The following is a 288,358-nucleotide window of genomic DNA, read 5'->3' on the forward strand; positions in this document are numbered from 1 at the left end:
GCTAAACGTTGATCGGTTATTATCACCGGTATACTGCAACAGTATTGTAATAATGTTATATTCACGAAATGTTATGATACCATATTTATACTAATGACGATGTTCCTGTGATGATCCATCTGAAATATTGGGTATGTGAGCGCAATATAAAAGCATCCTCTCAATGTTTTTGAAATATTTTGCGTCGTATGGGATCAGGCGAATAGTGTGAAACGCAGAAGGACGGAAACTGAATAGGTGTACGAACGATGGTAAATATAATACGCGTACCTGCGCTGTAGACGTGTTTACTTGGCACGTGGAGCAACAAGGATATCTTTGTCTCATGCATAAGTCATTTACCGGATAGGTAGACACTTGACTTTGTCGGGAAATGTATAAGTATAGAGTAACTTTGAAGGTACTCGACTTCTGGCTAATCTCAATATTCGAATACTATAAATAACCAAGGGAAGAGATATATCTATTTAGGTATGTATTCCGTGACATATAGTCGTATCAGCTCGGCCAAATACCTATAGGCATACCTAGGTCTCAATGTCATATATACGGGGTAGTTATTGCGAGGCGAAAGATTTTATTATTTGACTAATCGAAGTTAGTTTTGTTTCAGTATACGTTTAAGAAACTGTGATCTCAGGCACCTACGATTCCGAATTCTTCGATAATTTTATGTAACACCTAATAATGAGCTAAATTCTTTTCGTATCTAAGATGAATCTACACCACGTTTTGTAGACAGTTTGTGATAAAAATTGCAATCTGGACTGTAAATTGGAAACAAAAATTTAATTGGCGTAAATCATTGGAAAACACTCATTTCCAATAACATATTGTTTTAATGTTCTTCAACACATTTGAGTTCAAATATTTTTTGAAACATTCGATACTGTGTGCAGGGTATCTGAACATGTATTAGAATGCTATCGGATGAAAATTAAATATAATTAAGATCTACTAGTTCCGATCAATTATTCATAGATTCGACCATGCCAATTCTATTTCCATACAATTAGTATTTATTATAGAGCATTTCATGCCAAATCATCTAATATTGATCTTCACTATTCTCAATTTTGTTGAAACTTTTTCAGCTGTGAATAGCATCTCTAGAATCCCCAAGTTATTTTCATCTAATTTTTTCATCTACTAGTTTTGAAGTTTTGAATGTTTAAATATTCTCGAAATTCCACTTTCTCTAAATTTCTTAAAAGTTCTAAATAATTTCATTGTGTGCTGTGATCATTTCAGGTTAGGTTAACCATTGGTTTGTCATTTCCAAATTTTGTGAATTAGTTAAAAAAAGAATATCCCAAATTTGTTTCATCATGAAACGAATCTCGTGGAATATTCCAAGTGATGAAAAAAATCATCAACGATCCGACCAATCAATTCATTTTAAACATTTAACGGTGGTATTTTAGTTCAATACTAGCTTTGTGCCAGACTTGACAGATTTATAAGTTATTGTGGCCATGTTGTTTGCACATCAGTAGAAAAGCAATATGCTAATAACAGAGGGTATTCGCATATTCAAATTCCCCGATAGGTACCTTCTGAGAATGCATCATACTACGAAAACATTGCAAGACATCATATCGGCGGGTGCCTTATCATAGACTACCCTACGCACACTAACCAGTCTTCGGATCAGTGGACGAAAAAGCGGGAAGTGTATTTACGTCTGCAGCTTTAATTCGTGCTGGGTTTCAAGTTAAATGAACAACACTAAGCAATAATAGACAATAACAGAACTTTTAGTAATCTGCCTTCTTTTCTCTCGAAATTTCAATTATAACTGAATTTGTGCAACTGTTTTTAATCGTAACTATGGTTCCTCGCACATCGTCGACACGTGCAGCCATCTATCGACGGATTTTCGGAAATGCTATCGACTTGTAAGCTTGTATGATAGTCTATGGTATGATGTATGATGTGTGTACTTCGCTGGCGTTCGCCTCGTCCGATCGCCGCAAAACGAGGCCAAAGCCGAACCAAAAAAAGTCAAGAGGTTAAGGGGTCAACGACGGGTGGTGCTAGTTTAACCACGACTCAATCCTCGGGCCGGCAAGGTAAACGAGCAAGATACTTGCTTGTACTTCATTTGCTGCTAAACGATTGTCGCGGTGCCTAAATTTCGGTGAAATAGGAAAAAATTTTCGGTACGGTGAATAACCGAAGCAATAAGTGTAAATCGAAATGCACTCTGTGTGCGACATGTGAATGCATACGCGCGTTGAAATGTAATTTTCAACTGTATCGATATTCGATGCAACTATGCAAGTGGTGAACACACGACTAATCACCTCGGACCCTTGTAACTTACCACGATTATGGTGACTGCTTTACATTTGGCAAAAGTGACAGTTCTGTGACAGCTAGCGCCGCCCGTCAGACGCAACGAGCGTCAAAAGAAAACATCCAGTATTTTGTAGCTTTCGAGGTCTTTTTGGAGTACAAAACAAAAAACAATTCTACTGCTATTGTGGCCTCACATTGGCGTTTAATCAAGATTCATCGAAAAGATGAATGAAACGGAAGAGGTTCAGCTGAACCTGAAGTGGGACAACTTTTCATCTCACTTGGCGCTTTCCTTCGACTCTTGTTACGAGTCCCAACAGTTTGTGGATGTATCGTTGGTATGCAAGGATGGGGAGGTGATTAAAGGTCACAAAATGATACTCGCCAACACTAGCAAGTTTTTTCGACGTTTGTTGACTGAAAATGAACATCCGCACCCAATGATCGTCTTGCATAACATTGACGCTGACGATCTCAGGAGTTTGATGACTTTTATGTACTGCGGGGAGGTTCAAGTATTTCAAAACGATCTCAAAAAACTGTTAGAAATAGCTGATACTTTAGAAATCACGGGATTACAGAAAATTCAAGAACTGGATAGTCCTGCTGTTCGCTTCGGTGTAAAAAATTATCTTGGTTCAAATGCTGAGATCAATCGAACTGAAGCTTCTAAAAACAATATGGACTACGAAGGTAATCTAAATAGTTCGAGTGGCAAGCCTGCGTCAAATCTTCTTAAATATGTCTCTAGCCTTGGTCAGAAAAACAATTCAGAATCTTCTCTTCAACCGTTCGAAAGTTCAAGTAAAAAATTGCAAGAGATGGCACAGAAGTTTGAGAAATGTTCAAGGAGCGTCGGAAGCTGGTCGTTCTTACAGCAGGCGCAAAACGGTAATGGGACAAGGATACAGGAAATACCAAGTGACTGCGATAATAAGAAAGTAAAAATATCTCAGAACAGAGATTTGGATAGATTGGAATTCAAAAGTTCAAGTCAGAAACTTCAGGAAATGGCCAAACTGTTAGAAAATGTGAATCATCACAAGTCGCCGGAAGCATCCAAAGAAGCTTGGGAGGGTCAAAAGAGATCGTTGGATTTTGACAACGGCGTCACCGAACCTCCGGCTAAAAAATCTAATATGACACCTAATACTCTGAATACTTCAGAGCTAGAACCGAAGGCTGAAATAGCCGGGCGATTGTCCACAGTGCGAGAAACCCTTCCAGGTCGCTCAGCTGACGCCGAAGACCTTTTGCAAAACTGTGTCTTTATCAAAGATGAAGTTGATGTTGCCACCGATTGCAGTACAGCATCAGATGTCGATCTGGATAATTCACCAGCAGACAACTTGCTCGTAAACAACACTGATCGTTTTGGGTCAAGCATGCTGGCTGCAGAGCTGCTTAAGGCTGTTGCGAATAAAAGGAAAGGTGAGTAACGTATGTACAGTGTACACATTTTTTCATCTTAGCTGTGACTGAAGAGCGAGCATCATATGATAGTATGCAGAGTATAGTTGGAGTAGTAGTGTTTTGTATATAAGGATAATGCTCTTAAAATTTTTATTTTGAGGGAATAAATATATACGGGAAATATTTAGCCACTAGTGCAACCATCGACAATTTACAGAATAAAAAAAATTCGCACTCAATTTGTTCATTTTAGTAGCCATTTATTAATTTTTTTTTTTTGCGATCCTCGAAGCCTTTGATTATTAAAGTATCTGAATCGGTAGTGCGCGTTTTGTCAAGTTAACGTTACAAACTTCGATCTCATCCTACTTATCTGATTCTGAGATGATTTCCAATTTTAGGATCATCATCCGAGAATAAAGGTTGAGATTTAATTGATGATAAATTGTAGAGAAATCTTGAATAGAAATGATCGAATTAAATATGCATCATTGCATAGACTGTTAATGTTGAGAAGTAAAAACCATTTTCAAATAGAAATAATTTTAATGTGTTTCCAATCAAAGCCAAATCCAACATAAATTGTGGAATTAGTAATGTTTCCTTTCCTGTCTGAAGCAACCATGTAAGAATCAAACTTCACTTCTAGGAGCTAGTATAGGTTCGTCACCAAAATACACTCGTAAAGCGTAGTAGATTGTGCATCAAAGACGCAAACCAGGTCCTTCTACGCCAAACGCAAGTTTGTAATATGAGTCGTAGGCAAGAGAGCTAAGGACGAATTTTAGAAATAAGCGCATGATACTTTAGGTAACAAAAGTTTGGTTTACAAGTTTTTCTTTTATCGCGGGGTACAACAAATAGCACTTTCCAGTACTAGAATGTAAATGTGCTCTTTTTTTGTATATTGTCGCAAAATGATTACTTTAAGTACGGAACACAGGCAAGACAAGATGCATAAGTTATGTACAGTATATTTTATGTTACGCTAGTATGTTCCTTTGTTAGCGGGCGTTTTGTACGTAATGTAATTGTTTTAGCGACAGTACAAAAAAAAAACGACCAGAGTTCGTAAAAGTGAACTCTAACGTGATGGTACTTAAAACTGCTCTTTTTATAATCCGCTTAAAAAAAGAAAATTGTAAACCTAGTCTTGTTGTATAAAATGTCGCGTGCACCATGGACGCAAATTTTTTTTCGCCTCGCCTCTCGTATTTCCAATACTCGTCGTATTATATACTTTTCCTCCTTGCTGCCCAAATCTACTATTATACAATAAAATGCTAATGCACTTTATTCAAATAGCGCTTTGTGCACGTACCTGCATTAGCGCTCATTCCGCGATAACTGTGTTCTTTAGTGTTACCAAGTACCAAAGTTCTGAGTTCTAAGTGCTAATCATCACGCTGGAAGTGTAGTATAATAATCAGCCCTAAGTACAGTAAAAGTAAGTAGGACATACGTAATCAAGCAGTAAATAAACGTATCGAAATTTCGATTGATCAAGCTTGACCGAAAACTTTAATAATAAGATCTCAAAGAGTAAATAAAACTTGTTAGGCAATCTAAAAGCACAAAATGGTAAACTCAAGGATGAATATTATGCTGGCATATATTTATTTATTATGAGAACTGAGAATAAGTGAAAACATGACTTCATGATCAAGCTTAATCGATAGAAACTCCAGATTCAATAAATGAAATCCATGTAATTTTGTTGTAATAAAAATTAAGAATTTCTGCAAGAATGATATATTGAAATCCCTTCAGAACAGTTTATCCAATCACTGACGCTACGATGCTTTGAATAATGAATGATCTAAAAAAATATGTTTCAATAAGTTTCTCAGACATGTTTTAATCAGTCCGTGGTATTAGTTGATTACATATCAATTTCTGACTGGCAAAAAGATCTTATTGTATGATTTGGGGTTCACTATTAACTTACGATCAGCAAAGATTCAGGTGTGCCACATTTTTTTTCTGTCTTATAGATTTAATTTTGAATTATAGAGTGCAGATGAAACTCATGACAATCTGACTATCCAGGAAACGTACATTTTGACCATAAACAACTTCAATCAATTTTATCTACTCTATGTTGTTTAGCGGTAAAATTGAAATTCACTATTTTTATTTCTGATCCAGGTATTTTGAAATCGAGGATCCTTGAGAAAAATGGAATAGAAAATTATTTTTATTGAAATAACACAAAAATGATTGTTGATAACATTCACGAATATGCTTTTTCTATACATCTAATTCCGAGTATTGCCAATGTAAATAATAAAGTAAGAGTAAAGAACAATAAAATCTAATTTGTGTAATTGAATAATACTGGACATTGGTTTTTCATTGTTTTTTTTTTTCTATTCTCATAATCATTTCTTCCTGTTACAGTAAATATAAATATCAAATATTGCGAGTAACACTCTTAACCGTCTGAACACGAGTTTCAAGACTTGTAAAGTTGTCATCCTGAATCTTAAAACCAATTTTAGAATAATTTATTAAATTTAAAATTTGAATCTCAAAATGATTTCGTTTACGTACACTACGAGTATTCATTTTTTTCCAATAAATTTATATTACCTTATTGAAATGTGCAAATTCATTTACAAGCTAACGAAAATCCCCCCAATACCACTGTTCTTTCCAAATATAAACTAATCTATGAAAATCTATTTGTTTAAATAATAGTAAATGAAGAATCATTAGAAATCTATTTCTAAATTCGTATCAGTGACAAAATTATAGTAGTTTAAATTTCCAACACTAGATTTTTTGCGATCTTCTAATTAATTACAGATACACTGCACTACATCTATCTAATGCGCCAGCTTTGCGTACGATACCTACTTTGCATGGTATTAAATGCGCTCCATAACTGACTAATATAATTGGAAATCAATCATAATGCAATACTTGGCATGAACAAGAGGAGGAATAAATTTAACAAACCAAGGGATGTATCTAATAATTACCTCGTAGAAAGTACATAAATCAATGGTCAATTTGTTATTTTAAAAACTTAAAAAAAATTATATCACAATATCTATCTGGTTTTTTTTATTTCTGTTGCAGATTCCAAAAAGCTGTTCACCGCCATTAGAGAGTTGACATTTGAAGTGCAGCGTCAAAGCTACGAAATTCAAGAACTTCGTAATTGTCTGCAGAGTCGTGGTTTTTTGAAAATCGACACAATTACCGTTAGAAGTTTCGCCGAGGAGTATGGAATATCTTTACAGTTACAAACAGTCGAAGAGTTCAAAGACTTCGATCTACGATTAAAAAATGATGGTGATTTTTGTGCAAAGTTTGTAAGTTCCACGGTATGATTACCAGAATAATTTCCAGTATATGAAAAAATTGATTTATATACTGTGTAACAAAATGCTTCCCTGTCAAAACTTTCGATCACAGGTATCCACATTGGAACACCTTCTTGAAAAAGAAATACAAAAGAGTATAACATCAATATTGAAAAGTTACGTCAGTAGAGACTTGGCAACATCCTGCACTGCAATAAGACGATCAAATGATAAGATGATATTCAAAGGCACCAAATTTAACGATTGTCTCTTCGGTAATATCCTTTGTCATTACCTTTCATAATCAAACCATCAAAAATCCGCCGTATAGTAATCAGAAGTCCATAATTTTTATTCATTACAGCTCTCATTTGCCAATACCATCGCAGAGAAAGAAATGAACCTCTAACTGAAAAGGAATACTACCAAGCACTCTCCAGCTGTCTAAGCAATGCCAAGGATTGGCATGGATTTCGCTCAGCTCGTAAAAACCAGAGTGCTGCACTTCGTCGGACAGGAAATGGAGATAGAGACGATGGGAGAATTGATTTGGGAAGTGGTGCCAAAGTTGATGAATTCGGTGATCAGGACAGTAGAAATGCTGAACATGATTAAGAGTAAAATTAGATTTTCAAGACTGAAAATATAGGGTGTGAAAGTTACTGGAAATCGTACTTTCACGTTTTATAATGCATTTTATTTTTATCATGTTGTGACATCACTACATTTTAATTCAATGAAGATCACTGTCTGTTCACTAAAGAATGTCTATTATCAAATATTTTAGCATCTCGTACTCGAGAGACAAATAACCTAGTTTACATTTGATTAGATTACTATGAAACATGACTTTTCTGTTCACTAATTATGTAGCAAATTTGGATCATTTTTTCACAGAATCATTTGATCTTACATCACTAATTATAACTGAAAATATGAAGCAATGAAGGTTGATCTGAGCCTACGATTACAATCAAAGTATCGACAAGCACGTGGAAGAGAGAAAGACTAATCCAATACGAGATCGGAGATGAATTTACGTGGAGACTTGATCCTAGACAGACTAATTTTGGAAGAAATTATTCTAAATTGTAACTTGTAAGGAATAATAGTACTAGATAAGTATTCTCTGTACTAGGGAATGATAGGCATGTACAAATTTTGACAAAGTATGGGGTTCACTGTAGAAATGGAGGTATTATTTTCCATCACACAAACACACAAAAGTACATATTATATGCATTTGCGCATAATTTTGCTGATTCTTACCAAATTGTAAGTATCAATTATAATATAGTATAAAAATTATATATATATATACTGACTATATATGTTACGTAGGATTAGTATATGTTCATAAAATCACAATGACACGCTGCAATGATCACAATACCCCAGACCTTAAAGGAGCAATTTAACAAGTATCCATGAGTATTGGTGAAATCTGATTTTTCTGAATCCAAATTATTACCCTGAAATAAAATTGAAGAACAAATCTTTGGTTCATGTTTATATTGCGATCTTCCAATATACCCATCGGACATAATTATAGATGATTGCATTACGCGAAAGCCCTGTAAAATACAACATTTTTATGCACAAATAATTGATAGTATGTATAAAACTGTACATATTCTGTAACATTGTTCTATCTTTTTATCTGTAATGTATGTACATATATTATACATGTTTCTTTTTTAAGTGATTCTCGTTGTATTGACAATCCCGCATCGTTGCTGTAATATTGTGACTCTGATTCGATTAAATACGATTTGATCCTCACTCAACTTCCTTCCTGTGGATTTGTTATTTACTATTTTTCACATTCCTTCTCAAGCCTGCTCGGTAAAATTATGGTCAATAAACGTTTTCATTGGGATTCGGTGGATTTTTCAAAGTGTTGCCATATACTGCAAATTTATTATTTCAATTCTAATTTACAGTTTTATGTTCAGTTTACTGCTCGCGATCGCATGCATGGCAGGAGAACCATATGATTATTTATTATTATTTACAATACAATTGACATCATTGAGTTATAAATTTATTGCTTCAGTTAAGAAGAAAAAATGACATGACGTATTTCAAAGTTGCACAATTTTGCACATCCAATCACAAAATTTGTTGGTTGTCATTTTTGTACTTACCGATTTCTTACATCCATCCAGACGAAGATCAAGGAATCCCGAACAGACTTAGGCGTATGAGTAATGACATAATACAAATTACAGTCACAATTTGCATTCGACTTCGATTTAATTATAAGTCGTCAAGTCGAAATTGTATTTTTATAATTAAGCTCAATTACATTATCAACTAAACCTTCAAATTCTAATTAAAGTTTAATCAGCCATCATTGCCAATCGATCTACGCGTTGCGATCCTACTGATATACGAAGTAAAAAAATTATATTTTCCTCGAAATTTTATGTCTTATTGCTGTTCATAAAATTCAGCTGAAACTGCGATGTTTAGCTGAGTCGATTTACTTTTCGGCAAAATATTGCTTATTAATATTGTTTGCGTCTTTAATGTTGGATCAAAATACTCAAACAAAGGTAATACTTTGCTACACCTTGTTATATTTATTCGAAATAAAATTGACTTTTGTTGCAGCAGCTGAAAGCGCCTTGACCGAGAGTGCTTGCAGCAGTTTTCTTGGGGCATTACCGGATCAGAATTTTGCAAAAACCTTGGTGAAGAGCCAACACCGGAAGCTGGCTTTTCACGAACCGAGGCCATGTGACATCTGCAACCGGGTTTATAGGGATGCGGCAACTCTACGACAACATACCTTCACGATGCACTCGGCGGGAACACACGTTTGCGGTTGTGGCGCTTATTTTTACACGAAGTACGACATGCTGATTCACAGAAAACAGGCTCATTTCTGAACGCCCTTGCTTATAGTGAGCCCTAACGCGTGTAAAAAGTTCCTAACTCGTTAACGGCGATAATAACATCACCAAATCAAATTTGTGAATATACTATGTTACATATGTATGTCTGTAGTGCATAGGCAATTATTTACGTAACTCGTAGATCACTCGACAATGTCGACTTATATTCATATGTATAAAAAATTTCCGTGCTACCACGGCGAAGATATAAGAAGTCATTCTAACCATAAGCGTGTCCTGGATGAACGCCTTTGATCAGTGAGCATCGGTTGCCGTGGAGATCAAGAGGGTTGTTTACTGAACATATTGCGACCTGCACCTACTGCGTTGCAAAAGAAGAAGCGAATATTCAAAAGTTCCAGCTAATTTTCGAAAACAGAAACCGTGACAGGAACATAGAATGGAAGTCGATGAGGAATCTGTGAAGAGTGTCATACGGGATTCGAGTGCGACGGAAGAGGAATTTCAAAATTTCATGCATCGTGTACATCAGGTTGGTGAGTGATTTCAACCATGCACTTACATGGGTATTCTACAGATTGGTCATATTGACATAATAAGATTAAGTATCAATATTTATATTGTATGTATTCCGCATTTTTGCCAAGTATAATATTCTGTCATTTCAGAGAAAATCGTGAAGAAACTTGCGTCAGACAATCCTCAGGAACAGAAGTTGGGCACGATGCTCGCTGACGAAATCTTGGACCCGAAAGTGACGACGGAAATTTCTGATGTTGGAGAGTTGAAAATCAAGAGCAGCCGAACGGTCATTAACAAAATACCGCTGACCGAACAGGAATCCGACCCAAACAAAATGTCACAAGGTGTGGAAATTTTTCATGGGCAATGTAACATACTCCGCATGTGTTAATGCAATTCAGCGTAAATTTTATGGTTCAATTTGGTTCTTGGTAAATGATTGTAAAGAGTGAGAGTGCGGTGAAGATATATTTTTTTAGTTCTTTAAACTAATTACAATCTCGCGATCCTGTGAATATTTTGGCTCCTTCTACCGACGGACTGAATCTTTTTTGAAGTAAATATTCAGTATACTTACTAGAATCAACCATTTTTTTCATCACCTAGTTACAGTTATGAAAAACACAATGCAAATATGCATCGCAATCCGTACCGGTTTTAATCGACCTAGCTAGTCGGCCGGGTACCTGGAGGACCAACAGTGAACTATTTTTCCACGTATTCTTGTCATTGAATGTTTTTCATGCATAATAAAACGAAATTAATCAGCAAGTAACGACTTACTTCGCATAGTGGATTGGGTAGTATTTTTTTCCTTACGTTTCAACAGTTTATTTTGTCATAGGAGACCCTGAGGCTGCGGAAGGTTCGATGCGTGATATCGAAATTGCAGGATTTGAAGGAATATGGTAACCCTTACGAACTTTGTTACTCGTGTAATCGTTCTTTGTCATAGAAAAAATTGCAAAAATCTTGGGGCAGTTTTTTGAAAAAAGTCTCATTTTTTCGACACCACGAATATCAAAAATTCCGCAGTGCCTCACATGAACTTTTTTGTGAACCGCAGGCTGTTCTGTCGGAACACCTGTTCTGATAGAAACATAGTATTTCGCTACTATTACGACTCGCTCCCGGACGACTAGCTTCAACGTAAATAAAATCGTTAGTGAGGTATTCACGTAAGAGCACTGGAAAATAATTTCTAGTGAATTAAGAAAAACATGGTATTCCCAAAATACGAGTCCAGAAATTCAAAAAGTTACTGTGTCTATTTCTGAACTGTACTACTTGATGTTGGCCAAAAAAAAATTTGTTTTTCCGACGCACAAAAGATATATATTTACATATACGTATATTTAAAGGTGAAAATGACTATGTTTTGCAATTTAACCTTTTGTTTATCTTTAATGACTGCCCAAGTCGACAACATTTCAAGGCTGCACTATTACCTATTATTTAAAATATTATATTTCAATTTTTCAATGTATCGAAATCGTATAGCATTTTTAGCTTCTTTTTTTTTACTGAGGTAAATTTAAAAATTATTACCTCACAGTTGATTATGTCAAATACATTAATCATAAAATTACAAGTGACATAAAGAAATGCAAATTACATTTAAGGCCATTATCATTTTCAGAGGCGTTTATGAAGAGTGTAGAAAAGGATGCAAAACAAAGGGCAGAGGATAGGAAAATCAGAAATGAACGAGCAGATACGTTTAAGAGGATCGCCAACAAAGCATTTAAGGAGCAGAATTATGAAAAGGCTATTACTTACTACACCAAGGCTGTAGAACAGAAGAAAGACTCCGCTATGCTTTGGAATAACAGAGCTCTTTCTTACATGAAATTGGGTCTGTACGAAAAAGCTCTGCACGACTGTGACTGGGCTCTAAAAGTAAACGAATATAACATCAAAGCACTTCTGAATGGCGCCAAGTGCTACAAGTTTTTGAGGCAATACAAAAAATTTGACGAATTTATTCACAGAGCTAAAGAATCAAATCCTGATCTGATTGACTTTATTGATGGTAAAAAATTTTGACTAAGAATATAATATCACGAATTGATGGCTTAAGAGTAGAATAATATAAAATATATCCAGGAGTGTCGCTTTAAGTCATCAATATGTTCCTGATGAAAATCTAAAACGAACGTTTTTTATGTTCGATGCGAAATTTGTCTTTAGCGAAACACAGCCGTTTGAAATTGGCCAATCTGTTAATATTTGATGACTCAGAACAGAACGAGAACAGGGCAAATCGTCATTTGACCATCATGTACTTGGCAGCTATCCTGAGCCATCGGATGCTACCGTATTGTTCATTTTCAAACTGCTGTAAGTCGCCAACAATAAATTTTCTATCAGAAATCAGAAACGTTGCTGTTGAAGATTTTCACAAGAAATACATTGATAGCTTATAGGGACGACAATCCTGGGTCACCAGGTATATAAAAGAACATGATGAATTTGGATACTGATTGATTTTTGCAGACATCTGCCAACCAGAAAGGCACGAAAACGTTGAGTTAAGGGATACCCTACTGTGACAAACGACAAAATACGCTAATTTTCAGGAATTAATTTCGGAAAAATTACTCATGCAATATTAATATTTTATTGATATCAACACATGTACCCGTTACGAAGCGTATTCAAAAAATTTTATCGGAAAAATTACAATTTGACGAAAGATACGTCGCTTCGCGTGTTTCGATGATTTTCGTGCACGATCCCTCGGTGTGCATATCGCAAGTATCGTTGGTCTAACGCAAAAAAAAAAAAATGCTTGTTAACTACATTCTATTGGCTATCGGCTGCAAAGCTTTTTTCCTCTTTAATGACAAAAGAAAAACCTAGATTTTTTTCGACGCCTCTCCCTTTTTTAAAGTGAAAAAATAAATCATTTTATTTTGATAATTTCACAGTAGGGTAACCCCGTAATTTAAAATTCCAGTGTGCTTTTGTGGCAATGGTGCCTGACCTTCAGGCTTGCAAATGGTCATATCTGAAATCAAAAGTATCCTGATTTATTTGATATGTGTGCATATCAATAATTCTTCCTCAAGTAGAAAGGGTTCTGAATTTTTATTCTTAGATTTGACCCAAACATTTTTTCGAGCTATTTTTTGTAAAGTTGAACTATATCCCCAAAGCGATTTTTTTTTCTGTTTCACTTAGTGAGTTTGACTAAACAATTACCAAAAATTTTAAAAAATTGAAAATTTCCATAATATATTGAATTTGATGTATGTTTTTAGAAGAAGAAAATTCAAAAATGAGCAATTTCACTGTTTTCCTGACTTAACACGGAGTAAATATTTTTTGATTTGTTATTCATTTTTTTATTATAACCATATGAAATGAAACTGACTATTGCATATAGAATTTCCAAATATGTTAGTTAAATTGATTTTCACTGATTGTAACCTGTACTAAATTGGACTAAAATTTACAAACAGTAAAAAATGGGAATAAATTTTTTTAAATTAATTTTTATTTCAACTTTTTAAAAATTGTTTTTTAATTTAGTACAGACAGTGCAATTCAAATCGACGAAAGTAAATTCAACTGCCACATTGGGAAATTCTGTATGAAATAGTCAGTTTCATCTTAGAAAGTATTACTTAAAAAATGAATAACAAATCACGAAAAATTATCCTATGCGGACTTAAGGGTGAAAAGTTTTTGGTCACTTTCACTTTTTTTCGAAAAATGATAAAAATTAAAAATGGCCTATTACAGAAATCTCCAATTTTGTGTTTGAATTCGAAAATCTCCCATAATTATTTTTATCATGGGAGTTCGACGATATTTTCGAGTAAAAGTTAACATTATATGATTGCAATTTTTTTCCGAAAGCGAGTTATTTATGAGAGATAAAATTTCGTAAGCTGGCAATGGGTAATCTTAAAAATTTTTGGTTATTCATCCGTCAAAATCTATAAGTGCAAAAAAAAAAAAAAAACACTGACATGTAGTTTGACATTGGAAACGGTAACTAGAAAGCTATTTTTCACTCAAACCTGACACTCAAAATGCAGAAAATTTTCGTCTTGCACGAAAATTATGTACACACACGTGGGTATTTTCCTGACTAGTACAATGTTGAACCTCGCATCTCGATATTTACCTTTTCTTTCCCAATAGCGTTTATAAAAGACTGGTAGGAAGAATGATTTTTTTCGACAACAGTTTCGTATTTTGTTACGAAAATTCTGATGTTGGTTTTGTTCACAGAATTCGTGGAAAACTTGGATAATGAGATAAAAGTTCCACTGAGACAAGAGGTGGGCTACGAATAATATTTGTACAGAAGTGATGAATAATGTCCGATGTTTCAACTGAACAACGAGATTACACAAGGCATTAATTGGAGTTTTGGTGGTCAATAAATATAGTACAATTTATTTGTAACAAAAATACTTATTATGTCACAATTTTTTACAATGCAATAACGAATTACGTACGTGTATAAATATTGCGAGTTGTTTTTATTGGCACCCATTTTAATCAATCTGGTTGATGTGGGATGTCACGATAGATTTAATCTCTGGGCATTAATTTCTTTCATTTCAGATAACGATCTTGGTTCATGTAGAAAAACTGAGCATTCAATTCCCTGAAAGCAGAATGGCATAGTTATATCTCAGAATTTCCTAATTTTAATAGAAAGCAGTCATAAGTAAAGTTAGCATTAAAAAAAAGTGTGGAAACGTGGTTGTTATGATTAAAAAATTATTTAGGCTTTGAAAATAACCCCTACTGTTCAATAAAAAATCGAGCAGTAGGTGCGTTTTAAATTTAGCTCCTTTGACAGAGGAGTCTTTATGTATAATTCCAGATATATTACCTGCATCCTGGCTGCTCTGACGAACCCTTCATTAGCCGACACAGTGATACTCTTCATATTTTCACCAGTTGCAAAAACGAGCCTTGACCGATCCTTGATTCTACCACCAAGGGGTAACGCCTTCATAATCCTGTCACAAGGATCGTCAGGAACGATCGTCACCTTCCTCATGAATTCCTTACTTCTCCGAGATTCATTAGGGCCTCCAATAACACGAATTATGTTTGTAAAATTATCATAGGCAGTGCGGCAGACGATTAATGTCTTGCCCTGGAAAATTTGATCAAGAATCGGTTTTACAGGACGGCTTCTTTCCCACTCTGCTTGCATGGTCAACAGAGGTTCACGATACTTAAAATGCGTATGCCCATTCACCATGTTCGTAACATACGCCAATAGAGTAGAAACGTCCAAATTGAGAATTCTGATCTCCTCTATTTCGTTCGTGTGCACCGAATTAATTGGGTCAAGCATTGCCACCTCCTTCAGCTCTCCCTGATCATTTTCACAGTCTGAGTCATACATATCTAAAGCTGAGAAATCAAGTTGTTGTGTATGGTCCATCAAGAAAGAATTATCCAGGGACGGAACTTCTGAGCAGGAAATATTTTCCCCCTCGACCAAAACTCCTAGATGTTTCAATCTGATAGCTAATGGGGTTTCTATCCCATAGGCAAAATGAAAAATGACCTCTGGTATTTTGTACATGTGTGGATGGAGGGCAGCACATTTCAGATAGGCTGCCGCTTGATGCAGGACAGACTTTTGTCCATATTCCCCATTGCCAAGAGATATTAGCGTCAAAGCTCGTGCATTTCTTGCTATGACTTTTACCCAGGTTGATCCATTGTTATCGACGATGTCGACCTCCAGTCGAGACTGTTCAAACTTGAATGGTTTGATAACACTCACCGGATTCTTAGAGGCATGTAGACGATCTACCAAGGCGCTAAGATGGATTAAATTTGTACTTTGCAAATGATCCTTCTTCACATTCCCGGTCGATTGTACCTTTTTCAAACCGGATAAAAATTGTTACGCCTGAGCAATCATTGCGAAAAGAAAGAACTCCTTCCATGTTTATAAATATACTTTAAAGAGTAACTATAATTCCAAATTCACTCAATACTTTCAAGACTCGTAGTTGTTACTTAGATTAAGAAGAACTATTCTGAATGAACTATAAGATAGCCGTGCGTAGATTATTAGATGTTTGATCGCTTTATTTTTGAAAGCATGTGACCCAACGTGAAACCTCATAAAAATCAGAAGTAATACACACAATAAATTGCTCTGATTCAAACTACGTGATACTCATATCTCTGACTCGTTTGAAAATCGCGCGATCTGAGCGTTCTACATTACCGACTGTACATCTAGCTCTTGTAATCAAACAGGAACTGCGGCTTTTTTTGCAACAAAACCGATCTTCAAATCTGAAAGTAATAAATCGAAGTCGCGTAAACTCACTTTTTTTAAAAATCGGATTTCCTGATTAATTTTTCTGGCAAACTTGTCAACCCCTTCGACATGTTCCAGTAACTTCAAACCTTCTATCATTTGCTTGCCGCCTTGAATTCTTTCTCCAAGTTGTTTTAGCAACTCTGTATTCTCATCCATGACAGAACACAGCACATCCGCATGGACTATTTTGACAGAGTTCGGGAAAACCTTGGCATAGTGTGATTATAATCATGTGTTTACTGTTACAACTATTCACTACTGAACAATTATCGAGACAAGTACCGATGCACGTAGTAGTTTGTAAAAAGAGTACGGGACTCGCCGATAGGTTTAGTGGATCCGCTATGCGGATTGGTCGCAGTTATTCGTGGGATACTTCCGTTCTTCAAATATGTCACATAGCAGTCATGTCAAGGAAGTGTCAACGTTAAAAAAATTATCGTCATTTGAGTCATATTCCATGAAACTTCTATTAATATTAATGTACATCATATAAGTTCCGTTTGTAATAATTATATCATAACTCAATACATGCGACGTTACTTTGATAGGTCGAAAATTCAAAACATTCGCCCATGTTCAAAAACTCTATTGTTTATTTTTGTATTTTTTATTCTTGGAAAGATTATAAGTTACATATAGATATTCAACTACGAGCAAAAAAAAAAAATGATAGAAGATTTTCACTTTCTTTTTTTCTGTACAATGTTTCGACTGGCTCGACCAATTATCTTCAGTGCAAATAATTAGAAAATTTTACGATAAATGTTATTTCAGCCCCGAAGATATGGACTGGCTAAGCCGGTCAAAAACTTGTACGGAAAAGAAGAAAGTGAAAATCTTCACTGACTATTCATTGACGAGCTGAGAATTGTTTGGTAACAACGGAATTTTTACGTAGACTTCATCTGGAGTGAGAAGAAAAACAAAAATCAGTATATCAATAAGTTTATAATTGCATTAACTGAAGATATATGAAGATGATCTGTATCTTCATTTCTAACGACCGAAGTCTTCCACTGGAAACTGGAGTAATTATTCAACATCCTTTTTAATGCTAATTTAAATCACAACCTCAGGATGAAATGAGAATTAACGAAAACTTTAGGTCTTATAATGTAAGGTTTCATTCCGTGACATGACGTTATTAAATAATATCATACTTTAAAAATCTTTCAGTTCAAGCGGTTACAGTAGCTGACGTTTGAAAAGTCGCGCGCCTTAACATGGTGGATTTTGTTATATGGCTCATGGCACCTGATTGGCTCTCAAATTTGGCTCGCCCCGATTTAAAGGGACCCTAGTCGAACAACAACGGTCGGCCATTTTGCAATTAAAGTCGATACTGTCGGTCGGCAGGCCGCTTGTCAAACACTGTTAACCTATCAAACAGCTCAATATTTTTGATAGAGATAAACAGTAGACGCCGGGCTATCACCGAGACGACGGTAATCACTCGAGACTCTCCGCAAATCTGCGTGAAATTCAAGAGGGTTAGATGAAGCAATTGGCAAAACGAAACGTGTGAAGATATTCCAGCGATTGGAATATACCGCCGATTCAGTATGGGGTTGTTGAATTAAAGACCCTTGGATTTTCAGTGTACCTGCAGAAGGCTAAACGATCCCTCAGTTATTGGATGTGAAACGTTTTTGCACTAATGTCAGGGCCAGTGACGAAGACCATTGAAAATCCAGAAGTTCCCGGTAAGTCGTGACGCAATTAATTAACCCTGCTGTATGCATAACAAGTTTGTAAACGATATCTACACGGCGGCAGCTGAGTACCCGGCATTAATCGACTCGGTAAAGAGCTTCGCATTGAGTTGAGTATTGTATATAGTTAGGCGTTCGCTGTTACGCTGCGTGCGTTATTAAGTGTATCCGTAAAACACAAACGTACGCATTTGGGGTGGGGGTAAGAGATCAGAATGGCCAGAATTCCGAATTTAATAAACTCGAATAACAAATATGAGCGAACAGATACTGTCAGAAATATTACGCCCCGAATGGTGCCCGATAAAAAGCTGAAGTTTACCTAAAATGTTTTTAGTAGAGGACTCTATTATCCGAACCCACTTACTTCAGAAAACATTAATCCAAGAATTCAGAGATGCAGAATTTAATAATGTATAGAGTCAATATTCCAGAGAATGAATTTGTTGAAAGTTTCATATTCTCAAATGTCCAAATATTATAAAAATAAAAGTTAGAACTTCATCATCTAGAAACAGCGGAAAACAGATATCCAGAATGTCTAAGGGTCATTATTTAGAATCGTACAATCCAGAAAGATCAGTATTCCGAAAGTAACCGTATAGATGGCTTACCACCAGAATTTCACATTCCGAGTCTATCCAACTAATCTATTTTGACTTGTAAAATCTTTTATATACAGAATCAAAGAAATTCTTTACTCAATACTTAATAAAGAAGAAAGAACGCAATGCAAGTGGACAATTTTGAGTTATTAAAGCTGTTGGGTTAGCCCTTTAGAGTGTGGCCAACGATGTGCCTGACTTCTGATATATTGCGATTCTTCATTCTGACGATTCTGATATACTTATATTCTGAGCCTTCTATAAGATTACTACCAGGAGTTCTAACTGTTCTGATTCTTGATCCTTCACATTTATGAATTCGAATAGATAAAAAGTCTACTTTATGATCCATCTGCAGGTTATTTATTTGTGTTTGTGAGCAACCGCATTTGACTCATTCTGCTAATGGCCTTTCGGAATTTTCATCAGTTGTGTATTCTAAATTTGATGACTTCAAATTTCGATACTTTTGTATTCTATTTCCATTATTTCTGGCTTAATGCAGATTCACCACTTTGTTCTTTCGTGATTGTGAGTTTTCGATATATTTGTGTTCGGAATTCTGACCATTCCGATCTTGGGTTTCTCTGATTTTTTACCCGCTCCTACGCATTTGTACGAGACTTTTTGCGAAATCGTAAATTGCCGTTATAAACACAATATAATACTCTGCACATTATACATAACGCATGCAAAAATGTCAGAATTTGATGTTTGCATCTACAATCATGTTATATGTCACAAATTCATACACGGCGCAGCCTGTATGCGTATCATGTATTGTACCGTGGCGTTTTAGAACGGCCCGTCACAAGGGCACACAACTGACTGTAATTCCCAAAAAACGCGTCCCTGGCGGGGTACTCCGAGCGAACTCGATACAAATTAGACGATAAACTACTAGTAACCAATTTTTTCATTGCATACTCTGTATTTCGCGGTTCAGCGCAAGCGAACAAGTTACTAGTACGGGAACGATCCCGACCACCGAGGAATCAACATCATCCCTGATGATTCCGAATCATTCTTCCGATGACCTCATCTACCGACTACCCAACGTGCAAACCCTTCGACTGCCGGCGTATAAGCATCTATGAGGAGCATTCAAAAGTCCTCCCGACAGCAAAGTCACCACTTTTCCCGAAGAAGTCAGCCGCCCGTTTTCCCGGATGCCGTGAAGATGAGAGTTCAGGGTCGCCCGAGAAGCGCATTTACAACTTCTCAGCCAGGCGCTGAAGCGATTCTTAATCACTACCGTTCCGCTGGTTGTCATCGCCGTCAAGAGTATCCAGAGGACTCGATGCAGCGTTCCTGTCGGCAAGGATCACGATTACATTGTGGGCAGATGTACATTGCCCTGAGGTGCGTTATGCCGTCGCTCTCCAGGCGAAAAACTTTGGCCTGGAGAAAATTTCCTCGGCGTATCTTCGCCAGAGGGTCCCCAACGATAGGCAACCAGCTGGTCGTAATGTGCCTCGGCTGTAATTCCGCACGAGCAAGTGTAATCGAAGAAGTCACAGGACGAACGTTACTCAGCATCTACCGGTAATCTCCGTAAACGCGTCGCGTATTCACAACTGATATTCGACGCGAATGGGATGACCCAATTATGATTGGGAACAAACGACGAATCAACAAAAAGAAGCGAGGAAAAAAGAATCGACCTCCGACCTCCGTTTATTCTACGCTCAACCCGCCAGGCGACCGCACGTTCCTACTCGATACAACTAGAGATTTCCTTCGTTAAATTCTACTTTCCTTTTTCTTTCTTGCTAACGTTTCTTTATCGCTAACATTTCTCTTACTACCGTTTGCATTATCGTTAAATTTCTTTTTCTTTTCTTTTCCCCTCACATTTTTTTCTTACCTTCTTTGCTACCGTCAAGTTTATTTTTAATTAAATTCAGTGTCTGTGTGCTTGAGTCACCGGCTAAGGTAAGGCTTCTGCCGTTAAGTATCGTATCGTTACGCAGTTGTTCGTACCTTCTCTTTTCTCGTATTTTACTTATTTTTTTCGTTGCATTGTGTGATGCCAGTATCGTTGTGAATAATGGTCCATGCATCTGAAGTGCTTTGCGCGATCGAGTGACTGCATGATTTCGTTGATTAATTAATTTGGTATCGTTGAGCGACCTCGTAACTATCGAATAAGAATTCTCCCGTATATTTGAATTTCCCTGATGTTCTTGCAATTTTCTCTTAGACTGCTTCTGTAATTTCTATCGTACTTTTTTGAGCTATCTCTTATCCTTCTTTGTTCTTCATTTCTGTACTGGTAGTGCTTATTATATTTAATTTACCGTACAGCTTATTGTATTTTATTTCCTATTGTGCATGAATTTGTCGAGTAAGTCGAGTTGGTTGGAGTACATCTAAGTGAAGATTAAGCACGAGGTTGAAGTTAGTAACGTTACTGCAACCATACATGTTGAGAAAAAATCGTTTCTTAGCAACTTTAGGACTGTCTAAACTTTAGTAAACCGTAAAAAAACTAAACATGCTCACGGTTTGTAAAGCCAACTCCTTGAGAGTCATCCTAAATTTGTACATTAATACACTTTTTTGTTACGTTTCGTTACGGTAACGTTACTAACTTCAGCGTCGTGATTAAGCCGCTAAATATTACTGTACCTTTCTCCATTTTCTTGTTAATGATCCTTTATTAATTATTACCCGCCACATTTTTCATATTTTTTTTGTTACTTCAAGTCTCATTTATTATCTTTGATTTTGGCGCAATAAGGTGTATTCAGTGTATTCCCTAGTAATCTCTCAACATCTGTCCAAGTTTTGTAATTTTTCGTAAATTATATGTAAAAACTCTGTGAATTATCTCTTGAATTTTTAAATTATCAGTTCAATTATCTATCGATAATTTTTTCGTCACTTGGCCCCCACAATTTACTTCATTTGATGATTTCTCATCTAAGCTACCGATTTTTAAGGCTTATTAATTAACGTCAATGTCTCTTGCCAGTTACCATCTACCGCAAATTACGTCTAATTCTTTTGTCACTACTCACGAGCGTTCCGGGCTATCGTCAATTTCAATAACTTCCGATTTCTATTAAAGTCCGTACTTTCTTATTGCAAATCAATAGACTAATAATTACCGTAGCGTCGTTCTTGGAAAAGTGGGTAAAATCATGTCGCTCAGTGACGTATAGTTCTAAGTAGATTTTTGTATTATATCGCTTGTACCGACCTGTGTCTAATTTTCTCTGCTAACTATCATCTTTTATTAAAAGCTATCGTTTGATTTTATTCTTCCGAAAATCGGAAAATCTCGCGAACCACTATTATTCGATTTATTCATTGTTATTGACTTGTTAAATAAAATCTAGTGAATTATTGGTAATTCTTGTAAGCTTTGTTGACTGACTGGAAACTTGTAAATCGAATCAATAATGTACGACTGATTGACCTGTTAATCTCCTTTGACTCCTTTGACGTTCGACGGAAAAACAATAATTGAAAAGGGTGAAAAATCGATTAATTATAAAAACAAAGAATCGAAGTTTACGATTAATCGATTAATCGCACAGTCTTAATTTTTGAAATAACTATGCCATAGTCAGTACGCGAATTTTGTTGTCACAGTCAATTGATCGGCAATCGATCGAAAAATGTTCAAACATGTAAGTTCTCTACAGTTTGATTTTTATAAAATTTAAATATTTGTAACCTGGGAATTTGGAAATTTTTAACTCCTAACATTATAATCGAAATTGATTGAGTCGTATTTGTTACTTAAAACCATGTTTATCGTTGCAATTGGTATGTCAATAAATCTTTCTTTGAACGTACTAATGTACATTTTTGGACTATTCCACTGTAATGAACTTATTAATTTACTAAAGTAATGAATACTTATGAACTATTAATGAAACTTCCAACTGTTGAATATATCCTGATACACATTGCAGAGGAGAATTCTTTTACATCGAAATCAACTCAATCAAATTGAGGACTCTTCTTTGCTCAAGACGTATCGTCGTTGAGTCGGCCACATTCTATTTATATCTAAGATTTTCAGTAGGGTTCGTCAATAGTTGAATTGAATATAAAAATTATGAATATGAGAATAATGGTATTGTAAAAATTCTATACATTACTTGGCCAAGAGTGACAGCTACAAACTTTACTTTAGAACGTTTTATGATCGACTGACTAGCTGACCGTAATCCTTGCTCAGCAAAGCATCTCCTTTTCCTCTCTTATATGCGTGTGAACACATTCGTATTTACCTTTACACGACGCGAGAAGAGTTAAGTTTCAGATACTTCAATAATGTTGCATGTAAGCGGGCCATAGACGATCATATATTGGTGTTTAATAGATTTTTAATTGTTGAAATTTCATGTCGAGTTATTTAGAATGTCAATACTGTGTGCATAACCTTTTGCAACAAATCATGAATCCGTTAATATATTCATGCTATCATCGCTTCCGTAAGGTGTTTCCGATAGAGAATCCACCGATCCAACTATTGCTTGCCGGTGGAACACTTTTTTTCGTACAAAAAGCGATAGAATCTGATAGGAATGAGCAAAAAGTGGATGTTTAAGCCATCAGAAAATTTCAAGCGGGTGGAATTATTTGCTTGAAACACTATTTGATTGGCTATAGCGATAGACTGCTGCACCCATTGCACCTGTTACTGCAATATAAAACGCCTTCCGAGATCATTAATCATCCTCTCAGATCGTATCTTTAGTATTCCACGTCGTATGCTTTCAAATCAGGTCGTTTGAGTATTTCAGATGTGTACGTATGCATGGGACTTTCAATACAATGGAACACTCTTCTTTCGAATGCGATTTCTAATGAAGATAATGATGATAATTACTTAGGATACACCAATCATCGCTATGCTTCAACCCTTCACTATCATATATATGAGGCATTCCATACCAACTGGATCTGGGTCTCTAATCCTTGACCTCTCTGATTTGGCTCGCGATCTTTTATGTGATTGTTTCGACACCGGAAAATATTAATATTTTCCGAAATTTTTTGAATCGATGTCAATCAGTTACAATTTTTGAAACGATAATATTGATCAACAGGATTTAAAAATCTGAAATAAATCTAAAAAACCATGTGTCAGATATCAAAATTGTCAAGCCTTGAGCCAAAGTCGTCTGACGTTCCCTTTTTATTTTTTTCGAAATTTTCTCAAAAGAAACACAAAAAAGAATTAGATCGATGAGTCAGTTTACTATGGGTGGCTGCTTAAACATTAATTTTCGTATGTCAGATCATATTTTTCAGATTTTTTAGATTATTCTAAAGTAATTAATTATTTGCAACTTTTAACAATGAACATTGGATTGAGGCAATTTAAAAATCTGAAAAAATTCTCAACAGCGTAGTGTTATATATACAAATGTTCAAGCAACATCCCGTGGTGGACTGCCTCTCCATCTAATTTATAGAATTTTTTTTCGAACGACTTTCTTGTCGGCAGAAAACTAAGGCCTTTAGATCTGCACACCAAAATACAGGTATCCTTATTTTATAACCATCATCCATCACCAATGATTTATAGAAGTTTTTATAGTCCTCTCATAAGCTTAAACCATCCTAGATAATTCAGGTTATTTTCCAAGAAAAGCATTTACGATGTCAGTAAGCATTGTCATTCACATATTAAATACAACAAACATAAAAAACGTTAAATTTGCTAAATATGGCAAAAGAAACGTTTTTTTTCATTCCACCAGATATATATATAACTCCAATTACTTTTTTCATCTCTTTGTACTTGAATCAAATGACGGTCTCTCGACCCAAAAATATATTCCATTCGCCATGTTTCATCGCCATATTTGATAGATTGAACGAATCCTTTCCCCGTGTATATCGCGTGGCTTCTAGACATTGTGGAGTGAATCCAACGTTTATACTTATTACATCCGCATGCATTCTTACGCGGTATGAAATTCTATTTTTTGTGCTACCTCGTGTCAAAAACGAGAATACTGTGCAGTTTTTATAAGCACTAGTGCTTAAAATTCGAATTTTAAACCTTAGTGCTCATAAAAACTACAAAGTGGTCGGATTATTAACGGCGGTATCGCAGAAAAATTATTTGTGTTATGTGTGGATGTAAGAAATTCTTGACTCGTGTGAGTTTCGCGCTCACCTTCGGCTCGTGCGGCACTTTACGCTCGTCAAGAAATCCGTATTTTATGCGCACTAGCCACGAAAATAACTATTTCGGTTACTTCAATTCTATCACGGCTATAATAAATTCGAGTTAATTTCACTTTGAATAGTGCGTAATTACCCAAATTGGCGGACGTTATCTGATCGTTAAGCACATTCGACGCAGCTGTTGGATGTAGCATTGCGACAGGTATAAAATGAATATTAAGAGACAGCAAGTTAATTTCTGTGAATGTTAATGAACATCTTTATTATTGTACAGGATTAGAATGTCTGCTACCACCTCGGCCACCCCCGCTCCCTGGGTCGTTATCGTCGACAGAAGCGAGCGTTGTAACGACGCAAATCAAGCTTCCTCAGCAAACCGAAGAAAATGCTTCAGCAACAACCGGCACGGTGCTGGCGCCGAGTCAATTTCCAACTGCCGCCACTTCTCCTTATTATATCCATCCCCCGATGCAAACGCAAAGTTCTCCCACCCCATGGTGGGTGCCAACGGAAGCAGATTCCTCGGAACTTTACGACTCGCAATACGCGCAATGGTACGAAGCAACTTACAAAGTTCCACTTCCAGCTAACCTTTCCGGCAAAGCTAAATCCAAGTATTACAAACGCAAGAGTGAATTCATTGACCCCGCTCAAGATGCAGGTAAATTACATCGCTCGTTAGATTTTATTACTCTTGTATATTGTATATATATGTACCTATTTTCTTTTCAAACTCATCCGAACTGTCCGATAACCAGCCAAATGTTCTCAAAGTTTTTCTTTATTGCACCTCGACTATTTTGCAGCACTAGGGAAATTCAAGATGGCCGCAGCTACGCTGAGAAATATTTCGTTTGTTATAGTTACTAGAAAATTCTTGTCAAATGGGTATCGTGGAAATAACAGTTTAAATATTGTTGGAATCACAAGAAAATGTGGTACAAGTGACTATTTGATGCGATTATAGTTCTCAGTACTACATTTTATGGTTATTGCAATGTGGAATCTGGTTGTATAGTTTACAATATTTTTACACTTAAATAAGGTCTTAGTACAATTAATTGTTGCAGCATCATCAAATTATTGCAACAATTACAAGAAAATATAGTACGAGTGACCATAATCAGAAAGAATACGTATACTAGATTTTCTGGTTCCATCTACAAAATTGACTTTCATTTTGTATGAAGAACTATATTTTTTAGTTATAGTAAAAAATTAATATAGTTAAGGACTGTATTACAACCACAACTAGAATTTTATCTTTGTGATGAAAAGGGAAAGGCGCGGAATTTTACGAATGTCAAGGAATCGCATAATTAGAAAATTTTTATTCTCCTTAAAGAATGAAAGAACCGTTGCATATTTCGAAAATATTGTCGCAATTTGATAATTCATGTTGATAAATTCATCTTTCTTCTTATTCCAGAGAAAGTTGCAAGTGCTCAAAGGGAACTTTCCGCTCTAATGAAACCGCTAAAATGTGACTTGTGCAATGCAGTTGTAAGAATAAATATTGTTACAATATATTTTTGATAATCAACTTTGTGAGAGGTTCATTTACGAATCCTACTTAATATTACTGTATCAAATTACAGATGAACTCTACGTTGCAAGCAAAGTTACATTACGATGGCAAACCCCATCAAAAGAAGGTATCTATGTTCCTAAATCAGAGCGTGAAAAAATTGAAAACTGAAGACAGTGGTCAAGTTTCCAGTACAACCGAAGCGGATTGGAATACTTACTGCGAGGTAAATTTCCAGAACCTAATCAGGTCTTGTATCAATACTTAAAACGAATCATAAAGCATTTGCCACTGTAATTCACAGATCTGCAAGACTTGGTTCACCTCGCAAACCGATGCGACACAACATTATGCTGGCAAGAAACATCTTAGGGCAGCTAATGGTGGCCCACGTGTTAGGTGAGTAACAAGCCGACATCAAAAATCAATTAAACACTTCCACTTACAAGTGATTCAAAAAACCATAATACGAGTAATGTCAGTTGAACAAGAGAGAATAATAGTATGTCTGTAATATTATGTAATACCATACGTAGTGGAGGCACAGTTTTAATGTTAAAGTAATCTTATTATACCATTTTTTTAAAGGACATCAAAAAAGCAGAATCTGAATCAAGCCCCGATAGATCCGAGTGGACGGTTTGGCATAGGGATAGGTTTTCAAGCTGAACCACCAGCCCCAGTAATAATTCCGGCAGAAGCTGCCATCGTTGTACCTGTTGTATCTCCTGTACCGATACCGACGATTGCTGCAGCAGTACCAGTCAGTACGCCTCTCTATACGGCTCCATCTTATCAAACACTATTGCGCTGTGACCTTTGCGGTGTTTCGGCAAATCGAAAAGACCAATTAGAAACACATCGTCGAGGTGCAAGGCATCTCAGGATGCTCAGAATGAATGGGCTTCCAGTACCTGACACAGGTAAGATCTGTCAATTTCAGAAACAGTAATTTGTCTTTTTGTAATGGACTCGTTACTCTAGTCATACAGACTTTGACTTTAATTTTTTACATCTCTCGGTGACTTTGTTATTTTGCAGTACCTGAAGCTGAAGTGGTCCCTGTTGTTAGTGGACCGCTAGATTATTCAATTTATAGAACCCCATCGGGTAAGTTTTAAGTTGAGAACATTTTCACGTTAAGGTCCTTTTAGAAGTATAAGTACTTATTCAGAGCCAAGATGTAATCCTCCACTTTTATCCATCAGGGCAATACTACTGTGCACCTTGCAACGTTTCTCTAAACTCAGAGAGCAGTTTTGCACAACATGTCGAAAGTAAAAAGCACAAGAACCAGCTAAACCCAAAATCACCGTCCACTGCTGCCAATACTGCAAAAAAAACAAGGTTTAAAAAAAAGTAGTCCTTTTCCATTCGTTTTAATCGTTAATATAGCTACATTTTATTTTCTTAGTTTATGCATCCTGAAATGATTTATATTTGATGCACGCGGTGCACATTTTTGCTGCAGACCGCTCAATATCTGCGGGAATTTTCCTAGCAAAATCTCCATTGACAGACTATAGTCCAAAGGTATTTTGCGGAGTTACGCAATAAATACGGGCAGCGAAAAGTATATTACCAAAATTGGGTGGCAGACTTCAATGGTTGAATAGAAATACAAAACTGACTCATATCGTTGATTAATGAAATTTATTAATTAACATTTCATTGGAAGTCTATAGTTTTAATTTTAAAATCAATAGTATTGTGTATTTAAGTGATATGAGTCAGTTTTGTAGCATTTGTAAATTAATAACATCATTATTTCAAACGGTTCGATGTTTGAGGCCTGATAACTCCGAAACGACTTACCTTACGCAAATCTTTATTCAGATCTTTTTTGTAGAGCGTAAAATTTCCTACAAGAATATGTTTTGTTTATATCTTCACACTAATTCGTTTTCGAGCAATAAAATTCTAAATTTTTGAAAAATTTTTTCCCATGTTATTTAAATGGGAAATAGTAAATTGAGAATCGCCACCTCTAAATAACAATATATAGAGCTCATATTTTACCGAGGTCATTTTTGAGGGACACTCGGAAGATTTTTCAATGTTCTTCGAAAAAAAAAAAAATAGTCGTTTTTTTTTGAAACACACTAATGTCATATAAACGTGTAAATACAGTAGCGTAAATATAAGCCTCACTGTCTTATTTTAATCAATACTGCATGTTTGGCTGTTAAGCGTGAAGCTGTTACCTTCATTTTCATGGAAAAGCTGAAGTTTTTTACCTACAAAGTTGGGGAAATGTCGGGGACCTTAATTTCAATTGACTTTTCGTCACTCGTTGATTATGGCAACTATAGCTTCCGATATTTTCTCGGTAGTCACTCCGAATTAGCGTAACTAATAATCAATTGATGTATTTCATACCGTTGTAACTACTCGTTCAACAAAATATAGTTTTCAAAAGATATATTTTTTCAGTCATGAATGCTGCGCATTTTGTTTGGACGTCACTCGTATCTCTAACTATTTTTATGAAAAACTATTACGTTGTTCATATATTATGCAGTTGGCTTATATTTATGATTAGTTGAGATCTATTGTAATTAGTCGGCAAGCTGAGTTACCACTCACATTGTAAACACCTGTGCAATAGCTTTCATGCGGATTGGATCGTTGCGGTTTATTATCTACGAGTAGTAGAAACAAACGACAACTATCAATGGTGATGAAACGAGAACGATAAAAGTTAATAAATAAGTGTTCAATAAAAAGTTGAAAAAAATCGTTGAAGCCGTTGCAACGGTGATGTAATATAATAGCTAATTATTTTTCAATCTCATGACAAAGTATGATACATACTAAGTTACTTGTGTTATTTATAATTTAACAAAATTTACTAGTGTAAGTCTTAAAAACAGTTTATAGCCTACCTAGACCTTCACTTCGAGGATCTGAATTGCTTATAGCTATATACGTGTAGTAAGACTCGAAAATCACTACTGTACAATAAAAGAATCCCGTGTTTTCAATAATAAATTTTATCTAGATATCATTTAAATTCTCAATATTTGCACAGAGGTTGAGATAAATTTTAATACCGTAGCTGTATTTCTCAAACGTGTATTTAAATCTAACAGAAATTTCAGGTCTGTTTCACCATCAAATTTCTCACTAAATAAAAAAACAGTTTGAAAAAAATAATCAGCAGCTTCCTTTTCTATTTTCAATTTTTGTTTTTCGAATGTATGGGTCAAGTCGATGCTCTTTTCAAAGTTAATTTTCTTTTTCATGCCACATTCACATTCTAGTGCATGCTTTTTGTCACGCGCTCTACATTCAAAATTGTTTACAAATCAAGTTATGTTAAATCCTATATCAAAATGCCGGTGCGGCATCCGAATTGTTTAAAATATTATACTATTATTGGATTGAGGAGCGTTCGAAATAATGTTTGTTGTTATTGTTATTATTATTATTATTAGTGTTATTACTGATTATTTATCGGCAGAGCACGATTTCGATTTCAACGTTATCCAAAGGCGGAAAAAACGTCGCCGTTTGTGCGTATTCACTTCGTTCAATCACCAATAGATTACGCTACCTCCAATGACCAGCCGGAGCAATAATTTTTGCCATACGATTAGTTGGAACCTTCATTTTCATGGAATTTTGAATTTAATCAATCTACCCATCAGTAGTTCACAGTTTCTCTCAGAAATGCGTATTTTGAATAGACAAGCTTGTGCTGGAGTACAGTTCAAAATTATAACTTAAATTAATCTACCGTTGATAGTCCAGAATATAATCGTGCAATGTCAATAAAATTAGCACTTGATAGAATATTATCGTTGTGTATAAATTCTATTGGGAGCAATTTGCACTTTGCCGTTGCAAATTGATCAGAACGAAGTAAAAATTGGGACTATAGTCATTCAAATTCTTTCACCTCCGACGCCCAAGGAAGGAACTGGTGTTTGCGCCTTTGACATTGAAGAGCGATCGATTTGTTTCATGCGTGAAAATAACCGTGACAATATACTTGTCGGAGTACAAAACTGTGATAATCAACCACCGATGATTGCTTTACTGATATCCATGTGACAAATAACATAAATTCATAAACCTACCGTCTTTCCTGTGTATGCAGTGCTTTCATTGAAAACTTTTCAATTTGCAACGGAATTTTGAACAAAAAGACAATACGAAACCTTCGGTTCTGTCTTTCAAAGGTATATACATCTGAAATTGTAACAAATTACGTAATGAAGAAAATGATCCAGGTGAACACGAATTAACTGAACTGGTAGTCAGTCACTTTTCTCACTTTTGGTCACTTTTTTCTTAACGCAGTCACTCTTTGTTACTTTTTCCAAGAAATACTCTTTAACGATACTTTTTCGGTCGTAATTGAGTTTCGTGCAGAAAAAAATTGGCTGCACAATTTCTTTTCCACTAGACAAGATCCTATTTGTTAAGTATTATAGTATTTTCAGCAGAAAACTTAGCTTCAGTTTATTTTCGGAAAATCAACTATGGCCATTTGGTTCATTATTTCTGTATCGAAATATTTTGCTCGAAAGGATAATAAGTTCGTAAATCAGAATTATTATTCACTTGTAACTCATTTACAGCGTTTATCGTATACAGCAGGGCGGTTCAGAAAAAGGCCTTTTTTAGATTTCGCTCTTTTCCGAGATTTTTGCACGTTTTCACTAAAAAATAGCTCACGTAAAAGGGCTGGGCTGAAGTAAATTTTTTATTAATGCCTCAACGACGTTGACATTTCGAAAAGAGGCTATTTTCGGGAATTTCAAAATGAAAATATCTTAAATCCTCCGTTGGCTATATTTTGAATGACGAAACAAAAGTTTTTGTAAAACCTTAGATGCGTGGAATTTTTCTTTAGTATCGCAAAATCTACGTTGAAATTCGTAAAAATTAATATTTTCGATTTTCAAATAATAAAACATTTCCCTGTTCTTTATTTCTCTTGTTGCTTTATAGTGAATAAGAGCTCGCGCGAAACCCGAGGAATGTGAGCCAATATGAAGTAGTGCCTCATCAAATTATTATTTTTTTTCTCAAGACTTTAGGAAAATCCTTATAACGTGACGTTTATTGGTTTTCCAAAATATTTTTACTGAAAAATGAATTACGTGTAGTAAGAAAATGTGAAAAACAAGAAAAACCTGTACATATACAGTAGGGTGGGCCAAAAAAAATGAGTATTTTTTTTTTTACTTTATACTCTGAAAATCGGTTGCTAGATACCTCTAAAGAATTCTCACCAAATATGAGCTCTTAATTTTGATAACAAGGTCCTCCGCTTTACAATTTTGCATTTTTTCCTGAGTATTAGAAACAAAAATTCATATCTCTTTGACAACTGTTCGTTAAAAAACATCTCTCCTCATATTCTTGTAGGAAATCGAACGCTCTACAAAAAAGGTCTCTTACAATTTTTTCGTAAATCTTACCGTTTAAAAGATATCAAAGCTTAAAGTTTGATTATTTTAAGAGAAATTTCTGTTTTGCTTATGAATTTTTTTACTCGCTTACAAAAAATTTTGATGAATTGCACAACTCATAGTTTTGTAGGAAATCAACTGCTCTACAAAAATGGTGTCTTATGATTTGTCGATTAAGTTAAGCGTTTAAAAGATATTCATCGTCAAACTTCAATGCATACTAATTTTAACAGTTTTTGATGAATAATTCGAAAAATTTCAATTTAATTTATAAGTTTCATGAAAATTTATTCCAATGTGAGTTCCTAAGAAAAGAGAAATGTTTCAAACTATTTTTCTTTTATTTTTTTAGTTCTATATAATATATATTTTTTAATTTTTAATTTTTAATATATATTTTTATACTATTTTTCTTTTATTTTTTTAGTTCTATATAATATATAGAACTAAAAAAGTAAAAGAAAAATAGTTTAAAACATTTCTCTTTTCTTAGGAACTCACATTGGAATAAATTTTCATGAAACTTATAAATTAAATTGAAATTTTTCGAATTATTCATCAAAAACTGTTAAAATTAGTATGCATTGAAGTTTGACGATGAATATCTTTTAAACGCTTAACTTAATCGACAAATCATAAGACACCATTTTTGTAGAGCAGTTAATTTCCTACAAAACTATGAGTTGTGCAATTCATCAAAATTTTTTGTAAGCGAGTAAAAAAATTCATAAGCAAAACAGAAATTTCTCTTAAAATAATCAAACTTTAAGCTTTGATATCTTTTAAACGGTAAGGTTTACGAAAAAATTGTAAGAGACCTTTTTTGTAGAGCGTTCGATTTCCTACAAGAATATGAGGAGAGATATTTTTTAAAGAACAGTTGTCAAAGAGATATGAATTTTTGTTTCTAATACTCAGAAAAAAATGCAAAATTGTAAAGCGGAGGACCTAGTTATCAAAATTAAGAGCTCATATTTGGTGAGAATTCTTTAGAGGTATCTAGCAACCGATTTTCAGAGTATAAAGTAAAAAAAAAAATACTCATTTTTTTTGGCCCACCCTAATATACAGTGACATAACTGAAAATAGGGCTATTTTTACGAGATTAATAACGCTGTAGTAACACTTTTCGTTTAATTACTGTGCAATTATTAATTCTGATCTGTCACTTTTCTCACTTTTTTGAAACGACTTGACTACTACCAATGCTGTCAGATTACATTGGACAATTGAAATTCCGTCCGATTAAATTTCTGTCAATTATTATTCGTAAAATAGGACACTTGAAATGATGAAACAAATTGATTCAGCTCTACAGCGTCAGTAGGAAACTTTTACTGGACATAACCAGTGAAATGAATTTTTCCGGGAACAGGTTTTCCTTGTTTGCTTTGACCCCGTATTCATGGTTGTTAATTACACTTTTCACTATGTATTGTTATAAAAATATACAAAGAAATATAACATTCTCTATGCCTGAATAATAGAAACCAAATTATTGGACTGTATAACGGCATATAAATAGGGTGATGAGAATTGTTTTACTATATCACTGAACTGCAAGGCTGCCACTTTATCTGAAAAACCTGAGAATAGACAACGATTTTTTCTTACCTGGTTGAATCATGGAAAAGTTTAAGAATTTCGTGCGTGATTCAGGTTCGAATGAAAAATTTAAGTATAAATGAAATGCGAAGTCTTTGAAAAAAATAGAAAATAATACGTAACGATTGATCATATTTCGCCGTCCATCAATTTAATTTTAAAAGAGGCAAAATGTATCGCAAAATTATAATCCTGAATGTGGAGAAGTTGTAAAAATCGGAGAATTTTGCCAATTAAAAGTAGTAAGAACCCTGTAGTACATTTAAAAGCAATGGTTTTACTTACATGTAAAATATTTTGTTACCAGGCGAAATCTTAAATTATACAATCAAACCTATTCAGACGTGTCAGTGAAATAGAGAAATACTCGATCTGATTGGATTATATTCACATGTTTCGCAAGAGAACCTCGTTCGGTCTCCATCCCCGACCTTGACCAAACGTTCCACGCTTTTGAACAAGGTGCAAATACTCGATGTGTATTATCTCGTATCCGCAGAATACCTCCTTAACAGGATTGATTCAACGCTCAAAGGCCACACATTATCTTGATTAGCACTTGTCGTAAACATCTGAAAAACATCGAGCTAAAGTTGGTTGAATTTGACGTTGATACCTATACGATCTTAGGGCCCGATTCTTATTCCAAATCTAAATTATAAATCCTGAAATTCAAAACGCAGGTGATTTTTTTGAAAAATCGAGCTGGATGGTATGCGAAAATTAGTGTCGTGAGATTTTTGGGGTCACTGAATCAAAACCAGAAGTTAAAATTTGAGAAATTAAAAATATGGGACTCAAAATTCCAGTAGTGATATTTCAACATCTATTCCGGTTGAATAAAAATTAATGTCTGAGGGTTTTTCTAGTGTTTGCTTTTAATTCCGTAGAATTTTTTCAAATGGAATTTCAACGCTATATTACTTGATATGAAACACGTCTTATTCAATTAATCCCGTAGGCAACCGTGGACAACAAAGTAGTCACGAAGCTCTTGAGCGTATTATTTTCAATAATATATATATATAATTTTCAGTGGACAGTAGATAATATACTTTCTTGTGACCTCGCCATAATACATTAATTAATGGTATCAACGATATTATATGCATATTGTAATATAAAACCCGCAAAAGAGGTAAAAATACGGGTGTAATTTAGCCGGCAGGGGTGTGTCAAAATTGGCAAACGAGTAGGTACTTGAAATATTGAGCGGAATGGGGCGTTGAAAGGAATGTTAATTTTTTTCTCCAATATTTTATTCAGAGTTAGCCGGTTCGCGTTTAATCCAACGCTTCTGAGAAGTTCTTCAATTAAATAAAGCGGCAGCGAGCTTTTCTCGCCCGCTACGAGTACAATAATAAAGGAGTGAGTTCAGGAAAGGCTGTGCTATATACGTACCATGCTGAAACATGTATAATGCCTCCACTCAATTTAAATATCTGCTTAGTTTATACATCTTAAATTAACGCTAACTCGTCCAATCAATGTCATCATCACGGTAATTCCGTTGTCTACTTTCGTAACCGATAGCAACAAAATGCAGAGGAAAACGCGCATTTGTTATGGCCTGTAATCCTGAAGCGTACGAGAGTTTGCTCCGACAACGAGTATCTTGACACAGGCACTGAAAAGATATCTTTGGAAACTGTATCTACTGGCGTAGCAGTAAAGCTCCAGATCTAAATGTCAATGCGGATGAAATAATTTCGATATTCAATTCCTAATCGTAGGCCGGAATTACGAAAAGAAATGTTTTACAAATATTGCGCAAAAAACTGCGAGACGAACTGCGACACAAGCAATGACGTCACGTGCAATGAAACTTCTGCCACGCAACCATTCTTATGATGCCAAAATATTACAGAGTTAATATGATTTCACGGCTGCCGAACACGAAGCATTGAGTATTTGGGGGAAAAATATACTCCTTTGTACATGTGCATCTGTTAGCGTCCAGATGGCCTGATATAAGTACTACAGGAGTTAACTATATCACCATTTCGCGTCAGGGGACAGATACCCAGTTACGTATCCGTATATCTTTCTAGAAAATACACCTTGATGTATTCACGAAAAAACCAGCGATGCGCATGCATAAAAGTTCAGGCTAAATGAAATTTATTCAGGATAATTGAATATAAACCAATAACGTAAATTCTTCAAGTACAGGGAACTGGGAGGTATAATAATTTCATTTCATTTATACAAATTTCAATATTCAATAACTTCTGTTCATTGCTTGTTTCAGTATCTGCGACTTCATTTAGATGAGCATCGATTCGAGATTATTGATTTTTATTCACTTTATTACGTTTCTCAGAGTCATCTATTTTTAGTCTAAAATATATTATCTTTATCTTATTTACTTCTTTTATCTCATTTCCTACAATATCAAATTTTCATATACCATTCAAAAATCCTGCGTACTACGATTTATACGAAGGATTTGTTTAGATTTTGTTCGTTAAAAGCATTCTAATACTTGATGTATGAATTTTAAGTTATTCTTGTCGATGAGAAAACGCATTTAATCGAGTCTATTCCACATTTATTTATCCCAGAGAGTTTACTATATGCAATTACGCTAAGTAAGTTGTAGTTGAATTATGCGAATGAGGAAATTTGCGGGTTTCACTAATTTTTTCTTTACTGCTTTTCGTTTGATCAAATTCTAATTTTGTCTATCAGGTTTTTGCAAAGTCGCAAAAAAGTTCCGAGGTTCTCGAGACAAAAGTCGACAAGATTTTTTAGCACAATTATAGAATTTAAAAGAAAAAAAATTCCACAAGGTTTTGTGAAAATAATTTTTATTGTATACCGCAGTATTATTACATATTCTAACTAGTGTAGGTAATTATAATTAACGAAAAATTAAATTACAGTGAGAAAATAGAATTTCTAAATTACCAAAGTGAATTGGACGAAACGCGTCTCATTGTCAATAAAAACAAGGCTATTGTTCGGAGTCATTCAAATACCGGGCCCCCCTTTCAATCGATACACAATATGCGACGCTCGTTTTTTTGATGTCCCTGTCCCACGCAACGGCGATTAAATATCTTAATCACGTAGCCAATATCGGAGAGTAACTGTTCTCGAATTTTCACGGTATGCTGTGTAACGCGTCACACACACACACCCACAAATATATGGGGCATTCCATGGTATCTCGATCGAGATTCTACGTCTATATCTCAGGTTAGCTTTAAAATTTTTTGTATCAAAGTAGATGACGATAAACGCAATCGTAATTTTTTCAGAATTTTTCTACCCAGCGTATCTGAAGTATGATTTAAAAACTTGAAAAAGCCCACTTTCTAAAACCTGAAAAAAATCATAAAAATCTTGTAAAATATAACAAAGTTTTTGACACCTATTAAAAGATGGCGATTTGATAACTTCAACAGATAAATAAGAAAAATAAAAAAATAATTAAATTATTATTACTGGATTGCATTTTTGACGTAAGAATGAACATAAAAGTTCATTACAATATCTTTCTGAATACACATTTTTCGGCGCATATTATAATGAGTTTTTATGTTCATTCTTATATCCAAAATGCAATCGAATAATAATAACTTTTTTTTTAAATTCTTCTTATTTATCCTTTGAAGGTATGAAATCTCCATCTTCCAATAGGTGTCAAGATTTTTATATATTTTATAAGATTTTTCTGATTTCTTTCAGATCTTAGAAAGTGGACTTTTTTTTCAAGTTCTTAAATCATACTTGGGATACGCTGGGTCGAAAAATTCTGAAAAAATCACGATCGCGTTTTTCGTCACGTAATTTCGTACAAAAAATTTTAAAGCCGATCAGAGACATCGACGTAGATCGAGATGCCATGGAATGCCCCATATATATATAATTGGGGAAGATTTCACCCTCCCGTGGCATATATAGATAAATGTACGCACACTTGAGCCACATATTGCGAATGAAAATATTGCAAGAAGGTCCGGGCAGCGTTTACCCTGCTGCAAATAGAGATCAAATCGCGTATAAATCCTTCCGTTGTGCACAGGGGAGCGAGATCGACAATTGTTTTCGTATATACACGTACGCGAAACGGTTAAGAGTGTAAGATGAACTATTGTCCCCCCGCTAGATCTGAAAGCTTTGGCCTTATTGAGGCTGCCCAACTAGTCGGCGACTCGCGTATTCGCTCACCGTGAAAAGTTTTGACCAGCAAGCGATACGCGCCGCGTGTTTCTTGGGCTGAAGAATTCAAGCCGGTCGTTTATGCGCCACTTTGCTTGTACGCATGCGCTCTAGATCCAATAATTAATTGCGGGAAATCCGACCAGCGATCTAGACGTTTCTATCTTACTCAGGAGCTACCGTCTCGACAATAATTTTGCAATCGAAGACAATAAGCCTCGGCCCGTCCACGTGTCGATATGATTAACACCACGTGCCGTCCATGGACCATGCGGGACGCCGATGATGCAGCGGCTGCAGCAGGCGCGGAACGACTCGTCGTCACTCGGCGATGCAGAGAAGCAGCGCTGCGTGGTTTCCCTCATCCTTTTCTGGATCCGGGGTCCGCGTTATCGCTGCACACAAGGCGATGCCGATCCTTTGAAAATGCCTCCGGTGAAGATAAACCCGCATAGATAGACCCGGCTTTTGTACGTTTAGGATGGATTCCTACACACACCCACTTCTTTCGATAAAAGAACATCCATTCCGCAACAACCCGTCCACGTGATAGATTCACGAGAGGATATACATACCATGTATCCGGATACGCGTAACTTATGCTTATGCAAGTCGTGGATCTCGAATGGGACTGAATTTTTATGTTATTCTTCGAACGGCGTTATGGAAGGAAAATTAGTATTTTCAATTGACGAGTTGGAATTTATTTCAGGCATTCAAATCATCGATTCTCAGTTTATTTTATTACGTTACTGCCACCGTGTCTGTCTGTCACTAATTGTAAGCTGTATAAATATACTAAAACTGCGACGTCCTAGAAGCAGAGATGAAAATTGAGGCAATGTATACTCTTAATAGCCGGTAACTGTATACTCGGGTTAAGGAGATTGGTGAGCCAAAACTTAACTTCTTATTAATTTGATTTCGAGATAGTCGAACATCGAGAATTTATCAAAATTATGCAATACTTAGCTGCAATTATTTTCCTGGAAATTGAAGAAAAATAAATATCAAAATTGTAAGCAAGCGCTTGAGTAAATTTGTTATTTTGAAAATCTAGTGGACTCGTTCGATTTTAATCCACGGCTGCTAATTTTTTTAAGGAAACTGCTATTCACAAATTCGCTTAAGCAGATTTCTGTGTCAACATTAAATTCAACATTAGCTACTGTTTGCCAATCAAAATTAATATCATTGCAATCTTGAAAAACTGATTATTTACCGTTACTAACGACGATATAAAAAGTATCTTGGGATTGTAGAAAATAATCTTTCCGACAAAATAAGCCGTCGTGTAATGAATTCGAACGAATCTAATAAATTTTTAACCATTTTCAAGTGATTTGAAATGAAAAGTTGATATCTACCCTCACGGAAAAAACCCTCAACTTTGGTGTAAATTCGTACCCTCAACTCATAGATAATGCTAAATCCCCGTAAAAAAAAAAGATGAGGGTGCGAATTTACACTCAAGTCGAGGGTTTTTTTCCGTGAGGGTAGGTTGTATAATTTATACTTGTTGTATTTTTTCTGCTCGCATTTTCCAGAAAATCTTCGCAGCTTACAAATATATAATATTTGAACTTGATAAGTCCTTAATGTGCGACTACACCTCGTAAAAAAATCATCAAAAAGTATCGATTATTGTCTTCAATATTCTGAACGATTCTTTAGAAAGTCTTCCTGAATTTCAAATAATATGGACGACCTGTAACGATGATGAGATTCTGACAAAATGAATTGCTTTCACTCCTGAATTGATGACGATTGCGCTATTACTCTTTGTTTACATTTCGTATGAAAATACAGACGCCGTTTAGTTGTATCAGTAACTCTAAACATGCACTGTATTGTTCAAGGAGTCGCGATTTAAGCTACTTTTAATCGCTTTGTAGCCTGTAACTATTGAAAAAATTCGACTCGAACGATCGTCCAAATAGTTGTACGCGCAGCTGATATTAAAATATTTTTATAAAATATTCGGCTCTTCAGCAAATTGAGAAATCGTAATAGGAAAATTGAGGATGAAGCCATATTAACGTGAATTCTAATACACAGATCGTCAATTTTAAGAATAATTAGGCAAACTGGCGGGGGATCTTTGATGGGTATATATAATACGTATAAGATGTACAGGTAGATATAGATATGTATACGTACCTACGTGGATATAATATATAATAAATGTATTAATTTACGATCAGACGTTGTTAAAATTACGTTCAGATTAAACCTCGATTGAATTTGTACTAAATTAGGCTGAAATTTAGCCGTTAAGTAAGTGGGTATATATATTGTGCATCTATATAGGTATATACGTGTACATTAAGTGAGTTAACTGACTCCGTCTTAACTAGAAGTCTAACCAGCTACATTTATTCAATTACAAAATCATTAGTCTCTTCAAGCCGAAGCCAGGGTTGCTGTCGTCTCGAAAACACGTTCAACTTTCTTCATTCATCCGTTGTGAAATGCAAAGATCAAGTCCTACACATCGATCTCGATTCTAGATGCTCAGTTATTCTCTTACAGTTTTCTTCTTTTGCCTAGTCGGTTTCACCGAGTCGTGTGTCCTCTCCGATGTCCCATAAAACCGTTTGAAATATTCGAAAGCAGGTTTCAAAAGCTAGATGTTACGTTCAGGCTTTGGGCAATGGGAGAGTCAAACTAGCTTGAAAGTATTTTTCGCATCGACGCCTTTTTACTAACAAAATACTTGCACGTGAAGGATTCAATACCAGAGTAGCCTAACCCACATTGTCGATAAGGCTCATTTTAACTATCCTAAGCCATTTAAAGTGAACCCTTACACAGTTACACTGAACCCTTCATATACGTTTATTTTTGTATAAGTATCAGGGCGCGTCGAGAAAAAATTTATCTTCTTTCTCCATTGGCTACTTGATTGACATGTAAGAACTCTAATTCTGACGATTTCAATGTAGATTATCATTTCGAGATATTCAACATCTTGTAAAACGTAGTATTTACCTTTCGGAAAATCAGTGCCTAGAGTAATCTCCCTTCCATGTGTTTGACGGGTATTATTTAACATATCGCTATAGCTCAGTCGAGGAAGACAGAAGTTTATCCTAGATACAGATTTTGATTTATATAATATTTTATAAGTAAAGATAATAGGATATATATACATATATACATATTATTAAAAAGGGTTAAATCACCCGTCTTACCCCCTGTTTAATGATCTAGTAGTCATGATAGATAAAAGAAGTTTATAAACGTCTTATGTCTTAAAATGAATAAGGTTGCTACGTCAACCAGCATTATTGTAAAAAACAGTCATGTATCAGACTTTAAACCGAAAACACGTACTCTGCCATTAAAGCATTTCCTCAACATTTTATTTTCGCCTTTAATTGAGTCGGTAAATTAGCTCGCGAACCCATATCTATTCCGTAACGTCGTAAAACGTTACACTGGTGTCAGAAGCGTGATTTTGAGCTTTTCTTACGTGAGTCAATTCAGTGCGCGATCTAATTATGAGCACTAGTCGTTCGACACGCTCTCGCCGAAGGGAAAGTTGCGGAGATGATCCCTTCTACACCTTCAGTGGCCCCTGTTCCTGTACCTTCGGCGGTCCCTGTCATTCAGATTGATCCGCTGAAGATCATCGGTCAACAGCACGAAGCCGCCGAGCGTCATCAACAGCAACAACTTCTCCAGCTACTCCAGGACCAACGGGAACGGCGGAAAACAGAACTTGCAGCACAACAAGAACAGCGGAGACTAGATCGAGAGGCTCAGAAACGTTCGGAGACCAGTATTCACGAGCTGTTCCGGACGACGGTAACAGCACTTCAATCGGTTCATCAGGCGAGCGGCTCTGGAGAACCGGCCGTCGTTCCTCGAGTTTCCTTAGCTTCAACTCCAGTTCCCTCTCCTGTTCCTTCTCCTGCTGTCCAAGAGGTCCAATACCCAGGTCTTCCCCAAGTTGCTAACACCTCAAGGTCTGTTCCTTTTATTAGGGAAATAGATGATTCTCCAATTTTTAGATGTAGGCTAGAAAACGAGGTTGGCTTTTCCGAGCCTCCGTCTCACGTTCAATCACGTTTTTCTCGCTTAAATCAATTAAATAATTCGAGTTTTCCTGGAGTTTCCTCTCCAAAATTCGAGAAACCTATTTTTTCTTTGAAGCCGCCTGTTTTTGACAGATTGAGGTGACTAAAGACACCTCAAAAGGGCGAGAGAATGAGCGCTCGGGAAAGTCCAAGCCTCAAAATTATAGAAACCATAAAAATTATAAATTTGGAACAATCGAGGCTCTCCGCGAAACTGAGACAAGGATCGTGAGACACTCGAAGAGGACAACCGTGTCAGACCTGTCTTGTAAATTTTGTAAAAGGTCAGGACATGATTTGGAACACTGTTTTACACTTAAAAAGATATGCGGCGAAAATCTTCAAAGTTCGCGGTCAGATACTTCCAATTGGCGAAATAAGGAAGTAATTAGCAAGGAGGAGAATTATCAGGCGAGCACCTCTACTGGAGCTGACACAAAGGACTAGCTCCGGGTGATTTCACAGGGCGGAAATCATTTAACCTGTAGTTAGCGAAAGCTTGTCAAACACTCATTTCTTATTCTAGGAATGGAATTCCTCGTAGCGCATAACTGTGTCATTTTAACAAAAAGGAATTCGCTAACCTTAAATAATAAACCTCTTTCTTTGAGCACTTTTCAGGTTGCTTGACACACAGCCTTTTCCTTCCGACCTTTCCCGATTCCTGAGGATGACTGGTGTCCCTGGTTTTGAAGAACTACATGGAAATAATTTAGACAAGATCGTTTCTTTTCTCTCTTAAATGAATATTTAAGCCGACTAATCCATGCTTCTTCCGAATACGCTTAGCAAATTTGGATTGATCTGCCACCACTCACAGTTGTTCTCCCAAACTCTAGGGTGTGCTTTTTCTGGAAGAAATCCCGGATCCAGTCACCCGTTCTTTTTCCTGTTTCCTGATGCCAATTCTCAGAAGGAAGCAACCTTTCCCGTCTGGTTTACCTTGGCTGGTCCCAGAGTTTTCCCGGTTACGGTTTCCCGCCTCTTCGTACTCGTCCGTGTTTGTTTCGCCCGGTCTATCTTCCCTGAAGAGGATTGAATTTCTTTCCGACTTCGATCCGGATCGTCTGATTTCTTCACATTCATGAAGATATTTACACTTACATAACACTAACAACACTTACCTTTATAAAACACGGCACACGAAAATTTCTGGAATTCAATTTAATGCTGCTGCAATTTAAGACTGCTAGATCACTTCTACAATTGTTCTATCTTTCCCGAGTCGGGACGACTCTTTTCCTCGGGGGGGGGGGGAGTGTTACAAAGGGTGAAATCACCCGTCTTACCCCCTTTTTAATGATCTAGTAGTCATAGATAAAAGAAATTTATAAACATCTTATGTCTTCGAAAACACGTACTCTGCCATTAAAGTATTTCCTCAACATTTTATTTTCGCCTTTAATTGATTCTCTAAATTAGCTCACGAACCCATATTTATTCCGTAACGTCCTAAAACGTTAAAATATATTATATGTATGAATATATGTACGTGTGATGTACGTAACAATCTCTGTATTATAATATCAACCGTCCAACTTTAGTAAATTAATTAGTAAACTTACGTACTTGATCTAGTTGAATGCGATGTAATCTGATAACTTAACTTTTAGTTACTGTATGTATAAACCCGTACTTTTCTCTCGGTGAACAATAATTCGTAGCATGATTGAGCTGCATAAAATTCATTCTCTCAGGGTAGTTAAATTATATAGAAATAATATGCACCAACGGGATGAACCAAAAATGATGCGTTTTGTTTGGACCACAAGTTGCGGTTGACAATTATAGAATGTATCAAAAATCCTACAGAAAGTTGTGTATGTAGCGAAAATAGAGAGCATCATAAGAATTTGCTTCATGAGCTGATACTAATAACGTACGTAACTATGGAGCGATGGTAACGTCATTTCGCTAATTAAATTCGAAGTTTGGCTATGGAAAATTGTAGCAATGTAGTGCAATAATTTGAAAAGCACGTCTATAATTGATAAGAAAAGTTCGCGTATGAAATTCATTTACCTGGAAAACTTTTGGAAGCTGCTGGGTTTCCAAAAAAATTTGGATGAACGACAACACTAACATCGAAGCCATCGAAGTAAAGAGTCTCGCTTCCATATTTGAAAAGAAAATCAATGGATTCTTTTGTTTCTTCGTTACACTCAAAGATGCGTAGACGTATACCCAATATCTCCCACAGACCCAATGCGATACACCTACATATGATATCGAGCTACATATTGCGCCTGCACCCATCGCGAGGGATGTTTTCCCACGGTGAATTCAAACGAGCAAGGAAAAAGAAGCATGTGTAGCCCCTACATCGTGTTTTATGCCGTGTCCTTTCTTTATTTTGGAAAAAGTTCCGACTTCTGAGAACCGTTCCTCCTTCACCGAGTGTACTTTGCATGTGTATACAGGGTGATTTTTTCAAATCGCCCCGGGCCGATGACGTAAAAGCAATTAAGCGATGTACGAAGAAACGGTAAATACGAAACCTTCAGGATTTGAAGGGGGAGAGAATTTGGCAGTATCACATTCATTGCAAGTAGAGCTGTTGACGACAGGTGAGCGTCGACTTGTTGTCTTTTTTTTTTTTTTTTATTTTTCATGGAATGATACGTTTCTTTCGGCAATCGAAATGTTGGTATGACCTATATTCGATGAGCTATTAGATACGCGATTAGACAAACTAGTTGCCGTACGTCTTATCACTGCGACTTCATGTGAAAAAGTAATCTTGATTTCTTTCGGTATTCGTACACTTGAGTAATCGAGTTTTATTTACAGGTCCGATGAGTTACCGGTACATTAAAAGTCCCTCTCTGTACCCCTTTGGCCCGCTCATATCTATAATAACCCGATAAGTTCATATAAGCCCCATACGAACTTACAGATTCTGGGAGAAAAAAACATATATACCATTCCATTTGAATAAACCGAGTTGACTCTTGCCTTTTTTTTTTTACTGATTCACTTGCAATAAACGCGATACGGCCAAATTCTTCCCCCCCCTCTAAATCCAAAAGATTTTGTATTCGATGTTTTTTCGTACCTCGCGCTACTTATGAGACATCAGTCCGGGGCGATTAAAAAAAAACCACCCTGTATATAAAAGTCAGAACAACGCACGGGCGATTTTTTGAATAAATTCAAACAACGCGGCAATTTAGGTGCGTGCCGCATTTCTTCTTATTTTTTTTTTGTTTTTTATTTTAAGGTTCGTTTCTGTATCAGCGAGGATCTTCCCCGCTCCCAAGTCTCATACCCACGTTGCCAGATTAGGATCTCTTTCTTTCTCTCTCTCTCTCTCTTTTCGAGACGCACACACGTACGGCACTGAAAGCAGACGCAACCACTTCTGTGGCTTAGGCATTGAATGTATGTATCTCGGTGTAACGACGCGGCGTCTCGAATTTTACGACTTTGGCGTAGCGTTCGGTCTGCGGAGAGATGTTTCATTTTCTACGGTTCGTAGCTGAAGTTCTTACAATTTGCTCGAGCTATATGCACCGCGGGTATACAACATGAGCCACATGTACAGACCAAGGGGTACGTACAACGTGCGTTTTCCTCCTCTTTTTCAACGTCGAGCTGAAGCGGTCTGAGTTATTCGCAGGTATTATACATCTACTACAAACGTAGTTAACTAGTAGGTATATTATACCCTCGTCATTGCGACGACTTTTTCCAACTTTTAACAGTATTCCTGAAACCCATTTTAAAATCGTATTATCTTGAAATTGTTTAATCATGGTAAAAAATTACAGTACGCAACGTTTTCTTTATTTATGTATAAATACTTGTGGAGGTTTTACTTATCCTCACGACAGAGTACCTTCCTCACTGCTCGGCAACTCTCACGCGTTTTGGTATGCAAAGTACCACTGTCGATATAGTACCTGTAAGGTACCTTCAATGTTACTATCGATTTTTGTCCAACTACAAATACATGTATTTTTCAGGTCCCCAGATCTGTGTTACATGGCTTTATTCTCGTTTTATTTCTTTTATGGAACTGCAGGTGCGAAGATCCATTCTTCGGTATAAAAAATATCCTCTTCGTTCTGGCTTTTCTCATTTTCAAACTTAGCCACAAGATATAATGTAGCTTTTAGTGCCTGTATAATACACCTACATCGTGCATACCGTAATCGAACCGAGACTTTGAAATACTTTTATACAAAGTGTTTTGATTCCCTGAAAATGAACCGTCGTTCACGTGCGATGAAAGCAAACCACTGACAAGTTCAAGGAAAGAAAAGATATTGGCGTAGGTACAGGTTTTTCTTCGTTTACAAAAAAAAAAAACTTTTCCATGTCTTCCTCTTCGTTACCATGTGGTCTGTAAACTTGGGCAATTATTGATAGTGATCTTCATTATCGTTAACTTCAGAATTACTAATATCACTGCTGTTTTTTTTTGTCGCACATCTTTATCTACGCGCGATTAAATACTTGCCTGTGACAGGTGAGGGCGGAAACGGTACGCACGTTGGTTATTACCGTGAAATCGCTTCACACACAATGTTAATTTTTATCAGAAATCAACAATTTCAGGGGAGGGATGAATTCCAAATTAGATACAATAGGTACAATTGTCTATAGAACTGATCGGATAAACAGATAGAGGCTCCACACTTCACCCTTTTTGATTGTTAATACTGTAATGAATTCGAACATCAGTGAATCGGAGAAAGTCTTACAATTAGTTTAACGCGTTTTCCTCGAAACATATGTATTTAGACAGTGTCAGCACGACAACTCAATAAATTTGTAAGATTTTTTAATTATTTTTTTTTCAATCTTAATAACTATTTTCTCTATAATTTGAGGAGAGGTTTTAAACGCTAACTTTTTTTTTTAATTGCATCCAAAGTCAAAAATACTGTAATTTCTTTATTTTTAAAATAACTATCCTCTTGGTCAGACTATTACTACTACATTATTTTACAAGACGCTTTTTCATTTTTGCTCATTGGACAATTTTTGGTGAAGTTATAATGTCAACAAGGACGCGCCGTGGTTTTCATCATTGGTCCATTTATATCAGTAAAAACTAATGTTGATATTGAAAAAAAAAAAAAAATTTTTACAGTTGAAGAGTTAATAAAAAATGTGAAATCAAAAATTTAATTTTTTTTCACCACGCAACTCTTGTCATTATTTTTCAAATTTACTCGGGTTTCAGCGCGCACAGGGGTATGTGGACCCTTAAAAATAATCGATTCTTGATTTCAAACACACCATTCTCTATCAGCCAATAAGTGTGAGCTAAAAGCATCTGTAGAAGCGCGTTTTTCAACTAATTCGCAAAGACCGCGTATACGAGCAATTTAGGTGATTCATTCACCAAATAATAATCTTATCAGAAACAATAAATATTGAAAACAAGATAGTATCCCGACAAACATGAAATTACTATAATGTCGGTACCTATAAAGCTGCTATCCTTATCTCGAGGATAAATTTTAACCTATTCGTGTGTTATGTAATTAATGGGTATGAGAAAAAAAGATTTCTTGAGAATTAGCGAAAGTATTCTCAATTTTAGAGTCCGTATTTATACACGGATTATCATAACATCTGTGATCAGAAGTTGAAAGGTCAAGACCTTATTAAAATTGATTTGTAAATCGGGGTATAATATACACATATAGTACCTAGATGAAATTTCAAGGCACGCGCATTCACATATTCATAGACACGGGTTTTCGTATTTCGAACTTCCGCGTGATTGATTCTTCCTTGGTTCGTTACCGCAGAGTTCCGTGGTTCGTTTGGCCGCTCCTTTCCTGCCTGCATCCCCCGTTAGTTCTATTAATATATAAATTACATTAGCGTCGTGAAACAGATATCTATATATCCGTACCTTATCAACTCTACTCACGCAACTACATCTCGGAGGCGTTTGCTCACGTAAGTACCTAAGACGTAGCATGCACGGACGGGTATAATACGGCAGCGCATGTGGTTCACGCAGGTATAACACATGAACGGCGTATCATGCCTTATGCACATATACACCTTATACTCAACTCTCTTCCAATCTTCATCTTGACGCATAAATCCATAATAGCTCTACTAATTGACAAAACTGGTTGCCCAATCTTCCGTATATTGTATCTGCCGCAAATTAAAGAATAACCTAAAGAGAAAAAAGTGACGGGAGTTAAGAGGCGGATGAGAGGAGAGGAGTCGAAAAGAAACGAAAAGAAGACCGAAAGGCGGGGAGACGAGGGGAAGAGAAAACACAAGTAAACGTCTGCGGATCCTTACCGCCGTTTCGTACGCACCTTATACCTTTTACCCATGCTCAGACCGTACGTTTCATATATACCATGTACATTTACACGGTCCGCACACACACACGACTCGATCGTGAAAGGCCGAGATGCCTGTATGCTTGTGCACGTGCAGATGCGCGTGCGTTGAAGAATTGAGAGATTACGCGACATTCCCCGGATGACCGGGGATACGGGAACCGAGGAATTCCTGTTCAAGTCTACCGGAGAACGGGTCAGAGCTGATTGCCTGGCGCACGCCGTTCGATCCGGGCCAATATCGGTTCGCCTAGCCGATACGCTTTATCTTAGAAATGCTCGTTTCTTATAATTTCACGGTTTTTGCACGCGAATGCTTCGTAGCCGCAGCTGATGCGAACGCAGGTCTACCTACCAGTCGCTACTCGGCACAATATTTACTTATAACTCTTTCCGCTGCTCTGTTATAAGCTGCAGGGTAATAGTGTAAAACATCAAAACAATCCACGCCATTACTTCCAAACCTTTGAACCAGGCGAACTTTGATGGTAGCTCGATGTTTGTTTTTTCGTGATCGATTAGTAGGGAATCCGTTCTGAAAACCGTGATGGATCGCGATCAAAAAGTGTATTTGGTTAATCATGTATATGAAGTACTATTTTTATGGTATGTTTGAAGCAGCTCTAGCTATAATTTTACCATCGGCCGGTTAGGTCATGTCAGGTTAACTCTTCAGTCAAATAAGCTTGAAAGATGTAGATTTTTTTCCATCTTTGACACCGCTGATTGGATTGTCGATGCAACTGATTTCTCGGTAAATGCGTTGAAACTGAAGAAAAATTTTTACTGTAAATAATTTCATACCGAAAAATTGAGTAAACGCAAGATAACGAGAAACTAGTTTTTATAACTTATTAACGAAGATACGACTCTGAGGTAGAATATTTTCTATAGATTCTGCAGAGTATTCTGAAAATTCGTCAAAATTGACTATGTATAAAAGATAAAAAAAAACGCTTATGGTATTTAAATTGTTGATAAAATTAGCCACGGAATCAAAACAAAATTACAACTGTACAAGCGTGTGTTACGTTGATTGTTTTTATTTTGTCCAATACTGGATTTTTACGATACAGCGTGATTTACGGAGATATTAAACAGACCGCGGTGATTCCGAAATGCCGTCAAGGTTTGAAAGCTCGAATCAGAAAATCGCCGGAGGTGTAATAAATCACAGGCCGTATAATAAAATCTGGGGAATTATTCGAAAAATACGATAATACATCGCGGGCAATGCGGCTTACAATTAGCTGACAACAAAGGAGGGGGAATACAAAAATGCACGCCGCCTCTGCGGTCGCAGAGTGGGCATATAATATTACGATGCAACAATCCACGCGCACCGACAAGCAAAGCCTTGTATTCTCGCGAAGGGCAAGCAACACGCTGCGGCAAAGACTGCCCGGTACATAACCGTACGTTATATCGAGTTAATTAAGCGACGTTTCCAAATAGCGAATTTAATTGATCGAGGATCTCCCGTCCGGTTCGAGAACGGTTTCCACGCTTCAACAGCGCCGCTACACGTATCTCGGCGTGTGTGCCGCACGCGGCGCATCGACGTCGGCCTTTGCACGCATACCCGGTCCCGTAATCCATATCTGCGTATATGTATGTATAACATTACTACGACGCTGGTACCGGTCAAAGTGGCCTTACCGTACGGACTCGCCGAGCGAGAGCGAGCGGCGTCGTCTAATACTGCTAATCAACTCCTAACGCTCTTAGCATGAGAACGAAACCAGCGACGCCACCGTAGTCACGGGCAATCTTCTTTTGTTTCGCCATTCCATTGTTCGATCGTTCCTCCGTTCGTCGGTTGCGCGCGTCCTTTTCGGCGGGTTCCGAACGTGTTCCGAGTGGCCTGCAACGCTGGTTGTGAGCTTCGCCGAGCCGATCCGAGGGAGCGAGACGCAGAGCGGCGGGGACGGGAGAAGTATGGAGAGGGGGAGAACCGGTGGCGACGGACGGGTTGCGCGCGTTCTATTTTCAAAATTCGAACAATTATTTCTCGATTAAGGAACGACGAAGCGGTCCGGAGTCGCGCCTGGCTGTCAAAGGCACCTACGCCAACACACGCGTGCATGTAAGGTGCGCGGCGCAACTAATTGAGGAAGTTTTGTGGACAATTTGAAATTAATATATTATGTATATAAAGCTGCTTTGTAATGGACTTGGAATGAATTCTCCAAAGGCACTGCAGTCCGCTGGAAGCTTCCATCGCACGCCGGCGTGAAGATAGAAAACTACCGACTTCCTTTTCCCCCGTACCGCCGACCCATCATCAAGGGACCGATGGTGACGCCCGTGACGTGACGCGTTGTTCCGGGAGACCCGATTGTTTTTTCCTCTTTCCGTCGTCCCTTCTTCTTCTTCTTCTTTCGCCTTTTTTCTTCTCCTTCCCGTATTTCTGCTTTTTTCTTCCTAACCTTTCTCTTTCTCATTATTTCGTTTCCAGGTAGGTCTCGTACACCTCGCGACTGCGCCCGAGGCCCCCTCATCAGCGAACAACCCCCTTGTACCTATTTCTTTCTCGACGAAGTGTCCTGCGCGGAGCCTGCCGTGGCGAGCGCTGATGCGGAGATATGTAATCAATAAACGGAAACACGTTACAAAAGAAATTTAAATTCTAAAAAATGGAATAATATTACTTTCTTTTTAAAGACATATACATACATCATAATGCACGGCACTGAAATTCCAACTTCAAGTTTTCAAACTCAACGATTCGATCGTATTGTATTTCATAGCATTTTTCTGCCAACGTTCGATGTGACCTGATTTGGGAATAAAGGAACAAACTTTCATTGTCAACCTTGAAAAATATGCAATTGCCTTTTTCGTAATATTCGTTCACCAAGGCTCATGCGAGAAACACACAACCAACAAAAATTAATTTTTTATCTATTCGGATTCCATATTTCATTTTCATAATGTAATTAAAAATCGCCAACAAAAATATTGTCTCACGTCTGTTTCCAAATTCTCCGCACCTCGCACAAGTACCCAAATAATACATGATTTTTCATTTCGGATACAAAGCGTTGTGCTGCTGTATGAAAAGGATGTTAATTTGCATGAAAATTTGTAATTATCGAGGAGAAAGGTGACTCAGTTGACGAGATCGATTTGTCAAAGCCGGGCTTAGGCAATTAGTACCGTATTGATCTCGTGAAATTAACGCATATGTGCATAAACGGTATATTATCATCGCATGTTCGAAAATTTCTTTTTGAAACTCCGTAATGAAAGTTTATATCATGCAGATTTATCGATAAATAAACATGCAGTTTACATTACATTAGCTGCAGGCTAGGAAGTTAAGTACGACAGAGATGGTGCAGCATTACAAGAAGCCGGATGGATAAGGTTATTCAGAAGAAGAAGAAGAGAAAAAATCAAAAACCTGGAAACGAAAGAAAAAAAATATGTCTTCGCGCAGGCACGTCACGTTCTGACGATATCGGTGAATCTTGAACTATATCAAGCACCCCGCTGCCTGCAGGGCCAAACTTCTCCAGGTTGACAATGACGGACGACCAGACAGTGTTCCAGCATGACCAGAGTGCCAAACTCGACCAAACCATTTAACTATATACCGTATTATATATCCTGTTCGCTCGGTTTTCAAACTACAACGGAAAAATATTCCCTTTCATATACGACCAAAGCGTTTAATCCGAACAGGAAAACGCGTCGAGAGTTAGTTAAATGAATGGTCGGATTGTTCTTTCTCCTCTTGCGGGCATTTCTGAATCATAATTTTGTAACTAGATTATCGTGCCTGCGACTGTAGCATTAAAGAGAAAGAACGTGAAATACCTAATTGATTCAACCAAATTTTATCTCAATAAGACGCCTTCGTTCAGTATATTTATATATTTCAACGTCGTATTCAATTTATTGCTAGTCTCACGAAAATGCAGGCTTGGATTGAATGAGACCGTACTTACATGTAGCGACGAGCGTAGAAAATGCACCTTCTATTCCACTATTAAGAAGATGCTGCAGTGAGTCTTTACCGGTAGAACAAAATGTCATTTTCGACTGTTATCCAAGCCTACGTAGCATAGTTGTAAAATTGCCGCATTCAGTGCAATTATGCCTGCAATGCCGAATGTAAATATGAACAAAAAAAATGTATTTCATGCGAGAATAAGGCCAGGAAATGTATTCCTATAATAAGTGGTAATGCAATTAAAGGAATACTTGTCTTCGCATCATCGTTGCGTGGAAATAAGTTTTTTGGGGCTATTGTTATCCGGAATTGCATGTAGAATCATTTTCACATCAGTGATGCTTCGGTTTTGATAATACTCAATAATAAGAGAACTTTCAAGCGGTTGGTAAAAAGCTTTAGGTCAGAGGAGTAAATAGTTCCGATGTCGAACCTTGCTCTGAATATACATTGGATTCGACATGTATAAGTCGACGGAACAAGATTGATTGACTCAATGGGGACGACGGATTCTGAAGCAAAACGCGCAAAGAAGAAAATTGCATCCGCCAAAGTGTATTTCAGTTTATTCGGGAGCAAACAATCATCCAAGCAGTACGAGCTGTTTTCATGTTTGGATAAAAAGAATGAAGGATTAAAAATTATTTAAATTCGGTAGGTTCGTTAGGTGTAATACATTACGCTAATTAATTACTTAGGATACAAGGGAACGAACGATATAACGAAGAGAAAAATTAAAATATACGAGCAGTAAGGAAAAAAAAAAAGAAAAAAGTAATTCCGCGTAGCGTTCGCGAGACGAGTGCCGCCGCCTTGATTGGCGTTGCGAACTGCAAAAGGCTGCAGCATGTAGGGTTACAATCAACGAACAAAAAACAGCAAATGAGCGGCGAACAAAAACTTGGAGAAAAAGAAATTAGAAAAGGAAAAAATGGCGAAACGTTGTAACGGACACGAGAAGTACAGGTGGATGAGAGTCGCGACAAAGGAAGCGTAAATGGCAAAAGAAAAGAATCAACATCAGCCAACAAAATGATCGGGATAAAAGTGACGAAAATACGGAAAGCGAGAGTGGCAGATATTAAGAAAATAATATCGAAAACGTCACGAAGGTCGTGCGACGACGCGTCTTTGTTTTTGATCACGAGTTTGCGGAACGGTCTCTCGGCTCCGTGGCTGCGTCTAGTCGTAAAATCCTACGGTAGACCCGCGATGCAGACCTGTGCCCATCTCTTTCCTCCTCCTCCGCCCCTCCTCCACCCCTCCTCCGTTCCACGGAGCCATTTGGTCCAACATCAGGCTTAAAAGCTCTACGACAATCACGATTCACGCCTCGGACCTCCCTGAAAACGCGGTATATAACCGTAATTCTAAATGGAGTATATAGGTATAGTTTTGCCCCGTCACCAAAAAGGAGGGAGTTTAATTAATTTCAAACTTGTAACGCGTCGCGCATTACCTGCTGCACGGCAGCACCCCTCGATCCCCCGTTGCACCATCCGTCGAAACTTTTTTCTCTCTCTTCTCCACGGCGTTTCTTGTATAGTACTTAGATTGTACGTGTATACATGTATATATATATATATATATATAACGGCGTCTCGCTTCCTATGACACTTTTTCCTTTTGCGCTTTATTCCCTTGGCTTACAATTTATTGTTATTTTTTTCTTCTCAATTTGTTTTATTTTTCATTTTTTTTTTTATTCCTATCCATTGTTTTTCTCTCTTTCTGTCCCCTCGTTTCTTTTTCATTTTTAACCGCTGCATGTTTTGTTTCGTCTTGTTTGATGCCCTTTCGCTACGAAGGGTATATATATATATATATATTGGTCACTAACTTAAAAAGCCTGTATACATATATAGTATATATATATATACGAGTATAAGCGCGGTGGTGGGATTAATCGGCGGCCAGGGGGACCGGGGGAAGAGAGGGAATGGTTCTTGACTGCAGGTGAACGAGCGGTCTTGCTTGAACGATCCTGGAGGTCGATCAGGTGAAATAAGATCAGGTGAATCGGGTTCGATCCACGTCGAAAATGGAGACGCAGAGCCTCATCAAAGATCAACGCCGCCGCAATCAGTCTATACCGGAAATCGGCACTCTGCGGTTTAGCTCTATCCAAACACATGCCGATATATATATATATATATACAGATACACCGGGGCATCATGTACCTGGCCAATAATTTTCTAGTAGCCTCCTTTTCCATACGCAATATACGTATATATATATATATATATCGTTACACGCGTATTGTTACGCACAGAATCATAATTTTCAATGTACACTTTCCATGCTGTAAAATACTGTAACTGTAAAAGATCGGCAAGTTATAATAAGGATCCACAGTCGACAAATTCTTTTCATTGTTATACTTGTGCAAAATAACGAATATTATCAGATATTGGGATCTTGACGTTCAGGATACGTCATTTTTGGTGTCAGTAAGTACACCGCATTAATTGGATCTTACTTAACTGTAAACACGATTTTTTTACTGCAAATTATTATAATTCATTATGCTTGTACGCAAATTGGCTTAATGTGACAAAATAATAACCTAACAAGCTGCCTGATGTCTTCTGGGTCTTGACATTTGTAAAATTTATCTAAAATGACCAACCGATTTTACCGATTATCCACGCCTGACGCCGTATTGCCTCAACCGATCTCAATACACGGGTTAAATCGTTTTGAGAGAAAAGGGATATTTGCATTGGCAGCCTTGGAGATTAAATACTGTTACGTAGGTTGGCAGCGCTTCTGTCTCAATTTGATGCAGGGTAGCCAACGCAAATGGCCCTACAGTTTCAAGGTAATTTTCTGGCACTCGTCGTATCTGTCTAACAACGTACGACAGTAAACTCACGCGACGATCCATCTCGAGGAATTCGATGACACGTTCTCGAGTTGAACCATTTCCTTTCCATCGCGCTGTGATTCATGCAAGTACCTATAAGGCGGACACTCGCGCCATTCGATATCCATTTCACCACTTGTGTGACCCTAGATTTGGAATACCTAAAATTTTTGGGAATTCAACGTGTATTCATCGTTATCACCGCATTCGCGATGTTAAAAATATTATAGACGTTGATGACTGATGCCAAAAACAAAAAAAAAAAAAAATCGTTCGCGATCATCTGGTCGAAGAATAGATTGTCTTGGAAAAACTCGGTACGCTGATTTCTGATCTCGCAATCAGAAATATTTGTTTTGTTGGAAATCAATCCGTGGCAAATGATTGTCGTTGAAATCGCACGCTAATTGACGAGTTTTCTGATAATTATTTGAACGTGCGGTGTAATTTTTCATCATTTATTTTTTATTTATGGAAATTTGAGAACTTGGAAAGTCATTTGTTTCTTACGATATGAATGAAGAAATACCGTAGGTTCTCGAAAATATTTTTTACAGGTAATTCCTTCGGTTTCAGTCACATTTTTAACATGTTTTTCAGTAAAAAATACATGTAACGTTATTAATAAGGAGGAAATTTTAGGATTAGAAAATCTTTGTATTCGTTCTCTATTACTGTAGGGCAAGTAGAACATTTAACCTTTAATTTTAATTTCTTGAGTTAATTTCAACTGTTGATTGCTTAAACACGAGAAAATGATCGAAAGAGCTTGTTAATAATAAAGAGATGACATTCATGATAAGAATGCCAGCGATTTTAGTAATATTGGTAAAAATCGTTTAAACAAATAAATGGTGGGTTTAGGAATCTGTGATTCACAGCAAACGGATGTTTATAATTTCAAAGTGAATGTAGTGACGTGGCTTTTGGACTGCAAGAAATATCACGATAAATCGACGTAAGAGTCATTCTTTGTATTACATCCGCATTAAAGTTGCATCTCTTCTATGCTTTACTTAGATTAAAATAATGTTGCAAGAGATATTTTTTTGTTATCGGATTATGACTATAAATTTTCGGAGTACAAATGAAACTATTGTTCGGTTCGTGCTAAAATAGTTTTTGACCATACGTATAAAATTCTAGGCGATCTTTTAACGATGACTGTTTTTTCGACCGCCTATGAAACTGTTCTCAGCAATTTTTCTTGCTTTTACGTCTTAGCTCGGTAAGGAATACGAAAAATATTGCTGCGCGGATTTCTGTGCAGAATCGACTGCACTCTGAATAGATAAGACACGGGGATGTTCAGAAATATTCTTTGTTAATTTCTACGTTGTTTTGACGGATTTTAAATTTATTCATTTATTCATTCGTCTGCATTTTTTAGAATCTCAATATTGCTAGTTTCAAATGTTTACGCCAAATTGGAGAAATTTTTAAATTTTTAGGTCCGGTTTATGAATTTCATTTATGTAGTTTAAAAAAATTGTGATTTTCTCAGTCGTGTCAAGAGTCCAACATGAATTGAGCCTATAAAAGATTCATAAGAATCTGTAAACAACACAGATTCAATAATAGAAGCAGAAAAGAAACTTATGTCAGAGTGATGGAGAAAATTGCGGAAGCGCTGTCATTACGCCGTCGATTCACAAAAACTGAAGAGTTACCCAGGCAACTTGAAAGGAAAAATCTCGGAACGAGAAGCCCGTGTATCGAGGACTTCGAGTAAGTTCATTTTATTTTTTTCTTTCGAGGATTATGCACAAAAGCCTGAGGGGGCGGGGGAGTGAATCTGCTGTGACACGTAGAAAATGTTCGTCACGCACGTGAGGAACGGTGCGGTTCGAGGATTAATTTCCGGCAAAATCTTAGCTCCCCGTTTAGTGCCGGGCATGAGGAATTCCGGATCACCCGGTACGTGCACGGGAGTGCGGCGGTCAAACGTTTTGCTATCTCACGGAGCCCCCGTGGTTCGCGTCGTTCGTCGTTTTGGTGGAATTCCAGTTTGCCCATTTCGGGCCGGGCCCCGCACGTTTCAATCTGTTAGCTTTTCGTCCGGCCGTATAACATTATGTATATACATATGTACACCATTTACCTGTACACAAAACTTGACGTGCTTTTCGTGTCCTATTTCTGTACTTTTCACCGAATTCGTCCCGTACACGGTACCTTTCAAATTTTAATCTCCAGCTTCCAGTTTTCAGACACGTACTGTAATAAGGTCGTCGTAATTACCAACCACACTCGTAACGTTATAATAGGTGCAAAAGTCCCTCCGTAACACGCGTAGCTTCGACACCTCAGATGGGTACATGTATACATACAAACAGAAAGTGACCGCAAGCTGCGAGTCATTTCAAACCATATAATATCCGCAAGGCTGTCGTTGTTCGCTGCAGTGAGTGCTGCCCGAGAAATGGTCCTTTTTCATTTGCAAACCTCGGCGGATGGCTATGTAACGTACACTCATATCTATATTATATATTATATAAATATATAGGAAGAAATATTACATATATATATATATATATATATGTATACGTATAAGGAAGAAATGTTCTACTAGGTGAATTTAAAGTGCATCAGACTCTCCTGCTGTTAAGTACGGTCTCACCTCACTGCACTGTTCTCAGCCACCGACCGTTTTTCTCTTTTATTTTTCCACATTTCTTTTATTTTTTTTCCCCCTTTCCTCAACGTTTTTATTCTATTTTCTCTTCGCCGCTCAGTATTTTGCCCCCCCCCCCCCCCCCCCACCAACGTCGCGACCGTCGCCTTCGCTCCCACCCCTCAAATCTCTCTAGTTTTTTCACTTCGTTCATCTTCGCCGCGGTCCATTTTTCGGTTTAAATTATTTTCCATTGTCGCTGCGGTTTCCGGCCTCCCCCCCCCTCGCTATCTACAACGAACCGGCCCCGTCCATCGAGTGGGGCCAGTCAAACTATACGTCGCGGGACTTACAGTTGAACCCTGCGCCGCGCACCTCGTTTGTGTGGGCACGTCGCGCTATGCATAGTATGTCTTTTGTTTATTTTTTTGCTTGTTGCTTTTTTCTAATTTATCTTCATTGCCTCGGCTCGAGTGTATAGAGGCCATACCGCGACTCTGCATGACGACTGCAGCCCGGGCCTTTAGAGGTATTATATACGTATACGTAGGTATGTACGAACACGTTGTACGTAACGCCTGCCGCAGGCGTTTCAAATAATTCGAATGATATGTATTAAAAATTTTAATTAATTCCAATTGCCGCATTTAACGTTTACCCCGTGTAAGGTATATGCGTGTAAACTGTGATACACGTATGCGGCTGGTGCAGGGTAATGCATAGATCGTCGGGGGAATTATACATATATATGTATTACACACGTGTGTATATATACGTGCATACGAGTATAATCGCCAATACCGAGATTATAGAGAATCTGGAGCAACGAGTCTGCTGCATGCATCGCGATATCGATGTATTTCAATCTAATAAATCAATTTACGAAGGGAGGTCGAACCAGAATGGGAAACACGATTTTCGCCAATTAATTTATTTCCTCTATGATTATAATGATCTCGCGACGCTCAGAGTTCAGAGCCCCTTGCAACTTTTATGATACTTGTACGGTTTTAAACGTGGAAATAAAATATGCATGACCCTTAACCCAGAGTACATATTAAAAATCAAACATATCTAGGTAGGTACGCGTGATGTAGAGAAATGTGAACCACGTTACTTTACTAATTAGTAAATATTTTATCCGTTTCATGAAAAGTCGATTTCATGTGTAGTATGAACCTCAACTCATCCATATATATTATATGAATAATCGTCTAGTCATTTCTCGGAAAAATAACGTCAACGATACGCACGTACGTTACAATATTGATCAATTTTCAGATGTTGCATTTCAAACTGTCCATATTCCACACACGTTATATAGGCCATTCCATGTCAACTTGAACTGGACTGTCAATCGATGATCGTTAGAGGATTTTGCGAACAAGAATCATGTTTTACCATGCGGTTTAATACATGTGATAAAAAAAAATTTCACAATCATGAAAAGTAATTGGGAAACGTTTTTTTAAATATTAGGATATTTACTTATTGTTAAATATTTTACATTATAGGTATATGACGATTTACAGTATTTAAACATACGAGTGAAATGTAATTTTGATTCTTTTTTAATTTTTCACCCACAACTCTGTGTCAGTTAAAAAAAATTCCAAAACAATACGTAGATCGAAATACAGATATCACGAGCATCATAAAACCCATACCATTTTCTGTGATTCACAAACACATCATTCGTTTGGAAATAAAAAATCAAATAACCGCAGGATTCCCAAAGAAGTTTTTCTAATTTCGTGCACAGATTTCCGTGATATTCACTTTGTTCTCCCACGTAAACCGCCGTCCGAAAACTTTCGATCTGTACCAGGGGGAAAAAAAATAGGATCTATAAGAAGTGTCCAATGAATGACGGGTTATTCAGAAATCTTTTATAAACAAACCCTAATATTCAGTGCAATGCGTTTCGCAGAAAACTGCGCTAATATACCTGGGAGAACAAAGATCACCTCGACTTATGTACTAATTACAGCGCGAACATACTAATTGGAATGCCCCATGTCCACGCAGTATATTGTATCGTACACCTGCGGACCAGACAAAGTCATTTGCGGTGACGTGTGACGTAGGAAGTATATTATATTATGTACGTCGTGCGTCTGTGCACGTTGCTACGAGGCTGCGAGTTCCGGAAAGGAAAGATTCGATTCAGTGTGGGATCAGGTAAGATTCATCGCCCTCCCGGAGATCCGTGACTTTTCCTATTTTGGTATTGAAACTAATCGTGTAACTTTTCCGTACGTGTTTACTTCTGTTCAAGAGACAACCAGTGGCGCATAACTCAGCGCGAGATAAGACAGCGTACAATCTCTCTGTATTCGTATTTACGATACGCTCGTTCGCCATTTCGCAAAAGTATATCGGTATCCATAACAAACCGATAATACGCGCTGCAAGATGAACGAGTCTATATCTATAGTGATAATTGATAAATGGAAAAGAGGTTAAACGTAATCTCCGTTGTTTTGATGTACCATTGTTCCGGTTGAAAACCGTTGCAATTGAAGCGTTGGTTGGTTAAAATAAAGATAAAAGGCAAAACAATTTGAGAAGCAATTCGCGTCGACCGAGAAGTCGCTAGAATTCCTGCGGGCCCTCGTAGGTAGGCAGGTACAACCTATACTCTGGATGAGCAGAGGCTGCGTACTACGTCAAAACGGCTAAAGTCAACGGGGTTCGTTGCGCATGCGCGCGCATTACACTTGAGTGGACGAAAGAAATCAATGACGTTTCAAAGAATCCGGCCTGTGGTTCGAAAACCAGCGCCGCACACCGTTTTCGAAAAACACGGGGCATTTGCAACAAGGACGCAGCTGATCTGCTCCGAGCTGAAACGAAGGCTTAACCTCGGCGGTACGGAATTCACCCCGCAGGATGAACGAACCGAAGAGGTACGGGTCAATTCTAACCGTCCGCCAATGGTGGCGCTAGTGTAACGCCGCCGTGTAGCGGTACGTGAGGTTTCCGTCCGTAGAAACCCGCCTGGCAGGTCTGGGGTCGGCTTCGGATTCAGCGCCTGTTCACTTCACTTCAGTTGGAAGCTCGTCGTTGAGCAGTGCAGGTCGGCACTAGGTGATTCGATTATCCGGAACCACCGAAATCGAACTAGATGCCCGATAAAAGGAGTTCGAGAACAACGGAACCCTTTCCTTGCCGTAGAAATAAACGAGTCGCAGAATCGTTCGTTCGAATCTGCAGTGTCACATTCGCGGCACAGTCGCAAGTACCCGCCCCGGTTCAGACCGAAGCCTTTTACGAATAGTAACTATCGTTGCCGCAGCGAGAAACGGAAGATAGGATAAAAACGTACATCCTCGCGATACGAACAAACTGTTCTCTGTGGTTGTGCGACGTGAATGTCGAATCGTCAAACCGTGGGAACAAGCGGAAGTACGTACCTGTTCGCGTCGAAGAAATCGAGGAAAGCGGATCAAACGGATAACGAGTAATCGAACGACGGATCAACAGTGACGGAAGGAGGTGAGACCGGGAGTGTGTTTCGTGGGTGTGTGTTTCCAATTGGTTTTTATCGCGTAAAAATTTAAAATCACGTCAAACCGGAGTATCTGTGTGTGTAGTTGCGATACGTCGGATGTGACCGGCGTACTTCGGGCCGACTTTGTACTTTCCTGCTCGGTTCTTCGGGACTCGCCGTCGATTGTTGCTAACTTACTTAACTAACTTAAATCGCGCGGCTTTTCTTCCACCGGATGCCGTCTTGTTTTCTTTGAACACAGAGATGCTAAAATGGCGGTTGGATTAAGCCGCGAGCACCCTTATCGACCGCGAGGAGAAATAATTTAACAAAACAATCCGCGCTCCGTTATCTCTTTTCTTTGTCTCTTATCGATGAACGATAGAACAACGCTGCGGATAAATTGTGGAACTGTTTAATAACGAGTGTGTTTCAATACCGAGCCGATGTCGAGAGATTCGTACCTATGCAAGAGTGACTAGTTGCGTGAAACAACCGAGAGGATTTTGATCGATAATTGAGAACGTCGGACCGGAAGGATCACGCACCGCAGGTAAGCGAGAGCCTCTGGATCCTCCCGATCCTCGGATACCTATTGTAATGCATACCGCCCTGTACTTACACTTACTTGTGTAAAGACCGTCGACTCGCGGGCGGCGGGCCTTTCGGCCGAGTTCAGAGATGTTGCTCAACCAACCCGGTGAAGAGGAGACGACGAGGCGTATAAACAAAGAGAGTTTCTTCCCTGTCTGTTTATTGTGGTTTAAAACGGCCACCCAATCGAGGAGCCGAGAGAGTAGGGAAAAAGATTAAAGCATTCGGTCGGCTGTGATGTTCATTAATGCCTCAGCCACTTCCGGCTTCGGTTCGAAAACCGAAAAATCAACTAGGTTATTCTAATCTGTATACAAATTAGGTGAAAATGCACGAATGAATGAAACGGATAAACAAACACCGTTGGTGCAGTTGCTCTTCTATCCCTCCTTCTCTCTCTCGTCGCAACGTTTGTTTGGAGAATTAAGCGCTTTTTCGGTATCAGATTGGATCGGAAGTTCCGTCGTCGTTGGTAAAAAATCGTCGTTCGAATTTTAAAACCTGGAACTCGGACGGAGTATCGGTGTGATCGCGACGTCTTGACGAACGGCCGTTTCTCTCCTGTCCGAACAAGTGATAATCGAATCAATTCTTGTTCAAATTCATAAGTTTCGTCCTCCGTTGGAATCGAGTTACATCGTGAAACGATAACGTTATTCAATTCATGTACCCATCTACAGTTTACACATTTCACAAAGCTAATAGAAAGTCGCTACACGTCGCAGTTTATCTTCTATCCCGCCTTCTTCTCTTCTCAGAAAAACGCCAACCGCGGTATAAATTCGATAAATTCTAAATTCGGCAAACCGACAAAAAACTAGGGTATTCAGAACATTCTTACGAATAATACGTTCATCGTATTGGCGTATATAAATCATCTTCACGGTGCAACCATTCGAGTTGCTGTACCGTACATAGTCGAGAATTCTCTAATTGTAGGCGCAGGATGCGGCGCCGGTCGTTGGGATGTTATTGAAAAACATTGGAGTACGCGGCGTGAATTCTTTCGGGGAATTAAAGTGTAGGTACGGTAAATTTTCGGTTTTTCGTCGAAGCGCCCGAGAAAGGCAGTGCGGGCAACGCGATCGGCGGGAGAAGAGAACAGGAGAGGAGAGGAGAGGAGATGCGAGGCTGGTACCCGACTCGGCCAAATATACCTGAGGTTAATTAACCTTTCCGCCGGCCGTCGCAGAGAGAGAACTGAGAAGAGTTTGGTACCTGCGCCCGGGTTTTAGCCGCAGAGCGTACGTAAACACGACTTAGGTACTCGCCTATAGTTGAACTTACGTTTTGCCCGGTTTCGTACAGTTTGAACCGCGGCGTGTAGAGATGACACCCGGGAAAGAAATAAGAAGGAAAAGAAGAGGAGGAGGAGGAGGAGAAGAAGAAGAAGGAGGAAGAGTTTGAAGCCTATTCACACTACTTACGCCGCTTAAAATGTTTGATCTTAAGTTTTTAGACAAATATTTTTCGTCCTCAAACACTCGCGATGCGATAAGTTCTCTACCACGCATTGTGTGCATCTGTGTACATGTATCTACACCCTGTAAGCTCACTCATTCAAAACTCCACACACCTCTGCTTGCGTGCGTACGGTACGTCATGTGTGTTTTGCAACTCGCCTGTTTACCCCCCGGTTCATTCGGAAAACATTGCAGTGCCTTGTATTGTGTGTTATAGGTACCGTAACTCGCTATTTAGCATACCGAAACCTACTACCTCTGCCCCCCAACCCTCTCTACATTCTCGGATTCTTGACCGGCTCACGTGCCGAAAACGGAAACATGTATTTCCCGAAACCACTTCATATTCGATCGGTAGAAATTATTCCGAAACTTCTTTCTGCAGCGAAGCTGTCCAGTGTTGGGGGAATGATTTTTTTCAACGATGAGTACTTGAGAAAAGTTAATTTACCGTAAGATCCACGATGCTGAGATTCGGTCATTCTTTCAAGTTGATTATATAATGCCGAACGTTTGAAATCGTTATGTGGATTTCGAGAATGTGCGACGGGGACGGAAGATGGAGGAAATATGATGATGCACGATTAACGTTGTTCGCGGCAATTTAACATGGGGTGAAAAAAGTATTTATGTCGCATTGTGTACGTGACACCCGTAATTAATTGGTATACTCTACGATATACGATTTCGAATACTAGGAGACGAAATTCAATCACTTAGAACTATTTCAATATAGCAGAAATGTATATAGTGGGTACATTTATCTCCAATTTCGGCAGTGTTTCTTAAAGTAAAGTGGCAGTTGATATCCGTTATCGTTACAAAACTTTTTTAAAATTAAAGAGATACTATTTTAGAACTTTAGAATAAATTTAACAGAGAGTTGAGTTTGCGAAAAATGAGTAATGTAATGTTGTATTACAGGATTAAGGAGATCCAGATTATCATTCTATGATAGTTACGAAATAACGGGTTTTCCTAAAAATGCATCGTTATAATAACCTTGTGAACTTCAACCTCAGTTATTATATTTTTAAAAGATAGCTCGCGCGATCAGAGTATTAGAATTAGAAATCCGAGAAAGCATTAAGAGGGTCCGAAACCCAGGCGGCTCTTGAATACCACGTGAAGCTAATTTGTTATTCAATTACCCGTAGCGGTGTAAAAATGTATTACAGTCACACTGACTCAACATCTAATAGTTAATTACCCGGCTCGTTGTTTGTGCACTTGAAAAGTATTCTACTATTAAACTACTGTTTTTGGTTACCGTTTTATACTAATCATTGTTCGTTTGATTTTGAAATAAAGAAGTGTCGAATCAGCGAAAGTTTTCTTGTAACGTACATACAATGTTTTCGTTCAATGTTATTGAATGGAATTAAATGAAGGGTAGGTTTTACCAAGTTACCCATAAGAATTTTTAAGATAAAATCATCACTGCGGAAAGTACGTATGAGTTATAGAAGCTCAAGGAAAAAATATTTTTACTTGAGTAAAATAAATAACTTGAAATTTCGTTGCTTATGGGATCATCTTGATTGACGTTGAGTGTCTGAATCTAGAATCTCGTTTTAGATATGTGTTAGTCGCTGTTGAAACTTGAAAACGTCTCGAGGAAATTTTGAGGCTTAAGTCGGTAGTTTGAAGAAGAAAAAGGCGAGGAAAAAAAAGTAGTGAAAGAGTAATACCGCGGGGAAATACATTTTAACTCTGGGAAACGTTAAAATATCATTTTCCACACTGGTGTAATACGTGACGGGAATAACATGCGCAAGGCAGATCCAGGCCTCTCATGATCGCGTCAAGTCAAGAACCACCGTAAGAGACAAAAATTGTGTGTGAATAACTTTTGTCAATCTTCATTCCGGGCACGCAGCTCTCATGAAAGGAGAATTCTTCGTAATGTCTGATTAACTTTTCCGGGGGTGATTATTTCACCGGTGGTGGTGTGGCGATGCGGGCTATTATTATTCCTAAGTATTTACTTACCGTCGATTCGTAAAACCGTGAATACACAGAGACGCTGACGACGACGTTACGGGTATAACCCACTTCTCACTTCCTCGGACTCGAATGAACAACGAACGAACCGTGATTGGAATGCAACGAAATTTTATCGTTTGTCAGCAGTAGGCTAATGTATTAAACTTTTGTGTCTCCTTGCCGATTACTGCGAACTATTTCATTTGACAACCCGACCGCTGAATAAAGATCGACGTTGCACTCGTGGTTTCCATTGTATTTTCGCGAATAGAATTATCGAGTCATTGCTCAAGTATGAATCGTGTTTCCGCCCACATTCGGGTAACTTGCTGATCGGAGCTCGTCCTTAGCCTTTTAGGGAATGTGAAATTCCAAGGGGCACAGTGACTCAATGTCTAAGCATCGATACATTAGAAGGTATACGATGTACATACGTGCATAGCTACTTTTGGAAAGGTGTACTTACAATTAGTCACACACCGACGGAAAGTTGTTACGAGTATACGTTGCACGAGTATAACTACGGGAAAAGCATGCGGCGATGTTCAAAATTCTGTGAAAATATCGCAGTAGGTATGAAATTGACAATTTACACGCGCGTTATTCCTTGCAGAGAAGGGAGAGACAGAGAGAGACAGAGAGAGAAGGGGGCAAACGCACAGACGTGTGATATACGGAGATGGATCAGCGAAAAGACGCGGGCGAAAACAAGAACCGCATTGCAGCGGGATGGTTGAAAAACATTTCCATCTCTTCTTCTGGGCAAAACTGAAATAGATTGAAATCTGCAGGCTTTTTACCGTAGCTCTGGGCTTCCACACTAGTCTGGACGCCCGCGTATCGCATCCACACCGACGTCTCGACACGCGATAGTCGTTGTAAATCATTCCGGTCACAGGGTTTGAGGGGATGCGTCGTCTATCTGGAATCTAGGATCTACGAGGCGTATTCACTTGGGTAGTATACTGTCTCCGTGCAGGTCTATCTGTCGCTATCTCGCTCTCTTTCCCCGTTTTTGCGTGTGTGTGTGCGCGCACACGAGGAGGAACCGGGACAGCGGTGGACAGTGGCACCGAACGTATCGCACGACGATCTTGACAGAGTATTATTCGCAAGGCCATATTTTGACCCGAGATACGAGGCGATAGTCGGCCGGCGGCCGCCGAGGGGTTTTCCCTTAATGATCTATACGCGTTGCGCCCTTTCACGGAGGAGAGACTGAGAGCGCGATACGAGACGATGACAATTGTATCGCAGGAGTTGAGAACAATGCGCGGGCTTTTCTGGAGGTTGATTCGCTCCTGCGTGAGAGGCGGAAGAGAGAGCAGCTGAGAAGTGAATTTGGAGAAGAGGGCGGGTTTTTAATTTGCGCCCCGAGCCCTACATCGCGCTTTGTCTGCATCCGTCGTCATCGTTATTATACGCATTATTTGTGTATTGTAACTCTGAATGTGTATAAATAACCACGTGTAATAAAATTGTGTGCGTGTTTTTTAATGCGCGCCCCGACAGAAGTTCACCGTAGATACGTCAATACTGTACAGTCTTTGTATACTATCGATTTTTATCGTGAACGCGTAATATACTTTTGGGTATTAGTAAAAGATGAGTCTTCTAGCGGTAAACAGATAATCTAGTACTATATTTTTCTGTAACTATTGCAATAATTTTGTATTGGTGCTATAAAAAATTCACGTTGAGGTCTGCTTAAGCTGAAAAAATGTAGTTGATTAATCGAACAGACTTGACGATGCAATAACTGTAAAATGGTGTATCGGCAACTGTAATCAAATCAAATGGTTTATTGTACCGGATTTTCTTACATCACCAACAACATTTAAACAGCGATTTTACTGTAGGATTTTCTAGCAACTGTAACAAAATCATTTCTTTTTTTCTCACTTCTCTAACCTCTCTCGGCCAAGGGATTGGAAAAACACTCCGGGATACATTTGAAAAACAGGTATGGAAAAAAACCTATAGAGAAATAAAAAATTGATTTTTTTTACTGTGCTAGAAAAAATTGAGGGAGTGTAAAGAATGAATGTTTGCAACAGTCCTGATTGTACAGAAACTGGACTTGAGGTAAGTGTGTTGAAAAAACCCACGTCGGTTTTCTTTCAAGTATGTATAATATGTATAATAAAAGAGTTTGTCCATAGAGATATGTGTGGGTACACGTGTAAGCATACACGCGTGTCGCGCGTGCAAGATCACCGTCAGTGTGTAACACACGGGGATTCCTGGAAGTCTACTCAAAACGCGCTCAAGATTTACAACGCGGTCGTCGTTGGGTGCGCGCGCACGCACACGCGTGATACAAACTACACAGGCATTGACAATTACCTTGATTCGAAGAGGCTCCTGAGAGAGTGGAGAAGCAGCGAGGAATAAATAAAGAGGAAAAATCGAAAAGAAGAATACACGAACGCAATGAGAAGAAAAAAAGAACCATCATACTCGACAGGTATAAAGAATAAAGTTCTCGAGGAGGGCTGTAAAAAAATGAAGAAGGGGAAGATGGGTACATAAAAACAGAGAAGACTAAATGAAACGAAAAAAATGCGATAATTTATAAAACATTCCTTGGAGTGAGAGTTACAACGATCACCACTATAGGATCCCCGTGTCCTCTTCGTCCTCATCCTCTTCTACTCCGTACACGGTAAACTACCATTCGCGTGCACGTCAAAGCATATATCAATGTACGAGTATTGGATATGCGCAATTAGTCCCTGCTGCGACTGTTTTACTCATTGTCAGCCCTGGGACAATAACGACACCGTGCAGTTTCTTGTCCCGGCTTCTTCTTCCTCTTCGCCAATGCGGATGACAATAACGTGTACCTGACTCAACAACTGACTGACTATAATGTAACGTAACCTGGATCTTGAGCGAGGCGCTCGTCGTGATTGTTAGGGAAATCTGGAAACTCGCGGGCAACGTCGTCGCAGATGTTGAATGAAGAGATTTTAATAGCGTAATGAATATTTAACGAGATATTTGATTGAATCGATAGAGAACGAACGCGGCCATCGTAGGCTGGTACGTCTGGTATGGCCAGGTTTTAACAAACCTATAAACCCGGAGAGAAAAAATGATTCGTGAAATTGAAAATCGCACTGATATTGACAGATCGGACTTTGATTATAACGACAATACCCCATAAAAATAGGAAAAAATGTTAACGACTTTGAAGGAGATTACGATTATTTTTAACAGCATTTTTAAAGCATATTGTTTGTCCAACCTCAACGAATCGCTTCGGAGAAAAACAAAACTCGGCATGTAAAACGATTGCATAAATTTATATGGTTCGTTGGAATATTTCTCGTATAATTGTCTCCGGAAATGAGTTTTATGATATTTCTTAGAAACTCATTTATCGATCAAGTTAGCTGTAGACGATCCAATAAAACTGCGACGACAATCGGGATTTCAAATAGGTAAAATTTGCAGTCGTTAAGTTGCTCATCCGTATGTCCAACGAATCTAGTCTTTGTTGAAATTTTTTTTGATCGAACGATGCCCAAAGTACTTTGTAGTTCAACGCCGTGTCGCAAGAGTGAAAAACCAACGGCGAATAGGAGAAGATCCGCGAATTGTGCGAGGTTGAAGTTTGCGCGTTTCCACGTGTGCGGCAGTAAAGTCTCGTCATTCCGATCGTAGCGAGCATGAGTTGTCGTCTTCTGTCATGCGAGAGTGCCAAGGAGTAAGTTTCACGCATACCACCATGCGTAGGTACACATTGACACAAGATTCACGACATTCGGCGGGTAAGGAGGGATGCATGCTCGCCTCTTTCCGCACGGCGACGACTAGCCAATAAAGTTGCGATTTTACTCCTGCGTTGTACATGCGCCTGGAAAGACGTCGCAATATGGTTTCCTCATCGGTAGGACGCCGCTCTTCGTGGGACATCAACGGGTTCGGCTTCGCTCTAGACATCCACTCGAGATTTTATGGCCTCGAGAGAAAATACGAGGTAAATGAAAATCGATAAAGATAAAAGAAAAAAAAAAACACATGAAAAGAAAACAAAACGACGGATGATTAAACGCAGATACCCGTCGAATCCAATTCCAAGAAGTTCTTTGGTCACTCGTTACCATTTTCGGCTTTGAGTTTATAAATAGTTTTGTCATGTGAACAGGTGACCGTATAAAAGTCGGGAAAATTGGCACTCGCGTTTGACAGTCTGACATTGATATTTGGCTGATTGTGAGTCGTTTTTGAAAGGCAGCACTCGCCCATCGACAGATCGAAATGTGACACCCCGTGTATAAGCCGGCTACGTATAGGTACGTTTCTACCCAGGGCGTGTATTTATATGCCCGTATAAAGGCAGGTAGGTACGGACGCCGCATGCCTGTCCATGTGTCAAATCACGTTACAATATCTGACAAGTTTGCTTGAAATCGGTACCGAGGCGGACGATCGGTAATATTATACTATTATGCGTGTATATGCAGGCGTATCTCTTTGCCTCTAACGAATGACGCATAACAAGTCTCGGTAATATTTGTGTACACAACCGCGTGGTTTTCATCTATTCATATTCTTCCGTTTTACAACGCATCGCACGCATTGAACGTCTTTGTGTCGCATACAGAAATCTAAACGTTACGAGTAAACCTCATCGATTCAACCTTTCTCGTCGCATCGCGGCTCAATCTCGCTGTCGTCAACTCGCTCGTTGTACAGGGCAAAGTCTTTGAATGTATTACATATCCTGTAGAAAACGTGAAACTATTATAACTGTGTAATACGCATGGTGTACCTACGTCACGTTTGAAATGTTTGTTTTAACTTGGCGGTTAACGGGTCCGCACAATTCGCTCGCGGGTGTCCGTCAACGGCGTTGATGATTTGCGGTGGTCATCAGGTGGGTTATACCCACGTATGCGGAGTGTAGATGTAGACAGACGATGCCGCTGCCTGCCCGGTCAGCTGTAGCGTAGCCGTGATGCAAGCAAGAATTTATAGATAGAAAGAAGACCGTGGCTGCGGCGAACGCGATGCGGTTTATATTCATATACGCGCGTGAATTTCGTTCAACGAATACTGGATATGTGGGTAATGTATATTCACGGTTACTGGAATTAACGCTAGTTTTGTTAAATTACACCGCCCGACTGCGCGCAGGCAGCTTGTTTGCGGTTATATATTAAAATTATTAGCATGTCAGGTTCGCTGGTCTCGCCATGCGTATAAAATCCATCGTTTCATCTCTCGGTCCAATCCCTCGTAATATGTGTAAAAAAAACTAATAGTCCGAAAGGTACGCGTGTAAGTGGTAAATAAAATATCCCGCAGCCGCCTAGAGGAGAAAATTTTCACTCCGATTCCGTTCTATCGTTACGTGTGTAATTAGTTTATGGTTTCGAAGCGTTTGATTTCTTTGGTCAACAACGTTGCGTACACAAGGCATCGCGTGTAAACATCCAACCCACGGGCGATCCGACATGTGACGTTTGCGAAACGTGAAGGATCCGCACTGCAATGCAGGGGGGGGGGGGTGGGGCAAAGCTATGCGGCGAATATGCGAAAGAGACAGGGATCAAAACGAGAGGAGGAAAGAGAGAAGGAAACTACAAAGCAGCGCCGCAAACGGGCGACGAAACAGAGGGGAAAGGGAAACAGAGAAACTAATTAGCTTTGAAAAATAACTGCAGTACTCGGCGCTAAGCCAGATGCCAGAATGTCAATCCAGCAAGCGGCAGCAGCAGCATCTCGGACGACAAAGTGAAAGCGCGAAGTATGTGTAGCATCCGAAAAGTACGCAGGTTTCCCGACTAACTCTTGTCGCACTGCATAAGCGGAGTTGGAACCAACCTTCGTCGGTGATCCGAGAGACGAACCTTGAATGTATATATATACATATACAGGAATACATGCAACGTATCATTGCGTACAGAGTGAAGGTGAAGATGTACCGCGCGTAAGAAAATAAATAGATAAATAATAAGGAAGAAAAAAAATCTGGGGGAAAACGGTGAAAAGAAGGTGAGCGAAAACAGCGTATGCGTATGTACATACACACACACACACAGGCAAAGTTCAAAGGTACCCTTTGATCAATTTCGTTCGCTGCTGATGCTGATGCCGTAGCCTCGAAAATAACCTACAGCCTCAGCCGGATCAAATATATTTCTTATCAACCAGCGTTGCTATGTCGGCTGATTCGTGTATTTATGCTCCGCACGTATATAATAATATAAGGGGAGGGGGGCATGCCCGTGAAACTGGCGAGCACCGGAGAACAGGATTTTGAGTCATGCATAGCGATGCGGATCATAAACAGAGTCCGCACATTGTATAACACAGTGCCGGAGTAAAAGAAGAAAACGTTAGAACGTATGGGAGGAGAAAACAAAAAACAAAAAAACAGAAAAAAAAAAAATAAACAAATAAAGTTCGAATCAGCGGTTCTTAGCTTTCCTTTGATGCCGAAGAAGTTTGCGTAGGTAGCGGATTTTTATTCAAGAAGAGTTTAGCCGTGTACGCTTCGTTGCGCACAGTGTGTAATAGAAATGAATGGCGGTGGGATTATTAATCCGTGGGTTAACTCTTTGGTAAGAGGGGGAAAATACGTCGATTTAATGAAAACAAATTATTTATTCGTCCATCAAGAGTCTGATTGCTCGCGATTATTCTGTTTAATGTATACGAGAATTCAATATTCATTTGAATCGGAGTGAAAGGGAGCGAACTATGTAGATTATTTATAGAACAATAGTTTACTTGAGATTTTTTATACGTGATCAGTGCGGAAATTATCATATATTATTCTACAATGTCTCAAATACTCCGGAGTACCAGAAAATTCTATTTCGAGTCCGGGATTTTTCTCGGGTGGGTAATTTAATGAATTTCAACAATGATATTTTCTTTCACTTGCAAGAATATTCATCGAGGAGGTACTTTTTTTTCATATTACAAAGTTGTACAAAGAGACTTCGACTCGTGAATAAACGGCACAATTAACCCTTCGTCTGTAAAGGTATTTTCCGCACCTCTCGTCTGTAAACGTGGGTCTTTCGCGTCCGGCCATTATTTCACTCCCTTAATCCAATCAGAAAATTCTGAAAAAATTCATGTCACTTCTTGAAACATTCATTTTAAAGTGCCGATTGGAAAATTCTTGAAAATTTAATTTTTTTATTTATTTTTTGTTGAATAAATGAAGAAATTCCGGAAAAAATTTTGATTTACAAAAAAAATTGTAACTCAGAGACAAATTAAGATATCGGAATTTTTCAAATTTTAAATTAAAGGTAAATAGTGCAGCTTGAAGAAAAAAAATATTTTGTTTCATTTATCTAAAGTAAAGTGCTTAAGTTTTGGACATGAAAACAGGCAACAAATTACGTACGATGCATATTGGTTTTCACACATTTTATTAGCGAAAATTTTTTTTTTCATTTTTTGACAATGAAAAATACTTTCTAATAATAATTTTATAATGAATTATTACACATTACGCTTATTAATTATTCCAAGCATTGAAAACAACATACGGCGCGATGTTCTTCGCATACGGGGTTCTTACATTTTACACAGCAGTACTGCGTTTTCTTATCTTTTTCAACTTTGCAATAATAACATCGCTTGCGTTTATCCATTTTATCGGACCCGAGCAGTGGTCTTTCTCCGATTTCGGTCGCCGACAAGATCTCGCGGATACTATTAGCCAATGATCGGTGCAATCCGGGCCGCGTTACACGCTCTTGCAAATGCGGCTTGATGAGCGACAGAGCCAGAGTTTTTAAAAAATACTGGAGAAAAAAATTCAAAATTTTTTGTTAAGCATACTGACTAATTACTGATGTCAAGATACTGTAAAACACAAAAAAAAATTTTACGAACTTACCTGTTTACTACACGCCGTCTGCAAACCTGGGTCTTTCGTGTCCTCCGCAAAGTTCTTGCGCTCGTCACCACTGCCTGGAAGGTACTAAAATTTCGAAACTTGGGCGTTAGATCCCCTTCCTATATAACTTTTTTTACAGGTAGGACAGAGCATTCGCCCTTCCCTTATTTTCCGGGTACAAACCAAAACTGTTTTCGCTCGGACACGAACGACCCAGGTTTACAGACGAAGTGTTAACATAAGCAAACTGTTTTTCGGAAATATACGTGTTCCCACGATGATGTTTGTATAAACTTTGACTCTGTTCCGTCAGTTTCTCCAAGAAAATACACGAATCTTGGAAACGATCAAAGATTCGGACACGATATGTTTGTTTTTATGCATAACGATTACACGTAATATTTTCATGATGTCTGAATATACGTTCCGAATATTAATGAATTCTAGGTAATGCCTTTCACAGCCGCTTGAGAGGTATCAAATATTAAATAGAGAAGACATCGGCTGAGATGATCGTACACCATATATCACCACTGCTGCTGCTGCTACTTGCCCCTTCGCATAAATATAATAGACTCGCGGAATGTTGTACATATAACTTTGCCGAATTTGCGAAAGGCGCGGCGCGGCTCGGGCACTTTGAGTCGATTGGTTTCCTGGAAGTTTAAAAATTTCCGTAAGGCATCCGCGTCGAGCGACACTTGGCATTAAGCATGCATTACCCAATTAATTCTCTCATTCATATTTCTGCTCGTTGTGGATAAGATCGCGAATAAAGATGACGAAACGAATTGATTAAATATTGCTGAAACAACAATCAGGACGGATTTATACAAAGATTACTCGTACATCCATTACTATTTTTTAATATTTTATCTGAATACATCTAAGCCTGTGGTCGCTGAACACGTTGGAGAGAAGTTATAAGAAAAATTAATCTTCTTCTTTGTACGGTTGGGAAGTACCGACGTTTTGTCATTTCGAAGCCCGAACCGACTCCGGACAAATTACTTGACTGATTTAGACGAATTGAATCGAAACCATTATGAGAAACCGTACAGGTTCGCCGAAGGTGTTCTTCGTACAATATCAAGCATTTGTGCCATTTCCGGTCGTCAACCGATGACTGCACTCATTTGTCGAACTTTTGAGAATCAATAGAAGATAACTGGGTACACTTGAGGTAATTTAAGATGTCAAATAAAATTCAATTATTTCGTAGATATTTCCCTGGAATTTGCAACTTGACCTTTGCGTAAAGTCGATCAAAATAATTCGGTGAACGATTATAGGTATCCAGGAACGGGTCGATCAAGTGGGTGGCCGAAACGTATGTGGACACATGTATTATTTCGGTGCGGTGCTTGGTGAAAAGTAACGACCGCATATTCGCGATATTTCCGGATTATCATCTCTCCAATATTTTCTCACTTTACAATTTTATTCGTTATCATCAAAAGCGTATATACATATAAGGACGCGGATTATATCCGTACATTGCTGAGTACGTGTACCCTGATTGCGTTTGATTTACACAACGATCATTGAAAAACGTCGTAACGTTTCCTTCTTTCTTCTCTTTCTCCCTCTCTCTCTCTCTCTAACGAGGTTGAAAATAAAAAAGTACGAAGCGTGGGTGTTCGAGCAGTAGGATGCATTCGCACTGATTCTCAATCCGATCGTTCGTAAAATGGCGTCTTTCGCGGCGTGCATTGTGCCTCGGGTTGCACCGAGTCTCCGTAAACTGTTATCAAGTCCTCGCCGACGCTGAGATCGTATGTATAAAGTACAATAGGAAGTGCAAGTGTTGGGGGGGGGGGATCCCATTGAATTTTACTTGTGTACGGGAAGATTCCCCCGACGGTGAACGTAGGAGGAATCGGTTCCCGTTCCTTTGGGGGATAATAAAAAATGAGAGACAAGAAAGAAAAAGAAGAGGAATGAGGAAAAAAGAAAGAAATAAATAAGAGGAGGAAGAAAGAGAAAATATTGTGTAGAGGTCGTAAATTTCTGACAATCAAAAGGGGCTCCGAGCGCGAGCAACAATGTCCAGGATGTATGCCGCCGGTAACGTAACCCCGAAGCCTCTCGGCTATGGCTAGTTATGGGCGTTACTTAAAGGAGATTCACTTGTAGGATATACGTTCACATTGCCGTTGCACACGCACAGCACACCCGTATTACGTAACCTACAAACTTACCTAGGTACACCTCGTAATCCACTTCAGCCGTATAGATATAATATCGCAACGTAGTGGGTATACTGTGTGGACATGTATGCACATGTGAGTACCTTATACGCATAAGCAGAGAGAGAGAGAGAGAGAGAGAGAAATGGTTGGAAATAGAGAACAATACCGTGGAAAAAAAACCGGGAAGTTACGCCCACTTCCCGAAAATGGTTGTCCGCGTGTCCAGGAGAAGGAAAAAACAAGTGACAAGGGAAAGAAAGGAAGAAAAAGAAGAAAGAAGTGACACGCCCGGAACAAGTAGACAACTCTTGTTCCCTGGGCGGATCAAGAAGCAACGGAGAGGAAGAGGGCGATGCGTCGGGCTCGCTCTTATGCAACGAATGTCGCCATAAAGCTCCGAACGAGGCAGCATCGATGTCGAAGAGGAGGAAGAGCGACGCTCGTCCTCTTCCCACGAAATTTGACCCGCGCGTCCCCGTCGGCCAATCCCCGGGATATTCGGGGATTCAAAGTTGGTCGGGATCCGTCGTCAAAAACTTAACGTAACCCTAACCCCAACCCTAAAAACATGCCGACGATCCAAACCAGCCTCACCTGAACCGTCGATCCACGGTCGGCCGAGCATTCGAAAAGCTGCGCCGTATTCATTATACGTCTAATCGGGCCCTAAGAGTGGGGCGTGATTTTCCTTGCCGGCGAATTCTATCGGGCCAATTGCCGTTCCTTAAAACGGAATGGAGACGGGCTCTTCTGTACTGCACAGTTTCGGATATCAAATATTTGACTTTCTCGAAAGTGCAAAGGTAGGTTATAGCAAGCTCCGTACCTACACCCGGGGTATACACGAAATTCAAATAGAGAACCGGGTGAATACCGTGGCAGAAGCGGATGAGGGTAAGGATGAGGATGAGGATGAGGGGAGCTGAGAGAGAAATCTCTTTTGAATCTTGAGGTTTCCTTATATACACCGATGCAAGCAACCGACGACGAGCCTGATCGTTGAGCTTGCCGCTCCTCGGGGAGATGATGTTATAGACGGCGACGTAGGCACAACGAAGGCAACGTAAAGCGTGTATGCGCCGAGGACGATGAAGGCACGAATCAAACGCAAACACGCGCCGCGGATATACCTATCCGAAGAAGAAGATCCTTTGCAAACATCCAGCACGGATGGTAGGAGTCTTGTGGGTCCCTGTACAAAATGCATGTCGTCGTCGTCGTCGTCCTTCGTTCGTTCGCTTTGGCGAACGAGCGAGTGAGCGAACGCGACGATATGCCGATTGGCGCACCGTCTCGCTGCTGCTGCTGCTGCTGCTGCATTGCATCGCATACCTAGGTCTTTGAATTGCGAACGTAACGACGCACGCCGAGGTGGGCAGGCGGGCACCACCTAACCAACTCCGAGTTCCGAGCCGCAAGGCAAGGCAAACCACCAACCTCTTCGAGCTTCAAGCTTTCTATTCAACGAATTTTACGCCAACGGTTTTATACGCGCACAGGCTTTACCGTCCTACCTATAACTTTATACCAACCAACCTTCCATCGCTGGCTGGTGCCTGGGACGCTGAATTTAAAACACAACCAGAAAGAGAAATGACTGAAATGAGAGGAGAGGAAAAGAAAAAAGAGGCGAATAAGAAGTGGCGAAAGAGGTGGAGGAGGAGGAAGGAGAAGAGGGGGAAAACGCGGACAAACAATCGACTGTCGTTGCTCGTCGTAAAGTTTAACGATCATCACGTTCTTCTCAGCGACGAGGGCATCGATCAAACGGCTTTTCGTCGTTATTGTTATTGTTAACGTTGGCGATGTTTTTCATTTCTCTTACATTTTTTCCGACTTTATTGCAATGTGAAATTCGAAATTCATGCTCCTCGATACCTGTGTTTAATTGCGAATTCGATCGTAATTTTTAGGTTACTTTCAGACCACATGAGCCGATACCGATACGGAACAGCAAATGCGTTCCAGTGATCATTCAAAGCCACGTTTTTCATCGTCAGGGCGAGGCCTCGAACAGGCAAGTTGAATTAGAAGCGAGTGCTTTTACATTATTATTTCACGACCCCTCTCGGCGCAGTTGGTTATACAGGTGTTACGATGCTGTCCTGAAAAAGGATCGTGTCGTGCACCAGGTGCCAAATTTTAGACCGAAGTTGATGCCTATCAATCATCATCTTCATTTTGAGATTTTATCCACAAAAATATCGTCATTCACTCGGTTTTTTCGTGTAGTTCTGCTAATATTTATATTTTTCGATATCCAGAGGTAGAACCATGTTGGTTTCAGTCGGGAATCACAAATTTCCTTCCTAATTCTATGCCTAGCCCATGGCGCGTGATCATTTTGCTCTCCCACCAACAGCAACGGTGACCGCAGTAGGCGGAGCGTCAAGAATAATGAAAAAGCACTTTCTCCCCTAATCCACTTAATTTAATGAAGCTTACCTTGTACGTAAAGAGGGGCTCTTTGAGTGGGCACTGAAAATTATCTATAAATCTCTAAACCTCTGATTGAAATTTCGGAGGTTTTCTCATACAGTATTTACGGAACCATCGGCAATGGTCAAAAACGTATATCAGGCTCACTCGCTCGTGTTTAGTACGAGGAAACACCGTAACGCGATGATAACTGACTGTTCAACTTTTCAAATTCTCCTGTATCTTGTCCGGATAATCTTGTTTCGCTGCAGTAAACGATCTTCGTAATCTCTTTGCACATTGAATTTGTACCGAAGATGAAAACGAACTGTTATAGGTCCCCAGCGAAGCTCCCTTTGAGGAAACACAGTTCTTCATTCGCCGTGAATAGACTAACGTCAGTTCGTCGAGATGTGAACCCGGATAGAGATTATACGAAACAAAAGATAGCTAGCCAGTTATCCGTAGATCGTTTTCGGCGCCCGAAGTCTCCTAAGAAACACTCACGGCTCGTTTTTATCTCGGGATAAATTGGGACTGGTGAATTCAATTCCGCCAAGGTGTGTGTAGCGCAGACGACGAACCATCCCTTCTGTACAGTTGAGTACCTATCTCATCGATCGGAGAACCCCGCGTAAAACTCTGTCGGAACTATCTTGCGATGCTTCGCTGTTCGCCGCCCCAGCTTCGTAATTACAATTAATTAACTAATTTCGTTCGCCATTGTCTCTCGTTACTCTACTAGCGTTGCGCTGCTGCAGCTACGTAAATAACTGACACCCTCTCAATTATAACAACAGACAACGTGGTTACTGTATACATCCGTTCTGCACAAAAAATTTGCCCGTAATCGTATATTAGCAAAAAAATAATCCAACGATGATAATCCCAATCGTCGTAATCGAATGTTTGTTGTATTAACAAACGCGAAGACGGAGTCAACGATCGCTTCAAAACTTCGGGGACATCATATCTCGTTCGAAATATTCTCGTTCATGTAACCGTTTTCACAGTTATCAGTTTAGCTTTGAAAATAGAAATTTAGCTGAAAAGAGTGATATCGTGTCAATCCACAAATTCTTTTATCATCTCCTGATCCTACGCAATGACAAAAAAAAAAAATAAAAAAATAAAAATGGTCGAAGAAAGTTTTGAGCAGAAAAGTATAATTCGGTTGTTTTTTAATTCCAGGATATGTAATGAATGAATCGACACGTTTTCCCCGAACGTAATCGAGACCGCGAGTTTCAGGTTCATGAGGTAAGAAAAAAAAAATAAAAAAAACCTTACAATGCGAGAGGAAAGCTGACTCCGCAACCTGGAAGTGGATACAAAAGTACGTATCTACCTAGTCTGTGCGGCGTCCAGACCTTCGGTATAGTTATATAACGCCTAACCACCGAGAGATCTTTAGACGAAGATAGTAATCTTCCGGAGTAAGGATCGGATTCGGTGGTGCAGGTTCCTTTGAACTTTTCGGCGTGTATACGTTAAAAAGCAAAACCTGAAACTTTGAATCGAGCGGTGAAATGCTGCTGCATTTTGCTATCGCTGAAAACGTGTTCAGCCTGACGTAAACGAACGACTTGAAAAGGAAAAATCTAAGGAACGTCAACCAAGTTCGGTTTTTAGAAAAAATTGCTTCCAATGCGAGGAAAAAAATTAAAATGAAAACTAAAATATGAATTGATCTCAGAAACCTAGTTGTTGAAATTTCTACGATGTTGCGTTTGAAACACGAAGAACGTGGTGAGAAAATTTGGAATTCTTGCGCGTTTGTGGAACCGCGGCTATACCTGTGCCTACCACGTTATGCTCGGCGTGCAATCGTGCTTGTGAAAATTGCGCAATCGCCAGGACAACCACTGCGGAGGCCGGACGTGTTTACCCAAATTTTACGCCATTTAGAGATTGTCCGATGCTAGAAGAGAGAACGAGAATAACTGGCTTTGTCGCTGATTCCGGTGCCCGCTCCTTCTTTGTCGGCGGCGTTGTCCGCCCTTTTCCCTTCTCCCCAACCGCGTCAAACTCCCGACCTTTCGTACAGTCGGGTCGCGCCGTTTAGGGACGTTATTTTCCGTATCTCCGTGACACCTCGACACCCTGGCGAATGGCAAACCGTGATTCGGAATACAGTGAAAAGGTGCGAGAAAATTCTTTGACAGCCAGGGACTGGTTCTTTGCTCACAGCGAGTTTCATCTCTTTGTATATAAATATACGCACACAGGCGCGCGTCTTTGTATTATACATACCTACGCATCCGAATGGCGGATTCTTAGACCTTAAATAGGTCCCAAAGTAGAGTAGTCGGTTGAAACTTGAATCGAATGGGCAGAAATTCCTGACCAAACTGGGCTCGTTCTATTCATTCACCAGGATTCCAGCCGCGGTGTGCAACGTGCTAAAGGTTAAAAAGTCGAAATGAATTTACCATGGGTACTAATTGTGAGTAAAGTTTCAATTTTTAAAGTGTGCGCGCGCGCTCGAGCATCGAAATCTAAAGAGTCAAGATTTTATGGGTATTATTCAATACCAGGCGTGTATGTGGCTTTACTCTTTTGTTTTTTGTCAATTCTGTGCTCGGTAAGTGATTTTTTTTTCAACGATAATTGGCAGGCTCAGCACGACATGCCGAAGACAATTACATAATTGCCACAGTCAGGTATCTGCACTTTCTCCTTCAGGTGGCATGAAAGTATAACAAAGCCAAGGACACGGGTGATAAAAAGTTGAAAAAAGTAACGCTGTTACAGTCGAACGACGGCGTGCCATAACGAGGCCATGTAAGTCAAACCACTCTGCGTTTAATTTCATTGTTTCGAATCTGTCTCTGAACCGTGACAAAAATTAAAGCATACATGTGTTTAGACGAAGAGAAAATTTGGTAAAATCAACTTTTGTTCAATATCATTGGTAATTTTCTAGATGCGTTTTGTCAGTATGAATTTTTCATCTCCAAATTGTGTATTTTTGAAGGATTCTCCAGAAGGGTCGGAAATAAGAGTATCCGAAACAGATGGGAAGATTTCAGAAAATTTCATCCGATCGAGGGATCGCTTCAAGTACGTAGGTCAATTTAGGGGTAATTTTCAGTTTATGTATCTAACGATGAAAAATTTCCCTAGCTGTTTTTTCTTCCGAGCCTTCAAGGTCCTGGCCTGAATATCGGCACTGACAATACGTGTACATTACACCCATTTCTCTCCTAAGTTACGGCAGTGCGGTACCAACGTCAAATAGCCGAACGTCTTTTGTCGTCGTCGAGACACCTGGCAAACCCCAACTAGCGTGGAGAATGTCATGCCCGAGGGTAGAATGGAAGCGGAACTAACCTTGCGAATGGCTTGACGTATGGTTTACCCTCCGGTCAATTTGTCGAAGGAACTATAAATCCGGAGACAGGAGTCGGAGAGTTGAACGGGCTGTGAAACGTTCTAGATTAGAAAAAGTGACGGGCACGCGGAGCGAGAGAAATGCAAAGCGAGAGAGGGGAGCGAGAGACAAATGCAAAGCCATGGGAATGATTAATAGTCTAGGAAAGATTCTTCTCAAATAGAATCTTATCCATGGTATCCCAACCTTACGTTCATTTTTCTATAAATACTAATGTAGGTTAACTCAGTCGTCCCCCTTCCACCCCGTATATCCTCGAACAGAAGCAATTTAAAAAGTCAATTAACGGTGCTCCCTCACTCGTAAGCCATCAGTTCGGGTTACAGTTTCAAGTATTAGTAACCATCATCCTCCGTATAGCGTGGGTTGTTACCCACCCAGTATTTGTTCCTGGGGAACGCTGATCCAGCTCCCTATTCTATCGGGCAATCAGGAATGAAACTAACGCCGCTGCACGGCGTCATCGTTGAGGAACTTGACATTGTTTCAACGTCCAATCGGGATAATAAAGTCGGTTTTTGACCTTTGGAAGCTGAAATGTAAGAATGCGGTATGTGTGACTCTTCACAGCCTCTCTGCATCACTCGTTGGGAACGAATGGGCTCAGTTAAGTTCCCTGAAGTCGGTAGTCGTCACTTCTAGGGAAGAAAAAAATTACAAAAATTAAACAGCAATTTGCCGAAACGTCGGAAGTATTCTCATCTTAACGTTCCATTTTTTGAGATTGAGAAATTAATTTCAGCGGTGCTTGGTAATTATTGTTACACAATTCACGTGTGATTAAAGAATGGAGAATCGCCTAAAACGTTTTAAAACAAAAACTGAGTGAGATCACAAAATTGACACACACTGGAACATTGAGAAATAGATATTTTGGTTTTCAAAACATTTCAGATCATTTCTTACCGTTGAGTATATCAGTATCGGGTTTCGTTGTTTTCCAAAGATACCACTTTTGCTGAGCATTTCCTTTAACGATCTGTTCACGTCGCCGCGGCCAACTTTTTTAATCAATTAGCATCGCACCTTTACGCAGCAGTTCGAAGCTAACGTTATTTTCTTAATTACCCCCAAGGATTCGTAACGACTCTTGAAAAATCCTTCGAAACCTAAATAGAAATCATTACCGAAACTCTTCCGTGCTCCATCGCCGCGACCTCAAAATGTGAGGAATGAAAACGAGCTGGGATCCCGTTTGGAAACACACGCTTATTTCACGGTAAAAAGAATTTCTCTCTCTATATCTGGGGGCACAATCACTTGGCACGGAAGCAACTGCTGAAGATTAAGAAGTCACAAACGCCTAAAGGGTCTACTTACCTACCTACTACCAACCGACCAACGAACCGACCAGCTAACCAACTAGCGAAGCAGCCGGGTCGGTGATACTGAATATATTTTTATATACGTCGGCTACATTAGCCTTTGTAGATAGGGCTAAGTGCTCGTCGATAATCTCCGAGCAAGTGCCGGTCGACATGGGACGAGCCTGGCTCCGGGTCCAGATCCAGGTTCAGGTCCGGCACAAGAGGCGAGGTTATATACGCCACATCAAAGCTGAGTCAATCGGCCGGAGTGAGCATAAAGGCGTCTGGTACGGCGCCAGTTTAGTTGCCGGTATTATTATAAAAGTTATCTCCATATTTGGGCTTAGCCCATTTGGTCACGCACGTCGCTACGGCGCTGGTCCCCTCTTGCGAATAATCCATCGGGGATCGAAAGTAAAACCGCCGTCTATCCCGTCAACGTATAGATAGTATAACGATGAATATTTTCGGCGTAATTGGCACACGATTTTAACGACCGAGTATATTTATGTTATGTCTATTGGAATCCCATTAGCTCGCTAAGGAACGTTTGATCGATGCTGCCGAAGGGAAAACCTGGGCTCGATTCTCCGTTACAGCTTGTTTGGTATACCTATGTATAGAAAGTTTAGGATTCGATTTGAAGACCAAAATTATCAGCCAATCGGTGTATAAGAAAGTACAACATGCAGCGCGAAGAAAACCGTACGACTGAACGAAATCTGACATCCGTTTGGAGTTCGTGCCGAACTCCACCTGGCTGGCCTTCCGTAGTCACACCATTCGGAGTGTCGCGAAAATCTATCGTTTGCATCGAATCAATTATGAAAACCGTTTTTCTTTGTCAGCGGCAGAAATATCAATCGCTATTATCGCCAAGTCACGCTTCACTCAAAGTACCATCCTTTGTTCTCTTTAGTAGTGATTTTTGTGAACAGGATTCACACAATGAAATTGCTCAACAATAGATAAGTCGGGTGATAGATAGATCGGTAGCTGTTACAACTTCGCTTTTAATTCTGTACTGACAGTCGCTGTCAGGAATCGTTAACTAGACCCGTTGACTCGGCGATGTTACGGTTGACATGTTTAAGAGACTTGCCTTTTTTTTATTCGTTTATTTCGCCAGTTTCACATTGCTCGCCGATGATGATGCTGTCATAACGGTACTTGTCTAGATGTATGCGCTTGAAAGGGAGAGAGGCACTTTTAACCAACTGACAAGTTTTACGATAACGAATTTTTATTACGATTGATGATTAGTCCTTCGTGGGAATTGTAAGATGCCACTCCATACACAGTTACAAAATAAATTGTAAATAAAAATACTGTTGTTGGGAGAAATGGGACCAACCGCTGACTACATTTCAGATCTCTTACGCTAGCATCCCGCAAAAAAAAGTCACTTGTACTCGAATCATCTATGGGATGAAAATTTAACCGCGAGAGAGGCTGTTTTGAATTCAAAATTTCCCGAATTCCGTACTCACAGATCCAACGTTCTTCGGAGTTAATTGACACGGAATAACACTTGAAAACTTGTTATCTTTTTCCAAAACCTTGGTTTCTCCGACTAGTAAAATGCTTTGCTCTGTCAATCAGCACCGAAAAAATGTGTGAATTCGCAACAGAACAAATTACTGTGATGGTTTTGAAATCTTCCCTTACGAACTATCGTGGTACAACACTTTCTGAGATAGAAAATCGCGATAGTCCAGGATAGTAACACCCTTGCCGGCGTTGCTCGGTTTCCATCAATTAGCACCGACCAACGTCGAGTTTGATATCAAAGAGAGTATCGATCGCTACAGGATTCGGCGTAATTAGATCAACACAGAAATTTCTTTCAGCACGCATGCGACGGTTGGCATCGAACGTACGTCGCTGTAGTTTCATTCACGTGGTGTAGGTGCACGCTTTTCCGCAGTCTAAATTAAAAATACATTATATCGTAGGAGCGCGCATAGCAGGTGCGGAAGTCGGATGATGCTTACTGCCCGGCGTTTCCTTGCATCCGTGTATACATCGGACGGGGTTACGGTTATACGGCACAACGCGCGGAGAGCAGCAGACACGTTGCCCTGGAGTTTTTTAACGTTGACTGACTCCACGTACCGTCGTGCGTAGTAAACCGTATCTAGACGGCCGAGGCGGGGAGGGAAATGGTCGTGAAAACAAACCGCCTACAGCCGGGTGAATATGGTTTGTTTTTACGAAAGTTTGGGCAATGATTAAAAGAAGAACGCGCGGCTCCAGACTCTCGACAGCTAACTGGATACTGTCGAACGGCAACAAACTTTGTGTCCGTATCCTCGAACCCTGTTCGTCGTGTCTCCCACTCTTCGTGCACCTTTTACGCTCCGACCCCTCCAGCTGGCGCCGGTGATCAAAATATTAAAAGGGGCGAGTCATTTACTCTCTGATGCCCTCGTAAAAATTTCCCGTTTATTTTTCCTCAACGACACCACGCAGTGTTATTACCGTAGGCAGCTACGGTCTGTCAGCGCAACAATTTTATACCATTCTCGCTTCGCAGACCCTCGCTTACGCACGGTCATAAGGACTTTGGGAGGTGAAGAGACCTTCCTTATGAGGCCGAACGATGCGGCAGCGAACGCGCGAACTGAAATATGGGAACCGTAATCTGTATTAAAAACAGAGATACAAATTATTCGTCAAGATCGCTGTTTGGCAGTTCAACGGATTCCTAGGATGAATCAACTTTGATATATGGACAAAATGTGCAACATTTCATATTTACCCGTTTTTTTTCTCCGAGGCTGAACCTGGCAGCCAGAAGTAACAGCCAAACTTTCTAATATTCATTCGCGTAAGGTAACGAAGTGAAAAAATCAAAATTATGTTAAATAAATAGAATTATGTGGATAAAATTGAACTGAATATTTTATATCTCCAAAAAGTTTAACACGTTTGGCTGCTAACTCTGGCTGCTAGCTTAAGCCTAATTTTCTTCTGACGACTTAATTTTTCAGCTTGACAAAGAATATCAGTGACATTAGGAATATTCTTTAAACTTGATGTAACTTATTTTACGGTTCATCGATCATCAGATATTGCTGATATTTGAATGAATTCGTTACCGGGAGGCTAGAACTAGAAAACAAAATCCGAAAGCTCTTATTCGCATGGGATACCCTATAACGAATCCAACTTTCATTCCGATTGCGAACAATTTTCACCACAGTGGAAAGTCCGTCTAGCTCTCCCTTATATAAAACAGAGAGGCGTATATACGCAAGGTTACTTGTCGTGGATGCAGGGTGGATCAGGAGTGTAACTAACCTGACATAACTTAACCAAACTTATCTTTCGTTTTTCCTCAGTCCGGTGTGCCTGAGCAGGTCCAGTCGGTCAGTCGGTTGGCTGGTCGGTTTCATCGTTCCCGGCTCATTAGTCGGAAGGTTTTAAATTTTCAAAAGATCATTCGACCGCGCGGGTTGCGGAGCGTTAAAGTGACAGAATCGTCGGAGAACGCGACTCTATGATGTCGCCTCTCGATATATATAGTGGGACTAATTAAGTCAGGTGTGTAACCCCGCAACGGCGGACGATGATAATGATAATGATGATGACGACGATGATGATGATATTATACCGCGCTCCATGAATACATAAAATATACATTCCTTTTATTCCCTTCTTTCTTCTTTTCTTCATTCCTTTTATTTCCCGAAGCTGCATTATGCTTCTTTCTGATGATCAGCCGGGGTCGCGGCATCCACTCGACTCAATGAGACGACGACGACGACGACGACGACGACGACGACGACGACGACGACGAGGAGGAGGCCAGACGAGTCGACGAGACGAGACGCGACGCGATGAGACGAGATGAGACGAGGAAAAGAAGGAGAAGGAAAGGAGAGAAACGTTCGATTTTTTAATTGCTGAAAAATAAACACCCCGCTCGATCCTTCCCTAATTAACGGCGCGGGTTCGTCGTTCTCTTTCTCTTCCTCTCTCTTCTGTTCTCGAGTGGTTATGCCACGGCCCCAGTTATACGAACACAGGTACAGAAGTTGCTTGGGAATAGGCCAGATATTCGGGTGGCGAGCGAACCAACTCCGTAGGTGGTGCGTGGCTTCCTTTATTCGACAAAGCCTCTTCCTTCTTCTCGCATCTCGACGCACGCAAGGACGGAATGTTTCAATCGGACCAAATTAATGACAAATTCAAGCTTTTTAAAATTCCACAGAATGCCCACCGCGACGCCGCAGCTTCCGCCGCTACCGCGGAATTAACGAGAACGAACGAACGAACGCAGGGGAAACGAAACTCGAGTTAGAATGATATAAATCCCACTCCTTGTCACCTTCGTACATGCACACGGGACTGTACACGCGGGCATAATGGATTAGCCAGTACCGAGTTGCACGGGGACACGAAAGGGCACTTTGCGTAGTCACGGGGGGAATATTTAAGAATATTCCTTTAATTCCGGCGAAATTTTAGAGCTACGTCTAAGATCGCTATCTCTCGGTTTTAAGTGGGCTGCGCTGTAGCCACTCGCCTTTTACCTTATACCCACCCCGTTCCCGCCTTCCTGCGACTTGTCTTGTCCTCCTCTGCAGCTCCGGACGAGTTGTCCTCGCTATGGAATTGCAAAACATCCAGGACTCGTCCCTCCGTTTTGCCCTTTTATTCTATTCCCTCTTATTTATTTGGTTTTAATTTATTCCTTTTCTTTCCTTCCATTTCATTACATTTCGTTATTATTTTTTTGCTCCCGAAGACGATCTGCGAACAAACGAAAGCCGACAGCGGTGATCGGGGTACAAATTTCTTTAATCAATTATCTCCGGAGATTTTAATTGTCCCGACTTGTCCACTGATCTTTTGTTCATCGCGCTGTCGCTTTCTCTCTTGATGCTTGTCGCGGAGGTGGATGTGTAGCAGCGCAGTGCGTAATAAGAAACTCTTTCCGATTCGCAAATCTTGCGTGGACGAACAAAAATGTTTGTTTTTTTTTTTTACTTTGTATCTTCGATGAAGTGAATCCGATCCGAAGTTATGGGTTGTAGAAGCAGATCGTCGTTATTAGACAGAAAGTGAAAAATGTCGACTTAAAAGTGAATTCGATCAGATTGGAATGTAAAAATAAAATAACGCCGAAAAGAATGTCCTTATCAATTTCTGAACACCAATACGAAACCGAAAATTTTACAAGGTTTTTACGTGAATCAAAATAATACAATTTTTGGAACGCTGCCTGCTAATTGCGTATCAAGAAATGTGTGCGCGTGTGTGTGTGTGTTCTTTTTCCTAATCATCCTGGATTGCACGTACCAATTTCTTTGCTCGTAGCCCAAATCGCGGGATTTTCTATGTAAAATAATATATGGTAGAATGAGAAAGTAAACACCGAAAAGATGTTAACCGGGCATACCGCAACGGCAACGACGATTGATGGTGACCGTAACGGATAATATATTATGCACGTGGTGGAGCACGGTTGGTTCAAGTAATATTCCGCGGGGTTACAGTTAATCACTTCATTTCAGAGTACCCACATGTTTATATACCTCCATGTGTGTTACTCACATCCAACGTCCGCCACGGTGATTAGCGTTCACAGTGATCACGTCTATATAATCTGTTAATGATTATACGGTCATGCCTTGGATGAAAGCCTGAAATTAGTCAAAGTTTCATTCTATAAAATTGTTAACTATACGTATGCCCGCGTACGCAGCTTCGAGTAAGCTTCGTACCTAATTGTAAATGTTTGAAAATTATTTCAATGTTGAGAGGAATTCGGTATAAGGAAATAGTTTTATAGAGTTAGTTTCACTTGAATTACGTGCGGGCGAACTCAACTGCCGCCGGTCATGGTACAAGACGAGGTATTACATCGGATAGTATAGACTTGTACATTTTTATTGCGTGCCAAACAAAAAAGTTTGATATTACTTCGCTATAATTGGTAATGGCTTCTTCTTTTTTTTAATCCTCGAATCGAACGTTTAGCCCGAAAGATTGTTCCGACGGATGTGTCTGATAATTTGGACGGACCGTTTTATTCGATGAAACGTATGGATATCTACGCTCAATGTCGTTGGTATGTTTTAGATGGAATATTGCGTTTATTGTTTTGACTTTCGATATTACATTTCTGACGTCTTTGATCCTCATAATTCTGGAGGTGTAACGTAACCGTTCGCTGCAGAAATTTTTAAATTTAAAACATTTAAAATCGAGTTTTGAAAGGATGCTCAAATTCAAATGGACTTATGCAGCATATATGGACTTCAATGATGCTGTACGTAGCATTTATTCCCCCATTTCGACGATGAGTATACAGTTATACTTCTTCTACTTTCTACCGACACACGTTTCAGATATTATTGTCATGGCGTCTTTGACCGAGCGACGAAGAAGCTAGCCGCTAGCCAGCCGCCTCTCTTCTTTGTCCGCAAATATGTTGGAAAGAAATCTGTACAAAACTTAGACATATACTATACACATACAGGGTGTTCAAAAAAAGTTTTATTCAATATTTACCTTGAATTTGATTTCATATGCGAAGAGGTACTAATTTTTGTTTAACCATCGAGTCGATTCAATATTAGGTTAATAGTTTTGAATCCAGAATCATCCATCTGCTAATCATTTAAAAAATGTGAAATGATTTATTCTGCAGTACAAAATGAATGCCGTACAGATTTTAGCATTCGGTTGTCTTTTTTTTCGTTTTTTAAATCAGTTTGATCAAACATAGTAATATCGTGTCTTTCTGACGAATGATTTTATTTTCTCCGTAAGAAGATTCCGCGCAGGCGAAACTGCCTAATTAACAATTATCGGAGCCAGAGAGCAAAAAGTTGAAAATTTTCTCACGTAGAACATAAGTTTCAAAATCACAACGATCGTAGAATAAACATATCGGCGGTATCTTGGAAAGCTTATTCATTTTTGCAGTCGATATACACACCTGACGAAATACATCCGGTATACTTGATTGAAAAATCATCTTAGCGTAAGATTGGTGTCGAATGACGGTCGTTGTTATTTTTAGAATAATGTAATTTTTGACGTTTATTTATAAACACCCGGTAGGTGCAACTACTCGCAATTGTAGACATCCATACATCATAACTATGCGCGGCGTACATCGAGCACCGAGCGCCAGTCCGAAGATACGAGGCTCCCGGAGGAGGAATGGGAGCTCTCTGCTCTCTACTCTCTTCTCTCTTCTCTCTTCTAGAAACCTAAAGGGCGTTAGTAACCGGCTCGGTATGCGGGCTACCAGCCATACCAGTGCGCTCCATTGTCGCTAAGCAGCCTCTGCGAGCCTCGTCGCCCAGCAAGCCTCCTGAGAACCACTGGCTCGGTCGGGAGCAGTCCGATCCTGTCGTGTCTTTTTTTTCCGCCTTCATCTTTTTTCACCTTCTCCGCCGCGTCCTCCTCTGCCCCTGCACCTCGACTCGCTCCTTTTCCCTCCCGCTCTCTCGGTCGCCCTGCCGCTCGTAATTGGCGTGACATGCTCCACGCTGGCTTCGCGGACGCTGAGAGCGGCGGCCCAGGAACTGGCCGAGGTAGAAACGACGACGACGACGGTACCCGGCCATCGGCTGGCTGATCGGCCGGTGTGCCCCTAAGTGAAGAGTGAAGAGGATAGCTGCGGCATCGGGAAGGCCGCATCGCGGTAGCCAGCAGCCGCGTATGCATCGAGGCGTAGGTGCGCGGTTCGACCGTCCGAGCGGTGGTGGGCACGATTTGCGATAATTACGGCATCGATCTTCATTTGTTTTCGCGAGGAAATATCGGGGCGATGGCTCATCCGGTGCACGGGATCTCTCTCCACCACCCCTCTGCGCCTCGTCAGTCCGAGTCGAACGGACTCCTCCTCATCTCCGGGGTGTTATTTAACGCCTCGCGTGTATGCGCTATCGACATTTCCCCGGAGAGTGTCGGCATGCGAATTCCCGAGGTGTTGCACCGATGCAGGTATCGTTGCGCCGCGGTGCCGCACGGGACGTTTGCTCCGATACGAAACCACCTACCGCACCCCCTCGGGCTGACTGTACGAACAGATATACGCGTGGCCACGCGGACGTCATCGCGTATTAACTATGCATCGGTACACGTGCTGCGCGTGTACTTTGCCGAGGCACGGTTGGTTGCAGGAAGGTACGTGAGAACGGCCGGACACGGGTCAAGCGATATTACCGGAGACACCGGCCCCATGGCTCCTTTATCGATATTTCGATCGGCGATGATACGGATGGGAAATGAGAAGCCATCCGCGTGTGTGGATACACCTTCCATGTATGCACGTGTACCTTTCGCACAGCTATGCTATGATCGTGTGCCCGGTCGAGATGTAATCGTTGTCGAATCGGCAAACACGCTTTCACCGTGCTCGTCATCCCATCGAAATACAATCACATTTTCTGCCAAGCACTTCAACCTGTGTGTATCTACCTTCGGCGTTGATCCGAAATTCAAATACAAACTGCATAGAGTATAGGTGATGTCGCAAAGAGTTTGTATTTTCGAGTTTACGTTATAGATAAAACGGACCACTGCACAGCAGAGATCGACGGAACTTGTTCAAGTCCACGTAAGTGTATTGAGTAGACGTGAAGTTCGTCCGGCGATATTTTCATTACGGGTTTTAGCCAACTGATTTTGGTCTTCAGGGAGGTATTTCCGAGTTTGAATCCATCCCGTAATATAATGCCGCTGGCGCCATTGGTTGGGACAAAGGAGGCAAGCCGTCCGTCAAATAAGGTTTTATTGCCTTTTGAATTTGTGCAAAAAAATGTTTTTTGACGATCAAACAAACCATGAGAGTAAATACACTTTGTATATCTGTTATGAAGTGGAACGTATCGGTTTCAACAAATATTGACGGTTAACACCATGAAATAATACCGTAGTCGAACAGGTTGTAAAATCTTTATAGATAAATTGCCACGTTTTGGGGGCTTGTTCACACAATGTATAAAACTGCTGGTTTGTCATAGATACAGGTATGTACTTGACGCAAGGTTCTGTCGAATCTCTTGATACCCGAATGTGTCGTCGCTGGAAAAATGTTTAAACAGGATCAGCCAACTGGGAGGTGAGAATTGAACAGGCAACACCTTATTCTCACTTTACACCGGAAGTTGTGAAATAATGTGCCCACCTTCGAATGTCTTGAAAATTGAGGATTTTTGGCGTCACAATGCTGGGATCCGTACAAGAGAAAGAAATTTTTTTTTTTATGTACATCTAATTACAAACGTCAAGACATGCTGCTCTTATCAAAATTAACTTCATTACTATCAGTCACGCTTTTCAGTACGTATTAAGTCATTAGCTGTATCTTGTTCTGTGAATACGAAAAAAAAGTCAGACGCCTAATAAACTTACTCGTATCTAACTTCAGGGTCACTTTGGATCAACAGATGCGAGTTATTGTTAGATTTCTTGAGAACTACGAGTGCCCGAGGATCTTGTGGTATACGTATAAAAGTGAAAATTAAGGATGAATTGCTCGGATGTGCAAAATAAACATTTTCTACAGGAAGATGCGTAACTGGAGTAATTTTTGCAGTTTTCAATTTAAATTCTTTTGCCTGTGCGATAGGCTAAATTTTTCCAAACACTTTTATGGCTTGAAATGACTGAAATAGACGCAGCACTTCGTGATAATTTCTCTCCCAGCCCATCTTTCGAACACTCCTGCCGTTGATACTTATAAACCTAGCAAAGTATACCTTATAAGTATTGGAATACAGGCTAAACTGTAACTTGAGATGAAACACTGAAAACTGATATTTTTTGGTGTCATTTTTGGTCAAAAACTGACCATAGCGTCATTGCCCCTGCACTTATTGTTGGAAACTCATATTGCATAAGCACACCTGCGCCTAATAGCTCTAGTTTTACATTTTTTTAAACTAAAAAGCCCGTTGGTGTAATCTTTTTCTTTTATTCGTGAACGATAATTTATTCATACCAAGTACGATTTAGCGAAGATATTTATGCATGCGTGAAATGAATTTTAAATCCATACTTTGAATATTTCATCAGTGAAAAGATGGAATTCGCGATTAAAACTGGCGAGTGCGGAAACGAAAGCCGGTTCATGTTTTTCATTTATTCTCTGCTATTCCTCAGCTTGATGGCAATGAAAGAATCTCGTAATATATTTTTGGAGTTTAAGCTGGTTATAGAAAAAGCAAGTGAAAAGTAACAGCAGAGTTTCATCAAAGCTATTTGATCATGCACTCGTAAATATGCGTTTAAAAAAATTGCCAATTTCGAATTTAAGTGAAAAGAAAGGCTTGCTCGTGATGAGAATAAAATGATATTAAATTTCCTTTTTCTACGTGGTATATGTTACATAAGTATATGTATACCGAGGAAAATTTCATCTTGTATCTTATTTTCTTCTGTGTATTTTTTCAAAACACCTCATCGTGTATTCAAACGAAAAAAGAACGTTGCATAGTACGAGGTTCTTGCAATAGGTAGCATGAAAATCAAATAGAGTGACTTGAAAACAATGCATATCCATTCCGCGCAGCGTATAAAGTGAACGGGCATTCTAGAAACGCTAAAAAGCGAGTAGCCACGACTGCAGTAAGAACACAGAAGAAACTAGAAATGATGTTCCTAACTGGTCAGTGACTTCTTCTTCTTCCTGTTCTTCTCAAGTCCGTCTATAACTTTGTGCATTGAGCCGCAGTATCGATGCGCGTCAATTTGCAGAGTAATGAAACTTGTTTACGAGGGTATTGCAATTACGCAAGTTTGGAAATATCGCTGATAAGAAAAAAAGGTAGCAAGAAAAAAATTGATGTTTCCACTTCGGTGGTACAGGATTTGCCGTAGCAATACTTACTCAGCGGGTTGTTCCTCGCGCAGTCGTAATTGCCTGCAGTCTGATAATGGGACTATGGTTACGTACGTCAGACGGCGCAAGCTTTGCTCGCAATTATTCATTCACAGAATATACTTACTTACAAACTCATACGCTGCTTAACAAATTGTAAAGTTCACGTTATCCATGCTGTTTCCGAACTAGTAATTGCGGAACAGTAATTGCACGTTAGCTCGCAACTATTGTTTCCACGCAATTATCGCACTTGATGTACTCGTAACTGGCGTAGTCGACGTTTTCGTTCACGCGAATGGTGCGAAGACGACTTTGAACTACCGCCGCGTTGCTATCCGTTCCAGTTCGATCAGGACGGTGAAATTTTCATCATAAACCTCGGGAAGCGAACAACCGCGTTTGCGCACTTAAGATACCTAAGAACGATAATTCCAATTGCCGTATAATGAGAATGTTCCGTGGCGACTTCTGGTGCTTTCTCTCACGCCATGTGCTTCTTTTTACCCTGCGTATTTCACTATTTCTGACACGGCGTCTGCTCTGTACGAATAGCGATAGCTTTAGAAACGATCGCTGAAATTGTCGACGCTAAGAAGCGTAGCGAATTGATGACGCGCCATTTCAACGCTTGGTAATAGCTGCAATACAAATCTGTTCGGATCAGAAATGACATCATTTGGAATTTTTGTTTCTTCCCTCACTTCAGTGATGGCAGTACGTAGTAGAGTGTCGATCAAACCGAAAGTAAAGAAACTCGATCGTTACATTTCAATAAATGTTGAAATACACAAAAAGATATATACTGGCTTCTAACCAAAAAATGGCCCGACTCCCCTCGATTATACTTTATATTTTCGTACACATGATTTCACGATTTTGAAAGGAAAGAAGATACGGAGAAGAGAAGAACGGTCATCCGACTGAAATAGATTGAGAGGCTTGGAGTTTGAAGACTGGAACAGGCGTTGTTGAAGAAGTATCATTATCTAGTTGACCGCTTCTGCGCGACCAGCAGCGGCACAATTTTTTTTTTTTTTACATTCATTTCATAGACATTGCTTCTCACGGCGTATAACTTTTTCTTGTTACCCAACCGTGGGTCCAATTGGAACGAAAATGTAGCTTGGGTATACATACCTTCAGAGGTTTGAAATTTCATTTCAGCATTTACGGTGGCCAGGAATTCGGCTTAAATAAAGGCCTCCATCGGCAGTGCCTCGCACATGGTTTCGGTATAAAGTCCGAGGGGAGCACCAGGAAAATGTTGTCATTATGAAATTTTTGACGAGTAATAAACCGTAATAATGCATTCTCCACCTCCGGCCTTTCCCTTCTCCCACCGAGGGACATAGTTTCGCGATTATATTTTTGCGAGATGCTTCTGCCGAAAGAAATAAAACCGCCCCGCGTTGTTGTACCTAATATGCAACATCTACGTACAGAATCAAAGGTACAAAATTCCATTGAAAATCGCAATAATTACGCACGTCTACGATTGAAATTGCCGCTGGGAATTTCACTTTTCTTTAAACAGCAAGTGAAATGCGGGTAAAGAGATATCCAGAAAGATATGAATATAGAATTAGAATAAGAATAAGAATAAGAATGAGAATAAGAATAAGAAAGAGAATAATGATAATAAGAGATGGAAGACATACCACGGGCCTTATCGCCGCGCGATTTAAACGTTGTGTTCTCGGAATCTCGTCCGGTCAAGCCGTGGCATCAACGCGCTTCGAAATCACTGTGGAGTGTAATTAGGAGGGTGGAGGAGATGTAGAAGTTACAAGATGGTGTGTGCATAGGTATAGGTATACGTGTAGCCAGCGACAGGCCGATCTGCCGCTGCTCCTGTGAAACTTTCCGAGGACTTTTTTTGTGCTCCGTACCCTGGCGAAGAAACGGTGGGTACCCGCGTTGGTCCATTCCTTAGATTATCTTCTTATGCTTCATTTCCGTCCGTAAGCTCCGTCACCGTTGATGGTTTCTCGTCCGCTACTCGATTTGGTCTATTCTTTCGATTCGTTTTTTTCTTTCCCCTCCATCGGCTCGCTTCCCGCCCTCCTCGATATCTCCCCGTCTCCGTGCCTCGACTTTATCCCGCGGCGTTTAGCCGGGATACCTCCGAGGCACCTGCTGCTGCTGCTGCTGCTGCTGCTTCTGCTTTCGCTTATACGACGCTGTTCTTCTTTTCCCTGCTGTTCTTCTTCTGCTCACGCTGCTCACGCTGCTGACGATCCTCCTCCTCCTCCGTCTATCCGCGTCTTCTTCGCATCGCCGCGCGCAGACGGACCAAGTTTATATTTAGTTTCCTTGGTTTAGAAAACTCTTAATGGATTCTTAATGACTCGAGTCGCGAAGTCGTACTCTCCGAGGACTCCGAGTGAGTGGATCCGACTCCCCTATCTCGGATAAGACTGTAACAGCTGATTTATCCGATCTAATCTCTTCGTTCTCATGTTATTCCGACATTTCTCATTGTGTCAAAGTGCGAAGCCCGGCTGGCTGGCATTGAAATATAACTCACCTCGTCCAGATATCAAGCAGATCGGCAGCTTGCCAGGTTGCAGTTTTCTTTTCTCATTCGTTATTCGCCACTTTTTCTTCTCACTCCGTCTGCCTTTCCGTCGCCGTTTTCTATCCGACCTACACGTCGTATTCGTCTGCCCGGGTTGCATCGAGTGATCCTTATAGTTTTTGACACCATCTCAGGAACTAACTAAAATACGCGTCTGTCGCGAGTGCGGTGAAAACGAAAGACGAAGAAATTTATTCCAACGCTTGAGAATCACTTTTTTCAGCCGACGACGACGGAGGCGCGTATAATAATACGGAAGAGGATAGACTATTGAGATAAGCGAGCGTCTTAACCCTTCAACGCCGGTTTTTATCCTCACATACGAGAAGCAGTTCAAAGTGTTCGTAAGTCAGGTCGGCTTGGAGTAGCTTGAAAAAGTTTCATTCGTAACCTCGATCAGTGATCGGATGCAAAATCGCAATTAACGAGTCGAAGGTTACGTTTTCCTTTCGTTGCAGCAAATTGTATGATTGATTTATAATTGAATTATTGTTGATTTTCGTTTTTCGCAACGACATTATGAATTGAATAACTCAATTTGCGTATCTTGAATGATAATACGAATTTATTAATTTGTGCGTATAATCATCCTGCATCTAACACTAGGCTTATTATTATTACTATTATTTGTTTACCCGTTACCCGAACAATAGTTACACTCTTGACAACGAATGTAAAATGAATTTTTACGACTTTGACAAATCTTAAAAGTCTGCTGTAGGCATACGGTAATTATTCTCAAGCCCTCGGTTGTGCGATCAGAAACATTGAAATTTCCTCACATCTGCATTTACGTGGGGTAAATAGGTATGATTATTCTTTTTCTCTTCTACCGATCCGATATTCATTCGCACAATGCATCGTGTAATTGATTAAAAGTCGACTTGTAACCAACGATACATGCCCACAGCTATTGTACCGACAAGAAGTACAGGATACGTCTTAACAACTGGTAACTTTGACGTTTCGGTTCATCGTCAGCCAAAGAGATTGGTATTATTGTCTGTGCGCATATGATAGCGCGCGTGTATTTTTATTCCTCTTGTTCTTCTCATAACGCGTTACGTATTGCTTCTTTTTCGTTTTCATCTTCTTCTTCTTCTTCTTCTTCTTCCTCCTCTTCCTCTTCCTCTTCCTCTTCTCGTTATCGTCGTCAAGAAGTAACGAGTTAGGACCGCAGAGTAGCTCGCGGCCTTTGATTAACCGTCTTCCGTTCGTCAATCGAGAAAGATGAAGGATTGTTTATTTTTCGGTGTACACACACGCACACCTAGCACCGCGACGCGTACATATCGAGAGATCCCGTCTCACCTGATCGTGAAACTCGCGAGGATGTGACCTATGCTAATTCACATCGTCCAGTAATTACCTACCGCTAAAAATATAATCTCCGTAAGGTGCGTGGAAAGTGAAAGAAGTGTGCGTGCCTCTTGTTTACACGTACTCGTACATCCGCACATGTGTATCCTCGGCGCCTCTACTCGCAATATGCATACGCAGGCTGCCTAGTCACGTGTCTTAAACGCCGAGCACGTACCACTCGTAGAGCCCGGAGCTGGCTAGACGACGCATACACTCGTGGTAGCCGACAGATCCTCAATGTGACGGATTCAATTATCCGATTCGGACGAACCCGTTTGCCTCTGTGTAGATGGATACCCGCCCGCAGTGAATTCGTTACACGTACGTGTATAACCAGGTTGTTGAGGTATGTGCTCGCACCTTACCGATTCCATGTGCGTCGAACGAACGTGCGGCTTCGCTGGGCACGATACGCACTCGCTCTGTATGCGACGGGATAGACCTACCGTTTGCCTTAATGCTTTTCATTACAGATAGACACCCTCTACGCCATCTTCATTATTTATTCATTACGTTACGACAAACTCATATCGTGTTTTTACAACGCAGCGTTGTGTGTATCGTGCACAGGCGATTTTTTTCTAATATCCTAGCGTGATCGGAATCTATCTTCGTAATTGTCGCGCAAGGGGCGTCGGACGGGACGGGTTCTCTTTGATGTTGGATAAGAAAAAAAAATTTTTGTCTGCAATCGTTCGACCGAATAAAAATTAGAATCATAATCTTGTTGAAAATTCAGAGTGCGAAAGACGGAAGGCTGCGAGTGAAACTATAGTTTTTAGACGAACACGCGAATCAGGTGGGTGATCTGGAAAGTTCTGATGTCTGACGATTTTCTGGAGTAAATGTAACCGGCGAGTTGCCATAAATCAGTAAATGATAATTTCAGTGTCATCTTGTCGTGGAATTCTCATGGAGATCCATGGAAATTTACCGGTTTTGATGTAAAGTAATTACAATTTAGTTACTTTCGTGTTCGTTCGATTATTTCGTCCCGTGCTTCAGGCTAGAAAATGGAATTTTATGATCGATTTCTAAAAACAAGGTATAATTCGATTTCAACCAATTTCTGGAAAAAACTACGATATCATTCGTACGTCACGAAATGAATAGTATTTGATCTTAGTTTGATTCCAACAGTTAGTGCGGTACTTGAAGAAGCCTAGGATGAAATCCGAGACCGGATGTCAATTTGACCGAATACCCTGAACTAAAAGACTCGATAGATGGTGTTCATTGCAAAAGAAAACGGAAACTAAACGTTCCGGCATTGTGCGACGGCGTGAAGTACCTACTAGTATTATCACATACCAGATGATACGATATCGGTCGTATTGCAGAGCCTGCAGTATTTTTGCGACATCCCCTCACGCAAATCAACTTGTTGAGGCATTGTTACGAAGTTTAGGAATCCTTGAAATTACAGAAAGAAAAATGAAACACAGAATTTCCCTACAGTCTGAGTAAGTCAATTATGTTCAATAATATTATCCTATTGGTTTCACGGTTGAAATTACTAGTTGAAAAAGATCACTTAACCGAGGTAGATTTTGAATGAAACATCGAAGAAACGATAAAGTAGAGATACAATAACGTCCGTACCCACTAGCAAAAGAAAGAGACCGTTCCGTTTATCGATCAACCGTAAAACTAAATCGCGAATACAGTAGTACCTACCCGACTAACGATGTCGTACAATAAATATAAAACATCGTGCTCTACGCTCGGGGATGATGTTTTCCCATGTTTATTTTTCATGTCAGGTATACATGCACCGTCCGTCTCTCTTAGATTGAAAAGTATTCCGTTCCAATACCGCGAGCGCACCGCGCGGCTCGAAAAGTCGGCGAAGCGTGATCTCGATCGGGGAGGGAAGCAGAGATCCCAGGATGCTTGTGTCGCCTACGCTGTTGTGCCGGTCGTAAAAATTTGGAGGGCATTGTGCCAACGGTTTGCGCTTGAACCCCCGAGAGACGCCCAGGCATACGGGTAGTCCCAAGACGAAATTTGACCTGTAGTTCCCAGTTACCGATTCCCGGTTACCAGTTCCCGGCAAGGAATTCCCCCGGGAAGAACCGGCACACCGGCCGGGCGTCCCTAAATTACACCCGGGTGAGTGGTGCGCGACTCTCAACGGCCCGTAGTCCCAGAGGAAGCGATGGCAGCATGGGGTTTTCCGTAGGCGCACTCGCCGCTACTCCAGACCCCCGGTGTAAATCCAACGACGCGCGCTTTGCCATGAACACAACACCGACGGTTAATTAGTTATTTACCAGCAGGACGCGCGCTAAGCGACTCGAGCACCTGACCTACGCGAGGAGGAACGCCAGGAATGAACAAACATCACGGAAAGAGGTCCTCACCTCGTTTATCAACAACACAAATTGAGTAGCCGACCTCTCCCTCTCTCCCTCTCTCTCTACTCGGGATCGAAATTACGCCCCACTAAAATGACCCAACGCTTGTATTGATCAACCTTGCGATGCCCCGTGGGCTAGCACACTCCGTACGCCAACATGGGGTTCTGCCCTCTAGGTCATTTTCAAGCACAGCGATACTGCTTTGATCAAAGCCTTCGGAAGTATCGCAGGGCTTAACAGCAATTCAAATTCAATCGGCACGTTGTGCTTTCGGATCTATTGGACGTTGGTTTTTTTTTTTTGTCTTGCTCAAATATGTGTAATGAAATTTTTACTTTCGAATACTTATCGATACTGTTCAACGTGTTCAACCCGTTTTAAGAATTCTTGTGGAAAGGTACCAGGCTTTCGACCGTCGACAGTTGGTGTTCGGAAATTGCCGGTCTTCGCAAATCAATATCATGATAGGTCGAAAGGTCTGCCGGACGTAGAGATGAAAAATGTTTTATTCCGCAGTTTTCGATTTTTTTTTGTTCAAACCGATTGTTATTTTTCGAGTCGTGAAAAAAAAAAAAAAAATGATCGAATTCTGCTTAAAATAAACAAAAAACTTTGTTTTACGATCCTGCATCCGCAGGCTGTCGGTTGAAAAGCTGTCAAAGACCAGCGTCATATAAGGTATCGCTGAAAGGCAAGCGGCAAAGTATTTTCCAAGTATAGAAAATGATAGCGTCGAACCGACCTGGACCAAAACCAGAAACAACGTCCGGGTCTCCGGAGGGAGATAAAATTGAACGAATACCATATGGCCCTGCGGAAGCTGACTGGCCCGGGGGCATGGAAGGAAGAAAGAGGGCCTATTTTCACCCCCGCCGCTACCGCCCACCCTCTAAATTTCTTCAGACAATCAGCGCCATCCGCTTCTCGATAAATATTGAAGCTCAAGTGGCTGCGGGGGAAACTGAGGGAGAAAAATACGTTAAGAAATGAATGAAAAAGAAGAAGATTAGGAGAAGGAAGAAAAGTGGGCGAGGAGAAGAAATCCAGAGTTCTACGATTATATTCGAAATGTCTCACGCGGCGACATAACTCTGGATTTATCAAGTGCGACTTCCCATTATTCACCCTAACACACCCGTTACACATGGAGTGGAACCCCATCTCTCTCGGCTTGGTTCTGTAAAATCGTGGTAGAAGTTCACAGCGGCGTAGATTAGGCAGAGATGTAAATTATCACCGACACTCAAACGTGCTGTTCTGAAATATGTCCATACACGCTAGTAGCAAGCCACTTTTGTCACTTTTTTTCACAACATGGTCACTCGAGTCAACTTTTTTTTTTTATAGCACAGCGTAATACGCCCTCGAGTTTTGTCCAAGTTACAAGTACTCGATGGTTTACGAGTATGTTGTACATTTCGTGATAAAAATTCGTTTTCATCATTTTTTTTTTTTTTTTTTGTCTACGCCCCGTCAGTTTATGAATACAATTTAGCTCGAAATATATTGTAAGAAAGTCTTCTATTTATATAGTAATACGGTATATGTTTGAAATTTCAGATTCGTTGGCACGTATCATACGTATTATACATATACTTAGGAGCTTATTCGAAAGTGACGATGATATGGCATTAATGTCTGAACCGTCAAAGATGAATAATTCCGATTTAGAAGGTCATCCTGATCGAAAGTTCGTCGATTTATGATCCTCGTTTCTTTATTTTGGAAACTATTTTTTCAATGTCTGTATAGACTCTGATATCGAGAGGTTCTGAAAATTACTATTCTTTTGGAAAGATGTAGATTGCAAATACAATCTAAATTTGAAATTGGTTTTCGATTTTTTGCAGGAACTGCTGGATCTTTGGTGAAAAATAGCAGGTCCGACTTGCAGATGAAATGTGGCTGTAGATGAGATTTTAAAAGTATTTGATTTTTCAGGAAATTAAATTTCGAAAGGTTGTTTGGAATCGCGATTAGATCGTACGATATCAGAATTACATATTATAAAACGCTTGAAAACGACGGCGTTAAAACAATATCTCGAAAAACAGATTATAAATTACAGCAAAACGGAAAAACGATATCTTTCATTTGTGTTCGGATTCCCTAAAACTTTTTTCCGTTTCTAAAACGTAACCGTGACGTATTTTTCTACTTTCTCGCTGAATTTCTGCCCCGGTATTTTTTTTTGCTACGCCCATGTCATACAGGTGCAATTACAATGGGAAATATTAGATTTCCAACGGAAAAAAACGACGGTAAGATAACAATCCGGTTTTCGTTTAAAATTTTTAAAAAAGAAAAAAAAAAAATAAACAAAGTCAGTAATGTGCGAATTACCCGCTACCCGTAGCCCTGCTGATAAACGCAGCTCTCCAATCGTCAAACTATCTGCACGCTCCTCACGTGTGCCACGCATTCTCACTCTCTCATCCTCGCCTTTCCCACACGCACAAATCGTCGACGAGGTTGAGTTCGCTGTAGGTAGGCGCATACCGTTGCTGGCAGGGTAGCGGCGGCTGAGTATCTTCGGGATAAAAACGACCATTATTTTTATCTTAATCGCGGCGCGGCGCCCAGTCAACTGGCACATGCGGCGGTCACCTGGTGGCGAAAATTACCCTCTTCCTGGGGTGACTCTGACTCTCGCATTGCGATTGCACGCTCGTGGGGTGCAGAGGTGGAGCGGAGTGGAGCGCCGGACGTTTAAGATAACCGCGACAAACAATTCCGATGCGTAAGTGCCCGGAGAGCGGGAACATGGCACCCGGTGCTCGGGCTCAAACGAGTTCCGACCATCGGGGTCTCCTGCATCAGGTAGGCTGGCAGTCTGGCAGGAAGGCGGATTGGTACGTGGGTATAATGTATACTTATGCACCGTCGTGTAACCCGACTCATCTCGGACCTTGGACTTTTCGACGCTGGGGATCCACTCTCCGCTCAATAGAAACAAGTTCGGATGCAGTCGGTGTAGAGTTCGCGTCAATTGCGCTTCTTTATCCGCGACTATTTTCACATCGACTAGTTCCGACCGTAGAAACTTGCGCTGTCTAACAATGAAGACGTAAGTAGAACACTTTTAGCGAGTATAACTTCAGTGTTGTTCAATGGCTACCATTGACAAAGCGAACCATTCGGTATTGAATAATAGTATCCAGATTTCCCCGTAATCGAGATCACGGTCCAGAGACTAGGCATGAGATAATGGGTGATTAACCGTGACGACAGGTATCTGGGTCCTTGGGTTTTGTGACGGGGAACCCATCTGTCAGCTATCGACTTCGGAGTAACTGAGTTAGGAAAAACGAACGATGCTCTCCCTTTGAAACCCCAACGCACCGATACACGGTGCAAGGACTGACCCTGCCACCACCTTTCGACGTCGGTAGCATCGGCTTCGGTGCACCCTGTTCTAGCTGCCAGATGACGCTCGTGTACCTGCATACTCACCGACACATTGTTGAGAGATCAGGTTGAGACGCGAGGACGCATGCATTTAACCGATTTGTACCTGCAAAGGTGTGTGAAAGGAGGCATATCTGTAATCGCATCATCCGCAGTTGAGGATGGTCATTAGGCACGACCGCACTTTCGAACCCCTTGTAGATTCGTCATCGCGAAAAACGTGGCCGACACAGGAGTTGTCTTTCTTTCTTTCTAACTTGCTGGTATTCTTTTTCCTGCTTTCGTTGGAAGTCGTCCTTCGTCATTCGTGTCATTATTTCTGTATAGTCGGAACTTTTGTATAGGTTTGGTACAAACTCTCGTGACTTGATGGAATTTGCAAGAATTAAAGGCATTCTTCTTCACCCAAATATAGCACGAGGTTGAAGTTAGTAACGAAACATTGGGGAAAAAATTTGATATTTTCTTAATTTATAGTGATTTTTAAGCAACCCAGATATCAAAATATGAGTGTGCTTTGTTTTATTACGGTTTAATAAATTTCAGACAGTTCCAAAATTATGAAATAACTGTTTTTTCTCGGCATGAATCGTTACGATAACGTTACTAACTTCAATATGATGCTGTAGCTTGTTTTGCGTTGTTCAGAATTTTGCCAACTTCTTACTCGAAGCTGGTACACTACACTTGGAATTTAGAAGAATCACGGCCAATCTCGAGGAAAAGATACGCAAAGCGATGGCGTCTCACGCCTCAGGCTTTCCAACTCCAATTTTAGATCCACTTAGATTTTCTGTCGCAAGTTTGTACGAATGCCGGATAAAAACCGAGCGCGCGTCCTTCGGCGCGCATTATTCAGATCCGAAAAAACGCGATACGAGTCAGCTCAGACACGGCTCGAGAATTTTTGCGCCAGAGATTTTCCGATACCAAGAATCTTAGTCCGAGACGAAGAGTCTTTCGGCTGGGAAGAGAAAAGTAATATATACCGCGCTTTTTGTTATTCCAGGATACTCGAATTATCATACTTTTCATCGGTCATTTCTTCACGTGAATCACATTACCTAGTTGGACAGAAAAAGTTTCCGTTTTATACGTGTAAAATATGGCAAATGATTTTGGTCATCGCGATGTAATGAAATTTCCTTTGCGTTAATAACCAGAGATTCTTCTGATCGGTAAAACTTTCGAGAGTATCTTTCTCTTACTTGTACCCTTCCATTTTATTCATCTCCTCGCATGGAAATAATTGTTAATCGCAGCGATGGCTATAATTTATTTATTTCGCGTAATCGCACCGTGTGTGCATATAAACACGCACACGTTGATACGTTATTATCATTATCGTACTCCTCGTACCCGAGGCTGTCCCCATAATGTCTGGTTTTAATCTCAGCTCGGCGGCGTTGGTGCATGCAGTTACGTGATCTTGCCTGCTCGATGCTCGCCGTCGAGCGTATTTCAATTTTCGAAATCGATAAATTTCTCTGAACGCCAGGGCAATATTGAAAAACGGCCAATTAAACCACGCAGCGCACTGCAGGACTCGAAGCATGCAGCGGCGGTCTGACCGACCGTCTAGTCCGTCTGTTCGTTCGTCCGTTTATTCGTCCGCAACATAGACTTGCTGCCGCTGTTGCTGCTGCTGCTGCTGCTGTTGCTGCTGTTGCTGCAAGGTCCGACTTGGTTGACTTTCACCGCGAGGAATGATTATTACGAAACCCGCCGCTCTCGCACTCACTCTTCCACCCCGCATGTTCGTTCCTAGGTGCATTAAGCCTACACACATGCGTGTATCACACTCTCATGACCAGCCAGTCATACCCAGCAGCCAGGCCTTACCACCGGTACAGGTAGCCGCGCGATCATTCTTTCTCCGTGTTACATGTGAAAGTATCCTTTCCTTTATCTCCCCCTCCTCTCCATATGAGCTATACACGATAGCTACCAAACCACCTTCAATCGCACGGACGCACCGGATTCACTGTATTTGTGCAATACTTGCATACACCGTCTTCGCTTATGGTTGTTGTATCATCGTACTGCCGTATAACGGGTAATGCGTGCACGAGCTCTGGGCGACACCGGGTTTCAGGACGTCAATCACGCTCCGAAAGGTCGTGTGAACATGGATACGGATATAAATCTATATGTATACATGTATAGTATATATACTATACGTGTACAGGTACTATACGTTCTTGTACCGGTATCAACGGTTATGGGGAAATACCGACGAGACAAAATTACGTTGACTTGCATACGTGCAGTGTGTTTTTGTATTGTGAATCGGATTTTTATACAAACACCCATTCTTATTTTCCCAGTCGCATGTAAAGTAGAATATCATATATTTATATTAAACGAATAATTAGTAAGTACGGTTGACATATATAACCATGATTGATAAAAGTCACGACTAAACCAAGAATGAAAGTCTTGTATGAAAATATAAATATGAATTGAAGAGACAGTTTGATGCGACATATACCTATAAAGAAATCACGATCTTACTTATCCGTCCATTTTCTCGAATAACACGAAACAGTTTTTGCTAAATACCTACGTAAAAACTTGAAATTAATCTTTTTCAAATCCTTTATATTTGTTGGTGTAAATTTTTTGGTTTATTATTCCGAATTAAGAGCAACAAACTTTCTTTTCCCTTTACTATTTCATACAGTCTTTTTCCAGCTTGTAGATACAATTTGTTTGATGGAAAAAAATAGTTTCCTGCTAATCTAAAAGACACCGTACAAAGTCAGTACCTATGTTGTTATTCTTTATTTATCTTTGCTGAGAGGTTAATTACAACCGACACTACACTGATAATCGCGAAACGTTATTGAGGGAGTGCATTTGCCGCAGCACTGAGCGAACGTCTATAATATTACACGCATATACGTGAGCAATTTTGGAGATCGGAAAAATTTTTATTGGGATGCCCCCCCCCTCAATCTATTCCGAATCATTAAAAAAAACCTGTGTAAAGTTTTAAGCTTCTACGTCAACTGGAACCCGTGCGTCTAAGCTCCGAAAGTTTTAAATGTAAAATACATGTAGTTTTTATAACCAGTTTGTTATTTCGTCTTGTATGACTTTGGTATAAATCAAGGGACCGATTTGAAACTGGGCAGAGTTGTTGCTTATAATGAAGAAGGTGTCAAAAAGGTGATGAAAAGGTCAAAAAGGGTCCGACTTGTTTGTAAGAGGTTGGTGTGTTTGTAAAGAGGAATGTAATATTCTGGTGACTGTAGTGTCACTTTTATTGTCAGCGATCTTCGTAACATAAAACTACATTTTCGAAGCTTCGTAGGAAATTATGCGGTTATTACAAACTCGTTGCAATGTGTCGACAAAATTAAAATCCGGATATTTGATTGGGTCGTTCGCAGGGTTGATCGAGGTTCATTGCGATGAAGAAAAAAGTCATCGTGCGCTTATTGCGTACTTCATTGATCGTATAGAAGTCGTTACACGGTGTAATCTTGATTACCACAGCCCGCAATACCCACTATAGTTAAAATTGCTGATTTTGAACAGCGGGCACAATATTAGGTGCGTCTAGATTGAGATAATCTGTAGGCAAATCTATGCGCAGTGTCGCCTCTACAAAAATGTTGAGAAAATCGAACTTTTCCTCAGCAATTTTCGTGTCTGTAATTTGCCGCCTGCGAAAGCTATGCGAGTAACGCAATAATGGTAATAACAATAAAACTAATAATAGTTATAATCAAAACGCAATGATATAACTATACATAATAAGGTTTGGAACGATATGAAAGGAAACAAAAAATGGGGGTCGATTGTAATAACTAGCCCTGCGCTGCGAGACGTCGAAAAAATGTCTATTATTCAAGGAGCGAGCCTTGCACCATACATATATATATATATATATATCTATATGTAGAGTAGGTGTATTCTTACCCGCGTTCGCCCTCGCAGAGAAGAGCGAAATCGGCTTCGCGCAGTCCACATTAACTGCGAGCGGTTTCGGGTTGTTCGAATTTCAAAAGGCTATTTTTAAATTCGTACCCTGCAAGGTCCGGATCGTTGCCACTGCAGGAACAACGACGAAGACGAAGAACGCGACGTTTTTCAGTTGTACCGGTCTATACGGACGTCAGATAAATCCTGAACAAGCCTCGGCCAACGAGAAGAAAGCCCTAAATTAATCGGAAATAAAATTTGTCTCCCGGGCGACAGCGCGACACGAGCCGCACGAGATGAGAATTAGAGGAAAAGCGACGCTCCGACCGTCTCGATGGCCCCTGAACTTGAAACGCCGTCTGAGCTTCGTATCGCGCTTTGTATACGAGCCTAGAGTCGGTCCTATAGACGAAAAAATATAGTCGTTGATTTTTAGACACTTTTACTTGTTTTTTTTAATCGCCGCTTTTTTAGGCTTACCTATAATACTCGTTTTATATTCTTGTAAATTATACAGGGTTGTCTTCGTGGGTGGTAGCGCCATTTTTCTGGTAATACATTCGTAGAGATAATTCCAGTCGGATACTTAGTATTCAATGATTATTTAAATTCTGATATTAATTATTACATGTTTCCGGTCTAAATTGAAAGCAAAACGATTAGTATTTTTACCAGTGTGTCTTTTGTGTAACACGGGTCACGAACAAAAAAAAAAAAAAAAAAAACTAAAAATTGCACGGACCACAAAGACGATACTATTTTCAACCGTAGTTCTTGTTTCGAGTCAGTCGGAATTGTACGGATTTTCAACTTGACTATGAATGGCTTTGAGCGATTATTAGGTGTAACATTTCTCCCGAAGAATCTGTTTCCAAAAATTTGACCAAAAACTGTTTTTAAGGTAATTTTCGGATCGATACGAAGAAACTTGATACAATATTACAAACAAGTATCCAACGATGGGTTGATGTTAAAAATATTTCGGAGATAAGGCGCAGTGAAGAACTTTGAGGAAGCTAAACGAACCTGAGAGCGCGATTCTATAATTTTTTTACCACGTACAATGCAATAAAATGCTTATACCCGCGATAAATTTACCCCTTCGAATCTATGTAGCCATTTTTGGCCAAAGGATCGAACAATCTATCTCTATCCGTCAATATATGGTATTCTCGAAGGACTCCGGGGTTCTACAGATCGTCTGTTAATTCGTTGGCTGACTATGACTAAACTCCTCGTCGATCTTTCCCGCGTTGGTATAGGTATAGGTATGTACGGACGCATGGCCGAGCGAGAAAAATGTAGAGAATTCCTGTGCATCGTAAAAAATTGACCGCACACACACACATATATATATTGATCACGTACGCATGGGTGTACGCATGTATACGTTTAGCGCCAAAAGCGACATGAGCCAACTAAAATAAAGATGCTTCGTCTCGGCTGTAATGCGGACGAGCTGGTAGGTTACGGGGGAACAACCGCCTACTTTACGACTCTTCGCCATGGCTCCATAGAATTTCCGATCAGACCCTCTCGCTCCTTTTTCCCACACGCGTGTTATACCTGTTATATTATACTCCGGACCGTGGCTTACATTAAACGCACAGACGGACGCATAGCAACACGCGTGCCGTTCATGCACGCAACTTCCTATACGGTACGGTATGATTCATTCTGATTTCTGTCTACGTATGCAACCGAGGACGTTGGAATACTGAGACAATGAACAATCGTATCGGTAATCGATCGCTGTAGCTGCGTTATCGTTTTCGAAAAATAATAAGAACAAGGTGATCCTGATGATTCTGAATAATTGGGAATTACAGTCGGGAAGTGTACTATACCGGTACTGGTTATGACTCGGAAAAAGTTACAGGGGATTCAATTTTGACATTAGTCGTAAATACTCTGCTGCAAAATAAGGGCGTAAGGTGTTGATCGAATAATTTTAGGATTCACCTTTCGTAAACTTCGATTCCTGTGTTTCGTCGCTCGAGATTCGTATTATTCTCGCCATTTTTTCATATGCTCAAGGAATGCGTCGGCGCAGCGGCCGCGTACTTTACGTCCACATCTTGTTGCCGGTATTTCAGTTCAGTTATTTGAATATAAAAAGTTTATGAATAATCTCATTAACTGCGAAAGATCGTAAATGCTGGAAACATCGAGTGTCTGGTAATGTACGAGTATTAGTATTTTATATATCATATAAGACTGTCTGGAATGGAGGAGGCAAAAGCTTACTGCTTTCTTTCTCTCAGCTGCAGAAAAATAATTAGTCTCGAATGAAAAACTAGACGCTAAGGGAAACTTTCTAAAACTTATGAATTACGTTCTTCGGTAATTTCCGTAGCGAATACCTAATCCTTATTTCACTTTGTGAAATATCGTATAGGTGTTGGCTTAAAATTGATTTTTCATGAAATTCTACACTACCCCATTATACAGAATTTTAATGGGATTATGAGTATAATAATCGCGAAAACTGACAGATAATTGTACGTTGACGAAATAAATTCATTGTTGTAAGTAAATCAGTAGTTGTTGTGTGATCTAATAAAAATTGATTCGATTCGAAGAAAGAATTGCTCAATTTCTAAGTTTTGAGTAAGACTAATTGTAAGTTGTGTTCACCTTACTTGAATTATCTTATATTTGGTCGAATTAAGACTAGAACTACCAAGATAAAATGTAACGTGAAATAGGAATTTTTAAATGAAATTGTATAACCGGTCATATTGACTGGTATGGTTGTTCTAGTGTCGAACGAACGTTCAGTATGTAAGTCGACGCACAAGTACACTGATTGTGAGTCGATTAGAGTAATGATTTTTTTTTCTCACGGTGTGGCTGAATTGTCACAGTCGACCGAACAATTAAACCAAATGTAACAAACGTTGAACATTGCGTTAATTCTTGATGTGGGCCAGTAGTAGAAGGCATCATGACCTCGGGCAATCATGTGTAAAACCTGTTGTCAGATGGTCCCTTAATATCTGCGGACGGAGAGTCGATTTCGAAAAAACTTGGCATAACGCAGCGCGGCTTGAGTTGGGAACTCTGTGATATATTGCATAATTCCGCGTAAAGTTGGGTCGGAACTTTGTCTATGAAGGAGAAGCATATTTTCGCGTGTTCATTAATTCATACACGAGGAGTAAATCTTGTGTTTTCGTCGTCGTCGTTTATCTTTACAGGTGGCGGTGCGGCGATTGCGGGATATGAGTACGAGAATGCATGCCGTGTAAAAAGCCGGGCGAAACGTCCGATTTGGTAAACTCTCGACGATGATAAGCCGAAGCACGAGGAACACACACAGAGAGAGAGAGGGAGACCTAAACTCTGCGCAACCGCGACGAGACGGGAGAAAACCATTTCCGAGTTTTAGTTTTAGCCAATTCTTTCATCGAAACTCTGAAAGGCTAAAAGTCTGGACTGAAAGAGAAGCTCCTTCGTCGTCGGCCCACTTGGCGAAACGCGAGGATGCCGCCTAGCGCCCGACGCTCAGAGCGGGGCGGAGGACATCTTAAATTTTTCACCAAGCCCTGTGCAAGCCGAGGCACTCCTGTATTTCACTGAAGTCTGCAATTTCGAGGTTGCATCTTAGCGCGGCCCCAACTCCTCGCGCTCTCTTTCTCTCTCTCTCTCCATCCGCGAGAGAAGAAGAGGTCTTTGCCCGCTTAAGAAGAACTCGTCGTCGTCGTCGTCGTCATCGTCGTCTCTCCTATATTTTGGCACTCTAAAATTTCGCGCTCCCTTCGCTCTCTCTCTTTCACCCTGTCTTGCCCTCCCCTCCCTCCTTCCGTCTTTCCTCCCGCCCCTCGGGCGGTATCTTCTCCCCTCTCCTCTTCTCTCCTATTCTCTCCTCTTCTCTCCTCTCCTCTCCTCACCTCTTCTCTCCTCTCCTCTTCTCTTCTCTTCTCTTCTTTCCTTTCCTTTCCTTTCGAGGCAAAGAATGGCGGCTCCGGTGTACGTACGGCGGGCGAGACGTCGACCAGACCTTGGGTTCGAGCGAGAGAGCGACGGAGAGATAAAGAGGGAGAGTGAGAAGGTGGGGGTGGGGGAGGGGGAGGGAGCACGCGCGTCGTATTGATCCTCCAGGAGTCCCTCTCCACATAGCGCGCGCTCGTTGGCGTCGCTGGCGTCGTCGCAGCTAGGCGAACCTTTTTTATAACTTTCTCCCTCTCCCTCGCCCTCTTCCGTTTTGTCTCTCTTTCCCTTCCGCCAGGGTTAGATAGGCGGACGGAGGTACAAGGCGCAGCTATGTATACCCACCACCTCCGCACACTTTGGCGATTTCGCGAGAGGCGCCCCTGGCTTCCAGCTCTTCGAGAGTGGGTATCGTCGCGACGAGGGGGTGAGAATAGGAGGCGATCCTCCCGTTGTCCCTGCGGACGTCGGAGCCTTGCGTGCAACACCGAGCTTCGAAAATCATTTTTATTCTTTTTTTTTTTTTTTTGCCAATAGAAACGCTCGTTGTACGCAACTCGAGGATTAAACTTACACCTAACCGTCACTTGCGACGATATCCGAGGAGCTTACATCGCGCCGTTGCGAGGAGATTTGACGCGGCGATTGCACACGGATTTTATGAAACTTATATACACCGCGACCCGTTACGCCTGTAGGCGGAGACCGTTTTTCAACACTGATTGTTTTCGCAATTAGCCTTGGAAGAGAAAATCTTGATCATCGAGTGGAAAGATTACAGTACGACGGTCGTTATTCCTATTGAAGTACCTGCGAACGGCAACCGAAATCTTTTGAAAACCAGTCGATGAATAGTGTTATTTTTAATCGCGAGTGATTGTACAGTGTAGAACCTCATAATAATGTTTCGACTTCGTCCTGATATTTCGACAGATTTTCGAAAACGTTCGATACAGATTCTCGGTAATCGAAATTTCTCGAACCGTATTATAATTTGAGTATTTGAAAAATATATCTCATGATTATTCTTACCACGCGACGATGCTAATGATACGTCAGGAATTTCGAATGAAATTTGTACACCCATAATCCGTATAATAATTATAGTCCCCGAGAATGTGTCAAATATATAATAAATTAAATAATTAATTAGCGAAAGCGTATCTAGTGGCACACTTCACAGCATATAATACATTCACTTACATTTTTACAATATGTATATATATATTTTTTCTTACGTAGATATATTATACGTCGCATAAGCGATCACAACGACGAGACTTGTCAGTTGCAGTTTAATGGATCCCAGTGGAACGCGTATTTTTAAAATTTGTAGCGTTTATAGTTCGAAGTTTACAGTATAGGATAACGGTGCTCGAGATGCTTCTCCTCGGTTGTAATGGATATACTAATAAATTTCTAAACGATCCCATTCATCCGCTCTCCTCAACGGATCGGGCTAATCTTTACCTCGGATCGCTGGCAGCCGTTTTACTATATTACTCAAAATGGCGCGTTAATAAAGATGCCGATGTATCGCTCCAGTTTGTTAAAATTTCTTCCACACATCCACAGGGTTCGTACGCACAGGGAAAACCTGGAAAACCGGGAAAACTCAGGGAGTTTCTTACAGCAGGGAAAAGTCAGGGAAAAGTCAGGGAATTTCGAAAATAAGACTGGAATTTTAAGTTTCTTGAAGAAATAAACTCGTTCCTATACGTACATTACTTGGTATCAAACTTCCTTTCGTTTTTTTCTTACTGAAAATCGCTGGCTGTTTGTAAATTAGTATTCGGACAGTAAATTAATTACCAGGTAATATTGAAGGTATTAGTATTAATATGCAAAAAAAATTGTTATTAATCAGCGGCATATTTCTTGGAAGGTTACTGAAAAAAATTCTATTTCCAGGCTGGAACACCTGGAATAGTCAGGGAATTTCGGGTTCCAAAAAGCGTACGAACCCTGATTCATTGGAACAAGACGACAGACGCTCGTCTGTTGCTTTCTACAACGTTGAAGCACATTAATCGTTCAATTCCAAATTCAACACATGGCAGCAGTTACGTATTTACACCAGACTCGATATTTAGGTATTACGATAAAATTCGAATTCGACCGCATTTTCAGATGCTGTGCAACGTGCCGAAATCCAGACCTTTCCGTGCGACGAGCGGGTCGAAATTCGTCGTTGTTCGTAACCATAAATCGAGACGTTTTAGAGCCAATTTGAAAACGGCTATAGGCAGGCTGTTCGATTTTACGAAGTGCACAAGGTCTTGATTGTGCGGCTGCGTGGTATGGCCGGCGTTCGATAAATCATAAAACATCGAATTGATCATTCGAAGACATGCCGGGTTGTATGATCGAAATCGCCGCATGCGTGCGTGTGTGTGCGCGGTGTTGCACGATGACACGAGTTCATTGCCCTCGGAAAGCCTTCGGGAACAAAAATCCCAAAGTGTGGAGAACTCGATGAAGCCTCTCTGATATCCGATTTAAAACCAGGTTTACTCACTGAATTTTAGGAAACAGTCCTATCGGAGTCTAGAAAGGTGCTAAAATGTCACCGGGACACGTCGTAGCTTCAACCATACAATAGCGCAATGAATTGCAACCCGTTCAGGGTGTCTGAAACTTCGGCGACCGTACAACGGTCGCCGAGAATGACTCGCGAATATCCCTTGCTAACTGTAAGTTTTTTAATTTCACTCCTTGATTTCGCAGGTCGATGGTGTTTTCCTTTTACCCAAGCATAACTGCGCCGGCGCCTCCGGTTCCCGCGCTTCTCGTCCCATCGCTCGCACACCTATGGATATGATATTGTATGCATATGTAGGTGTAGAAAAGCGATCGCGCTTAGGAGCCTTTCGGCAATAAATATCGAAGCGTGCCAAATGCGAGGGTGATCCCTGCCGCCGCTGCTGCAGGCACTCCGAAACGTCTACAAAAGGGTCGACGCGACCGGATTGATCGTTGACCCGGGTCTAATGAACCGAGCTCTCGACGTTGTGTGCACGCGTGTGTGTGTGCGCGGGCGTGCGGCAGCAGCAGCAGACTTTTGTTTACTCCAGGGAAAATTGCCAGAGATTTTCACTCAATTTTCGACCGGATAAGTTTCCAGCGACGGCGGCGGCGCTGTTTTCTACTCTTGCCCTTTATGTACGTGGTATACTTGTGCCTGCAATATATAAACATGGGTGTATATATCCTATATATACGTGCGTCTACCGCTGCAGCTCGACTAATTATCGATCGATTGATTGAGCATCCTAATCGGGAAGCTATTGTCGTGCATCGGGGCGATCGAGGTTCGTGCCTGTAATAACTCTCGGCATTTTTGAACACACGATCTCACCTGCGGTGTATTATACGAGTAGCAATTGCGTCATCTAGATGTTTTTTTTTTTTTTTAATTTATTTATTTCTTTTTTTAATCGTATATTATTTTGATCTATTGGGCAGTGTCGTACTGCAGTTGGAATTTCACTTTGAAATCTGCCACTTTCACATGGTCAACGCACGAGGTGATTGGGGCTGACTCATTTTTAATGATCTTACGTAAACTGTTGTGGTGAGGGGGAAGAAATAAAAAAAGAAAGAAACACGATAAACGAACATCGTCCATTCATCTGAAATTTATTCACGCGTTCGAGATATTTATTTATTCGACTTTGCTTTGGTTAAACCAGACGTTAGAATCAAGATCGAGTTATATAGATTATCAAATGATAGCAATTTTCGGTTAAATAATAAAGACAAGAAACGTTCGTATTCATTATGCCTACGAGGGAAGTATTTTCAGTAATCTTTTACGGTCGTTGGCGATTATATTTCTTTACCTGTTTTAAACAAGTCAATATTATTGAGCGTGTTTTTTTCAGAATCAATTTCTCAGTTTCTTGTATTTTTATTTCTATTTGAATTTTAATCACATTGCATTCGCAATGAATTCTAGATATTTTCACAACGTTTCAAAAATCCTGACATACGGATTTAGGAGGTACATATATGGAGGCTTCCAAAAGTGTCCGTGTTCAACCAAATTCATAAATAATAAAACATGCAAACTGCCGTCATGTGGTACTTTTACTGAGTATGTCAAGTGAAAAAAGTATAATTGGCAATTATAATTCTGAAATATAATAATTCGCGAAACGAATTATGTCCAAGTTTAACGCCTACGTCAAATGTTATACACCAAAATAAAGAATCCGTGTTCGAAAGTGTTGAAGTAAAATGACGTGGGTTAAAGGTACGCGAGTCGCCGATCCATTCGCCAATCGCGACAAAAAGGATAATATAAGAAAAACCGAAGGAAAGAAAGCGTGGTCGCGTTTGCAGACGCAACGTAATTAGTCAGGCTGTTACCGTTGTTGATGGAGAGGTGTGATAATCGAGGTTGTGTCTCATAATACTTAACCAGTACACATTTATTATCTCAGTATAGATAGGTATAGGTGTAGGTATGCGTCATTAGAAACTAACAGCTTTCCGTGTGCTATTTAGAAACGAGGAGACAAAACCATATCGCATTGAAATGGTTTAAATGAAAAAATGTGTGCAATCTATGGAGTATTCTAAACCTGTGTCGGCTGACCTTGGCCGTCTCAGATCTGATTTTTATTTTTTTACTGCCACGTCTTAACGAGTCTGAAACGCTTTCTCGCTTTTTGCCTTAAAATCAATTTTATCGACGATTTTTTGAGACCAAAAGAAATTAAGTTTTTCCGAAACAAGAATTGAAGCCTGAAGCTTAAAAATTAATTGCTGAAATTTGACAGTGCAATTTTTTCACTGGTCACTGATTTGCTTTCGGGAATATGCATTGTGAAGATTAGTTGAGTGATGAAAAATTTACAGGAACTAGGAAATAGCTAGAGTTGAACGTGTAATTCGGTTTGGCAGTGTAATGCCCCATATATGATGAGTAAAAGTGTAAGAAACCTCTTGGATACAACAATGAAGCGTATAATAACATTTCCCCATTATCCTGCACACAAACACACACGCGCATATATTGTTGTAATCTCGAAGAACGAGACTCGAAATATAATGTATTTATACCTATAATGTCGAGGATTTTAATTAACGAACTCGGTAATTTGCTTCTTTCAGAAGATCGTTCGCTCCTGGAGTCCGCGAGCAAGAATAGGATCGGTTGGAGCTGAGTCTGGTCTGTATATCTCTCAAGGATCGACTACTAGCGCCTTCAAGGGGATCCTGAGCCTGGCTGGCTGGGCCTTGGAGGGGTAAAAAGTACTAGCAATAAATGGGGACGAAATAGAATCGACCGTACAGCAGAAGAGTGAGAGAGAGTGAGAGAGAGAGAGAGAGAGAGAGAGAGAAGGAGAGAGAAGAAACGAAGCTGCTGGCTGCTCGACGAAGCCCCGTTGGCGTGTGTTACCCGGTTGTAATGCGATCCAATCCGCAACCTGGAATCCCTCGAAGCTAAAAGTTGGGCGGTCGACGAGCGAGCCTTGATTCGCCCATACTTCGGGACGGTTGGTAGATGGGACAGGGAATATTATTTTTTATTATTTTTTTTTTTAATCTCATCTCTTGGACAAAGTCGCGTCTCTTCCTCGCGTCCTTCTCGTTGCCACTCGCTCAGCGTTGGCCATCTTGGAGGAGATCGTACGACGAGGACTACTCGATGACATAAGCATGAAGAACCTGCAGTGACGCTCTCGCCTTCGCCATCCGCCCCCTTCGACACCCCAGGATTTCGTTGACGGGGCAATTATGATCATGGCCACCGTTAAAATGGCGGACAAGATGCTTTTCTTAGTCATATGCCCGATCGTGTTATACCTGAGAACTACGCGCGGCGAACAAGGTAAGAGCCATAATCGATTATATACCATTAACTTTTTTCCACACTGCCTCCTCTCTTTCCCTCTAATAGGTACACCGTCAATTGCTATAGCCACTCGGGTATCGATTCCTATGGAGGTTTCGTTCCGAGGATAGACTCACCGAGTGGATTAGAAACCCTTGAAATGGTCATCAATTTATGTTCCGAGACACTTTTTTTTCTTTCTTTCCTAAATCAATAATTGTCCAACGGAAGTTTCTTTTTTGCTTTCTTCGTTTGACCGGCAAGCGTATTGAACTTTTGTTTTAGTCAAACCGTTACTAACACTGAGATCTTGTTTGTGAATTTTACCATCAACTCAAAGACCATATTTATACACTGCATCTCTAATATATGTATATTGGCAGTGAATAGCAATTGTTTGTTTTAAATTTACTTTCAGGTCAAATTTATTTACATCTTGAATTCATTCTTAACAGCAGGAAACTTTGTCACCTCAACGTCGTTTATGTTTTCAGTTTATTTCGAGCTCCGAATTGATTTCTTCAAATTTAAACTTTAAGAATTTAAATAACTCCTACTAGTAGACGAAGAAGTGTTACTGAGTTAAATTTTGACGTCAATTGTACTTGAATTTTCAAATTCCACATGATATTTATTTTTGATGTGGAAAGTTACACGTTTACGATTCAGGATTTCTTCGGATCTTGAGCGTATTCTTCAGCAGTCGCGCACACACTAACTTTGTCCGGTAAGTGTTTCGGGTCCGGATTTTTGTTCAAAATAAGATAAAAGTTGTTGCCGGTGGTTTCTTAACGGTCATAATCAGTCTGGCTGTTAACTGAATTAACTGCGCGATTCCTGGAGAACGTTACCTTCATCGCTGTCCGGTCTACTTGACGGTCTCGATCCTGTAGCCACCCCGTTTAATGGGACCATCTGCTCAATCGGTATTACCTCCAGCTCTTCGAGCGCAGTAAATATCCAGCCAGATATATCTAAACTTACTTAATGTTTACGGGGTATTTCGTGGCAAGTCGATCTCATGCCTCCGACCTTACACATCTTCGATTTCATGTTCCAATTAGCTGCGCGTTAGATACAATATCCCACAAGTCTAGTCGGCAGGTGAAAATGTTCAAATTATGCGGACAGTTCGTTTACAGTATTTATCGTGGTAACTTTGAATGAATTTTTTTTTTTATCTCTTTTAATTTAACGTGGTTATAGTTAATCGTACGATAGAAGCAAAAAATAATCTAGCGATTGAACTGCAAATGTATTATCACGGAAAGCAATTTAGAATGAGATCCAATATATCTTTGAATAGTTTAGTTATTCTGTAGCTAACTCTTCTACTAAAATATTTCTTCACATAAAAACTTTTTTTTTCTCAAACAAAAACGTCTTTTGTACCGGCATTGCGGAATTTTAAACCGTGCTTTATTGTTGCAAAGTAAACAGAATTCCGAATTGTCAGTTCAATTAGTCATAACAACGAGACAGAAATGGAGAAAGAAATCTGCGAAACTTGATTTAGGTGCATATATAAATTGTTTTCCTGTAGACACTATGTAACACACAGATCGGAATGAGAAATTCAAGACAGTCAGGATTAGAGGTAGGTCGAGACAACGCGAAATGTTCCCATACATCAGTGGGTCCTGAAAGACCTGGAATCCCCAGAGATTTATGTTTGATTGTGAGACGAAAATCTCTGAGAATTTCCTCGGAGACCGAGTTCTCTGTATGGTAAACACGGTATACCTTCGGCAAGCATAATATTTATATAACGCGAGCACGTTTTACGCGTTTTTCCATGCGTGTTTTCCGCACGCAAAGTACCCGTTTCTATGACGACAGAGTAAGTCTGGGAATGCGCATGCGCGGAGTACTGAAAAGATTACTTTTAAATCCTAGGAGTTAAAGTGGTCTTTTTTGTAGTTTGCGCATGCGCTATGGCGAACAAATTCTACATTACGCGACCCTAACCTCAATTTCGTGCTCCGTGAAAAAACGCGCAACATACTCTCGTTATATAAAGAATCGTGTGCAACAAGGAGGCAACGGTCTTTTCGCCTTGCGTATTTGCGATCTTCGTCTTCGGCTCACCTACGACTCATATTGCAAACTTACGCTCAGCCCGAAAAGACCGAGTTTGTCTTCTCGTTACACAATATATTATTTTTCTTCCGGTGGTTTCTATCGAGTGTTAACAATAGGACCAGTTCTATAAGCAACCCAAAACTCCGAATTATATCTACGCAAAATTTGAATGAAGTGTTGGCGATAAGCTTGCACAAGTTTTTTTTGTGAAAAAGTATCACGGTGTTTGCTAGATTTCTTCTTAATAAAGAGAATTTATTTGATACTCAAGAAAGTTTCTAGGTATTTCAGGCTTACGTGAAACCTTCTTGGATAGGGAAATCCTGTGTAAAGAACTCATTCGATTCAAATGTTTGAGGTTACTACGAGAATCAAGATTATGGTTCTCATTCGACCTTCAGGGACCTCGTTTATAATATTCCTGGTTTAGACCTCAATCAATCCTTGAGGTTTTCTTTCACCGAGTTTCTCAGATCCGAGGTTCTACAGAGCGTTACCGATAGTGCGATGCGAGGATTTCGAGGTTCGATTTTAATCTAGAATTTTTCCAGAACCTTGAGACTCGATTGAGCCAAACTTGTGTGAGGCGTGAGGGACCATACGTAGGGTGTAAATGAGACCTAAATTCGATTCGGCACATTATAAACTACGAAGGTGATACAAAGGGTAAAGAGGTTCAAACGAGTTCCAAAATATCGACTTGGGACCAATCGTCGACTTAGGTGTATAGCCACGTACGGGAATTAATGGAATAGCGGAATAGCGGGAAATAATTAAGCGGATACAGGGTAGGAGATGTGTCGAGCAGCTGGGGCCGAAGTGCTGCGTGCAGTACAGCGTGCATACGGGTAGCATACGTCCGGAATGCAGAAGCGGAGCTTCGGAGGTTCGAAACTCAATTTTCGACCAATTCCGAGCATTAGCTTCTTCCCGTTTGGCCGGGCTGCTCCGCTCGGTTTTCGTCGGCAATTTCACTTTTTTCCCGCTTTAATTTCATCCTCGATTCCCGGTGCCCCGCCACCAAGAGCGGATTGCCCTGCTCATTCTCGACGCTCATGCTACTTTGTATGGATCGCGTGGCGCTGCTGCCGCTCTGTGCGAGTGTGTGGGGCAAAGTAGAGTGCGCTGGGCTTCTTCTTTTCCTTCTTTCCTTCTTTCCTTCTTTCTTCTTTCTTCTTCCTTTCTTCTTCCGTCGTCTACGCGCCCTGGCCCAGCCAGGTATAACCCACCTACCGCTGGCTGCGATCCAACCTGCAGGTATTAGTTGCCTCGGGGCAGCATCCGATCTTACCCGCTTCGATTACTGTCCCGTTCCATCGTTTTCCATATTTTATCCCGAAATCGCGCGGCCAGCCACCACTCCCTCCCCCCCCCCCCCCCCCCCCCTCTCTTGCTCCACTGCTCGGACTCGGACACGCGTTTGGGCTCATACGTGTGTAAAAATTCCAGCCCCTCCTCGTACTCCCTCCTAATTTCATAATTCGTCAATTTTCGAAATTACAATCATTAGACGGATGCCGAAAGTATATAAACGCTGCTCCCATACTCTCGCGTATACGTCATGTTTTATTTACGATTTTATACAAGAAAGGGGAAGTTAGTATTCACTTTGATATTACATGCCAGGGAACACGTAGACTTGGTTTACTTTCACAAATTGGGGCTTAATCCAGATTCAGTCATGTTGTAATTATTTTCTGACAAATTAGTGTTGAAGGAGTAAGGATAGACAAATCGGTGATATTACAATGATTGTTTACACTTTCGAAAGTTGATACCAGGTTATCGATCGTTAATGATTGAGAAGAGTTCCGACGACATAAACAATTTGACATGTTTTTAAATCAGTCTTATGATCAAGGTGATCAAGGTTTTAAAGTGAGAGAATTATTCGGTGTCAATTTTTTTTTAGGCTCATCAGCTCTCCAAAATAAAAGCTTGTAGAGTACGAATAGATTTGATTTTCATAACTTTTTATTTGACCAATATTCGGACTCAAATGATGCTTATAAAATCTAATCGTTATGTCGAAAAATTATGAATTCTTTATTTTAATCTAATCGTCATTAATTACCGTTACAAATGATCGATTAGGTAAAAGTACTATTGACATATAATACATATTTTACTCCTTTGGATGAAAAATAAAAAATAGTTTGACCTGTATTTCCCTCATTTGGATAAAAGATAACTTATAATGCCTCTTTTGAATTCACTCGAACGGCTCAGCATTCCGGAAGTCGACGATCGCCCCGAATTCCACGAAATTGTGGACGCAGGGTACATTCTTTAGAAATGGAAATGATCAAGGTACGACGTTGATCTAACGTGGCATAATAGTGGATGCTCGAAGCCTGCAGCGAAGTCAGGGTAAAATTGGTCGATGTATCTTGATGATCATGTCGTAAGTCAAACTCGACGTTAATTTGAATAGGTTTGACTTTTATTGTGTTTTCAAGCGACACTGACCTGTACAAACTGGTATTAATCGGAATAAAGTTTAATCACTGAGGTGTCGTTGTTTTTTCGCCCCTTTATTTATTTATTTACTTACGAAACCATTCACGACTTCTTACCTTTCGTTTAGTTTCGAATATTGGTGAACTTTATTTATCACCCGATTATCTATTCCAAAGAAGTTCCAAAGAAGAATCGACCTGAATCGGTTGGTAGCTAGCCATTTCAGTTTTATGACTGTTTCGAATTCATTGGTTTAATTTCCTATGTACAACCTACTTACATATTCTACGCTCTCTTGAACACTGTAACGATTCAAGGCTATAAACACAAAAAAAAAAAAAACATTACGAAAGTTGTATATCAAATTTGTACATAAAACCCGAAATAGTCTGCAAGCATTTATTGAGGCTCCTAACGCTGATGACACGAACGAAACCTTTGAAACCCCGGTTATAGCGTTACACATGTAGACGTGTCCTTTTTTATTATGAGGCTGAGGTTAGTAAAATTAACGTAACGAAACATCATGAGAAAAATCTTGACTTTGCAGTTAGAAAACCACTTTGAAGTAGGTGAGTTTTCGAAATATGAGCATATTCTGCTTTACTATGGTTTACTAAATTTCAGACAAACCTAAAGTTGCGAAAAAATGATTCTTTCTAAACACGTATCGTTACGTTGACGTTACCAACTCATCGTTTTTTGCCAAGCAGAGAAGTAAACCAAAGAATCAAACGACAAAACCAGCAATTGCAAATCAAAAAAGTGGGGATAAAAATAGGGAATCAATTCAACAGTTGCACTAATTTAAACATCGCAGAAATGAAAAAGAATGAAACGAAACGAAATTAAATGAAAATGAAAAGGCACAGAGAACCCGGATTGAGCCCTGAAAGCATAAATGGCGTTTGCATTATAAACCAACTGACCCGAAAATCGGATAAGAAATGAATAAAAAACCGTTCTCGCGTGATCGCGGTGACTGCCACCGCACGGGAAGAGGAAGTGGTAAATTTTTCGCCGTAAACTGCACGAGTCTCGTCGAAATCCGGAATACCCGGATTTTTCTCGTTTTCTCGTACGGTTATCCTAGGCCTGTAGCGGCAGCAGCAGCAGCAGCAGCAGGTATAGTTAGTTACTTACGGTGGACTGGAGACGCTGAGATACACGCGAGCAAGTTGTCTTCCGTCTTGAAAAATAATACTTACTTGGCAACGCTGCCTCGGCGCGCGGACGAGAAGAGGAAGAGGAAGAAGAAGAAGAAGAAGAAGACGACGACGACGACGAAGAAGGACAAGGAGGAGGAAAAGAAGAAGAGGAGCCCGTCCCACCGCATACCTATACCTCGGACATAACATCCACACAGTGCAGAGAGACAGACCACTTGCCGCACCTCGTGCACACGGCCATCATACCCACACACTCGATGGTTCAGCGGCGCGCTGCGGGCAGCATCCCGCGAGTATAAGCCTGCAGATCGGCCTCGGAGCCCAAGAGCCAAATAGCCAAAGAGCCAAAGAGCCAAAGAGCCAAAGAGCCAAAGAGCCAAGGAGCCAAGAGCCCAAGTGCCCATCGGCCCGTTGCCGGGACACGAGGACGGCGGCTTGCTTGCCCAGAAAGATCCCGGTCCGAGAGAGAATGCTCGGGATGGAAAACCACCCGATCGCCGACGTCGAGAAGGACGGAGACAGAAGTGGATCGCTTTACCATTCTTCGGGAATTTGTTTGTGATACGATATTGGGCTGCTGGTATCGTTATCCGACTATGTTTGCGGCAGTATACGTTCGTTTAATTTCACTAACACGAAATTTGCATAATTCGACGTTTTGCGAATTGTTCTTACATTTTGATAGTGCGACTGCTGAAAAATAGTCGGCTTGATAATCTTACGCGTGACGATGAGCCGAATTAAGCGGTGATTCGACCGTCAGGACGTGAAACTTCATCCGTGCAGCACAATTGAAATGACAATTTATACGTGGTTAACGTCATCGTATCGAACTTGGATCGAATTTACTGCTTATTAGGTGGAATACACGTCGTATAATTCATATACTAATCTGGCGGTAAAAATACGACAAAGTAGGCACTAAATGCCAAGCAGGTGTCGCACGAAGTTCAGAGTTATGTTGAGAACCTGATTCGCTCGAGCTGCTATTACAGTTCTTAAATCGTTTCTCCACGAGAATGCTGCTGCTAAGCGTTCGGCAATACTTTGGTAACTGTACTCGTTTTGCCAGCGGTGAGTCAGGAATTTTTCCGAAGAAAACAATGCGAACTTGATATATATGACAATTCTCAGTGCGTTATCACTGGACGTTTTATAAAGGATATCATTTTTGATACGTCGCGGGTTCGTTTTTTTATCGACATTATCGCGAATCGACGGTGACGCGAGCGATGCCATTTTCCGGAAGCTCGACCCTTGACGTTATCGCTAATTCCCGGGACGTCCAACTTTGGAGTTTGATGAATACGAAGGGTTTGAAAATGAACGACGTCGAGTGGATAAACCGTTTGAGCTTGAAGTTGGAATTATAAACTTCCGATAGGTCGACGAAATTAGACTCCGGTCAACAGGGGCGGTACGTAGACACGCATATGCGAAGAACGTTTTAATCACTATCGTGCACGTCACACGCCATCTTCAAGTATTTATCGAAAAGAAGAAACTATTTCCTGCACGAATGATTGAAGTTTTCCGGTAATCACGTCGATTCAAATCCGTATCAACCATACGCATTACACCGCCTAGGTAAGAAACCGTTGTCAATCCTGCAGACTCGCTCCGTAAGTAGTGCGAAAAGAAAAAAAGAAGAAGAAATTCGCACGCGAGGCATTCACTTGCCATATAATCGCTGCATACTGCACGGTATGCCTACAATATGTACACATACGCATACCTACCATGCACACCTCTGAAGCTCCGATGCGCGTGAACCTTTTCGTACCGCACATCGGATACACACGTCCAACGTACGTCATGCATACGTGCGTGTATCGTACAGGTATATCTCCACTCTCAATCTTCACTCAGACCGCATACCTAGCACTCCTCGGCAGCAGGCAGCAGCGGCAGCGGCAGCGCAAGCGAGGGAAAAGTCGGCGTTGATGCGGTAAGAATTCGCACATTCAAAGCTGAAAAGTGGGGATCGCACACTTCGGCATCTGTAATGTGTGCGGCGTGGCGGCGCGCGCGACTTCATTCAAGCTCAAAAATAGCAGGTCGGAAGAGGAATTAGCAAGTCGGTTAATTATCGCCGTATAGGCAGTACTGAAGTCCAAAATAGCTACCCGCGTCGTCTTCTCGACACGCCGGGGTGATGATATTTTTGCAGTAAATGAACACACGGCTGGATAGCTTAGACGTCGTAATGCACTCATGCATATCTAGGTACCCATCACACATCGCATGGCGACTAGATTCTCAACGGTGATAACTTCGGATATACGGGTATAACCAACGTCAAACGATTCACTGAGATACCGTTTTAGCTCGACGATTTACGTTCCAGTTTCGTGCCTATGAAAAATCAATAGCACGTATACGGGCGTCGCAAATTAACAAATAGAATTTAGATCTGTTTTCCGTGAAGTTATCTGAATAAAAATCACCAAAACGCACGTAGTGTTAATAATAGAATCGCAAATGGAAGGACATGCTTATTGCTACCAATTTATTATCGTCTTTACAATAATATTCGCCGAGTACAAAGTTCGTATGATTTCTTCTCTGTAGAAAATATCTAGTCATTTTTTTCAACTGTCTGCGTATATTCATTCTTAAGGTAATGAATTTACCAGTAGGTATGTATGACAGACATGATTTGAGTTAAAAAAGTGGATCACTTCATTGCCCCTGAGATAACCTGTAAATCTTGCAGTATGCAAGATTCAATGCAATGCAGTAGATCATCTGTTAAAAATCAAACTGCATACCCGTAATCCGTAAGATCCTGGTATCAATTTATACGGTTTTTACACTGAAATAGGCTTCGGTTCATTATGGAATTGTGATAAAAAATTGTATACCTGTTTAACGACGGGAATTTTTCCTATTCGTCCAACTTCTAGCGGCCGATACGATACGCAACGCAGTCTCATCTTGCGCACAACCGGGCGGGCGGTATGCGTCTCGCACGAAGATGAAAGCACATAAATTTTAATTGGCTGAGAAAAATGGCCTCCGGTCGGTGGAGTGTGAAGGTACGCGTAGCGCTGGGCACAAGACGAGAGCAGGCGAGACTTTGCAGAGTCTTGTCTTGGTCTCGAAAAAACTTCAATTTCCACGCTTTGTCTTTGTCTCGAAAAAAAAAAAAAAAACTATTTTCGTGTCTCGTCTTGGTCTTGTCTTCGTCTCGATCTTGTTGGATGATTACTTGGTATAAATTTCGAATTCTTGATATGATGCAAGAAAACTGGGGCTTTGCGTAGCAGTGTAACCTTAAGAAATTAATGAAATTTCGAAAAAAATTTAATATCGGGTTTTATTCATTACGGTTCACCTTCGAACATTGACTAATGTTGGCGAGACTCTTGTCGCCGTTTGAAGGCAAAATCTTGGTATCGTCTCGATTTTTTCCATCGTGATCTTGTCTCGTTGTAGTCTCTTCTCGAAACTCCAGTATTAGGTACGCGCACCTTCTCGCATCCTCCTCTTCGTCTTCGGTACGCTTCGCGCTGTCGCGTCCAGATCTGGTATCCCTATATTCTACGTACGTCGAAACACTCATTAACGAGGCGTAAGAGACGACGACGACGAAGCGAAAAATCCGAGATGCCGCAGGACCGAGAAAAGGAAAAAGCCACGCTTTTGCCTCTGTCTGCGTTCATGACGGCCTTCCCGGCTCAAGAATATGGACTCTTACTTTTCCTGGGCAGGGATCTATCGCCGTCGCTCGCTTCTCCTCTTCTCCGCGTTTCCACCCCGCGAAAGAGTGCGTATTGTACACCCAGTCCGTTGGAATCCGAACCCTCCGAATATTGTTCAACTATCTTCGTCGAGGCTGGAACGCGAAAAGGTTCAGTGTCGAATACATTCAGAATTAATGAAACTCGTTCGAATATCTCCAAAAACGACTTTTCACGTACTACATGCTTTAAAGCTCTCGGTTTTCAACTTGGAGCTCGGTATTCGCCCTCTCAGGAACGGTCCAAGTCAAAAATGAAACTTCATTGGATTCCAAGAGTTTCGCTTACTATTCTCGAATTTCACTTTGTCTGGAATATTTAATCAAAGTCATTTCAATGGACTTGATGTTGCGTAGTAGAACTAGATGATTCGAAACGATGTGAAACGAATGGAATTCATTGTAAAGCGACTTGAAATCATTCGAATTTGACGCGATGTCGTATAAGCTTAATTTGAGACAATTTCGTGCAGTCTTCCAAATTCATTGACTCCCTCGAATCGTTACGATCCTGAATCCGGGTGAACGTTCACTCGTCAATCACGGAGCTAATTGGCGCTAAAGCCATTCTTTTTGCTGACAATATTCGAGAGTTGTCCAATTGGCGGTGTTCGGATTACAACACGCTTTCTGTACCCACTAAGGAATATCCTCCGACTGGTCACGCAGATGGTTCGCTCATCGCCTCAAGAGATAACTTATACCCGTCTCTGTACAAACTTACACGCAGCACGTCGGTATACCTTCGTACGAAGCACACTTATACCGTATTACGTATACCCTCCAATTGTCGAACAGAGAAAGAGAAGGAAAGAGGGAACGGAGGAGAGCTAGTTACTCGGGTTGCACGGGGGGCATAAAAAGAAAGATTCAAAGTATCGCAGCGCAATCGGCATGGCTTGTCCATGTATGCGTGGATAGGTACGTAACGCCGTTATACTCAGGTGCACTTTATCTAGGACATGCGATATTACCGGCTGTCTCTTATAATATGATACTATACGGAATAACAGCGTGAAGCAAACGCGGCGGCAAACATACCGGACAACAAACCGACTCGCCGTGTCAGTGCGATACCCACCTACCGGCAAATCAAACTGCCATACCGCATGGGATTTGTATTTCTATGCGTCTCTGACGTTTATGATCCTATCTTATCTCTTATACTACGCTGCACTGGCGTAACTATGCGAGGGACGTCAAATCGGGCTTGAGTTGTAAGGAATCTTGACTCGCTAATGGTCGAATAGGTACTTCATTTTCACCGTTTCAACCTATAACTTCAATATTTGGAAAACCAAAAATATTCAATTCAGTTTATCCCCCTGCGTAATTACCTTTTCCGTTCATTTTCCTATCTCCGTTAGATATTTAAATATTGTATAGCTATGATAAGATATTTTTTTTAACCCGTACTTTACTACTGCAACGTGGTAACTTTTTTTTTTATTACAATTCAAAAGCATGTATGGCTATCAAAAATTACACGGACATGGGGCCGGTATTGTTTTCGGCTGATTCAACATATCTTGCATCTTCGCACAGCTTCACTCGAAGCTCAACGTCTCGTGATCGAGTTGTTGAATCCCTAATATGCTTGACGTTATTGCCGTACTGATACGTTTATGCACTGTTTCGTATCTCTCAAGTTACAAGTTTCTCTCATTTAGAGTTACAAGTTGAAGAACAATGTGATACGGTCACTGTCGCTATCACTATGACTCTGAAAAGCTTTAGCGTTCATCAAACTAATCGACAATGAAATATAATCCGTTAAAAAGTACATTGTACGATTTGTCAGTACACATTATGCTTTCACTAGCCGGTATGGAAAAATCCTGGTCATGAAAACTCAGCCAATCGCCTACAAAATGTTCGTTGAGCAAGGCATTAAATATTAGAGTTTTAACACCTGGCAGCCGTGAGACGTCCGTGAAAAAAAATATCGGGAGCCAAGCTCACAATGGCCACGGATTGTGTCACGCGAACTAGATTCATTGAATGTCGTACGCATTTTAACACAATATTCAATTTATCGTTACGGTCAATCTGACGGACTATTTGCCAACTCGTTCCCTTTCTCCGAGTTCAAAATATGCATTTTCAAACGAGTCGTTTGCCACGAGAGTATACGGAAAACACGAAAACACTATGAGTCTCAGACCACAGTCATTAATTATCGCGATCAATTTTACAGATAACTTTCCATGACCTCGAAAGCCCGGTTTCGTAATGAGTAAACGATTTTATCGTGAGCATATTGAGGCTACACCTTGCGCTCTTTATTACACTGTGCGTATTACTGTATGATCATTATTGTCAGTGTATTTTTTTTATTTTTTTTTTTTCAGTACACTTCGCACTCTCTTGAAAGAAAAAAAATGAAGGAATAAAAAAAACCTCTTAGAGGAGGGAATTCAAGTTTTACACAGATTTCCTCCATCTCCAGCGCCCTTACACAACTTTTTGTCCCAACCAATTGAGGGAACTCTTAGAAATTTTTTTGCCGCAATTCAGATCTTGAAAGGTTCCACCTCATTGTCAGTATAGAAACGACTGACTTGAGTTTTGGAGGGATATCATAATGATGATAATGACGACAACAATAATAAACCGATTTATACGAAAGTCTCGAAACACTGTGGCAAAAACTTTCACTCCTGCTTATGGATGTATTTGAGCTGCAAACTTCTTTGCGTCGTTTTTTCGCACGGTTCCGATCCTTTGTCATTCGTCGCTCAGGAACTCTACTTTAATTCGCGACGTCGATGGAATGTACGGACGCTCTTCCTTTTCTCGATGGGCGTTTGCAATTACTCAGGCGATTATACAGCGATACACTCCCGACATCGCATCCAAGAGCTAGCGGGCAGGTATAACGTCTCAGTTTGTCCCACGAATCAGGACTGTTAGTCGAGTCGACGCGTTGGCGTTACAATCGCGAAGCAATGCAGGTTTATCTAAAGATTACACGATGCCGTATCGATTTCAATGCCGGAAACGGTTATCAATTGCTTGCGAAACCGATACCCTGCCATCCTATCTTGCCGTGTATCTTTCGATTCGCGATTCGAACACCACCTTCGTAACTAATGCGGCGTGAGTACGCGAGTCTGTGTACTTAATCGATTTAAATGACCATTTTATTTCATTCCCTATATCTCGGCACTTGACTAGCGCACCAGCTGCACCGTGTTAATCCGGTACAACATGTGCATCGGGCACGATTAATTTATATAATTAATTAATAATTAATAATAATAATACGCTTAAGTGTTTCTGAACGCTCAATATACATATAGACGTTCAAGTATATACTTGCGTTTTGCAAGTTCGATGCCGCAGATTTGTGCAATTCGAAAGGGATTTTTTTTTTTTGTTCAACGTCTTCGCAATTTTTTTTGAAAAGCAGTCGACTTGTAAGTTTCCTCATTTTTTTCGAAAACGTTTTCCTTATGGCTTACATGTTATGTAAATATGTCAAATTCAATTCAATCCGATCGTCAATAATTTGTCGAACGTATCATCAAAACTGTCAGAAGCACAAAGTAGCAGATTATGATTACAATATCATAGCAGGAAGTTTTATTTTATTCGTTGTATAAAAACTGAGATTGCACGTTATTCAGATACGACGTGTAAACATATTTTTTTCTTTTTTTTTTTTATCATTTTGTGTAAATATTAACTCACACCGTTGGTTCTGTATTGAACGGTTTTATTGGCCACCGTTAATGCACCGTGCAAGTATCATAATTTCCATAAATATTGGCGTACCGATGTTTAACTACCGGTCACACAATTCGGATCAATTATATAATAACGCCATTCACTTTTATACAATATGATGAAATTTTTGACTCTGTTACGACACTGTGATCCACCCCGTGAAACCTGATATACGTCCAATGCGCTTGGAAGGTGCCTCTCTCGGGGTGCATGCTTAGCTCTTAATGTGGTATCCGGTCAAACATATTACCCACGTGCGGTAGTACTGTTTTTCACCTCTGCCTCAGAGACTTGAAACGTGACACATCGCCAGTCATTTGGGATTTATTTGCATGCGATCCGTTACGCTCGCGTGATTTTTATTTCCGATACAAAATTTATCTACATTGACAGTCTGGGTTAAAAGTTCAAGAATGTACTCGCTCCTGCTTTCTTTTTTTTTTTTTTTTTACCCTCAAATCGGGAATCAAATATCAATTTTTCTTCCCGTATCATTAATAATATACCTTTTGACGCAGTCGGTCCGTTGTTTTTTTTCTTTTCATTCCTTCAAAGAGCGGTCATTTATGCGTGTCCTCTCTTTTACGTTTGTCGTTTTTTTTTTCTTTATGGTTTTTTATTTATTATTATTTTCTTTTCTACACGGCGCTACGGACCTTCCTCGTATATCGTACCCATATTGTTTACACACTCTCACACGCCGTTTGCGGGCACGCGGGCCTACACACGAGAGAATATACGGCTGCAGTTATACAAGGCGCGGGGGGAATGGTGCGCGTATAATATCTACCATGTGTATAGCCGTATAACTAACCGTACGAGACATTTAGAGGCGGCAATTTGTCCCATGGATTCTCGAAAATAACCTACCGGGCTGAGGCAGGCAGCCAACCGGACGGCTGATACTGGATAACGAAATATCTAGTTTAAGGAGTAGCTGCATGTCTGTTTCTCTCATATCGAAACCTCCCTTGCTGGTGGCGCGTACACTTGTAGATAGCTGATTTTGTCCAAATTCCGTTCCATGTTGCTTCTTCTATTCCGTTTGCCTAGAATGTTATACCAGTCGTTTCAAAATTCCTTTCACATCGTTCATGGTGTAACGCATATACGCGAATCGTACTCGAATTCACATTCGTACCGGCTGATGAGGAGTACTTTGAATTCACCTGAATTTATACTTTCAGTTACGTGAAATTTGTTCAGATCGTGTCAGTTCGTGTCAGTTCGTTGATAGTCGTGTTGAAAGTGTTTGACGATGAGTCCGCTTGCAGGAGGTCTCATAGTCACATCGAATCGCGTTAAGTCACGTATCTGAAGTTTCGATCGGTTAAGCGTGGTCGAAAAATCAACCTTTTACTGATTCTGGGCTGTGATAATAGGCGAATGTAAATCAGCGCTTTTCCGTAATTACCAAGTTTTATTCACTCTGTTAGATCTTATCATGAGAGCTAGTAAATTGAAGATTTCAGGATCAAAATTATACGTTTCTATGTACAGGGTGTCCCAGAACTAAGTACACACAAACGTGATTGGGGTAATAAAGGGGTCGAGCTAGCACGTGGTCTTCAAAGTCACAGTGGACAGGTTGAAAAGTCGTTTTGTAATAAAATTTGATGTTGGAAATAGTTTCGTTTGAAATTCGTAAATTTGAAAGAGTTATGTGTCGCATCGGCAGTCGAGTGCTCTTATCAACGCGGCTCCTGATCGATGCCGTGTACTCAGTTCCCTACATAACGGCGCCCAACGGAATTTTTTAACCGCTCGTATCTCGCGAATGCGACTTCGGAGACCACATGTTTTTACCCCTGTCATTATCTGAACTCTGTTTTAGGACACCCTGTAGAATGGTCAAATCCACGGCGCATGGTGCGCACAGTTGAAATAAAGGATCAGACTGATTTAAACACTGGCAAAATTAGAACGGTACACGGAGAGTCGGACATTGACTGAAAAATAGTACGTTGTGTGAGAAGGGACAAGAGTTGGCCGTCATACGAGTTCCGATCGCTAACTTTAGATCAAGTCACACACGGTAGTTTTTATAACAAGCCAATGAAAAGTGGTGGGACTTTTCGTGGTAGTTTTGCGGGACGCGAGTTGTCAATGTTTTCTTTCCAGGGACGAAAGTTAACCGAATGTGGACTGCGCATGCGCGAACCGGTCTTTGCCACACTGACATGTAATTTGTCACTTTCGTTCCGCTAAACTGCTACGTAAAGCCCTACTTTCCATCCAGCTGTGATGAAAATTCCTTTTCCATCACGTGGTATACCAATAACTTTGAACCTACCATGAAAACGCTTACCTTGCCGTATGCAGCGGTTTACCAAGAGAGTTTCGGCTTCTCGAGGATCGACACAGGCGACGCAGCCTCTGCCATACTCGCGTTACGATACACTCCGACATCTACACGCGACACGAGGATATGGCTCAGGTACGCACGACTGATGCTTACATATATATGCGCTCGGGGTGCGGTCCCAGCGGGGGGCCTTACGCCGGTAAATTGGGCTCGTTTTGGGCCCGTTTCCAGGCTCTCTCGGCCATCAAACTTTCTGCCCTGGTTCTCTTGGCTTTCGTGCGATGTACGCGTATACTGCACGCGCGTTGCTGTCTACATATGTATTTAAATATGAATGTTTATGCACAGGTAGGCATTTATATTCTATACGATAAATTTTTTCTTTTTATTTTGCGCGTATACTCATATTTGATTGTACAGGGTGATCTAACATTTTATACATGTAACGGTTTATCCGGAGAGAGTGTATTTATCATTTTATGGGGTATTTCTTGAAGAAGAGAATTCGGACGACATAGAAGAGAGAAATAATCCGTTGGACCAGCATTATTTAGTGTTGATGTAGAGACAGCTTAAAAAAATTGTTCACAACAGTTAGAACTTCGTAAATTTAACTAATGGGCTTGCGAAAATTGCGATGCTGCTCGTTGTACTATTTTTGCAAATCTTTTCGCTAGCGCAGTGAAAATTCTTGTTCCGTTTGCAATATTCCTGCTGTCTCTATCACCAAAATTTACTGGTCCGACGTACTATTTTTTCCGTGTGCATATGAATTTCTCTTTGTCAGGGTGGCCGCGAATACGGGAATTATAAGGTACCTGCCAACGTTGGAGAATTTCAAAAACGGTCGGAAAATTTTACGAAAACGTAGATAAATAGTAAATCGTCTTTTAAGGTTCCATTCGCAAATTTGATGCTCAAAGAATTGAATATTTACAGTGGGAAGAAACCCTTATGTTTGAATATCTTGAATAGATATTTTGCTACGAAGGGTGTGAAGCGTTCATTCCCTTTGTCATAATAAAATGCCGATTCCATTCACGATCGCACAATTAACGGGGTTGGTTGGCCAAAACGCAACTACGAAAATCTTTTGAAAAATAAAAAAAAAAAATAGAACATATTGCAATTTCAAACGAACAATTATCGTTGGATACCGATGCTTCATCTCAAATCGCTTGAAAATGATTGAAAATCCAGTAGATATGTTTGAAGTTAATTTGTAAAAAATTGTCTTCGAAATGAAATAAATCATCGTCGTAGAGTGAAATCTAACGAATCTACTAGATTTCTAGATATCCCGAAGCGATTTGAAATAAATAATCATTATCTAAGCTTTTCTTTGCAATTTTCCTTCGGTATATCTTATTTCTCCATTTTCCGAGAAAATCTTCGCAGCCGATAAATGTTAAAAAATAAAACAACAGCTTGGTAAATACTCGAGGTAAGAATATTCCGTCGTGAAATAAATAAAGAGTTTTCAATGTTTGGCGAACGAACCTCTTCGTATCCCAACAGTGATGCAGCTGCAGTAATAGCTTGACGTAGAAAGAGTTGCTTTTACATAAGCCGTTTGAGAGGATTCCCTTGTAGGTGTGTATCCACACCGAATACTTCCGCGCGCCGGACTTTGAACCTGACCAAAATCAACGCCCCCGCCGCCCCTGGAGCGACGCCGTCGACGTCGACGTCGACGGGTAGGCTCGACGTAGGTATATTGTTTTAACGGCTTTGCGAGCGAGCAGAAGCCTTAGCGCGCGGACGTCAAAGAGCTTAGCCAATAAAAACATTTTGACGACCCCACGAAATCGTTGGGCGAAACATAAATTTCGTTCGAAGACTCCTCGCTCCTCGCTCCTCGCTCTTGTACGGTTTACCTTGTCCGCGTCCCGACGACTACCGGCCGTCATTTTCGACGCACTCTTACGCGTCTCCTCAGCGATCGACGAAACGGAGCGGCGCATTTCGCCTCCATATGCCTGCCGTGAAGTGTGAAATACGAGAAATAATAATGAAAAAAAAAGAGAAAGAAAAAAACCATCCCAACGCATCCGCGCATCCAGATTCTCGCGGGATCCTCGGACGTATTTATTGGAATATTATCTCGAAACGGGCGGTGCCGGTCATCATTCCTCTTCCAGATTCATTCTCTACCCCTGCATGCGCAACTTGAGGATCGCCGTTATCTGGCTGGCTAATTTATTTTACTACTTCGCACATTACACCTGAAAACAGCGAACGTAATCGTTTTACAATTTATCTACAAAAAATCCCAAGTACCAGCAGTATTCCGAGGCTTTCTGTTATTTATCTCTCGTACTTCCCGTTGCAAATTTACAAAAAGCTTTTTCGAGTTTATTCTCGATGCGTGGTATCGAGTTAAAGCAACTGCGAGAGTAAGTGTATTTGCAATTTTTGATTTGGCTTTATAAATTTCTATCTTGTTTGTCGAGTGTAAGACGAACGTTTCGCCAAATATTGTCCAATTTAATTATCGTATAACACGTCTGGTGTGGTTGATTAAAAACTCTCTGAAACTTGATTAACAAAACAATTGTGCGCATCAATTATCGCATGAAATGATTACTTCAAGTTTATTTTCCTACCAATAAAAGTTATTATGCAAGCTGTACACGTTTGCGTTGTATTAATGTTTCCTTTTACCCACAAGTATCGTTATTCTTGTCTGGAGAATATAATTTATGCCCGGTTCGCGCATAATTCATTTTTATTTGAAAGCGCGTTAAATCATAAAAATATACTTATTTCAGCAAAACACTGTAAAAAAAAAAAGCGGTGCGACTTCTATAAAATGTTTGATTGGTGTTAATCTAACAATATCTGACGTTCAAATTCTGAATTGACCACCAAAATTGTCTTACAGCAGTTCACTTCGGCCACTTTCTTACAGTGTACTTTTGTCTGGCTGTAAGCCAGAGACCAAGCGTCTTGTTGTGAATTATACTGGTTAAATTTGACAAAATTAATCTGTTCAAAGTGCTTATTATTGGTTCGAAACACTCGTTTTAGCACAAGCGTGATTCATCGTCGTTCAGTAAATAATCGGCACAGTTATAATTTAAAAATGTTCAAACTACGTCAGTTTGGCGAGATATTATACGATTCTGTCATTGTAGAGCTATAGATTCGGGGTTAATTGAGCATTGAGTATTGAGAATTTCCCAAGTTGTATGCGTATATGATTATCATTCTACCGCCGCTATGCTTATTACTTTATTTTACTCCAACTCAATGACGATATTATGTATAATTTATACATTTCTTGCCTCTCACGAGCACGGCAGGCGTCGCTTACTTTTGTTATCTACTTACTTACTCTCTTACGCCAGCTGTGCGTGTGTCCATACATACTTGAGGCAGCGTATGCACGGCCCTTGGGCCTGCAATATAATCCTCCCCCCTTACCTCATCTCGCCACCAACAGCATTCTACGGCACGGGATATAGTTATAGTCAAACTATAACCATGGCATCGTAAAGGCAAGTACGCCGCTGCACGCCGGTCTAATTGACCTGTCCATCCTGACCAATGAACTGCCTTCGTCTACCTGTACGTAACTATACGTATGTACATACTTACTACCGACGTTTTCATCCGAATGACAGAAAATACCTATACTTATTGTTGGATGCGTCTCGATCTCCTCGCGAGCGATTGAGAGAAGGGAAATGTATGGGGGAAAAACGAGGACGAGGAAAAGGAAAATATCGGGGGGGGGGGCAAATATACATATGACATGTATCGTATTATACATGTAGTTTTACATGTTCGATGCAGAATATTGATTTTTCAATAGTTTTCTGTTACATTTGTATAGGTTAGGTATATTTGGTATGGGTAAGTCTGACTAAAATCGCTAACAAGGAAACCTTCTCAATGTCCCGACGGGGATTTGGATGACATATGTATGTATTCACATATGTATACACATATTTGTGTATGTGATTACCTTTCTCTTTCTCACCGCCCCGCGAAGCCGTTTCCTGGCGCAAAATCAAATTTTCCCGATACATTCGAGAGTTGATGTGATTTTCTTGAGATTGCTTTATTTTTTTTTTCTTTGTTCTTTTGCGTTGGCTCATGGTAGGTATTACAACATTGCAGTACGTCGGAATTTCGGTGATTACGAGACTGCAAGCAAGCTCGATAGAATTGGAATTTTTTGCCACAACACTAACCGAAGTTTTGTAAGTCAAGTCAACATTTCGCATTCATGTTTAATTTGCTCGAACCGATCTTTACAAATACAAGCAGCTACTGTAACATCATTTATCTAACTTACAACCCAATCTCTAATTTTAATACAGCCATAAAGTCCGCCTTTGTAGTTGTCTTACTAAAACTAATGAAACACTTGCTCAATCGATATAACAACACAATTCCCTATCGAGTAAAATCGAAAATTTGAAATGAAAGTTGGTCATGAAATATTTGAAACTATCATATTTACAATCAGATTTTTCCGCTGCTAGTGAAAGATGTTTCGAACAAATGAAACAATCGCATTATCGAAATTCATTGATATATAAGCTTGCGTATGTGTGTTAATGATATGTTAAGGAGCGATTAGGCAACTTCTGTATTTTTGCTATAAATATTCATTCACCTTAACGGACAATCGAAAGTTTTTTTTCATGTGCTTGTTTTTCTATTGTATTTTTCTCCACTCTCTTCCAGCTCGATGCAATCTTATACAGAATTCGCAAAAGTGATTTTGGAGAAAACGAGTTTGAAAGTTGATGGGTGCTGTTTGAATTCCCCCGCGATGTTCTCCCGCGCGTTTTCGACTATAACTTTTTTATTCATTCGAATTCCAGGTTCGGGGGAGCTGGAGATAGGGGAAAAAGGAGATGAAAGATACGCGGCTGTACGTATATGATATATATCCTTGTGAAAAATACTGTCGTTGACACTACGGGAGTTACTCAAAATTCATTTTCAAGAGTTCAAAAGGTCGAAAAACCTCCTTCTCATTTCCACTGAAAACTACGTGTTAAAGTACGCGTACGTAGTCATTGGTAGGAGTACGAGCATCTTATTTTCGTCGAGCTAAAGTTCACGAAAATCTGTTCATTTATCGCTTTCAGAGACGATATCTTAAGAAAGGCAGCTTTAAATGTCGATATAACAAGTTCCTGTAAATTCTACCGCTGTCGGTCCAGTCGGGATGTATGAAGTACGATCTTCTCTTTGAAATAAAAGCATTGAGTACGTAGGAAGAGGATTGAAATGTAGGTATGGGATTTTCACGTCACATTCCCAAGAGACTCAAGCTCGGACTTAAGGCGACTATTGCACAAAAGTGAGAACTCCTCGATCCTCGAGACAAATTTCAAAATATTCTTTATGCCGAGAACTATGATCGTCGAAATATGGGGTACGTCAGAAAACTATTAAAAAGTAAATACCATACACCGTTTGGCAGGATTATATCACCACACACAATTTTGCCGGTTATATAATACGAGTATTCCAGGTGTAGGCAAACAATCAAAGGTATACGAATGGTGTACAAAAATATCCAAGTAACGTCATCACCTCCATTGTTGGTGATCTGAAATTGCGAAGCTGCGGTATAAAAGTTATAGGTAATATGCGGCGAAGGAAAAAATGTGAATTAGTTTTTTTTCGGAAACCTTCACGGTGGCCGAACCTCTTAAGAAGTACTTATATGTATGTACACATCGGGCCTTGATATCTCATCGTAAAAAAGGATGAAAAGGTTGAAAGCTCGCTCTGTGCGATGTGACGTAGGATATAACGAACGAGGGCAATAGAGATATCGAATTTCAGCAGTCGAACACCACGGTGCTCGATGAACCGCTCAATTCGAGCGATCGGATGGGGAACGGGATGAAGTAGAATGGGATGGGATGGGATGGGATGGGATGAGTTACATCGGCTTTCAAATTACGGGAGTGAAATCCGCGGGTTTGACTCGTCGTAGCCTTTCAGTGGGACGTCGAGCAGTCACTCCGTGCGGTGAATTTTCTCTTGGTACTCACGTAACGCGGCCGGGAGTGTTCGGAAGCCGCCGACTCACGGCTGGTCATCGAAGTGAGACTTGATCGAACCGCCTCTTGGATTCGACTCGGTCTTGCCTGGTGGAACATTTTTAGTAGTAACGGAGGACGATCGGCGGAGGAGGAAGGTTCTACGATTAAAACGCACAAAGATGCTGCGGTAGCGAGTCCCCTTTGCGAATGATTAGGCTTTCTTTTTCGAGCTGAAATTTTGAGAAATTTGGAAAATATTTTTATTCAATTTTCAAAACGTGGCTTATGATCATATATGTAGGTATCTTATTGTAAGAATGTTAAAAACCTCGATACCTAATCGATCAATTTGTAGCCATTTCCTTGAACCATCTCAAAATCCAATTACTTATCTCTAATTACTGATCTGATAATTTGTTCATGAGTAAGTAAAATTGATTATAAAAGTGGATTCATTCAATTCGTTAAGCATGGAAACTCTCGTAGGTACACCATAAAACTGATTATATTTTGACCAGCTTTTTGAGTCGACAAAGTGTATGATATATTTCGTTTATTTTCTCATTTATTTTTGACAGAAAATAAATTTCAATAGTCGTAATTGGTCTACTGATCCGATTGATGCAGTTTAAAATTGATTGGTCGAAATAATTTCACCGTATTGAACTATACGTATATATACATCGGTAAATGGGTTCTGTATCAAATTGATTTTTTTCTTTTTCTTTTTCTCAACAACGCAGCGCGTGGAAAAGGGAAGAAGATTTTTTTCAATCTATGTCTTGGCAACTTTTACCTGGATTATGATCGAGATTCCGAGTGGATTTATTTTCCATATTATGTATTAATATAAATGATATGCTTGGTATAATACTTGAATAAATTTTTTCCCTTTTACATTATCATTAATCAAAGATAAGTTATTACAGCGTCTGTGAGTACGAACCAAGATTTATTCGGATTATCCAGTAGACGTAGAATCTCGTACCGCGCGTAGCAGACTTACCCGAGCTTACCGAAAACCGTGTGCGAGCCGTGTGCACACATGTTGGGCGTACGCAGTGTTTTTCACCTCCATAACTTACGTGCCCACGAAAATATGCATAATGCACGCAGTGCCGAGCGGCACACGCACATCGCGGTGTACAACCGAATAGAAAAAGCCTCTAAAAAATACAATCGAAATTCGAAATAGGTATGCAAATGATAAACCCACACGGCGTGAACCAAGTGACAGGACACATGCCGCTAACCGCGATGCCGGTCAATCTCCCATCTCGACCCTCCTCCTTCTCCTCTTTCTGCTTTTTGCTGGCCCGACTGTATGTATATTGTTTAAATAATTGATTTAACATATGTGTCCATACATTATGCACCGCCGCCGCAGCAGCGTCGTAACAATGCTATGCAAATGGTAATTCTATCGCATACATGTATGCGGTATATTGTGAATACGGTGTCGAACTGAATCTCACTTGTTATGATTATCGTTCTTCTTCGTTTTGTCGTTATCGTTGCTACCATCGATATTTTTATGTCGTTGCACTGATTGCGAAGTAATCGGTATCGTAAGTGAAAATAATATCAGTCAACCAAACTTGAGATGACTCTCTCGGACTTTGGGGTCAGGTTTTTTTATGTTCTATCTCCTTGGAAGAAACTTTCAGTGTTGTATTTAAAATCCAATCTGAATATACGTGATATTGCGAATTTTTGGAAATCTTACGATTTTGTCGATACCTAAATTAACCGGGATCAACAATTGTATGGTAAAATTCGTTAGATCGACGAAGACCCGAGTCAAGGTATATTTTCCACTGACCGCGTTGCGCCCTTAGAACAGAGTTCAGCGAAACACGACCTTATGAACGAACAAATCGATAACGGACATCAAGAATTCCTGTACATACCTGCATAGTCAGGAATCACGAACTGCAGAAAGTACGTCGGACTCCTTTGCATTCAAAGGAACGTACGGTGAGTCTCGCGAGTCACTTCTTAGTCACGCTATTTCGATGAGATTTCACCGCTGCCGGTATGGCAACGGAATACCTCGCACCTAATTTTTGGCCCACAGGGACTTGCGCGAATCAAAGTAAAAGCCGCGACTACCGGAGGCGCACGTACGATACCGGTGCCTAATCGCATCATCGTCCTCGTCATCGTCGCCGTCATTCGGGCTGCTCGTTCCGCTGGGACGACCGATGGAAGGAGGGTTTTGCAAGGGCGGAAGAACGGAAGGGCGTAAGGGGTTGTTTCGTCGCGGGTTTCCCGCAGCGGCGGACTTGAGTTACCACTCGACGTCCCGTGGGACGAGGAATACCGGCTAACCGCCCTTCCGCCACCCCTCCGGGGAATTTCGTTCTTCGGATACAACGTGGCGCGGGGTTCGCTTGTGGAGGAATCGAAGGAGCGGGAACCGTTTCCGGGTCGCGCAATATTAAGATTCGCGCTGGGCTCGCGTGACTCGCTCCCTCCTACCATCCTGGGATCCGGGGATCACCCGACCGCCATGTGACGCACCCTGTACAGCTATTCCATCGCGTAGCACAGTAAAACATGCGACAATTCCTACATTTTAAACAGGAACACCAACCGTCGGGTTCACTTTGACTATCGCCGCGGGTAGACGCGACGTATCTGGTTGTGGAATGATCGCATTATGTAAAATTGTGTGTACGACCGAAGCGAACTCTTTCCGAGATGTCGTGAAAATTTACAAATTTTTATTCATTTGTCACGCTCTTTGTCAACGCTTGTTTCGATCTAAAGTTCAATTATAAACCGAACGCACCGGCTTATGTCACTTGATTTATTCTCAGATCCGAAAACTAACTATATCGGCGCGGTGGCCACTCGGCTGGAAAACCAGGAAATGTCACGGAATATAAATTGGTATGGGAAAGTCAGAGAAATGTCAAGGAACTCTGTGCTGGTCAGGGAATATTACCAAATACCTACATTCGGAATCTTTTTTTTTTCTTCTTCCTTGATGTGCCTGCTCGATTGTGAGGATGCAGTTGTAGATGAAAATTCAACATATCAATAACATTGTCAGTGCATGTGCTAGAAACAGCATGTCAACAAGTACGACCTTCAACTATCTACTAATTAACTATTTCGATTAATTCCGATTTTTCGAAAAGTATAGGAAAAGTATTGCAAAATGCGAAATTTTTCATGCAAGAAGTAACGAGAAAATCGGAATTTTTGTCAGTGAAACGGAAGTCTGGAAATTTCCGATTCCAAATTAGGTAACAATAAGGTAATTAGGGGGGAGTTGGAGTGGTGTCAGTGCTGATCTTGTGAGCAAAAAAATGTTGTCTCAATGAAGTACATATATATACACTTAATGTAGTTGTGATGTCAAGTAGGGAAAAAATTTAAACCATTGTACTAACGAATGCACGCATATAAGTGAATTCTAAGAATTTATAACATCACAATTTATTAAAACACAATACCTATGCTTTTAGAATAGTTGAATGAAAAAACAAACACAATTATATATTTGATTGAAAAAAGAAAAAAGACGTGTTTGTACTGTAAAATGTAGTTGGATTAGTTTTGTTTCATTTTCATAAATCACAGTGCATATTAGTTGCTTGTAAAAAAAACCGTAATTTTTTTTTCTCACGTGTATTACCAAATCGTTTAATTAAGATGAAAAAAATTAAATATATCATCAATTTCTCACGTTATTATTTTCGTGCAACTGTACAGACAACGGATTGGATAAGTTGAAATCGATCGGCATAATAAATTTATGAGGGCATTGTAAATTGACAAACGCAAAAATGCTTTGTTCGACTCAAAGACTGGTATGTATGCATTTCGGAAATATGACCTCTGCGTGAAACTGTCCAATTAACTGGGATAATACGATGCCTTTGCAACTCTGCAAATTATCAAGAGAGTTTGCGGCGCCGGGGGGGGGGGGGGGGGGGTACAACTTGGAGACGGTCTAAAATCACATCTATTTTTAGGAGCTTTTATTATAGAAAATGAAAACACTTGGAGCAATTTGAATTTGAGGGCTTTTGTTATTTATAGTTTTATGAACATTTTAGAATTTTTCCGCGGCGACACGGCACATATAAGTATAACTTATTTTTTTCAGGTAAGAACATCTTTTAAGGTTCAACTTCGTAACACCAATGTTAAAAAGACACTTTTTTCCGAATATGTACGATTATGAACAAAAATGTTCATTTTTCAACCATGAAATTGTTGAAAAAAATTTTATAAAAAAATGTAGAGATTGAAATTCAAAAATCTAGCCACGAGGTCGAATCAATTAAACTAGTTTTAAAGATTGTGTGAAATTTTAAGTCGATAGGATGAAAATTGACCGAGGAATCTGCGCTACTGGATTGAAAAAGTGGTCGTTCGATGCTTAAATGCGCCATGTCGTAACTTCATTATTAATTTCAATGGGAAATTCTAAAATGTTCTTGAAACTATGAATAATGTAGCCTTCAAATTTAAATTGATGCAAGCGTTTTCATTTAATTTTAAAAAAACTCCCAAAATCAGGTATCTCAGTAGGATCTCAGACCGTCCAAGCTGTACCTCCTCAAGAAAACGTTGCAAGCGTTGAGGGATTATGTACAATTTTGCGGATCAATTGGACAAGTAACTGACAAATTGTATTTCACTATTTGCATGGAGAAGAATGCTGCGTCCCGAATAAAGATACTGTCAAAAAGGAGCAAAAAGGTAAAAAATTTTTGAGATTTGCGGTATAATTGTTTGAACGTATCTCTTCGTAAATCGGAGTATAAAATTGATATTCCAGTAGGTACTTTTTCCAGTGCGTAAATGTAGAATGCCGTGACAGGTACGAAAACCGGTAATTAAGGTAATTTGGCTCCGTCAAGAAGGACTCCAACAGCACCGCCTCAAGGGCACCTCTTCTCAAATAGCACATCAACGTGTACATGTGGCGGTTTATTTGAGAGATTGTGCAAGTTTGTAAGAAAGACGCACAAGTCTTCTTTCCTTCCTTACAGGCATGTCATTCATTCTGCGTGACAGATATATTTTTTTTTTTTTCGTGCGAATCGCGAGCACAAAAAAGAATGAAATATTGAGCAGAACAATTACTGAAATATTGAAGGTTATCGCAACGTACCTTCCTGCTTGTATAAAAGCCTCGGCAATAACACGAAGACTGTAATTCCGTGCAGATTATAAATCTGCGACGCAGACAAAAACGGAAGAAAAAAAGAAACGAGAGTTTTTACAGGATCGTTGTATCTTTCCTGAAACCCGGCAGTTTCTTTTTGATCATACATATGGGTCATTCCATCTCAAATCGACTAATGGTTGTACTCGACCCCTTTTGTTTTGGATGAAATTTGGTCAGAAATTTTCATTCATCATATAAAGAAGTTCTGCCAAAGGAAAAAAATTATAAATTTTTTTTTCAAAAGTTATGCAACTTTTAAAATTCCACTATTTTTCCTGATTTTTAAACTTATGCTTCAAAAATCTCGAAAACTATTATAATTACTCCAACGATCTCAGCTAGATTTTTTCAAAAAAATTTTTCGGTAGCTTCGAGTATCCCCTTGAAAATCTAGTTGAGATCGTTGGAGTAATTATAATAGTTTTCGAGATCTTTGAAGCATAAGTTTAAAAAACAGGAAAAATAGTGGAATTTTAAAAGTTGCATAACTTTTGAAAAAAAATTTTATAATTTTTGTCCTTTGGCAGAACTTCTTTATACGATGAATGAAAACTTCTGACCAAATTTCATCCAAAACAAAAGGGGTCGAGTACAACAATTGGTCGATTTGACATGGAATGACCCATATGTATATTATACTTATACGTGATTCGTTTGTGTTGTACATATAATTTTTTTCTCCGTAAAAATAGAGCCGTTCACATCATATGTCTCTCTACCTGCACGTCAAACCGAATGAATTACGTTTATACTACGTGCGTACACGCAGGCATATTATCTTCTCGTACCTACAAGCGTATTTTGCGGTCTGGAAGGTATTCTCACATTTGCAGGTTTTTTCTCTCATTTTCTGCGGTGGAGTTTGAAAATACATACACGTATATGTACGTATATAGTACGCATATATTGCTATTTATTTGAAGTTTGTATGGCTTTCGTAAAGCCGAATCTGTTTTCTTCTGCAGGTATTAATATGTAACAAAGTACGGAATCGCTCGTATGATAATTATGTAACGCTTTTTTGGGATTTCAGTAAGAGGATATAAATTCATTACTGCTGTAAATATATTCAATTTTGTCAGGTAAATGAATAAAGCTTTTAACGAATTTCTAGTTTCAAAAACTTCTTCGGAATTCCCGAAAGCTTATCAATATTTTCCATACTGAATTCCTTTATTTAAAACAATGAACATATTCAGAGAAATATCCGTTTCGGTTCGCTGACATTAATGTTATAATCGCAAAGAAATTATGATGTAAAAAATTTTACCGGATGTCTTCGTGTCCACTCCACGAAAGGTAATTTCTAAACTCGGTATGCTTGGTTGGACAAACATGATAAGAATGAATAATCAGCTTCTACTTCAGGCATTGCTATATCAAGTGTATTCAGATTGAGTGTAGATAATATTTTAGTTGTAAAAAAGAACAGCCGAACAGCCTCGAGTGGGACAGGATTTTGGAAATAATTTGTGTTCCCATCTTTTACACGATATAACGAAACGTCAACGTTCGGGTAAATGTCGTGCCAGTTGTACAAAAAAAAAAAAAAAACCTTACGTATGGCATGTTACACGTATAATTATGTCAAAATACGTTATACTGCAAGTAATTCAGAAAATCAAGGAAAACGTTGCGCTGGATCGATATCTCTGAAAATGAAAAAAAAAAAGAAAAAATAAAACACGCCAATTAAGGAGCTGTTCAATTTTCACTCATAGTCGAAATCTCGCCCGTATGATAAATCAAACTGTCAATGTAATCTGATTAGCGAATTCCCTCGCGGTGCTGCGTGTATCCTGCACTCATGCGTGCAACTGCACGAACACGATTTCGGGTTAAATTACATCATGACGCCGGCTGTACCTACATCTCCGGCTAATTATCATAAATTCATAACAAGTTCGTTCCTCGTCGGTCGGTCGGTCGGTCGGTGGGCCTGGGATACAAATTTGCCGGGATTTTATCACGCACATATGTATTATCATACGTGTACCTACACACGTATCGGGTGATGCGACGTCGGGAGAGACAGAATTTTTATGTCCTGCACACGAAGGTAATGAATCTGTTGCAATTCCTGAGTGATCGTGTAACGTTAACGTGTAATTAAGGGATCTCGCTTAGCTCTCGCTGCTGCACCGTGCCGGTAAAATAAGTCAAGCTATATGTGTTTTTTAACGAGCTGCTGGACCTTTTCGTTGGATTTAATTTATACCGCGCCTTTTATATGCCTTATACATATTATATATACGTAGTGCCTTCTTTGTCAACCCGGCAATTTTGTTCAACATCATGGATGTTTTTTTTTTGACTCTTTTTTTCGTTAAGCAATTCGCCGGATTCCCGTGTTGATGCGGAGAAGATGGCTTCAGAAGTTTTCTCGTATCTCTTCAAGCAAGGTAGAGAATTGTTTTTTCAGAAGAAAACCAGAAAGTCTATCATTTGTGTAACGAGAAACTAACATTTACTTGTAAATTTACTTTTTTTTGTTATAAATGCTCGAGAAAACATTTTTTTTTTTTTCTCGTTTAGTACGATATCCTTTTCTCGAGAGTCGCGAATTCATTAGAAATTTATTTAACAGTCGAAAACCTGCATCCAATCGGTATAAAAAATTAAAGTTGTCGCAGTTCTCGACAGTCTTGAAGTAAAAAAATTGGACGAACGTAAAATTTTCTGGATAACTTGACTAAAAATAATTTTTCAAAGACGTTTAGAATTGAGCGTGGTTCTTTCTCTCAGAAATCAAAGAAGTGTCATTTTTTTTAATTTTTCTTCGAAATGTTGCTAAAACCATTTATATTTCTCGCCAACTACAGGCATTTCTAGTATAAGTCTTGATTTTATTTAATTGTTTTTACTGAATCGGAACAATCAGGACTTCGATTAATAAATGACTCATTTAGTCCTGCATATTTTCGCAGTAACACGATAAAATTTAAGGCATTGCACTTGATATTGAAAAAAAAGAATTGTTTTCCAACATTGGAAAAAAAAACAAAACACAGACTCACGTATCGTGAATAAACTTATAATTCCGGGATAATGCTCTCTGAAATGTTCACCGAAACACACGGTATCTTTTTATATGCAATTAAGGAGTAGAAAAGGGCGCGCTTATCTTTGAAACGGTTGGCTATGAAAATCCAAATCTCACATGAAATCGGGTAGTCTTCTAGTTGGTTTGAAACTTTAAGAGCCCCGTAGAAGAATTTCTGTTTCGTATTGGAAAAAGCGACCCCCGCGAATAATAATATTATTAATAATAATAAAAAAAAGAAAGATGTAAATAATTAATCATGCACAGGAGCACGAAAAAAGAAACGTGTAAATGATACTCGGTCAATTTTTCTCGAAGCAAAAGTTTATTTATACGTCCGTCAGTCGGGTTTCCTTTTCTACATATCTCGTCTCTCCACGTCACGACGCTTCGTTTCCCTTTCCTTCGCTTCTCTTCTCATCTCTTCTCTTCCCATTCCTCCGGGGCTCGTCTCGTTCCAAGCTTCGCACCCCACATAATAACCCGCCGCCGTAAGAATTTTTTTCTCCTCGGTTGTGGATATACGCGCACGTCCGTGATGCGTGTGCGATACGTACACGCACGTCAACGAACTTACACAACACAAAGTGCTAAACGCCGTACTCGAGACCGGGGTCTTTAATCTTTATGGAAAATTAAAGCAGAAATAAACATGCCGACCTTTGAGTGAAGGCAGCCTGTGATTATACGAGGCGAGAGAAAAAATTATCAGCTCAAATGGCCCCCGTACGTATGGATGGGTGTATATTGCATTGCGTGCACGCACGTCGGATACACACAACCCGTCATGCATGCACGCGCTGCAAGGACCATTCGGGACTCGAGTATTTAAGTATTCAGTCTTCGCTTACAGTTTTTTTTCCCCCCCTGGTTCCATTTTTTAAATCTTTCTTATCGTGTAAACTTCTGTCTCGAGTACTCGGGGGTGGCGATACCTAGGCGTGAGGTACTTTCAATAGCGTATGCACGCGAAACTCTGTACGACTTTTCAATTCCCTGCATGATGCAAAGTTTCGTTGAATATTTTTGCCACCGCGTCTCCCTTTCCACGGATTCACCGTAATCCATGGTCTACGGTTCTATACCGTCTGTGCATTCGATGGATAATGAAACGCGATATTCGCCACCGCGTACACGCGAGCGTACGTGTAATTCAACGAGTACTTTGTGTGTGCGCTGTACCCACAGTTTCCTTTATTCTTGCTCGTACCTTCGTTAATCCGAACGCACATGCCTCAATCCCATAAGTATTGCGCACATAACGTGCGCAGACGTAATTGACACCTTTTCGGAAAGTTTGAAGTTATGGAAAGTATGCGTCGAGATTTTTTCGCTTGCGCATAATTGCTCGGATATAAGGAAACATGGTTCCATACGTAGATGCTGTAACCGTTTTCTTTCGTTTGTAACTGTCGAAGTTTCGAAGAAACTTCTCGACACATTTCATTTCTATACTAAAAATAAAGCGTTTAACATTTTTCAATATCTTTGACTCGTTCACTCTCGAAATCGCGAAATGAATCATATAAACGTTTAGCTGGATCTGCCGAATCGTTATGAGCAAAAGAGTTAGAAATAACCTATTTTATTCCAATTGCTTACGTTTCGGAGATCTTGAAGGAAATATTTTCGACAGGTTATCTGCTATGGGCAAGGGAAACCTTGATAGTTCCGAAAATGTTAGAAGAAAATCAATCAAAGAAGTTGTAATATAGTTACCTTGGAATTGTACTGCGATGCGAATGATAAAGTATTATTGAATTGGATTTTTCTTAGTGCTAGAGGCTTATGGCTATGGAATAATTGATCTTTAATGTCGACGATTCGTTACTAATTTTCGAAATTCCCCTACAAGAGAGCGAGACAAAAGTGGGATCAGATATTTTGTTGCTAAAATTCTTGGGAATGAACGAAAGCAATTTCGAATCGTTGTTGCAACTTTTCAGCACTTCTTAGTCCCATTTTACCCAAAGGTCTCCAATTTTTGTTTCATCGTTACCCTCGCGAGGGATAAAGAGGAAGGTAGCAGCGGAGAGAGGAAGAAAAAGGGAGCGAAAATAATAGCAAGTATAACCGAAGCACCAAAAATCCGAGCCCCACAAGAGAAATCTCATTCCAGTAATCCCTGATACCTGAAGTACAGTGAAAGACTGGGGCGTTGTCCGTTGAGTAAACACCTCGTGCGACGGAAACTCCATGCGGCGATATTCGTTGATCGCTGCGTTTCACGATAGAAGTATACCTACCTACAATTAAGGAAGATCCTCGTTCGAACACGGAATAGTGATTCCATCTTTACAATCTTGTACAATCCGATGTATCTACGACGCGCGAGTCGAGTCGCTTTCATGTATAAAGTACATATTTATACGGGTGTGCATTCGTGTATTTGGACACATGTACTTTCATCCCCACCCCGCCATGCACCTGAATCCCGCGGTGTGCACGAGACACACAGGCATGTAACGTATATAAAAACGTTTTGAGAATTCTGAACAAACTGTTTGAAATTACATCGGTTTTTTCTTCTTCTTCTTCTTCTTCCTTTTCCTCGTCCTCTTCCTCTCCTCGAACGGCAAGCAAGCGCCGGTTCCACGGTTATAATATATATTTACTGTTCCTGAAACCCGGCGGAAACAATTTCCTCCTATTCCATGCAGCATCAGCTCCTCTTCTCCCACCGCACGTATAAAACATCCAGCTCCTCTCCCTCCGTCGGCACGCCTGCAGCAACGGTAACGCACGACGGCGAAGCTGCGCCGCGGCCCGTGGGACGTACGTCGTTCGAAATTTAAATTTCAAATTTGGAGCGTGTCGCGAGGGGTGTGACGGTGTGGGTAAGCGCACCAACACCTTCCAACCCGCGTCGTCCTTCTCCCTTCCACGCTTCCCTCGCGCCTCTCGTTCTCTCGTCTTTCTTTATTTCTTCCTTTCTTTCTTTCTTTCACACATAGATGGAGGAGACTTATTTTATTTCATTCTCTCTCTTCTCCGGCGAAGCCGAGAGAAAAGGGCGTGAGCAGTCGCACGAAGCTGCGTTTCCGAGGGACACGCGTGTCCGACACAGACCGGTGACGGTTGTCCTGTCCCGTCGCCTCCGGGACCACCAAGGAACCTGCAGGCTGCACCATCACCTCGTATCGAAGACCCGCAAAGATCAGCTCGGGCCCACATGTACGACGCGTGAATACCTATAAAGCGTATATATGTATATACATACGTACATACTCAATTTTATTTTGGCCCTAAAACTGTTCCTGCAGCGCCGTGTGTATAATATATATTTTACACCCGGTGCAAGTATGCGGCGTTGATCGTCGGAACGCGCGACAAATTTGACCCCCGGTCCTCGGGGTTCTTATATCCCTTTTGAGAGGGGCGTTCGGACGACTCGCAGGGTACATGATGCAACCCCACTTATGGATCTACGTAAATATGTGTCTCTTCTCCTCCACCTCTGCACATATGATGCGGCGTTGAGGAGACAATTCTACATCCACTTCGTCTGCACACGTGCATCGCACACGTATTTCTCCTATGTACACATGTCCTCTCGCGCTGAGGTGCCTACCTACCTACCTACCTACTCGAAAACCCTCGCTGTTGCTGTACTGCCGCCGCCGCGGCCGCCGCTCAACCGGTTGTGTCTTTCAATTTGTCAGGTGGGCAACAAAACGCGTCGTACACCTCATGTCCCGCGACCCCGAAGGCGACGTGTCATTGACCTTGATACCATTCGAACATCGCTAATTTTCATGAAATCAGACTTTGCCAGGCCCCTTGTGGTAGGATGCGAGCGACGTCGAATGCCTTGCAGTTCGGCAAAGCGCAGTAATTTTTTTTTTTTTCAACGAGTAGCATCTGCCACAAAGAAAAGTGTTTTAAACAATACATAACATACTAAAAAGGAAGCAGCATTGAAACAAAACATGCTGTGAATGAAAATGACCATGACAATTTGGATGGTCTTTTGCGTCTTGTATTTGAACAACGAGAAAAATCTCTACAGAATTGGAACCTTTCGATCACTTTCGATATACCAGGGTAACAGGTATTTATTAGAGAAATAATAAAACAAAAAGCGTCGTGAATAGGAACCATTCAGCAGTTCTATCGACCAAACCAAAAAAAAAAAACGATTTTATCCAATTTATCAACTCGTATACTAAACTTTGCACTTAGCGAATTATCATTATCTGTCTTTGGAAAATTTCGTCAAAAAGAGAAGTAGATAAAACGAAATTTGAATGATAGTTGGAAAAAACTGAAATACAAAAACGCCGTCTGGTGATTGTTTCATAGATTTGAATGCTTATTTGTTAATAATACATGAAGAATATTATTTACAATATTTACATTTAATCATTGGCTCAAAATTTTCATTTGTACAGCATAATGTTTACTCTCTCATTTGAACATGGCGGAAAGATATAGTATTATTATACAGTTTACGGACGACGTAAAAGTTATAATTGCCGTTGTGTGAAAAGTGAAAAACGCATTCCTACTTCCCGAACGTCGTGTACTTAGAACAAAGCTTATTCGACAGTTTTAATTTTGAATTCCGATAAATGTATCGGGCTTGCACTTGAACTGAGAACCTAATCCAATCCAACCATGAGAAACCAGTTGACACCAGCGCTGACTGGCGAAATTTAAGGTGTATAAAGTAGATGCACGTAGGAAGTCCGAATATCCGTATGAAAATTGAGTGAAATCACGGCGTAAATGAATTCGGATGAACCGTTGCGAAATATTTCGTTCGATATATCGGACCGACGAGTTATAGAAAGGGAATCAACGCGTTTGAAAATGTATCAGATTGTGCGGCGCACGGTTATCACTTCTCGATTGGATGGATAAGTTAACGCGGATCCATCAATACCTACGCCTAGCGCATTGTAATTTATACGTCTATACCGTCAACTCTCGGTTTGATTACGAGCCTGGGAATTGCGAAGGGAGCCGCGGATCCACGAGAGCGTCGCGTATAGTTTGTCAGGGAAAGGAAAGAGACGACGGCGGCGTCGACGAGGGAGGGGTGGAGGGTGCGGGGCGGGTCGGATAAGGGTGGCGAAGTCGTGCGAGACCGACGTTACACACGGGGCACGGCTAGGCACCCGGTACACATAGGCGCACCTACCCCACATGCTCGGCGAGCGGTCGATATCTACTAGGAGCGCTCAACGCTCGCACGCCTCTGAACATCGAGACACTCTCTAGGCTTGTCGTCGTCGCAGCAGCGGCAGACGACGACGACGACGCTCCTCTCGTGCCGGAATCGCAGCTGTATTTTGGCGCCGCGCGTAACGTCGCGACGCCCCCGCCAGCCCAACAATGGCCAAGAGAGTAAGAGAGGAGACTAGACCAGACGAAGCGAAGAGGAGGGGGGAGGAACGAGTTGCCGCATGGATGTCCGTGACGTCACACCTGCTCGAACCTCCCCGTTCTCTTTACGTTCCGTGCATGTGAAATATACAAGGTGGTTCAGGTATGACTCGACTGATATTGCGAAAATAAGGTGAATTCTGAACTCGGATGTGACGAAAAAGAAGATTCGGTTACACTGTGTGGAAAAATTATGGATTGTCGACTCTCAGGTATATATAGACCAAAATTTTGTGTCCGTCTGAGAATGTCGTGATATTGATCTAATGACGCCGAATTTTCTAATTGACCGTAAAAATTGTTTTACAGAAGTACGTTTCAGCTTGCAACGTTTCATGATGATTGAATGTGCCTACAGCCAAGCTGAGTGCCCGATGTGACGAAGATAAAAGTAGCTGAAACTTGTAGAATAGTTCAACACCGTAAACCACTTCCCCGACGATTATGCCTAAATTTTCTGTGATCAAAGCTAAATTCAAGGTACTGAGTCTTGAAATCTATGATTCCCTCGAAACGATCGTCGTCCAAAAGTTCATCGCACTCTGCAAAAACTCTGGTGAATGCCATCTACCCTCGAATAGTTTCGAGTAACACCTGAATCACCCTGTGTGTGGATTTTTCAGATCACGCTAATGTACGCACACGTGAGCCGGGGATCCACAAGTGTAATAGAGGAGCGCGTACGCGTGTAGAAGGGGCGGCGCAGAGCAACCCTGCACCTACTCGCACCCTCGAAACTCTTTCGCGCACGTAGAGCCGGAAGGGGTTTCGATCTATACCTCTTATCCTATACCCTCCCTGCAATGTCTCGCACGCTCTTGCTGCTTCGTACGTCCTCCGGGTACCTGTGACTCCGTGCGTAAGTGTAATGCAGGTACGCGTGTACGCGGTAGAACAAGCCAGCATAATACGAGGAATTTTTTATTTTAACGCTGCAAAAATATGTGGACAAGACACTGCTTGGATGGAAGGTAGGATTAGGTACTTACAAATGAACAAAAATTGAGTGTAGAATTGTTATGTTCTCTTGGTTTATAGGACGTTATACTGAATCGTAACCTCTTCCGTTTCCAAAATTTTAAAAGCAGTAAACGGTTCTTTTGTCGTGCGTGAATCAAAAATGCTCAACTCGTACTGTATTTGGCGCGATATCTTCGATACACGGTATGTATACATTCACCGCATCTCCACGGCTTATGAATCTCTCCGTATGAGGCAACATTTTTTTTCTGTGCGTTGTATTGGTTGGCTCCGAAGGAACAGACTCGGGACAGAGTTTTGAAAATGTCGCTGATGGCGTACATTAACTCCGTGATTGATGCCTTTTAGTTAAAAACGTCCCTAGGCGAGGGTTCGAGTACTACGGTCTATAGGATGACATTTAGTACTGCCTTAAGAAAGACAAACACTTTTAACTCGCTGGGAGTGGACTAAAAACGTTAATTCCATATACCTACGAGTAAGTAAGTATTTTCTTACTAATTCCTTTTCTACTCTTTTATACTTGTCATTTGATAGCTCGTATATATAGGCATACAATATTATGTCGGGAAATATTAGGTATTAGATTTTTATTTTTTCCTTCACAATCGCTTCGGAAGATGGTATCGTGATCTCTGTATTTATACTTGTACAAAGTTATGAGAGAAAGAAAAAAATTGATAAAATAGTATACGCTCACTGAGACCTTTGAGTGAATTTGATCAAATTTGCTAAGACTAAAGGTTTAGTTGGTCTTACTTTTTGTTAATCAGAAACGTAATAAATTTGCTAGAGAATCTCATCACGACTCGACTTCAGACTTGGCTTTTTTCTTCGCATTAGGGTCCGTCGCACCACTTGGTAGAGATTACACGATGTTATCTGGGAAATTAAAATATTATATTCAAGAATGTTAAAACCCAATATTGTCTGATGTAACACTCTATACGCCGCGCCGCAGATATCAAATTACAAGAAACAAGATTTTTAGTAACAAAATATTTATTTAGAGGCTTTGAAATTGATGGACTTAGTCTACTCATGAGTTGAAAATGTTTGTCTTTCTTTAGGCAGCACCAAATGTTATCCCACAGGTTCCAGCCATCATGTATACCGGCATTTCCAACTAAAAGGCATCGCGTTTTATTCAATGTGTACAATGCAATTCTAAATGTCGGTCTTTTTTGTAGCATGTATTTTATACGTTGCACAGGATCGATGAATGAAACGAAATCGGAAAGTGGTTCAAAGTTTTATTAAGGTAGAATTTTATCAATTCGACTATGGACGTAGGTCATTTTGTCGAATTAATAGTTGTCCCAATTAGAAGCATTAAGCCACCGGCTTACTTACGGTAAAATCAACTAATAACAAGTAGCCGGTAATATGGAATGAACACTACTAACCGAAGAAGATAACGTGAAACTCGAAAAGAATTCTCTTGTTGCTAATTTGTTGCTGAAGTCCCAATTTTGTTGCAACAGCCGTTTCGGTGAATTCAAGGGCGATGTTAACCAATGCTGAAAACCACCCTCAGTATCTGAAATAAGGGATATCTCGCGTAATTTTGTATTTCTACTACACCGGCGGTAGTTTTCAAAGCTGAGGTTGGTAATTTGAAATGTATTCTGACGTGAAATTCAAGCAGCTAAATGGCAATCAAAATACTGTTTTTATATTTTTCTTTATTTGTTACTCGTGGCGATGACAATGGTTTTCAACGTAGGCATCGCCCTTAATTCTGCCGAAACGGCTGAGGTAACAAAATCGGGATATCGGCAGCAAATTAGCAACAAAAGAGTACGAAATCTCTATATTGATTTTAATCGACTGTACTCAAGTGGTCATGTCATCTTTAGAGACATCTATATCAATATCGAGCTTAAGCATTCCATTAACATTTGAAAAATTCTAAATATTTCTGCATACTTTATGTCGTAAAAATGTGATAGAATTCCGTTGATCTCATTGAAAAAATAAAAGGTAGCTTGTCTCGTAGACGTATGTACCGTCACAAAGATCTGCTCGAATATTAGAATTTAGTCTGAGAGGATCTTAAATTTGGTAACTGAATTTGTGTACGACAAGCGGGAGCAAATGCTATTTCAGCCAGCTTGTCCACGCGAGTGATATATAAACACATGAAGCAATTACTTCAACCGTGCACACGTTGTGACGAATGATCAATTTAACATTGCGTCAATGTAACTACGTTTTTATAGTGAAGTTGTCGGGCGTGATGAGGTCGGTCATTATGTGTCGGTTTCTTCTATTTTCAGCTCAAAAGCTTCCCATCATTCTTGAAAGCACCCGGCGAGTTTTGTTCGGGGTCCGCGATGCGGGATCACTCACATGCGAAATCAATATACAAAAATTTCTCGGAATTGATAATAGGCAGCTTTTACCCTACCTAGGCATTGTTTAAACGTCGTAAAAGGGAGACCAGTTCTCCGAGGGCGTCACGTGGTTTTTCCTACCTATAGACCGACCCTCGACCCGCTCTACCTCCCTCCTTCCGCCCCGCTCCCCCTCTCTTTCTCTCTCTCTCTCTCTCTCTCTCTCTCTGTTTCTCGAACACACACACCTTTATATATATATATATATATATATACATACATATATACACATACACATATATATATATGGGTTCCACTCGGCACGGTACTGCAGGCTGTCACCATCTGTGGGGTGAGAAACTTTCGAGCACACCTACGCACTGAACATAGCTGTGAACATTTCCCTGAACGAATGGCGTGTAACTTACTGCTTTATTATGTGTATAATACCTATGTATTAGGTACAGGTGCGGATCAGCTACGGAGAAATCGTTATCTGTATGTGTAGGCATACTTGCTGGAGATGGGGGGGGATATTACCCAAAGTCTATGGGGCAATTAGGCACGGTACGACTTGGGGTAGCGGGGGCAGGTGGGACACCTGGCGTTTCGAAATTATTATCCAGAGTCCCAGTGAAAATAACAACTCTCATCCTCTTATATTAATTTTATTTGTCTTGTCTTGTTTTCCAGTATCAGATGGCAGGACCGGTGTACTTTATTGTCCTGTGTGTAGTGAACTTTAAGAGTGGCAATAAAAGAATACGTACAAAAAGAAACATGCTGAAACCATTTTGATGTGATGAAGAAATAGAAAAAAATGAAATGACGTATGTGATTTTTAGTACTGATGAAAAATTGGTAACTTGATGTGATCATTCTTTCGTAAACGAGGATTTATGCTCTCGTCTTAATACTCGTTGGTACATACAAAGTATGTCAAGACAAATGCCTTGTAAATTTATTTTCTGAAGAGTTCTTTTCCTAAGGTTTGATATGCGATGTAAAAAGTTCTGAGACAGATTCTGAGAAGGGTTCTGCTTCGGCGTAACCTATAATCCAGCTTGTACCCATAGCTGAAAAAGGATATGTTCTGTGGGCTTGAAAAAATCATTTTATTCTATAAATCCCTGCACGGTTCTCCCACAAAAAGTTGAGCTTTTCTAATTTTATTTACTTACGAATTCCTGGAATATTCCATATCCATATTTAACAAGGAGCTCGGGATATTAGGAAAACTATATGGAAAATGTTTTATTTCCAAGCGTCAACATCAATTTCTTGGTCACTTAAATTGTTCTATTTCCAGTATTTGAAATCCACGATGAATTGTACGAATCAACCGAATAAAGGTAGGACTTGCATATGTGCATCAATCTGTACCCCGTTGATGAAATGATCTCCAAAATGACCAGAACTAGTTTTGTGTAGCACTATGGTACCGGTTTTAATACGAGTACATTCTTTTATTTGCGAAAGACGCTCCAATTTGAAATTCTAAATATCTAAGCGCACAAGTATGACAAGTACATGTATCAATGTATAGGAAGTAGCGGTTCAAGCAAGGGTTACATATACGAAAGGTCAGATTAGGTTAGGTGAGGTCAAGTTGGGTGCGCAGATACTTACGCAGTCCTGAAGCAGGTAAGGCGTACGTATAATATACATGTAAAAAGGTACGTAACGCTCCGTAGGATGAAGTCGGATCAGGACATGGTACCCTGGGAATCTCGGAGCGTAGTGTGAACAACAGTTATTATGTATGATAATAGCAACAATAATTGCAACAGCGTTATAATAACTTAAATATTATTAACGTTTTACTTGGGACATAACCGTCGAAAGCAATTCATCACGGCGAGATAAAGACCAATTTCACTCATATCTTTCTGTTTTGTGATTGCAGTTGTCTTGCTGGACACTACGACAGAAGGACGTCTCGATTGGACCCGGTATCCTTACGGCGCTCAGGCCAGCACTCCGGGTGTAAGTACATTTAGGATACAACTAGTAACTGCACGATCCTCGCTTATGGATTACTCTTCAAATTCAACAGACATTCGCGTCGACACAGGTTGCCGCAGTTGTATGGAGGTCCTAGACTGAAATTTCCGGATTTCACACGACATGATTTGATCACGGAGCTGAAATTGACTCTCGGCGTTGGGTTTAGTAGAACTGAGAATGAACGTTACAACATAAAATCACCCGTATTGCATTCGTATAATAGCAATACATCTGATTGTGAGTTTGGATAGTGTTTTAAATAACCATTGGTGTCGGTGTCCGGATTTTCACATCGATATTCGAATGATTGTGCTGGCTGAGAAAAAGCCAATAAAGGCCTAATCCGTTCTCTATTTGAATACAATCGACACCTGATGTGATCCTGGAGGACAGTGTGAGGTTTTTATTTTATTGTGAAGGCCATACCCAATCCCGTTGCTTCCTCGGCATTTGCAACAATATCTTTCTTACGAGATTTCAACCGTACGGTGCCTTATCTCGTGCCGGGGGGAACAGACGGTATATTTGCTGGTTAAATTATGACCACGAATTCCTCGATCCCTGCATAGTAGACTGTTTTCTCTATTTGCTCATCTCGTGCGCCGGTGGTGTAGAGCTACTGCCAGATTCGTGCGTTACAATTTTCGTATACATACGCAGGTACCCAACACCATGTATTGTACAGTGGTCGTGTATCGTTGGCGTGTATAACTATGCGGTGCTCCGGTGGTAGCATCCGGCGTTACAACATTAAACATGGTACATTGTATACCTTAGGTAGCAACGAAAATCAACACAAGTTTAAAGCGCTTTTCAAACGCCGTCACCATTTTCGATTAGCGCTACCACACTAACGACCTACATATTTGAAAAATCTACCCTAATGCGGACGAAGGCCGTTTCGTCGGGACATAGCCATTGATGCTTTACCAGCAACACCGGCAGCGCTGTTCCTGTGCCGACTGCTCTCTAATTTGTTCGTTCAAACAAAAAGCAATTTGTTAGTCGACTTCGCTGAAGGAAAGAGTATCAGGACGAGAACGAGAACGAGGATCCGTCGTTCAGACTCATCGACACCGTCATCCGCATCCGCATCACCATCGCCATCATCGTCATCAACGGGGTAGATGCAGCAGGAACAACGGCAGCAGCAAAAGAGCAACGGCAGTCTCGCGTCCGTGAACTGGGCACAAGGCTGATTTAAACCTGTCTGGCAACCCGCTGTGCGCTCAACAATTGAAAAACAAACATGGCGCCCAATGCTCGCTTCGCCCTGACCAGCGGGGGCTCACGTATGCGTCGGACCTCTGCCCGATATATACCGATATATACGACGCGTACCTTTCCTCATTCTCATCCTCTTCCTCTTCTCTGATGGTTTTGAGCTCTTCGCGCAGAGGGAATTTGTCGGTGGTACCACTTGTTCGTTTTGACAGTTAATATACACTGTGGCCCCGGGAAATTGCATTGTGTCGGAGTGTCCGAAGAATCCTCTGTGTTTTAGACCCTACGGTCCTTCGCATTATTCATCCTGTCTCGTCGCTCCGTTTCCCGTATGGCAAGGATTTTTAAAAATCCTCACAAGCTTGATGATTCCGAGAAGTCACACAAATTTACAGGGTCACGTTTCTCATTCCTGTGTGTGGAGCATGCTATTTTAGTCTGAATTAATTCTGCGAAGTAAAGAGTATTTCAAGATCTACAGTGTGTTTTGTCTTGACTAACAATTGAAGAGAACATTTATTCGATGTGATGACATTTTTGTTCAACAAAGTTAACAAAGAAGACTCGTCGTGATAGCATACCGATTTTAATGTATGTACAATATGTACATGAGCTGCCAGTGGATTGCATTACTTGGAAACTTGCGTCGAAGACTGGACAAAAATATATAGAGAGAATATTATTCTTCACTGCAACCTTGTAAGCTAGCGTTATTGAGGTAATATAATTAAAACAAAGTCATAACTTTTTCCTTAATAAAATGTATCGAATTTTATTTCTATTTTAATTCCTGTTCCGTGTTTGATTCCATACCGTTCATATCGTCAAGCATGACTTAAAAATAATTTTAATCCGCCATAGGCCTTATGTATTCAGAGAGGAATCAGATTCGAGGTTTAAAGTTTAAATAGCCGGGAAAGTATCTGTATCTTTCGCTTAAAATCATCTTTTAAGGAGAATATCGGGAAGTAGTGAAAACGAGTCGACTACCGGCAGAGAGGTAACTCGAGCTTTTCTTCGGATTAATCTAACGTATCTAATGCAATAAATTTCTCCGTCAAGATACAAAGTTATTAATATACAGTGCCCAAGGGCGGAACTGCGTCAGGGCAAACAAGCCAAACAGAATTACTCTGGAGTATTTGAACAAACCGATGAAGGTTGGTGCAGAGGTCCTACCACCAGAGAAGCCCGTAGTAGGAAGATGGGGTCAGAACTCACACAAAGGGGGCTCAACTAATCACCGAAACTTCCCCTTTGGACCAACTTCTCATCCCAAAGTCTTTGGGCGTTCTACATTATAAATACACCCATTGTATACTTCTACACCAATAAATGTCTACCGCTTGTTCTGATACTCACATACAAACTGTTTTTCGTGCCCTTTTTTTATATTTAGTAATGCACAATCGTGTCAAGAATTTTGGAAATTGTCGGTTCTTTCGTAATTGAAATAATTATAAAAAAATTACCTCGGAAGTGTTGGACGTCTCACAAGTCTCGTGTTCCATCTTCGCATAGCTCAGATGATAAATCTGTTGAACACTCCGCGCTGAAATGGTACCTGAAAATTCTTTTTCAACAGCTGGACGATCAGTCTAATTTCAAACAAACTACTTTGAAACGCGTTCTCCAAACAATTAACCCATTATTTGCTTTTGCTGGTATTCCCGGAACGTCGGTCACGATTAGGGATCAGCGGGGTATGATGGTGGTGGGACCCTAGCTATATTTGGGAACTGCTGGCAACGCGTTATCTATCTGAAAGTAGAGATCTCGTCGTGCGGAATTAAAGCTGATCTTTTTAAATAGAAATGTGGGGTCTGCCGCTACACAGACGCGGATTCGGCCCATTAATACTCTTTCTCTCCGATCTTCGAGCGTGACGTTTCAGACTCTTATAATCTTCTTCATCATTCTCAAGTTTCACTCATCATCATTAAAAACGTTCCGCCATCTCTTGAATAAAACAAACAATCAAGTAACCAGACTTGAGCCCATGCGGTGATGAACGAAACGATCACAGTTGTAGTGAAATCATTATGCAAAATCATGAGCTCTGCAACATCATGTAAATTGCAAAATCTTCACACTCTTATTTGAGTCGGAGACTGATTCTGTGCGTGAATGATCTGAAGAAAATGAGCGTATCAAGTATGATGGAAGGAGTCGCATGGACGAGGAGGGGTAAAGTAACACGGGATCGGTACAGATGAGGAGTACATAGTGAGTAGGCATTAGTTTTACCCAGAAGGTGGACCTTTGAAGTTGGGAACCCCAAGAAGACACGCGTGGCACAGATCTTATCTGCAAGTTTCATCTCCCGTGAAGAAGAAGAGTCCTTCCCCAATTCCGATCTACGTCGCTGCATAGAATCGGGATATACATCTTCTTGGATCTGGTCTTGAAATTACTACGCGAGTCTAAAACTAGAAACATTTGTAATATGTGACCGGCATGCAGAGAGAATACGTACTATCCTCGCATGTGTGTAGGCATAGACGTGTGCAGGCACATGGAATTATGTGAGCACGATAGTTTGTTTGGTACGCGCACGCAAACCGACAGTTCTTCTTCAGTTCCTGGCTCTACTGCCATACGTTTTCACGATACGACGAAACGGGACGGGACGGACGCTCGCCAACCAGATCACATACCGGGCATTATTAATTCCCGAAAGTTCTTAAAAACAAAAGATTAATTCCGCGTGTAGGTACGAGAATGCATGCCTTCTCGGGGAGGACTGGCCAGGAATTTTTTACCAACTTACAGTCACAGTCTTCTCTGTGGGAAAGATCGTCTCCCCCGATATATAGGCATACTCGCTTGTGTGTATACCTATGGAATTTGAAAACGTGAGCAACGGTTTATGATTCAATTCGTAGAAACGATGGGCTTTTATTCTTCAGCCATTGCTGTTGCACTTCAATGTACATATTCAGGACCTCTGTGTCGAACTTATTCTAAAGACGTGATCAGAGGTTCTTTAATCCCCTTAAAGATTAGCATTTTTCAACCCGAATACCCGTAAAATCGACTTTGGCATTCCAATTTTTGCGCATTTTCTCTTTACTTACGCTGTAAGAAGAATTTTCGTCCTAGCGATAGTTGGTTGTTCGATGCTGCAGCAAGCCGAAGCTCCTCTTTCTGTTCCAGCTGGTGTTGCCGCTGTGGTGAACGGCTGTGCAAAGCTTTATTAATCCCCGGGAAATAGATGAGTTACACTGCAAACACTTGGACAATGGCGCTCGGCGTGGCTCCCCTAGCACTATTGTCGATCGTGTCAAAATAAATCTGACCCGAACGTGTTCAGGTTGAGTTAGGTTAGGATTTATTTATAATCCTTTGGCCCTTTTTTCGTTGTCTCCCTCGATATTGATCGACACATATTCAAGACGTGTTTCGATCTTTTTCGAAAAGCTTTTACCTACACACACCTGGGTGGGTATTTTTCAGGACGAAATTTTTCGACGAACGGATTATCTTAGTCAGGGTTTCGAATTTTCATTTTATTACTCCATCTCTTGGCTTGTCTGAATTTGTTCTTCGCGGTCCATGCATTATAAAATTGCGTACCTCTGTCGTACAAATGTTAGTATACAGCGGTTCGAAATTTTTTATATTCTCTCTCTTTTTTTGCAACTTTATTTTCAACGAAAAAACATTTTCCTCGCCTATTTATTATGCATGTTGCGTCCAGAAGACTTGCGTCTCGTTTCGCATCGTTAACGGTATAGCGAAAGCGTTGAATTCTCGGCGTCAGTTTTTTTTCCCGTGAAAAAATGGTGTATCAAAACAGAAGATCGAAAAAATGGGAAACATTTTATTTGAGTTTTACGCAGATGTCCAGTGGAATCCGCTTTGGTTACGACGTCGACATCTTCGGTGTCCCGACGTTCAAGCCATCGAATTGACTTATCGTAGGTTTGATATCATGCATGGATATAATAATGCATAAACTAATAACAGTGGTTTACTGTGCGTAAATCGAATTGCAATATCTGATTCGAAATTTAAAATATACTTCTGCTTACGAGGTAAACATTGACAGCCAAAGAAAAGATAAAAAGGAAGAAAGCGAAACAGGGAGAAGCAAAAAGAAATTGACCTCCGACCGTCGCGTCGATAGCTTTGAACACAAAGTTCGCGATTGAGGAACGACGTCTGCAGGTCGAGTGTTATTTCCTTGGCTATTTCTCTTGGGCATAAAAGGCCACATCCACCATCCCCGTAACGTTCATTCGCAACAAATCCGCCTTCGAGCCACAAGGATTGATGTCTGATCCCCGAGGATTCCGTGTCTATCCTTGCGACGGTGTCTTTGGTGGCAGCTGAAGCCGCCATAATCCTTTCCCGGTAATATTTTACGCTTTATTTTTTATGGGACATTTTTTACGTCCGCTCGTTTTTGTGCGTCATTCCTACGACCATGGAGCTTCGGGCAGGGGGGTGGGGGTCTGTTGACGATTGATTTAAAATGACCTGGCAAATGGCCCTCTTTTCTTCCACGTCAGTTTTTACTTTTTTACTCTTCTCTTTTTATTTTTTACCTCCTTTGCTTCCTTTACTTTCTGTTTTCTTCCTACTCTCTACAGTCGTATACACACGCCCGTGTTTTTCCTCTTTCGTTTTTATCACCCCTTGCACGGCGTTTTTCTGTTTTATTTGAATGTTCTTCTTCGCCCAATGATATTTATCTCTCCCCCCGCAGCTTACGTGCGACGTTTTTAATTTCCGAGGAGGTCCAAAGTCGTTACCAACCCTGTCGTACGTATTGGGTCGAGGCACGTCTTGACGCGCTTGGTTTGATAAGGTTCAAGTCTCTCTCTCTCACGCACTCTACATGTATACGTACACCCTGGAGAAATGCAGGTGTAATATATATAATATTATATTATCTTCCCCTTTGAGAAATGGAAATGTTCGTCACGGCGCGATAAGAAGAGTGAGCCCCGGCCTCCGCTCGTCCTGCAATTTTCTCTTTGAAGAAAATACCCTTCCTCCCTGCCCCTTATTCGTCTTGTTTTTCGTCTGGTCTTGGCGACTAGCTGCCTCGCAACGTATTCCGCATGACGGTTTGGCGGCATCGCCGCCAATTGATGCGAAACTTTTCTCGCAAGTTAACTTAGCGTCAGCTCCTCGATCTACCGGGATCCGTTCCGTCGATGTAAGACGGTATTATATGGTTAAGGAAGAGGGAGTTTGTGCCCCGGGTATTCCCCCGGCGGCCACCACGGTTGGTTTAACCACCCTCCGGTTCCACCTGCACAACCGGGCTTCTCTTCTATCCAGTTATCTGGGAGTTCTCTTATCGCGTCGTCCTTCTCTGTCCGGTACCCCCCGCGGCCTCAGCCTCAGGACCCCTGGATTGCCCCTCGCACTCTGCTCCCAGGTTGCCTTTGGCCTCCCTTCCCCCCCTCGCTGTGTACAGACGGAACGTGAGCCCGTCCCCCGTCTGCCTCCCTTTATCCCATGGGCAATGCGGTCACGTTCCGGTTACCATGACTACCGCGAGATGCATTCCCATTCCCTCTCGTTAGCTTAAACCGCCCGCGTACCGAATTCTAATGGGAATCGTACAGATGCGCAGACTTCTTATTCGCCGTACCTCCCACCGCCTCGTCAGTGCGCTTATGTACATATATCACCATCCATTTTTCATCTGCATTCTCATCCATTCTTTCATCCACGGAACCACCGTTTCCAGGATAAATCAACACATTGTTACGTACGTGATTGTTATATGTATGTATGGGAGTATATTCCGTTATGAAAGGGTAGAACAAATAATTTTACCATCTAAACGCGGGTTATATTTGCACAAGTAGGACGTGTCATTCATCGACTTGAAGTATATCGCATTTTTCATACGTACCTGTTGTTTACTCTGTTTTAAATCGTTCTACGTCGCGATTAAGTGTTCTGATACTCTTTCCGGATACCAGAAATGGCGTTGAAGTATTTTGATCGATATGATTGAACTTCAATGTTATTTTACACGCATAAAACGATGGTGTTTTATATATAGTCAATAAAGTGAAAACGAAGAAATGTGAAGAAATTCCGTCAATCCTCATTAGTTTCCTCTTCGTTTCGGTCTTCATTTGTTCACTCTGACTCAATTTAGTGACAAAGAGTCTTCTTGCGTCGCTTTGAAATTGACTCCCTCCCTCGCTCTACTCCGAAGATTTTTCCCGCATTCGAATAATAAGGCAGATTTGATAATGTTAGGAGGTCATTCAACGAACCTGTCACTGGATAGTGACGAAGGCTTTTCATAGCGCCCGTCATGTTTTTGAACATGTCTCAATCTTTATTCCACATCTCCTACGTGTAATCGGGTGTTTATATGCGGCTTTTTCAGAATGGTCCCTTCGTGTTGTGTCTTATGAGATTGTATCTCGAAAATGTATAATACTTTTGTGTAGCAACATAAGTAGGTACTGCTTGCTGAAAGGATTTTATGATTCAAACAATAACGACTGTCTACGTTTTGTCACACGTTTTCGGCATTGTGTATTGTGGAATTACGAAAAGAATCACTCATCTTTGTATTCAACAGTGCATATAAAACCATTCACAAATCGACCGTATAAAAGTTGTCCTCAATTTTTATGGAAAAGTTTTTGATTCGAATGTCGACTCATGAGTCCTACGATAGTAACTCTCATCATTAGGATTACGTTCGCAAGTCTTTCCCGTATTTAATGAGCATGTCATATTACGACTGGATTATAGGACTTGAATAAACTTCAGAGATACGGTTCAATAGTTGAAAACACTCGAGTCGAAGTGACTTTTATACACGATTTGAAACAAATTCGCATTACCGCACATAATCCCACGTGAGTAGGCATGACGCTACAATATTTCATACGAACCAAATAGTCTCAAATACACGTCTTCGAACGATTCCCCGTGGTATTCTATGCTGCACGACTTGGCAATACCTCACATGATTTCCCGCGGATCAAGCGACTTCACACGGGCATTGAGTGAATTCAAGAGATTTCTGACCGAGATGTTTACAGATATCTGGTCGAGTTGAAAACTGTTGGTGAACCCCTCCTGCGTTCCAGGGATCACACGCCAACTGGAACAACGTTGACAAGTGTTATATTTTTCAAGCGTCTGAGGGGGATTTCACGTTATATGAGTATGGGTCAGACGCGATATCAGTTTGTAATATAAATGAAAAACGGTGAGCGAGGGTAAAAGGATATGGGGAAAAAACGGCGGAACGGTGATAATTTATGACGGAGCAAATTCATGGAGCTATGTCGGCTCCGGGGGGATGCAGAGTGCCGGAGTTGATACGAACGGTCTGGATTCTGTACCAGACCAGCTCGAAGACGAGTCAATAACGCAATCTTATAGGTACCTACATATACCATATACGCATGCCAGAAAAGAATAATGATTATGAATTATCGAGCCAAAGATATCTTTTTTCTATCGCAGCGCGCACAGATCATCTCATCCTATATCCCGTATGTGAATATGTGGCGTGCATTCCGCGTCTACGTGACAGCGAACAAGCCGCCCGCCGCACTCGGCAAGTCAGTTATTTGTTTCGTCTCGTTTCACAGGCGATATAAATTATCGCTTATTAGAACTGATAGCGTTTTAACTGAGGGATATATTTTAGTTGGCGGTTGGACGACTCGCCGCTCGAGCTCAAGAAGGAGGAGAAGCGCGTGTCTGCGTGTGGGCCGAATTCCATCTGTTTAAGATTTAATTTTGAAATCAGAGCTCCTCGCGCGTTATATGTGTACAGGCTTCATGAATTTATTTGTTAAATTAGTGCATCGCTTTGCTTTGCTCTTTCGGAGTAGGGGGTGCTCCACGGAGCGACGGTCAGGAGGATAAGGAGGAGGAGGAGGCAGGAGAGGTGGAGGCCAACACTTGCCTAATTATTTATTCGTCTTAACGAGGAAATAAAGTATTCAAAAGAAGACGCAATCAATTCACTCTCCGGCCTAACGTCTTATCTGCCTTATTATCTGGCCGAGAAAGCGAAAGAGGGATAATAAGAGACTCTTGAATAACGTTGATGTGTTTCTAAAAGTTCGTTCCGGAGTGACTTGGAACAAAGAAAGAAACAAAACAACATTAATTGTTTCTTGTAATTCCAATTTTTCAAGACACAGTTTTCTCTTTTCTCTGTCCTTATTGTATTTTTAAAAGATAAAAATTAATTCTTAACAGCGTCTCTAGATGGTAGACATTTTCTAAAATTTCATCATTACAATTATGCTAAGCGGGTAAAAATGGCATCGCCCACAAAAATTTTTTTGTCTAATTTATCATCGAAATTGATAGGTCACACGTAACTATCATTGTATTTTTATACTTTCTGATCACACATTCTAAAATGAACATGTTACAGGGGCTCAAGCTTCATTGTAAGGTTACGGTATTGTGACGTTACTAGTCGGTAGTCTAAAATTGGAAATAACTGATGAATTTCGAAATTTTTAAAATCGAAAAACAGTTAAGAATTAAACTTGAATACTATCTTTCGAAACGTACAATAAAAAAAAGGAAAACACCAGCCTATTGTCTTTAACGAAAAATACAATGTGCAGTTATGACTGGCTGGAAATCTTTTTCTTTCTTCTCGTCCCACGAATCTTTCTTTTCTCCAAAAAAGTGGGATACAAGGTTCAGTTTGAGTAAATCTTCGCTGAGGTAGAGCTGGTTTTGACATAGCAACAAATAAAAGATCCGATTGTTGCTCTAAAGTAAAGCACGAACAGTTGGCAGAGAGAGAGAGAGAGAGACAGAGAAAGGATGTGAGAGGCGTGGTGAGCTTCTCTAAAATCACCATCAACTTTTCTAATTTAAACTTTTTACAAGTATCTGTCTTCTCAATTCTTCTTAGAATGTATAATAAAGAATATTATATATATATATATATGTATATATAATAGACTGTATAAAAATATCGATGATTTGTTTTCAAAATTCAAATCGAATATATTGTTCGAAATGACGAAAAAAAGATTCTGTCCAAGTTTCAGCTCTTATTATAAATATTTAAAGGTGGCTCATCGCGATTATTTTCTATTTCCCAATTAGATAATTCGGGAAGTTTTTTTTTTTTTATATTTGGAATTTTATAACTCGTCAACGCGTTAGTGTACTGATAAGACAATAATGTATTTTTCTAGGGAATTGAATGCTCAACAAAAACGGTCTCCTATCATTTTACGATAAATCTACTGTTTCAAAAGTTTTTCAAGGTCCTATGTTGACCTTTGACCTTGGATAACTTTTGAAAGAGTAGATGTATCATAAAATGATGGTAGACTTTTTTCGTAGGGTGTTCAATTCCCTACAAAAACACGTTCTGGTCTTATCATCGCGATATTGCGTTGACGAGTTATGAAATTCCAAAGTTAAAAAAAAATTTCCAATGTTATGTAAGGAACATTGCAGTGAGGCACCTCTAAATATTAATGTTAAGAGTTGAAACTTGGACAGCATCTTTTTTTCGTCACTTTGAACAACATTTTCAACTTTAATTTTGAAAAAAAAGTCGATTCTTTGATACACATATATGTATATGTCTACATGAATGTCTATATGTATATAGGTATATACACGGTGTTGTGGACCGCTAGGGTTTTTACCCAATTAACTAATCGTAATTGTTCATTTCCTCTCAGGTGGAGTGAGCTGCAGGTCGGAAAATACCTAGAGTTATTAACAAAGATATTTGATGGAAACCTTTTCAGACAAGACGAGATATTCGAAATACGCGAACTTCTGCGAGAACAAAATGGACAAACTGTCTTGTAAAAGTTCATCTCACGTCCTAGTGCCTTAGTGCCGTATCTGCATAACATTATACTGTACGTATAGACTCAACGAGATTTTGAAGTTTTTGGTTATTACTTGATCATCTACTGAGAATTCTTTTGTTATTTTGTCAAGAACAGCAAAGACAGAACACTCGCCAATGCATAAGTTACAATATCACTTTGGCGAGTAACGAACAAACAAGAAACGTGGTTTGTTGTTTGTTTGTGTCAGATCATCGTGAAGGATATATGTCGCGTAGCTATTACATGAGGAAAAAAAGAACACGCTTGGTATAAAAATTGTGGAAAAACGCAATAAATAGAGTTTTCCAACAACACTGTTACCAAATGCTTCCATAAACAAGTATCGTTGTCGTGCGCACTAACAATAAGTCTGTTCAGTCAACGTGTATGAATTCAGAATCAAACTGTAGCATTGAATGTAAGGTACAAGAGACAATATTCCGCGGCACTTGACACGAATGACCCGGCCTGCAAGGCAAAGCTGCGAGCGAGCGAGGGTTGAGTAATTCGGGGGTTTTTCCGGCGAGGATTTTGCTCTGCAAATAGTGGAAGAGGCCCTCTGAATCAGTCACCGAACTCTCCTGCTCAGAGCTGCCCATGTACAAGTAAATGGTCCAGCATATGCATGCCGTACATACACAACTGTGAAACTTGGCTATATTTGCATAGAGAAATGCCCTCTCTTCTCTGCACTTGTGCTAATCAGTTCTTTATCCCGGTAGTAATTCTCCGCAGGGCGACAAACCTATGGACCTTCATCTTACTCGGCTAATGCAACGTCTACGGTTTCTCTGCATGTTAATTTTCCGGGATAATGTAGCTAGCTTTTTCTCTCTCTCGCTCTCTCACCCCCTACCTTTTCTTTCCCCTCTCTCGCTCTCATGGTATTATTAGGCAAGTGTAACTTCTACTTATATACCGAGTACACAGGCATTACGTGTATATGTGCGCGCACGGTGGTACAAACTGTATACGTGTTGCGGGGTAGGGACCTCTGCCTTGGCCAATGAGAGAACCAGCTCCGTCATATTTCGCCCTAAATCTTAATTAGGAATTTTACGAGGAGGAACTTTACAGAGGGTTGGTTGGTTGGTTGGTTGGTTAACTCCCTCCCTCCCTCCCTCCCACCCGCCCTCCTCCTTGCCTTTTCTCTCTCGCTATATCGCGCTATCTCGCTACTCCTCCTTCCCTCCTTCTGTTTTGACCCCGCTTGCAGCGAGAGCTGCTATATCATAATTACATCCTAAAAAAATAAAAAAATATACAAGTAAAAGGAAGAAGACAAAGAAGATATAAGAAAGAAAGAAAATTATAACTCGGATGCTTACAGTTAGTCAGTAATAACTTAAAACCCTGTGAAACTTCCTGATGCGTAAAGGATCGCGAACTATGGGCGATGTAGAAAGTGAGGAGGAGCTTTTGATCAAACGCTGCTTATTCTGAACGAGAAAACACTGTGGCATATTGATTTCCGATGGCGTAATGTAGCCAGCTCGACAGCTGCCACATGCTCCAAGTTATGAAGAAATGAAAATTGATCAAAATCTTCGCCCCCGACGATATCGGATAGGGGTAGGCGTTCGGAGTTGGTTCTACAACTTCAAACTCGAGATTCGATATCTCGAGAACCCCTCAAGTGATCCAGTTCAAACTTTTAGGGTATTTGATTATCGCTTTCGCCTCAAACCTGAGCTGAGAATGCGGGAATTTCTGACCACACTTCATATGTCCAAGCGAAGTAAGAATTTCAGATAGATTTAGTGCTTAAAATTAGTCTGTAGCTTGAATTCTTCTTTATTCGTGCTCGAATGGATGAACACTTTTCTTTAACAATACCTAGCTCAGCGGAGTTGAGGTTGGGTTAAAGAAAGTTGTCCCGAAATGACGTTCCCGATGTATGCCCACTTCGCGGGATGTAATTATGTATTTCGCGTGGGGAGTCGACGTAGGTATAACGTGCCGTAGAAATATACACCTACTGCTGCCTTCGTAATGATTTTGGGCTCGACACTCTCGTAGCAAAGCCTTTGGTTTGAATTAAACGCTGTTGTCTCTCAGCCCGCGAGGTTGATGTTCAGATACACCATACTAGCAGAGTTTCGTGAAATTAGATAATTCCAGAAACACAAGGGACATAACCGGTTTTCCAGGTGCACGAGGAGCGCTAGCGTGCAAAATCTTTGTTCACTTAATGCGCACCTTAAACCTCTAGCAAACATTATTCCAATGATATTATTTTCGCTCTCCCTAATCCTTTAATCTCCGACGTTCGAACAATGCGAGATCCTTCACCAGCAGTAAATAATACCCTCGAACCTTTTCGAACCTTCATCAGCCAACCTCCAACTTTTATCACATGCTCGTACAAGTTTTATTTTCTGCCGGGTTGGTATGTGCCTTTCCAATTTCACCAGCGAATCAACGTATATACCTATGTATGTAGGTAGTATATTATATACCTACGACTCACGGAATGAAACCTCACGCCTCCAAGTCAAACCGAGAAGATCAGCTCAAGCAATCCTTGAGTAAGAAGTTTGCGTCGAAAGGTATTCCGATCCACGTCTTGCAGGGTAGAAGAAGTTATAACTCGATGTGACTGGGTGAAATTAGTGAAAATTAGAGGAGAAAGGCTGCCCGTAACGTTTCCCCGCATCCACCGCAGGTATAATTATTCAAAGTTAACGCGGGAAGGAATACGTATAGAGGGCCTAATCCACTCCTAGAGACACTTGAAGCCGCGGAGCAAACACATCAACGGGGAAAACACACTCGAGTTGCCGCCACCGCCACATACTTGACACCTTGTGTCAATAAATACAGCCCTGGTCTTTCCCTGTACTGTGGCAGACGGGCAGGCGAGGCGAGGCAATGGCTGATAGATTTATGAACCCGACGTACGTGCATACGGGTGTGTTCAGTCGTATAGGTAGGAGCCTCTTCGCACGCCATACCGACTCCATGCAGCACCGGTGTAGCGTGATGCAGTGGGGAGAAAAAGCATTCTGTGTCCGTGGGGAAGGCAGGGCGAGTTATCCACGAAACAACTGAGGAGAAAAGTCACGCCCGAAATTTATTAGAAGCGCGGAAAAGATGGTACCTAGGTGCTGTAAGGAGAGTTGGAACGAAGTCTCGGTTGCACGTCCGCTTGGAGCACACTCGCAACGCAACACCTAACACGTACGAATTCTCACCAGCCGTATAGAGGATGGATCCAAACTCCGAACATATTTACTCTCCATTCTCTAGTGGATGGGTATATCCTAAGGCACAATAAAATTTCGCAGCAGCCGGGTACTCTTCGGGAAGCCATCGATTCTTTCGGCTTCTCCATCACCGCGCTCTATCGTACACCTACCAACTACCTACGCTACGTTCGGTACTTCGTCTCCCCTCACTCACCATATTTTTCTCATCTATTTCCCGTCTCAAGAATTCTTTTTTCACTCCAAAGCGGTCACCCTTTCCATGCTTGGAGTGGATTTGCTTCTAAGTTTAGAGTCGTTCTCTGCCATTTCCGCCGCGTTGAAGGCTAAGTTTCTATGCTTTCAGCCGAAACGTGGCAATATTTTTTTTTTTCTTATCGATAGAATACCAGACGATTAATGATGCGTACGTTCTGTAAACCTATATTACCGTCGGCTTTTGGCAAGGGAGTATTTTCGTAGTTTCATTTATTAAAGGACGGTTTGGATTCTGTGATCGGTACGATAAGAACTTTTGATCGATCCAAATTAAATTTATCCTAAAAATCTTGCCGCGTGCAAATAATTTTTAATCATCGGTGACGATGGATTCCGACGATTTTTACTTGCGACAAACGGAAAGCTGTTGGACGCTTTAATTTTTAGCTACTACCTAGTTCTTGTCGGCCTTTTCTACGGTTCTGAGTGATTCCTACATTTAAACATCTTTATTACGAAAGACTCACGATACGAAGAATGTCCTAGTATGTGATGAAGAACTTTTACTCGAATCTGCCTTCATTTTGAAATTCTACACCTACGTGTCACGTGATTAATTTGCGCAAAGGGAAATTAAAACGCAAGCCACAACTCAGAAGTTGAAAAATTATCTGAAATGATATTTGTTTCGTAAGTGAAAAATGTACTATTCTGAAAACGCGAGAAATCGCTACAAGTGTTTATAAATTTAGAAACTTTTTTTCTTACGATGTACGTGGCGGCTCCACAATTCGCGCTTCATTAGCTACACAAACCGAAGAGGACAAGCTGCACGCGCACGTTGAGAGTCTGGCGAATTGAGATCTAATAATTGACGCGACCCGTCCCGACTGTCGAACTGACGGCCACAGTTTAATGTTATTATTGTACCTTGCCGAGGCGACGTAAATGAAATTTGGAGCATGCATCTACTGTAATTACGGCATTGTCAGCCGAAATCCAGGATAACTTATCCGCCGGACAATTAGGTGAACGGTGACCAAGCGTCACGCGAATGGTTCCTCGCATCCGCACCTGATACCTACGCGCTTCTATAAAAGTCTGCACCAATTATCGTGCAGCATCACGGCAAAGGAAGTCCGCTTGGCCACCACGGTACGGAGTCTCAACTATTTCCATGCCACATAAATTAGGACTGAAAGGGTTAGGGGGCCGCCCCTAATTCTTTCGAACGACCGTCAAGCGTCAGATCGACGGTTATCGCTTTAGGAGAAGATAAATTTAAACTACTGACGAACGACAGCTTCAACGAGAACGACGACAAGTTTATACACATACTTACTATCACAATTATGTGTGTGTATACAGCGCAGCTTGCTGTTCCCACACCCTCATCTATCTATCTATACGTATGTGAAACTCGGCGCTCCGAAACGTGCTTCTAAAATGTAGTATCTTTACGTACGGGCCGACAGGTTCTCAAAGTCATCGAAATATTTCGTTACTCTGCGAAAATGTACGATCGATTCAACAATAACCATCACGTTCAGCACCCCGGCAGTATAATAACTGTGCATTGGTCAAACCCCGTTCAAACCTGACTGCGAACGTGAAAACTACCTTAACTACCATCGCCCGAAGAATGTCAAGTGAAACGTGCCTAACCTTTATTGAACCTGGCCAAGTTCAGATGGATCGTCAAATTTGTTGTAGGAAACATTTACTTGAGGTTATAGATACTTACTTCTATCCAGCAGATACTTAAATTTTCAGTCGAAGCAGCTACACGCACAATTTAAAGACTGCGCGGCAAGTTTAACGCTTGAGAAAATTGTTGTAATTGCACAAAGCCTTCTTATTACTTATATAATCTTTTGTACAGTGTATAGAGAAGCGCTATACCTTGCCCCGTCTGCCACGGCACACGAACGGCAACGGCAGCTGAGGGGGCAATGCGTAGACAGAAGGGAAAACGATTGTAAGTAATATTATCTGGTGCGGCTGCGGGAAGACGCGCTGAGCCGTTCCTCCCGCCCGGCATCACGACGATGGACCATTATTCCACGTGAATTCGTCCTTTGACGGTCCAATTTCAGTGTATCCAACGCCCGCGCTGAACGTTTCAGGGATCCCGTGGAATGGCGAGCAGCCCTTCGTCCCTCGTAGTCATTCCCCTCGATTCAGCCTCTCAGCTATAATACGGTGCTGTAGGACACAGAGAAGCGGACACTGACGTTGAAAGAATATTTACTCGAATTACTAAACTTCAATTCAAATCTCTAGTCAAGTTAAGATCCAGGCGATAATTGTACGTAGAGAATGTTGAACGGACGAGTTTATTCACTCCGTAAATGATCCAGAAATTTAGTAAATTACGTTTGAGATTCAACAAAATATCAGGCTAAACGATATAATTCTCGTCTTTGAAAATCTGCGAAGAAACTTGTCGAGTTTTTTCGAAGTTCTATGGATTCATTGCAAGCCCGTATGCATAACGCTAAATATTGCAGGTTAACCAGTTCTCGGTGCGAATTCGGTAAACCGAGGGAAAACGGTTAAACTTGACAGGCTCTGTGACCGACTACGCATGCACACAATAATTGAACTCTATTGGTCGGCAAGACGTACCGAAGCGTTAGTTTCGTCCGTAAGGCAGGGGAGCCAACCTACTCGAAACGAGGCACGAGGTGCTAAACTCTGCTGCGACAATTAGCGGATTGAAATTATATTTTTATGATAACCAGTAAGTAGCAGTCGTTGGTAATCAGCGAATTAATAACAAAATTTCGCCAAGCTTTCTCGAATCACTAAGTCAACGATTTTACACCTCTTTAACCTAAAAAAAAATCGCATCACCCACATAACCTTTACAAGCGACGTTTGTAACTCGAAGCTTCAGATGGCTAGCCTGTATGAAACTCCGACAAAGTTCCCGCACTCGGACGGTCAACCTGGTAAGTTTCATCATTTCCTCTTGGTATAAAAAATGAGTTATCGCCACTGGTCCGGTCACTAGAAAAAGATTCCAATCGCGTGAAAATATAGTTTTATCATTTTCCGAGAGTACTCGATTTCTTTCAGGGTCTCTAATAGCGTACGTATAAGATGCGTAAAAATGTATCATTCGGTCGTGTGTATGTCGCCTGCGCGACCGAAACTCCTCCGCCAGGCCTTCTCCTTCTCCTTCTCCTCTTCCACCTCCGAAAAGAGAATATTAATGCCTCTCATATTTTATACGACCACTTGAGCCGCATGTATGCTCGTGCGCTCGTGCGCTCTGGATGAGCGGTTATGCCTAGAGTGCACCGCCCGTATACGGGCCTCTCGCCTACGATTAGGGGCCAGAAGTACACATGTGTGCGTGTAGGGTGTAGGTGAGATCCTTATCGGCGAGACAATGACAAAACGAGCGAAGACGAAAATACGTAGAGGAGTTAATTCGGCGTCCGGTTGCCGCTGCAAGGAGGAGGGAACGCGGCTCTTCGCATCGCCGCTGCGCCTGCATTACCGGCGACAGCAGTTATGGACTCATTCGAGGTCATAACCAAGGTTGCGTTAACGTTGGTAGCTTGTGTGTAGCGGGGGGTTGAGGACGGGTGACGTCGAGTGACGTCGAGGGGGTCGGAGGCTTATCAAATAACTTATTAACTGTCATTTTGTCCACGACGCGAGCCGACTGAAGATAATTCCAACGATGTGCGAACCCTTCTTTTCCACATATTTTTTCTTATTTTTCGATGCAGGTTTTTTTTTACCGAGGGGAAAACAAGGCCCGTTTACCTGTACAGCTAGATTCATACGGTTGCGTATGCCTGTTTTTATCTACGCGTATATGTACATGTACATATAATATAATGTAATATGTAATGTATGTAACATGTATATTGTATTTATAATGTGTATATAATGTATATATTATCTCACCACCCCTAACCCATCTTTCAATATCTTTGCTTCGTTACCTTCGTTAAAATGAGACAAAGGCTCGCGCCACCGCCCTCCTTAATAAGGCTCGAAAACTTGCCAACGATACGAGGCTGGTATATTATTTTTGGTCTGGCCCGGGGGAAAAAAACTGTTCCAGTCGTTCAAACATCTTATCATGTTGATAAGGTAAAACAAGCATAGTCCGAAAAGTAGAGAGTAAAATTGATGACAGAGCAAAAAATAGACCAACACAAACATGGTTTGGGAATACGGCTAATAGTAAAATAATAATTTGACAGATAAAGCGAGGTTTTTGAATTATTGGTGCTTAAAATCTTGAACGTGTGAAACATCCTTATCGCTAGCGTTTAGTTCAATTCGTCCCACGGCAGTAAAGATACGACGAAGTGCTCTATAGCAAACAGGTACCGAATGAAGTCCAGAAAAATGTTGAGGACCGAAGATGCTGGAATGCCAAACGTTCATTGTCAGCGGAATTTATAGAGAATCATTATTCACAAGTTTCCGATAAACATTTGTTACTGTGTTTAATCAATTTTTTGTTCGACGATGTCTCGCGAACGAATAAGCCGATTTTTATGCCTTTCACCTGAATCATCAATGCGATGTTTCCTAATCTATAACTGATTGGATTTTCATTAAAATCGGTCGATTTATCATCGAATTAGTTGCAAAAATCGAAATCTTTTTGTCTAAGATTTTTACTATCGCAAATAATTGCAAGTTCTAGGACTGGTCCTGTTAGCCCAGTTGATTCTTCTTGTTTTCCACAAAAACCTAGACGTACTCACTTACGTAAAAATTCCCAAATCTATTTTCTGCTGCAATAGTGATTTTATAAAAATATAAAGTTTTAGAAAATAACCATTAATATGTAATAAATGTTTAAATATTTTTGCAGTTGTAGTTTTTCAAATCTTGCAACGGATTTTGGTCATCAGAAAATGACAATGCCATGTTGGGTTAAACATGGACATCAAATAGCCACGGGAAACTGTTCTAGTAGCATACTTCAGGACATCATAAATAGATACACATGAATAGGTCGTGTTGCACCTATGGACTCCGGGACCGATTCGTGTAGCGATGTGCATAAATAAACGTAGAATAACCGGGTCGAAAATTTTTGGGATTACACAGTGACCCGTCAAAGTCAGACGGAGCGTTTATCCTGTGAACGGGAAACACGACAGAGGTGCGTGCGTTTTGGTCATATGCGTACGTGAACAAGCTACCACCCAATGTAAACCCTCGAGGGTCAATAATTTAGAGCGTCAACTATAAACACTAAACCCAATATCTCCCGAGTGCTTCGCGTCGACACGTACGCGGCGCCAACTGTTATATAAGTCTACACAACCAACCGACCCGCGATATTTGCGCACGGTGTGCTCTGCGCTGTTGTGCGCGGGGCGCTTGCGATTAGTTTTCCCGATCACGTTCGTCGCACCCGAATTAACTTCGTCTCCCCCAAAAGTGAGAGGAGGAAAGGTCGACTCTCCGGAGGCTCTGACCTTCGTCCCTGGGATTGGACACCTCCTGAAATTGAAGCTGGATCCGTCATTTCGGGACAACAATAGCCGGACAACACCGTCCGGGAGGATGAATCATCGCTGGTACATGCCAGAGCAGTCTGTCGTCCCGAAGCCCAACGCCCTGCAGCCATATACCTACTCCTTCTTCTGGACCCCCAGAGGGTAGACGCCTTTGATTATCATTTCTCCGCCCCGTTCGGTACAATCAATGCCGCCCGGGTACCAACGCTCCTCCGCATACACAATCAGCTTAATTACGCACCTGGATGTCCCAATTTTTTTCAACATTTGTTCCTTTCTCTCGTTCATCAGACGATATCTCGAAATGCGGCTGTCTCACAGATTTTTCAACTTTAGACAAACCCTTTACCGCTGCTTTGGCCCTTCTCCTTTTTCATCGATCCTCTCGGTTTCCTGTAGGTACTATACCTACAGTATCAGACCTTCGGATCGAGCTGTTTCGTTATACTGTATACTCTCGCGTGGGTACGATGGAGGTTACTGTCCAATTTCAGCCATAATTCAATGCTGTTGAATTTACGCGTGACTGCTGTGCAGCAAAATATATTTGGCACACTGCTGAGGAAAATCATAAATAGAGCCGCAGGTGTAGCAGTTTACGGATGGATGCGAGTACGAACTTTACCGGAGAAATGTTTAATACAGTATCGCTTCGCAGAGTTGTTTCTGTGCAAAGCTGCGCCAAGTTGTATAGTGCTTGATAGATTGCATATTTGAGAATAGTGAATATTCCTGATGTACAATAATTATGTAAATTTTGTAAATCATTCAGAACGCTACCTTTACTCAGAGTATCATTTGCAGCCACTTCATCAGCGGATTGATGGTTTTTCTTATCTTGATTGGGATAACTCGTAGTCTATAATCAATTTGTTTGTATCACTACTGCATAGTTGGACGTGTACTCAAATTTTTAATCTACAGTTTCGTAGTTTTGAAAATTTAGAGTACCGAGTTTCCACTAATGGATGAACATTTTTTTTTTGAATTATGCAGTAGTTGCTCCGAACGACATCGGACGAAAATAAACGAAATGTGGGAGTATCTGAATGGTAGTACGAACCTATTAGATCCATCCTAATCAGCTCAACCATTATAAAAACCTTAGCACAGTTTTTCAAAATGATGTACCGGTGCAGCGGTGTAAACACGGTACTGTGATTAAGAACGTATGTAAGTATCTACGAATAAATGACGGAGTTCGATTGTTTTTGTACCTGATAGGAATTAAACATTAAAATGAACTTTACTACAAGTGTACTCAAACATTACACAATGATACTTATCTGAATCATGATAAGTGAGGCTATGAGACATGATAATTCATACTGGCACAAAGTTTTTATTCGACAAGGAATAATCTAAGGTCTCAGAAACAGCACTCCTAACGTCAAAAGCACAGTGTACCGTGATATGACTTTTCCACCACCAACTCACATTTCCTGCAACTAAAACAGCGTAAGTATTGGTAAGGGAAAATTCGTGTACCGATCAAGAGTTGATGCATTGTCCACTATACACGTGAACTCAAATTTCGAATCATCGACCAAATGGTTGGGGTAGTAGCTGAGCCTCTTCGTCAAGTTCTCGGAACAAATTTTCTGATTTGCCATGACTGGTTTTTGGGTACTTGAATGCCAACATTCCGAAGAGTGTATTGCCTGGGCTACAGACGTTAACAAACAAAAGAAAATCACGTCGTTAGTTAATTTGTATTATGTGACACTTGACGTCTGTACTGCCATTTCTGACAAGATATCCCTGTGTGGCTGCAGAGTCCGCATCAGCTGTCAAGAAATATCTTCCCAGTCTGTATTATACTTCGAAATTCTGAAAAAGAGCCCGATTGGGGACCAATTATAATAAAGGCGCCGTTCTGGGTCAGGGATAAACTGCAGTTTCCGTCGATCGACGACGGAGCCGGGGGCATATTTTGGGGCGAGAAATGGGATCGAGCTCCCCTACACATCAAGTCAAGTAATTGACTATATAATGGATTCCAAAGAGTGCAATACGTCAAAGTGACGCGTCGCGTGGGGGCGATCGGTCCGCACCATCGTGCCCCGCGTCCTCTATATTAAATCCCGTACATAGATCCTCTGCCGTACGTACAATGTGAGCTCGCGACTAATTCGTGATGATTTTACAAACGGGAAACGGCCCTTCTTTCCCTCTCGCACTACACGTGATCAGGGGTGGCTTACGGAAGGCTCCCGCATCCGAGAGGGAGGGAGCCGACTTTTGCGTCATTTGGAATTTCGAATTAGCATTTCGATAATCCACTCTAATTAACGCCTGTAGAAAGCCGTGTAAAAAATTACATTTCTCATGCCATGGGATACTGTTCTCGAATCAGAATAATTATAGCAATGTGGCGTACATTGCCATACCAACGTTTTAAGTAAGATGCAATATTCTGTTTTCGATACGGTTACCAGTTATCCGTTTGATCCTGAGAATCATATGAGCGAGGTATACGTGTCTAAACATTTCTTGTCAACTATTTCCATGAATTTTTACGTGCGAGAAATGATGGTTTAAGCACTAAAAATAACGGATTACAGCCAACCGGGGTTCTTACTGGATCGGCATCGAAACAATTGCAAGCAACAATCTTACTCAAAACGATTATTTTTTATTTGTCTTATGCAGTTCGTAGCTCGTCAAAAAATAGCAAAACCATTGTACGATCCCTCGATTATTAGGAGCATCGAGCAGGACGCTTCCACAAGCGTGTAATTCGCACTCCACGATATTCTTCCTCTTTCGCGTTTTCTCCCTTTAGAGCGCTTAGCAGTCGCCGGTTCTCTTTCGTGGGCTTCTCATCGACTTTCTCCCATCTTTCGTGTCTTCGAATTCTTTTCGGGCTCTCAGCTGTCGGAGACTCTTACGGCACCTCTTCGGCAACGGGAACAATAGGGTCGAGACTCCCCCCCCTCGCCCTTCGCGGCTCTTCGTCCGAAGTAATTTCGCGCTCAAATTGCTTTTCAACCGATCCCCGAGCTGTACTGTCCACCCCAATCTCGCCAAGATATTGACTTTCATCTTGTAAGAATACTACCGTGTTCTCAGCGATGGCGGCGCGACGGCGGTGCACTTTTCGCGCGGTGCTGGAAACCCTTCAGATTTCATCTTTATTCCTTTTTTCTTCTCTATCTCCCTTCTCCTTTAGCTTCTTTTTCGAAATTGCTCAGTAGCCCGGAAAATGCAATTGCACGAACGCATCCAATTCCGGATGACACGAAGGGACGTCACGCGACAGACGTTATGTACTGGTGTGTGTTGCGTAGATGCCTTATACCTACCTTCACATCCGAAATTCTGCGTCAAGTTCATAGAAATCTCATCAAACTATATATAAATATCGTTTACATCACAGAATTCCGCAGAATTATACCGGCAGGTTTTCTTGAAAGTACTTGTTCGAAACGCGCGCGATTCGACTTCCTTAATTTTGATTGAATGACATCCATTCTCCCAGCCTGAAGCAAGCCTTCGCCGACAAGAACAAACTCCCTAGAATCGCTCGGTTGACAAGCGATAGCTAACCCTAACCTTTCACCTACTAAGAATCGCCGGGTCACAGCGCGTCCATATCCACTACGCATTGGTCATTCCGCCTGTCATGTTGGTAACATTTTTATGAAGTTGGCTACACTTATAAACTAGACGATTTGCAGTTTTCAAGCAAGTCCTTTTAAGACAACCTCTCGGTATAATATAGAAATGAATGTGTGATCTGTGTTACATTCTTAAAACCGCGCTTCGCGCATTCATCAGCCCGGCATTTTGTCATCTGCTTTTCCGTTATCATTGTAGCAAACAATTGTCATATGGACGAAAAAATTCTAGGCATAAAGAGTGAAAATGCATCTATTAAGAAACTTTCAAGGTCTGCAAGTTTCTATTTAAAAATGAAAACCATTTCAACTCTTCGCATACCTGAGCAATAACTGCTGTGGTTTTTCAATGCGTTCATTCCTCTTGCAGTGAAGTGTAAGGCTTTCTTCATACTCGGCGTAAAGAAGTTTATTGAAGTCTTTGGCTATGCAAAACATTACGAACAGCTAGTATTTCTTGTTACTGAAAACACTTGTATCATTGAATTGGTCACTTTCGAAGCCGCAGGTATACTCCTTGGCCGTGATTACCGCTTTAATGTCCAATGATATTCATCGCACGGCTTATATAAAGGTGCGCTGGCGAGAAATGCAAATTATTGTTGTAGCTAGAAAACAATATAATTACACAGTCATGAATAAACTCGCATAGCTGTTTCTCGACACTTTACAGCCTTGCCTTTGCAGTTACATAAAGATGCGTCTATACGGCGCACATACATGAACCATGGCGCGGATAATAATCCCGTAGGAAGCGCGGAGAAACGTGGAGCGCGTGGGTGAGGAGGATCAGGGCGTTCATCCCCGGAGTCAGCAGCAGCTGAGAGTTACCTAATAAATCGTTGGTTAACGTTGTGTACCCGTGGTAAAAAATGCGGCCGGTTTCACCGAGGACGAACGAACGGATGGTCAAGAGTCCACAATCGGCCAAGTCTACTGAAATGACGCTATCTTCTAATTTATCCACGATTCATCATTCGGCGACAACAATTGCCGTCCGGCTGGGTTCGTTCCTGCCGGTTATGGCCTAGAAAAAGCTAACCAACAATGGGCCACTTCATCAGCTCACCGAACTCGGTGAGGAGAGGAGAGGAGAGGAGAGGAGAGGAGAGGAGAGGAGCTTGATCTCCGCGACCAGCTTCGCTTATTGCGTGAAAACTCGACGGTCCACGCCCCCATTATCCTCTCTGTCCCTGGTTAATCCTGCGTCGCGACGGCAGCAACCGAAACTGGCCGTACACACGTGCACACACATGCACACCACGCAGGTACAGTAAGTTGTACCACATTGAGAAACGGATAAGTCAAAAGGTCTTCCAGCCCTCCCTCGGACGACCTCCGTAAAAAGCCATAAAACGAGAAGTAAGCGGACGAGGCGCATATACGAGGGATTCATGTGTGGGTAAAAAAGTTTTCGTCCGTTGAAACAGTATCGTTTCATTCGACTTCACGTAATAATTCCGGCTGGGTTATCCCGGGGTAAGAACTGCAGTGAGGCTCTACTTGCATATCTGTGAATGATAGCCTCAGAGATTGTGCCGCACAAATTTTGTATTAAAAAACAAAAACTCCATTCTGCAAAACATTATTTCTATCAGAGATTATAGTCATTACAGCAATTCTAAAATCAAAGAATTGTTATTATAATATTATCGTATGGTTTATCATCGTAGTAGGCTGCCTGGAAAAACCTGCAGAAATGTCATGTAACTGGATATTGAGGCTTGAGTTGTTTGAAATTCCTAGGATTGCAAATTTAATTCTGGTGAGAAAGAAGCCAAAGATCATCACGCATTTATTACGTAAAGCGGATGCACCTTTCCCTGCTGCAGGATAGCAGCTCGCTCGCACTAAAAATGCCAGTCACCGCGATTTCCCATGAAAGAATGTCTCAATTCCAGGGGCAGAAATCCTCAAATAAATAACATTCCTTCCCCAGGCTGCCTGTGTCATCCCATTCTATCGACCCCTGCCCTGCTTATCCAAATCTCGCTTAAAACCGCGAACCCGTCAAATGGGTCTTAAATATCGCTCTGTTTGCTCCCGCCCCTGATGCTTCACTGCTGCACATTAATATATACAGCCACCTATAGCTGTATCCCTGCAGGCACACAGTGCACGTGTTTGTTAGACCTGGGGTAAATACTTGTATTACGATTACGTCAACTTTCGTATGCGTCAATATGGGGCGTTGGACTGTTTCCTATCCGGGAGAAATTTTTTTTAATATTTTTTTTTTCCACTGGAACGGCAGTTTTTTTTTTTTTTTTTTGCGGACTAAGAAGCCTCCCCAAGTAAAAGCTTCTTAGCTGAATTACAGGGGCAGCTCGGAATCCTGTATTTCTTGTAAATTTTGCGTACAGTTCAAACATCTTCTCGTCAATAAAACAGCTCCAGAAGTTACAAGATTTGTTTACGTAACTTCCACAAAAAATACCGTACACATACCACGATAGAACGCGATTTACTCAGATCCTACACTCAGCAAAGAAATACTTCTGGTTTTGTTTGATTGTGAGACAAAAAGGTTTTACTTTAACATGAACCTGTCGAATAATTCACTCGGAGTAAGCGAGAACATTTTATTTGATTCCATCCAAATTTATTTCAACGCGATAAATTTTTGTTTCGAGCGGGTGGATTTTTTAATAGGTTCAATATTCAGATAAAACTTTTATCTGGGTGTATAATACTCGGCGACTTCACAGTTCATTCGTGTGATTGCGCCGCTCCATTGAAGGGTTGATTTTTTTAAAAAACAGAAGTGTTTCCAAAAACTGTAACAACTTTCACGCGTCATGTCCCGGATGTGTTTGAGGGAGAATTTTAATTACAAGCCTAGTCGAAGGCGGCAGGTTGAGTCGACACATGGAACGAACGCATTCCGTAGACTCGCACCGGGACTCATTGATGCGTGAAACTGCGTGCGTGTGCGGATCGCGCAGCTCTGCAGGCGTGAGGAAAGTTATGTAGCTTCGCTGCGGTGGGTACATAAGAGCACAAGGGTCCAAGTCAATATATATTAAGATTCGCGCCACCCCATCCCGCCGACGCCCCCGAGGGCTGAGGGCCTCCACCCCCGCCCTCGCCCTCGCCTTCGTCCTTGCCCCCCAAGACCCGACACTCGCCTTGCATCCCGGACAACTTTCTGTTCAGGGTGCGGCGCGTTTTCCGCCGGCACGCCGCTGGAATTGCAATGATGGCACGATGGGAGATATTGCTGCCCGCCTTACAACCGGCCCGTCGTTTCATCCCTGTTGCTGCAGACAGGCTCGCCTGGCAGTCAGCTTGTGGAGAACCCGGCACACGATCTTCGTACATCTACTCACCCATCAGGGGTGGAGGAAACTTTATTAGCTTTATTTCTAACGGCAGTCCGCACCTATTATTGCTGACTGGCTCGCCAAAATAGGAAATATTGACCAACTACTGGAGCCCCCTCCGTTGCAGTCCCGTAATTGTCGCGGGGAATACTTATGAAGAAAACTGCACAATGTGGCGAAGTTTTTTCTTTTTTGATACAGGACGTTTTTCTTTTTAATTACATCGATTTCATCGAGGCTGTTGCCGAGAACTCTGAGGGACGTGATTTTAGTACTTTTATTGAAAAACGGCTGCGATGCAGATTGGTATACAAGACGAAACAGCTTAACATGAAATGAACACGTTGCTGGTCGATTCATTCTATAGGAATTAGAAAAAAAGGGGTTACTGTTGAAGTTTCAGAATAGTTGGGGTGCTTGATTGTTAGAAAATCAAATTTCCAAACTATGAGAAAGGAACACATTCCGAGACATAATCTCTTTTATTTTGCAGAAAATATCAATAGTGAGAAGTATTCTAATTATACAATTTAATATAATACAACATCACAATTTTATAAACGTGACAAATTCTCGTTACCCGGTATCAAAAGTCGTGAAGTAAGACCGCACGTACAACATTATACCATACCATCAGAAGATTCAACAACACATACGGCAATGCAATGAAAAACTTCTACGTTCCAACGGCAATGAACAGCATATCGGTAAATCTAGGAGACATCGTCAGCTACAACGCACTGAATACGAAACTACGAAGACAATACGCAGAAAAAGACGAGGAATAAAAAATGAAAACAATAAAACATAGCGTAGAACACCCAAATAAACGCGACAATTATACAGATAGGAATCGCCTCGTATCGCAACCGCGCACACAATACAAAAATAAAATATGACAACTCACACATTCAACAAGATGATAATCTCCCTCAAATAACCCTGATACTGTTATATCTCACCTGAATAAAAATAAAATATATTATTATTACTATTTTTATACATTTTTACAAGTTTCTTTCCGCAACCACAATAATACACAGGAAAACACCAATCTTAAATTGAGAAGTATAGATTCTCGTAAGAAGTTCCGTTTTCAACTCAACGCAACTATTTGAAAAATTGGTATAGAAACCGATCAATTGCTTTTCTACTTCTTTCAAATATACGTGTATAGAAAATTGCCCGAATTAGATAAAACGGTTTTTGTTTGGATTTGGAAGCAACCTCAGTCCACGTCAAGGCCTTTGTTTCTGAATCCATGTATTGGAGACCAGCCGACCGCCCGATCATAACAACTCTCTAACGATCACCAACATCGATCGCACGACAACAATCGGTAATCCGATTTTGAACGACGAAACACAGCTCACATCAGATCACATTCTGTGTTCGGTGGTGAGCGAGTGCGGTTGTACGATCTGGAGCTACACTAGATTTGCTATCGGCGTTTACCATTCTATTCAATCCCGGCTATCTTTTTTGATTACCCTTGTTTTCAATTACGAGGTTTTCTTTCCCTTTCGACTGTGAGTTCAACCCGGATAATTTATCTTATTTTCATTTAGCTACCTTATTCTGTCCACTTTCATTTAGTTTGAGAGGCCAGTGCTCTCATTGAGAGACCAGTTCTCTCTGTGGATTTGAGAGCCCAGTGCTTTCATTGAGAGATCTGTGCTCTCTGTGAGTGTCAAGAGACCAGTGCTCTTGATGCGTGTTATTACTTACACTAAAGCCTATCTTGCTATTATCGTAATAAGTATTATCTTCACCATTCAATACAATGTACCTCCAGAATCGAGCGTTGTCGTACCAACACCGGAAACAAAGTTTATTTTCTACTCCAAACAGACAGCTTTATACGTCTCGATGAAATATTTATCCCTCTTGTACAATAGTTTCGGATTCTGCCTGCACATGTTTAATGTTCGGTATTTGGCAAGCTCATACCTGATTCAAGGGATAACGCAAATCATTTGTAGGTTTTTACGCATTTGCCGCATCGGTCGTAAGTAGTAGTCAAAAACCTATATCGTTTTACGTATCCGCGTGTTATTATATGAGCGATTCGGGGTGTCCCTGAGATCTTTTTCGTTTTGAGACTATATACGTATAGCTATATAAACCGTACCACGTCGTGTTCACTAACGCGGCAAATATGCCAGCTGCTGCCAGTGCTGTTGCTGGTTCTGCTGCTGCATTTGCGTTGAAAATTTGCATTTACAGTGTCGGGGTACAGGAGGAAATTGACTCGCTCTCTAGCGCGAAATGATTGTAGTTATATGTACATATTCTGGGTGAAAATGAACAAAGAAGAATAAAATATGCACGGCTTAGTTCGTGTTGACAGTGCGGGGATGGAAAATCTTACATGCGTCCATCTTTGTCACTATTCATGTGAATAACTCCTTGGATGCAGGGAAAATGGAATTGGAAATTAGGGCAACATATTTTTTTGCTGGGACAAAGTCTAATATCATTGTTTTCTCTAGAAAAAATTCTCCATTAAATTATAGGATTCTTAGCTTGACTCTTAAGAGATTTCTCGCAACTGGTAACTTTTCTCCATTTAAATAAAATGTAAAAATGCTTATCACGTATTCTAGTTTCTGCGCAGTATTTTCCAAAATAATAATAGATAAAGTCTCACATGGATGTAATCGTGAAGGTAATTCAATTATCTTGAAAAATAAAGATGGATTTTTTTACCATGCATTGGAAAAAATCATTACCTTTTATACCTTTTGCTTCAAGTACGCAAGAAATTATGTGTGATTACGGACATTAAAATGAATGTGTCAACTGTGAAACGTTACTACACGGCTATTTTGTAAAATTATGCGAAGGAACTGAAATAAACGTACCTTTTACCCGTTGTTAGAATGGAAAAGAAACACATGGAATGAGGCACCTCTTGGTGCTTGATTTGAAATGGTCTGAGGGGGAAAAAAATTTCAGTTCTTTGACGTATAAACAATTACAAATATTGGGATTAGGAAAGATGCTGTTTTTCAGGATGAACAGAACGAGCAATAGAAAGAAAAAAACAAATGTTTTGCTAAGCTTGCGAAATTTCAACTAATGGGGTAAAAATATTCGGGCTGTGAGAAATGGTTCCTTTTTTCTTCTTCGTGATGTAACATTTCTTCACGCCTTTCTTATAACGCACACACGACACGCGATTCCCTCTCAATTTTAACGAAGCGTACGCAAAAGTTATTTCGAAAACGGACGACCTGCCTGACTGCAACCGTGTTATGACAGGGTGAGGAAAAAAATTACCTTATCGTTTTAGTCCCTCGACACACCGGTCCCTGGTTATTCGCATTCACACTCGCTTCTAGCTACATGTAGATGTATACTGGACGCAGTTCAGGCTAGCGTGTATATATGTGCACGCCTCGAGGTATCCGCGAAAGCGAATAACTAGAGGAAGAAGGAGAAGAAGATAAGATGGAATTTACTTACTTTCTTCACTTCTTTTTTTCTGCAAGAGAGAAATATTTCAAATTCCTTTAACGTATTTTTAGTGCCGCAAGTTAAGGGCGTAAATTTAAAGCCGAGTTATTTCGGATCACAATAAAATGCGGGGAGGCTTAATATATATATATATATATATATATATATATATATATATATATATATATATATATATATATATATGTATGTATGTATGTATGCGTAGTACATACCTCTAATGCCTATCCTGATGTGCAGCCCCATGGCTCACATATATTATATACGTACACCATATCTATGCTACGGGGAAGAAAAACTAATTTAACTTTATTGCGGCAAATTTTATATCGGTCGTAAAAAAACAATTATTTTCTTCTCTGTTATTTTGTTTCCATTTCTGCTTTCTTTCGAGAAATTTTTGCTACCTACAACGGAACTTACAAAAGTGGAAAAAGCCCGTGCCCGCGAATTTTTGCACTGGTCGCTGTAATAAACGTCGGCTCGAAAACTAAGCCCGCTATTTAATCATACCCGTCATTAACGTGCTCTGATTTATTTCAAAATCGAAACACTTTGCAATCCTCAGCTCTCGCCTTAATGGCATTTGAACAAAACTGTGAACCACGAGTTTGGAGTTTTTACCTTTTTAATATCCTCATCTTTACGCTCAACATTTTACTTTGAACACGCCTCGATTAAAATTTACTACCGATCTTCCGACCCTTAAAGTGTCGTGGGAATGCGAACGGAGAAAATTTTGTTTTCTTTCCCTGCATGCACGGTGTTATAAAACATCAATAGCGTGTTGTCTTGAGTAGAGATGAAAAGAAACAAAAGTAAGAAACGGATATAAGAAATCGGGGCCACTTTTTCCAGAGCATAAATTTGAGAAAAGGCGTCGTTTAAGCCTATAAATATATCCTTAAAGTCCACAGGCAGGCATTTATCGTATAAGTATATTTACGCATACATGCACACCTTTCTGAAATTCCAGTCTAATTGTAACCGAAGTTTGTGGGTTTTCGAGCAAGGAGCTGCCCTTATTTATTGGCCACGTGTTACTCGACGTGTGTACACGCTTCGGATAGGCGACGTGTCGCGTGTCCCTGCGGTGTGAGTATGGGTACGGTAACGCTGGTCGTTTCTTGTTACAGTGGGTCGAAGAGTCGTTCACGAATTTCGAAAAGGGTATAAATTGGAGAAGCTACGTAGTCTGCGACGTGGCCTACAACAACGTTAACAACTGGCTATGGACACCGTTCATAGAGAGGGGACCAGCGAACCGGATGTACATAGAAGTGAAATTCACTATTCGAGACTGCTCGCTTTTTCCTGGTAACGCTCTCAGCTGCAAGGAAACCTTCAGTCTTCTCTATTACGAATTTGACGCAGCTACCAAAGAGCCACCGCCATGGGAACCGGACAGCTACAAACTCATTGGTAACTATACGCAAGTCATTCCTCTAATCATTTTCACCACCGATTCCTTGTAAAGGCGTCTACAATTTCGTCCAATCAAATGAACAAGCAGTTTTCCGCTATTCGTACTGTTTCAATTCAGAAATTGCCTTGTACTCTTAATGTTTCGAAATCACGCCTTGGAGCCGTATGAAATATCAAATGGGAAAAATAAGATTAAGAAAAACGAGCGCTATTCTATTTCCCTGAAAACTAGCTGGCCATATTAATTTGTGGTTTTATGAAAGCGTGATAGGGACAATAATTTCTTATAACACTGTAGAAAGTTGATCTTCGCATCTCTATTGTGGTTGTAAAAAAATATTGGCCTTTTTTCAAATGGCGCATGATCCTTCGAAAAACTGCTTACCTATTCAGCAGACCTAACCCTTATGTACAAGAACCAACTGCAGTTGTGCGGAATTCCGATAAAAGTTCATGTATTACTTGCCTGCCTGTTGGACAATCCATCAACCAATAAACTGCAATTGTGTAATGTAACGATTAAATCAAGCTGGTGCAGGCCTGTGTTTTATCCACAGGTCTTGAGTGTTTAAAAATCGATTTTGTACGAATGAATGTTAATTAACCTATTTCACCGTGATCCATCGTTAAGCTCTTACGAGCCTGTTTTAAAAGGCAACCTGTAATTTCCTCCTCCTCAGGTCGAATCGCCGCCGGAGAGGGTAGATTCAACACAAACACCCAGGAGATAATAAACACAGAAGTGAAGTCGATACCGGTAACGAAGAAGGGTGTATACTTCGCGTTCCGGGATCAGGGCGCCTGTATATCTATACTGGCAATAAAAGTCTACTACATTAGCTGCCCGGAAGTGAGCGTTAACTTTGCTCACTTCCCGGCAACGCCGACTGGAAGAGAAGTCAGTCAGATCGAGCAGTCGGTCGGTACCTGCGTTGCTAACGCGGTGAAAATCGATCAGCCAACTTTCCTCTGCAAAGGAGATGGGAAATGGTATCTCTCAGCGGGTGCCTGTCATTGCAAACCCGGTTATCAGGCCGACGTTGAGAAACAACAGTGCAGCGAGTGCCCTATTGGGAAATTCAAGTTCGAGGCTGGTTCTCAGAGCTGCGAACCGTGCCCGGCTCACAGCAAAGCTCCGGATTACGGATTCACAGAGTGTCGATGTGACGCCGGCTACTTCAGGGCTGGAAAGGACCCCAAGAACATGCCGTGCACTCGTAAGTATATCTTTCGACACAATTAGATTTAAAGGTGAAAGGGCATCCTGGTCACTTCGATGAAACGTGCAAAAAAATGTATCTTTGCCGAGAACGGAGTTTCAAATCAAAGTAATCAAAACACAATTAACACGCGTGTTTTGAACCTACCTATGTTCGATTCTCATTGTTTGTACACGATCGTTCTCCTTAAGTTGCAACATTCTTTTCCAGTGTCATTCAAATTCACGTTAAATCCCTAAAAATCATTCGAGTGTTTCCGAAGTTCTTCGAATTTCCAGCCCCCTTCGTTAGCATATTTCTGTTGAAAAATTACAACCGATCAATCGGGTGATAACCGCGAGTGCAAAATATAATTGTAACCTTCAACGTTCAAGTTTTGCGTTCATTTGTCAAGTTCCAAAATTTGACGAAATTATAGTTGATATTGTACGTACATCTTGATCAGCTCCTCCCATGCACTTTCCGAGCCAATGAACTTTGACACGGAAGGTACTAGCTAGCAAACTGTATACATATCGCAAACTAATCGATGATGGATATTGCTGATCCAATTAGTAGAGGCTAATTCGCAAATTCGACGAAGCTACTCTATCTGATCTGTACAATAGAGTTTCATCTGCTCAACGAAGCGACGGTAATAACGTTATTGGGCAATATTGTATCGTTGAAAATAAAATTGTACTAGTATTTTCGCTACAAAATCGTCAAGCCTTGTATAATATATAACACTTGTGACATATTTGTTTTGTCGAGCAAGATTTTTTTTTTTCATCTATTGTAAAAAACGGTGTATTCAATTCTCTGCAAGTCAACATCACTGGATAAATGTATAAATGGTCTTTGAATATTTCTTGGAAATATTCTCTGAAACTCGTTGACAACGTTTACCATTAATAATTATCGGTTTGCTTTACGTGCCAAGTTTTTCACCGTAGCTCAGGTCATTAGAACCAAGGCTTTTAGAATGAGATCCTGCACTATGAGCGTTTTTCCTAACCTACGGCGGCGCTACTTCGCTAGGTACATAGTCTAACCTGAGCTTACAGCTGCCGTAGGCAAGGTAGTCAAGTGAGAAGTTCGTTTGATCTTGAATTTTGCCGACAACCGAGTATTTCAACAGCACAATCGATTCAAGTTTCCGCTTACATTTATCCTACCATCACCTTTTATACGGAATGCGTTATAACTTGCTGAATTTTTCACGGAACTACGAAGTTGCAGGTTCTTTTATAAACTTTGTTCCAGTAGAATAATTTGACCATGGGTTTGACCATCGAGGTACGAAGTAGTGTCCTACCTTCGAGTCACTTTACGAATCCAAAGACTAATTGAATCCGAATGAGTCAAGTATTTCCAACGAGGTCATTTGAGTTCACGTTCCTTCAAGTGAATTCCAAGTGTACATCTAACTTCAAGTTTGATCAACCCCGTAATTTTCAGCGATAATTAAAACTAGTTGCGAAAAAGTTTGTACATGAGCATCCAACAACATTGAAATGATTCTTGACTAAGCCTTACTTTGGTACTTGGTTGTCAGTAAACTCTTTATTCCAAATTTCCGGTTCATTTGTCAGTTTAAAAGTATGAGACGGATAAAGATTGTCAGGGATATCACGGCGTGAAATTGCGCGTATACGAGAGTTTATATCCCTAATCCGCGGTGCTAAAGGCACCTGTGTATACTCGTACATATATGTTGTCACGTCGACATCCAGGCGAAGAGAATGAAAACGCCGTTCCGAATCAGTGTTTAATAATTTTCGTTTATCCTTATTTGACAGAACCCCCGTCAGCGCCGCAAAATCTGACAGTCAATTTTGTGGATCAATCTACGGTAATCCTCTCGTGGAACTCCCCACACGTGCAGGGTGAAAGGTCCGACACAACTTATAGAGTGGTTTGTGACGCCTGCAGCAACGGGGTCAAGTACATTCCAAACACCGTGAGTATCGGAAACTTTCAAGTACTTATCGTGGAAGTGGAAAAAGCTGTTGAATCTGTTTTTGTGTGTCATCTCACCCACAATATTCCAATGTACATTTTTATGTCTATATATAAAACATATCCAGACCACTACCGTTGAAAAAAAACCATTGAACCCACACTGACAGATATATTATGTTATACCTACCTTGCCCTACTACCAGAAAAGTTGGAAACGACCTTTTCTTCATCCATTGAATTAATTCAACAGAGTGCCTGACGAATTAAAAAAAAAAATCGCATGCACCAATATAGGCTAATGTGAAAAAACTTTTATGCCGCATGATAGGGACTTTTCAAATTTCGTAATAGCCGTGTTGTTGAACATCTTTTAACCCTTTCATATCTCGGCTGTTTTTCCGTGAAAGACACGACTTTCCGATTTCGAGGTCTTATTGTCAGATTATTCAAAGAAGGAATATTTAAATAATCAATACTTTTTATGCTGCATATTTTTTTAGACTTAGACAGTCGAGATTTTTTCAACATTTGTATAATATTGTAAAAAATTGTACGTTGGATATAAAAAAAGGTCCTTTTCTAGTTTGAGCAATCAGTTCTTGTGATTTTACTATTAAATTGTATACTCCAATCCGCCATTTCAATGATTATTTGAATAATGTAGTACATTAAAGATGTCATTAAAACAATATTTACTGTTTATACATGTATAATATTGTTTTAAGACAAATCAGTACTGCTAATATATACTTAATAAAATCCCTAGTGAAGTACAAAATTTGTTTTAATGTCGAGTTACCTAAAATGTAGCAACTTCCAAAAAAAAAAAAAAAATATATAAAAAAAAACCCAAACAAACAAACATATCAACTAGATATTGTAGAAACAAGTTCATCTCTCCCGGTATTAATTTTATCATGGTATTCTCGGCTTCAACACAGGTGTGTACGGCCGGCGTATTATATAAAAATTCTTTCTTTCAATAATAGTCTTGCAGCTATTTCAAAATTGGAAATACTAGTACCTTTTACCCTTCTCGGCAGTAAAAGGTATAAAAGTTTATTATCACGCTGTTATACTCGGAAAACAAATCCATCGTAATCACGAGGGGAAAGTGTAGCGGGGGCTAATGGCCGCCATTGGTCGATTAGTGGTCTACCTCGCAATTTCAGTCCCCGCGTTCAGTCGACGACCGGATCCGGTGAATTTCCAAATATTGGTTTTTTTTTAGCACTCTTCGTAGCAACAAAGCTGAATACCGGCGACATCTCCTATTTCAAAATATTCAACCGACCGTTTATTTCAAAGAAATTTTCCTGTCCTCTAAACGTTACAGTCCCACCATTGCATTCATGAATATCCAATCAGCTTTCGTAATAATTAAAGGGAACATAACATGATCTCCCCGAAATACTAATTTTATGAAATTCAAATTCCAAAACTAACAAATTTTCTCCCGTCTGTAGATTCAAATTGAAAGAATCAGAGTAATTTAGAATACTCGAAGGGTTGTTTCAACGATTCTCGAAAATTGAGCGACGCACTCTGTGTACTCTATCCTTGACGAGAATATACAAATTATCTGTCCGGGTAAGGCAATTGGTGATCTAGAAAATTATGGTTAATTATGAACAATTTTAATTCCTTCATTTTAGTCTACAAAAAGTTTCTTAGTTGGCTGAAACCGAATTTAATATCACATCTCCAAAACTCCGAATAGTGAGTTTTACTTCTTCAAAATAATGAAGCAAAATTCAAAAAATGACCTTACTCGTTGGGCAAAACTTTGTCCCACCGAACCGGCTCTGATGTCGTCAATTTCGCGAATTCAGAAATGTGAACTTTGTGAACATGTTCTTCAAGTAATACACTATTTATTCATGCAAATAAAGAGTTTTTGTCTTCTTCACCAATCGCACTGCCTCCACTCTTTTTTCGAACGCTAATGAGTGTTAAACTTTTTGAATAAACGAATGCATAATGGGAGAAAACCATGTTGATGATTACGATAATATAAGAATAAATTAAAATAGTTGGTCGAATGGGGAGAATAATCGCACACCGTGCTTATTGTTACAGGAGATATTCAACGACACGAAAGTGACGATCACTGGATTGAACGCAGTGACAACCTACCGGTTTCAAGTATTCGCCGAGAACGGTGTTTCCCCCTTGGCCGGCACGCCGGACTACGTCGACATAACCGTTACCACGGAGGCGAGCGTCCCGAGCCTAGTCAGCAACGTAAGGTTCACCAGCGTAAAAAGTACCGAGCTGAGCATAAGCTGGGACGCTCCTATCACCGAGATCGGTGGTGACAGTGATTTGGTGGAACGATACGAAGGTGAGTTACATTCAATTTTTACTTTACACTTCTCTTCGTCCGATTTTCACATTCAGAATCAACAAATAAATCCAATGATAAAAAAAATAACGAAATAAACACACGTAATAATGTTTCCAAATTGCAAAAGCGCGGTCAATCGAACCAAATTACTTCTTCGAGTGATTAACCGTTAGTCGAAAAATCGATAACCATGGAGTATGACACGTGCGTCGCAATTAGCGGGTTTTTTTTAAATTGAACTTGATGGTGTAGTTTATATATGGAGTGTAGACATTCTTCAAGTAGAGTTGCCAAGTGGATAATTTATTATTAATTAAAATCTATTATTAGAAACAACCTCTGATCAATTTCATCCTTGGACTAGCAAGCGCTGCAGGATTGATGACTTTTACGGGAAATATTGTATTCACGTGCTAGAGGAGCATAATATACAGTACCCGTCCTACCTGTATTCGATGCGAAAAACAGGCAAGAAAAAAAACAGATGAATAAATTGTAAAGAGAGCAGAGTGATTTATACAACGCGAGCAAGTTTTACGCGATTTTTCATGCGTGTTTTCTGTTCACAAAGTACCCGTTTCGATGACGGTAAAGTGAGTCTGCAAATGCGTATACGCGGAGTACGGAAAAGATCACTTTTAACTGCTAAGAATTAAAAGTGGTCTTCTCGTGACACACTTTTGTTATATAAAGAATCGTGTGCAACAAGGAGGCAACGGTCTTTTCGCAACGCATATTTGCAATATTCCGTATTCGTCTTCGGCTCGCACAAGCATATTCGCCTTCGCCTCCAGTGTGTGCTCACCTACGACTAACAACTATTGGAGTTAAAAGTGGCCTTTACTCCGCGCATGCGCATTCGCAGACTCACTCTGCGGTCATGGAGACGGGCATTTCGTTTACGGAAAACCCGCGTGATAAAACGTGTAAAACATACTCGCGTCATATAAAGGTATTTTTGTAACATCTACATAGGAAGTTAGACTTTGCGCACCGTAAAAGTATGCGCGAAGCGCCCGATCCCCCTACACTCCAAGAAGCGTTAGGTAATGTTGAAAACAGTTAGGTAATGTGCATTACGATACAGCTTTCGGAGATAAACCAACGCTATCGGATGTGATGAGTCGTGATTACGATCGCGTCCGCTGTGTTGCAGCAACGACCTTCGTTCAGGTTAGACTATCGCAGTTTCAATTTTATCGAGTCGAATTTCCCGTTACAGGTGTTGCTATAAATAGTATTCGATACGCGTGCGCGTATGTGATCCTCGCACTCGATTTTTGTACTTAGCGCACTCGTATCGTAATGTACTATTATCGTTACATTGGTGAGTCCCGACTGAATATATTGGCTTGCCAGATGGGTGCTAGTCACAGTTGCCGGACAGTGCGGTACTGTCGCTAAACTTGGCTAGGGTCATAAAAAGTTTGAATGCACGTTGGTATCTAAATCGTGTGCTGACGCACAACAAATCACATTGCAAATTTACGCTCGGCTCGAAAAGCCCGAGTTTTCTTTCTTATCACACAATACAGTATTAAAGCTCACTTACAATTAGGCATGATTTGAAGCGATTTGAAAGAACGAAGTCTGTCCTTATAAGATTGACGCGCACGGACAATATACTTATCAGGCGTTCGCGAACAATACAGGAAAAGAAAATAGAAAAATAAGAGAAAGTCAAGAAGGAAGAGAAAAGGGATCGGCAAATAGTTACCGATAATCAAGCATAACTTTTCTCACACTTCCTCTCTCTGTTGTGTTAGTTAGACCACAGGGTATTCGTATCTTTCTATACGTACATTACACCAAACACCTTTCGCTTGGTATCACATCGGGCTGCACGAATATGCGTAGGATAGAGCTAGTATCACGAAGTCAAAGGTGAGACTGGAAACTTATTAGATTCGTGTACGTGCATCCTCGATTCTTTTCTAACTCTCCGTACCCGTCTAAATTGATGGACACTTCCGAGAACGGTACGATAAGTTTTCTTTTATTTTTTGTATTTTATTTTTTTTGTTTCTTACTGTTGATGATTTTATTAAACACAACCGTTCTACGCAGGCTTGAACTCCACGACGCATCTAGTGATTTATCACCACGTTGAAGATGTAATACCGTTAAACAAATCGTATCTCGCACTATGTTATTCCAGCGCATAAATATTGTCCCATAATGCACATTGGGAAGTTCACTAAACCGATTTACCGAGGAGCTGCGATTTGTTACATGAAGAATTAGCTCACAAATAGCTTTTGGTTTGTGTCTTTTTTTAAATGTTTCCGCCACACTGTAGGTGACAATTTAACGGAGATATTAATTTTTTTACATATACAATATATATACCGTACACTATACAACAAATTGCAAAAATGAAATGAAGCGAAACACCCTTCGTAAATCCATTGTTATTTTATCGGCCATTATGAACGTTTGCTGTCTGCATTTGTCTTGTTGAAACGACGAGGTATCGATTCCATCCGCCGTGTTTCTTACTCGATGAGCAGACGATGATGAACGTCTTCAGTAATTCAAGTTAGATTTATCCGCGATCGACATGAAAAATAAGTAGCTTTCAGAAAAGTTCTCAATATGATTAAGCACTGGAAAAAGATTTCCCGGAAGCCCAAGGCAAGTGCCAATACAAAGCAAATATTGCTTAGCAGCCGTCGGCCTTGTCCGTCTTACGCGGCTTTTCATTAAAAGTTAGAATATAAAATGTAAACAAATATTCTATAACTGTGCTCTGAAGAGACAAATTTCTTAATACATTGCTGAGCAGCTGTTGAAATTACGTCCAATTGAAAACGAATCTGCAACTTCTTTAGTTCGGGGTTTGAAAATGATTACAAATATTTTTTACCGAATTCGTCGAAAAAATTGCGACATTCTAGATGTAGAATTTAAAAATCTACAGATATTACGCAGGGTGTAACGATTGGAACCATTGAAAATCGTATTTAAGGGTATAGAATAAACATTATGTTGGATTACATTGCATTTATTAGTAACCAGGATTCAGATATATTTATACTTTATACTGGTAGCAGAACCGACATAAAGACAAACCAAATTTAAGATAAACTTAACATAAAATATTTTTAACATTTATCAACAAACAAGCAGTGTGCATGTACATGTATCTATGATGATTGAGGGTCAAAGCTTGGACGGGTAAATATTTTGACTGACCGATATATCGAAATTTCAAACATGTGAAAATAAAATAATCTTGATTTCCGAACAATTCATTTTTCGTTCTTTTATTTTCACATGTTTGAAATTTCGATATATCGGCCATTCGAAATATTGACCCTTCTGAGTTTTGACCCGCACCCATAATTGAAACTTGAGTCGCATAAATTGATATTGTATCGCGTCGTTCGTGGTAGTAAAAAACAAAAACCGATTGTGACGAAAAATAATCTAGTCGGTCGATTAATCGAGTTTGAATAATAATCGATCATAATCCATTAATTGGGAAAAAATTATCGAATTAGTCGAAAAAAAAATTAACAATGGCGTACTTTAAAAAATTGATGGTTTTTCTCAAAAACTGAAAAATTTCATAGAGCTTGACTATGAAATTTTTTTTTTGTATTCTTGTTCTGAAAATTGCATCTGAAAACAAAAAATTAAAAAAAAAAAAAAAAAAAAACGTGGCGTTCAGTCCATTTTTGAAAAAGTTATGGGTATTTGAAAAGAATTGTCGATTTGGTGTGGAATAACCCCTACCCAAGAAATACGATTAATCGATTTTGCAGTACGTTGCTATCCACGTTTTGATGAAGCCACAAACGCCACCATCGTACAAACTTCGGATCTGGCGGCAACGTTCAAAGGTCTGAAGCCGGCTACGGATTACGCGATTCAGGTGCGAGCCAAGACTACCAGAGGATGGGGCGAATACACTCCGGTTGTCTTTAAAAAAACACCTCACGCGCTGGGGCTCGGTAAGTTTCGATCACGCTCAAATTTATTGTTAAACTATAATGTTAATGAAATCATACCTACAACACGAATAATTTCTCTCGCTGTGTTGCATCCACACGATTATCATGGTATACATAGAAACGAGACCAAAATATATACATTCTTGAAAAATGAAAAGCGTGTTTAACTTTAAATATTCATAATTATTATTCAATTTAATATTTCAAAAATTGTCGCAGTATTTTTCTGCATATACGGATATCACAATAGCAATCGTCTTCACAGGAATTTAAAAATTCACAGTCACGCCCTAATTTTTGTTTTTACGCAAAGTTTTACTAAAACAAGTTTGTTATCCCATGTTTGCACCCTTCAAACATAGCCAAGTATTTTGAAATAATTTCATTTTTTTTTTCTATGTAAAACTGTTTTCCTACTTAGGAATAACTCATCGAAATACTGTGTTGCAATAGGTAGTTGTATTTATTAAAGAACGTTGTCTAGTGGAAATGTTTATATTCAATACCTCGCTCATCTCCGTAAAACTTACCGTACGTATACACGCCAGAATTTCCCCGAATAATTAAGAAAACACGGTGCGTCACGCGTAAAACTCCTTTTATTGTCAATGATTTTTACGGCCTAGTATAGTTTTTTTGTAACTTTACACCGGTATAGCCAAAAATTTATGTCGTTTCAAATTTAGGTGGTAGTTGACTCCGCGAAAACAATTGTTATCGATTTACAGTTGTATTTATTTTTTTCTAATTCCTGTTACACTTGGAAATAGGTATCCTCAATAAAATTGAAACAATTAAATACATCGGAAACGTTCAACGTGACACTATTTAGATTAGAACGGATAGTATAACATATAGGCTATGTTATATAAGTATTACGTGCCATAAATTTCGAGTTACAAACTACACACGAAGAAAAATTATTCCGGTGTAAAATTTTCTTGAAAAATACCTTATCGCTGGACGTTTAATCGTTTAATACATTTCACAATGTCTTTTATTTAATTAGTTTCACCGAAATATTTTTCCGATTCTGTAACAATGTATTATCATTATACTTTCGTTGGAATTTTCTTCGGCTGACCACAAAGTATTACAGAATACTCGATGTATAATAAATCGGAAATCCGTGTAACCAGATAGGCTCGCAGACTTTAATTATAAGAATGCGAAAACGTTCGCTCGCCGTTTCGCTCGGTTGATCGCATAACTATACTGTACTTGACCGTATCATTGAACCTAAGTACAATCAGCCTATTTCATGCCGTACGCCAAGTATTCAGTTGTCATGTTTGTGTATAAAAGAAGTACAGATATTTCGGTGATAATATTTTTTTTTATGGTCGGCGAATGGAAATTTGTCTTCACAGAGAAATTTTGTAACTCTAGTTTTGCCACAGACTCTCAAGGTCAATTATTACATTTCTAAAGATCGATTTGATCAACCGAGAATTATTTTAAACGATTGAGAAAAAATACTGTTCGCTGATAATTCGACAAATAAAGCTTTAAAGTTACGAACAATACATAGAAATTAAGAGAACTCCATTCACCGAACAAATTACGATTATCTCAAACTCCTCTACGACTTCCCTTTTGATTAAACCGTATATCTCTACTTGCTGGAATTGTGATAACTCTTCAGAAACAATCTACCGCTTGGAATAAAATCGATTTCACGTCTCCGTTCACGAGTCTCTAAACTTGAGAAACGGTAATCAGGGTGATTTATTTGAGTCGGTCGAGGGGGAGCGTATAGGCATTGGGTAAACGGGGGAAGAACATCTACTTGCGTTAGTTTCGTCGGGGATGAGATATACCGGATACATGAACTCTGAAGCGATTTGCTAATGCCGAGAGGTGTTCCCGGCCTAGTTTTCTGCCTCGTCACTCCTTTACGCCCCTTATTTTTCACAGATTACGTCGGTGACGACGACAACATGCAGGTCAGGATCATCGCTGGCGCGATCGTCGCCGTCGTCGTTCTCCTCGTCATCATTATCATTATGACGGTGCTGTTCTTGCGAAGGTAATCATCAATCAAATTTCTTCACGCTTTTATCTTAGTAATTGCGCGTGACGTGTGCGACGTGTTGAACAGATGGAAGAAACTTCAGCACGATTCGAAACAAATGGAATTAAAGTTCGTTGCTGGGGATTAGCAAGAAACTTCGTCGCTTTCTAATTACTATTTTGTAAATTTTTAAATTTTCACCCGATATTAGTTGAACTCGTATCGAATTTCGAAATTTACTCTTAAAGAATTAATTCACTGGAAAACAATTAGTAACGATATCTCTGCTTTTTCTCCTGCGCTGCAGCTCTCAACTACTCGAAACAAAACGTCTCGGCTAATATATAATGACTATTAAAAATTGTATCCTATTTTTGCAAAAGTAATTGAATATAACCTGAATTCATTTTCTCAAATTACCTACGACACGGCTTATTTTTATCATTGGAACGTTTTTCAATTTTCTTCGCATCGTTCGCATTCGTGGCTTCCTTCTGATTCGCTTTGATCAATTAATGTACTTTTCAGACTAGTTTGATGTCTGGCTTACGGTAAGAACTGAGTTGAATACCATATCGCACAATTACCGAGTCATCATTAAAATATCCGCATTATATGCTGCACTCGGTATAAAGTTGGATTAATTAAAGAGGGGGGAATGAAATTGTTCTCGTTACCGAAAACCGGTAGCATTGAGGAAGGGTAACCGGGATTGGTAGCCCTTCTCTGATTAAATCAATAGACGTTTAAGTCTGGTTAAATTCGTTCGAGCTGAATCAACGCTGAGTACAAATTTCTCGTCCGGATCCTCTCTCCCGGGAAGTAATTGATCTCTGCGGATCGCATTTTTTTTTTAAACGAACTTAAGTACCCAACCGCCTGAGGGCCTGTGAATTCCCTGTTACTTATTATTTAAGCGATATTACACAGGAAAATAATTAATTCAGTGCAATTTTGCTGCAGCAGGGCCTCTGATGAGTGTAACAAAAAGCAGCCGAGCGATTGCGACACCCTCGAATACAGAAACGGAGAAGGTACGTAATCCACGAAAATATTTCAGCTTTTTTTAGCATATTATCTAAATATTATCACTTTTACGCTGATTATTTATTACCCTTGTATCTTCATACCTGTTTCACTGCGCCCTGTCATGTCTTGTGACTAATATTCAATTATACCCCCTGTTGTTGTACCGGACCCCGTAACCCCCCCACCCACCCTCTCACGCTTTACAAAATATACCCTTTATAGTACCAAGCAGAACAGGAAAGTAAATTATTTGAAATTCTTCTGCATATCATCGGCAAAATTTTCGATTAGGATTTCATCAAGTCGTTGTTTTGATTATTTATGTATATTTATACCCATAAATATATATATGTATACAACTGGTTTATTTATTTACATCTTATGTTTTATTAACGCGTTTTTATGGTTTTCGTAATTTGTTTGCTCATTTTATTATGTTTTAACGGACCGTTTTTCTGTTTTCAATTATCATCTGTTTTTCACAATCGATCATCAAAATTCACCAATTTGGCCATATCGTTTCTAACCAGATACTTCGATTCTTTCTTTTCATGTGTCCCCCTAATACTTGAACCTGCTCTGAAACCCTGAAAACCTTGAAACAAAACACAATCACCAGGACTAGTTGTGACCTACAGTAAGTCTCTACACCTAAATAAATTTTTTTAAATTTTCTTTTCTTGAAAGTCTATATTCGGTTTTTTCGTATATAAATATTTGTGATGAAATGTGTGTGGAACGTTTCTATAATGCAACTCTATTACGCATCGCCTGTTTTGCACAAACTATTCTTGAATGTTTCTGTTTTCATTACTAATGATGCACACGCGCATGCAACTTACGCCTACTATCATGCATATATATTATCATAATGTATTTATTGCCTTGCGAAAGTTTGTTGGGATCGATGTTTTTTTCTATCGTTTTTTTTTATTCATTCATTCCTGCACTTTCGGAACAGTTAATTTTCTCATAGACATTCGCATTTTTCCTCAAACATACTATGATATTTCAATTTTTACTCACAAAATCTAAACATGATTCATTCTGTAACAAATTCACGTCATTTATGTCGCTCTTATTAGAAAAAAAAAAATTAAAATAAAAAAATTTTTAAAAATGCAATGTAAATGTATTCTTTTCACACACTTTTTTTTTTTTACTGTTTTTCGTTCGTCAATTTTTGTTGGTTGTTGTGTTGTTCACAGTGCACTGCAAAATGGACAGTTCACCGATTGTGACAACCCACACCAACAAGAGCAAGTCTTCGCGTAAGTTTAGTCAAAATTTGAGATCGGATGATTGACACTGGTTCTTTTACTTCTTCTTTCTTTTTTTTTAGAGGTAACGAATTTCAACCTACTGATTCTTTGGTTCAATTATGATGATAGACGTTACATACATGTTTAATCGAAACGATCCGTTACGCTTGTAGACATGTAGTTACTCTCGATTCACCTAGTAGAACACTATAATTTTGTAGAATTTTCTGTATTATTAGCATACGCATGACTCGTATTCTATCTATACATATATATTAAGTACGGTTAAGCCGTTATACAGATCTTGGCACAACACAAGTATACACATACGAATGAATCAAACAATATGATTAATCGAAATTGAATTAATAAAGGATTTTCTTCCCTGTTACATAAACGCGATTCTCAATTTCGTATAGATAGCTTGGTGTCAAATACCGTATAACTTGGATCGAGTTATGAAGAAAATATTGTATAATATGTGGCCACCGGAGACAATAATTTGCTAGAACAAAACCGATATGGCCGCCATTGACGCACTTGTAATCTTATTCTGGCTCTACTTGGTACAATGTCCAAAAATTACGAGTTACGAAACAATTTTCTCACAGCCAACAAAACGTCGGCTGAAAATAAAAATAGTTTAACTGTGATTTCATCTATAACGAAAATATAGAATCTATAAGATTACTCGTACGTGTCTACATGTGTATCCTAGTTTTACTCTTCAAGATGAATATTTATTTCGGTTACAACTCCGCCGTCGCGCGTCGTTGCGATTTTGTACGATCTGTAGATTAGCTTTTTTGTGTTGGAAAAAATAGCAGACGATACAAATAATCGGAAATATTTCACTAGCAAAATAAATGCAACTGATGTAAATTTGGAATTTGCATTTAAACGTATTACATGAAACAGGAGATCATTATCGGGTAATGAAATGCATTTCTATCGCAAACTGGATAGTATGATAATAATAATAATAATGACAGTAGTAGTAGTAGTAATAATAATAATAATGATAATAATAATTGGCAAGATACCATAAAGGGAAATAATGTCTATTTGTAACGGCAAAAATTATACGGAGTTGTAAGAAAAGGGTACCTATTTGAAACCAGGTTTAACTATGTTGGCATGAATTGACTGTACATATCTTATACATATATTTTGACTCTGGAAGCGACATGAACCTTGTGTTCAACTATATCAAATTGTATTTGGGTCGAACGTATATGCCGTAATGGAAAAAATCAAAGGTGTTTGGCTTTTGGCTGCAGTTGTTATTGTAGTTATTATTATTGCTATTTATTGTATTATATTTAGAATGTTATTCGCGGCAATTATTATTTTTTTTTAATTATTTTTTTTCGCAAATCATTTCTACCTCGGGATCATTTGAAATTTATTTAATTTTTTACAAACGTGGGCATTGTACTCGTATTGTACGGAAGAGTGTAACATACGTATACAATATCGGTTAACAATTATTTCTCACGTACGTAATTATTTCGCGCGATAATCGAAATTGCGTCAAAATTTTCTCACCGGCCCATTTGTTAATATAATGAACTCTGTTTTCGTGACGTTACAGTGACCACCCCGCTGTTCACGCCTGCAGTGGGAGTTGCAACGGCAGCCGGCGGCGGTACCGGGGGTGGTGGCGGGGCCCGGAGCTACGTCGATCCTCATACCTACGAGGACCCGAATCAGGCTGTCAGGGAATTCGCCCGTGAAATTGACGCCGGGTACATCACCATTGAGGCTATAATTGGTGAGTTATATTCAAATATGAGATTTTCCTTACAGAAACCCACCGGCGTTATTTCTGGGCGCATGCTATTCAGTAGAGTAAAATACGTTTAACTTACATCAGAGGCGTTTGAATCGAGTCTAATAGTCGAGCATTTGAATACTTTGAATAGTACGAACTATGGTTCGCAGAATTATTAGATTAGTTCAATTAACATACTAGTTCTCGAGTTACTCGATTTTTTTCATAAATTCAAATTCTTCGCTCAGCCCTAGCGAACGATACCAAGCAGGGTGAAAATGCCTTTTGTGAATGTTTTCATGATATTCTAGGGACACTTAGGCACTATCGAAATATTAAGATCCTGAAACTTTCAGACTTTAATCTGAGTCAGTTTTTGAGAAAGATTAAAATAAGTCTAGAATGGAGAATAATTTTTTTTCAGGATTGTGTGGACCGATTTGTTTAATAGTTTAATATGCTATAAAGGTGATTCAGAGCTTTCATAGACACCGTGGACCGAATGTTAGCTTAATAAATTCATGATCAAGAATATTAATTTCTCTTAATTATTCAATTCTTACTGTGTTACCCTTAGTGCAAAATTAGGAATCTATCATTTCTACATTTTTTATAAGTTCTGTAATAATTTACATTTTTTTCAAAATTTACGTAACGATACGCCATAGTTGAAAAAATAAATAAATAAAAATCATTTCTCTTCTCGGAAAACCGAACTTCCCCATAAGTTCTAACCGAATTATTGCAAATTATACTCTTATTATTATATAAATAATACACTGAAATAAATCATTTAAATTAGAGTCAATAAACAAAAAAATGTTCTATCCACAAACAGTTTTTTGTATCGGAACATTGACGTATTCTACGTCATCGTGCTTAATACTTGACTGCAATAAAGATAACTGTGATAAGGTTGAGTCGGATTTTCTAAATCTTCTTCAAGAAGTTTTTCTGGTGGTTCGCCTTCGCATTTATTACTATTCTGTTGATCAATTTTTCTTTTTTTATATTTTAAGATACGACAGAATCCACATATGATATCACCAATAAAAATCTCTTTTGTATTTTTTTGTGAATTGGTCACAAATTGAAAACTTAATATTTTGATATAAAATACAATAATCTCAAAATTATGAAGCTTAGAGATTTTTAGTGATTTTCGAAGTGCCATCTATAAGCTATATTACGAAATACCCATTTTAATGCGCCATTTGTTTCAAAATAAATGACGAAAACTATTATAAGAAAAATCATATTGCTATTAATTTTTAACGAGGATCATATTTTGTTGTGGGTAGACATTTTTTTTGTTTATTACCTCTTATTCAAGTGTATTATTTATATAATAATAAGAATATAATTTGCAGTAATTTGATTAGAACTTGTTGGGAAACTCGGTTTTTCGGGAAGACAAATGGTTTTTATTTTTTTTTTAACTGTGGCGTACCGTTACGTAAATTTTGAAAAAAATCTGAATCATTACAGAACTTATGAAAAATGCAGAAATGATATATTCATAATTTTGCTCGTAAGGTATCATAGTAAAAATTGAAAAATTAAGAGAAAATGATTTTTATGATCATGAATTTATTAAGCTAAAAATTGGTCCATGGTGTCTATGAAAGCTCTCAATAGCCTTTATAACATAATTAATTTTCAAACAAATCAGTCCATTCAATTCTGTAAAAAAAGTTATTTTCCAATTTTTACTCATTTTAATTTTTTCCTAAAACTCACTTACAATTAGATAAAAGTCTGAAATTTCTATAGTACCTACGTATGCATGGAATATCATTAAGATATTCACAAAAGGCATTTTTACCCTGCTTATCCCCCTATGGCCTTTATATTATTACGTCACAAATATAAACATGTGTTTATTTGGAAATTAAAACTTTGAAGCTTGTGAAAAATATTTCCAACAATATAACGAATAATGTACGATACAAAAAACCCGTCTGTAGCATGCTAGCCTACAGGCTTATAGTTTATACAAAGTTAATATTTATTTTAACCTCACTTCCCCTTTTCCACTCCAACTTTTGTCGTGTCTTGGTACTCAAGTTGGTGAAGTTTTTATGTAACAAATACCAATAGGTATATAAAAGTTTGCAGGTTATTTTATAATGAGTTTTTAAAACGAGTTTATTGTACGTACTTTACGACTTGCCTTCTTCTCCGCTGTCTTCATTACTTTGCTCAAGAAGTGTTGCGCACAAGACGCGGAAATATTCGGGTCAGAATAAAATCCGCAATATTGTTTACTACTCACTCGTTGTAAGACGATACTTTATTCTTACGAAATATTCTGAACTTCGCAGTACATTGTTGAAATCTGTAGTACACTATAATCATTTACTCGTGTAGGGTAAAACGATTACAAAGAACGATTTTAATGAGATTTCGTATAATTTGAACAGAAAATAGTCTCCCGCAGGCCACGACGACCTAGCATGCAACGTTTGAAATTGAAAAAGAATATTTTGTTTGATTACTTCGATTAGTTTAAATATTCGTGGTTGTTTCGGAAGTATTGAATTTTGGTTCTTCCAAATCGTACTTTTGTTTGCTAGGTATTCAAGGCTTTCACGCTAGTCGGTTGAAAAATGACCTAAATGTTTGAAAATCCGTCAATAGATAATTGTTTAAAAGACAGATATGTGAATGCTGAATCGTCTCTAGAGTAAACTCATGTCTCACTGATCGTCCTTAATAATTCAATATTACATTTTGTTTTGTTAGACCTAGATATTGTATTTTTCCAGTTTGTTCAGATAATTAGCATTCGCAATTTAATGATTTTCGCTTGTCAAGGTGGGGGAGAATTCGGAGACGTTTGCCGAGGCAAGTTGAAATTGCCGCCCGACGGTCGATCGGAGATTGACGTAGCCATAAAGACGCTTAAGCCAGGATCGGCGGACAAAGCGAGAAATGATTTCCTGACAGAAGCTTCGATAATGGGACAGTTCGAGCATCCAAATGTGATATTCCTCCAGGGTGTAGTCACGAAGAGTAATCCAGTTATGATAATCACTGAATTCATGGAAAACGGAAGTCTAGATACATTCCTGAGGGCGAACGACGGAAAGTTTCAAGTTCTTCAGCTAGTCGGTATGCTTCGCGGCATTGCGAGCGGCATGCAGTATCTTGCAGAAATGAATTACGTCCATCGAGACCTTGCAGCTAGGAACGTACTCGTCAACGCGGCTCTCGTTTGCAAAATCGCAGACTTCGGATTGAGTCGTGAAATCGAAAGTGCCACCGAAGGTGCTTACACGACTAGGGTGAGTTCATCGTGTCTTTACACATTATTATGACGCATTCCTGCAAAATCATGGGATGGTCACCCATTTGATATGCTCCGTTTGAAAAATAGCTATTCTACACGCGTCACGGATATTAATTAACCCTTAGCGGCCACACGGGGTAACCAGTTAACCCAGGCTCAGATAAAGTGAAATTAGAGGTCTAAAACCTTTGAAATTGATCCAAGTTTACGACATCTGCTGGTAGTAGACAGGTGTGACAAAAATCATTAGAAATGTTGAAGAACTCTTCGACAAACATGAAACAATCGGTCAGAAGTCTTAAAACACCCATATGTCTTGTAAAATTAGGTTTTTCAGGGTGGGGTAATGAGTTACCCCATGTGGCCGCTGAGGGTTAATATCAAAAGAGCGTTCAAGATTACTCAGCTGTAAAGCTTCCGGAATGCATCAATCTAGATCAAACAATTGCACGCGCGACGAGTTTTGTTTCGTTACGTCCTCACAAAACAATGGAACAACATGATTAGTCTTTTCAACCATGAAACTGACAAACATGCACAATGTGAGATTGTTTTGGATCACGGTCAAGTCCATGGTTTAAATGAAATTTGGAGATTCAAATTGATTATTTGTTCAATCAAAGAATTCTGAGTCTGACATTGGTTTTCTTATAGATACAAAAGTCACATTGCCAAATGATAGTACTTATGAGTCATTACTGATTTCAAAATTCCAAAACAACGAGGTAAAATAAATCTGTTTATTCAATTGACTTCATTCTTGTCACACACTTTTATCAAATCTCAGTGTCGAATTTTCTGATTATCATAGAAAATATCAATTGTACGTTTTTTACCAAGCCTTTCGATATTGGATTAATTTTTCGGCAACAAGACAAAATTGTACTATCAATGGTCAGTAATATTTGACTTGTACAGTTCATTCGGCACAAAACTAATTTTGATGACATATGCGAATCCAGTCGTACAAAGTTCCTGAAAACAAAATGCTCCATTGTTCTTTCAAGTTGACAGTCTAGTAACGAAAAACCGTATAACCGAAATATGACCGAAAATATGTGTTTTTTTTTTTACATTTTTTCTGTAGCAGCTCAGATCAAAGTCGGGGAGTAATGATGAGTAACAACTGTTCGGCTTCTAGATTTTCACCATGTAGCATGGTTTGTAATGTCCCAAAAGCGTGAAGAACCATGTCGAATATAATTAAGTCTCTGGCAAGTGTGCCTCCCAGGAAGAATAGGTTCTATAAATGGATTTGCTAATATTTTTTCAGGGCGGTAAAATCCCTGTCCGATGGACAGCGCCAGAGGCGATTGCATTTAGAAAATTTACAAGCGCCTCCGATGTTTGGAGCATGGGTATAGTTTGCTGGGAAGTAATGTCCTATGGAGAGCGACCGTACTGGAATTGGTCGAATCAGGATGTAATTAAGTCAATCGAAAAGGGCTACAGACTGCCAGCCCCAATGGATTGTCCCGAAGCCATTTATCAGCTGATGCTCGACTGCTGGCAAAAAGAACGCACCCACCGGCCTACGTTCGCCAACCTCACCCAGACCCTCGATAAACTCATACGGAGTCCAGACACCCTTCGAAAAATTGCCCAGAACAGGTAAGAATCTGCTTACTTCATTCATTTATATATATATATACACATATATATATATATATACACACAGTTATAATATTTGTGTGGATATAATTAATTGCCGGGGCGTCATGTTCTTTGGCAATCTAATTATTACTATTCTTATTATTATTCTCATTATCGTTGACACCGTTACTATATTATCGTTACTATTATTATAATTATTAATATTATTCTTGTATTAATCTGACTAATTGAACAAGCTTAGCTTCTAATGTAATCGCTGATCATTTAACATGTGTATAATACATATTATGAAATAATATACATCATGCCGCATGCCGTGAGTTTTTCGTATCCATAAATTAATTTTCTCGACATTGTTTTTTTTTTTTTATCGAAACCGAACTCACGATCTGCTCTATTTTTGCTGTTTTATTGTGCTTTGATGTTGTCGTTCATCAGTTGAATATCATTATTGTTATTGTTATTATGATTATTATTATTATCGTAAGTGTCGATTGAATGATTTGACAACACCTGATTGGCATTACTGGAAATTGGTGGAAAATTTGTGCCCAACGTCATGAAGGCACCGATCACTGTATAAATAAAACGTGCTCTGACATGTTTTTTACCCATAAATTATTATCACTGTTAGCATTATTATGTTCATTACTGCTGGTCATTTTTCAGTTATACATTTGCTTCATTTCGTATTTTTCTTCCAAATTTAGTTTGAATTCCACATCTTCACGTTATTGCAGCTTAGCAATATTTTAGGTCGTATTTACTTGTTTTTCTATTTTAAATATGGTATTTTGAAACTCTGTTATTTTTTTATTTTTATCTCAAGGATCAGTAAAATGTCCTCAAAATTATAATTTAACTAAATACAAAGGATTTATAAATCTGTAACTCTGAAATAATACTTGAACATTTGAAATTTTAAACTACATCAGAGATTTTTTTGTATCTAATTAGTTTGGATAAGAAGGAGGTTTAAAAAATATCATATTTTAAGGGGTTAAATTTCCAAACAGAAAAGTAGACAAATTTTGTTATATGCCACCAGTCAAAAAGTAAGGCCTAAGATGATTGCTGTCTTAATATACATGTGTTTTTTTTTTTTTTTAAGTTTTTTTTATCCCTTTCAATGTTCGCGAAGATACTATTACATCCTCAACTTCAACAGTAGCCATATGTGTACAATTTTTAACTTCATACTTGCGGCATCCTAAAACCGAGAAAAATTAATTTATGGACGAAAGTCTACGCTATATTCCCAAGTGAATTTTTTCTTCATAGTGTACGCTTCAAGCATTAATAAACTTGTTATTTGAAAAAAAAAAAAAAAACAAAATGGAATAATAGTAAGATGTTTAGACTTCGAAAGTTTTGCTTCATAGCTTCACTCGAAATACTCTTGTGTTTAATGTAGCAGCAGCAGCTGTGTTGTTTCATTGATATCTATCTATAATCGCAATTTTCGTAAATGAAGAAAGAAAAAAGGAAACGGGCAAAAACAAATAAGTGAAAGACAGAAAACTTTCTAAATAACTTGCATAAAATAGATATATCATCTTAATACAGATTATTTTTGATTACGACTTATCGGAGTATTGAAAAAGTTTGAATAATATTTTTTTTTTTTCATCATATACGTTCCTTTCATACCGATAATTTACTTCTTTACTTACTTGCTAATTTCATACTTATACATGTATATATGTATTGTATATATACATATATATATATTTGCATTTATAAGTACTTATGAACAACATACGAGGATAGTGAAACTTTCTCTCTTTCTGTGAAAAAAAAAATCAAATTTTTTTTTTTTTTTTTGAGTTTTCTTTTTGGGCTAATTCTATGTGGTTTTGGTTGGTGTCTTTTGGTACAACAGCGTGCGGCCACCAGCACACAATCCGTACTATGTCACTGGCCACGGCAGTCAGGGGGGCCCTGCGGGTCCGTTCGTAGACGTTTTGGGCCGACAAAGCCAAGGCCAAGGCCAAGGTCCGAGCCAAGGTCAAGGCCAAGGTCAGGGCCAAGGCCAACCACCGCTAGCCGTTCCAGTAATGCCACCAGGAGCCGGCAGAACCCTACACTTCCACACACACGCTGCGACACACGCTCTGCCCCAACAACCGCCCCTTACCTACCCCAACTGGGTCCCGTTCACCCACTTTGGTTAACCTATCTAGCTCCCTAACCCTTCTACATCTTGTTAGACCATAATTTCGTTTAATGCTACCGCAATCGCGAATATATCATAATTTCTCGTTTTTAATAGATTACATTAAAAACTAGCATCCACATCGAGCTTAAATTAAAATTAAAATTGAAAACAAAAACAGGCGGTCGAATAAGTAAACACTCGAAGCACGATGCGATCAGTCCTTACGTCGAGGGCTTTGTTTTTCAAATAATTAAATTCTTTTAACATCATCTTACGCGAGTACGTGATACTAATGATCAGTCAGAGTTGGTAGCGAGATACCGTTTCCTATTGCCACATTCGACTCATTGTCAGATGGTTAATGTATAGTCACTTCTGATTCTATAATTTCACAACGCACTTTAAAGCTTTGGCTGACTTACAAGGTTACTCAAGTTGAATTATTAGAAATGCATTGGTTGTCTGACAGGTTCGCTATGATTTTGCTACCAGTAATCCTTGGAATCTCACGCACGCGGTTTGCGATGATTCTTATAAACTGATAGAAGTCGGAGACAAATGTTATAAGTCACGTTTTAGAAATTGTATTCTACTTTTCAAAAAGAATTACTCGCTTCCAGCCCTGCCATATCGTCGGCGTACATTAACAGTTTTCGCTATTCAAAGAATTTTAATAAAATAATGGAAACGGAGCCCCTTTTATTTTTCGGTGTTTGTATAGATCTAAACGCATAGGTGTATAATAGGCGCAAACGCAATAGGCACGCGTCAGTGTTATAAATATAGGCATATTATAATACATTATGCAACGGTTGATTATTTTATTCTGATTTTTTCGCGAGCAGGGAAAGGCCATATGTACAATACTATCAGTTTTATGCCACATATTGAAAGTCTGATATACATACATACATAAATAGTTATTGCTGTCGCACAACTGCGCAGCTGAATGAAACTTCTATACATACATACATAAATGCAGGTTCCTTCCGCACATAAATAAATAAATTCATAGGTAAAAAACAAAAATACAGGAGAGCACAACGTATAACTCACAATACGATCACCACATGACTGATGTACTCTTTAAGGAAAGAAAAATTAAATAAATAAATAAAAATAAAACGTTTCATTATATCATACTAGACAATACTAGGAATCGAAAATAGCAATACAAACAAATGAAAGAAGATACAAAAAGTAAATTGAAATAATACAAAATAGAGTAAAAACAGATCGCTATAAAAACATATAATCTCATAGTTAATTAATCAAAAACAAAAATTTACGATATTATCACGATCATTAATAATATTTAAAAGAAAGAAATTACGATAAATAGTGAAAACAATTTTATTGAACGGAGATGCATATTATAAATGCTAATAGATTAGAATTTGTTTAAAAATGTGATTAATCATTTATACGTATACTATATAAAAATGTTGCACTTTGTCGATATATAATACTTTGCATCAACACTGCCGAGTTTTTAATGACACATTGAGTTACATCTTTTTTAAGTAGTAAAATAAAATTAAACCGGTCGAGTAGAGACACATATAATAACAATAATATATAATATGATAGGATACATCAGCGAATTGTAGAATAGTAGGTAATATGTAGTACATACAGGTTTTCAACCATATTAAGGTAGAGGACGATTTGACCAACGAAAGAAAATAGCCTATAACATTAATAATAGTTCATTAGCGAAAAATAGTCTTTCAGATATTTAATATAAATATTTAATAATTATTTATTGACATTACACTTATATGAAAAGAAAATTAAAAATACCAAGTAATGAATATTCAAAAGACATGTCGTGTCGTTAGACTAGTATTTTTATACTTGAAAAAACGAAATTATACAAGGTCCAAGAAATATGGAAGTAATTTAATTGTAAGCTGTAGTGTTACAATTTACGGATATCATATTATTGACATCATCCGCGATATTAGTATTTTTATTATTAATACTATTATTGTTATTATTATTATTATCATTATCATCAACTATAATCTGTTTAGAGAGAGCGTAGTTCTCCTTGCGAGAATTAGTTTTATAATAACTTACGAATACAAGGCAATCTGTGTTATCGAGACTCACCATTTAAGGAAAATATGAAATAAGACACGTTCCGCAAATTAATTATTATTAGTATACGGTCTACCCAAAAATACTCATTACAAAAACTGAGAAAATGAAGCGCGTAGAAAAGTAAAACTTGACGGAGATGGTTTGCTCAGATAATAATCGAAACATAAAACAAACAATAACGTAATATTCTCCATTGAGACAGATTGTCGGGGCAGGTGCATAATGAACTAAATAAAACGAATAAATTTATTGACAGTGTTATACGTGTATCGTAATGCAAAATACTGCAAAATTTTTGTATAGTCAATAATGCAAAGATAATTTTATAACATTAACGTATAATGAACCTTTTTCGATATAATTTGGGTATCACTATAGTATGGTTTACTCGTCTTTTTCTGCCTGCATTCCGTATGTAAAGTAATCGTTTTTGTGGTGGTACAAAAAAGAGCATCGAAGTGCATATAAGTGCAATTTCACGTCGTGGTATTTAAAAGTGTCCTTTTTGTACATGCTACAAAAAGAATGGCCGATTATGTACCAAGGACGCAAAGTAGATCTTTTTACGCCGAGCGTAGTTTGCAATATTAGGCATAGGCAACCGCGTGCGCGTGCTTCTTATAACGGGTAAAAAAAAAAAAATCTCACTTCTAAGTACTAGGACGTAAAAGCGCATTTCTACGTACTCCGATGCTCTTTTTTTGTACTGACTCTAAAACGATTACCTTATCTACTAAACGCAGGCAAAAAATGACGCGTAAACCATACTGTGTCACACAGTAGTAGATTGTGCACCAAGGAGGCAAAGTAGATGTTTTTACGCCGAGCGTAAGTTTGCAGTATGAGTCGTAGGCGCGCGCATGCGTGAGCCGAAGGCGATATTGAAAACACGCGTGGCGAAAAAGTCTGCCTCTATGGCGCACACGACACTTTATGTAGGAAAAGTGTGCTTTACAAGTTTTTTTTTGAAGCGGCGTTCAAAAAAAGCACATTTACGCACAAGGACGTAAAAGTGTACATTTACATACCCAGCTGCTGTTTTTTTCCGTAACGTCATAAAAAAGATTATTTTACATACAGGACACGAGGTAAAAAGGACACGTAAATTGCACTAGTGCTATATAAAAACATGTAAACCGCACTCTTGTTACATGAAATATCGTGTGCAACGTAGGGGCGAAGTATTTTTTGCCTCGCGTATTTGCAATATTCGTTTTTGCCTCGCGCACACGCTCGCCTACGACTAATATTGCAAACTGACGCTCGACGTAAAAAGACCTACTTCGCCTCCTTGTTGCACAATTTACTAGCTTATGCAATGCGGATAAACTGAAATTTACTTATATAGGAATCTGAGAGTATTAAAAACGATGCGGTGTATTTCCAGTATACAAATTAATAACCCCCGATGCAGCGTTCAAAATACGTCTGTATTCCAATATACCTGTACCCTATAAACCACAATAGAGGAACACAAAATATAAAACAGCTATACATTCGTCAAAACAGCATAGCACAAATATTGACATACACACGGGATTATCGCGGAGTACTTAATTCGGCATATTATTTGTAATTGTGTTGATTATTTTAATTTAGATGACCATTACACGTTTAATGATTTGAGGCTCGGGCAGTTTTTTTTTTTTTTTTGCGAATCTCTATCGATCAATTTGGCGAGCTACACCACAAGTTTACACAAAAGTATAAAAGTAATACATTCACTGGTAGCAAAAAGACTCCATACGGTGGCCTCCATTGCACTAACAATTGCTAACAATTGTCAGAATCAGGGAACGGGGCGCTCCACCCCCACCACCGCCCGCATCAACCGTGCATATAAGAAAAAGGTAAAATAATTAAAGAAAACTTAAAAAAAACATTCTCAACTGGCTGAAAGGAAAACAAAAAAACGCAATCCTCGCCAAATATATTTCGATTGTGCTAACGGTCTCCATTACCGTCATCGTAATATTGGTGTTTTGGTATCTAATCATCTAACGAAACAAAAACAAGACGTCATCAATTATTTCACGGAAATGTTTGATGGTATAAACGGAATCGGGGACCACTGCGTTTTTTGTTTTCGTTTTCGTACGAGGACGTTGACTACGTAGTATCATGTAGATAAAAAAAAATGCTTGCCTTTTTTAGTTTGTATCGCACTGCTTGCTTCATCGCATATTGCACTGTACATAAAATTACATGTGAACGTAGATGTATATTGTATATAATAATGTCACCCTTATGCTAATTATAGTACTAATTACTTTTATAATACCACGACTTTATAATGATCTGTTTAATAAATTCATGATATATTATACATATTATACAGATGTATAGATCATAAGTTTAATATCATTTGGTACTCACCATACCAATTATAAAAACCTATTTTATTACCAACTTTGCTGTATAAGTACCTACTTGGTAATATGTACATGATATGATAGATGGTTCAGTGTGTACAATAAGCAGTTTACTGAAATTTCTCCGCGAACGCTCTATTGGTTAATTTACGATATCGCACCGAAATCTTTTATCGTTTCAACTTGGTGAAAAACTTTTCTCTTCCTTCAGGCAAAGGTATACTTCTCTAAATACATTTTTATTGTAAAAATATACACGAGTTAACATCTTTTTGACATGATGAAGTAAAAAAAAAAAAAAATTTAACGTATATCAAAACGTATAGAGAATTATTCGCGAAAGCAGAGGACTTTTAAAAGTAGAATTTTCGATTCGTACAATTTTTTTTCATTGTATTATATGTCAATAAAATGTCGACGTTACATGATTTCAGGTTCTTAGCTCGATTTGTTTTCGCATTAGACACAGGCTTTCGAAAAATTACAAGTATAAACTTGTGAAGTGAATTTGACGTATATGTAAAAGTTCAAAGTAAATTTGTTTCACAATTCTCTATTCGAAAACAAATTGAAGTAGTGAGGAAACACATTTTCAAATTTAAATATGTCATAAATTGCGAAGTACTATGGAAAATTGAAAGTTGAGATCCGAATGAAAGTTACATACGCTAACTCATCCAAAACTTTGCACTTCAATTTATGAAAATGCCCCTCCCCCCCCCCCCCCCCATTAATAGGTATTATAGTAACCCATATTCAATCCGAAATTAAGTAAAAGTTCAATATTATCAAGTCTTGCTTAGTATTTGAAAATAAAACCTCGTCAAACCAGTTAATTTACTTACCAGTTATACCCTTCTGTAAATATATCAATTACCCTTTGTATTTTATCTCTCATACTCCATTATTAAGATGTTGTATATTCTAGACTATATGGCACACTAGACAGTGACGTTTACGTCTTATCACCTTTTACGGTTAATTATTTGTTTGATATGAATCGCAAAATCTAATTTTTGCTAGTTCAAAAAGAGATGATAAACAGTGCAAGCGAAAGTTGAAGGAAATAATAATTTCTATTGACAGCAATTCGCAGCTTAGAAATTATTTTCATTGGTCACAATGTTAAAGTTTTTCAAGATTCAACTCTGGCACTAATGGACCAAGTGAAATGTATTTTATCCAATGATCAAATGACAATAGAACAAATGAAAAATGTTGAGCATATTCAAACTTAGAGAAAATAGTTGATCAAGTTTCCCCTATTATTAACTAGATTGGAAAATAAAAAATTTCCGAAAAACATTGAAGCAAATTTTATAAACTAACGCAGATTTATTTTTTCCTCAGTTTGATTGTTAATGCGTAATACATGGAATACCATTATGATCTAGTTCGTAAATTGATGCGAGTGTACAAATTAATGGATTTCTAAACTATTTCACAGGGGTACAAATCCACTAGCACCGGACGCAGTGGATCTTACGCAACTGACGTCAGTAGGTGATTGGCTGGCATCAATAAAAATGTCAAGATATGCGGAGAGTTTTGAAAGAGCTGGGGTAACGACGTTGGAGGCTGCAGCAAGAGTCACCGTCCAAGAGCTGACTGCCCTAGGAATAACGTTAGTCGGTCATCAAAAGAAAATCATGAACAGTGTAACTGCTCTGAGGGCTCAAATGTCAGCAACGTCGCAAGGTTTCCTTGTCTAGGAATAAATCTGAAAAAATAGATACCAATCATGATATTATGATAGTTAACCCCAATGGACTGCACTATATGTATGTACATGTATGCAAAAGCAAACTTATTAGCAATACACATACATGCATACATATTATGTACGTATTTGAGATGTTAACGGACCAATGAAAAGACACACGGACGTCTTTCTGTATTAATTATGCCCGGAGTATTAAACTGCAGGTCTAAAGTGGCCGAACGCGACATTCCACTATGTACACACACGTATATACAGTAATAGAAGTTTGACGCGACAGCGATTTGAGTGTTCCAGACTGTAAGTACATGATATCGCACCGTCTGGAATAGATAAATAAGAGTTAAATTCATGTGACTTTTACAGAAAAGCCTAATCATTTTTGCTGTTGTAAGTCTGTGTATGTATATAAAGTTATAAACATATATACATATATAGATACGTAAAAAAATCAAACGTCTAATAGCATATTCCAAATGGTCTAACAGAACTCGGAATCTACTACGCCTACTCCTCGAGAATGAGATTTCAATAAACAAGAGAAATTCTTATGGCCTCACTCTTATCTTAACAGTAATTACGTCAGAAAAATCTTTGGAACATTACTTCCAACTATTTTCCGTAACAATGATTATGGACAGCACTCGTGTATATACATATATATTATGTAATTATACACATACATATAGAATAGTGTGATACCATTTTAAATCCTATTTTTCCATTTTTATCTTGCTTCAATGTATTGTTCTTCTTTAAGTGGAGTCTGATCAGCTCAGACTGATAGTAAATCACTTTTCTGTTTCTTTTCTCGAAATTGCTAGCCCTGCATTACCGATATAATATTGTAACTTTTGTGTTGCTTGAAAAATAAGAGGTTCTCTGATTAAGAAGGCAAATGTAGCGAAACACAGAAAATACAGGCCAAAATCATATATTCAAGAAAATACGTCCTTCCGAGTTAACATCTAGAGAAAGACTGTTTACAATAATAGTGGTTGGCGCAGCAACCAAGCAATTCATCTATTTGTAACATGTATTTATCTTGAAGGGGTAAGATTCCCTTCTTTAAATATGCAGAGTGAGAAGGTAACCTTGTTACAATATTTAGAGCCATGCAACACCCAATGTTTCAGAAATATTTCTGTTCGAACATACCATGTGAAATGGTTCTAAAATAAGTAAGTAATATTTGCTGTCATATTTTTTTCAAACAGTTTGGGCGAAAAATATTTGGAAGAGAAACAATATATCTTGAACAGTAAAAAACAAATAAAACACATTTAGTGACATGCATCTGAAACCCTTCTAGAGCTGTATAATCTAACTGCGACAGTTTTGCAAACTTGGAGTATTTGTGAACCATAGGTTTTAAACATCTGTGCTATGTGATTAGACTATTGGAGATGACTGATGTTTGAAATTCTGTCGGAAGCTGCAAAATTTAGGGAAATAGTACCAGCCCAGTATATAATACATATTATGTCTGTGCAAAAACAACGTACCGTGATCGAACTTCTAAAATCCTCTACCCTGGATAATCGAACCATTATATAAATAATTAATATAGTAGTGATTCAAATTCATCACGCACTTGCTCAAGACCGTGTGCAAAGATGAGAGAAAGCAAGACACTGTAAATATACATATGTAATATATGTATACGTATATCTTTTGCGATTAAATTATCGTATAAGTATTACATACAAATAGGAATATGATATCGTGCAGCGATATTTTTAATATTACGCTTTTGTTCAGCTCTGCTTTGACAGCTAAATCGCATACAAATGCATAAGTTTTGCGTTTTATATTTTATATAGATCATAGATGCATAAGTATATGTACACATATTGTGTGTGTATGCTGCGCGCGTGTGTGTATGTGTGTGCCTGCGTGCGTGCGTGTGAATTCTATCGGAAATGATAAATGTGCCAACGCAAAAAGTGAATAAATGATTATTATAAAAGTAATGGTTATTAAAAAAAGATGAATAAATAATATTGATGATACATCAGCTCCAGCTACATAAGTGCGTGCTCTATGCTGCATATGTATTTATACATGTGTCGAATCAATATTATTTGGTAACAAATATCGAATACAGATTTGTTGTAATAGATATAGTATTGAGAAAAAAACGAAAATGAAAGGAAGTGATAAACGATACTCATATATACGTATGGGGCTTTCGCGTGAATTTACAATCAGCAATCGGTTGACCATGACATTTTTTGATTTCGTCAAGGATTTTTCCTATGTTCGTTTGACTTCTGCAAACTTGCCCCAAAAATTTGCAAAATCAAAAAACATCATGTTCAACCGTTTACTGAGTTCACGTGGTAAGCCCAATATCAGGGCCGGATTTAAAGGTGTGGAGGACCAAGGGCGACAAAAAATTGGGAGGCCCCCAATTATTTTTCAAACAAGATAAACAATTTTCATTTTTATTCAGATATCAACTTATCTCTGCTGCCCGTCTTTGCCTGCGCGGTCAGTCGTGGCGTGGCGTGCTTGTAGCGGGGAATCCCCGCTGCCAGCACTACTTAATAGACACCCCGCAAATATGAGAAGTTCGCGATACATTGCGTTATTCTTTATTTAGTCATTTTATGAACATTTAACGTCCATGCTCAAAGTCCTCTCTATAGGGAACTATTTTTCTTAATGTTGGATTCCTCATAGAGGAAGCTTTAAGCGTCGTGCAAAAGAAGTCTTGAGGAAGCAAGGTTCAACTCGCAACTTTCCTTGCGAAAATTTCCAAATTTCACAAAATTTGAATCCATCGACCGATTTTCTCAAAATTTTATATCAACATTCTTTTTCAAACAGTGTATTCATATTCTAAAATTTTGCCTAACTTTTCGCAATTCGTAAAAATCATGGCAACTTTATCATTTTTTTTTAATTTTTGGTAAAAAAAAGTTTTCAATATCCGAACCGTTTGACCGATTTTCTTCAAATTTCATACCAATTTTACTTTTATAATACTCTTAAAAAAAAATCTGTACGATATCTTGAAATTTGCAAGATAGAGCGATTCGACGATTTGCCAAAAAAAATTTTAAATTCATAAAATCCGAACCGTTTGACCGATCATTCCCAAATTGAATACCGACCGTTCTTCCATGATAGTTTATTTATAAAAAAACTAATTTTTCTTTACAAAGTCTGAAAATTTTTAGAAAATAATTTGGTCACAGAGATTTTTCAAAGATTCAAAATGTCGAAAAATTCTTCATTTTCAATTTCGAAAAAATTTCGACAAAATTTGGAGTGAATGTAGGGGTTATACAGATTAATATCTGCGAAATGGGAGCACTGTGGCGCAAATCGTTCTCGAGTTATAATCATTGCAATTTTACAGTGCCAAGACATACACACATACACATCTAGACATTTTTTCTAAATATGATTGTTCGTTATTTTGCAAAATTTTAAGCACACAGACATCGAAAACTGGCAAAAAAATTTGTTTACCGTCACAAAGCTTCTTCCACGAGGGAGCAAAAAAAAAAAAAATGCCTCATGAAACTGAGCGAAATTTTTTTTCTCAGAAAAGTGAATTTTTTCATATTTTGCATATCATGTGTTAGCATATTTCACCTAAAAATTTATATTGTGGCGTTCCCTCTCTTGTAGAGTCCCTGGGGCTTCAGTCCCTGTTGCCCTCCCCTAAATTCGGCCCTGCTCCATATATATTGTATACATCTGCATGTAAGTGCAGTGTCCATATTCTCCAGGATAATTATTATTTACACATGGATATGTATATTATATGTATATATGGAGCTTTCCATGTCAACTCAACCAATGATTTTACCTCACTATTTTTGATCCGCTTCACAATATCTCTAAATTTTTTCATATTTTTGCCCCTACCCTTAACTTTTTTGTAATTATTCCGACTCGTCTCAAAACCGGTTTTTTTTTTAACTCTTGAGAAATTCTCTAAAGTTTTATTTTTCATTCCGATCATTTTAACACCCGTTTCATGATAATATGACTGTTTGAATATTTTTTATTTTGCATTTTTAATACTAAACAAATGGAAAACCATTTTTCGAAGTTCCGAAAATTCTTTAAAAATTTGGTGTGCTCGCGTCAAATGATTGAGAACTGAACTTAAAATTTTGTGGTAATTTTTTGAGAATTTCAACAAAGGCCAATTTTGAGATGCGTCAGAATAATCATAAAAAATTAAAGGGTGGAGGAAAGTATCTGAAAAAATTCGGGAGTGCTTCTTCGAGATGGATGAATCGTATGAAAAATCGTGAAGCGAATCAAAAATGGTAAGGGAAAATTATTGGTCGAGTTCATATGGAAAGCCCCATATGCATGCATCTAAAAAATTGATATATATGTATATATATATATATGGGTACGTCCAATACTTTACGACCGCAGCTTGCGGGCTTTGGTCAGCGATTCGGCTGCTGATTTTTTTTCAACAAAGTAGGTTATAAAAAAAGACGATTCTCCAAATTTGAGCTTAATATAAGAAAATCTGGTGGCTATAGAAATTTTTGAAGTTTTTAATAATTCAATTTTTTAGTTATTTTCACGATTTTTTCATGGGAGCTCTATGGGACTTAAAGACTCGAATCAAACGGCATTCCCCTTCTCTGACCTTCTATTTTGAGGAACAAAATATTTTTTTACTCCAAAGCAAAATTCAGTTTAATTAGGACCCTTTTCATGAACTACTATTTTAGCAAAATTTCGCATAACTTTGAAACGCTGCCAAGCCAAGAATTTTCTAAGTAGACGGCCAATCGACGGCTAGAATTTTTCGTCTAGGTATACTTTATCACTACCTACACGAATTATTATTAATTACCACGTTTCTTTTTATATACGGCCTCGCAAAACCAACTGATTTCTGAAAAAACGCGGCTCTCGGATAGCTGTAACTTTTTTCTATCAACTCGAAATAGCTTGAAATTTTCAGGGAAAATACTCAATTCTATCCCCAAACAACACTGAAAATTTCCAGCTAGGAGCCGAAGTTGTTAACGAGCTGTTCAAGTTTCCCACATAATATTTCGTATTTCACGGCATTATCAACTATATAACAAGTATTGAGTATGACTTCACGGGACACAAAGAAACAAATATTTAATTTCAAATAAATAATTACAATACGAATGATAAATAAAAATATTTATACTGCTATAAATATCCTATTATCGCAGTCAATGAGTTTTTTCCTAAGGCGATACAAATTATAGGGATGTAAGCCATATTTTTATAACATTACTTCACTATGTAGTTTTGCAAGCTCTTCATTTTTTTTTATTTAGGTTAATAATCGACAAGTTTAAATTTTCCACGCGCAATTGAAGAAGTCGTTGATAATGCCATGAACTACGAAATATTATGTGGGAAACTTGAACAGCTCGTTAACAACTTCGGCTCCTAGCTGGAAATTTTCAGTGTTGTTTGGGTATAGAATTGAGTATTTTCCCTGAAAATTTCAAGCTATTTCGAGTTGATAGAAAAAAGTTACAGCTATCTGAGAGCCGCGTTTTTTCAGAAATCAGTTGGTTTTGCGAGGCCGTATATAAAAAGAAACGTGGTAATTAATAATAATTCGTGTAGGTAGTGATAAAGTATCCCTAGACGAAAAATTCTAGCCGTCGATTGGCCGTCTACTTAGAAAATTCTTGACTTGGCAGCGTTTCAAAGTTATGCGAAATTTTGCTAAAATAGTAGTTCATGAAAAGGGTCCTAATTAAACTGAATTTTGCTTTGGAGTAAAAAACTATTTTGGTCCTCAAAATAGAAGGTCAGAGAAGGGGAATGCCGTTTGATTCGAGTCTTTAAGTCCCATAAAGCTCCCATGAAAAAATCGTGAAAATAACTAAAAAATTGAATTATTAAAAACTTCAAAAATTTCTATAGCCACCAGATTTTCTTATATTAAGCTCAAATTTGGAGAATCGTCTTTTTTTATAACCTACTTTCTTGAAAAAAATCAGCAGCCGAATCGCTGACCAAAGCCCGCAGGCTGTGGTCGAAAAGTATTGGACATACTCATATGTATATGTACATATATATATATATTATATTATATTAATGTGGTCCTTATTTAGGGTGGTGACGAATTTCTTCCGGACCGCCCGTCAAATCAACTTCAAATGATTCGAAAACAATTACCAAATTTTTTCAGATTTTTATCTCAACTCTAACCCGTGCCTGTAAAAGGGAGGACTTCCTCATTCAAATACACGTGATTCGGATATAATCTCAGTATATATCCTACTGTAAAAGTAATAATGTTCGAACAAATCTATAACTGCGAGGTTTTAGTGGGCATTAGTGTTACTATCTGAGAAAAACATTCACATTATCATACCAGGTAATCTAGACAGATTGCACTTTCTCTAAATGGAAACAAGTCAGATTTCGGGGATGTGCAATTCATTGCGATTGCATGGTATGATGATGAGAATTTTTTCTCAGATAGTAGCACTAACGCCCACTAAACCTCGCAGATACAAATTTTTTTGAACATTCCCTATATATAATGCATGCACGCACTATACGCGTCACGAGTTGTATGTACGTACCTGTCACGTATTGACGTATGTACGGTGAAGAGCTAGGCAAATAATGTCCAAAATCTGTTTTTGAACACAAACATATCAAAGTATTGGAAAACTATGCGAAATGAAATTTAAATTTAGAGAAGGTGGACAACGAAGAAAGGAATGGAAAATAAAAAATTGATAGAAAGTGACTACGAAAGTTTTTTTTTTATATTATTATTATTATCACCTGCAACGAAACTTTTCATTAGTCGAAACAATTCTGCTGCGTCATGAATAATGTCGGTGTACAAAAATTGTGTACTCTCCGTTTCAATTCATATATTATTACACTACAGCATTAATTCCGTACAAAAGTGAACAGAAATATTTCATCGAACGCGATTATTACTAGAAACTCAAATAGGTACACACAAAAGTACAGGAATACATGTATTACATAGATTGAACTATATTCATTGATAATCTCAGTAGTTGTTCAACCATTTATCAGAAGTGAAGACATTACACACTATATTTATTTCTGTGTACAGAATCGCTATTGTAAAGACTGTTTCGAAATATTATAATAATACTACTCATGGCACGTCGCGACGCTTTTTGCCACGGTAATTTATGTATAATTATCATTTCTAACGTATGTAAAAATTATACTTTTAAAAAGATTACTGCAATAATTGTAATTAACAAGAAAAAAAATTCCTTTTGTAATTAATTGCGGTAAAACATGCCGTTTGCCAAAAAAAATTTTTTTTACTCGTAACTTAAATATATACATACGTCATACATACGCTGTAATAGCATAATGAAAATTTTATTGAAGAACCTACGTAATATTATATAGATGTCCTTGATTGGGGAGTGTTTTGCCCCGTTTGTTATATGTTAAGAGTATGCGATATCCATCTTAATTATATAATATAAAAAAATTGATTGTATGTACAATATTGAGCGGCAATTTATAACAAACAGAGTTATAGAAGTAATACTCATATTTAAGGAGGGCAAAGATTAAGCAATAAATAAATACATGCATATGCAGATTTTTATAGAAAATGTTAAAATTTGAGAAAATAATTATTAACAACGCTATCTTCCTAAATGTTCGTATTGAATAGTAATATCTACATGGTTCAAAAATTTTATCCGCAATAATCAGTAATTCTAACGCAGCAGTGTAGTCTTGTACGCAGACCGCGAATCATTATTACAATCGGCACAGACTAATGCCGGATAAAATTTTTCATCCAAATTTAACAAATATTCAGCTATACCATCTGTACCTATATATGTCTAGCGAAAATTGCTCGAATATCGTTAAAAATGCCTTTCAATTTAAGTCGAACAGACTTGTGAACGTGAATTGAATTGGAAACAGCGTAAAAAACGAGAAGATATGAGAAGTGATAATAAATAGCATTTTTTATACGATTCTCGAATATTTTGGATGAATGTTGTAAAAATCTAATTTTTCTATATTTCGAAAGATACACTACATGTGGACTTGAAGTCTTTTTAACGATATTCCGAGTGATGTCGCATATTTTGGTTATTGTATATGTGTGAAATTCAAAGTAACAAAAAACAAGAATGAAATAGTGAAATCCAAATTCTTGAGTATGAGTGTGTCCTTCTTAAAAAGTTTTTTACGCATCAAATTGTTTGAAATTTGTTGGTATTTTACTTGACTATTGTTTTAATGTTTATTGAATTTATCACAATCAAGTGCTGAACTATTATTTATTAAACTTATTTATTATTTAGAGATCTGACTAAATTAAAAATTCTACTTGCATTATAATCGATTACACAGAAAGGACAGATTGTTTCAACCATAGAAATATTTCTTTGCAGGTAAAGAAAATAAAGTGTGTTGGTTGCAAGTAAATTTCTGTAAATGGGCAGAATTTTTTTGGAAACTTACTCAGAGTTTTGTTGCAGAAACGAAATATTCTGTTTCGGCACCTGTGAAGATACACTCTTTTTATCGAATAATGTTTTTTCTCAGCGTGGACAAATAAATTTTGCCATTTTTTATTACCTTCAAAAACGAGTTTCAAAAACTCCTTATCATTCCTAAAGATCATGAGGCAAGAAGAGACGGAAAAAAAATCATATGAATTCAACGTACAACTCGACTAAAAAGAAAATATTATTAGACCAAAAATATTTCTTTATGGGTGGCGGAAAAAATATTTTGTTGCTATTACTGAATTTCAGATAAGTGAAAATTTCGCTGCAACAGAAAAATATTTTTTAATCCCCTGAAAAGACATATTTATTTGGTTGAAACAATCTTCTCCCATTGTATGTGTAATTTTAATTATTAAAAGTTCGGTAACTCTTGTATAAATTATGTTTAGTTCTTTGGTGACCGAAAAATAATAATTATTTTATATGCTCTTCCACCTTATTCTTTCTTTGATTTACTATGTTATTTTTTTTAACCGGCCTCAGCTGTCAAATTATTTGCAATGACTGCAGGTACCGTCCCACTGTATTCAGTAACTTCAAAATCTCATAACTACTCAATTATTAGTCAGCAAAGTTGAGTTGATTGAGCTGGAATATCTCCTTGTGTCTCGGTTATTATTGTAAAAAAAAATTACAGACACACTTACATATATATATAAAGATAAGTTTTCAAACAAACTTCGGAATGTGTCTAAAACATTTTTTCCTATGGTGTTGTCAAGACGATGTTGAATGTACATAAGAAATAATAAATAACATACCTTATATGATGTAAATTAATTTGAGACGTGGTAAGCAACAATTATTATTAAATAAATGAAACAAATTAAATCCCGCACTTCTGTTATCACTAAATACAGTACATATTACATCGTATCGATTTCGTTTCATATACCTACATAACTTAAACGTTTTCATTGGTACAGGATTCAAAATTCTTCGTTTGTTAAACGTGGTTATTGCAGGTCGTCCAGGTACCTACATGATACTATTTTAACGCAAGATGTTTATCGTAAATTATCCATTATAATTGATACAAATGCAACGCAATTTCGCATAAAACAACAAAATTATGCACAAAAATTAAGGATCCTAAGTGAACGTTCCGATTGTTTCCTGTTTGTCTTATACACATTTATGTCCAATTGAGATCGATTTGTGGCGACCTCTCGACAACAACCAGGTTCGCCCGTCGTCAGAACCGAGAGCAGCGCCCCAGCTCGTAAGCGGCAGCGCAAGCAGACGCTGACGTTCCGTTCGATGCGACCACGTGAGAGCACCATTGGAACCGCCGTATAAAGGTCCGTATAAAATCATCGAAAGGATCAACGACCGGATCTTCAAGGTCAACGTTGAGGAACACGAGAAAAACATTTCCATTGAAAGACTGAAACCAGCGTACATTCCGAATGAAAATCCGGAGATTGAAAATCCCTACCAGAATACGAACTCGACTGGGGGGGGGGAGTGGATGTGGCGACCTCTCGACAACAACCAGCTTCGCCCGTCGTCAGAACCGAGAGCAGCGCCCCAGCTCGTAAGCGGCAGCGCAAGCAGACGCTGACGTTCCGTCTCGGCGACGAATGATCGTGCGAGAACTGGCCCTAAGGGCGCGCGCCAAAAACTAGTAAAAACCAGTTACATCCAGCCAGAACTGTGGAAAAAGAACCGCGTGACGCTTTCCTCTAATCTCTAAAATAAAGAAACAATAACTCATTGTCTGTGATACATCCAGTGTACCTGTCATTCAGTTACCCGTCCTCCTTTGATTGAGGCTAATATAGCTAAGAAAGCCAAAGATTCAGAGTCGAAAACAGTATTACTCGTACTTGAAGGTGGCAAAAAAATGAAACTCGTAAGACTCGAGTAAAATATCGCAGAGCCTGCCTTTCAGGAAATACAACACAATTCCAGCGATTTTTGATTGTAATAACCATACCATAGCTTACCGACGTACAATTACCATCAGAGAGCTTCATAAGCTCTTACCATAGTTTTGAGATCCAGGGCTATAAATAATGCTTCACTATTTTTAATGCATCAGCGTTTCCATTAGCGATTCAATTCTAATTTTTAATGCAAAATATATACATTAGCCGTTAAATTTGTTTTTGTATGGAGAGGTAATTTCATTAACCTCAACATTTCAATTTTTAATGCAAAATATTTCTCTTAACCATTAAATTTCAATTTTTAATGTAAAATATTTCTCCTGCCATTAAATTTCAATTTTTAATGGAAAATAATTTCATGTGCCATTTAACTTGAATTTTGAGTCAGGAATAAATTGGCGGGGACGTGACGTGAGCGTATAAAATGAAACCGTCCATATATCGTAACGTGTGTTGACTGAAGATATATAAAGACTGCTAGCCTTATGGGGCTTCTTGTAATCGGAAATGGACGAGATATATTATGTGACGGTGTGACATCGGAGCGGCAATTTCCGAAATTTCCAGAAGTTGGTCACTGGAAATCGTTGGTTGAAGATACAGCTAGACACACAATCAGTAGTTTTCGGTAGCGAAATACCGATTAAGCATTAAAATGCAATGGGCAACCTGATTCAATCACCCACTTCAGATAAACCAGATTTTATTCCTAATAAGTGATTATTAATGGTGTGCATTTGCTACTGAAATGTAGAACTCCGCTGAGGCGTTAACCTGCTCAGGTGTTGCTCTGCTGAGGTGTTGCTCCGTTGCGATGAGGACGCGAGAGGAAATAGGAGTTTGAATGGACTAATTTTATTTAGAATTTCTTGAAATATTGTAACAGGAATATAGGATAATCGTATCCAACTCAACGTAAGAGTCGAAATCCCTAATTATAAGGTATCCACGATTAATAAACAGCTTCCGAGTCACTTAAAATCATTTAAATATTACGCGCCGTTACGCCATATTGACTCGAGACGAATAGGGTACAGACATTCAAATTCAGGCTAGCGCGCAGGCGTCAAATTGTCGAGCGAATTATCGATCCAAGCCACGTGCGGCAGGAGCCGGCACAACCACTCTTGTGTCAACCTCCGTATTATAGTACATAGTTTTGTAGTTTGACTCCTGTGTCAACTTTCGCACGTGGTATTTCGTTATAATAATTTGGCTTTTATGTCAACCTCAGTGGATAGCGATCGCGTGGTTTGACTCCTGTGTCAACCCCGTGCCTATTACACGATTTTGTAATTCGACTTTCGTGTCGACCTTTCGTGTCGACCTTTGTACGTGACAGTTACATAGTTTGACTGTTGTGTTAACCTTATTTGTACAGTATATTTTGTGATTTGACTATTGTGTCAATTCCGTACAGTTTGACTCTTGCGTCAACTAGTACGTAGTATTGTCTTGTAATTTGACTGTGGAATCAATCCCATCGTAATCGTGAGAGTCGGATTTCGACAACAATTTGTAAGTACAAATAAACTTGTATATTCTATCCAATTCTTTCTTCTATGCTCTTGGAAATTTGGATTCTCCCTTCCTCGGGTCCCCAAATGAACTCCCTTGCGAATAGAGTCTATAAATAAAACTATTTATTGTTATTTGTCAGCTAACTGAGCTTAGCCGTTATTTCGTTTTCGTTAATTTTGATAATTAACTGGCGCCCAACATAATATAATAAAATTGTCTGAGCCTCGACAGCACTTGATCCAGGCCGCGTCGAGTAGAAGAAATTCAAAATAAAATAAAGTTCAGTATAAATTGTCAATAATCTCGATAAATTATTAAACAAATCGAAGGGAGTGAGTTGCTTCTGTCTCAGTATATTTTAAGTTATTTATTCTCTCAATAAACCGTTTGAAGAATTGGATAATAATTATTTAAGAGTTAAAATGAGAAAACGCGCTGGTTGTTCGGCCAGAACTAATTGTAATTTCAAAATGGAATATCTAATTTACGAGGTTAAGAATATTGGTTCAGAATTTCTTTGACGGATTTTGAGCAGGTAGCTTAATATGCAAAATGGCTGGGTACCGTAGATTAGATAGAGGAAGAGTCTACAGGTGGCAAAAACCCAGATCGTGTTATGATGGGTGGTGACTCCATTTATAAGGACCGACAGCCATTTCCTTCTAATCCCCTCTTTTGTTTTCTAGCCTCACACACCGCTCATTCCCATGTCTTATGTTCTAATTTATGTATAGTCTTAAGACCGTGGTCTTATCTTTATAGGGCATGTCAAGAACCCCCACCTGTCAGCGGTCGCAACCAATGAAATAGAGATACTGGAACGCTTACCCTCATGGTGGGGGGCTCGCAGAGAGAGATAGCTCAACAAGAGATCTTTGTAGAGCACCCCCCTGACTCGAGATTGGAAGTGCTGGAGGAGCAGTGTTAGGAGCAGACTTGGTAAAACACCCGCCTGACTAAAGGGGAGGAGAACAGAACAGATTCATATAAATTTAAGTATAAAAATTAGAAATTTCAATACAAGATAAATTCAAGTGAAAGTGACCAAATTCATTACAGTAAAAAGCAAGCGTGGTTTCGAAAGCGAAAGAAAAATTAAATTCAATAGGTTAGGAAAAGGAGGACGATAGCTTAGGAAGATAGATAGCATTACGTTTAAATTATAACAAAATTCACTTCACTTTTCTGTTATTTTGTTGTCAACGAACCAATAATTTGTGAAATATATTATTCATCGTACATTCGGCGCGTACAAACTAACCACGGTTGTTTCCTCATCCGATAAGTAGGGAGTAATCTCGTGTAGTTTAGGGATTAAGCGACGGTAATACTATATACCTCACACTTGGCATCGTTATGAAAACCATGACCCAGTCGTGTAATTGTGGATCCCGAGCCTAATTGACAGCCATGGCAATCCACCCTGGACTGTAGAGGTTACCAATGAAATAAAGAACAGGTACAACGAGCACGGGAATTTCAAACTCTGCATCGTTGGAGGGACCATGGCGACGGCATTAGTGCCCGGGACCTTGGAATAAATCAAAACACGAACGACGGCTGTATTCCAGTCTTAGTTGTGCAAAAAGGCGGCGAAGGTAATCCCTTAGCTCGTCAAGGATAAACTAAAGCAGCGTAGGTTTTTTTTTAATAGGCAACACCTATCTTTCTTGATCCTATTCCCTTGAGATAGCCCGAATTTAACAAACAAAATCATTACTAACATCTTTCTGCAGTGAACTCACAACCGACGCACTTTCCATGAGCGAAACAACTCTTGGGAAAGCTAGCAAACGTTACAATGTCTGTATATATTGCAACGTACCGTTTACCCGAGCATATACGTAACCGAGTACACGCATGATCGAGCAACATTGAAGAATTGCCAACCTATCGTGAGCGGGATAATCTCTACGCACGACGCGGCGACAACACCGGGGGATCAAACCAACTATATAAGAACTACGCTGAGCAGCAATAATAAGCAGTGATCAAGCAAGGAGCTGGCCTGTCTCGCCAAGTCGTTTCGAGGGAGCAGACGAGGTAAAACGCCCGCCTGATTCGAGGGAGGACAGTAATTTCCAATAGATTCAAGTTAATATTATACATCATATATAATAATAAAGTTCGGAAACAAATTTTGGATTTTCGGATGCTCGGATGTCCAGAAAGTGACGTCACTCAAATTTTTTCTCTCTTGATGTCATTGATCTATAGTAATCGTCGACGACGAGAATCAGCTAGCCGCATTCCTCTGTCCGGAGATTTTGAGTACTAGGTCCTCTACCTCCTGGATTCTGCGAACCAGGTACGCTACCTGGTGAAACCCGACTTCCAGGACAAGTGCTCCGTGGTTCCTGTGCTCCAGGTCCGCTATCTGAGAAATCCGACTTTCAGGACGGGCGCTCTGTAGTTCCTGCGCTCCAGGTCCGCTATTTGGTGAAACTCAACTTCCAGGACAAACGCTTCGTAGTTTCTGCGCTCCAGGTCTATTACCTGGTGAAACTCGATTTCCCGGACCAGTGGACTAACATTTATTTACCCATTGAACAACTCACACGTGTACAAAAACTAGCTACACTAAGCATCCGACCTCGAGCGAGCTTAGTTTGTAAAAACTGATTGTGATGATATTTTAATTTCAAAAGTGCCCGCGAAATTTTACCTAGCACAGCCATCACGGTTTCGGCGTCAGGCGGGCGAAACGGCTGAGTATGTGAAAGACTCTGCGGAAAGACCCCAACCTAAATAGTCCTCCGATGGAATACTGCGCAGCAATCAAAATTTCAGTCTTGTCTTAACTTCAATACCTATTTCAATTATTCACAATACAAATTTCACCAAATAAGAGGAATCTGTGTGATCTTCGCTACCGTTATTACAAATTTAACGTATGCAGTCTACGAAACCTGTTGGTCTCTCAATACTGAGATGAGGAGGGAAAACTTTCAAAAAGCCGTGGACGTGAACCTCATCGAAGAAGTCCCAACATAATCTAATTCATCACACAACGGAGCTGCTGCCGAGGACTCAATTAAGGGATGAGTCATTTTTAACATATTTATGACTTATCAACTTTTTTTAATTATCATCGTGGACAATTTTATATCCCCGTGTGTTAATTCCGGCGTATTTTATTTTAAATTATTTGTGAATGTTTGAATGAATTTGTAATTTTAATTATTTTGACGATGAACAGAATTTGACGAGTTATTATAAGTAGCAATATATGAAGAGTTCTACACGTAGATTCCTGTTACCGACACTTACCGACATCCTCCCCAGACTCAAACCCTTTTCTGCGATGACGTCACAGCCTGCCGTACCGACTTGAGGTCAAAAAAACGTGCAACCATACCGACAGTTGTATCGGTCAACGATCAAAAATCACACTGCTTTACCGACAATTCTTATCGGTCGAAGGTCAAAATCGTGTTGTTTCACCGACAATCTTACCGACCAAAGGTCGAAATCGTGCTGCTCAGGGTGGCCACCCATCTGGAAAACCGGGAAATGTCAGGGAATTTTGTATATCAGGGAAAAGTCAGGGAAATGTCAGGGAATTTTTTGGTTGGTCAGGGACTTTTCAGAGAACTCACGGATTTCAAAAGCTTCGTCCATAAAATTGAGATGCTATCACCGCATCGTCACAATTTGTCTTCTCTTCTCATTGACGATTATAAGCTTAGTTGCTGATTGTCACATGAATTCAGTAGTACGAGCAGACATCGGTTTGATTTATCTATGGCCGTCACTGCGTGTGGAGACGCAAGTTCACCGACGCCTAATAGTCTAGAAAAAACGAAGCCTCAGATTTTTGGCAATAACTCAAAAAGTAAAAGCGCTAGTGAAAATTTTAAAAAGATTCTTAAAGAGGAGGAAATTTCCAATAAAAAAGTACACGCACCCGGAATTCTATCTTCAGTATTAGTAATTTTAATTTAACGCTGAACATAGGGCTCTGCGCAACTGTTACGGCATAGACGCGCCGCGTCTAGACAGTACACCGCATAAAATCATTGTTTTGCTATATTAAATATCAATTTAAAAATTTGGATGAATTGTGGTGTATTCTTAACGCTTAAAAGAAAAATGTCCCGTTGGAAAAAAATTTTTAAGTTCATTTTTCAAAAAGTTACACATTCGTTAATTAGTCATAATTCTTCGAACCTCGATTTTCATTGCAAACAGCATAAATGTTTAAATAATAGCTCTAAAAATATTTCGCTTCTTGGAGCCCCTTCTTAAATATATACTTAACAAGACCAAGCAAATGGAAATTTTCATTTTTTGTCAACTTTCAAAAATTATAATGAACGGAATGAACAACTTTTAAAAACTTTTATAACTTTAATATATTTGGCCATACTTTACCTAGGTTACTATAGTTTTTTGTGATTTCTGCACAAATTGTGCATCAAAATGTTAGAGAAAAATAATGATTTTAGTCAGGGAAAACCGGGAAATATCGGGGAATTCCGTGAGCGGAATTGAGTGGCCACCCTGCTGCTCTACCGATAATCTTACCGACCGAAGGTCAAAGTTTCTATAATGTGCTGGCCTGCTAACGGTAAAGGGTGCAGCGGCAGGCGTGAACTTTTTTACCGATCTGGACGTCGGTTACCGTCCCGCATTCTTTTGCCACGATAGGACTGCTGATGCATAACATCAACCACCTCAAATTCTTTTCCCACGATAGGATTGCTGATGTGTAACATCAACCACCTCATATTATTTTCCCACGTTATCAACCACGTGACATTCTTTTTTGGGGAAGAAATTTTTCTGTGATATTAACCGTGCCAAATTTTTCTCCCACGATACCAACCACGTGGCATTCCAAAATTAATGGTTCTGAGAATTGTTACGTTCACTTTCATGATATTAACTGTGTGACATTCTTTACCTCCCACCAAATTTCGAATGCAAGTGGAGAGCGGTATTATAGAATTTAGAACCGAAAACTTCAGCATCAGTCTGAAGCCGTTCTTCTCGCAAATGAAAAGTGCTCTGGAACAACAACGTGAATTAAACAAACGATTAGAACTGCTCATCAAGAATATTGGAGAAGTAAAACTTCTCCTGAAAATCAGATCTGACCTCAATCAACTCACAACAAAATTTGAGCACATGCAACTCGACAGTGACCAAGAAGGACTTCTCAAAACTGAACGAAGTCGCTCGCCTCGAGACACTTCTGCCCTTGAAAAATCTTTCGAACCTCGAAGTATACTTCGAATACCGAGTCAGCGGTGTTCGTCGAGTAAAGATGAAGTTCGGTGATAAATTTGTTCTGGATTTGGACTACTCGTTTACGATTTTTCTACCGAACCAGTTGACCAAAGCTCTTCAAGAAGATGAAGATATATTCCAGAAGATGGTGACAGCAAGTAACGACACTCGGTTGAGTCTACGCTACCTGGGTGGACCGTATAATCAACTCGAATTTGTTTACGTGTAATCTAAGTATCACATACACATATTTTATACCATTTAATAGTACGACGTTCAATATTAAATAAAAAAATATCAAAAATTATATGTATTTGTCACTCAGCGCTAAAACATTCTGTCCACTTTTAACCCAACAAATTTTTATAACAGTAATTCGAATCGACTTGTACAATCTAAGAAAGTGCTATTCTGAACACCAATGAGCAAAGACGAAGGTTTTTAAGCTACGTTTGAACCTCGTAACTGTAACGTGAACCGCATGATGAGGTTTCAGCGGACTCAGTCAAGGATAGAGTGCAAGGTCGACCAACATCTGAGTTAGCGTACGTTTAAAGCTGCAGGTCCTACGGAGTTGGGTTACTATCGCTCTTGGAATGTAAAACATGGTTTCAGAGTACGATTTGGTTAAGGATAAGATGCAAGGTTGAGCTGAGTATTGAGATTTCGTTTTAACAAGTTACGAATAAGGTAAGTTTCATTGATGTTTGTTTAAAAAATGTATTTATTCAAAGAATTCACAAAGTGGTTTCGTGCAGCCAGATATCACCTGACTCATCATAAGTTAAGTGTATTGAAGTATCAATAAAGGCAAAAAAGGTTTTTACACCATGAACCACCGTATCAAGTTGCGAAACGAGGTGTATAAGCTCCGTTAGATGTTCATCGTTGAGCCGCCTCTCAATGTTGCGATGTATATGTATGAGGTGTATATTTGGAAAATCAGGTTCCGGAAACATCACACCGTATGGCTCCAGCTCTGGCCTTGGCGGTAGGTTGAAAAAATTGGGTACCATGGTCTGTAGAAAAAAATTTTTAGTGAATTTAAAAGATCAGTACGTTAAAACATGACGTTCATAAAAAAAAAGTATATTCGGAAAATTTGAAGATGTTTCAGTAGTTGAAAAATGGTAAGGTGAGAAATGAATTCGAAAGCTATTAAGCTGAGTTTGGAGATTTGTGAGTAGTTGTAAATGTTGTTTTAAATCACTTGAAGTTTCCTAAGTAGTTGGAAATATATATTTTTTTTTCTTTTTTGAACAAAAGAAGTTAAAGAGTGTGATGAATTGAAAAATTTACTTCAGGTAGCAATTAGTAAAAGGACTTACCGTTTCTTTTCTGACAAAGTACACCCGAAGGCACAAGACACTTTACATCACTTGAGTTTGACTGCCAATGAGCTGGTCCAGGACTTGCAGTCTTATATAATGAACCCCTGTGTTTATGTTTTGCAAACGTGAAAATGTGATATCGTAGGGTGGTCCCCATGTTCACTGAATGTCATTATCTCGATTTATGTAATTGTTCTGGTGCGTACTGCTCCACGCACACGGACAGCTTCGTGCGCACGCACAAACATACGTACAGCTGCCCTACAAAGAGGACGCTCGTCAGTGCAGATGATTATTCAGTATCAACTTGACAAGTATACGTGAGAAAAAAGCTAAAGATGGAATCTACGAAGTATTTGAGATTGATTGATATTATGGAATCGGCGTACAAAATTTTGCGCAAATCATCATGAACAGCAGAAATTCAAAAATGGATAAAAGTCGGAAGTCAAAATATTCGGCTTCTCAACAAAATTTTCCGTAATGGTCGTACTTGGTTATGTGATAGATGATTGACTCACTTTCAATCTGAAAGATGTTTAACAAAGCACAAAGTTTATTGTATGAGTTTGAACGAGACCAAAGTTGAATTACCTACAGAGGAGGAAAAGATACTGAAATTCAAAAATTTCAAGCACAACGAAACCGTTCCATTCTGCATTTACGCGGATCTTGAATGTTTGCTGCAACCTACTCATATTCAAGTGTCAGAAAACAACAATTTACCAGAACCATGTTCCGTACAGCGTAGCATATTACAGTTGGGGAGCCGACCACACCATATCTTTCCTCATCGAACATACGGCCAAAATGCATATGAATCGATGGGGAATATAGTGTTCAGTAGGGTGCCAGACTTTATAGACAATGGATCCTGTCCGGGGTGTCAAAAAAAATGTCACTTCAGGTCAGTTTTTTCGAGTTTATCTTCCCTCATCGAACATACGATTGAAACTAGTACCAACCGATCGAGTACTTGAAGAAAAAACTGGGGTGCCACCCCCCACCCTGTCCGAAAGGGCGGCAGCCACCCCCTAAAGTCGTTCGGCTTTTGGGCCTCAATTTCGAAGGCAGCTGTACTTCCTTCATCGAACGTACAATTTTTTTTTTTTTAATTTTTTTTATTGTAGCTCGAACCTTCCTGAGCATAGAAGGACATGGCTGCCACCCCTGGCCTTGGCTGGAAATTTTTCTGCCCCTGAATAGACCAAGCAATTAGAGTAGATAATATGTAATTCTATGACAAAAACAGTAACAGGATACTGACTGTGCCATCACACGAAAACCCGTCCGTAGTTATATTCTGTTATGTTTTCGACTCGCAAGTATTATTTATTAATTTTTTATAAACATTTAAAAGCAAAAACCCTGTTTTTTTTCTTTAGTTTTTCGCTTGTAAAATCAAAACTATCAATTCATACTTAAATTATTTTGAGGGGAGACGAAGCAGTTTGCGGAAAAAAATGTAAAAAAAACGCTGGTTCAGCGGTAAACTATAAAAAAGTATTTTGCAATAAACAAGCTGCGAACAGCTGCTAGAGGCGTGAGTTAAAAAAGGCGAGTTTGTATGGCATCGACGTTTGTGTAGCTTCATTATTTATTTATTTGCGATCTTAAAATTATGATACAAAATGTAATAATATAACATTTTCGCAATAACTATTTCCGAAAAAAAAACTTGGATAAAAATAAATGTTAATAACATGTAGCTTAAGGTTGGCGAATTGCCAAAAAACTAAGTTTCGAAGAAAAATAATCCAAAAAAAATAATAACTTATTCTACTCCGTCTCGGAGTCGGAACTATCGACAATGAAATCTTCATTTTCGCCGCTGTTTGTCTGCTCTGCGTGCAGAATATCTTCCACTCTTAATGGGGTTGGATCTCCTTGAAACCACAGAGGCTCAAGTGTTCCATTAAGAACCCACCCACACGCTTCTGGTTTCAATTCGATACAATTCTTATTTATGGCATTCAACCATGTCGTGTTAACAAAACTTGTCCTCATGATTTTTTGTTTTAATGTTTTCCAACATGGAGGAGTTAATTTTGAATCGAAACCATTAACTTTCGTAAGAAAGTGCTCTTTATCAACATGTCGCAGGTAAAACTTTTGGAACATCTATAACCTCGCGGAGTCGATACTAACGCAATTTTTAACGTCGTATATAAGACAAGTGTTGAATACCCTCTATAGTCTCATCGTCATAAATTTTTATAGGGTCATCAAGAGCAGCGAATATTGTCTGAAATTTGACTTATTTTTCTTCGCAATTTAGTTTTTTGGCAATTCGCCAGCCTTAAGCTACATTTTTTTAACATTTATTTTCATCCAAGTTTTTTTTTCGGAAATAGTTATTATATTCTGTATCATAATTTTAAGGTCGCAAATAAATAAATAATGAAGCTATGCAATCGTCGATGCCATACAAACTCGCCTTTTTTAATCCACGCCTCTGGCAGCTGTTCGCAGCTTGTTTATTGCAAAATACTTTTTTATAGTTTACCGCTGAACCAGCGTTTCTTTACATTTTTTTCCGCAAACTGCTTCGTCTCCCCTCAAAATTATTTAAGTTTAAATTGATAGTTTTGATTTTACAAGTGAAAAACGAAAGAAAAAAACAGGGTTCTTGCTTTTAAATGTTTATAAAAAATTAATAAATAATACTTGCGAGTCGGAAACAACAGAATATAACTACGGACGGGTTTTCATGTGATGGCACAGTCAGTATCCCGTTACTTTTTTGTCACAGAATCACATATTATCTACTCTAATTGCTTGGTCTATTCGGTGGCAGAAAAATTTCCAGCCAAGGCCAGGGGTAGCAGCCATGTTCTTTTATGCTCAGGAAGGTTCGAGCTACAATAAAAAAAATTAAAAAAAAAAAATTGTACGTTCGATGAAGGAAGTACAGCTGCCTTCGAAATTGAGGCCCAAAAGCCGAACGACTTTAGGGGGTGGCTGCCGCCCTTCCGGACAGGGTGGGGGGTGGCACCCCAGTTTTTTCTTCAAGTACTCGATCGGTTGGTACTAGTTTCAATCGTATGTTCGATGAGGGAAGATAAACTCGAAAAAACTGACCTGAAGTGACATTTTTTTTGACACCCCGGACAGGATCCATTGTCTATAAAGTCTGGCACCCTACTGAACACTATATTCCCCATCGATTCATATGCATTTTGGCCGTATGTTCGATGAGGGAGGATATGGTGCGGTCGGCTCCTAGACTATTACCTCCATTGTGCCTTCGACAATTCCATTTCAACGTTCAAAATTAACCGTGGAGAGACCATCCAATGGTTTGTGAATGAGTTGGAGAAATTGGCACATTCCTTATAAGCATATTTCACATCGCGTTTTAAAATAAGTTAAAATTCATCGAGTTCTCAAGTTCAGAAAAACAGCGTGGCTCAAAAAATACATAGATTTAAATACAGATTTGAGAAAAAGTTCAAAGAATGAATTCGAGAAAATTTTTTATAAATTAATAAATAACGCTGTTTTCGGTAAGACGATGGAGAACGTTCAGAAATACAGAAATGTTAGATTGATTACGAAATGGGGTGAAAGGTATGGTGCTAGAGCCACTATAGCCAAACCAAATTTCCACAGCTGTACCATCTTCTATGAAAATATGATAACAGCTGAAATGCGTAAAACGAGAATCAAACTCAAAAAAACAATGTATGCAGGCTTCTCCATTTTACATCTTTCAAAATCCTTTATTTACGATTTCCATTATAATTATGTTAAAACGAAATTTGGACATCAGGAAAAATTAATTTATACCGACATGGATAGTTTAATATACCACTTCATCGTCCGCGATATTTACGAAAGCATGAAACAGGACTTGAACAAATTTGATACTTCCGATTATCCACCTGACGATGTTTACGGAATGTCTTTAACGAGCTAAGGGTGTGAAAGGATCGCTATTAAAAACTATAACTTTCATGATTATTTGAAGTGTACTTTAGAACAAAAAAATTTAGTCGATCATCAGAGTCTGATACAGAGTCAGAAGCATCAGGTCTATACCATAGAACACAAGAAGGTAGGACTGACGACGATAAGCGGATCGTATTTCCAAACACGACCGATACGCTGCCGTGGGGCTACAAGACCTGCAGTTAGACTGCGTATTGGTGTGAATGGTATCTTTTAGGTGTAAAAATAAAGACACATATTCAACAAATAATCTCGTTTATTCAATGTTACATATCAGATTCATTTATCCAACTGTTGTGTGTATTGTCAAAACCTAACCACTTAACGTATAATTTTTTTCCACGCTTCTTGAGCACCTTCTCCACGAGATAGATGTTCGGATGCTTTCATGAATCTCAGTCTCTACTACTAATAGATGAATTACAGGTTTATCAGACTTGTTTCGGCTCAAGTAAACGAGTACAATTTTATTGCGATTTTGTTTTCTTTCAGTACGGTCTATACCATAGAGGTTAATCGAAAGTCTGTTAAGTTTCTCAAAATTTGAAATCGCGTTTTTGATCTAAAGACATAGGAAACTTTATACCATCATATCGTAGCACTGAGCTGAAATGCGGGTACGAGCTGGCCGTGTTGGGATTGTTGTTGTTGGCTGGGAACAGAGCTGCGGTGACCGACCAAAGAAAGCAATATGAGTCGCTGTTACGAATGTTGACGACAGCCTTTTTATCTTGAATATCCTTAGATAATGGTACGTATGTGAACACACGTCCTCATACTGGTATATACTTGTTAATATTCACAGTCAAATTGATTATTTCGATCAACGACCAGCCAGAGTCTTCTTCTTGGAAATTCACCACTTTGGTCAACACTTTTTGCTTCACGTTCTCTTTAAACCGCCCCATGTATGTCCGTTGGAGGATGACTTAATTGTTTGTAATAAAAAATTTAATTTTTTGGCCAAAATACGTGTCTTCTGTCCGATCGTTGAGACGTTGTTTCGTGAAAATTTTATTCAAAAGTGGTTCCAAATCGAATCCACTTTTGAATTTCTGTCGGTGAAGATTTCTTTGATAAAATCTTAGGCGCCGTCTCCATGATTTTTATTAATTTCAAGCATTTTTCAGAATCCATGTTTGTTTTTTCTTCTTTCAATCGCATATACTTGACAAAGCTATCGTTGCAAGAATTGCTTTAGAAGGACTGCTCTACGCTGGCACGGTCCCTTTATGGGCAAGCAACAACAGCCTGACTCACGCATTGTCGAAAATTCGCGGACAACCGTATGCAATATTTTTTGATGAAAATTTCTAGATATTCGACGAACGAACGTGCAGCGCATGTAAGACGGTAAGACAGTTCTTGAAGAAGAATTTTCACATGTCTCACGTACGATAGAACTGCGGTAGTGAGCTAATCGCTAGAGTGATACACAAAACTGGAGTGGATATCGTTCTCTAAGAGTGTTAGGGGGAATGGTTTACTTTGCCTACGGTGTTGAGTTCAAGTGGCCTAAACATAGGAAGATGCTTATCGAAAAGTGGTACCGAGAAAAATCAGTTGCTCTTAATCCAGCGAGGAGTGCAGGTGGGTGATGAAAAATCAGTGCAGTTGAAAAGTTCTTTAGTTTTATCACACAACTTATAGATTATATTTTCATGGTTCGAAAAATTGTCTAACCTGTCTGCGTGTCTGTGTGTTTTTCGTTTTTTCATCAGCAGTACCAACTAGAAACTACAAAACACAGAGTCATCATTATCATCATAATGGCGGAACAATTGGACGAAAGTAAGATTGATTATTTTATGAAAAAACTGTATATCAGATCACATAGCTCAGAAAGTAATTTTTTTTTCAGCTCGCATGGCTTGTTACTTCAATAACACCGATCCAGGAATTGTTGACATCATACGGATTGCTGGATCGGTTGTTCCGCTACGGATCCGCTGGGTGGATCGAGAACGCGATATTCACCAGCAGTTCTGTACCACCACTGTCTGCCGTAGGGTCATGTATTCGAGGGGGCCACTGGGTGTGTATTGCATAAACTGTGCGCGGGAGGAGGGTCTCGATGAGAGAGCAATGTTTTCGAGTTACGAAAGAATACCATTCTCTCGCATCGATAGTCTACCGTCCTGCGTGCGATGTCGTCGTGTACAAGGAGAACTGCAATCACATTGGTGTGGCTCCCGCAGACGCCTTCTGGTGTTGTACTGCCATATGGAAGAGATCAGCTATTACCAAGACGGCGTCTTGCGTAACTCGCATTCATGAGAGCATTTAAATCTGCAATTTGTAAATCTTCATAATTTTAGGTATCTTAAATTTTTAGAAATTACATTATATATATGTTTTCTTTGTTTCAGATCTCTTTAATCGTCAACCAAAGGCAGACAGTTTAATAGTGGTAGTATTGATAGTAGTGTATCATATAGTAATATACGAATAATTTCATACTAGTAGAATAAACAGGGTTTTTGAAAAAAAATTTCGCCATCGAACGCGTGTCGCGGCGTGATGCTTCAACAGTTAACGTAAAAAGTTTGGAAAATAAAATTCTGAGTGAAAAAGTTGAAGTCGTTGATTTGATGGATTTGGGTTGTCCATCGTTGCGGAAATTGAACAAAATGTCAGATACTAATTCAAACTGTGCGCATTGTGCTATATTACATCCAAATTGTGCAGCTCAAACCGTATTGTTACTGCGAAATCTTCTGCTGAAACACAAAAGCTAATCGGTGTCTAGTCGAACAGTTCTTCATTCCTCTTGTTCGAAGCATGATCACAGTACCGTTGAGTGAGAAATATTTAATTACACTCGTATATCAGCATTACGAATTCTATGTACAACTGTAATCTCAAAATTCAAACTGTGCACATCGTGCTATATTACGTCCAAAAGTGCTGAACAGATAGCCGATATCTTAACAAAACCTTTGTCTTGTACGATCTTTAAACAATTGCAAGGTAAAGTAATTAGGGAGGAGTGTTAAGATTAATTACTTTAAAAACGATTCATGTGAATTAGATTTAAGGATTTATAAACGTGCAGATGTGAATGCGCCTTAAGCATACGAGTATCCACGCAGCGTGCAACGACATGCGCAGAACAAGAAAAGAAAAATTTTTCAGTCAGCAAGGGAGTCTGTAAAATAATCTATCGTAATAATCACGATAGAATACAATCCATCGTTGTGATCCGATATTTTGTACTTTCACGTGTAAACGACTGTCATGCAACATGAGTGTATAATCTCATGTTTCTTTAATGTTGCAGGCGCCTTTTGTGTTACTATTTTTATATTCACAAGAATCTCAACGAACAATAAATAGAACAGATTCTTGAACGGCATCGTATTTTGATTCACTCTCATACTCACTCACTCAACCCAGGTAGCACAATCATATGGCCAGTACGTAACAAATACTTGAATCGTGTTCTTTCCTAAATCACAGCTACATCACATGTGCTCTACATGTACCGTACATGTACTCTATTATAATATGTCTGCCACAAACCATTGTGGCAGCTATGTAACAGGCACAGAACAGAGATACGTATCAATGATTTCACAGATGTAGATGAGATACATATCCTTCCAAGTCCGTTATGTATCATTTATGTTCTTATTTGTTGCATCCAACTCAGTAATATTTTATAGTGACAGATCAGATTTATAACTGCTACGTAATATATCCAAATCAGAGTCATGAAGATAACGTACTTAATACATATCTGCTACCCCGCGTACCATCCTGCGATTCATTTTATGCGCACTTGCACATGTGCACACTACTTAAAAAAAGTACACAAATACCAGAATCCATATATAGAAAGGATTGTTTATTACCACCCAGAACATTGAAATAGAATGTGTCATAAACGAAACCAACTTGAAATGTCAAAGTATAACAAAGATACTAGAATATAGAAATTCAACATGTAGTGTCATACAAGTAACAATGTGGGAAACGGGTATATATTGCCGTTACACGCATTTTGCTTAATATACAGGTAAGAGCATATCAAAATTCAACGTGTTACAGCGAGAAATAAGTACACGCTACTTAACATGGTTCTTCGAGTGTTTAATCACTTATCAAGAGTTCTCTTCTAACGCTAAACGGGATGGGATAAATGAGTGAGAGGGCGAATGAATAAAACCTTAATTTGCGAGACAAGGAAAGGATGCTTGCTGCGGCATAATTTCCCTCACGAGACAGAGGGAAAAGCCGAAGCAAGTCAAATATTCAGCACAAATCGAATTGACAGAATACAAGGCAATAAATTCGCTGACACGTTTTTTCTTAACTAAATTGAATGATCATTAAATAATATTAAACTAGCTTACCAAGTACGGATTTAAATAAATAAAACGCCGCAACTTCCGACGGTCACGTGGAAGCGGGGTAACGGGGAGCGTCCAAGATGGCCCACAGCCGTGCAAACAGCGGCCCCGACGTCTCGGGGATCCAACGCTGAGATGCTCGTGCAACAGATCTGTCGCCGCGTCGACGCTCGCCCCGGGAACGGGCACCTCCGATTATCGGAGGATGGACCGCGTCCCCACAAACCAAAACTAGGCACGCGCGAACCTTGAAACTACGCGGAACGCAAAAGACGATGCAATCGCGACGCACGAACAGAAAGAAAAGCTTCACAACACGTCCTACCTATCCGAGCGCTCGATCCTAACTAACTCACGCTATACCCCCACTAAATACAGCAACCGCCGCCACGCCGCCGCGAACCCTCAACGTCGCGGAGCCTGAGCGGGTGATGCAAATAAAATTGATAATTCTTTTTTCGATTGGGTTTGATGGCTGTAAGTACTTGTCAAAAAAGTAACTCTACAAAAATTTGAGCTTTAAAAAACATTTTTTAGAGTTCGTTTGAAAGACTAATATTTTTTTTCTTGTATATACATGTATGTATCAGTTGGGTTGAAGATTTTTCTCACGTGAACATAATTATGTAATGAGACTATCGATTCCTTGAAACACACAAAAAAGAACCGTTCGAATATATGAAGTACGTTAGCAATGGTCTGTAATCGTTACATAAAAATAATTATGTAACGAAGATACAAATACTTTGAAACACACTAGAATGAATCCCTTGACACATATCTGTGACGTTAACGACGATATATTTTATTTATGTATACGTTATTATGTAACAGATGTATCAATTCTTTGGACCACACAAAGACGAATGCTTTGAGACACAAATGTGACGTCACATCTGTTCTGTTAATTTAACATAGCATTTTCATGTAGCGGTCACATTACACTAACGTCAACGTACCTTAAAGGGCACATACAACATATCAGTTATGTACCTAACCAGATATATCATTGACGTTTTCATTGTGATCTAGCAGCTAGATAAACGAAGCAAGTGTGCTGCCTGGGAATGCAATGAAATAGTAATCGAGAGAAATGCGGGACGAGGAAGCTCACAATGGTTTTTCTTATCTTAATGTACCCCTACTCACGCTTTGGTGGCTTCTGAATTCTCACTCACTCTCAATTATCACTATTCTTGTTAATACACAACTTGATTAAGTTCGTGGTAGGACTTCAAGCACTTATTACTGATCTTCGAGAGACTGACACCGCGACGTGAGACGCCTTCCCGACCGCGTATAGATTGGAGTGTTACCCTCTAATCGTCCGTGGCGGAAAAGGACTTACTACCTCTATTCGCAGCTGCTTCGAAGGAGCCGGGTTCCGTTAAGGTCGTTCTCAGCTGTCTAACGAGACTAACTTCGCTCGCTCGTCCGACACCCCTTGGAGCGTCGGACAGCGAGCAAGGTTTTTGCTGATTTCATAATTTAGAACAAAGGCTCGCCTCGCGACAATCATTCCTGAAGCGCGTGATCTCGAGCTCGCCTCATGTTGATTACACCCGGGATCTGGCGGGCGTGGAGACGCTGACGTTGCTGAAGGTCAACTACGCCATTGCGCTTTGGTCGTACCACGAACTGTTTTATATAATGGTTAAATTATATGAATATAATAATGAATCTAAGACTACGCTTCCTTGTCTCTTCTGAAAGCGATATTAATAATTAATGACATTGGTACACATGAGTCATGCCATGCCAACTCGACCACTTTTGAACCCGACCCTTTCGATTTCGCTGCAAATTTTTTATCATTTTCTACCTCATCAAAGACGTCTCTCAGAATTTTTTCAAATTTTTTTACCAACCAAACAAAAAATCATGAATTTGTTACGTCCTCCAGATTTCATATTCCTTTCCCACACTTTTAGTTACCTTACGCTCTGTAGTCTACTCTTATCGTTCGCGAGTCAGCAGATTCTTCCGTAACTCGCGGCGAGCTTGCCTCCTACATCCCGCAAAACTAGGCAGCTCCATCCTAGCGCTCAAGCAAGACACCTATCCCTCTAAACCAAGACCATACCTTTTTCCCTCGACCGACTCCGTTGCATTGACTACTAATAAACAATCATATACTTTAAATCGTTTACCTTCCCTTAATACCGATCCCTTTCTATTCCATTCACTTCCTGCATTGGGAGTAGTAGCACGCGAGTGCATAGTCGACGTGAACGGACCCTATAATAGCCAAATAACACCTTGGCTGGGCGTGAAGTAAGCTCCGATTACCGTTCATCGGAGCCTACGCATTCTACCCCGTAACATTTTGGTGGCAGCGGACAGGATCGTCGACCTACCCCTCAGTGCAGTGCTGCATGATTTCTACGAAAGCGTTCAGTGCTCAAAATTTCTAACGCCGTACCAATCAGTGATAGCCGTGTTACGAATAAACTCCGGCCCACAAAGTACTGTGACAGGCATCCTGAATATGTTCAAGTCGCTACGAACATAGGCTCTGCAAAGAGTCCCCAATTTCAATAACTCCGTCACATTTTGGTACTATTGAAATTCATAGTTACGTACGACGTCGAATAACTGTGTAGCGAGTGGAAATTCAGTGCGATAGCCAAGTTAAGCCGCACACCGCATCTGAACACATCACCTTTCGTACCGACAAATATTGAATGGGCCCTTCCCGCTCGTTCGGACTCCTGCGATCCTGTTGAGACGAGGATCTGGACCCGGGAGTGGCATCGCCTTAAGACCTGGATTACCACACTCATTTATCAACACGCCACGGAGTACCTCATCTATACCCTCCTCGTGCCGACGCATGACGTGTATCGCCTCTTCAAGTTTCACCTGCGTCCAGCTGCCTACAACCATGCTGTACTCTGTTTTTGCGTTCACCTTCGCCCTGTGAGTCTACTCTAAGTCTTAGTGTTAAGTTGATATTTTTATTCTTGTACTTGCGATACCCTGCTTCAATCGACATGGCACCAACTAACGAAACCGGTTCAAACTTTTGGTCAGTAAAAGATGTCTCGCCGACAATCCCTCCTTTCGACGGCCACAACATGCCCTTTGACTCATTTGTAGAACAATTACGTCAGGTAGAGACTCTTATAAAAGCTTCGGATGAAATGACTTCCGCCAAATTTGCGCAATCAAAGGTTACAGGCCCTGCTTCCCAATATTTGATAGGCATTAACTGTAATGACGTTGGGGACCTCATAACTGTTCTCAGCCGAGCATACCGCCCGGATATCGTCGTACGCCAGTTATCTGCTCAATTAGATAGAATTACACAACAAACATATGAGCGCATCATAGATTACTCGTGCAGAATAAGAGCAATATCAAAAGAAATAAGCACAGCGATCATAGCCAAGCACCCACTAGACTGAGCAACGCTTCTACTGAATGATCTAAAGAAGGATACCTCTATATCGTTTTTTAGAGGGCTTCGGCCAGAATTGAAGTGGAGAATCGCTACTATCAGACCATTACCAACCTTCAAAACCGCCGTAAGTATCGCCGAAGGTGAAGAAGCCGAGCTAATTAACCGTCAGATGCAATTCTCTGCACAATATTTTACCCCCTCTACAGCCATGTGTCTGCCGTTACCCCCCCCCCCCCCCCCCCCCCATACTGCTCCTCCGTCTCAGGTGCCCACCGCGGCCTCCTTTATCCCCCCCCTAACGTCATTGCCCACACCTGGTATCAACCAGCGCCTCGTACCGAACCCGGAACCTACGCCCAAGCGTTCGATCCGAACACCAGTTCTGCTGACCACGTTAATGCTCCGCCCAGCACTTGTCAATTTTGTAACCACCAGAGTCGTCCATCATAGAATGTCACCGTTTGCAAAGTAAAAGATATTGTACTAAATGTCGCAGAATGGGCCACATCCACAATGAATGCAACAGGACCAACAGAAATCAAGAAATACTGCGACAATTACAATCGTAGAGGCCACACAGTAGACCGATGTAGATCCTTTCCGCGTAATAACCAAGGCAATGCAGGTCCAAATGAACATTTAAACGGGAACATCGCCCGCGGGGAGAACGCGCCCACGAGCAATGCAAACAACTAGCGTTCCGATCTTCAAGTCATATCCTCATAACAGCTTCAGCTGACCCTCCACTAATTTCGATCGACACCCCCGAGCTAATAAAAATATCTACGTTTATTATTGACACCGGTGCAGACGTCAACTTGGTCAAGGAAAGTTCCGTTAGGCCCCTCGTACGACGAACAACCGACGAACGTTTGACGCTGACTGGTATAACAGACAAAAGGACGCAAACTATCGCCAAAACTGAAATACGTCTTAATAATAAATCCCATATCTTTCACTTGATCCCTGACTCGTTTCCGATTCCGCACGACGGTATCTTAGGCCAGCCCTTCTTACGAAAAGGGAAAGCAACTATTTCTTTCGACTCAAACTCGGTGATGCTTGGATCCTCATTGCCAATCCACTTTGATAAATTCGATGAACCCTCGTCCGCGCCCGACAAACCGCGCGTAAATACAATACAGGCCCGTACCGTGAAAGCCATCCCACTAATAGTTGCGAACCCAGACACAAAAGTAGGCTATCTTAAACGCATCAATTTAGGCAACAATGTTCTATGTGGTAAAGCGTTAATTGAAAACCAGAACGGTATCGCTTACTCGTTCGCGTTCAATTGTAACGAATTTGCTGTAGAGATAAGACTCTCAACAGTAACTCTAGACGACTTCGACGAGCCACTGAGTACAGTCATGCCCAACGCTACATCCACTGCACCGAGTAACCACCATAATGATGCCCGCGCCAAAACCCTCGTTTCGCACCCAAGCCCTCTCCTTAGTAATTCATTAATCCTTTCTATCGCCAAGCGTACATCGCGACCGACTAATAATCCCCCCCCCCCCCGCCCCATCCAGTCCACTGACCTCGCGCAACCGCAATCCGATCCTCCTATCGCTGACGACAGTACACCCTGTCCCAGTGCCGCAACAGTGCTTTTGACTGACAGTAGGTCAGAAAGATTAGACGTCCAAAAGAGCAGCTTACATCTTGATCATTTGAATGACACCGAAAAACAATCTATATTTGACCTCGTAACAGAATTTAAACATCTCTTTTATCTCCCAGGTGATAAATTAGGCCACACCAATTTATCTCATCACACTATCCCCACGACGGACAATACGCCTATTCGTACCAAGTAATACCGTTTTCCCAAGATTCACAGACACGAAATCGAATCCCAAGTTGATAAACTGCTCAAGCAAAATTTTACTAAACATTCCTCATATTCGTATAATTCCCCGGTGTGTATCGTTCCAAAAAAACCGGATAGTGACGGCAATAAACGATGGCGTATGGTAATCGACTACAGAAAACTTGACGAAAAACAGTCGGCGACGCATACCCCATGCCCGATACCACAGAAATCCTTGACCAGCTTGGCTCGGCTGAATACTTTTCCACATTTGACCTTGCTTCCGGGTTTCACCAATTCCCATGCATCCGGATCACAGCATGAAAACTGCATTTTCAACACCTGGAGGCCATTATGAATTCTCTCGTATGCCCTTCGGACTAAAGAACGCCCCCGCCACGTTTCAAAGGCTCAAGGACCAAGTCCTCCTAGGCCCACAAGGCAACGAGATGTTCGTATATTTAGATGACATAGTTATTCACGCTCGAAACTTGCAAGAACATGAAATTGAATTTCGGAAATTAATGAAGCGACCAACCGCTGCTGGTTTAACTCTACAGCCAGACAAGTGCGAATTCCTGCGCAAGGAAGTCGTTTACCTCGGACACCTCATAACTGAGTCAGGAGTAAAACCCAACCCTGGAAAATTAATAGCTGTAAAAGAGTATTCTGTCCTCAAAAGTCCCAAAAATGTTAGACAGTTCCTTGGCCTTTTAGGTTATTACCGAAGATTTGTCCCACATTTTGGAAAAATCGCTAAATGCCTTGACAATTCAACGAAGAAGGATACCCCTTTCATCTGGACTTCCGAACACCAGTCTGCCCTCGAAACCTTACGCGATTGTTTATGCAAAGAACCAATTCTCCAACACCCGGACTTCAGCAAACCATTTGCGCTCACTACAGACGCGTCAAAATTTGCGATAGGTGCAGTTCTCAGTCAAGATAAAGACGGTGCCGACCTACCGGTAGCATACGCGTCCCGAGCCCTCAAGCCCGCTGAAATAAATTACTCGGTACCTGATAAAGAATTCTTAGCCGCCTACTGGAGTATGAATCACTTCCGCCCCTATATCTATGGTCAGAAGTTCACTTTAATAACAGACCACGAGCCACTCAAATGGGTAAAAAGCGTCAAAGAACCTAATTCCTGTTTATTACGGTGGAGCTCAGAACTGGCAGAGTACGACTTCGATACGAAATACAAGTCCGGAAAATCTAATACCAACGCTGATGCTCTGTCCAGGAACGCACCGCCCGACACCGCTCAAATTCTTCCTATAGATACAAAACGTCCCCGTCTAACGACTGAAGCCTCCAGCGATAAATCAAAAAAACGCAGTAAAAAGACTCATCAGTACCCCAGACGCCCTAGACAGACCACAGATGAGTCCACGAACCCAACTCCGCTGAAACACCCTAAAATCTCACAACCCTGTAAGATGATATACTCCTCTGATTCCTCTGATCTCTCCGACGATGATTTCAGCGATAAGGAAACCCAGTTGCTCCTCAAACCCCCCCGCCTAACCCCGGCGCCGATTCCGGTACATCGCCAACCTAAACGCCACCGCGAAACAAATTCTTCAACAAACCCTGGGTCTCATAAAAGACCATACCTGAGCTATTTTTCAGATTCTTCCCTTAGCTCGGATGACTTACAGACCCCAGAAACTGAATCAGGAGCTGATGACTTTGGTCCACCCACCGATTTACCGGGCCCTTCTTATAGCGATTTCCTCATGGAAAGCGAAACTTTTCCTCTTATGCGTAATAGACGTATCAAACAAATAAAAGCTGACCTATTACAGCAGAAGGATAACTTGGCTCATTGCATATACGCTGACTGCCAAATGTCAAAAGGAATCGCTTCAGAACTGACAGAACGTAAATTCATACACCGCGAACAACTTAGAGAATTCGACCCGACTGTGACTGACGTTATTTTTGTAGTCCATGGAAACCGAAAAATCTATCACCTAGTTACAAAGCCCAAGTACAGTGACAGACCTTTGCCACACGTTTTTGTTGACACCCTGGTTAACTTTAGGAAAACCTTGCAAGAAGATGGCGTAACAGCTGTCTCGATACCATTGATAGGTTGCGGACTCGACAAATTAGAATGGAGCGCGGTACGCAGAATGATCCATTATGTTTTTATAAATTCGAAAATAAGAATCACCGTTTGCCGCCTGGACTCTCCGCTTCCTGCCACCGCGCGCCCCTGCATTACACCACCACCCGTTTATACTAACCTCCCTGACCCTTCCACTTCCACATCTGGATTACGCCCCCGCCGCTATCTGCGAAAGAAATCGCAACGTCCGACTAAACCTGCAGCACCTCGTCCGATTCCACCTCCAACCCCACCCACTGACGTCATCATGCCCGCCCCCTGTCGGGCCGCCGCGTCCCGCTAGGAGATACCCCCCGCTACTTCCAGGCCGACGATACCTTCCTTACACTTCTGTTCCCCTCCACCCTCGCCTCTCCCGCCCACCTCTGATAACGACGACGGTTCCGACTTGCTCACGGACACTGAATACTATACGTGCACTCAACAATTCGACTCCCATATAGAAATTACTGACCGTATCCACGACAGTGCTCTCAACACTAACGATGATCAAATTGATGACCCTCACAGTTTCGCATATTTTATTGACAACTTGGACGACATACCAGTATCAGACAATGTCAAAGATACCAATGATGGACTTTTGATGCTCAAAACCAATTATGCGCACTTCATATCGACAGACTGCGCTTGGATCAAGGGTATACCAGCCCAACTTGCCGACGAGAATATCGTAGACCCAAAAGTAGTAATGAGGCTTCGGCCGCGAAAATTTGATATCATTGAATCTAAGCACAATAGTCGACGTATTTTCACCCTAGTATTGGAAACAAAAGGCTCTGATAAAAGCAACGTATACGATATCTTCAAGCTATTGTCCAAACTGAAAACGGCTTTAGCCGATTGAAACCTAAAGTCTCTTGTCCTCCCGATAACCGATGACAGTTTAGACGCTCTCGATCCTCGCGTTATCCGAAAACTTCTATCCCATATTTTCGCAGACTTAGAAATTCAAATCATGCTTTGTCGAATCACGACTGTCATCCCAGACGAATGTTTACGAAAAGAAATTATCAGAGAATGCCACGAATCGTTGATCGGCGGTCATCAAGGTGTCACTAAAATATGTAACCGCATTAGACAAAAGTATTTTTGGCCCCGTATGAAAGAACAAATCCAAGATTCCATAAGAACTTGCGACAGTTGCCAAAGAAAAAAATTGGTCAGAGTAAAAACCAATGATGATAACTGACACGCCTGCCGATACATTCGACAAAGTGGCCTTAGATATTGTTGGACCTCCACCACTTACTAAATCAAACAACAAATACCTCTTGACGATACAATGCAATTTGACAAAATTCCTGGACGCCATCCCTTTACCTTATGCCACCGCCAAAACGATAGGCGCAGCATTCGCAAAAGAATACATTACACGTTACGGTGCTCCTCGAGCAAACTTACCGACCAAGGACAGAATTTTATGAGCACGATCATCAAACAACTTTGTAAACTTTTCAAAATTAAGCAAATACGAACCACAGCTTACCGCTCACAGTCGAACGGATCTCTAGAACGCAGTCACCTTGTTCTCACTGAGCACATCAAACACTACACGGATGCTGGTAAAGACTGGGACGATTACATCCGCTTTGCAATTTTCTGTTATAACACCGCAGAGCACGAAGGTACTAACTTCACACCCCAACAACTAATTTTTGGCTCTCAAGCCAGACTCCCGACAGACGCGAACCCTGCCAGCGCGTATACCCATTCCTACGATTCCTTCCTTCTAGATTTAATCGCTAATCTATCCTGCATACGAAAACACGCCGCGTCCAACCTACAACAAGCAAAGCATCGTTCCATGACGTATTACGACCGTAATGTCAACAGCCAAACTTTCGAGGCAGGTCAAAAGGTCTATCTAATAAATGAGACCCGATCCAAATTCGATGACCATTATAAAGGAGTGTATACGATTAAGCGTATAATTGACAATATCAACGTTGAAATTCGGATTACCCCCCGAAAAACTAAAATCGTTCATTTCAATAAATTGAAATTGGCACAAGAAGAAAGCAACTAAAATTAAGAAAACAAATCAACAGTCATATGCTACCAAATTGCCTGCGATCGCGTTACATTACGTCTCATACTCTTAAATATCGTTGCAGGTGCAGTGTTCTCGACAGCAAGACAGACGATTCGACCAACGTCGTGATTAAGCAACTGAATCAGAATCCGGAAATCTTCTTCGAACAATTGCGAGACCAACGTACATATAACAAAGAATGGACTCTGCTGAACTACATAGACCTCCAATATTCATTCGACCGACTTGACCAAACATCAGAATTCTTAACCATAATAGAAGGAAAATGCTCTGTCGCCAAAAACTACTGTTACACCGGCGACCATGTTCAAATAATGGCTGATAGAATAAAAACCATGAAACTATACCAAAACCGAATAGAATATTCAGTTGGCCATCGCACAGGCGAATCCACTCACTCCGAACTTGCTAAATTAGCCCACCATCGCGGAACACGAGGCGCGATTAATTTCATTGGTAGCGTATCAAAATCCTTGTTCGGCACCCTAGACGTACAAGACATATTTTGACCAACAAATTGACAACTTGTACAATAACAGTAGACACTTAGCATCTCTGCTTAACAAACAGACAAATATTGTACAGTCAACGTTGGGCGTCTACAGGAAAGAAATCAACAGCATGATAAGCCACGACCGCGAACAACATAAATTACTCACGGCCCTCTCGACTGATGCAGCTATTTCAAAAGCCTTAATCACCAACAATACCTTCAGAACGACTTTACTTCACCGACTAATTGACCTGGACCGACACTTGAACGAATACGAACTTGACCTGTCCAGCTTTGTATCCTCTTCGCTCAAAAAGGTATCGTCCACCCTAAAATTCTATCACCAGAATAAATTATTTCCAGCCTTGAGCATATCCAGTCACCGTGACCACAAATAGAGTTTCCTATTCCAATGAATCCAAATTACGCTGAAGAACTGATTCGAATCTCCAAAATCGACACAGCGTATTACGAACCCAGACTGCTTTATGTGATATCTATTCCGTTGCTCAACTCCGACGGTTTTGACCTGTACCGACTGCTTCCCGTCCCCGTTAGACAGACATACGACTCTGCAGATAACAAATTCGCTTACATTCAACCTGGCAGCGACTACATAGCTATAGCACTTAACCGAGCGTCGTACTTTCAAATCTCGGAATCCAAATTTAGTAAATGCATTTTATCCCTAGGAAAATTCATGTGTAAGTTGACACAACCGCTTTTCCGACCGTCGACTCACAAACTTTGCGAGGTAGACCTTTTTCTGAACCCGTCCAGAAAAATTTCAAAACAATGTTATATCAGATTGACCGCATTCGATGGAACCTACTGGATGGAATTATCAACATCTAATTCTTGGATTTTCTCATCTTCCACTCCTGAGACTCTTCATACTCTCTGCCCAAATGACCAGACCTGTCGTGTCACACTTTCCGGTTCAGGCATTATCACCCTAAATGACCTGTGTACGGCTAGTACTTCTGAAGTCACTCTCAAAACTTCGAAACGCTCACAATCTACCGAGACCCTCTCCTGCGTCCCCGAAGTTACCTTGGATCTAAGCCAAGTATCCCTCGGTCTTGATTTCAATATTTCCACCGACTTATCCCTTGTTGCCATCCCTCCCCTTCGCGAACCATCGTATATGAACCCCCACGATCTTGCCGTCACCAGCGTTTCCCTGAATGATATACTGGAACGCTCAGCTGATCTAAGCACACATTATCGCACCCGAGATAACATGCTCCGCCTCACTACCAGCCTTTGTTATGGCGGCATCGGCCTCGCGTCCCTCTCAGTAGCTTTCTTCTGCTACAAAATCTCGTTATTTAGCAAAATATCAAGGCTGTACTCCGGCTGCAAATTGGGAAGGACACGACATATCCCTCACCCGCGTCGTACAAAACCCCAAATTCCTACGCGCCATGCCATCCACCACCCGCACCTAGAAATAATACCATTTCCCGACGACCTGCCTCCTCGCTCTTCGTCGCTGCTCCGGACCCAATCGGAAATTGAAATGACGGAACTAGGCATATCTAAGCCACGTAAATTGCTCCCCGAGCAGAGCCTTAACAATAGCTCCGAATCACTCGAAGTCTGGCGCTAAGCCCTCCGCTATTAGCAATCATATTCTTTCATTGCCTTATTCTGCCCGTAATAATCTGCAGCCATAATATAATCATCAGCACGTTGTATAAGTTTCGTTTATAATATACACAGTATCTATCATATATACAATATCTATCATGTATACCACCACATTTATAAGATGTCATTTAGAAAATTTTGTTCAAATGTATACTAACCAACTTAAACGCGCACTAATATCTAGGCGCTAGATTTCAAGACCTTTCTTTATAATATTCTGTAAGTGAGTCAGTACGTTTCATGGCATTCCACTTCCTTCCGAACATCCTATTCCGCACCCTCACCGAATGTTCTTCCCCAAGGGGGGGCGTGTAACGTCCTCCAGACTTCATATTCCTTTCCCACACTCTTAGTTACCTTACGCTCTGTAGTCTACTCTTATCGTTCGCAAGTCAGCAGATTCTTCCGTAACTCGCGGCTAGCTTGCCTCCTACATCCCGCAAAACTATGCAGCTCCATCCTAGCGCTTAAGCAAGACACCTATCCCTCTAAACCACGACCATACCTTTTTCCCTCGACCGACTCCGTTGCATTGACTACTAATAAACAATCATATACTTTAAATCGTTTACCTTTCCTTAATACCGATCCCTTTGTATTCCATTTACTTCCTGCATTGGGAGTAGTAGCACGCGAGTGCATAGTCGACGTGAACGGACCCTATAATAGCCAAATAACACCTTGGCTGGGCGTGGAGTAAGTTCCGATTACCGCTCATCGGAGCCTACGCATTCTACCCCGTGACAAATTTAAAAAAAAAATGAGTTTTTTTTTTTAAATCGCCATAACTTTTTCAAAAATTGACGTATCGGGACGTTTTTTTTTTGAAATTTTTGTATTCTAATATACTTTTTAGAAAAAAATAGATCAGAATGATCGACATCCATCTTCGATGTTTATTTTCAGATTTTTGGAAAAAAATGCAAATTTTTTGATGATCATCATTTTTCATTTTTTCCATTTGATTTTTATAAAAAACCTTATCATTTTTTATGGATCCTCAAATTTTTTCAGAGTGTGATTCTTTCATTTAATATTTTTTTTTTAATATTTCAAACAATTTTTTTTTCAAATTTGGCTCATTTCACATAATCCCACCCTGAAATTATTTATAAATGTTTATAAGATCTCAAAAGTTGAAAAAAAAATTTTTGCTCCAAAATTTAAAGTGATAATTAACGAAAAAATTTCGATTTTTTCCAAAAATGTCGGAAAAAAATTGGAAGAACAATTTTTACAATTTTTCTGTATTTTTTCCCATCAAATACGTTTAAAAACGAAGCAATGTCAAAAAAGTAATTTACACTAGCTTCATTTTTGACTAAACCATAAGGTTTTTGAAAAATTTAAAGTAGTTATTGCGGAATGAAATTTAGTTAAAAAAAATTTTTTTCCAACTTTTGAGATCTCATAAACATTTATAAAAAATTTCAGGGAGGGATTATGTGAAATGGCCAAATTTGAAAAAAAAAAATTTTTTTGTAATAATGAAAAAAATAGAAAATGAAAGAATCCCACTTCAAAAAAATTTGAGAATCTTTAAAAAATGGTAAAGTTTTTTATAAAAATTGAATGAAAAAAATTGAAAATGACAATCATCAAAAAATTTGCGATTTTTTCCAAAAATCTAAAAACAAACATCGAAGACGGATGTTGATCATTCTAATCTATTTTTTTCTAAAAAGTACATTAAAATACAAAAATTTGAAAAAAAAACGCAATAACTACTTCAAATTTTTCAAAAACCTCATGGTTTAGTCAAAAATGAAGCTAATGTAAATTATTTTTTTGACATTGCTTCGTTTTTGAACGTATTTCATGGAAAAAAAATGAGCCGTCACGGGACGCCTGGCAGATGTGAAACATCGACATTATTTTGTAAAATTAAAATTAATTATAATTAATAATCAATTTAAAAAAATTAAAATTAATTAAAATTAATAATCAATTAAAAAAAAAAAAAAACACACCAAATATACGCGTGCTTAATGCACAGATAAATGCACACTTTAATTATAAAAATATAATTAACTTACTGATGACTTGATAGTGTGTCATCGGGTGATTTTGCTTTTTTTGCAGGAGGCTGATCACTTTCACTCTCTAAATTATTACTGTCAGACATTTTATTATCAGAATAATTTGTTTTCAAGTAAAACACAGGTTATGTGTACTGTAGTAAACAAAAACAAAACACTGTATACACTCCGGGAGTATACAATGCACAGTCGATTGCGCACGGCGACGCGTCGCCACACCGTACTACCATCATATAGCGTGGCGACGCGTCGCCACGGCTTGCGTCGCCACGCCAGAAATCTGTTTTACGTGCGGCTATAGATGTTTCACATCAAAAATACAGAAAAATTGTAAAAATTGTTTTTCTATTTTTTTTGCTAACATTGTTACGGGGTAGAATGCGTAGGCTCCGATGAGCGGTAATCGGAGCTTACTCCACGCCCAGCCAAGGTGTTATTTGGCTATTATAGGGTCCGTTCACGTCGACTATGCACTCGCGTGCTACTACTCCCAATGCAGGAAGTAAATGGAATACAAAGGGATCGGTATTAAGGGAAGGTAAACGATTTAAAGTATATGATTGTTTATTAGTAGTCAATGCAACGGAGTCGGTCGAGGGAAAAAGGTATGGTCTTGGTTTAGAGGGATAGGTGTCTTGCTTGAGCGCTAGGATGGATCTGCCTAGTTTTGCGGGATGTAGGAGGCAAGCTAGCCGCGAGTTACGGAAGAATCTGCTGACTCGCGGACGATAAGAGTAGACTACAGAGCGTAAGGTAACTATGAGTGTGGGAAAGGAATATGAAGTCTGGAGGACCTAACAACATTTTTGGAAAAAATCGAAATGTTTTTGATAATTATTACTTTATATTTTTGAAAAAAAATTTTTTTTTCAACTTTTGAGATCTCACAAACATTTGTGAAAAATTTCAGGGTGGGATTATTTGAATGAGCCAAATTTGATAAAAAAATTTTTTTCGGAATAATAAAAAAAAATAGAAAATTAAAGAATCACACTCTGAAAAAATTCGAGAATCCATAAAAAATGATGAAGTTTTTTATAAAAATTGAATGAAAAAAATTAAAAATGATAATCATCAAAAAATTCGCAATTTTTTCCAAAAATCTAAAAATAAACATCGAAGATGGATGTTGATCATTCTAATCTATTTTTTTCTAAAAAGTATATTAAAATACAAAGATTTCAAAAAAAAAAAACGTCCCGATACGTCAATTTTTGAAAAAGTTATGGCGATTAAAAAAAAAACCATTTTTTTTTCAAAAATTCATGACTTTTTTTTTTGTGGTAAAAAAATTTGAAAAAATTCTGAGAGCCGTCTTTCACGAGGTAGAAAATGATGAAAAATTTTCAGCGAAATCGAAAGGGGTTGGGTTGAAAAGTGGTCAATTTGACATGGAATGACCCACATACATGCGGCGTTCGTGACAAATGTAAGTTCTGAATTTCTATGAGGATTTACGAGTGATCGCGTTACAACTAACGTTACAAGATGATTGTCAAAAAGAAGTCGTAATCAATTTAATTTTACACCATAGAGAACTTTTTTCTGAAAAGCTATGATGCACTAATATACATTTTTGAGCATAACATAAGACTGATTAATGATAAGCCATTTATTCGTAGGTCATGTCCCATATCAGTAGAATTAAAATTCGCCGTTGATTTGGAAATACGAGATATGTTGAGATCTGGAATTATCGAGCGATCGATAAGCCCATTTTGTAATCCCCTTCGTATCGTACAGAAGAAAGACAATCGTGTACGTATCTGTTTAGATGCACGTTATTTAAATGATATAATAGAATCTCACAGCGAATCACCACCTTTGATTGCAGAAATTTTCCAAAAATATTTTGGAGTTGAATATTTCTCTAGTGTCGTATTAACACATAGATATTGGCAAATTCCACTAGAAAGAGAATCAAAACCTTTTACCGCATTCTTGCATGAATAAACTCTTTATCAATTCTGTAGAAAACCTTTTGGTTTAAAAACTGCTGGTTCAGGCTTTATTCGAACGTTGAATATAGCATTTAATAATGATTTGACTACATTTTTAACATCATACGTAGATGATTTACTGGTAGTTTCGAATAATTTCAAACAACATTTAAAACATTTACAATTAATATTCACTCGACTCAAACAATATAATTTCACTCTTCGATTACGAAAATCGACATTCTTTAGTAAAACCCTACCGTTTCTTAGATTTATTTTACCAACCGAAGGCGTAACTCCTGATCCCGAAAAACTTAAATTCATTAGAGACTTTGCACAACCTGAGAACAAAAAACAACTGCAAAAATTTTTTGGCGTATGCAACTACTACTGACAATTTGCTGTTCGATATGCAACTTATGTGGAATTATTGAGAAACGTATTGAGAGATGATACCGTATGGAATTGGACTGAAGAACATTCCCGAGCTTATACCGAACTTAAAAATAACTTTATCAATACCGTTATCCTAAAACGTTTTAATCCTAATAATCCGATGATATTAGAAACAGATGCTAGCGATAAAAGAATTTCAGGCATTCTTTACCAAACGAATGATCGCGATGAACAAAATTTGATAGGTTTGGTTAGCAAATGTTTAACTAGTTATGAAATCCACTATACTACTACCGAAAAAGAATTGTAGGCTATCGTTTATTCAGTTATTAAATTTAGATATTATCTAATTGGTCGAGAATTTGAAATAATGACTCATTATAAAGGACTCACATTTTTGAAGCAAACACCTTTTCTAAATGCCAGATTGATTAGATGGAGTCTCTTACCTTAACGACATTGTTTTAAGGTGAAATATTGCAACGGAAAGCACAATATAGTCGCTGATTTCTTTAGTCATAACCCAGATTGTAAATTTTATAAAGAGACATCTAATGACAAGATAACCGCAGCTTCAACTTTATTTTTATCCCCAGAACTTTTAAATAATGACCAGTCTTTAAATCCACTAATACAATCAGTAACGGCAGATATTGGATTACCAAAGCAGTTTAGACAAATTGGAAAATTACAGCGGGAGGATCCATTTTTAAAAAATAAGTTTAACTCGAGCAATCAAAGTAACACTAATACTGCTTATGAAATTTTTAATGAAGTGTTGTTTATTAACAATAAGAATGATACCAAATGGAGAATCTGTATTCCTTATATTTTGACCAAAGAATTGGTTAGTTTGGTACATAATAAATTAGGACAAATTGGTGTATATGAGACGCTTTATCATTTAAAAGAATTTTATTATTGGAAAAAGATGTCAAAAGAGGTGAAAAAAATTCGTGATGACTTGTGATTTATGTCAGCGTACAAAACATTTAAACTTAGCTATGGAAGGAGAATATCAATTTGTAAAATCCGATAAACCTGGAGACTTAGTTACTGTTGATTTTTATGTTCCCTTACCCCGATCAATTGGTGGAGTACAATATATTTTAGTTGCCCTTGATGCTTTTTCAAAATATGTCATATTATATCCGATGAAAAAAGCCACTGCACAAATGAGCCTGAAGAAAATTATTGATTGTTATATTCCGAAATTTGGAAAATCAAATCGTATAGTCTCGGACAACGGAACACAATTTACATCTGGAAAGTGGAAAAATGGATTGGAACAACTAAGTATCAAAGCGTGTTATTCGTCGATACGACATCCTCAGTTGAATCCTACCGAACGAGTTATGCGTGAACTTGGAAAGTTTTTTAGAGTTTATTGTGCAGAACAACACACTAAATGGGCAAAATATATACTGACGATTGAAAGAATTTTAAATACAACTATTCACCAAAGTACTGGATTTACCTCATATCAACTCCAGTTTAGTAAGAGCCATACTGACAAAATCCAACAATTGGTTAAATTTCCCGAATCCCAACCAACTAACGCAAATTTACAATTAGAAATAGCTGAAGAAAGATGAGTAAAGAATTTTCGCAGACGTCGTTCACATCAGAAAAATAAATCGAAAGTAGAACTTAACATAAATGATTTAGTACTTATTAGAGTTCCGATGCAATCTAGTGCAATCGATAAAGTTACGCAGAAATTTTTCCATCTTTTTCAAGGTCCTTATAAAATATCAAAAATTATAGGTGTGAATGCATATATTCTAGTCGACACTGAAGATGGAAATAAGGTGAAGGGTAAATACAATCGAACTGGGTTACGTCGATATTATCAATCTACCCAACAAATGACAAATTGTTCTACAATGGGGTAGATGCGAGCCAACGTATTGTTTGATTGTTCCTTCTTTGCTGTAGAAGATTGAGATATAAGAGAACCTGACGAAATGTAAGATGAATATAGATTAAGAAATTTGTAAATAATTTTATGGTATGTTGTATGCAGTGTGAATGGCCTAGTTTGTAAGAATTATTGTGACGAAAGTGAGTGTTCTTCACGAGTAATATCCCATCTCATGAAGGAAGGGGGGTAAATGTGACGATATTTTAATTTCAAAAGTGCCGGCGAAAATTTATCTAGCACAGCCATCACGATTTCGGCGTCAGGCGGGTGAAACGGCTGAGTATTTGAGAGACTCTGCGGAAATAAGCGAACCTGAATAGTCCTCCGATGAAATACTCTGCAGCAGTCAAAATTTCAGTCTTCTCTTAACTTCAATACCTATTTCAATTATTCACAATACGAATTTCACCAAATAAGAGGAATATCTGTGGTCTTCGCTACTCTTTTTACAAATAGTAGTATAAACGGGGGTTTCTACACGCAGATTCTTCTTACGGACACTTATCAACATCCTCCCAAGACTCCAACCCTTTTCCGCGATGACGTCACAGTCTGCCGTACCGACTTGAGGTCAAAAAACGTACCACCTTACCGACAGTCGTATCGGTCGACGGTAAAAATCGCACTGCTTTACCGACAATTCTTATCGGTTGAAGGTCAAAATCGTGCTGCTTTACCGACAATCTTACCTAACGAAAGTCAAAGTCTCTATATAGTGCTCGCTTGCCAACGCTAGAGGGCCTAGCCCGGGCGTGAACTTTTTTACCGACCTGGATGTCGGTTACCGTCCCGCATTCGTTTTCCACGGTAGGACTGCTGATGTGTAACGTCAACCACCTAACATTCTTTTCCCACGTTATCAACCACGCGACATTCCAAAATTAATGGTTCTGAGAATTGTTTTTCACCAACGTGGATGTCGATACTTTATCATCAACGTGACGTTCTTTTTGGCTTGTAACTGTCATGTGAACTTTACGATGAATTTTGAACGGGTTCAGTCAAGGCCAGAGTGCAAGGTCGACCGATAGCTGCGGTAGTATACATTCAGAGCCAAGGATCTGCGGTGTTGGGTTACTATCGCTCTAAGAATGCAAAACACAGCGCGCGCACACACAAACATACGCACAGCTGCCTTATAAAAAGGATGCTCATCGCTGCAAACGATCATTCAGTCTCAACTTGTCAAGTATACGTGAGGAAAAACCTCAAGATGGAATCCAAGAAGGGTCTGAGGTTGATCGATATTATGGAATCGGCGTACAAAGTCTTGGACAAATCATCATCAACAGCAGAGATTCAGAAATGGATGAAATTCGGAAGTCAAAATATTCGGCTTCTGAACAAAATTTTGCGAAAGGCTTCATCGATTGGAGAAAAGATGAAAATTGTTACGACGATCGGACTCTTGAAAGCGCTCGCGGAAAAATTCAACCGTCTTCAGAAAACGGGTGGAGGTACGCGGAAAAAAAGAAGCAACAATCGAGTTCACTGGGAAGATTTGGAATCAGCTTTCGTAGGGAGAATTCGATCTGGATCCATCGTCAATTTGAAGCATAAAGATGTGGAAACATTTCTAGAAGACGCAAAGTTACTAGCTGTGACAAGACTAAAAAACGCTTTGAAGAAAGACAGGAGCTTGAAAGCCAACGTTATCCTGGCTTGTAAATTTGAAGTTAGAAAAGATGATTCACACGGTGGAAGAGATCAAATTTTTTAATACGCGAAATGAAATCATCCTCCAAACAACGGATATTAACGAATGGTTTATCGAAAACGCGACAGAGCGTTTGTTGAAAAAGGTCGAAAGATTTCCAGGAAAAGGATTCAGGCTGGTCGTTACTTGAAATTATAAATCTTGCCGTCAACATTAACAAGTATACACCACTACAAGGTGGTTTGTAACCCACACCCCGTTACCTAAGCATATCAGTGATAAGAAGGCTGTGGTAAACATCAGAAACAACGACTCTTACTGCTTTCCTTGGTCGGTCACCGCAGCTCTGTTCCCAGCCGACAACAACCATCCCAACGCGACCAGCTCGTACCCACATTTCAGCTCAGTGCTACGGTATGATGGTATAAAGTTTCCTATGTCTTGTGACGTGGATTTTTCCCGTTCCTCGGTCACTCGGAGAAAATGACCGAGAACTTACCGCGTGCACAATAATTTGGCGTCCACGATGTACCCTCGATCTAAAAACAATATCGCGAAGATTTGTTGGACGCCTGGCGTGATGAACACGCCTCGAAATCGTTTATGCGCTATGCCGCGACGATATGCTCGGTAGCTCAGTACCGCGGAGAGGGAAGGGGTAATTTTTAGGTAACGGGAGAGAGCGAGATACGCAACACCAACACGTTATTTTACAGAGCAATGATAGAATCAACTAATATATTTTCTTCCAACGATGATACAAAAAAAAACTAATAACAAAAAGTAAAAAATTCAAACGTCGCTCTTCGCGACCCCAAATACAAACGGGAAATAATAATTCCTAATTCGCTATTCACGATTCCTACTCAAATGCTTAGATTTAACAAACAAAAAAAAAAAATAATATATATAACAGAAAAGAAGAAAGCAAATTGAATAAATCTGGACGACTTCTTAGTCCTACTTGCGCTAGTCGCTGCCTTAATAATAAACACTATCTTCAAAACCAAAAAAAAAAAACAGAATTTTACTCAACGCGCTAACCGCGTCCGTCCTCTACTGACTACGGCGCTAATCGCCACTTAACAATAAACCACTAGACAAAAACTAAACCGAAATCTTAATCGACGCGCTAACCGCGATCGTTAATAAATCTAGAAAATTTCTTAAGCCTACGTGCGCTAATCGCCACCTTACTAATAAACAATAATTCATAAACTAGAACAAAAGAATGTGACTCGACGCGCTAACCGCGACCAAATTAAGAAATCTAGGAAGCTTTTTATTCGTGCTTATTTATAGCGTAGTATTACACATCCGAGCTCCAGTCGTAGTCGCCATTCCCAAAAAGTTCGCAAACCGTCCCGCTAAACCGAGCGTCTACGCACGATGATGCGCGACCTACACGAGAGGTGACACTTTTTTCATACGCAGACTCAACGAGACCCTGTGCAGCGGAATTTGGATACACTCAATTTCAAACCGAAATTGACTCCACTCAAAACCGTGACTCTACGCGAGACTTTACAGGAATCAAATTGACTCTACGCGTTCTCGCGAAAACTCAGGCTACGGCCATCAACAAGGAGATCAGCAAACAAATTTTGAGTGCGACTCTAACTCAACAAGGAATTGGCCAACCGTTTACCGGTGCGCTGATCTAAATTGCACTCGAAATACGTTCGCAAAGAATTAATAGCGCTTACCGCTTCGCAGCCACACTAAGAAATCGCCTACCCTGATCTCGGTCATGACACACACAATTAATTAGCTTGTTCTTTCTTGGCAAATTCTGACTACCGCGAACTGTCGCCAGGACTCAAGTATCGAGCTCCGCAAGTCGGAGCCGCAATTCGAACATGTAACGATACGTGGGTCCATATATATATATTCAAAAATACGCGTCCTAGCAAAGGAATACGTAAATCACAAAGGCAAAAGTAAACAGTATTTATGGAACGATCTTGACCAGACGTTCCGGCAAACGACGGGCGAATCTCTCTCTGTTAGAGGACGTCACGACGTGAGGTCGTATCGGACACTCACATACTAACTCAGATTCAATTTCCAATTTCACATAACTCAGACAAAATCCGTTTCGTTCAAAAAACTTTGTTGATTGTTACGAATCATCGACTTCACCAACTTCATCTCGGAGCCTGTGGGCCATTGAAAATCAGGAGTTGCATCCCGGTGAAATTCAGCGACGACTCATTGCCGGGGACCCGCCGCCAAAATCCAGGAAATCATCTCCGGAGCCGCTGAGCCACCCACAATCAACAAAAGGACTGCGAGCTAAGTTAACCCGACATCGAATCGTAGGCGTACTGTGCCACATTCGATGTTTCTGCGAAGCTTGAATAGCACCTGATAGATTTACCAAAAATTTCTTTTTATGTCACATGATTTTTGTTTTGAGTTTCTTGATAGTGAATCTGAGTAAAATCAATTACCAGTTTCTCAGTCATCTCTAGAACGTAACCTCCATGCAGGGTCATTTTTATTTTACGTGTTTGAATGAATGAGGTGTGAATGCTTGTCTTTTTTTTATCTCGAGCCATTGTAAGCTCCCACAGTGCGTGTTGCACTCCGAAATTATATATATATATATTCCGTAATTTCAACATAAATCGGATACCTTTCGTCATAATTTTGCGAATATTCTGTTTGGCCTCCTCACCCAATCCGAATATCCACATTCATCTCAATTATTCAAATGTTAACAAATTGTGGCGAGAATCACGGAATTTAAGCCGAAGAAGAATCGTCACAAACATGCCTCGAACATAGGCGCTATCCGTTGTCCAAAATTCTCCCGCGTTGGCGTTTTCGTTACGACATTCTTATAGCCTAACTTATCGCTATCGTTGACTCCCGCTGTCGCGGGGTGTTGATTGGTTGTCCAGTCTCCGGTATCCCTCAGTTCGACAGTGGCGTGGTGACGACTTCGCGAGGTTGCCTGACGTCAGCGTGGCGAGGGGGAGGCTATGGCTCGCCGGCCACCAACGGGAATCTCGTCCCGCTTGGGTTCCCTCGCATCAGAGCTCTACGTTGTCGCTCTCTCCGTAGCCTCGCGCGAGGCCCTCCTGTCGTCGCGATCCGTCGCGACTGCAATTCTGTAACGTCGTCCGAATTTACCGCCGATCCCGTGTATGATGCCGCATGTACTCAAAACCAAAGAAAAAACAAAGAAAAATCCTGAAAAATCGTCTTTGCGAAACCGAAAATTGTCCCCCCTCGGAGTATCGGATGCGTGACTTTTGTTCTGGCGCTCCCTTTCGGAATGATTCGCGGTCTGATCCGCGGGTGCCCGAATTTCGAGCTCCATCTAGAGTTCGGGGAGCCGTTTGGGACGCGCATCGAAAATGCCACGTTACAGTCTCTGAACAAAAACACCATCCCAAAATTTGAGAAACTTAATGGACTTTCCATTAGCGTTTGTGGTATAGACCACGGTTGTTGGAAGAAAAATGAAGTAGTACCGATTCACCTGAGTCAGAATGAGTCTGATGTATTGTCGAAGCTTCTTCATAGGCAAAGTTGCCTCGTAGTTTTGTATTGAACCTTTTTTATTAGTATGAAGGATAGAGGTTGAGGTTTTCTTGAATAAAAAACTATCGCGTTTTGAGCCATCGAATTATGAATGTTTATTGGCTCTTGTGGGAAAAGCCTTGCGGCTTGAAAACCCACGACGTATGAACGCTTATTTGTAAACGTATAAAAGCGTGTGTCGCACACGCGAATGTGTCGATTGTGTATATGAATGTGTATATGCCTGTTACAGCCCGTTTGGCTCATGCCACCGCGATCTCGAGTGCGTTTCGTATTGCGATTTTTGTTTTATTCGATTCGATCGAATTTCGTATGATTTGCATTTGCCTTACTCCGAGGAGCGAGCGTATATGAGAGTATGTTTGGTCCTCTCGTGTTGGTAGTACACCAAGAGCGCTTGGGCTCGTTGTATGATGAAAGGGTGCAAGACCCTTGGTATGTGTGTATGGGCACTCGGTCCCGTGTAGAATAAGAGACACTCGGGCCGTACTCATCTACCTTACTCCGTAGAGCGAACGTATACGAGAGTATATTTGGGCCTCTCGTTTATGGTCGTGGTACGAGAGAACGCACGGGCTCTCTCGCGCACGACATCACTGACGATCGTCACTAGACGGACGACTGAACTCGACTGTTTTCAAAAATGCATAATGCGCGCTCGCCTCCTCGTCTACGCGAGATTTGGCATCCCTGCGGAGACGAGTCGTTCGAGCGCGGCTTGCATGGAGATCGCAATGGCACGGGCACAAACGACGCTCACGCACTGAACATCTGATAAACCTGTAATTCATCTTTTAGTGACAAAAACTGAAATCACTGACGATGACGATGATGTTGATATGGAAAATTATGAAAAAAATAGAATCTTTCATTTTACTTGTTTTCGAAATCTGTCTTGACTAACAAGTTCTCAACTTTCTAAACATAAATGTCGTACTTGGTTATGTGATAGATGTTGGACTCACTTTCAATCTGAAAGACATTTAACAAAGCACAATGTAGATTGCACAAATTTGAATAAAACCAAAGTTGCCTTACCAGCAGAAGAGGACAAAATTTTCAAATTTTAAAATTTCAAGCACAAAGAAACCATTCCATTCTGCATTTACGCAGGTCTAGAATGTTTGCTGCAGCCCACTCTTAGAAGTTTTGGGGAAAATAGCACAATTTATCAGAAGCATCTTCCGTACAGCATAGCTTACTATCTACATTGTGCGTTCGACGATTCAATTTGAAATTCAAAATTAATCGTGGAGAGACTTGCATTCAATGGTTTGTGAATGAGTTAGAGGAATTGGCACATTCGTTAGAAGCTTATTTTAAAACTGTTGTACCGATGGAACCGCTCAATTTCAATCAAATCTACGAATTTCATTCAACAACAGTGTGTCACATTTGTGAAAAACCGTTTACACTCACAGACGTGAAGCATCGTGATCATTGCCATTTCACAGGAAAGTACCGTGGTGCTGCTGATCGAGGTTGCAATCAAAATTACCAAATTTCGCACACTATCCCAGTGATATTCCAGAATCTATCGGGTTACGATTCACATTTTCTGATCAAAGCACTGGCTACATCGTTCGAGGGTACAATTGAGCTTCTACCCGTAAACAAAGAAAAGTACATTTCTTTCACAAAATATGTCAAGGGGACAGATATCAAGTTTGAATTCATAGATTCGTTCCGCTTTATGCCCAGTAGTCTTGAGAAATTAGCAACGTATCTCGGTCATGATCAAAAATCAGTCACACAAAAATTTTATCGTAGCTCAGATAAATTTCAGTTATTGACCAGAAAAGGAGTGTTCCCGTACGAGTATATAGATAATTGGGAGAAGCTCGAGGACAGACGTCTACCATCCAAACAACAATTTTACTCAAAATTAAATGATCGGGATATATCAGACGACGACTATGCACATGCATGTGAAGTTTGGCAAACTTTTAACGTTCCAACTTTGGGAGAGTATTCGGACTTGTATTTACAGACGGACGTTTTTTTACTAGCCGACGTTTTTCAAAATTTTCAACAGAATTGTTGGACAAAGTACAAACTGGACCCATTACCCTACTACACAGCGCCCGGTCTGTTGTTTGATGCAATGTTAAAATGTACAGGCACCGAGCTCGAGCTTCTCACCGACATACATATGGTTATGTTTATCGAAAAAGGTATTCGAGGTGGTGTGTCACAGTGCTCGAACAGATACGCAAAGGCTAACAACAGGTACATGGGGGAGGCATTCGATCCTGAGGTCGAAGAATCTTATCTCATGTACTTTGACGTTGATAATTTGTACGGTGCTGCTATCAGCTTTGCTCTGCTGTGTAATTCCTTCGAATGGGTGTCAGGTTTCAGAGAGTGCGACGTTCTTGCCATCCCGAACGAAACGGAGTTTGGTTACATACTGGAGGTAGATTTGGAATATCCTGAGGAGTTGCATGAAACTCATAAAGATTTACCATTGTGTCCGGAGCACTATATACCTTCGGTTTCGAACAATAAACAGCCGAAACTGACGACCACGCTACTTTCCAAGAAAAACTATGTTGTTTACTATCGCGTTTTGAAACAATGTTTGGAATTGGGCTTAGAATTACTCAAAATTCACAAAGTTCCCCAATTCAAGCAAACCCCGTGGCTCAAAAATTACATAGATTTGAATACCGATTTGCGGAAAAAATCTCACAACGAATTAGAGAAAAATTTCCACAAACTGATGAACAACGCAGTTTTTGGCAAAGCAATGGAAAACGTGCGAAAGTACAGAGATGTTCGATTGGTCATCGAATGGGATGGACGGTACGGTGCTAGAGCTACCATAGCCAAACCTAATTTTCACAGCTGCACCGTTTACGACAAAGATATAATTATCGTCGAAATGAGTAAAACGAAAGTCAAGTTGAATGAACCATTGTATGCAGGTTTCTCCATCCTGGATCTGTCTAAAACATATATCTACGATTTTCATTATAATTATATTAAACGGAAATTTGGCAACCGAGCAAAATTAATGTATACGGATACCGACAGTTTGATTTACAACTTAACCGTCCCCGACATATACGAACATATGAAGGAGGACTTGCATAAATTCGATACGTCTAATTATCCGCTTGATAACCCTTGTGGAATGCCTCTAGCGAACAAGAAAGTTCTCGGCCTAATGGAAGATGAGAATAACGGGAAAATAATGTTGGAATTTGTAGGATTAAGAGCAAAATTGTACGCATTCCGAGTCTTGGGAGACGAGAAAGACAATAAACGTACCAAAGGTGTCAAAGGATCAGCGTTGAGAAAAATAACTTTCAACGATTATTTGGAATGTGCTTTGAAACGTAAAAATTTCTCTAGAAATCAGCATTTGATATTAAGTTGAAAACACGAGGTACACACGAGCTGGAATGACGACAAGCGGATCGTGTTTCAGAACACAACAGATACGCTTCCGTGGGACTATAAGCCTTTACCTCAGCTTTGTAATTACCGTATCGTAATGTATGTAGGATTTAATTTATACCTGTGCCATGATGTATAAAATATTATTATGTAGGATAGTGAATAAGAACGCTCCGAAATATAAAAATTATACAACGATGCATACGTCTGTCGATTGTCTAAAAAATAAAGATGCATACTTGTTATTTATCGGGTATAAAATAAAGAGGCACATACGTTTTTACAAAAATTCATTTATTCAATGTTACATGTCCGATTCGTTTATTCAACTGTTGTGTGTATTGTCAAACCTAACCATTTAACATATATTTTTCTTCCACGCTACTTGAGCACCTTCTCCACCAGATGGATATCCGGATGTTCAACCTTGAGGAATTCTTGTTCGTAGAAACCACCAGCGATGGGTTGATCTCGGTAGTCACTGAGCTTGTACGTCACAGGATGAGTATTTTCCACTCGACTTATCGTGAATATCTCCGTTGTCCGATTAGGAGTGTAAACTTTCTCGAAGGCATTTTGGAATTTGCTGATTCGAAGTTTGTCGCCGGATTTGAACTTTGCCGATTTGGTAGGTTTCGCTCGAAGCTCTCCTTACGCCTGACGTAATAACCGCCTTTCGTTTACAACGGTGACATCCGACGGTTTCATTCGTATGGTTCGATGTTTCGTGTTGTTGTAAGCCGAAACCAAATCAGATAAGATATCGAGCCACTTGTAGCTTCCTTGCGTGCTGAACCGTTTCCACATTTGACTTTTGAGCGTGCGATTGAAGCGTTCGCAGATCGAAGCCTTCAAATTACTGTACGTGGTGAAAAGTTGGATTCCATAGCGTGCATAAAAGGTTCAAATTTCGAGTTGTGAAATTCCGTTCCTCTGTCGACGTGTAATTTTTTCGGACCCGTCCTTGGACAAGCACAGACTCCATTGCCTTCGTAACATCATCTCCAGAGTTGCTCTTCATCGGAATAGCCCACGCGTACTTTGAAAAGATATCAATAACTGTGAGCATGTACTTGTAGCCTCTGTTTCGTCCAGCGTACGACATCATATCGACAAGATTCGCCTGCCAGGTCTCGTCGATGCCGCGCACGTCTACACGTTGACGCAGGTAATTCCGGCGTGCAGGCTTATGCAGTTCCGTGACCAGTGCTTGCTTTCGCTCGTTGATATTCCAACGCTCTTAGTCTTGTGTCCAATTTAGGAATGATTTCAGCATTTCGAATCGACAGGCTTCTGCCTGTTTTAAAGTCTGTGTAAAAGGTATCCAAGGTTTTCTCCGTGATGAGCTCCAAAGCTTTGATCATCCATGACTGCGAGTAATAGACTGACTTTGTTGAATCATGCACCAGGTTTATAAATTCACATTTGATAATTCGTATCGAGGAGACACAATTTTGACATGTGTGTAAAGCTTGTTGGTATGTGTACACATGTGCTATATGTAGAATATATTTATGTGAATCAAATTTGATTCACTTAACCACTTAAACGACCCGGCCGTTTTTGCTGATATGAAATCCAACATATCATACATATGATATATCGGCTATTTCGATGTAGAGCAAGTCTGGAGATGATGTTACGAAGGCAATGGAGTCTGTGCTTGTCCAAGGACGGGGACCGAAAAAATTACACGTCGATAGAGGAACGGAATTTTACAACTCGAAATTTGAATCTTTTATGCACGCTATGGAATCAAACTTTCCACCACGTACAGTAATTTGAAGGCTTCGATCTGCGAACGCTTCAATCGCACGCTCAAAAGTCAAATGTGGAAACGGTCCAGCACGCAAGGTATCTACAAGTGGCTCGACATCTTATCTGATTTGGTTTCGGCTTACAACAACACGAAACATCGAACCATACGAATGAAACCGTCGGATGTCACCGTTGCAAACGAAAGGCGGTTATTACGTCAGGCGTACGGAGAGCTTTGAGCGAAACCTGCCAAATCGGCAAAGTTCAAATCCGGCGACAAACTTCGAATCAGCAAATTCAAAAATGCCTTCGAGAAAGTTTACACTCCTAATTGGACGACGGAGATATTCACGATAAGTCGAGTGGAAAATACTCATCCTGTGACGTACAAGCTCAGTGACTACCGAGATCAACCCATCGCTGGTGGTTTCTACGAACAAGAATTCCTCAAGGTTGAACATCCGGATATCTATCTGGTGGAGAAGGTGCTCAAGTAGCGTGGAAGAAAAATATATGTTAAATGGTTAGGTTTGACAATACACACAACAGTTGGATAAACGAATCGGACATGTAACATTGAATAAATGTGTTCGCTATTTGTTGTTAGGTATTCGACCGAGTCGCGTGGAAGGAGTAGATCGCTGTAGTTTCAAAGATGAGTTATTTGTTTATGTTGTATATACACCTTACTTATTCATAGTTTTTATTTACAGATGTACAAGGTAGTTAGTATTTCGGTTGCCACGCTATTGAAGGAATTGCCTGGGTTGTATTGCACCGAGGTGGAGGCTTCAGCGATGAGGTTTGGTGACGAATCGGTGTGGTCCTTGGTGGGTTGAGGAAACTCGCCCTTTTTGTTGGGCTGGCTGTTGCCAGTTGAAAAGAGTCCGTCATGCAGTTGTCCAAAAGTCTGCGTGATGGTCTGTGACTGTAGCGTAGCGTGGCGTAGCGTGGCGTAGCGTGGCGTAGCGTAGCGTAGCAGTGCAGGTGGTATTACGGGTCAATCCGGTAAGACCGAAGTAGTTCATTGACTGTGAAACTCCCTCCAGTCTTGTGAGATGTGTTGAGGAAGAGGATCGTCCCACTTGGCGTTAATCAACCGTGTTGACTGGATGGTGATCTTTGCTCGAGTTGTTACGGGTGTGAGCCATCCTAATGGATCGAAGAGTTGAGCTGCCTGTGATAGAATTGATCGCTTCGTATTAGCTTGGGTGGTGGTAGGTCGAACGGTGAATAGGAAGGTGTCCGATAGCTGGCTCCATTGAAGCCCCAGTGTGGAGTGAGTTTCCTCTGTTGGAGACCACGACATGTTGCCTTTTACTAAACGATCTGACTCTGGAATGTGTGCGAGCAGAGTGGAGTTGTTTGACATCCATTTCTTAAGTGGGAATCCGCCCGCCATGCATATCTCCCGAAGTTCCTTTTGAAGACTGAGGAGTTGCGTTTGATTGTCTGCCCCAATGAGGATGTCATCAACGTAGATGTCTCGTTGCAGAGTAGATGCTCCAAGTGGAAAATTTGCCTGCTCATCATGAGCCAGCTGTCGGATGGTCCTGATGGCTAGGAAGGGAGCACAAGCGAGACCGTACGTCACGGTGTTGAGTCGGTATTCGCGTGAGTCTTGATCTTGCTCGGTTTTCTACAGTATTCTTTGGAGGTCTCTGCCGTCTGGATGTACGAGAATCTGCCTATACATCTTCTCGATGTCAGCAGCGATGACGAAGCGATGGGTTCTCCATCTGAGCAGGACGTCAGATAGAGCTGGCAGCAAATTCTCCCCCTTTAACAGGAAATGGTTGAGAGAGATTCCTTGGTGAGTTAGGCAAGATCCGTTGAATACTACTCGAAGTGGTGTAGTGGTGCTGGACTCTCGCCACACTCCGTGATGAGGAAGGTAGCAGACGTTGCTAGTTGGCTTGGGTCGTTCGGCCACTTCCATGTGTTTCATGGCTTCGTAGGTGGACATGAACTCGTGGTAATGTTGCTCAAGCCCCTTGTTGTGTCTAAAGCGTTTGAAGGTGTAATTGAGACTTCTTTCGGCGGCTCTCTGGGTGTCCGACAAGTCCATTGTTCTTGATGACGTTGGTAGTCGCACGATGTAGCGACCTTCGGGCGTTCGTGAGTGTCCGGTGGCGTATGTGTTCTCACAAATTTGCTCGTCGGATGTCAAGGAAGGAGGAGCGTTGGGTAGTTCCTCCTGTTGCCAAAACTGTTGAACCATGGTTGATAGTGAGTCACTTGTTGAGCAGTGGTGACTCACTGTGGTGTTGGTGGATGCGTTTGACGCATTGGTGGTGCCTGATAGAATCCATCCGAAGATTGATTTCTGAGCGATGGGTTGATTCTTGCCTCCCTTCCGGAGACCGGTGTTACGTGGGGGTGAGAGTGTACTGAGCGGTGGTAGTTAATGATTAATTGAATAATCAAGCTCCCACGTAACGACAATGAATAATTATTAAAACTAAGAAAAGACCTACCTTTCGATAAGCCGATAATTTGTAGGATCGTGTTGCTATAGTCCTGTACAGGTCTGTGAGGTTTGTTTAAATTGTTGAGGCAATTTTATAATAATAAAAATGGGAAAAAGGTCGTTCAAAATAAATGGTCTAATATGATTTAACTGGTAAAAGATGAAGTATATTCTGTTTTGATTTGAAATGTCTGGTAACAATCAATGGTGATAATGACATAAGAGCCGAAAGTAACAATTTATAAAGTGTTCGAGTTTATACAAATCGTGTGTTGTTCTATTCTAAAGGATATTATTATTTGGTACCAGGAACATCTACTCTGAACGATGGTTATAACTAGCTGGTCGTGATTATTCGATATTGTATCTCTCTTTTTAGATTATCTTAAATCAATTATATATCCTATTGTTAAGTCTTGTTGGTTAATTCTTGGAAACAATAAGTATGATTTAATTGGGGGTAGTGAAGCTAGCCACCAATTCTTGACTTGCTATTACTGAAGTAAATTTTGATTATAAAGGTGAAACAAGAATTCGTTCAATTTCCAAGATTAACACTCGGATTGACTTATCTTTAGGTGAATCGGTCGACGAGATTGAGAGCCGTCGGATCGTGTCGGTCTGCGTCAGTAGAATTCTGGACCAGGGCCTCACCTCAAGTTCGGAAGAGTTGATCAATCGAACGATGTTGAACGTCGGTCACTTAGTATTTGTAGATTTAGAATGATATCTTGCGATCGAAAGATATAGTTGAAAGTGTCAATTTTCTGATTTTGATGTATGTTAAAAATGATTCCAACGATTATTTATTAAAAATGATAGTGTAATTATTATTATTATCACTTAAAATTACCTGATTCGGTTGAATCAGGGCCGAACTCAATTTAATTATGGAAAATGGAAGGCATAAAAATGTCTATTCTCGAAATGATGAGATTTAGTAAAGCACAGAAAAGATGGAAACGTAGAAGATAGTGAGTCTCTTGCAGCTAACAGAATAACTGAATGCTCGAATTTGACGAATTAGCGCGAGACTTTAGGCCGGTCACAACTAAGATTTTCCGAACGCTACTATTGCTCAAGAAGGGCTAATACGGGTTGACGTCCACGCACCTCGCGACTTGACAGACGAAAGACGCGGCTTCTTGGGCCCGAGGGTCCAAGGAGCTGCAGTTGTAATAAGTTACAACAGTAATTAGCCAATGAGGTGTGAGGGCGACCTCCTGGTTCCCAAATCCACATGGTCAGCGTTAGTTCACGCTCTTCGACGGTGTTCCGACGATTCTCAATCTCGTCGGTGACACATTGAAAATATAAAGAAAAGATATTTACATGCAATGTTCACACATTCATTCATACATCCTAATAAGTAATCTACTCGTATTTTAATTTGGTGGTTCCAAAGGTAGTGGTTTATCCTAGTTATTGATTATAGTTTTAACTTGAAAAGAGGGATATTTCCAGACTGAGCGCTACTGATGCTAATTCAGCAGTCTTTTATTTCCGTTCTTGGTACCAGTTGAATAGAAGAAAGTTGAACCTTATACTAGGAATCATTGTTGGTCTCTACGTGACTTTTGCCGGGAGGGGTGGAACTCGCCGTTATTAGAATATGAGATTTTGATGAAATAATATCTGTGCATTGAAGAAATTAAAGAAATGAAATGAAATGGAATTTTGAAAAAGGTACGCCAAGGCGGTACGTCGGGGCGTAACACCTGTGCGATGGCCAACTGAATATTCTATTCGGTTTTGGTATAGTTTCATGGTTTTTATTCTATCAGCCAACATTTGAATATGGTCGCCAGTGTAACGGTAGTTTTTTGCGACAGAGCATTTTCCTTCTATTATGGTTAAGAATTCTGATGTTTGGTCAAGTCGGTCGAATAAATATTGGAGGTCTATGTAGTTCAGCAAAGTCCATTCTTTGTTATATGTACGTAGATCTTGCAATTGTTCGAAGAAGATTCCCGGGTTCTGATTCAGTTGCTTAATCGCGACGCTAGTCGAATCGTCTGTCTTGCTGTCGAGAGCACTGCACCTGCAACGATATGCAAGAGTATGAGACGTAATGTAACGCGATCGCAGGCAGTTTGATAGCATATGGCTGTTGATTTTTTTCTTAATTTTAGTTACTTTCTTCTTGTGCCAATTTCAATTTATTGAAATGGACGATTTTAGTTTTTCGGGGGGTAATCCAAATTTCAGCGTTGATATTGTCAATTATATTGTTACAAAGGGTGAAATCACCCGTTTTGTCCCCTTTTAAATGATCTAGTAGTCATCATAGATAAAAGACGTTTATAAACCTCTTATGTCCTCCAAAAGAATAAGGTTGCTGCGTCAACCTACATTATTGTAACAACAGTCTATCTCGAGACTTTAAAAAGAGAGCTTCGTCACTAAATAAATCCTTTCCCTCTCTCAATTTTCCGCTTCGTAACATTGGCGTCAGAAGTGGGATTCTTCTGAATCTCGACAGAGTTTTGTGTGGATTTAAAGTGATAAGAAGTATATACAAAATAATGCAACGATCTCCTACGTCGAGGACTTCACGCGCGGAGCGACGAGCTGCCGGGCGCGTTTCGTCCCATGAACCGGCGTTTCCTTCCGTTTCTCTTCGTTTGGAAGCTGAGGTTCAGCCCCAGCCCCAACTAGCTCTCTTGGCAGAGCTCATCCAGGGAAACCAAGATTTACTGATGCGACAGATACAGCAGCAACAACAACATCAACAACAACAACAACAACACCAACAACAGCTACAACTGCAGCAACAAGAACAGCAGAATCTTCTGCACGAACTCCACTCGCAGCAGTGTCAACAACAAGAAATCGTGTCCCAGTCGCTGATCGGGATCCTGCAAGGTGTGCAGAAGCTTCAGGAGCGGCCGCAGGAATTCCCAATACGCCCAGTTCTGTCCCCAGGTAGAAGGACTTCTCTTCCTTCAGTCCCGGTCCCAGCAAGGAGAACTTCCATTCATTCAATTCCGGATCAATCAAGGTCTGACGCCATTTATGGGGGAGGCGAAATTCCCCCTGTTGCTAAAAATTTTCCACCTGCTCATGTCTCGCGACAAACTCAGGTTAGCTCTTTTCCGCAATGCCACGATGTTCCGTCACGTGATATTTCAGAAGTAGTTGAGCCTCCTGTCGCGTCGTCTCAACCTAGCGTGGATATTCAGTCAGAGTTCTTGGCCTTTTTAAAATCGCGCGGTACTGTCAATGTTCTCTCTCCGCAGGCTCAGATCTCGTTCGGACTCAATCAGGTCTCTGTACCTGCCGCGAGTATTGTAGAGTTGCCCTCGAAACAATCGAATTTGAAGCCCGGTTCGTATGACGGTTCGTCTGCTTGGAGTCTATACGAACGTCAGTTCAACATGATTAGTAAGGTTAATGGTTGGAATCCGTCCCAGAAAGCAGCTAATTTGACAGCGTCTTTGTCTGGTCCGGCCTTGGTAGTTCTTGGATCGCTTTCAGATTCGGACTCTGAAAATTTCGACAGCATTTGTGCGGCTCTTAAACTTCGGTTTGGCGAAGAACATCTTTCCAAACTTTATTTCACTCAGTTTGAAAATAGACGTCAAGGGCCCAAGGAAGATTTAGCCTCTCTCGGAAATGACATCGAACGTCTCGCTCGACATTCTCTTACTGATGTGCAGAAAAAGCTAGAGATCAGATAGCTCGGGCGAAATTCATTAATGCGATTCGGAATCCGGAGCTTAGGTATCATCTGAGGCTCGCAGCTCCAACTTCTCTACATGAAGCAATTATTAAGGGCTTAGAATTAGAAGCCATAAACGAGGCGGATTTAGGTTCGCGTCAACTTCATCGCTTAAACCAAGCTGAACCTTCAGAAAATTCTTCGTCCCGTCCTTCAGTCAATCAGCCTAGCTCAGATTCTCTTCCAGGAAGGAAAAATAGTGGTTTCTCTCGTTACAATAGATCAAACTCCAATCGGCCTGTCTCAGAGTGCCAGTTTTGCGGCGTAAGAGGACATATCGCGAAGAATTGTTTCAAACTCGACCGTCAGTTGAAGACTGCGGAAGATTCGTGGCGCAATAATGCCTCTAAGAGAGCTCCCTCTAATCCGGTTTGGGCAGCGCAACCTTCTGTTCCTCAGGATTCGGAAAACTAGCTACCGATGTTTCGAAAGGGTGGATATCTTCGGTTTCTTCCAAGTTCCTTAGCCCTATTGCTTCACAGTTCGTGGTTTGAGGCCCGCGTCGTATCCTCTCTTATTTTTCTAACCAATATATCAGTTTCTTTGAGTTTTTATAGATTTTCCCCGACGAATCTGCCGTTTTTGGCTGTTCCCGATGTTACCTCCAGTTATACTATTTGTCCGGTCTTAGCCTGGGTTCTTCGGATATTCAAATGAGATCGTTTCTTTTCTTTTATCGAATGAGTTATAAATCCAATCAATCGTTTTTTTTTCCCCCAAATTTGCTTAGCGAATTGGGAATCATCCGCTTCCTCTCACTTTTGTCCTCCCAACTCTAGGGTGTGCTGTGTCCAGAGGAAACCCCGGGTCGGTTCACCTGTCCTTGTCTTGATCCACGCAAGAACTTTGAAAGAAAATCTCTTCCTCTGGGATCCGTTCTGTCTCCTGCCCTTCGGTCTGTCTCGTGTCTTCGGCCAAGGAATCTCATGAAGAACTCACTAACTCACCCTTAACACTTACCTTTATAAAACAAGGCACATAAATTTTGAAATTCAATTGAACGCTCAACTATCTGCTCAAGGTTTTCTGTGGTTTACCTTGAGCCTGTGGGCAAATGCCAGATAGTAAAAAGGGAGTCTTTTAATTTTTAGAGCCACAGCTCCAACTCACCTTCGAGCACTGACTGCTAGATCATTTTTTTTTTTTTTTTGTAATTGTTTACCTTTTCCGAGTCGGGTCGACTCTTTTCCTCGAGGGGGAGTAATGTTACAAAGGGTGAAATCACCCGTTTTGTCCCCTTTTAAATGATCTAGTAGTCATCATAGATAAGAGACGTTTATAAATCTCTTATGTCTTCCAAAAGAATAAGGTTGCTGCGTCAACCTACATTATTGTAAAAACAGTCTATCTCGAGACTAACAGGAGAGCTTCGTCACTAAATAAATCCTTTTCCTCTCTTAATTTTCCGCTTCGTAACAATATGTTGATCGTATACACTCCTTTATAATGGTCGTCGAATTTGGATCGGATTTCATTTAGTAGGTAGACCTTTTGAGCTGCTTCGAAATTTCGGCTGTTGACATTACGGTCGTAATATGTCTTGGAACGATGCTTTGCTTGTTGTAGGTTGGACGTGGCGTGTTTTCGTATGCTGGATAGATTAGCGATTAAATCGAGAAGAAAGGAATCGTAGGAATGGGTATACGCGCTAGCAGGGTTCGCGTCTGTCGGGAGTCTGGCTTGAGAGCCTAAAATTAGTTGTTGGGGTGTGAAGTTAGTACCTTCGTGCTCTGCGGTGTTATAACAGAAAATTGCAAAGCGGATGTAATCGTCCCAGTCTTTACCAGCATCCGTGTAGTGTTTGATGTGCTCAGTGAGAACAAGGTGACTGCGTTCTAGAGATCCGTTGGACTGTGGGCGGTATGCTGTGGTTCGTATTTGCTTAATTTTGAAAAGTTTACAAAGTTGTTTGATGATCGTGCTCATAAAATTCTGTCCTTGGTCGGTAAGTTTGCTCGAGGAGCACCGTAACGTGTAATGTATTCTTTTGCGAATGCTGCGCCTATCGTTTTGGCGGTGCCATCAGGTAAAGGGATGGCGTCCAGGAATTTTGTCAAATTGCATTGTATCGTCAAGAGATATTTTTTGATTGATTTAGTAAGGGGTAGAGGTCCAACAATATCTAATGCCACTTTGTTATCATTAGCAATTTGGTTTTTACTCTGACCAATTTTTTTCTTTGGCCACTCTCGCAAATTCTTATGGAATCTTTGATTTGTTCTGTCGTACGGGGCCAAAAATATTTTTGTCTAATGCGGTTATATATTTTAGTGACACCTTGATAACCGCCGACCAACGATTCGTGGCATTCTCTGATTATTTCTTTTCGTAAACGTTTGTCTGGGATGACAGTCGTGTTTCGACAAAGCATGATTTGAATTTCTAAGTCTGCGAAAATATAGGATAGAAGTTTTCGGATAATGCGAGGATGTAGAGCGTCTAAGCTGTCATCGGTTATCGGGAGGGCAAGAGAATTTCGGTTTCAATCGGCTGAAGCCGTTGTCAGTTAGGACAATAGCTTGAAGATATCGTATAGGTTGCTTTTATCTGAGCCTTTTGTTTTCAATACTAGGGTGAAAATACGTCGACTATTGTGCTTAGATTCAATGATATCAAATTTTCGTGGCCGAGGCCTCATTGCTATTCTTGGGTCAACGATATTCTCGTCGGCAAGTTGGGCTGGTATACCCTTGATCCAAGCGCAGTCTGTCGATATGAAGTGCGCATAGTTGGTTTTGAGCATCAAAAGTCCATCATTGTTATCTTTGATATTGTCTGATACTGGTATGTCGTCCAAGTTGTCAATAAAATATGCGAAACCGTGAGGATCAATAATTTGATCATTGTGAGTGTTGAGAGCACTGTGATGTTAATGGTCAGTAATTTCCATATGGGAGTCGAATTGTTGAGTGCACGTATAGTATTCAGTGTCTGTGAGCAAGTCGGAACTGTGGTTGTCATCAGAGGTGGGCAGGAGAGGCGAGGGAGGAGGGGAACAAGAGTGTAAGGAAGGGTTCGTCGGCCTGGAAGTAGTGGGGGGGTATCTCCTAGCCCGACGCGGAGGCCCGACAGGAGGGGGGGGGGGGGGGAGAAATGATGACGTCAGTGGGTGGAGGGGGGGGGGGGGGGGAATCGGACGAGGTGCTGCAGGTTCAGTTGGGCGTTCCGATTTCTTTAGCAGATGGCGGCGGGAGGGTAATCTAGATGTGGAAGGGACAGGGTCAGTGAGGTTAGTATAAACGGGTGGGGGTGAAATGCAGTGGCGCGCGGTGGCAGGAAGCGGAGAGTCAAGGCGGCAAACGGTGATACTCATTTTCGAATTTTTAAAAACATGATGGATCATTTTGCGTACCATGCTCCATTCTAATTTGTCGAGTCCGCAACCTATCAATGGTATCGAGACAGATGTTAGTCCATCTTCTTGCAAGGTTTTCCTAAAGTTGACCAAGGTGTCAAAAAAAAACGTGTGGCAAAGGTTTGTCACTGTATTTGGGCTTTGTAACTAGGTTATAAATTTCTCGGTTTCCAGGGACTACAGAAATATCGTCAGTCACAGTCGGGTCGAATTCTCTAAGTTGTTCGCGGTTTATGAATTTACGTTCTGTCAGTTCTGAAGCAATTCTTTTTGACATTTGGCAGTCAGCGTATATGCAATGAGCCAAGTTATCCTTTTGCTGTAATAGGTCAGCTTTTATTTCCTTGATACGTCTATTACGCACAAAAGGAAAAGTTTCGCTTTCTATGAGGAAATCGCTATAAGAAGGGCCCGGTAAATCGGTGGATGGACCAAAGTCATCAGTTCCTGATTCAGATTCTGGGGTTTGTAAGTCATCCGAGCTAAGGGAAGAATCTGAAAAATAGCTCAGGTATGGTCTTTTATGAGGCCCAGGATTTGTTGAAGAATTTGTTTCGCGGTGGCGTTTAGGTTGGCGATGTACAGGGGTCAGCGCCGGGGCAAAGCGGCAGGGTCTGAGGAGCAACGGGGTTTATTTATCGCTGAACTCATCGTCGGAGAGATCAGAGGAATCAGAGGAGTATATCATCTTACAGGGTTCTGAGATTTTAGGGTGTTTCAGCGGAGTTGGGTTCGTGGACTCGTCTGTGGTCTGTCGAGGGCGTCTGGGGTACTGATGAGTCTTTTTACTGGGTTCATTTGATTTATCGCTAGAGGCATCAGTCGTTGGACGGGGGCGTTTTGTATCTATAGGAAGAATTTGAGCGGTGTCGGGCGGTGCGTTCCTGGACAGAGCATCAGCGTTGGTATTAGATTTTCCGGACTTGTATTTCGTATCGAAGTCGTACTCTGCTAGTTCTAAGCTCAACCGTGATGAACGGAAATTAGGCTTCTTCACGCTTTTTACCCATTTGAGTGGCTCGTGGTCTGTTATTAAAGTGAACTTCTGACCATTGATGTAGGGGCGGAAGTGATTCATACTCCAGTAGGCGGCTGAGAATTCTTTACCAGGTACCAAGTAGTTTAATTCAGCGGGATTGAGGGCTCGGGACGCGTATACTATCGGTAGGTCGGCACCGTCTGTATCTTGACCGAGAACTGCACCTATCGCGAATGTTGACGCGTCTGTAGTGAGCGTAAATTGTTTGTTGAAGTCCGGGTGTTGTAGAATTGGTTCTTTGCATAAACAATCGCGTAAGGTTTCGAGGGCAGACTGGTGTTCGGAAGTCCAGATGAAAGGGGTATCCTTCTTCGTTAAATTGTTAAGGCATTTAGAAATTTTTCCAAAATTTGGAACAAATCATCGGCAGTAATCTAAAAGGCCAAGGAACTGTCTAACATTTTTGGGACTACTGGGGACGGGACACTCTTTTACAGCTATTAGTTCACCAGGGTCAGGTTTTACTCTCGACTCAGTTATAAGGTGTCCGAGGTAAACGACTTCCTTGCGCAGGAATTCGCACCTGTCTGGCTGTAGAGTTAAACCAGCAGCGGTTGGTCGCTTCATTAATTTCCGAAATTCAATTTTATGTTCTTGCAAGTTTCGAGCGTAAATAACTATGTCATCTAAATATGAGAACATCTCGTTGCCTTGTGGGCCTAGGAGGACTTGGTCCATGAGCCTTTGAAGCGTGGCGGGGGCGTTCTTTAGTCCGAAGGGCATACGAGAGAATTCATAATGGCCTCTAGGTGTCGAAAATGCGGTTTTCGTGCTGTGATCCGGATGCATGGGAATTTAGTGGAACCCGGCAGCAAGGTCGAATATGGAAAAGTATTCAGCTGAGCCAAGCTGGTCAAGGATTTCCGTGATATCGGGCATGGGGTATGCGTCGCCGACTGTTTTTTCATTAAGTTTTCTGCAGTCGATTACCATACGCCATCGTTTATTGCCGTCATTATCCGGTTTTTTGGGAACGATCCACACCGGGGAATCATACGGAGATGAGGAATGTTTAATAAGATTTTGCTTGAGTAGTTGATCAACTTGGGATTCGATTTCGTCTTTGTGAATCTTGGGAAAACGGTATTGTTTGGTACGAATAGGCGTATTGTCCGTCGTAGGGATAGTGTGATGAGATAAATTGGTGTGGCCTAATTTATCACCTGGGAGATAACAGAGATGGTTAAATTCTGTTACGAGGTTAAATATAGATTGTTTTCCGGTGTCATTTAAATTATCAAGATGTAAGCTGCTCTTTAGGACGTCCAATCTTTCTGACCTACCGTCGGTCAAGAGCACTGTTGCGGCACAGGGACAAGGTGTACTGTCGTCGGCGATAGGAGGATCGGATTGCAGTTGCGTGAGGTCAGTGGACTGGACGGGGCAGGGGGGGGGGATTAGTAGTCGGTCGCGATGTACGCTTAGCGGTAGAAAGGATTAATGAATTACTGAGGAGAGGGCTTGGGTGCGAAACGAGGGTTTTGGCGCGGGCTTCGCTGTGGTGGTTACTCGGTGCAGTGGGGGTAGCATTGGGCATGACTGTACTCAGTGGCTCGTCGAAGTCGTCTAGGGTTACTGTTGAGAGTCTTATCTCTACAGCAGATTCGTTACAATTGAACGCGTACGAGTAAGCGATGCCGTTCTGGTTTTCAACTAACGCTTTACCACATAGAACATTGTTGCCTAAATCGACGCGTTTTAGGTAGCCTACTTCAGTGTCTGGGTTCGCAACTATTAGTGGGATGGCTTTCACAGTACGGGTCTGTATTGTAATTACGCGCGTTTTTTCGGGCGTGGACGAGGGTTCATCGAATTCATCAAAGTGGATTGGCAATGAGGATCCAAGCATCACCGAGTTTGAGTTGAAAGAAATAGTTGCTTTCTCTTTTCGTAAGAAGGGCTGGCCTAAGATACCGTCGTGCGGAATCGAAAACGAGTCAGGGACCAGGTGAAAGGTATGGGATTTATTGTTAAAACGTGTTTCAGTTTTTGCGATAGTTTGCGTCTTTTTGTCTGTTATACCAGTTAGCGTCAAACGTTCGTCGGTTGTTCGTCATACGAGGGGTCTAATGGAACTTTCTTTAACCAAGTTGACTTCTGCACCGGTGTCAATAACAAATGTAGATATTTTTATTGGCTCGGGGGTGTCGATCGAAATTAGTGGAGGGTCAGCTGAAGCTGTTATGAGGATGTGACGTGAAGATCGGAACGCTAGTTGTTTGCATAGCTCGCGGGCGCGTTCTCCCCGCGGGCGATGTTCTCGTCTAAATGTTCATTTGGACCTGCATTGCCTTGGTTATTACGCGGAAAGGATCTACATCGGTCTACTGTGTGGCCTCTGCGATTACAATTGTCGCATTATAGTTCTTGGTTTCTGTTGGTCCGGTTGCATTCATTGTGGAAGTGGCCCATACAGCGACATTTAGTACAATATCTTTTACTTTGCAAACGGTGACATTCCGTGATGGAGTGACCCTGGTGGTCACAAAATTGACAAGTTCTGGGCAGAGCATTAACGTGGTCAGCAGAACTGGTGTTCGGATCGAGCGCTTGGGCGTAGGTTCCGGGTTCGGTACGGGGCGCTGGTTGATAAACGTAACCAGCTGTGGGCAATGACATCAGGGGGGGGGGGGGGGGGATAAAGGATGCCGCGGTGGGCACCTGAAACGGAGGAGCAGTACGAGGGGGGGGGGGGGGTAACGGCAGACACATGGGTATAGAGGGGGTAAAATATTGTGCAGAGAATTGCATCTGACGGTTAATTAGCTCGGCTTCTACACCTTCGGCGATGCTGACGGCAGTTTCGAAGGTTGGTAATGGTCTGATAGTAGCGATTCTCCACTCCAATTCTGGCCGAAGCCCTCTAACAAACGGTCTAGAGGTATCCTTCTTTAGATCATTCATCAGAAGCGTTGCTAAGTCTGGTGGGTGCTTGGCTATGATCGCTGTGCTTATTTCTTTTGATATTGCTCTTATTCTGCACGAGTAATCTATGATGCGCTCATATGGTTGTTGTGTCATTCTATCTGATTGAGCAGATAACTGGCGTAGGGGGATATCCGGGCGGTATGCTCTGCTGAGGGCAGTTATGAGATCCTCGACGTCATTAGAGATAATGTCTATCAAATATTGAGAAGCGGGGCCTGTAACCTTTGATTGCGCAAATATGGCGAATGTCATTTTATCCGAAGCTTTTATAAGAGTCTCTACGTGACGTAATTGTTCTACAAATGAGTCAAAGGGCATGTTGTGGCCGTCGAAAGGGGGGATTGTCGGCAAGACATCTTTTACTGACCAAAAGTTTAAACCGGTACCGTTAGTTGGTGCCATGTCGATTTAAGCAAGGTATTGCAAGTACAGGAATAAAAATATCAACTTAACACTAAGACTTAGAGTAGACTTACAGGGCGAAGGTAAACGCAAAAACAGAGTACAGCATGGTTGTAGGCAGCTGGACGCAGGTGAAACTTGAGGAGGCGATACACGTCATGCGTCGGCACGAGGAGGGTATAGATAAAGGTACTCCGTGGCGTGTTGATAAATAACTGTGGCAATCCAGGTCTTAGGGCGATGCCACTCTCGGGTCCAGATCCTCTTCTCAACAGGGTTGCAGGAGTCCGAACGAGCGGGAAGGGTCCATTCAATATTTGTCGGTTCGAAAGGTGATGTGTTCAGATGCGGTGTGCAGCTTAACTTGGCTATCGCACTGAATTTCCACTCGCTACACAGTTATTCGACGTCGTACGTAACGATGAATTTCAATAGTACCAAAATATGACGGAGTTATTGAAATTGGGGACTCTTTGCAGAGCCTATGCCCGTAGCGAGTTGAATATATTCAGGATGCCTGTCACAGTACTTTGTGGGCCGGAGTTCGTTCGTAACACGGCTATCACTGATTGGTACGGCGTTAGAAATTTTGAGCACTGAACGCTTTCGTAGAAATCATGCAGCACTGCACTGAGGGGTAGGTCGACGATTCAGTCCGCTGCCACCAAAATGTTACGGGGTATAATGCGTAGGCTCCGATGAGCGGTAATCGGAGCTTACTCCACGCCTAGCCAAGGTGTTATTTGGCTATTATAGGGTGCGTTCACGTCGACTATGCACTCGCGTGCTACTACACCCAGTGCAGGAAGTGAATGGAATAGACAAGGATCGGTATTAAGGGAAGGTAAACGATTTAAAGTATATGATTGTTCATTGGTAGTCAATGCAACGGAGTCGGTCGAGGGAAAAAGGTATGGTCGTGGTTTAGAGGGATAGGTGTCTTGCTTTAGCGCTAGGATGGATCTGCCTAGTTTAGCGGGATATAGAAGGCAAGCTAGCCGCGAGTTACAGAAGAATCTGCTGACTCGCGGACGATAAGAGTAGACTACAGAGCGTAAGGTAACTAAGAGTGTGGGAAAGGAATATGAAGTCTGGAGGACGTAACAATCAAATGGGAAAAAAATTTTCAGAAAACTCTTTTTCATTTTCCGAAAACTTTTTTCCATTCTCCGAGAACTTTTTTCGTGGTACACTAATAAATATGAATAATTGCTCGATATATTAATAATAAATGACATAAATAATTGTCATGTATATGAATTCGCATTTTGAAACTCCAAATCCATCAAATATCGTATTGATCGTGAAACGTTCCCGCCCGGTGGTGGATCGTCCGAGGCATCAAACGTAAAATATTTACATCAATTCTACGTCCACAGGTTTATCCTATAGCTATTGGGGGGCTGGGACAAACCCCCAAGGTACGGTGTCGGTCTGTCCAGGTATCAATTGCCGCTTGTCATTCTGCCAACTCAGAGCCAATTTTTTTTGTACGATCGTGCTTACTTCGTGTTATTTACTGCGTATTAAACACTGGAAGAGTCAGCTCCTGCTTAGCCATCAGACAGCGCTTATAATCATCAAACGTGA

The 288,358-nt window shown here is 39.9% G+C and overlaps 6 protein-coding genes across 21 annotated transcripts; 5 read left to right on the forward strand and 1 right to left on the reverse strand.

The window, feature by feature from the left end:
- The first annotated feature begins 2,065 nt into the window (after positions 1-2,065).
- On the forward strand, positions 2,066-8,812 carry LOC107218594 (protein tramtrack, alpha isoform). Its single transcript, XM_015656513.2, has 4 exons — positions 2,066-3,732; positions 6,799-7,034; positions 7,138-7,300; positions 7,390-8,812. Exons 1-4 carry the CDS (start codon positions 2,526-2,528, stop codon positions 7,638-7,640), a joined length of 1,857 nt encoding a protein of 618 aa, XP_015511999.2. The 5' UTR covers positions 2,066-2,525; the 3' UTR covers positions 7,641-8,812.
- Positions 8,813-9,920: 1,108 nt separating this feature from the next.
- LOC107218595 (tetratricopeptide repeat protein 12-like) lies at positions 9,921-14,889 on the forward strand. Its single transcript, XM_015656514.2, has 4 exons — positions 9,921-10,422; positions 10,555-10,752; positions 12,048-12,440; positions 14,651-14,889. The coding sequence occupies exons 1-4, from the start codon at positions 10,326-10,328 to the stop codon at positions 14,713-14,715; spliced, it is 753 nt and encodes a 250-aa protein (XP_015512000.1). The 5' UTR covers positions 9,921-10,325; the 3' UTR covers positions 14,716-14,889.
- Positions 13,350-17,005, reverse strand: LOC107218593 (UPF0415 protein C7orf25 homolog). Of its 2 annotated transcripts, XR_006904890.1 has the most exons (4): positions 16,734-17,005; positions 15,264-16,274; positions 14,881-15,032; positions 13,350-13,418 (listed from the first exon to the last, which is right to left on the reverse strand). XR_006904890.1 is itself a non-coding variant. In XM_015656511.2 (3 exons), the coding sequence occupies exons 1-3, from the start codon at positions 16,881-16,883 to the stop codon at positions 14,946-14,948; spliced, it is 1,248 nt and encodes a 415-aa protein (XP_015511997.2). In that variant the 5' UTR covers positions 16,884-17,005; the 3' UTR covers positions 14,817-14,945. The 2 variants fall into 2 exon arrangements, 1 of the variants encoding a protein (XP_015511997.2); XM_015656511.2 differs by lacking the exon at positions 13,350-13,418 and having other exon boundaries at positions 14,817-15,032.
- Positions 17,006-17,700: 695 nt separating this feature from the next.
- Positions 17,701-28,588, forward strand: LOC107218592 (zinc finger protein 346). The gene is made up of 9 exons (XM_015656510.2): positions 17,701-17,758; positions 17,907-18,433; positions 25,481-25,867; positions 26,636-26,709; positions 26,805-26,960; positions 27,039-27,133; positions 27,323-27,657; positions 27,776-27,844; positions 27,943-28,588. Exons 2-9 carry the CDS (start codon positions 18,388-18,390, stop codon positions 28,095-28,097), a joined length of 1,317 nt encoding a protein of 438 aa, XP_015511996.1. The 5' UTR covers positions 17,701-17,758; positions 17,907-18,387; the 3' UTR covers positions 28,098-28,588.
- Positions 28,589-60,772: 32,184 nt separating this feature from the next.
- LOC107218589 (ephrin type-A receptor 4) lies at positions 60,773-227,128 on the forward strand. 15 transcript variants are annotated; one of them, XM_046742744.1, is made up of 16 exons: positions 60,773-61,819; positions 116,035-116,755; positions 157,108-157,187; positions 188,727-189,012; positions 189,696-190,232; positions 192,017-192,177; positions 194,259-194,523; positions 198,294-198,482; positions 200,400-200,511; positions 201,460-201,530; positions 202,145-202,162; positions 202,734-202,796; positions 204,382-204,561; positions 207,379-207,848; positions 209,127-209,464; positions 211,350-216,012. In XM_046742744.1, the coding sequence occupies exons 2-16, from the start codon at positions 116,662-116,664 to the stop codon at positions 211,639-211,641; spliced, it is 3,156 nt and encodes a 1,051-aa protein (XP_046598700.1). In that variant the 5' UTR covers positions 60,773-61,819; positions 116,035-116,661; the 3' UTR covers positions 211,642-216,012. The 15 variants fall into 15 exon arrangements, with proteins under 15 accessions (XP_046598700.1, XP_046598705.1, XP_046598701.1 ...); XM_046742749.1 differs by having other exon boundaries at positions 204,409-204,561; XM_046742745.1 differs by having other exon boundaries at positions 201,463-201,530.
- A 50,720-nt stretch (positions 227,129-277,848) lies between these two features.
- LOC124295046 (mediator of RNA polymerase II transcription subunit 15-like) lies at positions 277,849-279,003 on the forward strand. The gene has a single exon (XM_046743169.1). It carries the CDS (start codon positions 277,849-277,851, stop codon positions 279,001-279,003), a length of 1,155 nt encoding a protein of 384 aa, XP_046599125.1.
- The last annotated feature ends 9,355 nt before the right edge of the window (positions 279,004-288,358 follow it).

This window comes from Neodiprion lecontei, chromosome 6 (assembly GCF_021901455.1).
Source record: "Neodiprion lecontei isolate iyNeoLeco1 chromosome 6, iyNeoLeco1.1, whole genome shotgun sequence".
In the NCBI taxonomy this organism is placed as follows: domain Eukaryota; kingdom Metazoa; phylum Arthropoda; class Insecta; order Hymenoptera; family Diprionidae; genus Neodiprion; species Neodiprion lecontei.

Bases quoted from the DNA above. Each gene is read 5' to 3' on its own strand.
- LOC107218595 (XM_015656514.2), top strand. From the start codon at position 10,326: ATGGAAGTCGATGAGGAATCTGTGAAGAGTGTCATACGGGATTCGAGT. The intron at 10,753-12,047 runs GTGTGGAAATTT...TATCATTTTCAG, and splicing joins CCCAAACAAAATGTCACAAG to AGGCGTTTATGAAGAGTGTA. The intron at 12,441-14,650 runs GTAAAAAATTTT...TTTTGTTCACAG, and splicing joins TCTGATTGACTTTATTGATG to AATTCGTGGAAAACTTGGAT.
- LOC107218593 (XM_015656511.2), bottom strand. From the start codon at position 16,883: ATGGATGAGAATACAGAGTTGCTAAAACAACTTGGAGAAAGAATTCAA. The intron at 16,275-16,733 runs GTGAGTTTACGC...GGTTTGAAAAAG, and splicing joins AAATCCGATTTTTAAAAAAA to GTACAATCGACCGGGAATGT. The intron at 15,033-15,263 runs GTAATATATCTG...TTCTGCTTTCAG, and splicing joins TCAGAGCAGCCAGGATGCAG to GGAATTGAATGCTCAGTTTT.
- LOC107218592 (XM_015656510.2), top strand. From the start codon at position 18,388: ATGTCAGGGCCAGTGACGAAGACCATTGAAAATCCAGAAGTTCCCG. The intron at 26,961-27,038 runs GTAAATTTCCAG...TGTAATTCACAG, and splicing joins ATTGGAATACTTACTGCGAG to ATCTGCAAGACTTGGTTCAC. The intron at 27,845-27,942 runs GTAAGTTTTAAG...TTTATCCATCAG, and splicing joins AATTTATAGAACCCCATCGG to GGCAATACTACTGTGCACCT.
- LOC124295046 (XM_046743169.1), top strand. From the start codon at position 277,849: ATGCAACGATCTCCTACGTCGAGGACTTCACGCGCGGAGCGACGAGCT.
- LOC107218589 (XM_046742744.1), top strand. From the start codon at position 116,662: ATGATCATGGCCACCGTTAAAATGGCGGACAAGATGCTTTTCTTAGTC. The intron at 116,756-157,107 runs GTAAGAGCCATA...TTGTGATTGCAG, and splicing joins AACTACGCGCGGCGAACAAG to TTGTCTTGCTGGACACTACG. The intron at 200,512-201,459 runs GTAATCATCAAT...ATTTTGCTGCAG, and splicing joins ACGGTGCTGTTCTTGCGAAG to CAGGGCCTCTGATGAGTGTA.
- LOC107218594 (XM_015656513.2), top strand. From the start codon at position 2,526: ATGAATGAAACGGAAGAGGTTCAGCTGAACCTGAAGTGGGACAACTTT. The intron at 7,035-7,137 runs GTAAGTTCCACG...TTTCGATCACAG, and splicing joins GTGATTTTTGTGCAAAGTTT to GTATCCACATTGGAACACCT. The intron at 7,301-7,389 runs GTAATATCCTTT...TATTCATTACAG, and splicing joins ATTTAACGATTGTCTCTTCG to CTCTCATTTGCCAATACCAT.